This window comes from Mus musculus, chromosome 6, assembly GCF_000001635.26.
Source record: "Mus musculus strain C57BL/6J chromosome 6, GRCm38.p6 C57BL/6J".
NCBI classification, from domain to species: Eukaryota; Metazoa; Chordata; class Mammalia; order Rodentia; family Muridae; genus Mus; species Mus musculus.
Window position 1 is genome coordinate 145,381,182 of NC_000072.6, and position 288,358 is coordinate 145,669,539.

The window sequence follows — 288,358 nt, forward strand, 5'->3', positions numbered from 1 at the left end:
TTTGCAATGCAGGGGATGGGGAGGGGGGACTTTAAAAGCCGCAGCTGTGGCACAACATCTCTCTCTTAACCCCTGCAGATGAGCTAAGCTAATAGATGAGCTCTCAGTGTGATAGCCCATTAGGGTGATGGATAAGCCATTCGCCAGTCACAGTTACAACGTGGACTACTGACGCCAGCCACTGCCACCGCTAAGCTTGAGTAGGACTTGTTCAGGGTGGCTGTTGGTTGGGATCGAAGCGCAGTTAATACTCCAATGTCTGCCCAAAGGAACAGACGAGAAAAGGAGAAGCAGGACAGAGGAGCTCGGGGCTGGATCCCTCCCGTCCCCACAAGGAAAATCTCAATGTGTCGTGGAGACGCTAGAGAGGGCAGGAACTCGTGGTGGCCAGATGGGTTTCACCCAGAACGTGGAACTACTGAGGAAAAACCAAAGATGGGCCAATATCGTTCTGTTAGCAAGACTCCTTGGTCAGGGTCAGGGGCGTCAGCAAGACCTGGGGTTAGGTGAGGGTAGACAGGGGAGGGTTTCCAGAGGCCAGTAAGGCAGACTAGCTGAATTGGTGAGGTCTGGATTTAACTCAAGACCCTGCTTCCAAAGGACAGGGTAGTTATCAAGTGAGGAAGGTCCTCTACCCTGGGGCCTACACACACACAAGGCTCAGTGAAGCAGTAACTGTTTTGAAGTTAAGTTTCACAAGTGTTTTTCCCATGATGATGGCAATGGCTGGCTGTTGATAGTGAGTCTGTTTGGAAGGCAGTGCAGAAGGAAAATGGGAATGAAATAGAGACAACAAAGACCCCTCATCCTCTGCTTTGAGTTTCAGGCTGTTAAGTCGCCATCTTCACCATGTGTGCACTTGGCTGCTGTGAGCCAAAGTGACTAACTGGCAGAGTTCAACTAGAATATACAGAACGGAGCATGCTGGGACGAGAAGGGGGCTGCAGGTTGATCCCCAAGACACTGGCTCCACTGTCTTTTACATTTCCTAGTAATTATATTAGTTGTTGAGAATTATTCTTAAAGTTCTAAGGCTGTCAGCTTAGTCTGATGGGGGAATAAGAATTAATTACAAGAGTTAACACAGTTCTATCCCACCTGAATACTGATGCTTGTGTGGACCCACTATGTATCTAATGATTTGGGCTGCCTCTCTTTCCACTACCACACCAGAACACTGATACTTGTGTGGACCCACTATGTGTCTAATGATTTGGGCTGCCTCTCTTTCCACTACCACACCAGAACATTGATACTTGTGTGGACCCATTGTGTATCTAATGATTTGGGCTGCCTCTCTTTCCTTCGACAGAATGGGTCATATGGCAGATGTTTTGCTGAGGCCACCAAATGATTCTGTAACAAAAGGGTCAGAAACAAGTCTTCCCTCCTACTCTTCCTACGGTGAAGAAACAAGAAATGGTTGTCATCACATTTTCCATGTTCTCAGAACTCCTTATCTCCAGGCCAGAGTGTTCCCAGAGCGTCTCTGCTCCCGGGTGTGGAGCTGGGCGAACATGTTTGCATTGTCCTCATTTAGAGGTACAGATTCAGCAACAGCTGTTGACAATTAATTATCCTTTGTCAACCGCATTCTGAGCTCTGAGTCTGTTCCCAGGTGCTTAGTGATACAGCAGCACACTTGGCCCGTGTTCTCTACGCCTCCCTTGGCATAGTGCCACTACAAGGACAGTGGCATTGTAAGTCACATGACTCCTTCTGATGCCGCCTCCCTCCCTTGGCAAACATAACACTACTACAGCATTCCAAGCAAGGATGGCGTCCTTGTACAATGACCATCACCGGTCTCACTCTGGCCCCTTTCTTCTATGTCTCCCATGTCTGTCTGATTACCATTTCTTTAAGGATTACATACCACACTACAAATGGAAGAAAAGCAACAAAGAAGAAAATGGCCATCAGGAACGTCTGCATGTCGTGAAGGAAGAGTTGATTGGCTGTGACATAGGGTTAGGGGGCAGGAAAACTTATGAGTCAGAGTTTTAGATATTTGAAACCTTGGTTAAAATATATCTTTCCTGACATGCCTGGTCTGAAGGGCTCAGTATGAGTTACAGACCACAGGGACAGCCTGAGTCCCTAATCAACCTTCACGGCACAGTCTGTTTGCAGGAACAATGTTAGGGCATAAAGAGAGTTTACCTCAAACTGGCCAGACAAGTGGGACCAGGGAGAGGGGAAGAAAAAGGGAAGAACTGAGGCAGAGAGGAAGGAATGGAGGGAGGGAGGGAGGAAGGAGAGAAGGAGGGAAGAAGGGAGGAAGATTAAGAGCAACTTTTGGATATTGGATCTGTCTTCTGAAAATTAGAAATTGGGAATTGAAGTTGAAATTGGGAAACGTCAATCTGGAAACTATCTGTACTTTACCGAATGGGAGTTTTCACTTAAAAACCAAACATCTTCTAGGTAGTTTGAAGATTTATTTTCCTGTGTGTGTGTGTAAACGCCTTCATGTGTATATGTGCAGCAAATGCATGCCTGGTGCCTGTAGATGCCAGCAGGGGATGTTGGATCTCCTGGGACTAGAGTCACAGCTGCTTGTGAGCAGCAATGTGGGTGTTGGGAACTGAACCCAGATCTTCTATAAGAGCAAATGCTTGTAACCAGAGACACGTCTCCAGCCCCCTCTTATAAGTACTTTTAAAATGGAAAATTATTAGCATTTTCTGAGTTAGACATTTTTATATTTGGTGATTAGTTTTGTCATTTCGATACACAACCCAAATAACTTGGGCAGTCTCAGTGAGGACCTGTCTACATACGGTTAGCCTGTGGTGTGTGTGTGGGATTAGCTTAACTGATATAGGTAGACCCAGTCCACTGTGGGCAGCAACATTCCCTAGATGAGGGGTCCTGACCTGTGTAAAAGTGGAGAAATCAAGTTGAGTGCAAGGGAGCGAGCAGCATTTGTGAGTTCATTTCTCCCTGCCTAGACTGTGGATATGATGTGACTAATCCCTTTGCTATGGTTTCCTCTCAACAGTGGGCTATAACCTGGAATTAGAAACAAAAGTAAACCCCCTTTTCCCTACCTTGATTTTTCTTTCCCACCAACAGAAATAAAACTAGAACAGGTAAGAGGATCCAACATGAGCAGAGGTTTGTCTCTCTCTCTTTCTTTCTTTCTTTCTTTCTTTCTTTCTTTCTTTCTTTCTTTCTTTCTTTCTTTCTTTCTTTCTTTCTTTCCTTCCTTCCTTCCTTCCTTAGATATTTTCTTTATTTACATTTCAAATGTTATTCCCTTTCCTAGTTTCCCCTCCAAAAAATCTCCTATCCCTTCCCTCCTCCCCCTGCTCCACAACCCACCCACTCCAGCTTCCTGGCTCAGGCATTCCTCTATACTGGGGCATAGAACCTTCACAGGACCATGGGCCTCTTCTCCTCCCCCAACAAGGCCATCCTCTGCTACATATGCAGCTAGAGCCACAAGTCCCTCCGTGTTTTTTCTTTGGTTGGTTTAGTCCTAGGGAGCTCTGGGGGTGCTGGTTAGTTCATATTGTTGTTCCTCCTATGGGGCTGCAAACCCCTTCAGCTCCCTGGATACTTTCTCTAGCTCCGTCATTGGGAAACCTGTGCTCCATCCAATGGATGACTGTGAGCATCCACTTCTGTATTTGCCAGGCACTGGTAGAGCCTCACAGGTGACAGCTATATCAGGTTCCTGTCAGAAGGCTCTTGTTGGCATCTACCTAGTGTCTGGGTTTGGTGGTTGCTTATGGGATTGATCCCCAGGTGGGGCAGTCTCTGGATGGTCATGCCTTCAGTCTCTGCTCCAGACTTTGTCTCTGTAACTCCTTCCATGGGTATTTTGTCCCCCTTCTAAGATGGATCGAAGTATCCACACTTTGGTCTTCCTTCTTCTTGAGTTTCATGTGTTTTGCAAATTGTATCTTGGGTATTCTGAGTTTCTGGGCTAAAATCCACTTATCAGTGAGTGCATATCATGTGTGTCCTTTTGTTACCTCACTCAGGATGGTATCCTCCAGATCCATCCATTTGTCTAAGAATTTCATGAATTCATTGTTTTTAATAGCTGAGTAATACTCCATTGTGTAAATGAACCACATTTTCTGTATCCATTCCTCTGTTGAGGGACATCTGGGTTCTTTCCAGATTCTGGCTACTATAAATAAGGCTGCTATGAACATGGCATAGTGGAGCATGTGTCCTTATTACAAGTTGGAGCATCTTCTGGGTATATGCCCAGGAGTGGTATTGCTGGATCTTCCAATAGTATTATGTCCAATTTTCTGAGGAACCACCAAGCTGATTTCCAAAGGGGTTGTACCAGCTTGCAATCCCACCAGCAACCGAGGAGTGTTCCTCTTTCTCCACATCCTCGCTAGCATCTGCGAGCAGAGGTGTTTCTTAAAGCATCGGTCACAATAAGAGACAACAGGGACCAACTTAGTGATCCCCAAAATGAATGGAAAATAAGAGATGAGCAACTTGACCCAACAGTGTCTGAGCTACTCATGAGGTCCATACAAGCACACAATTGAGATAAAATTACAATGGGAAACAGGTCACTAAAACCAAAAGGATGTGAGGCCAGGATGTGAGAGACAGGTGCAGTGACTTCATGCTCTCCCGAGTCTTTGATATGCTTATAAGTTTATTGCCTGAGATTGAGTTCACAGTTTAGATTCTTTCATGCTCTCTAAGCAAAGACTACCAATAAACCCTCAAAGAATCAAAATTTATTTTTCAAAATCTGTTTCCACTTAAGTAAAAAGCTGGTTCAGAAAATATCCCCTGGGCTCTTTGTCCCTTGTTCCCAATTTCCCCAACATTTGAAAGTTTTAGATATCTGTATAATGTGTAATTTATTCTCTTGCAAGCTGCTGTAGTTTCTCTCTAACTCGTCCTTTTAAAAGGAGGGAAACTCTAGTTTCCAAACAAAGCCCTGGCTACAGGGATTCCCACAAGAGGGTTCCCCTTATGGAAGAAGGCAAGTGATAATGCTTTTAAACCTTTCTTTTAAGCTTATTTATTTATTTTTTATTTATTCATTTACTTACCTACTTTAAGACAGGGGCTCTGGTAACTCAGGCTGGCCTTGATCTGATTGTGTAGCCAAGGATAACCCTGATTTCTCAAGTCTCTCTTTTTTTTTTTTTGTCTTACACGGGCTGAGATTACAGGCATTTGCCACGAGGCTCATTTATGCTGTGCTGGGAGTGAAATTCAGGGCTTTGTATATTCAGGCTAGCTCAACAGATGACCCACACTAAATTGTACTCCATGGGAGGGCATTCAGGGAGTTAGCACTTGATTTATACAAAACTGAGAGACTAATGGAGACTTTGGATGCTCACAGTTGTGATCTCACAGGGCACTGCAGGTGACTCAGCTGGGCTGTGAAGAGGGGGCTGGTTCTGCGGCTCTCCAAGCTGAAACTGAAATCAATCTGATCCTGGAATCTCCTCTCAGAGGGACTTAGTAAAACAGGGTGCTCTAAGGTGTGACCCCCAAATGTTCCTGTGTGTTGTGGGCATGCACTAACTTGTCCCTTGGTCTTAGGGAACACCCCCAGCCCAGGAGGACATTTGGAGGCACTGTCCTGGAAACTCATGCTTAGCACTGTAACTAGAAAGGAATCTACCAAGGGTCCCAGAGCTGAGGCTTGACGAGACTCCTGCCAGGATGAAGGGCTATTCTCCTCAGGACACACTTCACAGAGGAAGCAAGGCACACACAGACCATATATTGACCACCGGCAGGGACGTACTCAGATAAACCTTCTTGGCAAGGCCATGGACTCAGAGACAGGAAAAAACTTCCACACAACACAGTCCTCCAACACAACGGAAACCTGAGGTAGAACCTGTTTTGGATTTAGGACGTGTCTTGTCAAGAGTGAGAAGCTAGACACTCGTAGTTAATATAGCATTGCTCCTGGCCTCTGCTTACATACTGTTTCATGGGTATTGTGGGGTTCCAGGGCTGTGTCTTATCTCGAGTGAGTGATGTTGCTGAGTTTTGGTTATTAGGTGCAGTCTTGGCTGTAGTGGACTATGCTATTTTTAGATGTCAGGAAGCTTTTTTTTTTTTTTTTTTTTTTTTTAACTATGTTCACTATACCTCTGTGGGCCGGAGAGGTAACTGGAGATACCTGAAGCTTATGTAATCCTTGGTTTCTGTGTTTTTACTACTGATCTTTGAGGAAAAGGGTTGGGATGGGGGTAGGAGAAGCTTGTTAGGAGAGTGTTTATTGTCCAAAGTCACAGACCTTTCTGGATGTTTATTCCCACTGTGAATGTGGAGTCATCACAGACGTAGGCTGCTGAAGAGATCAGAAGCCAGGAAAAGCCAACACTATCTGTACATTCTTAGAGTCCCTTCTGTTCTCTCCAAAGCATTGTGGCAACTGTTTCTATGGCAACCATGAAACAGAACAGCCCACACAGTTTAGTCAGCTTGGAACTCAGAGGTGATGCCTAATAGCATAATCTCGGCATAAAGTGGAATGGACCGTTTTCTGAAAATGTACAAGTCTACCTGAGTCTGGAGCCGAATGCAGAGATACCGGGGCCCGTGTTCTCAGCAGCTAGACTGTCTACTCCACCCCAAACACTGGTGGTGCCTATGTGGATCATTAGACCCACCAGGGCACGTGAGAAAGTATCCCGTTGAGTAAGGGGTTCTTCTAGACGCTATAGACTGTGGCTTCTCATCTTGCAGATCCTCGACAGGTACTGCCAGAGGTTGGTGGCAAATGTCCTGACCATCTTTAAGTGGTCAGTACGACAGTCTTAAGTTCATCCACAAGTCTGGACAACTGTCCCCAGAGTCCATTTCTAGAGCCTTTTCAGTGTACCCACACAGTAAACATTTTCCCATCCCCTTTTTCCACTCCAGACCCCAGGAAAGCTGGGCCGTGCTCCTGAGCTCTGTAGATTTCTCTCCTGAGATAAAGTGACCCCCACATTCCATGTTCTTTAGCGCCTGGCTTATGTCAGTTCATTCATGTCAATATGCCTGAATGTCACTTTTTATAGCTCAGTAAGATGAGCCTGTATAGTACCACATATTTTAAAAATTAATTTATCTGCCTGAAGGTTTTGAGAAGCAAAAGTAGATAATACGACCAGACTAGAAATGTGTTCCAGTTGTTACAAAAATACACAGTTGAGCTATTTAGAGAATTTCCTAACATGCTACTCTTAGATTAAGATTGTAATTAGTAGATCTTGGGCATACTCACTATGGTGTGGAGCTGTGATTATCTACTCAGTTGTAACTAACACCCAGTGAAGCACACTGCTCTGCGGATCTGTGTGTTTGTGGTGGAGCTTTATGCGACAGCCAGGACTCAGGCCTAATGGATGAATTGATTTCTTGATGGGTTCATAATCAGCTCACCTTTGGTGAGATGTGGGAGGTGGGTTTTGGGGGTGGTGTCACCCTGGCTGAAGGGCCCTAGTGGGCCTGAGCAGGCATGGTGCTGACAGGTCTTGCCTTTCTCTCTCCTCCTTGCTAAACCACAGATTATATTCCTAAAGCTAGCCACCAAGGTCTAGTCCCTTATTAACCATTTCCTCCTCCTGGGGCTGACCACACAGGTCCAGCTATCTAAGTATTGGAGTCTGGTAGCCAGAAGCCCCCTATTGGCTCACCTAGTTAACATATCCAGTTAAAACAAAGCAACTCACCCTGACACGGGCTTCCCCTTTCTCTTGATAAACCTTTATTTTCCTATGGATCATGTGTGTATCCTCTCTATCCAGAGGCAGTCCATTGTCCCTCTGGGGAAGCTATCCCTTCCCTCCTCCCCATAGTCCCTTCCCCTTCTCCCTAGTCCTCTGTCTCCTGTCTGTCTCTTACTCCCTGCCCTTTGTCCCTCCGCAGCAAAGGAATCTCATTTGTGCTGAGAACTTGGTCTCAGTGTGTTCTGTGCAGACTCTGGTCTTTCGCTGGCCATTTCCTGTATGCTCCTCCTTATTGCCCTGCGTCTTTTAAGAAGTGAAGTGACAACACTGTGACATGCCCGATGCTGTTCAAAGAGCACAGGGACAGCGCCCGAGCCACATTCTTGTCCCTTAAGTTCTATTTGTTAGACAGTTTGGTCAGGGGGACAGAGAAGAGATACACGCACACATGCAGGGTGTGCATGAGGAAGGAATCGTTTTTTGTATAGTTTCTGCTCTCGCCATGCTTTTATCATTCATTTTCTCCCATTAATTCAGCCGTGTAACATGCGCACACTTAGGTTATAGCTTTAATGCAGATATGGTGGTATGCAGAGCTTTTCAACTCATAAGATGGTGGCTATTTTACAAGAACCACTTAGGCTGGGCTTTGGGCATGAACATCAAAGTGCTTCTTGGTAGGTCACCAGACTACTCAATGGTTTCTAAAAAGGTTCTGATCTCTCATTCCCTTTGTGTTGGCTCCAAATTAGCTTTTCCTTAAAATGTCTAAGGTGTATCCCAAAGGCACCCAAGACAAAGGGCAAGGAGTAAGAGACAGAGACAGGAGACAGACCGGGGAGAAGGGGAAAGGGCTATGAGAGGGGGGAAGGGATATCTGCCCCTGAGGGACAACAGACTGCCTCTGGATAGAGAGGAGACTGACATGATCCATAGGAAAATGGCGGATAATCAAGGGAAAGGGGAAATCCATGTCAGGATGACCTATAGGAACAGTTATCTCACTTAAAATGGAACGGACAGGAGAAAGTTTGTTTTCCCTCCTGGGATAGGCTGAGGCCTCTGTAATAGCTAGGCAGGAGAGTGCCTAGGCTCTGGTCTCCTCTGTTGGATGAGAGAGTGCTGATACGCCCTGGTGTTATGCGATCTTAAAACCATGTAATAATGTCTTTCACCAGCATGAGCAGAGCCCAGCATGCTGGCTCCTTCGCTCTTCCCACACAGTGTACCATGATGCAGTAAGGGAGAAGCTGGGCAGACAGGATCAGCAAAGGCAGCTGACAGCAACATTGTAGCGAACAGATGGTGGAGACGTGGCGACTGGAGAACTGTGGAAGCTGATAGTCACTTTGGGGGCTGAAAGAAAACAATACAGTTAGTGCAGAGATGGAAGGGTGTCAGGAGACATCCGGGAAAGGCTAAGGCTGGTAGGAAAGGACTGGAGTAAGCACAGGACACACCAAGACCAAGTTCTCAGCACAAAGGAGACTTATTTGCTCCAGAGGGACGGAGGGCAGAAAGTAAGAGACAGGACTATGGAGAACTAGGGGGAAGGGGCAAGGAATATGGGGAGGGGGGAAGAAACGTTTGCCTCAGATGGACAACGCACTGCCTCTGGATAGAGAGTGTCCAGTGTCTGTCCCAACCTTTTGGGTTTCAGAGCTGAGGTGGATCACAGCATTGGATGAAAGCCACAAGACTGATAATCTCTGGCCTTACAAATGCACTGGAGGCTAGAAGCTGATGGCTTCTGGAAACTTAACACTCTCTTGCTTACTCTGTGGTTGAAGACAGCTGGCTTTTTTCCCCCTCTTTAACTCTCTGTGCTTTATTGAATTTTGGGAACTTAACTCTTTATTGCTATTCTGTGCTTCAAAAAAGCACTGAAAACTTAACTCTTTGTGCTTAAATAAGTGCTGATTTCTAGTGAATTAACATGTGTATAGCAGCTGGAAATTAAGTAAAAGGATTTATTAATAGAGCTTCTTTCTCTGGGGAGTCTGCCGGGAGTCCCTGGAGGGCCAGCTGAGAGGCTCAGAGCTTGCTAATGCTTTCTAAACCAGAGAGAAAAGAAAGGGAAAGAGCTCACACAGACAACTCACACTCAGCAAAGTGGAAAATGGCTGCACCACCTTCCTTTATTGGCTTGTTTTTTTATAGCTTTAAGGCAAAAGTTCTCTATGTAAGAAAGAATTACCTCATAGAGAAGATGTTACAAAAAAGGGGAGTTACAGGAAGGTATCGATAACAAGTTCAAAGCAGTGTTTCACACTGTAAGCTCGTTACAAGTTCAGAGCCACAGTTTTTACATGGCCTTGCCTTAACATAGTGCACACCTGTAGCTTCATCTTTGACCCTGAATATTTTCCCTTGAACGCAGATTTGTCCCAAGCCTATTTATTTATCTTTTTATTATAATTATGAAAGCTCATTGTACTTCCTATTATGAAGCCTTTACTTACCATCATGAGGCGTGGGCACATTCTATTCATGAATATAACTTTTCTAGCAAAACAACTAAAACCACCTCTTAAAACTTTCTTCCTCCTCACTCCTTTTCCGGCTGGAAGCATGGAGGATGTTCCAGAGAAGAAAAAGAAGGTTGCCGCTGTGCCAGAAACCCTTAAGAAAAAGCAAAGGAATTTCGCAGAGTTGGAGGTGAATCACCCGAGGAAGAAGTTTGCCCTGAAGACACTGCGAGAGGGAAGGAGGAAGCTCAGCTGTGAGAAGGCAAGGCACTACCACAAGTATAGGCAGACATACTGGACTGCGATTCGGATGGCCAGGATGGCAAGGAGAGCTGGGAACTTCAATGTGCCCGCAGAACCAAAACTGGCCTTTGTCATCACAATCCGAGGTATCAGAGGAGTAAGCCCAAAAGTCCGCAAGGTAGTGCAGCTTCTTCGTCTTCTACAGATCTTCACTGGCACCTTTGTTAAGCTCAACAAGGCTTCAATTATCATGCTGCGGATTGTGGAACCGTACATTGCACGGGGGTATCCCAACCTGAAGTCAGTAAACAAGCTCATTTACAAGTGAGGCTATGGCAAAATCAACAAGAAGCGGATCGCCTTGACAGATAATTCGTTGATTGCTCGATCTCTTGGTACATTTGGCATCGCCTGCATGGAGGATCTAGGTCATGAGATCTAAACAGCTGGAAAAGGATTCAAGAAAGCAAGTAGCTTCCCGTGGCTTCAAATGACCTTCCCACAAGGTGGAAAGAAGAAAAACAGAACTCACGTTGTAGAAGGTGGAGATGCTGGCAACAGGGACGACCAGATAAACAAGCTTATTAGATGGATGAACTAAGGTGTCACCCATGATATTTTTGTAACCTGGTCAGTTAATAAAGTCACAGCTTGGCAAATTGAAGAAAAAAAAAACCCTTTCTTCTTAAGAGTATTTTAATCAAATCAGGAATTACATTAAATCATTCATTCATCTAAACATAATTAATTCCTGGAAGTTCATCTTCATGTTGCTCTTCAGGAAATGTGACCGGTAGGGTGGGTTGATGCCCAGGAATCCTTAGGGTATGCAGTATTGGTAGGAAAGGCACAACAGCTGCGAGAAGCAATCCTGGATGCTCTCACAGCTCCATGGCCATGTCTCTCAAGAGTGCGCCCATCACAAACCATGCAAAGATGGTGGGTCATCTCCAGGACGGTCACCTGCTAGCCTTAGCCTTTCCTAGATTGCTCCTGACAATAGGGGAGGCAGACATGATCCACAGGTAAACGGCAGTTTATCAAAGGAGAGAGGAAACTCTGTGTTAGGATGAGTTGGTTTGTTTTGAATGGCATACAAATTGTGGCAGCCAAAGGGGGCATTGACTGCTGTACTTGAATACTTTGATAACTGAACATTGGTAGTCAGCCTCAAGAGGAAGTAGTCAAATAAAGGAATAGACCTTGGTGGCTAGCTTTAGAAATATAATCTGTGGTTTAGCAATGGGGAGAGAGAAAGGCAAAACCTGTTGGCTCCATGTCTGCCATGCTTGGGTCTGCTAGAGACCTTTAGCTGTCAAGGAAGGTCTCAAGGCAGGTCCGTAGGGGCTCTAAGACATCCTACATCTAGTGTGGGCCATTAGGAATAAGGATCAATGCCCACAGCTCAGTTCACAGAAAGACTTATCACTAGTACTTCATCAGGAGAACCTAATCCAGTGTACAGGATTACCTGCTGAGAATCTGAGCTGTGACTGGTTATGGGTTAACACCCTGAATTAGTGGCATATTCAGTCTACAGATCTAGAACAGTGGTGATGCCTGAGGCCAGAGCTGGTGATGTTTACCTAGACTCATTTCCACCAAGCTCTGTGTTCTGCTCTGTTCTGTAATCAAGTGTGTAATCAAGTGTGCCTCAGAGGGTCAGCAAGTTCATAACAGGTGGCTAGTCAGACAGGAAAAGCCCCCCAAGCCTTACCAGTGTTCTCTGGCTGGTGAAAAGCCCTGATTCTGCAGCATTCTGTGTCCTGCCTCTCGTCCATATACAGCTCTCAGTCCAGTTATCAACTTAGGGGTCACAACCCCTAAATCAGGTTGACCAACCCATACTCAAGAAGCCAGTAATAAAAAAAAAGAGCGAAGTTAAAGGTGTGAGGCAGAGGAAGGTGGTTTATTCAATGTGGCCACATGGGGAGAGGGACAAAGACATCCAGCAACATTCCCTTAGTTCTTTGGGGTCATGAAGTGAAGTCCCAGTCTAAATAGAGGGCTAGAAATATGTATATCTAACTAGTCCTGGTCAAGATGTGGCCCTGCCCAGTATGGACCCAGCCTTGTCTGGGCTTGAGTCTCATCCTGTACATTGGTCTTATGAGTTGTTAGATCTGTGTGAAATCTTTCTCCAAGAGATAAGTTTCCCCTCTGGCTGGTGCCGGTTCCATTGACTAGCATGAGCTTCCTGGAAAATTCTCATTTATCTGGCTGGGGTCTGTTGTTTCAACACCCTGATAGTCGGACTGAGAGACGTGCGCCTCTGCAAGTCTCTTCAGAGTGCCTGCATCACTGCCAGATTGCTGAAGAACTCCCACATGGACTGCACACACTGTCATGCAGGAATTCCATTAGCCAAGACCCCGGGGCAGAAGTTGGGTTTGCTTGTGTTTGTCTCAATAATTGACAATCTATTGGGCTAGCAACACTGAAAGCAAGACCTGGATTCTTGCAGTATTTTGTGAGACTGACGCCCTCAGAGGAGCTAGTCCTTTGGGATATGAATGCTTCCTGTAGGAGCTGGAGAGTTGGCTCCCTGGGTTAGGTGCATACTGCTCTTGCAGGGGACCGGAGCTCTGCTCCAAGCCCGGTTCCCAGCTCCCAGGTCAGCCTCTCGCGTTTAGATCTTCAGGTGGAGAATCTGGCCTGTCTTCTTCTTGAGGACACGCCGAGAGGTCAGTACATGGGGGACACCAGGCTGTGAGGAACAGGCACTCTGTTAATGTCTCACTGTATGGGCCAGAGCGCTCACACATTAGGGCTGCAGTGCTGTTTCCAACCTTGAACCAAAGGATGATGCTAAGTCAGAGAGGTAAGAGCACAGAAATGTGGGGACAAACGGGAGCTTCAGGAAGACCTGGCTGTGCCTTGTCCTTGTCTTTTAGAGGAAACACTTAAAACACCAGAAAGCTGCCTGGCTCAGCTATGTTTCTATTGCTGTGATTAGAATCCGTGACCAGTCAATTATGAAAGAGGTGTTCATTCAGGCTTACAGTTTCAGAGGGTCAGGGTCAGGATCATCAGTAAGAAGCCAGGCAACAAGCATGTAGGCCTGACATGGGCACCACGGTTGGGAACTACTTGAGACACAACCTTGAGGCCGAAAGAGTTAAACGGGCCTGATGTGGCCTTTTGGAATCTCAAAGCCAGTGACATAAAAACTTCTCCATCAGGGTCTGTCAGAAGCCATCTAGGAAAGGCTAAAGCAAGCAAGTGAGCTTTCAGGAGATGGCCCACCATTTTGTAACACTGTGATGGGTGAGCGCTGAGATACAAGAAGTCTCCTCAGAGACTTCATGGCAGGATTGCTTCTTGCTGCTAATAGACCTTTCCTATCACTATCACATAGCTTAATGATTCCTGGGCATTAGCCCACCCTATTGGACAAATTTCCTACATATCAACATGAAGATGAACTTTCATGAATTAATGCTGCTTAGATAAATTGACGATTTCATAATTCTTGATAATGATTTTCTAAATGTATTCAAGCAATTTCAAGCCCCCTATAAAATAGCTGTAACCAGAGCTCCATGAACCTTTCTGTGTCACGGGCTAAACGCAGTAGGAAAAGAAAGCAGGCTTGGATCAAGGAAGATATTCCTTCTAGGTTAGGTGTGAGACCATTGTCTGGTCACTAAAGGTCACAAAATGGGAATGGACAATTTATTGTAGGTGCCAGGGCAGACATTAAAATCTTGACTAGTTTAAGTGTATAAGACTGCAAAATAATAAAACACAAGAGCCAGGCGTGGTGGTGCACACCTTTAATCCCAGCACTCGGGAGGCAGAGGCAGGCGGATTTCTGAGTTCGAGGCCAGCCTGGTCTACCAAGTAAGTTCCAGGACAGCCAGGGCTACACAGAGAAACCCTGTCTCGGAAAAACAAAACAAAATAAAACAAAACAGCAACAACACAAAAACAAAACAAAACAAAAAAAACCCACAAGGCAGATGATTTGTCTCTTGACAAAACAGTGCTAACTTGTGACATAGAAATTATTGCTTTAAACTATAATGAACGTATGGGGGGGGCTAGTAACAGATAATGAATGCTTAGTGATGTACTAGTCTGAATGGAAAGACGTAAACAATGCTGCCGTTATTCCTTAAGACTTATTGATTCACGACATGAATCATCGCCTTACTGTGAGCTTACTGGAATGTAAAAGTATTTAGAAAACCATGCAATCAATTACCCCGTTTTAACTGTTCTACCTGTTGTACGAGGTAAGTTTTAGAGGAAGTATAAATACTGTCTCTAAAACAGAAATAAAGTTTGTTGGAGCTTTTCTTTCTCTGCTCTGTCCAGAGCAGGCGCTTTCTCTTCATGCACGATCTTCTTTTCCTTTTTCTCTGGCTCACAAAGAGTTAATGAACTCTGACCCTCTCACCCAATCAGTGAGGGGACCTCCAGTCAAAGAAAACATACCCCTAGCCACTAACTTCTTTTTAAATATGTATATATGTTTTATTTTTGATTAAAATAGTTTTTCACTTGTTTACTTTATATCCTGCTCACTTCCCCCTCCTAGACACCCCTCCCATAATCCTTTCCCTATATCCCCCCTTTCTCTTCTAAGTGGGTGGGGGTCCCCTGGGTATTCCCCCCCCCCCACCCTTGGACACTTGGAGCTCACAGAGTCTGAACCACCAACCAAAGAACATACTTGGGCTGGACCTAGGCCTCCCGCTCATATGTAGCAGATGTGCAGCTTGACCTTCATGTAGGTCCTGACCAACTGGAGCGGAGGCTGTCCCCAGAGCTGTTGCCTGTATGTGGGATTCTAGCTGGATTGCCTTGTCTGGACTCAGTGGGAGAGGGAACGCCTAGCCTCCTAGATCCCCTGCTGCTAACAGAAGTTAATGGTCAGAAACCAGTAACAACAGTAAGAGAGTTATAAGGCCAGAGATCATCAGCTTTTGGCCTTCATCCAACGCTGTGTCCCACCTCAGTACCTAAAGGCTGGGGCTAGTCCCTGGCAAGGGACATGGCTCTTAATCTTTCCCAAACAACTCTACTAACTGTAGATCAAGACCTAGACATTGGAGCTTACGGGGTCTATTTTCATCCACACCACCACATGGGCTTTGCCAGACTCTTCCTCATGAATGGTATTGACATCACCAAAAGATGAACTGACTGCTTCAATGATGCTAAGTTGTGAGGCAACTAGATCCCAGAAGATGGCACTCCTGCCCTTCCTTCCAACACCACTGACATGTCCTAGGACAGAGCCCTGCAGTTTCCATAGTGCAATTAGCATGTTGCTCACGTGTCATGAACCATGTTGTTTTACATGCAGAGTTCCAATCCTAGCTTTCAGTGGCCTATTACTTACCTATGAACAAAAATAAAATGAAGGTCGAGGCAACAGAAATGTTTGTCAGAAAATTAGAGAACACAGGCTTCTGGGTGTTGGGGTGCACACCTTCAGTCTCACCCCTCAGGAGGCAGAGGCAGGTGGATCCTTGTGAGTTGGAGACCAGTATATTCTACATAGCAAGTTATAGGTAGCTTTGTCACCAGACCCTGTCTTTTAAAATAATAAAAGAAAGAAGAAAGGGAAAAAAAGAACCACCCATGTCCGGCAGAATTCCAAACATCTTATCATATCTGGAGGCTGAAGCAGGAGGATTAACAAGTTTGAGGACAGCTTCGGTCATAAAGCGAGACCCTCAAAAATTTATTGCAATTATTTGTGGAATATTTTGTTATAAAGCAACTCTACAATAGTTACTCACGTTCACAGATTTCATGGCTTTCCATTTTCTTATGACTTTGCTTTCTTTTTCTTGGTCCCTAAAAGTACAAAGGGCAGGAGTTCAGGTCCATGTTCCAATGTTGACTTTTCACAGGGGAAAGAATTGTCAAATGGGCTCTGAGCACCAGGGTTTTCTTTAACTGGAAGAAATCTGTGGCTTGAAGGCTGTGTTTAATGGAGACTTGAAGCAAGTAGCTTAGCAACCACTTGAGGAAACAGTTTTCAATTATTGTTAAGTCTGTACTTTCAGTGAATAATTTAAAAGGAGGCTTATTCAAAATATAATCAAAACCGAGAAAAGAACATGACCCAGGAAGGTGTGTGTGTGTGTGTGTGTGTGTGTGTGTGTGTGTGTGTGTGTGTGTGTGCGCACATAATCTATTCTGAGCACTGCATGTAGACTGTCAGGCTTGAGTGTCAGCACAGGGCTGGTTCCCCAGTCCTCCTCTTACATTGTAAGAGATTGTACCAAGTTGCTTCTAAATATATGTATAGCCCAGGCTGGCTTTAAACTGCCCACTCTCCTGATCAGCATCTTGAGCGACATTTTAAAGCAGAGAATTGTAGAAAAACCACGATGCTTGTACAGTTTCCCCAGTGATTTCTGCATTCACACCTACCACAGTGAGACAGTGACCAGGGGAGGGGACATGAAGGTTACAGGGAAATGTGCAGGCAGAGGAGGACACTGTCTCCTGCTTGCCACCTTAGTCAAGGCTGAGGTGACATGTGCCCTTCACTCTCAGCAATCTGTGGGGCTCGGTTGCTGATCTTGCAGATGTTCAAGGCTCTTGTATTAGTGGCAGGCTTTGTGTATGCACACACCATTCTCTGGTACATCCACACTGTAAAACATATCTGCAGTACTTGTAAAAACTATATACAGTGTGAACATTCCGCATGGCATTGCGGTGCTGTTTAAGTAATAAGGACAGTCTATGAGGTTGGTATTTTATTTCTGGACATCTTCTTTCTGTGGTTGGTCAAGTCTGGTATTAGTTTCATCTGTGAGTGAACCTTGAAGCTAGGAGAGGTGGTTGTACCTAAGAGGAACTGGAGGGTTAGTGTGTAATCACACTGTTTACATTGGAGCCAATGTATCACACTGAAGAGTGGTGAACACATTGTCAGCAAGGACGGATCACTTCTTTGTGGGAGATGAGGTCACGTATTGTGTCAACAAAGTAAAAAATAAGTATAGGCTGGTCCTGCCTTCAGTCTCAGTATGGAGGCAGAGATGAGATACCAAGAGGCAACAGCTGAAGGATGCCCTGGCTACACAGTAAGTTCCAGGTCTGTTTGAGTCATATAGTAAAAGTCTCAAAAAAGCCAACACCAACCAAGCAAAACAATCTAAGACGATAGTGAGGTACTCTGGAAACAACAGGAAAAGCCCCTCGGCCATGCTGTCAAGTTCAGAATCACCAGGTTTTACCAGCGTCTGCTTACAACAGAGCACCCCGGGCTCTGTCGTGAGGGTGTGATGGACAGGCAGGCCCAAGGTGGGGCAGGGATGCAGTCAGCAGGGACTTTCTCGGCTACCAACAGTTTTCTGAAGCCAGTGAGTCAGGATTCTGTTTAGCACAGCACAATATAAACTTCCTGAGTGTCCATGGAACTGTGTTGCAGCTAGGGTTCCAAGGTATTTGCCACAGGCAGTAGTATAGGCCATAGCTTAGATGTAGAAGAAAGTAGGGCATCACTGACTGTCTTCTAGAACGCTCCGTGGGCATGCAATAGATTCTGTATGTGTTTCATGTATGCCCTTGATTCTGGCTGGTCTGAGCATGAGGGGTTTGAACTCCGAAAGCCTGTACCCCAAGAACAAAGGAAGCAGCTCCTCAGCCATTCTCAGGAACTCCCCCGGGTTGTTCTGTTCTTGAGTCTTGGAGTGAGATGGTAATGTCTTGGGTAATAAAAGCCAAAATGTTTAGCCCCTTATTAACGGGAATGTTTTGAATTCTCAAAATTGTATTTTTAATTGAGTGATGTTAATGGACCATTAATGGCACAATTCTCCACAAATGGGGTTATACTTCTTACTAAAGAGCTGGGGTACACTCCTCACTAAAGAGCTGGGGTACACTCCTCACTAAAGAGCAGGTTATAGTATGTGTGTGATGTTGAACTGTTTGGAGATAAAAGATCCAGTTATGATGTGGCTGGTTATTTTATTAGGATTATTTGGCTGTTAAAGAGACACCTGTAGGGAAGGGCTCACGACGATACTCTCACTCAAATGTTCTTTTATTTTAAAAAAGTTATAAAATCACATTCTGGAAGTCAACAGAGAGGCTACTATCCTCAAACACAGGGGTAACTTCTTTCGCTTAGTATAAGTGTTCTCAGTTTGATAAGGGAACACGGACAACATTTGGGCACTCTGCACACACAGTTGTGTTCATATGTACATGCATGTGTGTGTGCACACAGGCACACACATGACAAATATTCTGCCAGCCTTAGAAATGTGATTGCAGACATTGCAAATTTTTAGTACAATAAATTTAAACCACATAAAACAAGCAAGTAGCAATGAACAGGGCAGGTGCTAGCCTGGACACATGAAGGACATGTACATCAAACCTGCATTGGTGGCAGTTTCTTATGGAAAAATACCTTGAGCCAAAGACAAACTTGCCAGAGCTAATGAACTAATGAGTCATGCCCCACGTTCATCTTAGGTAAAGTCCCTGGTCCTTCTGGTGTGCGCTGGTCTGCTGCCCTGAGCAGACCTTGGGTGCTGGCTCTGCACCTGGTCCAACAACACCTAGAGGAAGCTTAACTCGCAGGTGCTCTAAAAAGCCCAGGATCATGGGTGAGGAGGCTACAACATCTGCCCCAACACAGGGAGTAACTGGGACCAGGGGGATCCAGATTGCAGGAACCCGTCTGCCAAGTGGCACAGCTTCCTTCCAGTCTGAGCCAGTTCCCTGAGCAGACCTTGCGCATTAGCTCTGCACCCAGTCCCACAATACCTAGAGGAAGCTTGACTCTCAGGTGCTCCAGCATGCCCAGGATCATAGGATCACAGGATCGCTGGAGCTTGGTCACACCAGGATCTCAGGATCCCAGAGGCAGCTCGACTTCTAGGAGCTCTGACACACCCAGGATCTCAGGATCACAGGATCCAAGAATCACAGGATCATAGAGACGGCTGGCCTCTGAGGAGTTCTGACACAACCAGGATCACAGGAAGGACAGGCTCCAGTCAGATACATCAAGGGCAGGTAGCACCAGAGATAACAAGATGGTGAGAGGTATATCCATCCACATGTAAAGTTATAGGGGATGAGGAAGTGGGCTTTCTAGAGAAGGCAGGGAAACTCAATCAGATGCTGCACACGCACAGCTGAGCTAGCACACATATGGATAACGGAGGACTAAACATTTGACCAGTCCTCTCGAAGCAGCCATTGTACCTGGTATATACACACAGGCAAGAGGATGGCAGTAGATACAGGATACTTTTATGTGACTGCAGAATGAGGCAATATGGGAATAGAAAAAAAAATGTATCAAAATTGAGTGTTACAGTATCAGGATCAGATCTCCATGTAACATTTAAGTCCTTTATGTTGCATGATTATGTCACAAACAGCAGACACTTAGTGCAGTGTCCTTCTGGAAGTGAAAAGGCAAAGCAGCCACAGAGCTCTGGTCTACAAATCCTCACACGTGCAGTTAGTGTTCAAAAGGACCAGAGTGGTGCACGTTGGCCTTCCTGCTCGGATGGGGAGGTGTCCTGGGACTCAGAAGCCCAGGAACCACACAGTTCTGTGAGGAGAAGGTTTCTCAGTGGAAAGGCATCCTGAGACAAGGGAGCCAAGGAACCACGCAGTGCTGAGGAAGCCTCCTCAGCAGAGGTGTTGCAGCTCCCAGGGGAGGCTACCCCAGCTGAGCTCAGGAGCTCTGGAGCCTCAGCCCCGCCCCTTCTCTTTGCTTCTTTGCTTCTTTCCATTGCTTCTTGTCTTCTTGCTCTCTTCTGACCAGAGAGTTATGCCAGGCAGCAAGTGTCATAAAAGAGATTTATTGGCGGTCCCTGGAGGGAGCAGACAGCAGGGGATGGAGTTTTCTAGGGCAGAGGTTACAGGGTGAGGATTGTGTGGGATTTCAAGTCCCGGGCTTGAGGGAGCTCAGGGATTGGTGGGATTTCCTGCTCAGACTTTTCATCTAAAGTTAGCAGAATCTGGGGAAAGTACTGTTGATGACCTCTGTGACAGTAACAGAGGCTAGAAACACCTTTATGACAGTTAGGGATGTCTGAGGGGAGGGGCCTGGCCACTTTCCTGCCTTGGGAGTTTACAAAGTTTAAAAAAGCATACAAACGCTACAAAGTTTACAAAGGACAGGAAGAGCCCTCTCTTCCCTCTCTTGGTTTGAGTAGTGAGGATAGCCAACATAGTGGTCTATCAGCTCAAAACTAGAAAGCTGGTTAAAGTCTTCCAGATTTGTGGATGTTCTGTAGTAAAGTCATCTTGACAAAATATTAACACCTGTTAACTGGGAGTGGTTAGCATAGAGGTGATTTTTACATTCTTTATTTTTTAAAAAAAAAAGTGGCTGGAATGAATGTCAGGACAGCCTCATCTACACAGAAGAAACCCTGTCTCCAACTGCCCATCCCCTCAGCCCAAATATTAACTAGGTGTAGGGTATGTAGATGTTCCTTTAAATTATCTTACTCTTTAGTCTCTAAGCTGCTGTATTGTATGTATTTAAGATATAACTAAAGGCAAAAATCATTATTCTCTCTTCCAGAGTGTCTTTCTTCTGCAATCCAACAAACGCCTGTCATAGACTCATGGATCTGAGTTGGTGATGAAAAGGAATTTATCTTCCCAGCTGTTTGTCAATCATTTAGAACTTGTCTGTTGGTGATTTTCTTTTGCAACAGGAAACAAAAGGGGGCTCTGGTAATTCTGATGCGTATTTATCTACGCGTATTTACAGTTTCACGTATAGAAATGTAAAACTTGTGTAATACTGAGTTACTTCATAGTTGAGGAAACACAGTCACACATACAAGTAGTATGTGGTTTTATGAAAATGGATTAGCCTTAAAGTCGATTATTTATTGATTATTATTATTAACATATTATTCCATTTCTAAAAGGCGCTATCATGGTGTGCATTATTTCTCAAGGAGGTGCTAGCAACTCTACAAACATGGTGGCTTTTGGTGTTTTATGTGGTTGCATTGAGGGGTCTTAAAGGTCACAGACAAGTGTGGTTGGGGGGGTATCAGGGCTGTGAGTGGGGAGCATGGCTGTTTCTCTCCTCGCCTCAGACAGAGCTGCTGTGTGCTGTACCTTTCGATTCTGCCTAAGATTTATTTTTAAATTCATCCTTCTGCCAAACAGGAGTGTGTGGCCTTTCCCGATAACAGTGCTGTGTGAAACAAACAGTGTGTTTCAATGCTGGGGTCTGGTTCCTTTTCGGTCCAGCCTTCCTCAGATTGTTTTCCTCAAGAACCTGGGACATCTGATGAGCCTCAAGTACTCTTTCTCGGGAGAAGTCACATAGACACAAGATTGCAGCAAATACAGCAGGTTCATTCAGATGTGAAGATGTAACCAGTCTGGGTTAATAATGTCACCTCAGCCAGGCACAGTAGTTCATGCCTATAGTCCCAGCACTCAAGAGGCTGAGGCAGAGGCTCAAGAATTCAAGGCCATCCTGGGACATCCAGGTGGCCCTAACTCAGAAACCAAATTTGTACAGTGTGGTTCTGGTGTTAAGGTCCTGTCCCCCAAATTGGTTCTTGATTAATCAATATAAGATGCCAGGGGTCAATTGCTGGGTGGAAGGAAAGAGGTGGGACTTCTGGGTCCCCACAGGCAAGCGAAGAGATGCAGGGGAGGAAAAGGGTATTTGCCATGCTTCCAGGCGGGGGAGGGGAGGGAGAAGAAGCCATCATCCATATGAGAGCTTGGGTGGAGTGGCTATCAGCCACTTCCCAGACTGGGCCTGGGACAGCAGAGGGGCATATTAGAGACATAACTAAGTTGAGGGCAGATTTAGGGTACTGAGCAGGGAGTGTAAAGAAGTGGGGAGACAGCCGAGGAAGGCTGAGAAGAGCCAATAAGGCAGGTTGGAATTGAGCTAGGTGTGTGTATATTCTCTGGGCAGGGGCTGGAGCTTAAAATGGGGGGGGGAGGGTAGCAAAAACTATATGCAAATCAAATCAAAACAAACCTCTGAACATCTACCTTGAAACTCCTTTTTAGTATAGGATGCCAGGCAGAATGAGAATAGCAACTTGGGGTTACTGTTGGGGTGTGCTGGGGTGTAGTGGGTATTTTTTGCCACCGCATAACATGTAGGACTGTTTTTTAAAAAAATACAAGATTTTTTTTTTTTTTTTTACCAGCCCTCAAGAACTATAACAGGAGGCGGAGGCAGGAGAACTGTCATGAGTTCAGTCTAGAATATACAGTGAATTTCAGGCCACCTTGGGATATAGAGTGAGGTGTTTTTTTTCCAAAAATAAACACCTATTTTCCAAAATTACCTCCCTCCCCAAAATCCCATGCTAGCCACATGGGTCTTTGACTGTCTGGTTCAATAACAGATGTTTATGGAGCTACCATAAATGTTTTGGTTACCTCAAAACAACATGTGCGAGTGGATAGCCTACAATCCTTGTTCTAAGAGCCTTTGTTACAGTTTTGATGAAGGGTCTCACAAGGGTTCATTATTGAAGCTGAGTCCCCACGCAAACAGTGCTTAGAGGTAAGGACTGAGGTGGTAAGCCGATTAGGAGGTGCTCAGACCTGAACAGTCTCAGAGGATGGACCTGGGGAGGGGCTGGACAGAGGATGGAGAGCCTCTGTGGCTGTGTCTTCCCCTGACACTGCTCCATTCTGCTTCCGGGTCACCAGGAGGTGAACAGTTTTTCACCACCATCAGTCTGTCATGGTAAACCACATAGGTCTCCCCAGCCTTCCATGAACCAAAATAAATATATTTCTTTGAACTGTTTCTCTCAGGAATTTGTCACTGAGACAAACACTGACACAGTCTGGCACGTAGGTCTGAATAGTTTTTAACACTCAGCAACCCCCCCCCCCCCCGCCCTGCCTCCCCCGTAATATGTGTGCTTTTGACTTACCTGGGTCTGGTTTGGGCTTGGTTGGCTGAGGCTTGAGCTGTGTATCTAAACTGCTTTCGGAAATGTCCGAGTCATGTGAGTCAATCAGAGAGCTGTACGGATGTGGAGAAGTGTTGGGATTGCGGCACCAGGGGCTCTTATTGGGTAAGACAGTTGGCGGGATTTCCTTTTCTCTGTAACAAGACAAAATCCAATTTGAATTCTAAAGGAAATTTATGCAGTAGCATGGGTATTGGAAGTGCAATTAAAGAGAAAGCCTATTTAAAAAAAAAAAACCAACCAAACAAAAGTTGGCTGTAGAGTTGACTCATCAGTTACCAGTATTGGCTGCTCTTCCAGAAGAGCTTCAGTTTCCAGCACCCACAATGGTGGCCTTTAACCACCTGTAACTCCAGTTCCCAGATGCCCTCTTCGGGAATCTGTGAGTACTGCATGCACATAGTACACAGACATATGTGCAGACAAAATACCCATGCACATAAAAATGAATCATAAAAACATTTAAAAGGTTGTAGGCCTTTTTATTGACAAGTGCTGCTTATAAGAGATTCTCACGACAAGCCACTATTTTCAAAAGCAAAGAGAACATGTTAGAGTGAAGGGACTCACCCAGTTAGAGCTTTTAAGTGTAAAAGAAACAAGAACACCCTTTGAAAGCTATTTTATGAGACCAGGCTTTGGAGTGAGGAGGAAGCTAAAGACACAAATTCTGAAGGTGGCAGGACCAGGTGAGAATGCCATCTTATATCCTGGGTCCCTCAGAGACCTGTCTGTGCAGGAGAGCTCATGGGCTGCAGAAGCAACATAGCTTCTGGGACAGGGTCCCTTTCAGGCCTTAATCTTCAGCCAGGAGGCAGAGTTGAGCTCCAGACCTCTGTGCACATTCCCTGCAAGAGGGGAGCTTGCCTGCAGAGAGTACTCTGACCACTGAGACTCAGGAGAGAGTTGGACTACTCCCAGGAGTGCTGACAGAGGCTAACAGAATCACAGGAGGAACAAGCTCCATCCAGAGACAGCTATAACAACTAACGCCAGAGATTACAAGATGATGAAAGGCAAATGTAAGAATCTTACTAACAGATTTTCCAGGCCTCAGGAATGGCGGGAGCCATCTTGGTTCCGGGACTCCGCCGAAAAGTAGTCTGCACAGGTGAGAGTGTGCACACAGAAGCTAACAGCTTCTGTGACAGGCCAAAGCAACACAGCTTCTGGGAAAGGTCCTGTTTTGGGCCTTCATCTTCGGCCAGAAGGGAGGTCCAAACACCAGATATCTGTGCACCTTCCCTGTAAGAGGAGAGCTTGCCTGCAGAGAGTGCACTGACCACTGAAACTCAGAGGAGAGAGCTAGTCTCCCAGGTCTGCTGATAGAGGGTAACAGAATCACCAGAGGAACAATCTCTAAACAGAGAAAACTATAACAACTAACTCCAGAGATTACCAGATGGTGAAAGGTAAACGTAAGAATCTTACTAACAGAAACCAAGACCACTCACCATCATCACAACCCAGCATTCCCACTTCGCCCAGTCCAGAGCACCCCAACACACCCGAAAAGCTAGACCCGGATTTAAAAGCATATCTCATGATGATGGTAGAGGACATCAAGAAGAACCTTAACAACTCACTTAAAGAAGTACAGGAGAACACTGCTAAACAAGTAGAAGACATTAAAGAGGAAGCACAAAAATCCCTTAAAGAATTGCAGGAAAACACAACCAAACAGGTGATGGAATTGAATAAAACCATCCAAGACCTAAAAAGGGAAGTAGACACAATAAAGAAAACCCAAAGTGAGGCAATGCTGGAGATAGAAACCCTAGGAAAGAAATCTGGAACCATAGATGTGAGCATCAGCAACAGAATACAAGAGATGGAAGAGTGAATCTCAGGTGCAGAAGATTCCATAGAGAACATCGGCACAACAATTAAAGAAAATGGAAAATACAAAAAGATCCTAACTCAAAACATCCAGGAAATCCAGGACACAATGAGAAGACCAAACCTACGGATAATAGGAGTAGATGAGAATGAAGATTTTCAACTCAAAGGACTGGCAAATATCTTCAACAAAATTATAGAAGAAAACTTCCCAAATCTAAAGAAAGAGATGCCCATGAATGTACAAGAAGCATACAGAACTCCAAATAGACTGGACCAGAAAAGAAATTCCTCCTGACACATAATAATCAGAACAACAAATGCACTAAATAAAGATAGAATACTAAAAGCAGTAAGGGAAAAAGGTCAAGTAACATATAAAGGCAGGCCTATTAGAATTACACCAGATTTTTCACCAGAGACTATGAAAGCCAGAAAAGCCTGGACAGATGTTATACAGACACTAAGAGAACACAAATTCCAGCCCAGGCTACTATACCCAGCCAAACTCTCAATTACCATAGATGGAGAAACCAAAGTATTCCAAATTCACACATTATCTTTCCAGGAATCCAGCCCTTTAAAAGATAATAACAGAAAAAAACCAATACAAGGACGGAAATCACACCCTAGACAAAGCAAGAAAGTAATCCCTCAACAAACCTAAAACAAGACAGCCACAAGAACAAAACGCCAACTTTAACAACAAAAATAACAGGAAGCAACAATTACCTTTCCTTAATATCTCTTAATATCAATGGGCTCAACTCCCCAATAAAAAGACATAGACTAACAGACTGGCTACACAAACAGGACCCAACATTTTGCTGCTTACAGGAAACTCATCTCAGAGAAAAAGATAGACATTACCTCAGAATGAAAGGCTGGAAAACAATTTTCCAAGCAAATGGCCTGAAGAAAAAAGCTGGAGTAGCCATTCTAATATCAAATAAAATCGTCTTCCAACACAAAGTTATCAAAAAAGACAAGGAGGGGCACTTTATATTCATCAAAGGTAAAATCTTCCAAGATGAACTCTCAATTCTGAATATCTATGCTCCAAATGCAAGGGCAGCCACATTCATTCAAGAAACTTTAGTAAAGCTCAAAGCACACATTACACCTCATACAATAATACTGGGAGACTTCAACACCTCACTCTCATCAATGGACAGATCCTGGAAACAGAAATTAAACAGAAACACATTGAAACTAACAGAAGTTACGAAACAAATGGATTTAACAGATATCTACAGAACATTTTATCCTAAAACAAAAGGATATACCTTCTTCTCTGCACTTCATGGTACCTTCTCCAAAACTAACCATATAATTGGTCACAAAATAGGCCTCAAAAGTTGCAAAAATATTGAAATTGTCCCATGTATCCTATGAGATCACCATGGACTAAGGCGGATCTTCAATAACAATATAAATAATAGAAAGCCAACATTCATGCGGAAGCGGAACAACACTCTACTCAATAATATCTTGGTCGAGGAAGAAATAAAGAAAGAAATTAAAGACTTTTTAGAGTTTAATGAAAATGAAGCCACAACATACCCAAACTCTTTTTTTTCAAATAAGTAAAATGTTTTTTATTTTTAATTTTTTAAATTGATATCCGCAGGGTTTTTTTTTTATCACCTTGCTCTAATGCTGTAACTCTTTTTTTAAAATTAGGTATTTATTTCATTTATATTTCCAATGCTATACCAAAAGTCCCCCACACGCTCCCCCACCGACTCTCCCACCCACCCACCCACTACCACTTCTTGGCCCTGGCGTTCCCCTGTACTGAGGCATATAAAGTTTGCACGACCAATGGGCCTCCCTTTCCACTGATGGCCGACTAGGCCATCTTCTGATACATATGCAGCTAGAGACACGAGCTCCGGGGGGTACTGGTAAGTTCATATTGTTGTTCCACCTATAGGGTTGCAGTTCCGATTAGCTCCTTGGTTACTTTCTCTAGATCCTCCATTGGGGGCCCTATGATCCATCCAATAGCTGACTGTGAGCATCCACTTCTGTGTTTGCTAGGCCCTGGCATAGTCTCAAAAGAGTCAGCTAGCTATATCTGGGTCCTTTCAGCAAAATCTTGCTAGTGTATGCAATGGTGTCAGCGTTTGGAAGCTGATTATGGGATGGATCCCCGGATATGGCAGTCTCTAGATGGTTCATTCTTTTGTCTCAGCTCCAAACTTTGTCTCTGTAACTCCTTCAATGGGTGTTTTGTTCCCAATTCTAAGAAGGAACTAAGTATCCACTCGATGGTCTTCCTTCTTCAGTTACATGTGTTTTGCAAATTGTATCTTATATCTTGGGTATTCTAAGTTTCTGGGCTAATATCCACTTATCAGTGAGTACATATTGTGTGACTTCTTTTGTGATTGGGTTACCTCACTTAGGATGATGCCCTCCAGGTCCATCCATTTGGCTAGGAATTTCATAAATTCATTCTTTTTAATAGCTGAGTAGTACTCCATTGTGTAAATGTACCACATTTTCTGTATCCATTCCTCTGTTGAGGGACATCTGGGTTCTTCCCAGCTTCTGACTATTATAAATAAGGCTGCTATTAACATTGTGGAGCATGTATGCTTATTACAAGTTGGAACATCTTCTGGATATATGCCAAGGAGTGGTATTACTGGATCTTCTGATAGTACTATGTCCAATTTTCTGAGGAACCGCCAGACTGATTTCCAGAGGGGTTGTACAAGCTTGCAATCCCACCAAAAATGGAGGAGTGTTCCTCTTTCTCCACATCCTCGCCAGCATCTGCTGTCACCTGAATTTTGATCTTAGCCATTCTGACTGGTGTGAGGTGGAATCTCAGGGTTGTTTTGATTTGCATTTCCCTGATGATTAAGGATGTTGAACATGTTTTCAGGTGTTTCTCAGCCATTCGGTATTCCTCAGGTGAGAATTCTTTGTTTAGATCTGTACCCCACTTCTAATAGGGTTATTAGAAGTTTTTCTTGAGTCCATCTTCTTGAGTTCTTTATATATAATTGGATATTAGTCCCCTATCTGATTTAGGATAGGTAAAGATCCTTTCCCAATCTGTTGGTGGCTTTTTTGTCTTATTGACGGTGTCTTTTGCCTTGCAGAAGCTTTGCAATTTTATGAGGCCCCATTTGTCAATTCTCGATCTTACAGCACAAGCCATTGCTGTTCTATTCAGGAATTTTCCCCTTGTACCCATATCTTCGAGGCTTTTCCTTACTTTCTCCTCTATAATTTTCAGTGTCTCTGGTTTTATGTGGAGTTCCTTAACCCACTTAGATTTGACCTTAGTACAAGGAGATAGGAATGGATGAATTCGCATTCTTCTACATGATAACGCCAGTTGTGCCAGCACCATTTGTTGAAAATGCTGTCTTTTTTCCACTGGATGGTTTTTGCTCCCTTGTCAAAGATCAAGTGACCATAGGTGTGTGGCTTCATTTCTGGGTCTTCAATTCTATTCCATTGGTCTACTTGTCTGTCACTATACCAGTACCATGCAGTTTTTAATCACAATTGCTCTGTAGTACAGCTTTAGGTCAGGCATGGTGATTCCACCGGAGGTTTTTTTTTATCCTTGAGCAGAGATTTTGCTATCCTAGGTTTAATTCGTTGAAGAATTGAGTTGGAATTTTGATGGGGATTGCATTGAATCTGTAGATTGCTTTTGGCAAGATAGCCATTTTTACTATATTGATCCTGCCAATCCATGAGCATGGGAGATCTTTCCATCTTCTGAGATCTTCTTTAATTTCTTTCTTCAGAGACTTGAAGTTCTTATCATACAGATCTTTCACTTCCTTAGTTAGAGTCACGCTGGGACACAATGAAGGCAGTACTAAGAGGAAAACTCATAGCCCTGAGTGCCTCCAAAAAGGAAACTAGAGAGAGCACACACTAGCAGCTTGACAACACACCTAAAAGCTCTAGAAAAAAAGGAAGCAAATACAACTAAGAGGAGTAGATGGCAGGAAATAATCAAACTCAGGGCTGAAATCAACCAAGTGGAAACAAAAAAGAACTATTCAAAGAATCAACCGAACCAGGAGCTGGTTCTTTGAGAAAATCAACAAGATAGATAAACCCTTAGCCAGACTCAGTAGAGGGTACGGGGACAGTATCCTAATTAACAAAATCAGAAATGAAAAGGGAGACATAACAACAGAACACCAGAAAATCTAAAACATCATCAGATCTTACTACAAAAGTCTATACTCAACAAAACTGGAAAACCTGGATGAAATGGACAAATTTCTAGACAGATACCAGGTACCAAAGTTAAATGACAATCAGATTAATGATCTAAACAGTCTCACATCCCCTAAAAAAATAGAAGCAGTCATTAATAGTCTCCCAACCCCAAAAAGCCTAGGACCAGATGGGTTTAGTGCAGAGTTCTATCAGACCTTCAAAGAAGACCTAATTCCAATTCTCCTCAAACTATTCCACAAAATAGAAACAGAAGGTACTCTACCCAATTCATTCTATGAAGCCACAATTACTCTGATACCTAAACCACAGAAAGACCCAACAAAGAAAGAGATCTTCAGACCAATTTCCCTTTTGAATATCAATGCAGAAATACTCAATAAAATTCTTGCTAATGGAATCCAAGAACACATCAAAACAATCATTCATCATGATCAAGTAGGCTTCATACCGGGGATGCAGGGATGGTTTAATATATGGAAATCCATCAATGTAATCCACTATATAAACAAACCCAAAGACAAAAACCACATGATCATTGCATTAGATGCTGAGAAAGCATTTGGCAGAATCCAACATCCATTCATGATAAAAGTCTTAGAAATATCAGGAATTCAAGGCCCATACCTAAACATAATAAAAGCAATCTACAGCAAACCACTAGCCAACATCAAACTAAATGGAGTGAAACTTGAAGCAATCCCACTAAAATCAGGGACTAGACAAGGCTGCCCACTCTCTCCCTACTTATTCAACATTGTACTTGAAGTCCTAGCCAGAGCAATTAAACAACAAAAGGAGATCAAGGGGATACAAATTGGAAGGAAGAAGTCAAAATATCACTATTTGCAGATGATATGATAGTATATATAAGTGACCCTAAAAATTCCACCAGGGAACTCCTAAATCTGATAAACAGCTTCAATGAAGTAGCTGGATATAAAATTAACTCAAATCAGTGAGCTTTCTCTACACAAAGGATAAACATCTGAGAAAGAAATTAGGGAAACAACACCCTTCACAATAGTCACAAATAATATAAAATGCCTTGGTGTGACTCTAAGGAAGTGAAAGATCTGTATGATAAGAACTTCAAGTCCCTAAAGAAAAAAAATCGAAGAAGATCTCAGAGGATGGAAAGATCTCCCATGCTCATGGATTGGCAGGATTAATATAGTAAAAATGGCTATCTTGACGAAAGCAATCTACAGATTCAATGCAATCAATTCCCATTAAAATTCCAACTCAATTCTTCACTGAGTTAGAAAGGGAAATTTTCAAATTCATCCAGAATAACAAAAAAACCTAGGATAGCAAAAACTCTTCTCAAGAATAAAAGAACCTCTGGTGGAATCACCATGCCTGACCTCAAGCTATACTACAGAGCAATTGTGATAAAAACTGCATGATACTGGTACAGTGACAGACATGTAGATCGATGGAATAGACTTGAATACCCAGAAATGAAGCCACACACCTATGGTCACTTGATCTTTGACAAGGGAGCAAAAACCATCCAGTGGAAGAAAGACAGCATTTTCAACAAATGATGCTGGCTCAATTGGTGGTTATCATGTAGAAGAATGTGAATTGATCCATTCTTATCTCCTTGTACAAAGCTCAAGTCTAAGTAGATCAAGGAACTCCACATAAAACCAGAGACACTGAAAATTATAGAGGAGAAAGTAAGGAAAAGCCAGTTCTGTGGGAAGCCGTTGAAGAGTGGCATTTACAGAGTGGCAGTTACAGAGTGGCAGTTATAGAGTGGCAGTTGCAGAGTGGCAGTTGGCTACAGCTGGCCACCACACATACATAGCCAGTAAAGGTTCTTTTGCCAAGGTGAGGTTTTGAGAATTGACAAAAGTTAACCAATCAGATGAGAGACAAGTTAACCAATCAGATGAGAGACAAGTTAACCAATCAGATGAGAGACAAGTTAACCAATCAGATGAGAGAGAACGCCTGTCCTAGGCCTATAAAAGCAGCACCAGTTCTGGGCTCGAGGTCTTTTCGCCTCTACAATCAAGCTCTCCCAATAAACGTGTGCAGAAGGATCCTGTTGCAGCGTCGTTCTTCCTGGCCAGTCGAGCGCGCGCAAGAAAGTTCAGAGCTGAGATAGATGAAAGAACCATCCAGAGACTGCCCCACCTGGGGATCCATCCCATAATCAGCCACCAAACACAGACACTACTGCATATGCCAGCAAGATTTTGCTGACAGGACCCTGATATAGTTGTCTCTTGTGAGGCTATGCCAGTGCCTGGCAAATACAGAAGTGGATGCTCACAGTCAGCTATTGGATGGAGCACAGGGCCCCCAATGAAGGAGCTAGAGAAAGTACCCAAGGAGCTGAAGGGGTCTGCAACCCTATAGGAGGATCAACAATATGAACTAACCAGTAACCCTCAGAACTGTGTCTCTGGTTGCATATGTAGTAGAGGATGGAAGGAGAGGCCCTTGGTCTTGCAAAAATCATATGCCCCAGTACAGGGGAGTCCCAGGGCCAGGAAGCAGGAGTGTGTGTGTGGGGGGAGTTGGGGAGCAGGGTGAGGGGAGGGTATAGGGGATTCTTGGCATAGCATTTGAAATGCAAATGAAGAAAATATCTAATAAAAAAGAAAAAAATAACATGTAAATAAACAAATTATTTCTAGACCTTGGAGGCAGAGCATTCATTGCGTCCCAAGCATTTACTTAAAGAGAAATGGCTAATTAGCTGTGGCTAACTGACTGATGGACAGTCCATCTGCCCCTCCCCCCAGTCCTTCTCCCACAGTCAGTTATGGTTGGGAAGAATATTCAGTTCATAAGCAAAGCAAACCATGCTTTACCTGTAGAGGACAGGGTAGACTTGGGAGGGCGTTTTCTGTATTGGTTCTTCTTTCTCCTCGTTTGTGGAAGAGACAGATGCTGTTATCCATCCAAACATGTGGTTTCTCATTGATGGGACCACCACTGAGCATCTTTCGAATTCAATGTCAGTCTCTAACTTCTCCCAGGCTTGCTTCCAGTGGATAGGAGTGTACCAGGCAATGGCCTAATAGGAATGGAGAGAGTTCTCAATTTCAGATACTACGGAGATGTATGTATGTGTGGCTATAGCCTATTGCAATATTATTTGGTTTTGGTCTCATGTGTTTGTTTGAGGTAGGCTCTCACTCTGCAGCCCAGGCTGGTCTGAAACTTGCTATGCTGCCCGGGCTATTTCAACACTAATTACAGAATTAATATATATTTATATATAAAACTATAATATATTATAGTTTTATGTATGTCACATATCTCTGACAAGCACAAGTGAAATTCACTTTTGAAAACCCCAGACGCAATGCCATTTAAGTGATTTTAGTCCATTGTCCATTAGCTCTCTAGACTTAGTTACGTTATAGGTCTTCTTTGGGTATACACCAATGTAGAGAGGGACTCCCTGATCACATGTTAAATCTGTTGTGATTTCTTTAACCAGCCCTTCCATGAGCTACCACTGTGCAGGAGAAATCTGTGCCATATCTGGATCTTAAATGTAAAACAAGGGCCTGACGAAGTCCCAGACACCGAGGGAGGATGAGCAGCGTCCACAAACGCTGTGACTCCAGCGTGACTGACTGACAGCACTGTTTTGAAAACCCAGACTCACAGCGCATTAGTGAGGAGAGTAGAGAGTCAGATTTTCAGGGAGCAGTCAGAATAATGGCTACCTACAAATCTGCAGGCAGAAGAAACTCAAATCCCCCTCGTCACACTCTATGGCTTCTGTGGTTTTAGTGGCCTTTGGCTATAGTCATTTAGGACAAGGTGGTTCCAAGTGTGGCCTAAGTCACACTTTAGTTTGTCTTTGAAGAGAATCCATAATGTCATCTGCCGGTGCTCTATCACAAAGCAAGTGTTACTGAGGACCAGAGAGACACCTTTGTTGGTCTGTGGGGCTGTGCCAGGCAGAGGGGGGAATGGCTGAGACTTCCCCACAAGATGCAGGTTGTCATCGGCTGGTCCGTGGCATAGCTGGAGAGCGGCCCCTGGGTCCTGGCAAAACCTGTCTGCTTTATGCAGCAAACGGGCAGGAATCAGGGTTTCCAGGAAAGCCTTTCTTGCAATTGCAGGTGAGGACTAGCTTCACTGAGGTAAGAATGGAGGTGATCTTGTCTGTAAAGAACTGTGAGTTTTTATTAGGGTCTCAGGTGGACACGGGCTCTCCCTGGCCTTCTTATTAAGGGCGCATTTTCTAGCTGAAGAAGCTTACTGCCTTGTCACAGCTGGGTTTTTCCAATGGGATGAAACCCAAGGGTGTGGCCTGAAGAGGAGGTCATCTACTGTAGTCGGTGTGGCGCTGTTGTCGTCGTCGTCATCGCTGTGTGCATTGAACACTGGTACTCATTTGATGGTGTTATCTGTGAGTTGTTGAGAATACCTAGTGCTTCCTAGCTGTGCTCACCAGTGCCAGCCAGTCTGTGGGCTGCCTTATCTCAAGCCTTTTCCGGAAAGTGCTGCAAGCTTCTGCTACCAATATTTTCCTCCAAGTGTGAGGGGACAAGCAACCTTTGGGTTTGATCCCCTGAAACTGCAGCCTAAGTAAGCCTCTCCTACCTTAGGTTTCCCTGTCCGTGGTTTTGGCCATGGTTGCTGCTGTTTTAGGTCTCTCTGTTGCTGTGATAAACACCGTAACCAAAAACGTCTTGGGGAGGACGGGTTTATTTGCTTACAGGCTCTGATCACAGTCCATCATGGACAGACGGAAGTCAGGACAGGAACCAGCAGCATAAGCTTGGAGGCAGGAACCGAAGTAGAGGCTGAGGGACCCCGCCTACTGACTCGCTCCCTCTGGCTCTTGTCGGCCTGCTCTCTTATTTAACCCAAGCTTACATGACCAGCATCAGCACACCCACAGGGGGCTGGACTCTCCCACACCAATCATTATCAAGGCAGTGACTCCACAGACTTGCCAATCTGATGGCCACATTTTCTCTACTGAAGTCCCCACTTACCAAATGACTCTAGAACCACCCAGGACAAGTGCCAAACAATGCACTGCGTCAAGGGAGGAAGAGAGCCTCTGTGGGACCAAGACTGGCCTGCAGGGTGTGAGGTGTGAAGGGACAGTCAAATGATGGACATGAATACTACTGAGCAGGCATTGATTTTGGTTCATAATTTCATGAGATTTCATGCCATGATGGTGGGCAAACAATGGCAGAGTGGCTCACGGTGACAGGAGATTTGGCCAAGCTCCTCCATAACTGTGATCAGGCCAAGGTGGAGAAGGCACAAAAGGAAGGAACCACCTACAGTTTCCTATCTCCTTCAGAGGTGCCCTCCGCAGGCAGGGAAGGTGGTCTGACATTTCACATTCCAGCCCTCCGTCTTAACCTGGGTTTTGCTGATGGTGTCTCAGGAGACAGGGTAATTCATTTGAATTACATGTCCTTATTTTTCTAGCCAATTTTAAATACAAGTATTATAAAATTCAGTTTAAATCACGAAGACATGGATGGCTGAGTAAAGATGAATCTAGAGAGTTCCCAATCTGAAACCCAGCAAAGGGCAGGAGAGACGATTAAACAGGTAAGGATGCTGTTCTTCCAGACGACTCAGCTTCGGTTCCCAGCACCCACGTGAGTGGCTCACAACAGCCTGCAATTCCAACTCTTGAGATTCTGAACTCCCTTCTTTACTCTGAGGACACACACACACACACACACACACACACACACACACGCTCACACACATGCTATGCTATAAACATTCATACACACACACACTACACTGCATGCATCCTCACACACACATGCTCTCACACATACTACTGCATACATTCACACACATACATACACCCCACACTGCACACACACACTCTCTCATATGCACGCACATATATTCTTTCTCATGCACACACAGGAGGCACACATATGCCCCACACTGCACACATACACACATTCTCTACACACTCAGACACATACACACACACATACACTGCACACACACAACCCCATGCTGTGAACACTCACACACATATGCCACATAATACATACACACACCCTACAACATATACAGAAAATAAAATCTTTTAAAATTTTACTCTAGCCTGTTCAACAGGTAGTTACCGAATATCATTGTATAATGAAGTAAGAAAGAAATTCATACTCTAGTCCACATATTATGGGGGGGGGTGTTAATGGTTTTGTGGCGTAGCAAATTTGTCTAGGGATAAGAATTAAAGAATAAATTATAATTATGCTAGTTTTATACCAACGAAAGCATGAGACTGCCAAGCATGGGGAAAGAATCCCAGAAAATTATTTCTAAAGTATCTCATTTTATTCCGCATAGAAGATAGTTATTTCAAATTAAGAGTATAAGCCCTTCCATTAGCTTGTGCACCCCCCTGGGCGCAGAGATCAAGTCTTTGTGTTGTGTTCCTTGTGCATAGTTCAGCCTAGAGCATAGGCAAAGGCAAGACTCCCAAGAAACATTGTTGGGATGAATAGCTGAGCAGAGAAGGCCATGTGCAGTACCTTCCTTATCTCACACTTCCAGTCAGGATCGCAAATAAAGCCCACCCCTGACTCTGAATCTGCTGCAGCCTTCGGAAGCTCAGGGTGCCATAACTCCAAATGGCCAGAAGGGGGCACACTGGGGAGGGATAGGAGACAGCTGTTGATCAGAAACTCGGGACACCCTGACTGCTGCTGGGCACACACTGGGAGAGAGGGGTGTTGGTCTGCCTGAGGCACTAGCTGGGGGCATTTGGGGGTGACTCTAGATGTGCTGTGCAGAATGTGAGCAGGACCAAGGGCCGAAGGGAACAGTGGCCGGCTACTCCAGCATCGAGTGTTGAAAACTCTGACACTCACCTCACCATTGGGCTTGCACAAGATGGTCGTGCAGTCCGGACTGGATCGGAACTTGCTCTGTTCCTCCCAAACAAAGTCCGTTGGTGGCTGTGGCTTTGCTTCCGAAGCTGCTGCCCACACCTTAGAGAAAGCAGTTTGTTGCTGACAAGTGCTACTGCGGTTCCACCCAGAGCCACATCCGACGGTGCTATTGTTATTAATCTTTCTGAACAGATAGGGTTTTCGTTGTCATTAAAGGTGGGAAGGCTCTCCCTGCATTTGCCTGGTCTTGGCTAGAATTCCTACGTTCACATCATTTCTGTGCCTCAGCTTTAGCCTCCTGAGGACCTGGGACTATATAGGCATCTGAGCTTCTAGGTTGTTTTAAAATATAATGTAATGCTAAACAGTGACCGAACACGGTTTAAACAACCACCCAGCCCTGGCTTGTGGTCCGCAAGCGGATCCAGGATAGATATAAATGCACACTGTAGGCTTATTCAAAACACTAGGTCGTACCTTTGAGGTTTTTTGTTTTGCTTTGCTTGTTTTTGTAGCTTGATTTTGTGGTTTTCTAAAGTAATTTTGTAGAGATCTTATCTCAGTGTCATGTAAAACAAGCACACACATACTCTTGCAGCACATGGCTACAGACCAGACATCAAGGTTCAGAGGGTCACAGATGGGGGGTGTCAGGGAGAACCCCCTTAGTGCCTGCTCTCTGAGATGACCAGCTCTTTACTTCTCTTTTAAGAATCCATTTTCAGACTTAGGATTTTCACTTTGAAGGACAAGCCAGAATATGATTGCTTACTACACGGAAGAAAGCTGTGGAGAGCAAAGTACAGGCATCCATCCACGACACTACAAACCACAAAATCACATTTAGTACAAAGATCAAGTATCCACGAGGCCACTTGTGCCAAGCCACAGGCTGACAGTAGAGGCAGCATTCCCTATAGGAACCCAGCTCTGACATTATTACTGGCTCCCAGTGTTCCCAGCTCCCAGTGTTCCCAGCTCTCAGTGCTCCCAGTTCACAATGCTCTCATCTGTGCTCCCAGCACATAGTGCTCCTCTCTCAGTGTCCCCAGCTCCCAGTGTTCCCAGCTCCCAGTGCTCCCAGCTCCCCGTGATCCCAGCTCTCAGTGCTTCCAGCTCCCAGTGCTCCCAGCTCTTAGTGCTCCCAGCTCTCAGTGTTCCCAGCTCACTGTTCCCAGTTCCCAGCGTTCACGGCTCCCAGTGTTCCCGGCTCCCAGTGTTCCTGGCTCCCAGTGCTCCCAGCTCCCAGTGCTCCCAGCTCCCAGTGCTCCCAGCTCCTGCTACCCCCAGCTCACCATGTTCCCTCACGGTATTCCCTGCTTGTGATGTTTTTCTGTTCAAGGCAGCCCTGTGGTCCTGGCTTAAAGTTTCCCTAGCTCCTGACACTCCTGGCTGATAGTGTTCCCAATGCATTAATAAATTCCAGCTCTCAGTGTTCTCTACTCATGTTGCAGTCACAGATTATTTGTTCCCCAACTCACACCAATCCCAGATCATGGTACTTCCAATCCACCACATTTCCAGCTCCTGGGAGTCCCAGCTCATGATATCTCGAAAGCACAGTATCCCTAACTCACCATACTGTCAGCTCAGGCTATTCCAACCCACCATAGCACTGGCTCCGGCCATTCCCGCTTCACGATGGTCTTAGCTTCTGTTGGTGCCATCTCATGGTATTTGCAGCTTGCTGTATTTGACCAGCTCATAGCACTCTCAGCTCCTGGGGTTCTCAGCTTGCTATATTCTTACCTCATTGTATTTCTAGCCCATGGTATCACTAGCCAACCACATCCGCAGCTCACAGGATTCCCAATTCACCATGTTCTCAAATCATGGTCAAATCTTGGTGTTCCCAGTTCATGTGTACCCAACTTACTGTATTTTTAGCTCACAGTATTCATCACTCAGACCCTGGTATTCCTAGCTCACAGTTTTCCCAGATCATGAGATTCCTGACTCAATTCATTCTCAGCTCCTGGTATTCCTACATCAGGGTATTTCCAATTCAGTGTATCTTCAACACATGGTCAAGATGTTCTCAGCCCCTGGTATTTCCAGCCCCTAGTATTCTAGATCCCTGGTATTCCAGCCCCCCAGTATTCCCAGTCTATATTACTTACAGCTCACAGCATCCCCAGGTCACTGTATGTCATTACGATACCCCTAACTCACACTAGTCACACATCATTGTGTCCTTGCCCACTGTGTTCCCAGCTCGCAGTGTTTCCCGTGCACAGTCCACCCAGCTGGTGGTTTCAGATACTTACTGTCACCGTGGAGTTGGCCTGCAGTGTGATGTTGTCGGGGAACTGGTACAAGGAGACTGCGTGTCCATTCACGTTTTGCTGAAGAATGTGGTTTCCAATCTCTACTTCCTTTTCATTGGAGGAGTTGACAAGCCTCACAAAGAGGCCCTTGATATTTACCTCAGCTATTTTAATTTCTCCGAGAGAACTAGAAAATAAGAAACGAAGACAGGGTGGGTATGAATAGGAATGTCTCTGGCCCACAGTAAGAACCCCATAACGAGGTGCGTGTTTGGAATCTTGGCACTCAGAACAGAGGCAGGAGAGCCACAAACTCAAGGTCAGTTGAGTCTATGCAGCATGTTCCTAGCCAGCTGAGATTTCTTGAGAGACGAACCAACCCACCCACCCACAGAGCCTGAGTAATGAACGGCAGAGCTATGGACTCTCTTAGGCAAGAGTCTATAGAGGCCTTGAGGACGTTTTAATGATTGGGTCCTATTTTATGTGTACAGGTGTCTTGCCTGCATGTCTGTCTGTACACTGTGCATATAGTACTTACAGAGGTCAGAGTGAACACTGGGTAACCAGAAACCAGAATATCAGTCAGGAGTGAGCTGCCATGTAGGTGCGGGGGGCTGAGCCTGCACCTCCAAACGAGCAGCCAGTGCTCTTACCCACCGAGCCTTCTCCACGGCCTCCACAACTTGTGTATTTTGCAACCTGAGAAAAATAGCTTGGCCTATTGGTTCTGATCATGGAAAACGTGGCTATGATTTTTCTCAATTTTCTGCTCTCAACAGAAGACATGACATCAAGCACCCAAAAAGACACCAAAGGGCTGGAGTGATGGCTTGTTGGCTAAGCGCACTTGCTGCTCTTGCAGAGGGGATGGGTTTGCTGTCCAGAACCCACATGATGTGCACAACCTCCAATAACTCAGTTCCAGGTGCTCTGGCGCCCTCTCCTGGCCTCCAGGAGCACCACATGCACACGGGACACAGTCCCATGTGCAGGCACATACCCAGAAACATAACATTTAAGTCTTAAAGTATGGTCATCAAAAGCTAAAGCACATAGTTCTTTTCTGATAAAGTGACCATGAGGATGAAGTCACTGTGAGTTAAAAATAATTCTGAATGTGACATTATTCACACATACTATAGGTCTTTTAAAAATTTTGCCTCTTTTATTGAGAATGTAGTATGTTGCAGGGCCTACGTCAATTTCGAATCTGCAGGTTTCAGTGTCACTGGCAACACAGCTGAAGGTCGTGATATGACTGTGGTGAGCTATGAACAGCATCAATGTTTCTTGGTTGCTCACAATGGTTCACAAGTCTTACACATCACTGTGTCTTGGCTGGTCACAGTAGTTCATAAGTCTTACTTACCAAGCACTTGACAAGAACACGGTTACATTGCTCTGTCATTTCCCCACAATTTCTTATCTATAATGCTAAATTTAAAAATGGTATGGAAAACCAAGATTTCTTTGTATACATATTTGTATATGGTGTGTGTGTGTGAGTTTGCACATCCATTCGTGTGGGAGGCACATGCATTTCCTTGTGCTTGTGAGTGTGCATGAGAGACCTGAGGTTCACGTTGGCAACTTTTTCCTCTTGCCTGAGGTGGTTGCTCCTGCTGAACGCAGAACTTGCTGCTCTAGTCTGGCCAGCCTTGCCCGGGAGGTCTCCAGTCTTCACCTTCTAAGCACTGGGACTGCAGGTGGCCGCAGAGCAACTTTTACATGGCTTCCATCCCTATAGGACCAACTCCTCACAGGTCCTCAGTGGTGCCTCTGAATTCATCTGACCGGTGGGAACTGACTTGTATAGCTGCCTAAAACAGGCAAAGTGCCCTTTCCCTTTCTACCTGGTGACATCCCATGACAACACCTATGTCCTTCTGTCTGTCTGCGTGGCTGCTGTCCTCAGGCTCTCATCTGTGTGACATTGTCACAGCATCATAGCAGTTTCTCCACTGCCTTATATAGTATTTAATTAAAAAAAAAACCTCCCTCATTTTCTTTCTTCAGCGTTGCATTAGCTGTGCTTAGACCACTGTGGGAGCCTAAAGGGACCTACCCTTCATCCCTGGACCTGTGAATATGCTAAGAAAACTAGAAAAGGTCTTGCAGCTTCAATTAAAGCTGCAGGTTTGAAGCAAGAGAGACTGTCCTAGGTTATTCAATAGGCCTCTAATCCAGCGAATCCTTGGAATCCGGGGATTGGCTCCAGTTGAACAGAAGGGATGAGCAAGGCTGCTGGAGGCAGGTACCGGGCGGGGCCCACACACAAACACTGAGGAGGCGATGCCGTGATGGCACTCAGACAGAACATGGACTTCTCCGCCTGGAAGCCAGAGGAGCCGCATTGCCAAAAACCTGGAAGAGCTTGATACCAGGTTCTTGCCCAGAGCCTCAGCGTAGAGCTCAGATGCTTGGAAAACTCAGGCAAACCAACCCTACAGAACTGTGGTAAGGGCTGTCAAGATGGCTCAGCAGGTAAAGGCACTTGCTGCCAAGCCTGATAATCTGGATTTGATCTTTGGAATCCATGTGGTGGTGGTGGTGGTGATGATGGTGGTGGTGATGGTGGTGGGGGGAATGGAATTCCACAGGCTGTTCTTTAGTCATTCCCCCTCCCCCCACCCCTAACACAAAATGTATAGTAAACTGTTTTCAAAAAGTAGGTGCTGTTTTGCTTATTTTAAGCCATGAAGTTGGTGACAGCTGGTTATGCCAGCAAAATAAAACTAATCCACACAAGTTTACGATTGTAAGCCGTAAGACTATAAGTTAGGCAGTGTCAGGACACTGCTTGTTTGGCCTGCAGGATTTTTCCTGCTGTTCTCTTTGGAGACTTACTTCCATGCCTCTGTCTTCTAATTGTGTAAAAGCAAGCTAGCTGCAAGGCAGTGTTTCTGCAGTGTCTTTGGAGATTTCTAAATTTTAAAGCATTCTCTTTTAGAAGTCTTTTCAATATACCTAGGTTGGTTGGTTGGATGGATGGTTTCTTTCGTGCACTGTGAGTTGGTAATATTCATCTGGTCTTCAGCTTGTTATCTTTAGTAGTTTGGGAGAAAATTCTCTGCTTTTGGTGAAACATTCCATCCACACATTTTGCCTTAATCACTCTTATTCCTCAGCAACTATGATACAAGTGGATTTTTAAGTTTTTTAAACTGATATTTGCATTTTTGAGTGTGTGTGTTTGTGTGTGTGTGTGAATGCACACACGTGCATGTATGCAGCAGCAGCTGCTGTGTGTGTGGAAGTCAGAGACTAGGTTACAGGAATTGGTTCCCCTTCCTTCACAGGCAGCCCAGGGATCAAACTCACGGCTTCACCCTTGGTGGAGAGCACCTCTCACTCCTGAGCCATCTTGCCTGGCTTCCATTTCTTCTCAGCCTTGTATGTTCTGTTTTTCTAACCTCCTTACTCTCTAAAATTCAGACTGGATATTTTCATCAACAATCGCCTCTCCTACTGTATCCAATATACTGTGAACCGCATGGCAGTCTCTGGTGTTGGGTATGGTATTGTATAGGTTGGTATGGCATGGTAAGGTATGGTAAGGTATTGTATTGTGTCATATCGTATTGTAGCATTGCTTTTGGTTGCTTTGCCTTCCGTATACAGAACTAGGCTAACATTTTTATCTTGTCCCAATTCTCTGAACAGCTTAGTCGCTGCTTGCTGGAATCCTTAGATACCTCCACCATCCCATCTCCTATGTCTGCTTCTGGAATCCATTCCTGTTTGACCCTTGTTTCCTGCGCATGCTGCTTTGATTTAGTTTCAGGTATCACATATTTAAACTCTGCAGAGAGATCATTTAAGGCTCTGCATAGTGTTTTGTCAAAAGAGAACATATTCTTCGCTTCTGGCAGGCGTCTGAGTTCTAACACATACAAACCCACGTGAGTCTGAATCAGTCTGAAGTAGCTAGACGCTAGGCTGGCTTCACCGTGTTACTACATAACAGGACGCACCCTTTCATCATCTCGCTGGAAACCTGAGGTTGTTTGTCAGTGTCCTCCCTTGGCACCTCCCAAAATCTCTCGCTGCTCAGTGCCTTACCCGCTAATTTCAAACTGGTAAATGCTGAGTGTCCCCAGTCCCAGCTGGTCCCTCTAGTCCCATCTCCCGGAAGAGGCAGCACGGGTACGCAGTTATGTGTCCTCTCTCCTGAGCAGGTGCCTCTCCTTATACCCCCACCGGCCCGTGAGCATCTGTTTCATACAGACTCACTTCTGAGCATACACAGCCCTTTCTTCCTTCTCTCCTGTGTGTTAGTTAGCATATGGCTCTGACTGAATTGGGGATACATCTTTTTTTTTCCAGCTTGAGAACTGTCATGAATACAAATGTTTCTGAAGATATCGGGTCATTGGTCTATGACAAGAGGTGATGCCCAACAGACAGGAAACCAATGCACTGAGCTTGTCAACTTCCCCAGAGAGGGAACCACGCAGAGCCAGTGGGTTCTCTGACAGGGTTAGGATATAAGGAGGCCTAGGAGGCTGGAGGTCACGGGTGGAAAGCAGCAGACAGGAGAGAATTCTCATACAGAGAAGCTCCAGGGGTCTGCAGTCTTCTGTGGACTCAATTTGTTCAGCTCATAGGTGAACAAGATTCCCCAAGGCTAGAGGGAAAGACACTGAAAGCATTGGCAGGGAAGTGTCTGCCAAGGGTCTGTTCTCACCAGTCAGGATGAGACCCTACTAACTTCTGGAACACTGTATGCTAGCCCCTGAAGTACCACATGCATGCTAACTCTTGGAACACTGCATGCTAATTGCTGGAGCACCAGATGCTGCTAACCCTTGGAGCACCACATGCTAACCCTAGGAGCACTGCATGCTAACCCCTGGAACATTGCATGCTAACCCCTGGAACATTGCATGTTAACCCCTGGAGCACCACATGCTTACTCCTAGAGCACTACATTCTAACCCCTGGAGCACTACATGCTAACCCCTGGAGCACCACATGCCTGCTAACCCCTGGAACATTGCATGGTAACCTCTAGAGCACCAGATTCTAACTCCTGGAGCACTGCACTCTAACCCCTGGAGCACTGCACTCTAGCCCCTGGAGCACTGCACTCTAGCCCCTGGAGCACTGCACTCTAGCCCCTGGAGCACTGCACTCTAGCCCCTGGAGCACTGCACTCTAACCCCTGGAGAACTGCCTTCAGTCCTCAGAAAAGTCTTAGGCCAGGAGTGGGAAATATTTGGTTTAAATAAATAAAATAACACATTAGAGAAGAGTGGCACAATTTCAAGCAGCTGAATATATGTGTTGAAAGGGGGACTGGAGACATAATGGTCAATTTTTCATATTTTAAAATACCAAACCAGGCTCAGTGTCAGTAAGTATAAAAAATCTGAAGTTACATCAAGGTACATCCTACCTCACCAAACCTCACCAAGGCAATGCTTAGGCTGGGGAGACAGCCCAGATGGTAAAGGGAGATGCTGCCACACTTAAGGATCTGAGTCCCAACCCCAGAACCTACATAAAAAAGCCAGGCACCAACTCTGGAGGCAAAGACAGATAGACCTCTGGGGCTCACTGGCTAACCAGCCCAGCATTCATAGCTGCAGGACAAAGAGAGACCCTGTCTGCTTTAGAATCACCCTGGGATTAACAATAACAATGGCTGTCCCACTTTCTCCCAGAGACCCTGACATTATCTGAGGTAGTCAGGACACTGAAAGCATGCGGCCCCCTCCCCACCAGGTGATCCCACCTGGACACTGAGAACTGGGGTTCTAAAGTGTTCTCACAGACTCCAAACTTGCACATCTTAAATACATTTATCTTTCGAAGCCTGTCTAAATGGTAGCTCCTTCACGGTGCCTTCCAAGATCATCCAGGCTAGAGGCAAGCTCTGCCTCACTGTCTGGATACTCTGTCTCTAAGACACAGCCCACAGGGCTTCTCTGACCTGGAAGTTCTTAAAGTCATACTCAGAAGTGATACTGGCGATGGTTGTTGGTAAAGTTTACCATGCACGCATGAAGACCCGAGAAGTTCCTGGAACCTATGTAAAAAGGCCTGTTGTGGGGACATGCACTGCTGCGGGGACATGCACTGCTGCGGGGACATGCACTGCTGCGGGGACATGCACTGTTGCAGTGACACGCATTGGTGGGGACATGCACTGTTGCGGGGACATGCACTGTTGAGGGGACATGCACTGCTGTGGGGACATGCACTGCTGCGGGGACATGCACTGCTGCGGGGACACGCACTGCTGCGGGGACACGCACTGCTGTGGGGACACGCACTGCTGCGGGGACACGCACTGGTGGGGAGGTGGAGAGCACGGATCCCTGGGCTTCACCAACTGATCCCCTATCTTACTTGGGAGCTCCAAGCCAATGAGAAACCCTGTCTTAAAAAACAAGGTGGATTGCTGCCAAGGAACACACCCAAACCTCAACATACACAGGTGAGAGTGTACCTAAACACACACACACACACACACACACACACACATGCACACAGACAGATACACAGACATACACAGATACATGGAAACACACACACATTTACAGACACAGAGACACAGAGACACAAATATAAACACATATACACAAAGACACTCATGCACACACACAGACTCACACAGACACAGACACACACACAGAAACATGCACACAGACACAGAGACACACACGCAAACAGACACGCATATACATACATATACACAAAGACAACTCATGCACACACACAGACACACACACAGAGACTCACACAAACAGACACACACACACACAGGTATACACACATAGACACACACACTCAGAGACACATGCAGACACACACAGACATACACGCAGAGGCACACACACAGAGTTGTATTTAGAAGTATTTAAAAGTCTTGTACGCCTTTGCCTTAATCACCACTTTTACGATGGCAGATCCTGAATGACTGTGACAGTGTGTGTCCGGGTGGCAGAACACTTGGATTTTCTCCATTATCAGCTAACTGGCACATCGGGCCTGAGTGACTTGGACGCTGCACTCTCCTTACCTGCCCCCTCAGCCCTCAGACATGCCTGTGTACCCACAGCGCGCTATCAGCTTGTCAGAGCTCAGTCTTCTTCAGAGACTCGGCACTGCAGGGCTAGAAAAACAGCCTGAGCAAGCCTTTAGGCCTAATAACAACGTTTCTTGATCAATCCTTTCCAGAGAAACTGATGGCCATTAAAATAGATCATTGGTGTAAAAATTCATTTTGCTCTTGTCTTTAACTCCACAGGCTAACAGAAGAAAAAGATTAAAGCCGTCTGAATGATTAGCTAGCAGTGAAAGGCCAGCAAGTGAGTGTTTGTGCGGGCAATCTACGTGGACTGTGCTGTGTAGTTTTCTCTGGCATCTTTGAAAAATTCACATCCCATGTTTGCTCCTCTGGAAACTTCTATCAGTTGCCTCTAATTTCTCAGAGCACGGGTAGTTATAGTTCAGGGACTTTTCTGGCGGCGGGGGGGGGGGGGATTGGTGGTAAAATAAATGTATCTGATAACAGTTCAGAGCTCTGCTCTGCACCGACCTACGACCTCAAAGGAAGACTGTAAGTTTCTCAAATGTGTACCTGGATGTAAATTGGCCGACTTCCTCAAGGATCACAGAAAGGTGTTCGCTCACGTTCTCGGCTTGGGGTGTGTGGGCGGTGAGCTTCTTCGATTCTCCAAACAAAGAAAGGAAATAATCCTCACCATTCCCAAAAGTATACGTATCCACGTCAGAGCTCGACTGGGGCTGCCTCCGTGGAACCATGGAGCTGGTGCCTTTTAAAGAAAGCGGACAAGCAAGCAAAGACAGGCGTTTCAGTCGTCGCCAAAGGGAACGGAGAACATTCCTTATTTGCTTTCCATCCTGCCAAACTCAGCGAGAGCGGAGGCGCTGGTGGACATCTGTAAAGCTGCTGTCAGGGAACATTTTCCACCCTGTCCTCACTTTCTACAGACTCTGCTGTCCTGGATGCTCAGGGGTAGCATGGCGTTTGTATGGACTGTGTGGCCATCTTGGCTCAGGCATCCTTGGGGAATTCAGATTCCTTGTTTACTCCCTCTTACGGGCACGCTGGGTGTTTAATTGATTATTTAGAGCTGCACTAGAAGCTATCAGTATTCGTGAGTTAAGCACAGAGCCTGTCAAATTTGAGTGTTACCTGTTACAGATATCCTCTTATTCTACTTAATACTTGCTGCTGTACTGCCCAGATTAAAATCCTACCTTACACAACACCACCTCTGTAAGAGATGATGAGGCCCAGGGGTAAATCAGATGCCTGGTATTTAGCTGGCACCAAGTAAACAATGGTGATCATTATAGGATGAGGATTTTGCATTATGGGACCCTGGGCCAAGAGTCATCCAATCATAAACACAACTCTCGTATCTCTAACAAAAGGAGAAATGTATAAAGGCATAGATGATAGGTGTTTGCTACCATAGGGCTGTGCCTAGGGCCTCGCGCACACTAAGAACATCTGGAATCATCACCAAGCTTTATCAATGGTCCTGATGACTATAGTGGTTGCTCCAAGGATTTTGCTGAGAAGAAACCCTAGAATTAAATTAGTGTCCACAGCCTCTCGGGCAGTTCCTTTGGGAAAAGGCTAGGCACGGCATCTTCCCTCGCAGCCCATCACGAGGAAAGAACGCTTGTGTTCTCAAAGGGAAGGAGGCATTAAATGAGCTCTTAGCTCACCGAGAGCCACAGACGGCATTGAATTGGCACAACATGTACACTGCAGTGTTCACAGGCCTGAGTCTGCAGGAGAATCTGTGGTAACTCAAGGAAATGACCACACCCCAGTCTTCTCTTGCCGTGCAGGACACAGCACTATGCTTAGCTCCCCCCATTATCAGGAGCTTTCAGTTTGACCCAAACACAGAACAAACGCAGGAGTCTACATAGTTCCAGGAGACGGGAAAACATTTCTTCTGAAATCTAAAGTCTGTTATTTGCATATTTAACACTGTTCCCATTGCTCAGTGACAAAGGTCATCAAGGATTTAGCAGGTGTCTTTGGACAAGTCATCTGGATCATACCGACAATGATGCGTACTGTGAACATCATGGGAGCCATACACACTGCACATATACCATGTTGAAGCCTAGGGATGTACCAGAAATAAACAGGGAACAGATGAGAACCAGCCAGACTGCAAATATCCACAGAGTAGAGAGAGTGGGGCATTCGGTACTTGTGGGCACACAATTCAAATGTGGATTATTCTATAAGGAGCTTACAGGTGGGCTAAGGGTTGAAGCTGATTTCTGGTAACTCTAACATGTTGCTATGCGCTGGGTTCCCATACAGGCCCCAAGCCTAGCAGAACCTTGCGAAGCTGGTATCTTAACTTTCACTCTGCAGGGGTGGAACATTAGAACAAGGGCTGCTGAGTTCTATCCCTCGTCACCCTATGAAGGGCAGGGAGGAGCTGGTTCTGTGATGGCTGGGACAGCATCACCTGACCGTGATGACCCTTGTGGCTCTGTGCCCTACTGGCACCGCTGTGCACCACCCAGTTCCTCCTGCTTCATGTTCTCTTGGTTGCTCCCCTTTCTCTATGTTATTCATCTCCAGCACCATCTCCTCTTTCCATATCTGTTCTGCATGGGAGCCTGGAGTCTCCCTAAAGGCACAAGGGAAGATACTGTGTATCCTTTGTGTCAGCGTCCTACAAAGGGCCCTTCCTACTACACACTGGACAGTTTAACTCTCTAGCCATCACTGTAGCTCCAGGTATCTTCTCCACAGAGATGGGGAAGACCCTTGCTTAGTCCTCACAGCAGAATTCAGCAGAGGGATCCTTGGGACTAGACGCTGGCAATTTTAGTTCTTAATCAATTCTAGAATGTGACAACGGATCCATAGACCACCATGCTGGCTCTGGGCACCTTATCCTTTCTAGCAGCATCCTGTGGAGGTTCTTAGGGACTCACGGCAAGTTTCAGTTCTCCAATGATGCTAGAACAAGCTAATGGTGGACCGAGAAGCCATCATGGTAGCTGCAGTCATCTTCCTCATGGAGATGTTGTATTTGCACCTGCGTTTACATGTGTGTACTGGGTTTAAACCCTCAGATCTAGAGCCCCGGCCAACCTACTCTATGTGTGATACTGATACTGAGAAACAAACATCCCTGGGGCCTCGGGATCGTTTCAGACGCTTGGTACGCACTCTGCTTTCCCAGGCTGCTGTCTTTGTGGGAGCAGCTCAGGATGGTGGATTTAGAAGCCAGCTGTCCTCTGGACGATAAGGTGGAGCTGTTCTGGGTGCTGGTGATCTGGTAGAAGCCAATTGGCATTTCTTGGGAAAATGAGCGGGACAACGGGATGAGCGTGGTGGAGTCTGAATCCATTATCTTTGGGAAGAAGTGGACTGAAGAATGCTGTTTCGATGGAGTGATGGTTCCAATTTTTTCTTTTCTTCTGTATGCAAAATGATAATGAACAAAGTAAGAAAAGCAAGGCATCTGAGTGCAGGAGGCACGAGGTGTTACTCAGAATTCTGCTAAATGTACCACACATCTGAAAGGGAACCCAGCGTCTCCAAGCTCTGGTCCCAACTACGGGAGTGGACTTGTACCCTTGTCTTGCTGTATATTTCATTTTTAACTTAAAGATCAACAGATTCTATCAGTGGCTTTGGAAAGCAAAAACCTATAGTATAATGCTTGCAACCAGGATTCCAGCATTTCCTTCTTAGATTTTAAGTTGATTTCTTTTACTCAAATCAAGACATGGGTATTTTCCTAACCGTGAGTGTACAAAAGACTTTAGTGCTTGTTCACTGGTATAACCTTTTCTTTGAATTCCTGAGCTGCTAACTAACCTTCCAATACTGACAGAATTATGTGGATAATAATTGCTTTCCAGTAACAGCCTCCCCTCCCCGTCTCTCATGGAAACCAGAAAAGAAGGAGGAATGGCCATTTTCAAGTACCACAGTAATAAGTGACTTCTATTAGGAACACAGTTTTTCAAAAAAATAAAGAATTTATTAAACCCTACATGTTCATTGGAGCAAAGTCCCCAAACTACAGTATAATTGTTCACAAGCTAAGTAGTGTTATGTTTGATCTCAGGATGAGGTATAATGCCCCAAATTAACCTGTAAGCCCCACCTTCCCAGGAACCAGGTAACTTCCTGGAATGCTGGGAATTGTAGTTCTTGGGAAATAGCAAAGCCTCGTGGGAAAGTACAGTGACCAGGACAACACTGTCTGTGTGACACATGGCTTGAGGCCACTCTCAGGCGATAAATCCCAGGAGATGGTCCTGGCCAAAGTCCATCTTCTGGTCAGCATTTAATCTTTACTAAAGCTTGCTTTAAATGTGGCCCAAAATGGTGGAGTTGGCTTAGGATTAACAATGGATTATGATGGGCTTTACATCAACACTGTTCCTGTAGCCTCAGAGAGACAGGTGCTTGTGTGTGTGTATTCGTGGGCGTATGCACATGCATCTGTGATGATTAAATTGGAATAAAAGCCAAAGGGTCCAAATCCTTTCATTGCTTTATAAAACTGGACATATGGCCTGTCCATCTGTCCCTATGTCAAATCATGTGTCTACAGAATTTACTATAAATCAGGAACCGACTTCATTTCCCACATCACTTCTCTCTCGGTCACTTCTCAGAGCTCTTACTTCATGGCTAATCCTGAGTGTGACTGGATTGTCCTGAGAGTGGCCTAGCAGGCTCAGCGGAAGGCACCTCTGCACGTGTCTACCGGAGAGTTTCCAGAGGTGGCCAGGTAAGAGGGTTCTGTCCTACCGAATGGGGTCATCCACTGATGAATTCACAATCAGTGGTGCGAGCTGGGGACAAGTTGGAGGCAGGGGGTCATCACACAGAGCCCTGGACTTTCTATCTTGTTCTGGCTCTTCCCATCTCTGCCCTGCTTCTGCTCTCCTGGGCCACACCCCTCCTCCATGCTCTTTCAGCCTAAAGGTAATGGAGTCAACCATGGTTGACAACTCTGAAGCCGTGCTCCAAAACGAAGCTTCCTTCCTCTAGGAAGTCTCTGCAGGACCCACCCACGGGAAACGGTTCCGTTCACAAGGTTGTTAAAGACGGTATCTGGCTGGGGTTGTTCGGTGTGGTTTCTATGGGGAACTTCCTCTTCTGCCATCTTCACTAGGTCCTCGCTGGGAATCATCACGCCCATGCCTTCACTCTGCGCATTCCTTCCCCGGGAATGTTTATATCTGGAGCTCTCCTTAATCAACAGCAGATGCCACTAAATGAGCCTCTCAGAAAGCACAACCAGAGTTTTTAAAATGCGAAGAAACGGCACAGGCTTTCAGACTTGCGTTTTCCCCTGCTCGGTGCTCAGTGAGCTCGGTGATGCTCCAAGCACTCTCGTTTGTCTGAGGAGCCCCACACTCTGGAGTATGATCATGACAGAAGTGGGCAGGAGACTACAGGGTCTGACATGTGTCATCTCTGCGGCCGCAGACAGGCTCCCATGGGAGAGCTTCTCCCTGCTGCGGCCTGGACAAAGCCTGGGAGGTGATCGGCATTCCTCATATCTGGTTTCCACTGCACGCTCACTCTGGTCTTCTCCGTATGCTAATGTTGTAAGCACCCCCAAACTTTTCCTTTAGGAAAAAAAAAATCCCTTCCAAATACATGTAAGTCCAGTATAAAAGATTCCCACTAAGCCCTGTGTAGCTGGAACAGAGAAACTTGGCCCAGGGACTCAGGAAGCCTTAGTTCTGTTAAAAATAAATGTCTGAGCTGAGCAGTGGTGGCTTCACGCCTTTAATCCCAGCACTTGGGAGGCAGAGGCAGGTGGATTTCTGAGTTCGAGGCCAGCCTGGTCTACAGAGTGAGTTCCAGGACAGCCAGGACTATACAGAGAAACCCTGTCTCAGAAAAAAAAAAGAAGAGAAAAGAATAAAAATAAGTGTCTGATGGCTGCACACATCCTGGGAAGAGTGAAGGTTCCAGGACTTGGCTCTTAGGCTACAGCTGGGTGTATGGGCCCTGTGCTCACCCATCTGTGGGTGCTTTTAGAAGGGAATCTTCTTACTGCCTTGAGTCCTGGCATTTGCCCAGCTCCTTCTCTGTATTTTCCTTCCTCTATAGATAACAGATGCTAAGCCAGGAGCAATGGCAGGAGCTCAGGCCAGCATTTGAGAGGGCTGGGTCATGCGGCTTTGAAGATACTGACAGTCCCAGCTTCTCATGACAGACAGGTGCCGGGTGCTGAATGGTGAACACAGGGCTAAGTCTGAGGTGATGCACGGCTTCTGGTTACGTGCCCTTGAGAGCTGAATGCTTCTGTTAGCCAACCAAAGAAAGCCCACCCCAGTGCTTCAGCTGACAGATGGTTAACAGCTGTGGTGGAGCAGGGGCTATTATGCATGTTGCCCCCACCAACACTTCCCTGAGCAAATTCTAATGGTCTCGTGTTCACCTCGCAGTTTGCTATTGGTGGTGGTTCTGTGTAGCTTTTGATTTTTGAGATCATCTTGTGGTGCAGCCCAGGCTTCCTTCCTCAGCCTTCAGCGTGCGGGAAACATGGGTGTGAGCTGCCACACCTCCACACCTGCTCTAGACAAGCTCTTAAGCTGATGGCCTTGGTCCATTAAAGGGCAGCTGTGAAATCCCACCCAGGTTTTTATGGAAGAGTTCTGTCTAGGGCAATTCTTTATGTTGCTTAGAGGAGGGGGGGGGTCTTATAAAACAGAGGTTGGGAAAATAGTTGATGCTGTGAGTCATTATATTTGGGAAACCTATGGAATTTGTAGTTCTAATGACTTCCCAGATGGTTTTTATTGTACTTACTATTGGGGAGGGAGCTCCTTCCATGACAGAGGTTTGGGACCACATCCCAGTCACAAGGCTTGCAGGCAAGCACTTTTACTTGCCAAGGCGCGAGACACCCACACCTAAGTCATTTTTAAACACTGAGGTATGTATTCCATCCCAAACTGTAAGCCAGACCCCGCTTGCCCCAGTTGGTGTGTTCTTACATCTCTCCATCCTGTACTTTACTGTCTTGCTTATTGATGCTGGTGACACTGGCTAGAGGCTCCGATGCTTCCTTCATCATGGCTGGCAGAGGAGGTGCCTCTTCTCTTCCCTAGGTAAAGAGATCATGGCCTCAGGCAGTGACCACAGCAGAGGCTCAAGGGGGACTTTCTTTTTAAGATGATCTTACCTGCTAATCCAACTGTCTTCAGTTTATCAAATTTTATGATTCCTTTGCTACACTGGTACTAGAAAGACCATTCTCACGAGAAATGTCAGAGTCGACGTATTCAATGCCTCTCTCTATGGGCGAAGAATCTGAGACAAACCACAGAGAGACCATGGCGAGCAGCTCAGCCTTTATGACAACCAACGACCTCGCATCTGGCCACCACTGCCTCTAGAGAACAGGCTCATGTCACCATGGTTACAGAGCTTCCAGCTCTGAACGCTGACTGCTGTAGTGAAGTCTGTAGACCATCAACACTGAGTGCCATACCTCCCTCAGAGGCTGACATGTTCAGTGGTCCATTGTGGGTTTCTGAGGACCTAGGGCAGTACATAAATGTTGGAACCTATCACAACTCATGTTTTCACAACTCTTCTCTCTTCTTTGCTTTCCCCCTCCCTCTAGCAAAGACTATACAGAAAACAACTGGGGCAGGAATGGAAACCATGTAACTTTAAGGCACAAGGCAGTTTGTTAGTGAGGATAACCAAAGCCAATTAATAACTGGAATCCTTCCAGTTATACCAAGATCACAAGTTAGGAAAACTCTCCCTAACTTCATTTCTTCTCTGTGTAGAAGCCCACACTTAATGTTCTATGATAGAAAATGGTGGTGGGAGAGTACAGTCACCAGATATGAAGTTATAGGCATCTATGCATTTGTTACATACATTATGGATGATGAAAGGAATGAATGAACTCATTTAGAAATTATCAGAGAGCATCTACTATGTAACCAACGGTAGCTAGGTGCTACAAATGAGCAATTCTTCCCATGGAAGACAACACACTTTCCGATTTAAATTATAATTGTTAATAAGTTGAAAAAGGACAAGAAGTTGGAAGGCAGTAAACATTTGGCTACACTTTCTCAACCTTGAAGATGAAGCCTGTGCCCTTTGAACACAATAGGCCTACTGGGTAACAATCTCCTTGGGAGACTTATGGGAAGGGCTGAGAATGGATTGATCATTTCCTGATTTCCCCCTTACCCCACCTCCTCCAGTCTGTGTGGGTTCTCAGCTGTTACATGCTCTCATGAGGTCATTATGACCTCATTTGTCTTATCGGAGATTCTATTCATGGTTTCATAGTTCCGAGGAAACTTTTATCAACTGAGAAAAGCTTCTGAAAGCTTTGAATGTGTGACTGCGCCAGCCTTCCCCCTGCAGCAGACTACGTGTGGATGCTTGAGGGACCATTCCCTGTGCAGTGGACTTTACGTGTGGCCACTTCAGTGACCACTTCCTGGGCAGTGGGCTCTGTGTGACTGCTTCAGCATCCACTCCGTCAGTGGACTTTCCTTGCTCCCTTGCCTAAGCTACTGTACTTTTATAACAAAACCAATTTTCCTTCTTTGCTGCCATGGAGACAATGCCAGTGATTTTGAAGCAAGGACAAAATAGAGCACAAGGAGAATTTTGCATGAGAACACAGGGTCAGGAGCCAAGATTTGGGTGTGTATGGGGAGGAGCCAAGATTTGGGTGTGTGTAGGGCTGGCTTTTACTGGACAGGAACCAGAAGTATTAGACTCACTAGGACCTGACATACTCTTTCTTGGCACAAAGCTTTCCCACACAGCACCTGACATGCCAGATAGTCACAGTTGTGGAAAATAAATGACAACTTGAGTCTGAAATCTAGCTTCACAATACATATGAATTCAAAGCTAGCTTTACATTTGTATAATGCAGACCTAAGCTCCCCAGGAAGTAAGCATTGGTTACTGAGAGGGACCATATATGCCTGCTGGGATCTGTTGCTCACCATTTTGAAAAAGGGGATCCACCAGGCTGTAGACAGTTCTCATCACCATTGTTATTCCCTCTAGCTCAGGAAGGACATGGCCAAACAATAGCTGGGAAAACGACGCCCAGCCACTTCTCCAGGCAAATATCTGAGCCTGGGTCCTGTCACCATAAGTAAGATTTGGGTGTGTACAGGGGAGTAGCTACGGTGGGAGAGAGATGGGAGCATGCCTTCTGATAATGCAGAAGCTAACTGACGTGACCTTTGGCCAAAGGCATTGCACCAGGGCTTGGGGCAGGAGTTACGCCCTTTGCTTTGCTTTGAAGGACTTGTTCCCACGCTCATTCCCCAGTTGACTCCTGCCCAGTGTATTCCTGGATCCGAAAGTCTATCCATTTCTAAACAGGATCAACCCTGCTTTTCTTCACCTCTGCTCTAAGATCACCCGTTCTCCCGCTTCTCGGTTATCTCTGACCTTAGCCCCTATGGGAGAAAAAATTCCAGAAGTTTGTATGGGGAATTAAGCCCTTTTAAGAGTAGATAGGGAATAGAAAACACGGAACTGAGTTTTGCTTGTGATACTAGACTTTGGGAGGTAGAAGCAGGAGGGTCACCATGAGTTCAAGGCCAGTTTGGTTTGTACGGAGGGTACTAGGCCAGGCCTACAAAAGAAGACCCTGACTTAAAAACAAAGAAGATGTTTCATATCTTGTGTTTTTTGTCCTAGTGAAGCAAGAATTAAATGTGGGGAAATTCCACTTCTTCTATTTAAAATATTAGGCAAATACTTACATATGCACAATTTTGAAATCATTGATGAGAACAAAGATCTGGGTTCATGTTAAAGTCTTCAGTTGCCACATGTGGAGAGTGTTTGCTCATCAGGGGGTTCATGAAATCATTGTTTGGTTGTTTTGTTTTGTTTGAGACATGGTTTCTCTGTGTGTCCCTGGCCATCTTGGAATTAGCTCTATAGATCAGGGTAGCCTTGAACTCACAGAGATTCACCTACCTCTGGCTCTGCCTCTCAAGTTCTGGGGTTAAAGGCATGTACCACCACTGCCCAGCTAAACTGGCAATATAGTTAGGATGTCTTGTGTGAAGGAGGGCTGTGTACACTGGCTTTCCTTTCCATCTCCAGCAGTGGGTACACATGTGGGCAACATAAACCTGAGGAGTATGGCAAAAAGTATCCCAACACGCCCCCTCTCCTCAGGCTCAGAGCGCGGCATACAGCTTCATATCTGCACACACAGTATGGACTCCCACTGCATGGCATCTTACCAGTCTAAGAAGGTGTGGGTTCCTCTCACTCCTTCATTGTCTACATGGAAGTAACTCAGCCTCAGATGCAGGCGCTGTTTTACCTCAGGCATCATCAATCATGAGGGGCTGCCTGAGAATGACAAAGGAGGCCAGGAGGCCATTTGTTGGGAGATTAAAATTTCAGGTAATTTGCCCAAACCTTGTTCATAGACCCTGGGTTGAAGGAGTAAAACAGGAGTTATCAGAAGCCTGTACCCATGGAGTCAAGCATAGATACAGGAGCAGACAGATCCAAGTCAGCCCCGAATGGAGACACAGGCAGGCAGTGAAGGGGCCACGACCTAGGCGCCTCTCCCTGTCTGCTTCCTGCATAGCTAACTGGTCAGTGGTTGCTACTGCCAATTATTATTCATTATTGATTACAGATGCAGGTGTCCATGATGGGTACAGTCCCCCAAAGAGACCCCATTGCACTAATAAATGAAGCTGTTTCCAGTATTCAGACAAACTATAAACAGATTTCAGTTGGTAAATAGGAAGCTTTACCCTCATTTAAGATGGAGACTAGAAGAAGTGATGAGGACCTTTCAGACTCTTATGTCCTTCGTGAGGAAAGGGCACCTCCAACCTTCACTGTCACAGCAAAGAGATCAGGGATGGGACGGCCTGCCATGCATACAGGAGGACCTGAGTTTGGGTTCCCTACACCCACAGAGAACCCCAGCTTCTTGTTTGGCTGCAGGGATGAGAAGGACCAGCAGGCCTGTCTTACTGTCTCTTCCTGATGTGCTGCTCCGGCACAGCCTGCACGCGTGGCTCTTTTGTAACTGGCTTTGACCCTTCCAATGCTCCAACCACACTGACCTGCACGGTGCCAGTAGATGCCTCTGGCTTCCCAACACCCACGCCTTGATACTGCCGATTCCCACCAATGAACAGTGCCTTTCTCTACCCTCTCGGTTCTACCTCAAAAACAAACAAACAAACAAAACCAACTCTTCATTAACGTCCAGCCTAGCCTTCACATCACAAAACAGAGCAAATGCCTACCTTATAGAGGACTAAATACAATACCTTTAAATGTAGTTCTTGTTTTATTATAAATACTGACGCTATTACCATGTGTCTTTTTCATACATTATTTCTGATTCTCCTGAAGGTAGAAATGACTCATTCCTCTCCCAGGTGTTAGTGGGACACACTGTCTTTTCCACCCTGGCAACATCAGTTTCTGAGGTCTGTCAAGGCTCACTTTCATGACTTCACCTCATCATGGTAGACGCTAAGCTCCCCAAGTCAGAGAACACCTGGGGACTTGTTCCTTCTCACGCCTCCCCAGGGTAGATTCACTGTGTTTACTGAAGGAAGAGCCCCCGTCTCCACTGTGGGAATTACAGCTTTATCATCCACTCACAAATTGCATCTTGGTAGAATAACAAATTAACAAATACTATTATACCTGAAACAACACACTGGGCCACGGTCTGGAGAATTACTGGCACTTCTCAAGGGGAGTTAGCAGGCTCTGAAGGACGGGCAGAGACAGGAAGGAGGCAACATGGTGGCTTAGAAGTAAGGTAGAAAGCTTCATCTCCAGGGAACTGCTTCAGTTCTAACAGAGTTTGTTGAATTCCATTGGTGATATGCTATGCTATTTGATTGTGCGTGTGTGTGTGTGTGTGTGTGTGTGTGTGTGTGTGTGCGTGTGCGCGTGCGCGTGCACGCGCGCGCTGTATGCCCAGGTATGCTTTCCTACGTGGAGGCCAGTTCTTAACCTCAAGGGTCATTCTCCCACATTTTTGTGAGAACCCAGCGGTCTCAGGGATCAGTGTTCCTACATCTCTGTGCTGGGATTACAAGCGTGTGTCAACACACTCAGCTTTTTTCCTCGTGCCCTGGGGACCATACTTGGTACTCTTGCTTGTTTGGCAAGTACTCTTGTGACTGAGTCACCCCCCACCCCCTCCCCAGCTCTGTTTTATCATCTGCTCAGAAAAAAAGGCCTCAAAGAGGAAGTTAACAGAAGACTTTGATATAAATCCAGGGCCCTCGCCCTTCCTCAAGAGATATTTCCAGATATTCCGAGCCTCAGGCCATTGCTCAGTCATGGAGTCTCACCACAGCCAGCAGTGTGATGAGAGGTAACCAGGAGGAGAATGGACTTTAAAATGGCCTCCCTTTCCTGTCAGTGACCTTAAAGAACAGTTAGGAGAGAACACATTCCTGAGGCATTTGACTCAGGCCAGCAATGATGTCACAAGATGTGCCATCAGGAGAAGCCCAGAACACACAGCGTCATCTCACAGGGAATGTAACACGCCGCTTCCATTAAGCAGACAGGGCTTCAAGCAGTGCAGTGGAGAGGACAGACAGGAGACAAAAACCAGGGTCTCTGTGTTCAGAACAGGCTGGTCTCTGTCATTAAAACATAGCTAGGAAGTAACCAGAGTCTGCTTGGTGCCATTTCCTGTCCCACTTGCTCACGATGGAGTATTTGAGGAGCTAAGATGGGTGTGGTGACTTGAGAAACAACTTCTCTCCAACCCCTGGGACAGAAGGACTCAACCTTCTGTCTGCTGATCCAAGGCTTCCTGTGCTGTCCACATGCTTAGGTGTTCTCCTGTTCCCATTTCACAAAGGAAAGTGGAAAGTGGCTCACGTACACTAGCACATGTTTTACACTAAAGGCACATATGTCCATGCATCCATGTACACACACACACACACACACACACACACACACACACACACACAGAGCCCACATGGGAAGACTGACTAAGTGGCTTGACACGACTGAGACTGTGATATTACCCTAAATGGAAGAATAAGTGACACCAGAGTGGGGGTTGGATGATACAGGTGTGTAGAGGGCAGGTGAGGGGTGTGCAGAGGGCAGGTGTGAAGGCTGTGCAGAGGGCAGGTGTGAGGGGTGTGCAGAGGGCAGGTGTGAGGGCTGTGCAGAGGGCAGGTGTGAGGGCTGTGCAGAGGGCAGGTGTGAGAGGTGTGCAGAGGGCAGGTGTGAGGGTTGTGCAGAGGGCAGGTGTGAGGGGTGTGCAGAGGGCAGGTGTGAGAGGTGTGCAGAGGGCAGGTGTGAGGGCTGTGCAGAGGGCAGGTGTGATAAAGGTGTGCAGAGGGCAGGTGTGAGGGGTGTGCAGAGGGCAGGTGTGAGAGGTGTGCAGAGGGCAGGTGTGAGGGCTGTGCAGAGGGCAGGTGTGGAGGTGTGCAGAGGGCAGGTGTGATAAAGGTGTCAGAGGGCAGGTGTGAGGGGTGTGCAGAGGGCAGGTGTGGAGGTGTGCAGAGGGCAGTGTGAGGGGTGTGCAGAGGGCAGGTGTGAGGGGTGTGCAGAGGGCAGGTGTGAGGGGTGTGCAGAGGGCAGGTGTGAGGGGTGTGCAGAGGGCAGGTGTGAGGGGTGTGCAGAGGGCAGGTGTGAGGGCTGTGCAGAGGGCAGGTGTGAGGGGTGTGCAGAGGGCAGGTGTGAGGGCTGTGCAGAGGGCAGGTGTGAGGGGTGTGCAGAGGGCAGGTGTGAGGGCTGTGCAGAGGGCAGGTGTGAGGGCTGTGCAGAGGGCAGGTATGGAGATGTGCAGAGGGCAGGTGTCAGGTGTGCAGAGGACAGTGGTGACCATCGGGCAGAGATAGCAGCAGCTCCACATTCCTAAAGGAAGGGACACCGGGAGGTACGAGTGTGGCCAAGTGAGCTGATGGATGACGTGCTCATCCTCTCCAGTCTCCAGGAATCCTGGTCAGGACCAGGCCACCAAGTGAAAATAGAAGTCATGTTGAGTGTGACTTTAGACCCTGATCTTAAGGTACCAAAGGTACCAAATATGCATGTTAGTGCAGAGCTGTGCTAATAAGGGGGCTGTGTAATACTTAACTGCTGCTGCTACAATCTATTTCACTTGCATGTGACTCGGTTTAATGCAGACCCATGTAAGTTTGGGGTTGTATGTCACAGGGTCACAGGGCCTCTCACTGTGTGAAGATCCAATGCCACAGGTTGAGACTAACACTGATTCAGACTCTGACGGCCTGTTTCTTTTTGACAATTGTCCCTCGTTGCCAGTATCCAAGTCTGTGCTGGAGTTAGGTAACTATATGTGCTTCCTGCTATGCAACTACCACATGACCACGGGCTTCATAACTGCAAACTACGTCTCCAGAGAAATGTCAGACGTGCTTTCCTCTTGCTGGTACATAGTCCAGTACATCTAAGTCCATATAAGACAGCCTCAGTCTTTGAACACATCTCGTCACTTATAAAATGTGTGGTCTATAGATTCAGTTGGACAGTAACACTTTAATTCCATTGCTGTAATGTGGGAAGACCTGCTTGGCCTCCTCGTTTTGTTCTTTGAGCAAACATGAAGCTGATGAGGAGGAGCCCTAAGTCCAGACCAGCACTCACACAGGCCTGGTTTTCATTGCAGAACATTTCTCCCTGGGCTGTGGCTTTTCTGTCAAGTGCACAGATTGCATGCAGACACACACAAACTATCAAGTGTGCACACACATGAGTTCGCACGCGCACGCGCGCGCGCACACACACACACACACACACACACACACACACACACACACACACGATATCCAGTGATCTAACTACACAGGCTATGTTCTCTTAGTCATCTTAAGTATTTCCACGTGTCCATTTGACTTCTCCATCTGGGTGTTCTGCATGATGGGCTGTGCCTCAAACCAATTTCATTACCTCACTTTCCAAACATCCCGAGGACGCTGTCTCTGTCTGCTCACTCAGTAGGAACCAACCAGACTTCTCAAGCCAAGAGCTTTGCACTCTGCTTTGAGTCTTTCTTCTCCTCCTTCATGATTTCAACCAGCTATGTGTGTACTCCGAACAGTGCTTTGATTTTTCTCTTTGTGACACTGCCCTTGCAGGCACTTAGTTCTTTCCTCCTGACCCCATAAGCAGCCTCAGAGTCTTTCCCACCCCAGGGCATGTGCCACAATGCAGCCAGCAGAGGGATCCAAAGCGACGGAATCGTTCAAGGACTTCTCTGATGCCCAGAGACTAAAGGAAAACTGCCAGTGTGTCTTCCGTGCTTTCTGACCTGGCTGGAGGGCTTCATCATGACAAGCTGTTACTCTTCAGAGCCCTGTTGTCTAGCCACAGCAGGTTTGCAGGACAGTTCTTTGTCACGTTGACACAAGCTACTGTCAGATTCCTGGATACATTAAGCAACCCTAAAGTGTAAAGATTTCTCAGTCAGAAAAAAATGTTCCAAGTTTGAAATATATCATTCTGGTGCATAAAAATGTAGCAACAAGTTCAAATTTGAAGGCTTGTTCAGAGAGCAGTAAAAATGAATAGAATTATAAAGGGCTAACTGTAGGTTAGGAAAATACTTTTTTTTAAACTTTAAATTCTCTCTCTCTCTCTCTCTCTCTGTGTGTGTGTGTGTGTGTGTGTGTGTGTGTGTGTATGTGTGTGTGTGTGTGTATGTGTGTGTGTGTGTATGTGTGTGTATGTGTGTGTGTGTGTGTGTGTGTGTATGTGTGTGTGTGTGTGTGTGCACACACTCGCCCGCGACTGGGCATGCTTACCCATAAGGGCACCGTGGAAGCCAAATGTCAACACTAGATATCTTCCTCTATCCCTTTCTGCCTTGGATGAGGTCTCTCACTTAGCCTAAACCTTGCCATTTTGGCAAGACAGGTTGGCCAGTGAGCTTCCCTGATCTACCTGTTGCTTGCCTCTAAATTCTGTTGCCCACAGGAGGGAGCTACGGCACCCGGCTTTTATGTTTTCTGTGAATGCTGAAGACCTGGGATGCTTCCATGACTTGTACCTTATCCACTGATTTATTTTATCCCCACACGACATCTTCTGTTGTCTCTGTCTTATCTGTTGCCCTGTAAAATGACAGATGTCAGACAGCAAGGATGAAGTGCTCCCTTATGAAGGAACAGGGAGGCTCTATGGTAACTAGGATGCCTGTGGTCTGAAGATTCCAGGTGAGACCTTGTGTTTCTTCCCCTCTTCCTCCAAGTCAGTGGTGTCTGCTTCGTGTTCCCTGCAGCTCCGTGTTCCCCCTGCTGGCGAGAGTCAACAGGCCGGGTCAACACTACGTGCACGGCTGGCTTCAGAGTCTATTTTATAGTTCGTCGATTCGCTCAGCTGTCGTTTTCACACTTGATCATGAACAGACTCCATGCAAGGGAAATCAACTGAAGATGACTGTCTTTCACAGAACTCAATAAAGAAGCTAGGAGACACGTGGGCTCCGTAACGGTGAGTATTCTTACTGACTACTAGGAAATAGGTGTGAACCAGAGCGAAGCACCTGAACTCAGCTCACTGAGGCGGGTCCTCACTCTGCCTCAGCGCTTTCTCCCCAATACGCCTCAGGGATGGATCTTTCTGACATCAAAAACACAGCAACCCAAATGTGATATTGAAATAATCCCCCATGTCTGTATGCTGCAAGTACATTTGTATGGACAACAACTGTATTTAATGTACTTAATCACATTCAGAGGACCTGTAACCATAGAATTTTAAAGTGAGACTCGGTTTGAAATGCTGACTTTAAAAAGATCCATTTTATTAAGTGTGTGTTCTTGTGTGTGTGTTGTATGTGTGTACATGTGTGTGTCTCCATGTGTGGTATACATGGATATGTGCACACTGAGTGTATGTGCCTGGGGAGTCCAGAGGCAACAAGTGCCACAGACCCCTTAAGCTGGAGTTACTGGCAGTTGTGAGCCACCTGCGGTATATCCTGGGACTCAAACTTAGGACTTCTGTAAGACCAGTGATCACTCTTAACAGCTAAGCAATCTCTCCAGCCTCAAAATGCTAAGTGTACAGTGATATAAAGTAATTCTGCTATATAATTATTAAATGGTATAAGGAAATAATGCCCCCCCCCTTTTTTTTGATACAGGGTTTCTCTGTGCAGCCCTGGCTGTCCTGGAACTTGCACTGTAGACCAGGTTAGCCTCGAACTCACAGAGATCCACTTGCCTCTGCCTCCCAAGTGCTGGGATCAAAGGTATGCACCACCACTGCCCAGCTCAAATAGTTCCTTTTAAAATCTTTAGTTCTTATAAGGACACAGATTTTTATCTTTTTCTTAATTTTCTAGCTTCAGCATTGTTGAGTCCTGTCTCATGTTGACCATACAATGAGCTCAGCATCTTTCTCATTCCTATTGATTCAGTGGCAGTGTTGGGTTCTTACTAACTTGTACCTGGGCTGGCACTCTGACATGTGCTGGAAGATAGAACAGTCCATGGAGGTCCAAGGTGGGTGTGGTGACCCGTGGTGGGTCATGGGGCCACCATGCTGGGCCGTGGGGGTGGGGAGAGTGCACTGACTGCTGACAGGAGACGAGGAGGGGAGCATTCCAGGCCGTATCTGTCCAGGAGGAATCAACCTCCTCTCGGAACGAGGACAAGATTATCGGGGTGTGTCTGAGGAGTGGCAGGCTCTGTCTTCTGTTTAAAGAGGACTCTCTGTCTTTGTACTGAAAATAATCTCAAAGAGCAAGAATCAGGGAGACATTTGCCATTGTACAGGAAGAGATGCTGGCACCACAGGCTGGCAGCCAAGGAGGTGACCAGATGTGGCTGGGCTCTGGCTAGAGTCGGAAAGGAGGCCTGCAGAATGTTGGTAGACTTAAGTGAAGTGGGAGAGAAAGAGACAAGACAAAATGATCCTAGGGATTGACTTCTGAGCAACTGAGGGAAAAGAACTTCAATTACATGCACACATATGGGAGTGCACGCACACATACACATGTACACACATGCATGCACATACTCACACATGCACACACATGCATGCATACACACATGCACACAAACACATACACACACTATATGCATGCACATATACATGCATGCACACATACATGCACACACTTGCACATACATACTCATATGCAAACACATGCACACACATGCACACAATGTATACAATGCATACACACATGCACATGCATACTCACACATACACACAAGCACACATACACACATTCAGACACATATACATGCATGCACATACACACATGCACAGTCACACACACAAGCACACATACATACACATGCATGCACACATGGGCACACACATGCATGCACACACACAAGCACATATGCTCACATATATGCAGAGGCATGCACACGGGCACACATGTGTACAAACAGAGACAGCACCCAACATGTTCATGATTTTCCTCAATCCATAAATAAAGCAATCACCAATCAATTGTGTGAAAAGTTGCCTGTCTACTCAACACCTTGCCTCAACGTCATGTTTAGCTCTGTGCAAACTCAAACTGTTCTCTGAACAATAGCGTGCTCGTCCACACACCAACCTTGGATTGTTCATGAGCAAGGCTGTGGCATTTTGACTTTTGAGAAGTGACTTCTATTTTATAGATGTCATGTACTTGGGAGTATTCTGTAAACCTAATCTGGTATTCCATATTTGATAGCAGCTACAATTGCAAACTCCAGGTCCCACACCCTGCAAATGGGCCTAAATGTAATGCTTTGGCAAAGAGCACAGACATTTGTACTTTGAAATGTGGTGTATCCTCTGCCAAGACTGTGGCGTGTGAAAACACCCAGCAGGGCTGGCAATCTCTGAGGGGTTTGAGGAGCATAACTACGGCTTCAAAGTTAGCCTGACCCTCCTTATTTATGTTCTCTGTGGACACCTGGGAAATGTGTGTTTCTACCATAGCCTGAGATCTAATACTTACTCAACAAGGAGTATTTTCTTTGGCTGATAAATGAACATTTTGTGCTAGCTATCAACTCTAAAATAATACGCCCGTATCAGATTCCCACTTTTATTTTTTATTTAAACCAAAAGAAATCCTGGCCAGCATACTTTCCAAGGGAAATGGATAGTGTCTGCCAAAGGCACTGCTGGCTCTCCATCATGCTGCCTAGTTTTAAAGACTCTAACCTTGATGACCACTGCTATTGGCAGAGACCACAGGAGATGAGGACAGCTTGGCTCAAATCACACACTGGCCCTGACCAGTCCTGCCCCTGGGCCCACTGTTGTGTCTGTGCAAGGCATTCCAGATCTTGGAATCAGTCTTCCCAAAGACTAACCCTCAGCAGACTGTCTGCGATTCTAGACTCCTTGGAAGTTTCTACAGCCTGGCAGCACCCATGGGTCCTGCCTGCTCTGACTTGCAAAGCTCTCCAGCCTTAGCCTGAGACCTCCAGCTGCATTTTGATGCAGGAAATGAGCCATTCCTTCCTCCCACCAAATTAAACCTTTTAACATAATTTTGAAATGTAATTGGCAAAGCTCACTCTACTGTAATAAAGCACTCTGTAAATTCGCCAGAGTTTAATACCACCAGACCACACTGACCGAGGTTCCAGCAGACAAGGGAAGGACTTGGGAAGCTATTAGACCAACTGTGTTTACTTAAACTTGAAGATCTTGCCTCAATTATCTTTTTTTTTTCCATTGGCAAGGCGTACCAGCCTGGGAGCGACTGCTTCTGTGCTGATGACTGGTGCGAGCCAGGGACCTGCTGACTGAGCTCAGCACTCTGGGTTTGCACACGGAGAGACCGGATCCCAGAGGAGCTTAGCTATGGCCACCTGGGTATTAGAATCACACTTTCTGTTGTCCCTAAAATCTAAGTATTTGTTTGGAGGAAACTCCAGAGAATTAATGGTTTCAGAGTAGAGGTTTTAAAGTTTTTGGTTCATTTGCTTACTTATTTATTTGATCTGTGGTGGACATGCACAGGGGTTCATGCGCACCTACAGAGCGGCACCACGGGGTCACGTGACCATTTCTGGAGATCTTTTAAAAAAAAGACACTCAGTGAGTGCACCTCACCTCCCTTGACTTCTCTCTCCTTAGTCTGGATGCCCAGTGTGGATTTGCCACCCTAGACATTGATTTGGGACAACACATGAGAGGTGACCTAGGAAGAGGCTGAGCTAATGACATCGCGGAGTCGCAGGGACTCTGATGAACTGAGAGGATTCACATTAAAGCACTGTTATTCTGGATTACTGTTCTTCAAGTAGATTCTAATACATAAAATCCACCTTGGGGCTGGAGAGCTGGCTCAGAGGTTAAGAACCCTCACTGCTCTGGAGAGAGGACCTGGGTTCGGTTCCCAGAGCCCTCCTACAGCCTTCTCAGCACGTGTCACTGGCACACACAGACCATCTTCTCAAACTCGTAAGTAAAGAATGGAACCTTAAAAACATACATCTGACAACATAAACGCCACACCGTCTTGAAGGCTATATTTCTAAAACCCAGACTAGGTGATGTTCCCATTGAGAAACAGCTCCACACTGCTCACAGAAAACAGTGCAAGGCCCTTGTCAAGCAATAAGCATCATGCCGCAGCCTGACTTCCAACGGTCACAACAGCTTCACTCTTCTTGCTTAGCTCTGGTATCACTGAATCTCGAGAACCACACGGAGTTCGTGGAACTGTACTTTCTCCCACTCTGCGTCTCTTGGCAGCAACTTTTCTCTTTGTCCCTTAAAAGCACGCACCCTCTCCTTGGATACCTCCCCATATCCCCACCCCTGACCTCTAACCTCTCTGTGTGACCCTGTTCTTGCTTTAACAACTGCCCCTGTACTCTATGTCCACATCTGGGAGGCTTTCAGGAGCTGGTGAGTTCAGCTAATTTAAACAGAACGTGGACTGTTTTCAGGGAAAGAACCAGAGAACAAGAAGACAAGGTAGATATCAGTAAAGAGTTTACTCAGTAAAATTAATTTGCCACGGGGTTGGAGAGATGACTCAGTGGGTTAAAATGCTCGCTGCTTTTTGAGGACCTGGTTTCAGTTCCTGGGGACCCAACTCCCCTCGTGAGCTTTTGGATACACACGGTGTACACTGTAACTCTCAAGACACTTACAGTACACATAGAATAAATGAATAGATAAATATTTTCTAAAAATCAGCTTACATCTAGAGACTTGGCAACACCCCTGGGATCTAATTACTTGTTTTTAACAAGCACTGTGGTCCTGCGAAGTATGCTGGTGGTTTTTAACTTAATTATTCCCTATTAGGTTTTCCTTAGCCTGGAAGACCAACAGTTCTTCTAAGGTCCAAATACTCAGTATTTGGACATATTTGGGTCCAAATACTGAGGAGAAAACTCATATAAAAGAGTTGGCCACCATTAGATATATTAGATGGGAAGTGTGGGCGTATTAAATCTAATTACTGATTAAATCAAACATAAAATGTTCAGAAACAAAGCTCAGGCTGTTGCAAGATCAGCAGCTGGCAATGTACTCAGACTCCCTCCCCCATCTAGGATTAATATAGAGGTTTGTAAATTGGGTAAAATGGGAGATACAAGTGAATTAAGATGACTATTTTTGCTGTAGGTTTATTTACACCTTAACTAAGATAATCCAGTGTTAATTTTGGGTATACACGAAGTTGTAGGAACATAGTAAGACAGACCCTCCCAAGTCCTGGACCCTTTGGACAGTTAGAGATCATGCTATGTCTCACAAATATAATCCTAGCCAAAAGCATGTTTGCAGTCTACACTCATCTCTCTCTGCGGGTTAAAGCATTTGCACAGGCAGTAAGTTACCATGGAAAACAAGGAAATAGCTTTCAACATAGTCAGGGCTCTCCCTGGAGCAAAGGAGGGGTGAGCTAGAGATGGGCTTTGAGGGCCTTAAGCACGTGTGCTCCTTGACTTATGGTACACTTAGCCTGCTCTGTCCTTTGCTCAGCTAACAATACATGTGTGACCTACATATTCCTGTGCATATACTGTCTATGTTTGCCTTGCTGTTTCCTTCACTTGGACATGTAATTATACATGTATGTTGTACATGTAATTCTATGTGCATGTTATACATGTAATTATACATCTGTTCTACATGTAATACTATACATGTATAGTGCACACTCCTGTTTACACAGTTACTTCCCAGTTTAAAAACGATGAACATGAATATTAGTAGGCAAATGTCAAGTGTTCTAATAAATGGACAAAAAAAATCAGAAGTAAATGATCATTAGATGTTTAAAAATAGATTCAATATCACTATTAAAATGCAAGTTAAAAGCACAGTGATTTGCTATTTAAAGCCCAGCTCATGTGCTCAAAGAGTTTGTCAGTATTCAGCTGTGCAGGGGCAGGAGTGTGCATCTGGGCATCGAGTTAGATAAAGAAGCTGAGCTACAAACATGGATGGACGATCTACAACCTAGACACAAGTCCAGGGTTCACACACAGTGAAGTTTACGGTAACATCGTTATCCTTGTGCTCTGGACATGACCTAAGAGCTGATCACAGACTAAAGGATAAAGCCTCCAGTGTGTACTCTAGTCAGAAATCAGCCAACTGCGGTTGCAGACTCCTGGATGGACGAATGTTACCTACAAGCCAAGGAAAATAACCCAGGGATACCAAGAAGGAGGATGCCTCACGGAGAGTTAAAAGTGAAACGTGTACATCAGCGCACGCACACACACACACACACACACACACACACACACCAAGGTTCGTCTACAGTGGGAAAGTGCAAAGAATCCAGGGATCTGATGGCTACAAAGTCCCAGAGGATGGTTGCAGCTGCTGCTCTGCGGGCAACAGGACTGACACATGGAGACATCAATACATTGCTAATGTTTGGTTGTATCTCCTGGGCCGAACAGTAGCTATAATAAAAATTATTCATTCTATTTTAAGGCCACAGATACATCTTCAATTATTTATATATTTCATTTTGCATTTATAAAAAATGTAAATGTAATTTGATGGCTAAGAAGATATGCTAGTAACATATCCTGTCTCAAAAGATAAAACAAAAACTCGGCATGCACGAGGTGGATGGTGACTGAGGAATGACAGCTGAGGTTGTACAGTTGTCCTCTTGCCTCCACCCACATACACCTGCACACACCTGCACACACACCTACACACACACACACACACACACACACACACACACACACCACACAGAACTTCCCAGGAAGAACTGAAGAGACTTTACATCCTTATGATAGGAATAATTCACACACAGTTCCGAGTTTACAGACCAGATTTGAGAGTATGTATATGCAACAGTTGCTTATCCGTTTGCAAACATTCCATAACCTCTTACTCTGGGGTCTCCTGACTGGAAAGTGTCACATACAAGGCTGAGCCTGCAGTAACCACCTCCTGCATGCCAGGGCAAATGGACTTGAAATTAAACCCAAGAGAGCCTCCAAGTCTTCCCATAAAACAAAACTAATGCCTTTGATACAAAGACACCAGTTTATGAGAAGAAAATCAATACTTAATTTTCAGTTTTCTTGTTTCGCTTTTGCTGGAAACCAGTTAACTCTTTTCTTAATGCTCCGTCAGATCTTAACACCTCACTTTATCTGCGTTAGATAAGAAAATGCCAGAAGATTTGATTCTGTCTGCCCACCTCTCTCTGTAGGCAGAAATTTACCTTGTTTAATAAGTTAAGAAAATCAGTATGGTTCCAGAACATGCAAGCTTACTATTGGGAGACTGGGAAGTCTGAGGCGTACAGTCACCCGATTCATCAACTGAGCAGTGCGCAGTGGCTCCTCGGTGGCATCTTTGCCTCTCAGGGTTTCTTTGTCTGCAGAGTAAGGAGCCCTCCTTCTTGCACTGTTCGGTCCAGACCATAACAACCTCCCCTTCTCTGAGGATGACACTGGACACTGATGATCTTGCTAATTCCTCAGGTGCTGAGGAACTCAGGACCTGCCTCTGCCTGCCAACTGCACGTCCTCCGTCCTCCCCTTCCCACCCTCCTACTCTCCCGCTCTCAACCTCAGCCCTTCTGTCCTCCCCGTCCTCACATTCTTGTATGGATGTGTGCTCTTGCTTTCGCTACTCCTTAAGATTTATTTATTTATTTTTATATTTTTAGCTTTCTCCCTCCCCCCTCAGTGTGTGTGCGTGGGTGTGCATGGAGGCCAGGCAAGGGTGTTGGGCCCCTTCAAGCTGAAGTTTGAGGCAGCTTTTAACTGTCAATGGTTAAAGGTCCATTCCTTAAGGCTGGGTCTACTGCCTGGTAGACCCCTGGACTTTTCCAGGGGTCACAGTCACGTGTTTCGGCTCTATGCCTACTGGCTTCACTGAGTGAGATGAGAAGAGGAAAGGGGAGTCAGATGAGAAACCCGAAGGCACAGTTTATTCTTTGGTGCGAGGTGCTCTGTTTGTCCTTTTCAGTATGCAGATATTGAATGACCCTTTAATGAATTTCAGCAGAACACACGCCCATCTTCTCATGCTGAGAAACATCTGGGCTCTTGGCAGAGTTTGCCTGACAGGACTCCGCACCCAGGGAGAGCTCTGTTTTCTGATGAAGAGCAGGAAGAAGGGAGTGGGGGCGGATGCTGGTGCTCTGACTCACCACAGTGAGATGGTTCCCTCGCACATCTTGCCAGAGCTCGGTGATTGCCTTAATATTCTCAATTAGACAACCTTTAATTTTTATGAAGAACTGACTTAATGCCATTTAACTTCACAAAACCAAAACATGTGTCGTTCTTTTAATGTTTAAAATTCTATAAGGAACACCTGTTGGATCTCTCACAAAGAAATATCACAAGCATGCTTGAAAAATGAAGTCTTCCTTTCAGGATCAGGTATTAAAACTTCTTTATGGAACTATTCAGACATTGATGTGCCTAATTCCCTGAACTCATGGTCAATATGGAGGCAAACACACCATTTGTACACTAATAATAACTAACTTTTAAAACCAGGTTAGTAAACGTCTTCTGTTTGTTTGTTATTCGCATGTGTTCTCCGTGTCTGTGCAGGCCAGCAGACAGCCACAGGTGCTTTTCTTCAGCATAGCCTACTGCTTTGTTGAGCCAGGAACACCTGGCTGGGAGCACGCTAAGTTGGCTGGCTTGCTGGTGAGCCTTTCCTCCTTGCTAGGATTGTAAGAGCACTGTGGTGGTTTGAAAATGCTTGGCCCAGGGAGTGGCACTATTAGGAGTTGTGGCCTTGCTGGAGTAGGTATGGGCTTGAAGTATGTCACTGTTTGAGAACCTCCTCCTAGCAACTCACAAGACAGGTCTCCTGGCTGCCTTCTGATCAAGATGCTGAACTTTCAGCTTCTTCTCCAGTGCCATGTCTGTCTGGACACTGCCACACTCCTGCCTTGATGGTAATAGACTGAATCTCCGAATCTGTAAGCCAGCCCCAATTAAATGTTGTCCTTTTAAAGAGTTGCCTTGGTCACACAGTACCCAGCTCTCTGTGTAGGCTCTAGGGAACCTAATTCAGAGCCTCGATCTTGCAAGGCTATACTTTAGCACACAAGCCTTTCCCTGGCTCAGCACATATATTCTGTTCTTTACAGTAGGGAGGTTGTCCTGGGTTATTTTATGTGTCAACCTGACAGAAGCCAATGTCATCTGAGAGGAAGGAACCTCAATTTAGAAAATGCCTCCATAAGTTGGACTCTAGGCAAGCCTGTAGGGCATTCTCTTAATTACTGATTTTGAGGGAGGGCTCAGCCCATTGTGGGTGGGGCCATCCCTGGGCTGGCAGTCCTGAGTTCTATAAAAAAACCGGCTGAGCAAGCCATGGAAAGCAAGCCAGTAAGCAGCACCCCTCCATGGCCTCTGCATCATCTCCTGCTTCCAGGTTCGAGTTCCTTTCCTGACTTCCTTTGATGGTGGACTATGGTATGAAATCATAAGTGGAATAAATTAAACCCTTTCCTCCCCAAGCCGCTTTGGTCATGGTGCTTCCTCACGGCAATGGTGACCCTGACTAGGACAGAGGCTCAGCCACCGTGTTGTGGTGTCAGAGATGAAGAGGGAAAAATGTTCCTCAAAGTTGATGTACAAGGAGGCTGGGGAGGTTGCTCAGTGGGTGAAAAGTGCTCGCTGTGTAAGCATGAAGGCCTGGATTTGGGTCTCCAAGATGACTGGCAGCATTTGCCTGTAACTGCAGTTTGGAGAGGGGCAGGTGGGAAATGTGTGTATGTGTGTGTGTGTGTGTGTGTGTGTGTATGTGTGTGTGTATATATATATATATATATATACATGTATATATAAATCGCAAGTCTAGGAAAGCACAGACAGCTCTAGGAGCTGTGCTGAAGAGCAGAGGTTGAGTCTGCCGCCTCACTACTGGGAAGAGCTACACAGGGAAGCACAAAGAACTGTGTGGTGGAAGACAGCACAGGGGAGTCAGCCTGAGAATGGTCCTGTGAAGCTGTCCCGTGTCACCGGTCCCCTCTGGTAAGAGACCTGCCATAGGAGAGTGCTTGTGCCAACTTTGTGTGGTCATTTTTTCCCCTTAAGTTTGTCCAAATAATGATTCTTGTAGCTTCTACTTTTTTTGTTCAAATTCTGTCTCTCTTGGCCACATGGAATGGAACAAAAGCAGCCATCTTCCTCAGACAGCTACTCAAGCATTGATGTCGTCAGTCCCTTTTCTGTTCTTGGCATGGCTTAAATATCTCTTTCTTTAAGCAATCATTCGCCACATGAGACGGTGATCAGGGTTCCTTCCCTCCATGGAGTCACCAGCTTCTTAACTCTGTATGTCTTCATTCTCACACAGTGACACTCTCTATTTGCCACAGCTTTGAGATGACCTCAGTGTGCCATGGAACAGCCAGTCACCACTGACTCTGGACACGGAAGGACAAGAAGGGTGAGGCCACCTTCATTTGTACTTAGCTTAGTGGGCAACACAGAACCACTAATGGAAGACATCCTTCCAGATGGGGGCAGGTCACGGGCTGAGGGGAGAAACATCCATGAAGGGCAGGGGGTCACACAAAGTGGTCCAGGAAAAAGGGACATGCACAGTGGGTTAACATGCTGGGAGATGAACAAGGGCTCAGAGGGCGCAGAGGCCGACACCACGGCCTTGGCCGCTCATTAGCTGGAGCAGAGGAGGAAGCTTCAGATGTATAAAGTCTACACAGCTCAGTTCCAGGAAGGGGCTGAGTTGGGTTTGGCCATAAGAGGTTTGATGCGACAGCTGGGACTCACACTGAAAGAAAATCGGAAAATCATTCATTCTAACTGGCACAGTTTAGGGGTAGAGGGTCTCAAAGTGATATCTTTATGGGAAGGGGGGACCTCTAGGAAAGCCCTGTATGCAGAACCATCAAGAGCTGGAACAGTGGAGGAGAGTGTCATGTGAGCTGGGGGAATGGGGGGGGGGGAAACGGGAGCCTCCTGTTTATCCTCAGGTGCTGAGATGTGACACACAACGCACAGCCAAGGGTGGCTTTAGGAGACAGAAATCATGTTTGGGTGTTCAAATACTACTAGGTTATGAAGAAAGAGAAAACACAAAAGTAGATTTTCCAATTAAGATAAGACTCACATGATAAAGGAAGGTATTTGATGCTCTGATGGTTGTTGGAGGCCTTTTACTTCATTTTGATTTTTACACTGGAATGATGTGAACAATGTCTGTGAGGGAACAGTGGAGGAGGAGGGGAAGGGATCAGGATGAGGGAGAAGAGGGATCAGGATGAGGGAGAGGAGGGATCAGGATGAGGGAGAGGGGGATCAGGATGAGGGAGAGGGGGGATCAGGATGAGGGAGAGGAGGGATCAGGATGAGGGAGAGGAGGGATCAGGATGAGGGAGAGGGGCGATCAGAATGTGGGAGGGGGGATCAGGATGAGGGAGAAGAGGGATCAAGATGAGGGAGAGGGGGATCAGGATAAGGGAGAGGAGGGATCAGGATGAGGGAGAGGAGGGATAAGGATGAAGGAGAGGAGGGATCAGGATGAGGGAAAGGGGGAATCAGGGTGAGGGAGAGGGGGATCAGGATGAGGGAGAGGAGGGATCAGGATGAGGGAGAGGGGGGATCAGGATGAGGGAGAGGGGGGATCAGAATGAGGGAGGGGGATCAGGATGAGGGAGAGGGGGGATCAGGATAAGGGAGAGGAGGGATCAGGATGAGGGAGAGGAGGGATCAGGTGGGAATATGTCTACATGCAATGTTTGACTAGGCAGGTGAGTCCACATAGCCTATAGTCTTACTTTACATTTTAAAAACTGGTTACTTGTGTGTGTGTGTGTGTGTGTGTGTGTGTGTGTGTGTGTGTGCGTGTATTGTGTGTGTGTGTGTGTGTGTGTGTGTGTGTGTGTGCGTGTACTGTGTGTGTGTGTGTGTGTATTGTGTGTGTTGTAAGAGTATTGTGGAACTTAAGAGGTAAACATGTTTTCTCCATTAAGCAGCAAACTCAGTGAGGGGAGAGACTGCAGGTTAAGCATATATGCCACTGGGACCCTGACACAATTGTGTCTACTCAGGCTTTCTGTGTGTTCACTGATGCAGATCTTCTCTCCTTGTTCCTCACTACAGAGTTAAGAACACCACTGAAGCTTCTGACTCGGAGATAACAAATTAGAAGTTTTTGGAGTGACTGAAAAGCTTTTTGTTAAAACATGAATAAGGAGCTTGAATCTAATTTTATCCTTTTCTTAAATTAACCAGGTTTGAGGATTCTGATAAGAACTCTGAGGTCCCTAACACACACACACACACACACACACACACACACACACACACACACACACACACACACAGACACACACACACACACACAACCCAGACATATGCAGATGCATACACACAGACACAGATGCAGACACACAGACAGACACAGACACACACAAACATATATGGACACAGATGCACACATACACACTGATACAGACACATACACACAGAGATGCAGAGGCACAGAGACAAAGACACACAGACACAGAGACAGACATACTTTCTCCCTCCCTCCTCCCTTTCCTCCCTCCCTCCTCCCCACTCCCTCTTTTGTTAGAGGTGCTGAGTAATCTCCCATAATTGTTGGTCTGTATTATGAATTTCATTCTGTGGGATTTGGAAAACCTTTGCTCCCTTCTTCCAGAATCCTTTCAATGTGATACCTGCCTAGCAAACTATTTATAACCTATCTCAAGCAAGTCCATGTCTGGGAAGTCTTTGAAGAACCAGTCAGGCTATAGGAACTCTCCTGTCTTCTATGTTACTTCAGTCCAATGTGTTTGCTGCACACCTGTCTGTGGCAGTGTCTGACATACACAGGAACTCTGAAATGGTTCTTCTTAGCTAATGAATTAGACATTAAAGGACCTATCTACACACAGGAAACAGAAAAGGGAGACAAGAGCTATAATAACTTCTATTTTCTAATGTACCATACATCATATAGTATATAGAGAATATCATATCTATATATCTCTCTCTATATATATATGGCCTAATCCACAGATTCTGTTAATACTGACTTATCTGTCAAAGAGGATTTGAATAGGGATTAAAGATCTTGAAATGGGGTGATTTTGGATCCTCTGGGTCAGCGATGTGATCACATGTTCACATAGGAGGTAGAGGGAGGACAGCAGAAGATGGAGGGACATCCATAAAAGCCATGTTTCTCCAGACACCCGAGGAGTGAACAGTTGAGAGGGAAGACGAAGCTAGAGAAATTCCTGCATGGGTGACATGCATGTGTCCTGGGAACTTACAGCCCCAGCAGACTGCAGTGCCCAGGGAGCACACTGGGAAAGGAGCCTGTAGATATGAAAAGCAGTTTTAGATTTGAAAAGGCTTCCCTACTGCAGCACCACAGGCCAGGAGGCGAAACAACAGTTAATTCCCTGGAGGCTTCAAGACCAAGACATGGGCAGGGGTAGTTTCTCCCAGGCTCATGTCCTTGACAGGAATACCTGGTCCTTCCTAGTGTCTGCCTGTGCCCTCCTCTCCTCTTCCACAAGGACATCAGTCATACGGTGTTAAGGTCCACACCGACGACTTCATCTTAGAGTTGATCACCGCTGTGAAGACCCCACGTCTGTTGTCATGTTCTGAGGAACTGAGGATTTGTAATTCAACGTGAGGATTAGGAGGCGAGACTCAAGCAGAGTCCACTGTCTTATGCAGAGTTCTCCAGAGGAAGAGAGCCAATTACAGGAGAGAATTTACTGGACTGGCTTGCACAATGGGGGCTTGATAACCCAGCAATGGCTATCTGCAAGCTGGAAAGGCAGATAGCAGGTGCCCAGCCGAGAGCAGAACACCTCGCAGTCTCCAGCTGCGTTCCTCAGGCCAGATCTTATGGGGTGCTCAAGTTGACAACGGCAGAGGGAGGGGGTGCAACTGAAAACGAGTGACTTAGGTCTCAGAATAAGCCTCGCTCACCAGATATGGGTATGTGCCATCAGGGCAGACAGGGTGCCCAAGGTCACTGGGGACAGTGTGCTGACCACGGTCGGTGGTGTGATTCTGTCAAACCCGTGAGCGCAACACCTGGGTGTATAAATAGGACAGAGCGGAGCTTGTGAGTTCCGTCAGCTGTTACTTTCGGGAGTCACTGAAAGCGCCCTTCAGTTCCAGACTCTAAGCCAACAATGGCTGAGAAGATCCTGGACAAGGTCAGAGGAGAACGTCACGTGCTTTTCTGCTGTTAGAAAACGAGGATTCTGTGCTCCCTCAGCCCAGCTGGGAGGCCAAGAGTCTTGCTCAAAGCATGCACTTGAACGAGAGTGCCCAGAGATTCCGCTGTCTGTAAGTTAGAGATAGAAAAGAAGCTATTTCTTAATGCTAGTGACATGGTTAGGAAAATATTTTACAACAATAGGAGTTTTTAAAAACTGAAGTTACTAGGGTGGACTTTAAACATAAGGTAAATTTTATTTCAAATGATTTTTAACACGAAGCACCTCAAGTTAACAACATATGGAATGTAATCAATTATTTGTTGATTCAACAAATCAGAAACTTGAAAACATTTATTTATTCTCTCTCTCTCTCTCTCTCTCTCTCTCTCTCTGTATGTGTACGTTCGCATGCGTGCCTGTGCTCACTTGTATCTCAGAGAACACGGGGAGGTCAGAAAACAACTTTCAGGACTACACCCTCTTCTTCTACTCTGTGGGCTCTAAGGACTGAATTCAGGCTTTGTGGCAAACGCCTTTACCCACTGAGCCACCTGACAGTTCCCTCAGCAAATATTATTTCTTAAGTGCTGTGAACCATACATTAGGTACCTCTAGCCTATGCCTAGCACAGTCCCTCTCCTCACAAAGTTTACCTTAGTAGGGGAGAGAGACCACAGGCACACACACACACACACACACACACACACACACACGCAATGTGAAATGGCAACAACTTGTATGCAGTAAATCCATGAATCAGGAATGGGAAAAAATGGAACTGATGCCACATCAAGTCAGAGCTCTCAGCAGAGGGCCCCCAGGACACACCTAAGCAGTGACCCGGTAGACGGATACTAACAGGTAATTTTCCAGTACTTATCTAAGCAGTGACCTGGAAGACGAATACTAACATGTAATCCTCCAGGACATACCTAAGCAATGACCTGGAAGATGAATTCTAATAGATAATTCTCCAGGACATACCGAAACAGTGATCGGGATGAACACTAACAGATAAGCCCCCAGGACATACCTAAGCAGTGACCCGGAAGATGAATTCTAACAGATATTTCTCCAGGACAAACCCAAGCAGTGACCCAGAAGATGAATTCTAACAGGTAACCTTCATTTGGCCAGACTTGAACTCAGCTCTGCTTTACTCCATGCCCATAACCTACACCAGGGGGAAACTGAGGCCCAAAGAGGTTAAGCCACTTACACAGGAGCTGGCTGGCTGAGCATTGCTTCTTCCCATTGCTATTAATATTCACTTCAATAATTCAAGTGGAGGCTCTGTTGGGCACAGATATACTGCTCATTCATTTTTCATGAGCCATGCAGGGAAATGGGCACATTTAGCAGAACTCTGAGCTCCTCTGCCTTCAATGACATCTGTCCCTTGGTTCTAAAGTGCTTGCTACACAAACCGAGCATTTAGCTGACATGAGCCGACCTCAGAAGGCAGGTATCCGCAGAGCAGACTGGAAGCATGTGAGATCTCATGGAAAGTAGACAGTTTGGCTGTTACTAGAAGGAACAGCATCCGGCCCACAGGTTAACATGCACGATGTCCCCCAGCCACCGGTGTGACCACTGCCCCTGGGTGACAGCTTCCTACAGCAAGTGTGCACATACTTAACTCCTGTCACTCAGAGTCAGCTCTTTCAGGTTCTGTCTTAGGTTTACCTCTTCAGACTATTGTTACCACACTTTACAAGCTGTCTGCAACACTTTCTGCTTGGCCCTCTGGGACTGTATATGTGACAATGACTGTAGGAATTTGCCCAAGAAGGACATTTTGATTGATTTCAACCAAGCCTGCCTATTAGAGGCACTAGGAGAGCAGTTAACAGCTCCAAAACCCAGGCTGAACCCTTGGAGATCTTGACCAAATGGCTCTTGATTGAGTGCAGGCACCAGCGTTCACAGGATTGCTAGCTCCCCGAGGGGCAAGGGGGACCTGCTGCATGGCTGTGGAGGAGCCTCTGGCGCAAGTGAAGAGAAACCAAACAGGCAGATGAGGGAGTTCTGCACTCTCAACACCACCGATGACGCCTGCAATATCTTGGCTTCAAGACTCCTTAAAATACACATTACTCTTTGTGTGGGCACAGCTTCAAGTCTCCTTGTACCACTGCTAAGACCTTAGGGAGGGTCAACACCAGAGCATCCAGGCTTGGATGGAAATGCAATTCAGGAATCCAGGAGGCTGGGCTTGAAGGCAAAGCCAAGGATCTGCTCTGTAATGGGTAAAGTCATTTGATCTTTAAGACCACGCCAACTACCTCAGTGGTGCACGGGTGGTCTACATAAATGTCAAGACCTGACTTTGTGTGGTGTTGTGGAACACCATCTTCCTGGTGGGACGTGGCTGTCACCTCCTTGAATTCTCATCAGCCGTGATTTCCCACTCGAGAACTACACAAGATGTGGCTGATTTATCTCTCCCCACATGGGTGGGAGCAGGGCTTCCCAGGTTCTGTCCCTCTCTGAGGATATGGAAGTGGTTTACAGCGGCTTGGGGAGAGCGAGCCTTTCCAGTGACACAAAGGCTCATGAGCTCCCACGCACCTGTAAGTAACAAAGTGAGCTCACTGCTTCCCCGGGGCAGCTCTGAGTGGAATCACTTCTTTAGTTTGGTGGTGGTGCCCCACCTGGGGTGGAGCAGATGTCTGTTCACACACTGCAACCCAGGGGAAGTTCATGAAGCCCCCAGAAAGCACAAGGGCAACCACAAACCTGGAGAAGGCAATCATTGTTGTGTCCTGCTGCAGTCACAGAGACCAAGTACAATTCTTAAAAACCCAGAGATCGCTCAGCAAAGGAGAGAATTCACCAACCAACTTCAGCATCATGGAGTGATTTGCCCCAAAATAGAAAACAGGTTTCTGATTGGCCAACAGTCTGTTCTACCACCAGTGAGCCTTAGACCTGCACCTCCGCCACCCCCATCATGCTTGCTTATCCAGTAACACGATGCAATTCAACACAACACAGCAGGTCTGAGGATGTCGTGGGGCCTGAGTTCAGATCCCCAACACCCATGTAAAGCATAGCAGAGCACACCTGCAACCCCATCACCAGGGTGGCTGTGGGGGGAGGGGACGGGGGTAGAGGGTGGGCAGGTGGAACTGGGGTTTGCTGGTCAGGACAGACAAACAGGTTAGCTTTAGGTTTAGTGAGAGATCCTGTCTCAAAACATAAACTGCAGAGTGTTAGAGAAAAACACTGACATTGGCTTATAGCCGCCAGACATGTACACCCCCCGCCCCCGCATTTGTGTGCCGCTAAGAATACATTTGTTTATATCTCTCTGTCTCTGCACTTTTACAAGCAGTTCTAAGAAAAGATCAAGAGGAAGAGTTGTTGGGTCGAGAACAGTGAAACAGCACACATGCACACGCTTGTGTAAGCCTACATGCCACGGGCCATTTGCTAGACATGGCCTCTTGGTGTAACCAGGAACTGCACACTCATAAGACCAACAGGCTGCTGGTGTACCATGGCAGTCTGGCTCACCATAGAAGCCTTAATACGCAGGAATGAGATAAGGTGCATCCCAGGGGAAAGGGGACACTGACGCCACTGTTGGTGTCATAGGTATCACATGCTGTACACGGTGCTGTGCACGGTGCTGCTTACAACTGGCGGCTCAATCCGTTAGCTACCTGTGCAACAACACAGACACGTGGCCATGTCTCCTGATAGGATGTGATGCTGGCTATATCTAAATGCTAATGGCTAATCTACATCTCTACTCTAACACAGCCCCGTGGCACCACCTCTGTGCACATAGCTGCCTATAATCAAAGAGTCATTTGTGACCCTTGACCATAAAACACAAGGGCAGACCTGAAGGAGCAGGTGACCAGTTGGACTTAACGTATGGAAGAGCCAAATTAAAAAAAGGGGGGGGCACAAATGAATATGGAACACAGCATAAAGTAGGAGTGTGAAGCCCTGAGGCTGCCTTCTGTGACAGGCTTCAGATTGGCCAGGGACACTGGAGGCCCCATTCCACCCCAACATCTGCACCTAGGGCTTTGTACAGTATATTCACAGCTGCAGACACGTGCTCGGGGCAGCCTGGTTAGGGGACACACTGAGGTCCCAGAAGCCTATGACACTGATTCTGCTACTTTCTCAAAGCCGACACTCAGCTTACCCTATGGAGCCTCCCGGGCACTTCTGCCTTTCCTTTCCCGTGGGCCGCTTTTGCCAAAATGGACACCAAGGCTGGCTGTTGTGTTCACAGTTAATGCAAAATAAATATAAAAAAGCTCTGTCACCACAGGTCACAGAAGTGTGGGTTCTTTCCTTTTTTTGAAACGCCGGGTCATACGATATTTGTCTCTGCAAACTTTTGGCTTTAATAAAAGCCCCAGCAGAGAAAGTTTCGAGCCCTTCTCAGGGAACTCTTGCACCTCTGGGTCTCAGAAGTCCTAGCTTTACAAATATCCAGGGGATTTACAGGAGATGCTGCATACAGCCTGTAAGCTTATGGTCTCAAGTTCACTTTAATTATAAATACACTACAGAGGGAGGGAGATGGGAGAAGAGGGGAAGAGGGAGAAAGGGAGGGAGGGGGAGGGAGGGGAGAGGGAAGGAGAAGGGGTAGAGAGAGAGAGAGAGAGAGAGAGATTTGGCGCACAGCTTCTGAGTGGCAGTCAGAGGCTCTCACAGAGGTGGCCATGTGGCCTGTGTGTGCTCACTCTCTGGAGAATGCCCGTGGCATGCGCAGCCTTCTCCACACAGTGTTTTGAAACCACCCTTTCCCTGGGCAGTGAGGAACGCCAGTGTCCTTCCTCTCAGTCTGATTCCATTCCTGTCTACGTTCTCCATCCCAGTTTTCACACTTAGCAAGGTAGAGAACACTCTGGCCATTTCCCCTTTGCTGTGGCTCTGCTGGAAGGAGGTGGGATGCCCGTTTTCAATGTAAGAGCTTAGTGTTTAACAGTGTGGAGAAACCCTGCTTCCATCCATCCCCGAGCAAGCCCTGTGTGAGTCTTGCCCTCTGCTAGGGCTCCGGGGACACCGTGCTTGTCCCCTGCAGACTTTCCATTTCATCTTCCTCTGGTCCTGTCTTCTCCTCCTGTTGAAGCCTGGCACTGCAGCCTCAGGGTCCTTGGATTGAAGTGAATGCATTGAGGACACACACCAGTGTGTCCAGTGAAGCCAAACAGTAAAAGTCTTGTACTCCCGCCCCCCCCCCCCATCTGCCGCTCTCTCTGTGTATGTTCTTTCTCTATGCTTTACTGTATATGTACTACATATACACAAGTGTATATGACTGTATACACGAACTCTCACCATAAGTTCATTGAGTCATCACTATATACACGGTAAGTTTTGCTAGCACCACACAACCCCAGCTTTACAGATGGAGAGATGCTGAAGCTTCAAGGGCCTGGGTAACTAATTTTAGCCAGTTGGGAGGTCCAAGTTCAGGAGAACTGATGTCAGAGGCCAGTTTCTGAGGTGCCTCCCTCGTCTGCTCTCCGTCAGCCACAGCTCTATAAGGCATGACAGCTAATGCAGAGTGTCTGATGACACCTAAGACCCCTCCGCACCCACAGGCTAGGAGAGAGCACTTGTGAATCTCTGCTGTGAAGGCACAAGTAGCAACACACAGACCCACGGCCAGCTTCTGAGTGGTTCAGGCGGGGGCGGCAAGGTAGGCTGCAGCGGCAGGGGCAGCAGGGACGGCAAGGGAGGTGGGGGGCCAGCGGGGAGGCAGGAGCCAAAGGGGCCAGGTCACACTCCTGTGCCTGACAGTGCCAGCCCCTCAGAACTCCTTTTTCTCACAGTGCCTGTGAGGTTAGCAACCCTGATGTCTGGTCGGAACAGACCAGTCAGAAGGATGGTGGCAGCAGAGTAACACTGAAAGATGGCGTGTTGAGAGAGCAAAACCGGCAGGTTACCACTTTTTGCTTGTGTGTTTGTTTAGTATCACTGTCTGAGGAAACGTTTCTGTTTCCTGTATGGACCGGAAACTGATTGGAACCTGGTAAGGCCGGAGGTGTCACTACTGTGAAGCGCAGCTCTGTGATCAAATGGTGGAAACCTTCAGACCCTCTAATGAAATTACCACACAGCTGCAGCACAGACATGGTTTGGACTGGAGTCCATTCGAGGATGCTCGTCTTTGTTCTTACTTATCTGTAGTTGTGGTAAAAATAATCTGAGAAAAGCGACTTAAGGAAGGGTTTCCTGTGGCTCTGTCCAATGCATTGGCACTGTCCAACGCAGCAAGGAGACCCGGCAGCAGAAGCCTGAGGTGACCTATGACACTGCAGCCACAGTCAGGAAGAAGAGAGCCATGAATGCCTGAGCTCCCTGCCTGCCTCTTTGCATACAGTCCAGAATCCAGCCCGGGAAAGAGGGCGGGCCTTCCCAGTCAACTAAACCTACCCAGTGGGCATGACCGGAGGCCAGTCCAACCAAGAGAGCCCCTAGCTGTGTCCAGAAGCATATCTTCTAGGGGATTTTACATTCTGTCAAGTGGACAACCCTAACCATCACACGTACCCCCAACTGTCTCTATGGCTCTTTGTGAACTGCAAGGACAGAACATCACATCACCAATGAATGGAGTTTGTCCTAGTAAGAGTTACAGTTGCTGTCGTGAGCAAAGAAACTTGGGAGGAAAGGGTTTGTTTCAGCATGCACTCCCAGGTAACTGGGAAGTCAGGGCAGGAACTCAAGCAGGGCAGGAGCTGATGCAAGACCGTGGAGGGGTGCTGCTTACTGGCTTGCTTTCCATGGCTTGTTCAGCCTGCTTTCTTACAGAAGCCAGGACCACCTGACCAGGGGTGAGCCCTTCCATATCAGTCACTAGTTAAGAAAATCCTAGAACCATAGCGAGTGTGACTGTTGTGTCACATGTGCGTCAGTAGGTGGCAGAGAGAAGAGAGACCATGTCTACATTCTGCTATGTCTGAATGATTAGCAGCCTAACACTCCTTAGAAAAAAAAAAACAAACCTGCAATGACCACCAGTCTGGTGTGAGGACAGGGAGCAAGCCAGAGTCTAGGAGAACCCCTCCTGGGACCATGGGCCTCGGGGCAAGAATGAGCCCAAGCCAGATGACTCTCGCATGGGGCCACCTGGGCAGGCCTGGATGAGGAGCTAGCCTGAGATGACCACCAGTGTGGTCCACTCAGGCATGGGGGGAGCAGGTGTATCATGACAGAGATGACCCCAGACACTCGGAGACCCTGGGCACCACTAAGAGGAGCAAGCAAGTGGTAAAGAAATGGAAGAGAAAGAAACAGAAGGATGCGGGCACAATGAAGAGAGGCAGAACTGGAGACTCCAGGGTAGCGAGGAACAGCCGGACGTGAGTAGCTGGTGATGTCACCTGGGACCATGGCGGGGTCCTGGCCTGTGCTATCATTGGAGAACATTTCTGGGTCTGTGGCCCTGCAGCATCAAGGATCTGTTACCACCAAAGGCCAGCAAGACATCTCAGGGTATCTGAGAGGAGTCCCAGTGGGGTTCCAGTATTGATGGAGTAGCAGAAGCCAGAGGCCTAGTATCAGACCAAAGAGTCACTGTGACAAACATTTGCAAGCAAAGAAGCGTGGATGTACTGTGGGACACACTGTGACACACTACAACTTCCATAATGAAGATGGTTTTTCTCTTTTTGTGGGAGATTCAAGAGTGGAGGGTGGGTATTAGGGGAGAGGAAGATGAGCGGGATTCGGCTACATGATGTGAAAGTCACAAGAACCAATTAAAGGTTGAATACAAAAGAAAAAGAAAAATATTGTCCAACAGTCTTTGCTATGGGTCCTTCTCAGATGATTCAAGCCTGTGTCAGACTGACATAAAGTTAGCCACCACAGGGCCCCTGGTTCTCGTCTCAGACCCGACCAACTCGTCACATCATTAATTTCAGAGCTAACAGTATCCTTAGAGTCTGCCATCAGTCTGACTACGAAGACATCCAAGAGCTCCTTGGTTGCCTTTATTTTCAGGATTCATTTATAAAACCATGAATGACTGAGCCCTCAGCTGGTATACACACTGTCCTAAAAGGGCCGATTTGAGGATTTAAGCCAATGGCTTTTACTCCATACCATGGACAGGCAGTTAGCCAGCCCAGCCGGACAGCAGAAAGTTAAATGATCAAGATCAACCACAAACCTTTCTAAGGAAATGAGGCCTCCATACAAAGTTCAGAGATCATTTCTTATTATCCTGTCAGTGAGAGTCACTACTAAACCACAGTTTTCACTGACTTTAGAGATGTGTTTTATGATTGTTGGGGGTGGGGTGGGGGGAGCAGTCTTTAAACCCTGCCGGGTGAGCAGTATATGATGTCTTCTGTGCTTTTTAGAGAGGACCAGTCCTTATATAAGGTGAATTCTGCAGTAACAAAGATCTGTACCACGGAACCACATTTCGGGGTCTGCAAATACCCCTCACTAACTCCTCTCTTTCTGAGCTGACACAAGGAAAATCTTACATACTGACAAGGTCTTCAGAGCTTGTTTCTTGCCACTGTCATATGATGTTCATGGGCCAGGCTCAAGCAGCATACTGCTCAACTTCTTTTTCATGTGCTGGGGAGAGGCAAGTATAGGGGAAGTTCTCCTGCCCTACCTCTCTCCCTCCCTCCCTTTCTCTTTGCCTCTCTCCCTCCCTCCTTCCCTCATATCCTCTCCCTCCTTCCCTCCGTCCCTCCCTCCCTCTCTTCTTCTTTCTCCCTCCCTCCATCCTTCCCTCCTTCCCTCTCCTTCTCTCCCTCCCTCCCTCTCTGCTTTCCTCTTTCCCTCCCTCTCTGAAGAACTTGAAATTAAATGGAACAGTTCCTACTCTCATGGCAACTTTCCCCGAAGCGCTGTGTACAAATTCAATGTGTTCTTTTCCTAGGTCATTTTATGTCTAAAGATAAATGTCGCCATGCCCAGACTGTCCTTCCTGAGTTGGAAGCAGAACAAGCATAAGGCAAGGCTCTGGGGAGGGGTGTTCTGTATGAATGAGTGACAATACTGCTTGGAAAGGCATCCTCCTGCATCACACAGCTCCTTCAACGAGCTTCTCTGCATTTCTCTGAAATCTGGGATGACTTTTCTCATTGTAAGGGAACATTATTCATGACTTTTCCAAGTGTGCCTTACTGCATATACTCATGACCATGAATTAAATGAGCTTAGGGGAAGCATCTTGCTTGTAAACAATCCTTTCCTTTTTAAAGACAAGGGTATTAAAGTTAAAATTTTAATGCAATGACAAAATTGCATATTATAACTTTAAGTTGACCAGATATTCTTGATAAAGATACTGTGTTTTTATAGCTACCATTTTAAAGATACATTTATAGCTTAAGAACCACAAATAGCATGAATGTCAGGCTACATTTAATCATTTACACTATAAATTGCAAAACAGGGCTTGAAAGACCTCAGTATGCCAGTCGGTCACCAAGCGCGGCTACATTCCCATACTGGAGGACCAGTTCCTCTCATACACGAGAATCACTCCACTCTAGTTCCCACCCCTTTATTTACTCACTAGACCTTGGATCTGGAAAGACTTAGTCTTCATCTGATGTAGGGGGACATTACAGATGGGGTCAAGTTAAGCAGTCTGATGTGGGAGATTGCCCTAGGTGGCACAGGTGTGGAGTGTATGACGTCAAAAGCCATGCAGGCATGTCAGAGAAAGAAAGGTAATCAACAAGACACAGGCCTGATCTGTGGAGCCTGCCGTTAGGAGGAGTAATGGCCTCCAGCGCAGGTCAGGGCAAGCACAGGCTGTCTCTGTATCTGGAAGGAGCCTTCCTGCTGACTTTACTCTGGTGTCTTAGTTACTTTTCCGTTACTGTGCTAAACACCCGGATCAAGGTAGCTTATAAATGACCATGTTTAATCTGGCTTATGTTTTCAAAGGGCAGTAGTCCATGATGGCAGCGTAAGCTGCTGAGAGCTCACATCTTGATCTGCCAAGTAGGATGCAGAGAGAACTCACTGGGAATGGTGCTGCCTTTTTAAATCTCGAAGCCCACCCCAAGTGACACACCTCCTCCAACAAGGCCACACCCCCTAATCCTTCCCAAATAGTTCTACTACCTTGTGACCAAGTACTCAGTCAATACATGAGCCTCTGGGGTCCATTCTCAGTCAAACCCCCAGACATGGTTAGATTGAATAGGATATTGTCTCAAAAAAAAAGCAAAATAAATTTGCATTATTTTAAGCTACTTTTATGGCACCGAGTCTGTAGGAGTTTGCAATAAATTTACCACTAGGGGAGCTAGGCATGGTGGCACCCGCTTGTGTTCTCAATACTTGGTAGCTAGCGGCAGAGGGCTCAGAGTTAAAGGACAGCTTCAGCTACAGAGCAAGTCTGAGACCAGCTTGAACTGCGAAAATTTACATCTTAAAAAAATCCATATGCATACACATTTACATTCATGTACATGAACATAACATATGCTGAAGCCTGTCTCAGTGGATGAGGAATTGAGGAAGGATGACCTCGGGACACACAAAGGGACACGTCAGTTAGAAAACCCACTCTAGGCGCACCAGCGCTCTGACTTCTGAATCACTTCTTGCTCCCAGCATCTTTCAGCACGATAGAGCTCGCCTCTAAGTGGATGTGGCCAAGTTCTTCCATTTTCCACCCCGCCCCCTTGGAGCAGGGTGGGGTTGGGTGGGATGGGATGGGACAGGGCACCAATGTTTTCTTATTTCCTCCCAGATCCTGGTAGAAACTCCAGGCAAGTGTTATTGAGATGTCAGCGGCTCCTCCCTTCAACTAGCTCCATACCTGTAGGCTGTCACTAAAGTGACTGTGTCTTCATCAGCTTCTTTCCAAATTGTTCTTAGGATTGAGGCCTCATGACAAGAAAGGCAAGCCAAAGAGACCCAGCCCCCAGCCCCAGCTCCTCACTGAGTGTCCTGTGCTTAGAGGACGCTACTTCAGATCCTCAGTGGCATTGGTTGTCAATCATTTTCTTGGTGGCAGTTGTTCTACCTGGGGTGGATTCTCAAAGCCAGTTTTAATTTTTAATTTCTCTGATGGCTAAGGGTGCTGAGCACTTAGTCCAAGCATCTACTGCCTGTCTGCTTTTCCTCTGAGAACTATCCATTCAGCTTATTAGCACATCTGTTCCCTGGATGATTTATTTTCTTCATGTTTACAGATCCAGGAGAGAAAGGAGAGAGAGAAAAGGGAAACTGGCGAGGGGATGGATAGGAACAAAACAGAATGGTGCGTGTGTCTGATGATGTAACGATGAAGCCTGCAGCACTGTATGCTGTCTTAAAAAAACTTATGAGCCTGGTGTCAGTCTAAGAGAGATGTGATGCTGTCCTACCTCAGTTATAGTTCAGCAGCAACACCAGGTCCTGCCTCTGAGTAGAGGTAAATAAGAACAAAGAGCCTGGTGTGTGCGTGTGTGTGTGTGTGTGTGTGTGTGTGTGTGTGTGCGTGTGTTATGTGTGTGTTTGTGTGTGTCATGTGTGCATGTGTATGTGCTTGTGTGTGTGTGTTTGCGTGTGTCATGTGTGTATGTTTGTGTGTGTTGTATGTGGATATGTATAGGCGTGAGTGCTTGTGTATGTCATGTGTGCATGTCTGTGCACGTGGGTGCATGTGTATGCATTTGTGTGCATGTGTCCATGTCTGTGTGTTTGTGCATGTCTGTGTATGTCTGTGTTTGTGCACATGTGTGGTGTGTGCATGTGTATCTGTGCATGCATATGTGTGTGGTGTGCATGTGTGTGTGTGTCTGTGCATATGTGTGTGAGTACAGGTTGGCACACAATGATTCAGCAACTGCCATGTGCCCATCTCTGATCTAAGCACTGGCGTACACTCATCCTCAGTGTTGTGGTGTCTTTAGTGACACTGAGTACAGGCATAGAGGTGCTTGTGGCTCAAATGGTTGGGAACTAGCTGGGTAAGGACAAAGAACTCAATGTGTTTTCAAGTGCATGGTTTCAGTAATCAGTCCTGTATTTAGGTCAGGTGAATACAGAAGCAAGGTCAGAGATGCTGAGGACATGCACGTGTGACAACATCATGCACAGGCAATTTCAGTAAAATACAGTCATCACTGAAGGGGAGGGGCCAGACGGAGAGTTGGTGGCAGCCCCCATTATGACACCTTCCATTCTGAATGTGGGCATGCTTTTACCACACTGCTTTCCGTGAACTTCAAACAGATCAAAGTGCTTGCTAACAGAGTACAATCATGTGCCCTAAAACGAAGCCACAGGCTTAGGAAATTATTGATGTGCTAATTGAACAGTGACATGAGACAAAGGACACAAAGTGTCTGAAAAACAGGGCAGCATCAGAAGCCATGGAAAAGAGGCTGGGTTTGAAAGTAGAGCAGCCTGCTTCTCACACGGAGCGTCTTCCAGATTGCCTCTTCATTACTGTGCATCCTGGACCCTCTGTTCCAACTGGATACAGCTCCCTGCTCCCTGGTGTTGTTATGCACATTATAATGTATGTAAATTGCCTGTAAATAATAGATCATCAGTAAATATTAATCACTGCTAATTAAGGAGCCGGTGCTGCAGGGAGTTCTATATCCACCGTGGGAAGTTTTAATGAAGATGTTGAAGGACAAAGAATTTTCTCAATCAGGCCTTCCTGACTGAGGGCCAGCAATGGGTTTCTTCCTGCCATACGTTTATGAATTTGATGACAGAATCAGAGACCTGATGGTTGGCTTTAGTGACATGTTCCCAGTAACTAGACAAAACTGTGATTCCAAAAGGAGAGATGGCAAGGGACAGTGTGATGTCTGGTGGACAGCATGTACCTGCCCCGCCCAGCAAGAACACTTGCTCACACACTACATGGTGCTTGTAAATGGGTCCTGAGACCATCTACTCTCTACCCCAATCTCGTTGGACCCTCTTAGGTTGCTCTAACCTCCTTCCCTCCTGAGTTGTCATTTGATTATTCATCTTTGTTTACAGAGTTATCTTTCCTTCCAAGATCTGCTTCTCTCTTGATGGACAGCTAATATCTAAACTAGTCTCAAGAACTCACTTCTTGTGTGTGTGTGTTTAAAGCTATCAAAGATGAAAAAATCAGAGGCTGGAGAGACGGCTCAGTGGTTAAGAGTACTGACTGCTCTTCCAGAGGTCCTGAGTTCAATTCCACTAACCATATGGTGGCTCACAACCATCTGTCTGATGCCTCCTCTGGTATGTCTGAAGACAGCCAATCTTTATGTTTTGCTATAAGTAATCATTGAGCATCGAAAGTGAGTGAGGGATATGTCTCAGATGATCTGTTATGATGCATCTGTGCACTTTGTAACCAGCAGACCTAAGTCCATCTTAGCACGGTCAGGTTTCAGCATTTGGGTATGACTCCATTTATACACATAAAATAAATAAATAAGTCCTGTTTTTTTAAAAAGGAGAAAAAGCAGACTGGGAATATGCGAAGCAAAGAACTAAGCGCATTTCAGAGAGGTCTTAACTGCACAGGAGGCAAGTGTCTCCAAGCCGAGTTCCTCAGTGCCCTGCAAGACTATGCAGTAGGAAGCAGGTTTCTACTGCAGCTCAGCAAGGTCAACAGCAGATGTATTGTACCCAAACCTTTCTTTCCAGTGTTGCATTGCAATCTTATTTTTTCTTAATGAGTTAGTTCCTTTTATTGCACGTTAGTTTTTAAATGTTCTAATTCAAATATCCCGGAAGCCTCTCTCTGACCCCCTCTTCCACAGTGGGTTGTGACCTCATACGAAGTTGTATGACTGATTGTGGGGTTGTGGGAAAAGCTTGGCATCAGGAAGAGCTTGAGAACACACAGTGACCAACAATTAACTCAGAATCGACCATGTAGCAAGCCTGAAGTATTTCTGATGGTGCTCGCCTGTGCTGGGCACACCCCTGCACTGTGGCTGCAGTTCTGAGCACCTGTGCACATCTTATATGGCAAAGCTGTCATGCCATGCAGTGCAGTGAACACTGGGCTCAGATTGCAACTGTTGTCTGCTATGAACACTGGTGTTTTTACTGCATGCAAACAGTCTTCTGCTCTTGCAACAACATAACGGTTTGATCTTCAAAAAGGCTTTTGGTATCTTCCTACCATTGTTATTAGCATGTTAACTCCCGAATGAATATACCTCTTACAATGTAAAAAAATTGCTTGAGTTGTTGATCTGAGGTTTATTTAAACAACCATTAAATGAATTTGGGTTTGGAATTAGGGAAGAATTTCCAAGAATTTCAGAGGTGACCCTAACATACTTCTGTCATTTTGCACTGTTTATTTCTCTGAAGAGGCATTCTTAATATTTTAATAATTACGTATCACTATCATAAAAGCTTTAACCAGTGGCCCCCTGATGGAGGCATCTGCATTCTAAAACAATGTGTATTACTGTTGGCTAACATGTCAACGTCTGGTGACACGTATGGCCCGTCAGTGGCAGCTGATCAAAGTCCACATCTGAACCGATCCTTTGATAATTTGAATCTCGACGGCTTGTCATACCTAATTAGATCATCATTGTCTTAATTTCACAAATGCAGCAGAGAGGGAGCTCTTCTTCAGGAGAAGTGCTCACTGCGCAATTATCTTGTTCCTCTCCCCACTGTGGACAGTGGTCCACCCTGTTCCTTTGTTAGCCTCCTTTTTAGCCGTGTGTCTGCTTTGAGAGGATAAGGACAGTTAATGACAAATAACATCATTTGGAAATCTAATTACACAGACACAGATCCCAATGTTTAAATAATGGCTTGCAGCCAAGAGCCAGTGTATGGCGATATCAAGCACAAACACCCAACCCTCACAGTGGCTGCCTTGCTCCTTTATGTCCTAATATGGGCCGCATAAAGGTTTGGTAGTCAGCATGCATTCTGAGTGTGAGGAAGTCTGGTTTTGTGTCATTTGGTAAACAAGATGTGAAGATTAGTCCATGGTCTATTTATACATGGCAGTATATTACACGAGGATAACTTTATGTGGGATGTATATGTCCCACCTCCCTGACCCTTTCTCAAACCCTGATAGAATAATCTATAAAAGATTTAAATTTTCAAATCTTTCCAGCTAAGTTCATGGCGCACCAGACTGTGAATTCAGTTCCAACAAAACTCAAGGGCATTTCCTTTAGGACAAGGTAAGGGATAAACAAAAGTAGTTTTCCAATGGAGGCCCACACTGCTTGCCATGTGGTCTTTCAATGACTAAATTCAATGGAGTGTTTGTTTCCTGGGTCTGATGTACGGAAGCAGTCTAAACTAGAGCCAGAGGTGGCTTGCTGGTTAACAACACTACCTGCTCTTCCAGAGGATCTGAGTTCAGTTCTCCACCCACCCACATCGGGCAGCTCACATCAGTCTCTAACTCCAGCTCCAGAGCAATTGGACACCTCTGGCCCCTGAGGGCACCTGTGCTCATATCTGAATGCAGCAGATAACAGAGGCCCTATATGGAGTATCCTCCCTTGTGTCTGATACATGGCTTTTCCATATATGGAGCCTTTCTGGTCCCCCACTAGGCTGTACTTCTATAGTAACTGCTTTCTGTGATCTTTACGGTCCCAACATCCTGAACACCCACACTTCTTATTCACTGATATTTCTAATAGATGCTGACAGTCACAGTTGTTTAAGTGGACAGGCCTCCCCTACGCAGAAGCACAAGGCTGCTGTGCAGAGATCATGTGTGGCAAAGCCAGTGGCTCTCCCTCCCCACAGCCTCTCATCGATCAGGACCCTCTCTGACTGCTTGTGATTTGTCCTTCGATTGTCCCGTCTCCCTAGGCTCATCTGGGCTCAAGCATCCATTTCCCCTTTCAAAGGCCTCCTGCTTTTCTCTTCATGAGCTGCTGCTAACCAACCCAGACCAGAGACCTCTTTTCAGAGTCCCCTGGGGTGCTGCTGGGTCTGGAGATGTCTGCAGAGCATGAATCTGGTGTGGGCAAGTCTGTTTTTCAGTATTCCCTGGCATTCATTATTACAAGAGAGAAAAAAAAAGAAAAGAAAGAAAGAAAAAACAGACTAAAGATAGGCAAACAGAGAACATTGTATTTCAAAGACAGAAACTATCATAGTGTGGTCCTCTGGGCTCTATTGTATCAACAGCTGTATGCCATGATTCATATTAATATAAGTGAAAAGAGTCTTTATGTTTTGCTATAAGTAATCATTGATCATCGAAAGTGAGTGAGGGATATGTCTCAGACTATCTGTTATGAGGAGTCTATGCAGTTTGTAACCAGCAGACCTAAGTCCACCTTAGCATGGTCAGGTTTCAGTTTTTGGGTATGACTCCATTTATTAATAAAAGACCAACACTTGTTAAACGTTTTAATCTATCAAACTTGGGTCACAAATTTCTTTTCTGTCATTGTAACTAATTAAGTCCTTGATTGGTAAAACCCCAGATGAAAAGGATACTCGACCAACCCATTCATGAACAGAAAACATGACAAGGATAAAATGTACTCAGGAAAGTAAGCTATGAGGTTGCTATGTGAGGTTGCTATGTGTAGAGCGGCTAACGATGGTGGCTAATAGTGGAGCTGTGGGGTGGGGGAGTTGGCTCAGCTGTTTGGAGAACTGGCTGTCCTTCTAGAGGACCAGGGTTCAGTTCCTAGAAAACATGTTAGGCAGCTCACAACTGCCTGGAATTCCAGCTCCCAGGGATCTGATACACTCTTCTGGGCACCCATATACAATGTATATACATTGTATACACACAGGTACATACACATGAACAAATTAATTAAACAAAAAAATTAAAGAAAAATCAACTTAGTGAGTTTAAAGTTTTCCAGATCCTTTGTCTCCTTCTGTGCTGTTGTGTCCTAGGGAAGGTAACCCTTTAACTCCCCATGGATCTTGTCACAAGACGTGTCTCTGCCCCCCTTCCCAGGTCTCTCAGAGGCTGCTTTTCCTTGGTTGGCCACTCACTGGCAGTAGGAAATCGCTTCTTCTGTCTTGGGCTTTCCTTTGCTTGTCGGACTTACAAGGGCAGTGATAAATTTCCTTCTTAGGTCCCTTGCTTCTCTTCGTGTTCAGATTCTGTGACTGGAGAAGCGGTTTTACCCGCATCAGGTATCTTTTTATGGATGGTTATTCTTAAGCCAGAAGATGCTTACACATTTTTAATTGGCCAAGAAATCAACTATGTCTTTGGAGGTAAAAGGAAATACAATCCACAAGTAATGATAATGGAAAAAGATGTCAGGCATAGGCCCCCTGATATGGTTTTTGTGTGGTCCCTTTGTATTAAATCTCACACTGAATTCTTAATTAAATAAAGTCCTATAACTTACACCAGGATGTTCAGTATGAGAGCAAAGGGCATATTCAGAGGATGTCCACTGCGGTCCTACATAAGTTTTTCCGTGCAGACTGCAAGCCCAATCTCTTTAAGCCAACAGCCCACCTGCTGGTCACCACCACAGACTTTAGCAAATGTGTACGTGTGAGAAATGCTGCGAGCGTACTCAATTGCTTTGACTTTAAAGCACACAACTTGGAATTGGGAACTGAGCTCCATTCTGAACTACGAATGTATGGCAATGCGCAGGAGTAAGCGTGCACCCCCTCCCCCACCCTGTGCTGACCTGGTCGGGTGTCTTGGACAGAGCAACCAAGGGGGTCAGTTAGCTCCCTGGAGAGAGACTGGGTAAAAGTACCATAATTATCTAACTTGAAATTCAGTGACGCTTTTAGGAGGGATTAGTCAGAGTGACAGACGCTTCTCAGAGGACTACAAAATGCTGTAATCCTTGTGGGATTGATTATTCATGGTATTATTTCAAGATAGGATATTGATAGGTAACCTGGGATGATGACCTGGGACTCACAGTGTAATTTAGGCAGTCCTCAAACTTGTGTGGCTGCCCCCCACACCCCGGGTTCAGCTTCCTAAGTGCTAGACAACAGGCACTGTGGGATGCCTTATTGAGTAATTTATTTTTACTTTTACTCACACGCGCATATGTATATGTGTGTCTGTGTGTGTATCTGTGTGTGTTCGTGTGTGTGCGTGTGTGTGCATGTGTGTGCCACATGTCTGGTACCCTGAAGCTGAAGCTACAGGTGACTGTAAGCCATCAGATATGAGTGAGCACTCAGAACTGAACTTTGGTTCTCTGCAAGAGCATGAAGTGGTCCTCACCGCATAGCCATCCTCTAGACCCAGAAATACAATTTTACTGATGATGAAAATGTTGATGGTGATGATGTACACTCAAATCCTATGGCCTGAGTTGCTTCTGCCTCCCTGCTCTAAATGCCTCAGCTCTGACCTGCTGGACTCTCAGCCACAGAAGGCCCTCCTGTCACCTGCTGGGGATGAGGCCACCTCATTTGCCAGCAATTTATCCTGCAGGAAAGACAGCATTCTAGACTCTGGGAACTGTTCTCTGGAAGGACCTAAAGTCTGCCTGGGCTGCCATGGTTTAAGGGGATGAGATGCGGTAAAGAGATTGGTGGTAAAGCCTCACCGCTGGCTGGATTTCTTGTTGCACTGACTAAACCTTCAGAGCTCGTCTAACAGGCGCATGTTTTCCTCTGGAATTGGGCAGTGGGGCTCATCCAGGGTAGAAGGTGAAGTGCCTGGAGAAGCCCCAGGGCCCTGCTGAGAGGGCAGACATGCCAGGGTACAGGAGATCTTGGGCCTTTGAGAAGTAAACCTTCCCTTTGGGAGAGAATACGAGAAGGTGAAGAAGATGGAGGAGAAGTTGGGATTGGTTATGCTGGGCAATTTAGAAGGTACTTTTCGTAAATGTTACTGTTTGGTGTCTGTGGGCAGTCAGAGACTGCAGTGTCCACTTAAGAGATGCCTGTAAACCATTTATTTTGTGATGTCTATGAGTATGTCACTGTGCTAAACTGTGACAGGCTCCCAGCCCGTGTCATATTCCCATTTCTCCACTGAGGGATCGGTGCACAGGCACTGGGGACGAGGGGGATACAGGCGGCTAAGCTACAGAGGCTGAGTTCCTTCGAGCACCGTAAGGCAGGAGGTGAAGGCAGAGATGGTCATCTGCGTTAAGAGCCTTGCTCTCCTGTTCCACCTTTCTCCCACTTACTGAACGACACTTGGAGACCGTGGATGAGTTCTGTCTAGTTCTGCCTAGGCCTGGAGGTACAGACTTAGAATCCTGGCTACTTCTGGGACTGACTCGGGAGAATCGAGAGCTCAAGGCCTTGGTCCGTGGAGGTGAGTTTAAAGCCAGTGTAGGCAGCTTTGTGAGATCCCGTGTCAAAAACCAAATGTGAGCAGGGGGCTGGGGATAGAGCTCAGAGGGAGAGGGCCTGCCTTGTGTATGAGAGGCCCTGGGGCCAGCACTACCAAACCAACAGAGAAACAGAAAGGTTTCTCTTTACATATTTAAATATATTGACCTTCATCTTCTCCCCTAACTCTTCCTACTCAATCAAAAAAAAAAAAAAAATCAATCTAGACTAATGTGTGCTGCTGAGCTATGGCTCTGGCCTCCTAGCCTCCCATAGCGTTTGACAGCCCACGTGAAGGAGAGTTCCCAGAGGAAAGCTGTTCCACAAAGACCAACTGACTGATTAGAACTGCAGCAGTGGGCAGAGGTTGGCAGGGGTTGGCAGGCCGCAGGTCCAGAGCTCAGGACCTCACCTCCAGCTCCACCTAACCGCATGTCTAGCTGCAGCACCCTTGATGGCCATGCTCTGCTCACCTCTGTGTCAGAACTGACATCCTGGAGTGACAGATAAAAGCCTTGGGTGTCTATTAACCTAGCAGACTACTGGCTTTAACCAGCCTAAAGCTAAGAACGTCTCCGGACAGCCCGAGGCTCTCAGAAAAGCTTCCTCCATGGTGCTCTAGCCACCTCTCTGCCCTTACCCACCCAGGTATTTTACATTTTCTCCTAATTTATTACATTCTTTGTTTTGCAAAACTATAAAACTTCATGTAACTGCTTCTGTGTTGGAACACAGAATTCAGAGTGACCTAAACTTGTGTTCTCAGGCCACGGTCACTTAAGATGGTTCCAGAACAAACTGTTGTTTATTCCCTTTAACACAAGAGCTGTGCTTTTTTTTTGTTTGTTTTTGTTTTTTTTCAAGTTGACACCCATAAACACAGTTCAAAATGGTGTGTGCAAATCAAGGTTGAGCCAATCCTAGACACGAGGAGACCCAGAGCTCCAGGAGGCAACATTCCAGGCAGTGAGGTGCCTGACCTCTGAGGGGGGCAGGCTTGTGGGCCACATGATCTGCACGCTTAACGACTCCAGGCGAAGGGCCAGGCTGAGCAAGCCCACGAGCTGGGTGCAGACCCACCAAGTCCACCAAACTGACAGCTGAGGTGAGAGTTCACGTGAGCTACCGTAGCCGAGTGCAATGCTCTGGCGGCTTAAACAGCAGAGAATCATTTCCTCATAGTTTCAGGCTAGGAGTCCAAGGTCAAGGTGGCAGGAGGTGGTTTCGGGAAAGGCATCTCTCCCTGGCCTGCAAGCAGCCACCTTTGTTGTTTCTCATATGATCCCTCTACTCAAAGGCTCATCTCTGAAGTGTCTTCCATGCCTTGTAAGGTGTGCTAGTCAGGGTTCTCTAGGGTAACAGAACATACAAATCTCTCTCTCTCTCTCTCTCTCTCTCTCTCTCTCTCTCTCTCTCTCTCTGTGTGTGTGTGTGTGTGTGTGTGTGTGTGTGTGTACAAACAGGCTGTAGTTCAGCTAATCCAACAATGGCTGGATATGAATGCAAGGTCCAAGAATCCAGTAGTCGCTCAGTCCAGGAGGCTGGATTTCTCAGCTGGTCTCCAGTTTACACTGGAATCCCGGAGAAGTTGGCTCTAAGGCCAGTGAAGAAATGGCTTCACAAGGCTAGCAAGGCCAGAGCAGGCAGGCAGAGAGCGGAAGCTTCTTTTTTCCATGTCCTTACACGTGCTCCCAGCAGAAGGTACGGCTAGGATTAAAGGTGTGCCTTCCTGCCTCAATGATCCCTATCGGAAAAAGTGGATCTTCCTACTTCAAATTAAGCAGGCATGCCCTCCATTTCTGAATTACAGTGGCCTCATTTATCTTTAAAACCTTTGTTTAAGGTCCTAGCTTCACATACAGCCCTAGGGGTTAAGGGCTCAACATGTGAGTCATTGGTGGGGACTTCAGAGAAGTGATTTCTTCAGCAGACCCTTGAGGCATAAGCACCATCACACAGAAGGGGCCCGGACAACACAAGACTGCACTGAGATTAGTCCCAGGCCTCAGCATCGCCCTTTGCTGTCTGCGAGAGTAATTCCAAACGTCTGCAGAGGCTAGCAGGACGAGAAGGAGAAAAATCAACCCCATAGCTCCTCTCTGCTCTGAGGGGCATAGAGAGGCAGCGAGTGGGCCAACCAGATCGTCCTGTATGCCCCCACTCCAGCTCTCCCACGGGGCCTGCTGCCATCTCTGGGCAAACCTTAAGGGGAAACACATCTGTGACTGCAGAAGGTGCCAGGTGAGGAATGCAGGGCCGGATGAAAGCAAAGAGCCTCTGCCTGACTTCATGTTCCCAGGCTGGTGTGGGTCGGGCAGGACAACAGCCCACAGGCAAACACCGGCCAGGCCTGTGTACCCAGAGCACAGCTGGGCCCTGGCTATGGGAAACTTCCTCAGCTCAGGGCCAAGCAGGTATGTGAGAGGTCAGACTAGTTGAGTGGCTATGGCACCTGAGACTGAGGTCACCTTTCATGGTGACTCTCTGAGAGCCTGAGGGCATGGAACCAAAGCAGAGAGGACAACAGTGGGGCCCCAGTTCAATTGGTTGGGCAGTGGTCCCTGCAGAGCAAGCTGAGCAGGTCCAGCCTGTGTTCCCATTGTAGCCCACACTGGGACTGGCTAAGAGCTGGCTAGCAAGCCTCCCGACTGATAACCTGCTCAGGAAGTGCCTCGGGGAGCTAACTGAAACATTGTACTTCATGTTCCTTTTCTTCAGAACCCACCCAGAGCTTTCTGGTGCGGAAGGAACCGGTTTTTCTTAACTAACCATTTGCTGGATGCTACTGCGGAAACCTCATGCTTTCCCCATCCCGGTCCCTGTCCCAGTCCTACTCATTGCAGTTTAAACAGATCCCAACCCCTGCCTGCCAGGAGCAGGAGGGCGAAGTTGGCCGTGGCAGTACCCATACCTTACACACAGAGCTTCCAGGGAAGTCACCCCTTAAGGCTTCCGTGTGCCTAGGGCATCCAAAACAGACCTCCCCTGCTCGTTCTTTCCAGCAACTCCGTCTCGTTACCTTCAGACACACTAAGAGATGCCCAGTGTCTGGCAACCATGCAGGCCAAGACAGGGCATGTTTCAAAATGGCCTGGTAGAGCCCTGGAAGTCTAGGCACCCCATGGGAGGCAGCTCTTGATGCCCAGGAAGCTCATCCTGACCGCCTGGCACATAGGTTCAGTGAGTAGCCCTTGATCTCCAGGCCCTTTCTCTGCCCATTATAGCCGTCCTCCCCCAAATGCAAGAAGATCCCGGGGAACACCGTTGTGTTTTGTTTTGCTTTGTTTTGTTGTTGTTGTTGTTTTTGTTTTAATTAACCACTTTTGAAATCCTAAAACTGAGAGAGAGGAGGCTAGACATGATTAGGGCTTTACCAAATCGAATGCATGCTCCCCAAACTCTAACCTCTTTCCTGCGTCATGCCTAGACTCTGCTGCCTCTGGGTTTGACATTAAAGCCAGGCTGGCCTGTGTGGCAGCCTCTCTGGGTCCTTCCCACTTCTGCTGGAATCCTCATGAGAAAGTGTCCCTTCCTATCACCAGAGAGCTCCTGGGGGAGGTGGCATTTCAGTCCTTCTTTGGATGGGGAGAAGTTGTTGGTATTATAGCATAGGAAGGTTTATAGTCCAGTAGCCGACCTTTTCCCCTTCAGCATCCTGCTGTAAGTGCAGGTTTTCTCACGCGAGGCCAACACTTTATCGCTGACATCTAACCAAATAGAACCACAGGTAAGAACAGAAGGAAACAATCAAGACAGGAGGCATCGTGTCACGAAGACCTGAACAAAATCACATCCAGAGTAAAGTGCTGGAGACAGACAATGCTTCAGGACAGGAACTCAGGGCCATACTTATCTGCAGAATAAACAGCATCTCAGAGAAATAACCTAGCCCTGGCCTGAGCTGGGGAATCCAAGTAAACTAAACATAGGACACAAAGAGCCTTCTTCTATGCTGGGCTGGAAATTTAAAAAAAAAAGAAACAAAAGAAGCCAAAAGAAGGAGGCAGGACAGTGTTAGACCAGGGTAACCATGAAAGGTGTGGGTACACTTCCCTGCACTGCAGTGAGAACCCCAGGACCCTTTCTGTTCTTCAAAGGACTTAGTGCATCCATATGCTAAGGGAGAGAAGTTTCTAAGCAGGTGATTCAGACCTGCAGTCCCAGCTCCTGGATGGTAGAGGCGAGAAGATCAGGACATCAAAGTGTCTGGTAAATGCTGTGTTGTCTGGAGAAACAGGCTAACCAGGTGTGCCTTCCTCCATGACTCTGGCTAGACAATGGCAGGCTGATGGCCAGGACACTGAACTGGAAGAGGCCAAATACTTGGGTGCAAAGAGAAGAATGAAGGGCATGAAGGACCTGAGCAGAGAGCAATCTGGTCAGGGCGGAGGTCAGCACGATCGAGGGGAGGAGGAGTCAGCAGGTCAAGGGGAGGGGTCAGTACAGTCAAAGGGAGGGGTCAGTACAGTCAAAGGGAGGGGCCATGGGGTCAAGGGGAAGAGTGAACAGGTCAAGGGGAAGGACCAGTAGGTCAAGGGGAGGGGTCATTGGGTCAAGGGGAGGAATGAACAGGTCAAGGGGAGGGATCAGCACAGTCGAGGGGAGGGGTCTGAACTGATTTGTCCAGTGTATTTTGTTTTACTGCTGTTTTCCGTCACACCAGAACAGGTAGCAGCCTCATTTTTGTCATCTGTTCATACTGATGAGGTCTTGGGGTCCTTAAGACAACAAATTTCCAGCTAGGAAAACAATAAGGATTAAACATAGTAGCTTAAGACCAACAAATAAAAACAAAACAAAACAAAACAAAATAAATAAACAAAAAACCCTAAAAGCTGGGCAATGATGGCACATGCCTTTAATCCCAGCACTTGGGAGCCAGAAGCAGGTGGATTTCTGAGTTTGAGGCCAGCCTGGTCTACAGAGTGAGTTCCAGGACAGCCATGGTTATACAGAGAAACCCTGTCTCAAAATAAATAAATAAATAAGACCAACAAATATTTAAAAGTAAATGAAACAAACAACAACCAAAAAAAAAACCTAGTAAAATTCACAACTTTACAGGAGAGCTAAGGAACTTGTAGCCCTTAGAAATTAAAACTATGAATCTGTACTTCTCTGCATTTGAATGTTCTGTGCTTTATTTAACTGAAGCAATTTTTAAAACCGGCATCTTACAGCATTATAAAGCACCTTAGAATCATATGCGAAATAAAAACTTCAAATAAAGCAAGTTGTTGAATTACAATCACAATTGCAACGCGCGTGCACGCGCGCATACACACACACACACACACACACACACACACAGAGGCAACAGCAGCAGAAGAGGAGGAGGCAGAGGAGACGGCAGCAGCGGTGGCAGAGGCAGCAGCAGCACACATGCTCCACTGTAGCCTTTGCAGCCGCTTCAGGCTATACAAAAACACAATATCAACAGCAACTTTCCGTCCAGTGAAATGGACACGGCGTGCCAAGCTCTTTACAAGTCCATAACGAGTGAGCACAGTCTGGACGGAGCAGAACTGCCACGGTGGGTGGTCCCGAGCGAGCGTGTGCAGCTCAGTCATCCATGGCCAGGATTGTCTTGGCAGGGAAGGGCAGGCCCGTGAGGCCCTTGCCCGGTTTCCCCAATCCGGTAGCAGGGCCTCTCTTCCCTACATTCCTTTGCTGCAGACAAATCGCAGCCCTCCAGCCTTCTCTCAGCTGTTGGAAGGCTCTGCCATCTGACATGCCTAAGTGGATTCGTACCAGGTCCATCTGTATGTCCTTCCAGCATTACACTGAGGTCAGAGCTTCACAAAGGAACTTGGTCTGGGAGACTAAGCCAGAGAGGAAAACTTCTCCTCTTAGTCAACATGCTATTGCTGTTTTAAACACGAGGCAATGAGAATATAAAGAGGAAACACTTATTTCACCCCAAGTTTTGAGGGTTTGGTCCACGGTCTGGTGGGGACCCATAGCTTTGGGCTCATGACTACAACAGTGTAGCTGGGGTGAGGGACACACGTTAGAGTTGGTGTAAAAAGAAGAGGGACCTGGATCCTATGATCCCTTCAGGAGCAAGCTGTGGTGCTCAGGAGTCTTCTCTCCAGGCCTTAGCAGTAAGGCCTCCATGCAGAGGACTGAGCCTGACCCATGAGCACCCCGAGTCATGCAGATCCCATCACAGCGCCATCTTATCCGCGAGGAAACGACACTCTGCTGGGGACTGGTTCTAATGCTCTGATTTAATAGGGAATCTGTGTATCCAAAGCTCAAGGTCCTTGTCCCCAATTGGTTTTTGATTGATCAATAAAGAGGCCAGCGGCCAATGGTTGGACAACAGGAGATGGGGTGGGAGCCTTAGGTTTGCGTGGGCTGGGACAGGGAGGAGAGGAGGATGACCATGATTCGGAGGGAGGCGGGTCAGACTGAGGGAGGCGGGTCAGATTTAGAGCTGCAGAAGGAAAATCATTTGAGATGTGGGTGAGAAGGAATGCGGCCCCCGAAAGGGTTGCCCAGAAGGAACAGGGCAGCAAGGGCAGATCATGGGGCTAGAGAGTGTTGTGTCAGGCGTACCGGAGGGAAATCTATGATAGTCGGGCAGCTAGCCAGGGCATTTCAAAAATAAGCTAATGTGTGTGTCTTTCACTCGTAGATCCAAAGACTTCCTGGGCGGGTGGGTGGAAGCACACAACCCTGCTGGGAGCCAAAGCTGTTGTAAGCTAAAAACTCTCTGCTACAACACTCAAAGTATGTTTTCCTGTCTATCATTTTTAGAGCAGTAAGTGTTCCTGAGAAATTTCAGAGAATGTAAGAGAGGTATAAAATCCACTCAAGATCTGATTGGCATCATTGCAGGTCTGCAGTACGTCCAGCTCTGGGCCACGTCTGTCACTTGGTAACGAGCCATCTGGAAGCCCCCCCTCCCCCCCATTTTTTTAAATGACTGAGCTCTGGAGATTTAGCTTGGTTGGTGAAGTGCTTGTCTAGCAAGACATAGCCCTGGTTCAGTGCCCAGCACCAAATAAACCGGGGCTAATGGCACAAATCTGTAATCCCAGAATTCAGGAGACGAAGGCAAAGGGCTCAGGAATCAAGTCATTCTATAGTAATATAGTAAGTTTTCTGGCCAGCCTGGGTTAAACAGACCCTTACTGAAAAAGAGGAGAGGAGGGGATAGAGTAGGAGAGGAGGGGAGGAAAGCAGAGGGGAGGGGGGAGGGATGGGAAGGGGAGGGCACAGGAGGAGTGGAGCAGAGCTGAGCTGAGCCTGTTATAAGTTGAACACTTAGGATTTTCTTGAAGTTTTTTTTTTTTTAATAGCTGGATATTTTTATACCTGTATATAATTGTTTTGATCGAATCCCCCTCCCATGCCCTCCCAACTTTTCTCTTCCAGCTTCAGGGGCTCTGTTTTAAAACTCACCAACTATACTAGCGCCCCTGTACACGCACAGCCATATGGGACCATGTGCTGGATGGTGCTCCAGGGACCACTTCCCTGAAGGAAGCCTATTCTCTCTCTTCTAGCAGGCTTCAATTGCCAATAGCTCCCTGGCTGAAAGTGGAACTTCCCCATCCATGCTGGTGTTTTGGCTGCTGTGTTCTTATGTAGGGCTTATGCATGCAATCTATTAGCTCATGTGTCAAAAAGCCCTGTGGTGTTCAGCAAATGAGGTTTCACTGTGGCTCTCCACTACTCCTGATAGAATTCTTTTGGCCCCTCTGGTGCCATGAGCCCTGAGCCCTGGGAGGTGGGGGGAGTGCGAGGGTGGTGGTGGAGGAGGGTGATAGAGATGTCTCATTTTGAGATTAGTACTCCACAGCCTATTAATTAATCTCTGTACACTGACCAGATGTGACTCTCTGGATTGATTCACATCTAACTGTAGAGGAAGGTTCTTTGATAAGGTTGAACAGAACACTAATCTACTGATATAAACATGAGGACTAGGAGGTCAGTTTAATGCTTTGTTCGTTTAGCAGAATGAGAGCATAAAGTTCTCCCCTTGGGCTTATGATCCATTTAACCAATAGGAAAGTAGCTGGTTACCCCCATAATATTTACATCACTACTCCACCAAATGGGTGTATCTTACCAGGGCAGTCATTATTGTAGCATGTAGGATTCACAGATGGTTAACTTTTTATAAAGCCATCATTACCCTGACACCAAAACCAGGTAAAGGCCCAACCAAAATAGAAGACTATAGACTGATCTTCCTGGTGGAGACAGATGCAAAATTTCTCAATGTATTTGCAAACGAAATTCAAGAATATATCCAAAATGTCACCCACCCAACACAATCAAGTTGGCTTTTCCCAGAGATACAGGGATGGTTCAATGTATGTAAATTGGTAAATGCAGTCTACCATAAAAATAGACTCAAGGACAGAAATCATTTGATCATCTGATTAGATGTTAAAAACAAAACAAAAACAAAAACAAAACCCTTTGGTGAAATACAACATCTCTTAGTTACAAGTCCTGAGGAACGTGGTGACATGGGGAACATTATTTCGACATAGTTAAGGCAATACAACAAACCCATGGTCAACATCATGTAAAGTGTGACCAGGTGCCGAGCATTTTCCACTAATGTCACCAAGCATTTCCCACTAATGTCAAGGACAAAAGCAATGTCCACTCTTTGCTCTCCTGTTCAATATTGTGCTTCCAGTCTTGGCTTGAACAAAAAGGTGGGAGGAGAGAGAGGATGAACGTAGACAGGAAGAAGTAACCGCATCCATGTCTGCAGATGATACGATTCCATCTCTTAAAAACCTGCAAGACTCCAGACAACCCCCACGGCTGACAGACAGAGCAGCGGGAGACAAAACTCACACATAAGTCAGCAGCCTCCCTACATTCCAATGACAAACCGACACAGAAATAAATCTTGGAATCAACCTGAACGGCGAAGCAAAGGGCACGTACAATGAAACCTTTAGGACCCGGAGACAGAAGTTAGAGACCTACCATGCTCATGGATTGGCAAGATGAACACCAAAAGCAATCTACAGAGTCGATGCAGTCCCTATCAAAACTCAGATGTGTTCTTCATAGAGATCGAAAAACTAATCTCCAAATCCAATATGGAAACACAAAAGACTTAGGATATCCAAAATAATCCTGAAGACTAGGAGCCTTGCTGAATGCATCACCATCCCAGATTTCAAGTTAAACAACAGAAACATCGGCATAAAAGAACAGAGGATCGATATCAAAATAGGTACACTGATCAGTGGAGTAAAACTGAGAGCCAGATATACGTCCCTGAGTTTTGACAAAGAAGCCAAAAATTCACATGAATGAAAAGACAGCATCTTCAATGCTTTAAATTTTAAATATTTTTCATTTTTCCACAGAATTCTCTGTAACTATCTCACCCTGCTTCCCTTTGCATAGCACCTATCACCACCAGTACCACATGTTAGTTTGGCTTTTGTTTGTTTGGGGGTTTTTTGTTTGTTTGTGTTTTGTTTTTGTTTTAGCTTACCATCCGTAGGAACGCAGTCCACAACGGGCCTGAGAGAGTATATGTCGGATGCTCAGTGTCCAACAAGCACATGGTAAACATTTGTTGACGGCTGAATGCGTATCACCCACGTGTTATCAACAGCCCAGTGTTTTCCACTTCAGGAAACAGATGGAAGATAGAGGGCAAGGAGCCAAGGGAAGAGATACAGGTCCAGCGTATGCTCTGAGGTCAGCGGGTCACAGGTTGCACACTTAGTCCCTTTCATAGATTCCCTAACTAGATGTGCATCTACCCAAGAGCTTAAAATTATAAACTGAAAAAAAAATAATTAAACCCAGGCAGCAACAGCACATCCTGTTTCCTTGCATTCGGTGATCAGCCAGGACAGAGAAACCCCAGCGTTGGGGCCCAGGAGCTGTTGCCATAGTAACAGAAACAAGCCTGACTTCTTAGGTGAAGAGCCAGTGCTTTTATTAATCTACAGGGAGAATGGCTTCTTTATCTTTTTAAATCTGTACTTTCTGTATGAAAGAAAAGGCTGCATCACTCTTTCAAATACCTAGTTGGTTGTGCCAGCTGTGCGCTGCTGTGGCAAACACTAGAAAGAAGCGTTTGGAGGATCTACCCTGGCTGCACTGTCAGGGCTTCTGGTCCATGGTTGCTTTGCTCCATGTTTCTGGGCCAGCAGTGAGACCACAAACCATTGTGGAAGTACTTGGCAGGGGAAATGTCACAGCTTGCAGGAAATGAGAGGGAAAACAGGAAGGGCCAGGGCAACACACGCCCCCCCCAAGGTGCTTCCAAGGAGCTACCGCCTCCATTCAGGCCACATGTTCAGAAGGGTCCGAGAAACCACCTAGCACCCATGATCACTAAGCAGCATGAGAACCAGTGGGCGAGATCCCCGACCCAGACCGTGGGTGTTGTCCACCATTATCTGCCTGGATGCTTGGTTTCTCACAGAACCTGGCTTTTGAGGGGGTGCATTTTCTCAGTGAGGCACAGACAGAAGCTTGTCCAGGCTACATGCCCTTAAGAAAAGATGAAATCAGCCTTGAGGCCGGTTTACAGCTGGGCAAAGGGAACATCAGATTAAGGGTGATCAGGTTCTGCCCGGATGGAGATGGGTGACTCAGATGATCAGAACTGTGGTCAGAGTGCATTCATTAGAACCCCAAAATATCCCAAAGCAGTGTATGTGCGATCTCTTCCTTCACAAATGTTTGGGTGTGGGGTACAAACTGGATGCTTTAAACTACGTGCTGTTTAAGAAAACTGTTTATGGGGCTGGAGAGGTGGCTCAGTGGCTAAGAACATTGGCTACTCTTGCAGAGGACCAGGGTTCAGTTCCTAGAACCCACAGGGCAGGTCATAGCCATCAGTAGCTCTAGCTCCAGGGAATCTGATGCCCCTTCTGGCCTCTGTGGGCATCAGGCATGTGCATGGTGTAGAGACATACAGGCAGGTAAAACACCTATACACATAAAATTTTAAAAAAAAACTTAATTTTTTTTAAACTTTAAACTCAGAAGCATGAGTGGGTCAGACACAGACTCAGGTGACATCTGTTCTGTACATGTGCACGTGTGCAAGCATGAATGCATGTACACGACCCTGTATGGCACAAAGGAAACCAAAATAGATTCATAGGTAATTAGCATAGCAATAACTTTTACAATTGCAAGATGAGTGACACCGGGCTCTTGTCATTTCCAGACATCCCCCTCCTATCCTGCTCTCTCTACTTCTGCTCGCTAGCCAACTAGTCCTTTCCTACTGGGGACTGGAGCTGTATCGTGGTGGGCAAGTACTTGCATAGGCTACACAGCCCCAGCTCTGCAGGCAAAACTTCCTGTGGAGCGGTTACTTTCTCTAAGAGATGCCAAAACTAATCAGTGTTTTACTTCCCTGGAAAAGGAAATGTCTGGTGAGTTATTATGCTAATAATCTATTAAGTCAAATTGAAACATTGTTATTTCTCCTTTAGAAATAATGCGTATTTGTTTTAGAGATATGGGACATATGCAAAAATCGAATTACCAATAGAGAATGACTCACACCAATTACATTTGGTAGCTCTGTTTGCTCGGTGGCTAAGAGTTTTTAAAACATAAATGTAAATGCCACATTGCTTTTTATCCGGCATCTCTAGGTTGTCAACATCTACAGTTTCTATTCCCATATTCCAGTGCAATAGAACAGCAAGAGATGAAAACAGAACACTTTATATTTAATTTAGAATTAATCAGGAACATGTGGAATGCATTCTAAAAACCACTCAACCATCAGCCTGAAGCCCTGCTTCTCCATATAAAATGGGGTGAGCATCAGTCCTTTTGCCTTTTTAGGGTTCTGCTTCCCTCGTCTCTCCACTTTAACTGGGTCTGATCCTTCATCAAGAAAGCCTGGCACAGCAAACGGGTACAGATGGCTCCCTCCTCACCTCTTTCCTCTACAGGCATTGCAACCTTCCTTGAGAGCTTTCTGTCACAGAGCAGATGTCCAGTGTGTACATGTGACACACAGGAGAAAGGAAACATGTGGAGGGAAGGAGACAGAAAGATTGTGAGTCTGAGGCCAGCCTGGGCTACACAGTGAATTTCAGGACAGCCTGAATTCTGACATTAAGACTTTTGATCCATTCTGAGTCATTTAAAATATTTCTCTCTCTCTCTTTCTCTCTCTGCATGTGTGTATGTGCGTGTAAGTATGTGTGTGTGTTAGCATAGATGCCTGTTGGAGACTAAAAAGGTGCATTAGATTCCCCGAACTGGAGTTACAGGTGGTTGTGAGACACCCAATGTGGGTTCTGGGAACAGAACTAGGGTCCTCTGTAAAAGTAGCAAGTACTCTGTGCCACCAAGTCACTCCCCAGCCCTTGGGTTGAGTATTGTACTGTGTGATGGGTTGGGTTGATTACTGTACTGTGTGATAGGCTGGGTTGATTACTGTACTGTGTGATAGGTTGGTTGAGTATTGTACTGTGTGATAGGCTGGTTGAGTATTGTACTGCATGATAGGTTGGGTTGAGTATTGTACTGTGTGATGGGTTGTTATTAGACGCGTTCTCACGACCGGCCAGGAAGAACACCACAGACCAGAATCTTCTGCGGCAAAACTTTATTGCTTACATCTTCAGGAGCCAGAGTGCAAGAAGCAAGAGCGCAAGAAGCAAGAGAGAGAGAAAACGAAACCCCGTCCCTCTTAAGGAGCATTCTCCTTCGCCTCGGACGTGTCACTCCCTGATTGGCTGCAGCCCATCGGCCGAGTTGACGTCACGGGGAAGGCAGAGCACAAGTAGTCATAAGATACCCTTGGCACATGCGCAGATTATTTGTTTACCACTTAGAACACAGCTGTCAGCGCCATCTTGTAACGGCGAATGTGGGCGCGGCTCCCAACATCTCCCCCTATCCTTTTAATAAGAGCAAATAGGCCACCCATATTAATGAGAGTGGAGATAGAGGTCAAATCCCCAGTGTGTAGGTAAAGGAGCCATGTACAGGATTAGCTCTTAGGCTTACAGGCTTTTACCCAGAGCAACCCTGACCTGCTCCCGTGTCGTTTTGCCTGGGGGAAGGGAACTAGGACACTGAACCTTCATGAAAGATGACATGTCTCCCTAGAATAGGCTCATATATGCCGCAGAGCCTTTCCATTGCAGTGCTTAGCCTTGCAACTCTCTCGGGCTGCTGAAGCACACTCACTCCATCCCGTGCAATGAGACTAGCCTCATGGGATATAAGAGCTGAGTGGCCAGCGACCTATTGCCTAAGCATAGATATATCAGGGGAAGCTCCATGTTCTAGTCCTGCAAGCGCCTGGGCAATAACCACCTTGTCTCTCCTAGTTTGGGCCTTAAGCTTACAGACCAATCAAAGAAGCAACACTAATCCACAGCAAAGTGTATCTCCAAATAATATTAATCCCACCCATTTTTTTAAAGAAAGAAAATGCTGAGGAGATCCAATTGGGTAATCCTTTGGTCAGGGACAGGTCCAAGCGCGTGGAGTTGACCTGAAGTCTCAATTCCCGAAGGATCTGTTCAAATTCAGCCATCCAATTCTGTAACATATACTGAAAAAGACTTTTTGACAAATTAGCTGCCCTAGTAAATTTAACATACTGAATGGAAATAACACACAATCCCGGAAACTTTTGTTCACATCCCTGCTGAGTTATTTGTCATAATACATCTAGTTGTATCTGGACAAGATCTATGCGTTGATTAACCAGCATGAGACCTCCCTGTATCTTGACATTAGCTGAGGCCTGTTTATCTATGACTGTAGTCACCGAGGCTGACAAAGTGTTAATGGTGTCAGTCGTCTGGACCTGTCCAGACAGAGCCAAGGCTGTCTGAATTAAGGCCAAACCCAGTTCCTAGTTAGTGGTAAAAAAGCAGGAGAATACTTGAGCATTATACATCACCGTCATTGGGAGTGGAAATGTCGACATTATCCCCCAACGCTGCTCTCTCATTGGACAAAATAAGGCCCAAATGCTGCATAATATCCCTTCCCCAGAGGTTAACCGGGAGTGGGAGCACATAAGGTATGAATTTCCCTTGCTGTCCTTCAGAGGATTCCCACGTCAAGGCAACGGAGCTTATAGTGGGACATGATTGATATCCTAGGCCCTGTAATGAATGAGATGACTCTGTGGTGGGCCATGCTTTGGGCCACCAATGTGTAGAAATTATACTTTTATCTGCTCCGGTATCAAGGATGCCTTCAAACTCTTTTCCGTTGATCTTAAGGCGGAGCTTAGGTCTATCATTTAAAGATACAACCAAATAGGCAGAATCATTTCCTGAGGAGCCCATTTTCTTTATCTCAGGTCCTGCAGATTTCTCCCTGGTATTATCAGGGAGGAGCAGCAGCTGAGCTATCCTATCTCCTTTACTAATAGAAAAAACGCCCTTAGGGCTTGAGCACAGGACCTGTATTTCAGGGGAATGTTGACAATCCATAACTCCAGGGTGGACTACTAAGCCCTGCAAGGTGAGTGAACCCCGGCCGAGAATAAGGCCCATGGTTCCCAGGGGCAAGGATGGTATAGGCTCCACTGGCACCGGCTGAATACTCATTTGAGGCATTAATAGGAAGTCGGAGGCGGCACGCAGGTCCACCCTTGTGGGTCTTCCTGGGTCGCCTCTCTGACTGCTTCCTGGGTCCTGACAAACCGGTTCCCATATCTTTGAGGGCCCTGGGACCGAGGGCCCGATGACCCGTTTTTTGGCACATCAGTTGATTGACTATCAGGTGGGGGAAGGACTCTGCCCTTTATATCCCTCACAGAGCGACACTGGTCAGCTCTATGATAACCCTTGCCACACTTAGAGCAAAGAGTGAGAGTCCCTCCCTGTTTATCTGGAGCTCTGCAATCTTTCTTAAAATGCCCAGGCTTTCCGCAATTAAAACATGTCCTCTGATCATTTCTGCTCATGGAGCGGTTCTGAGATTGGAGGATGGCGGCCGCTAAGCCTGCATTGGTGAGAGGTCCCCCAAGCTCTCGACAGACCCTGAGCCAGTCTTGTAAGCCTTTGTTCTTTCTTGGGGCTATGGCCGCTCGGCACTCCTTTGTGGCTTGCTCATAGATTAGCTGTTCTATCAGAGGCGCAGCTTGCTCTGACTCTCCAAAAATACGCTCTGCTGCCTCTGTCATTCTGGCCACAAAATCTGAGAAGGATTCCTGAGGTCCCTGGACAACTTTTGTTAATTGACCAGTGGTTTCACCTGCTCGGGAGAGCGCCTTCCAGGCCCTAATAGCCGTGGAAGAAACTTGGGCATAAGCTCCCCAATGGTAGTTTGTCTGATCAGCAGAATAAGCTCCCTGACCCGTTAACAAGTCAAAAGTCCAATCTCTCTGCTCTGGAGTCAAAGCAGCTGCGTTTGCTCGGGCCTGCGCTTGTGCAGCTTCATGCCAAAGAGCTCTCCATTCCATATATTTGCCCATACTAGGGAGAGCGGCTTTTACAACCGTTTGCCAGTCAGCAGGAGTTAGTGCCATGCCGGCGAGCCTGTCTAACTGCACCAAGGTAAAATTAGCATTGGTTCCGTATTTACGGACCGACTCGGCAATTTCTTTAATTTGTAAGTATTCTACCGGAGCGTGGACACGCCCACCCTCGGCTCCTTCAAAGACCGGAAATGCCTGTTGTATTTTCCTTTGTTCCTCTCTGGGAATGAATGAGTCTGCGCACTGCCTCTCTGCGCACTGCCTCTCTGCGCATTGCTGACGCACTACGCAGGGCGGGGACTCCGCATAGGGCGGACCTTGAAGCCGACTGCCCTGAGGCCAATCAGCAAACTGGCCTTCGCCAGCCGCTTTTGGCTTTTTTCTTGACCAATTAGCTGGCTGGTAATGGGCTGCTTCTTCCTCCCAGTCTGTTTCCTCAGAGGAGAATTCTTCACCTGCTTCAGAACTACTAAGAGCTGGCTCCCTGAGCTCATCTAGTGACGAGTATCTCCTAGAGACCTCCGCTAATTGATCTTTCTTCTTTTCCCTTTTTCCTCTTTTTCTTCTAATCTCTCTCCAGGTATTCCTACCTAACCTTAACTTTTCCTCGGGTTCAAGACCCTTGGAAAGGCCTGTATACTTATTTTGTGTACCATATTTTCTCTTTGTTCCTACTCTCTCTCCCCACTTTACTTCTGATAGCTTGTCCTGAATTTCATCTAGAATCCGCCCTGCCTTAACCACTTGATAACATGTGAAAAGGAACAAAAGGGCTTCTAACACCAGAAAAAATTCAAGGCCAAACATATTCCACTTTACTTCTGATAGACTGTCTTGAATTTCCTTAGAAAGTTCAAGATCAGACTTACCTCGTAAAGCTGTACTCACTGGTACTCTCGTTCCCCAGCTGAAAAGTTCTGAATTCATACAGTTGAATCCTTCTTAACAGTCTGCTTTACGGGAACCTTTATTACCGCGACCCGCAGTTCTGGTTCTGGAATGAGGGATCTTCCTTGCGCCAGTCCCGAGTTTTTTCTCGTCCCGGAATTCGGCACCAATTGTTATTAGACGCGTTCTCACGACCGGCCAGGAAGAACACCACAGACCAGAATCTTCTGCGGCAAAACTTTATTGCTTACATCTTCAGGAGCCAGAGTGCAAGAAGCAAGAGCGCAAGAAGCAAGAGAGAGAGAAAACGAAACCCCGTCCCTCTTAAGGAGCATTCTCCTTCGCCTCGGACGTGTCACTCCCTGATTGGCTGCAGCCCATCGGCCGAGTTGACGTCACGGGGAAGGCAGAGCACAAGTAGTCATAAGATACCCTTGGCACATGCGCAGATTATTTGTTTACCACTTAGAACACAGCTGTCAGCGCCATCTTGTAACGGCGAATGTGGGCGCGGCTCCCAACAATGGGTTGGGTTGAGTACTGTACTGTGTGATGGGTTGGGTTGAGTATTGTACTGTGTGATAGGTTGGGTTGATTACTGTATTGTGTGATGGGTTGGGTTGAGTATTGTACTGTGATAGGTTGGGTTGATTACTGTACTGTGTGATAGATTGGGTTGATTACTGTATTGTGTGATGGGTTGGGTTGAGTATTGTACTGTGATAGGTTGGGTTGATTACTGTACTGTGTGATAGGTTGGGTTGAGTATTGTACTGTGTGATAGGTTGGTTGATTACTGTATTGTGTGATGGGTTGGGTTGAGTATTGTACTGTGATAGGTTGGGTTGATTACTGTACTGTGTGATAGGTTGGGTTGAGTATTGTACTGTGTGATAGGTTGGTTGATTACTGTATTGTGTGATAGGTTGGTTGATTACTGTATTGTGTGATAGGTTGGGTTGATTACTGTATTGTGTGATAGGTTGGGTTGAGTATTGTACTGTGATAGGTTGGGTTGATTACTGTACTGTGTGATGGGTTGGGTTGAGTATTGTACTGTGTGATAGGTTGGGTTGATTACTGTACTGTGTGATAGGTTGGGTTGAGTATTGTACTGTGTGATAGGTTGGGTTGATTACTGTATTGTGTGATGGGTTGGGTTGAGTATTGTACTGTGTGATAGGTTGGGTTGATTACTGTACTGTGTGATGGGTTGGGTTGAGTATTGTACTGTGATAGGTTGGGTCTGGTTTCATTCTCCTACAGTTTCTCAAGCACTGCCTATTAAAGTGGCTGTATTTCTCTTATTTGAATTTTAGTGTTGTTTTAAAGTTTCTGTGAAGAATATCACTGGTGTTTTCAGGAGCTCTGAACTATGCACCACTTTCAACAACAGGGTTGGTCTGCTGATCCATGACAGGAGATCCACCATCTTCCAATGTCTCCAATTCCACCAGTGCTTTATACTTTTGACTGTAGAGGTTGTTGATTTCCTTTGTTGGACTTAACTCCTGCTTGATGTAGTCTGTTGTTGAGGCTCCGAGTTCTGTAACTATTTCTATTTCATTTGTTGAGATCCTCTGCTCCAAGATTTCTAACTGGTCCTTTCTTAGTGCTGGATCTCTTGTTTGGGTTACAGATTTATCTTTTTTATTTCATCAACTTGCTTGTTTATAATATGTTGCATTTCTTGAGTTTCATTAAAACATCTGGAGCCCTGGGTAGATGGCTGAGACCATGAGGTGCCTGCTGAGTAAGTATGAGACTTGAGTTTGTATCCTAGTGCCCAGGAAAAGCTGGGTGCAGCAGCGTACACATATCACCCTGAACTGTGGGGGCAGTGGGCAAAGATAGATCCTTGGAGCTCACTGGCCAACCAGCCAAATAGTCAGCCTAGCCAAACTGATAAGCTTCAAGTTCATTGAGAGACCCTGACTCAACAAACAAGGTGGTATGTGATCAAGAAAGACACCCAACATTGAGCTCTAGTTTCATTTTAGAGCTGAGGCTAACCTGGAACTCAGCATTGATTACTGAAATTGTGGCATTATTTTTGCCCTCGGGTCTCCAAGTGCTGTGATTAAAGCGGTGAGAGACCACACTGGGCTTCAACCTCCTGTTCAGTACACAGAGGAGATCCACTGTGTTGCTGGAGATTTGTTCTCTTCTGGAGGTGGCATGGTATCTGACTTTTTATCTTTTGCACTCCTGATGGTGACATCTGAGCAGCTGGCCAGGAAGTTCCCTCTATTGTTTCTCTTTTCGGTGATGGTGGGATTGTTCAAATCTTTGTGAACTTTGGACTTGTTCACACCTCTGTGAGCTTTTGCTCTTTTAAGAACAAAACTTATTCATTGTGGACGGTGTCCACACAGGCACCTACGTTTTTTGAGTTTCTTCTGGCTTCACTTCCTTGATGGCCCCTATCATCTAACTTCTGAATATCTAGCAAGAGAGATCAGAAGACGAACAGAAACAACTAACACCCTGAACTGTGCTGTAAACAGCAAAGTGGGGCAGGGGAAGGAAAGCGGCTGCTGCTCAGAGAAGGGCGGGACGGTGAGAAACAGCAAGATGAGGGAAGACATTCAAGCAGGCAGAAGTGCACAAAGGAACTTCTAGAGAACTTGGAGAGCCATTTCAGGAAGGGATAAGGGGGTCATTAGAGAAGGTCGGTTCATGGGGACACTGCACCACCAGAAGGAAATAACCTTGGAAAGGCTCATGTGGTGGGTTGACGGGATCCTGATGAACAGGTAAAGAAGGCATCATGCTCCGTGGGGTCAGTGAGGAGAAACTGAAGCTCCGAGAGAAGGAGGGGACGCAGAAGGGCTCCAGCTGTCCTCATTAAAGTCTTCCAACTTTGGACACCAACACTCAGAGAAATTTGTTTCGTGTCTCCAAAATAGTTGTCCCACAGCCTTCCCCTTAAATAGTTCACCATGTGACACGATGAAGCCTGAAAACGCACAGGACGAGCTCTCATTTCTGCAATGCAAAGTCTGATAACAAACATCGCTCATGTGGGGGTTGGCCCAGGAGCACTACGGATGACTAAGGAGTGACTGGGAAAAAAATTACTTCATCACTGTGACTCGTCATTCCTTCATCCCTACAACTGGGTACTTACCACACTAACTCACTGGGTACTGTGAGGTTCACATGTGATTCATGCAAATCACCTAACAATGTACCTGATAGATGTGACCATAGCATCCTTCATCTTCCAGAGTGCTCTGAATGGCTGACTCCACTGACCTCTGCCTTTAAACACTGTTTCCTATCCTCCGTCATGTCTGATGGACTTGCCAAGCTCCCTCAGGAAGTGGTGTGTGCAAAGGGCTTCCAGGTGAGGATGGCGTGACACAGACTATCTCACACACGCCAGACTGGGTTGAGAAGTCAGGAGACGGCTGAGCAGTGAAGGAGAACTCGTGCTCACCTTTGGGCTAAGGCATAAGAAGGGTCTCAGTGACACATGACAGATGATCAAGTTGTAGAGTCATAGACTTAGAAGAATCCAGCCTTCCCAGATCGTGAGAAGTCAGAAAGGAGGAGAGCGTGTGCAGAAGAGTAACCCCACCTCCTTTGACCTCTGGCCTTCTGTGGGCACCTCTCATTGGCTGACACTAAGTGGAAGCTAACTAACAAACAAGTTGGATAGAACCTATAAGCTTCACCTAAGCTGAGTGTCTGCACTGAGAGAAACCAAGATACAAAGGCTCCTCTGGGTTTTGTCCCTCGCTCTGACTCCTAGCGTCAGTTTGTACTCATGTCACATCATACATCTTGTAGGGGTAAGAGGGTGGTATTACTAATGATTGGCAGGTGACCCTGCTTCCTGTGGGGAACCTTGCTGATGTTAGTCACCACAGGGTGAGCTAAGGCAGCAGTGCCGGGGCCGAGCTCCTCCAGTGCAGGTAACTCGCTTCTGTTTGCACATCAGAATCCTTCCTGCCATGCTCTTCTCCTGACCCCAGTGCCAGACAGGGGCCTCAAGCCAACAGAAAGCTTCTGAGCCCTGGTCTATGCTATACATTTCACACAGAGAGGACACCATGCACTGTCCACTCTTTAGGCTTAGATATGAGAGGCTATTGAGATGGTTCAGGGAGCAGAGGCACCTGCTGCCAAGGCTGAGAATGAGTTTAATTCCAAGATCCTTATTGGTGGAAGGAGAGAACAACTCCTTCAAGCTGTCCCCTCGCCTGCACACACACACACACACACACACACACACACACCCCTACATACACACCTAGACACACCTACACACAGACACACACATACCCCTACACACACACACACACCTACACACACAGACACATAGACACACACACACCTACACACAGACATACACCTACACACACAGACACATAGACACACGCACACTGACACACACACACACCTACACACACCACTAACAGCAAGAGAGAATGTTAGGAAACGTGCACAGCAGGAGGTTATATACGATCACATCCAGTTACACAGCAGCATCCGAGCTTCATGAGTTCACTGACGAGGCTGCCTTTCTCCCTCCTGTGGGCTGAGATACTGGAAAAACATGTGGAGCAGAATACACAGTATGTTGAGTGAATAAGTTGCAGGGGAAGCTATACCGCTCATCAGCAAAGAGGGGGCTCACCTGTGCAGGAGCAGACTCGCTGAGATGATCAACCCTGGAGCAGCCTGGGAACAGTGTGGAAACTTAAGTGTCACCAAATGTCATCAATGGCAAAGCTGGGGCGGGGACGATCCATGTGAAAGGCATCGGAATGTTTGTTGAGTGAAGACGTGAACAGAAGAGATTGTGTACTTACAAAGGTGTTCTTGTGGCAGCCTGGGAAACAAATTGCAGCAGAGCCGGCCACACTGCACACTGCTTCAGGAACCTATGGCCGACTGTGTCAGGGACTGACCTGTAGTAGCTATAGTAACTCAAACGAGACAGAGGGAGGGGGTGGATTAGGAATATTTCAAAAGTAGAGTTGGTGGAGCTTTGAAAACAATCAGCAGATAGGCAAGAAGGGAGACTGGAAGCTGGCACCCATGCTTTGGGCTTGAACAAAGGGCACCTGATGCACCACTCACCAAGACAGAGAAAGCAGCAGAGGGGCATGGATGGTACAGCCTGGGTTCTGGAGACTGAAGTCCTTGTATCTGTTGATGGCTGAGAAAAGAGGCTCCAGAGATACTTAGGTGCATCTTGAAAGCTAAAGTGGTTGATAGGGCTGGCAGCATTGTGATGGAAGCCAGGGATGCCATTGATATTGCTCTATGTGGGTGTGTAGAGAAACAGACAAAAACTGTATGTAGGACATACAGTCTAGAAGGTTGGGAAAGAGGGCCTGCAGATCAGCGTGTGAAGCAGCCTGAGGGATGAAGAGCAGTCATAGAAACAAGGGGAGAATTATTAAAGATGAGTCTCTAGAGTTAACAACTGCGCTGTGCAATGCTGTTCTCCCATGGCATAGCTGTTGCTGTCATGCCCTCTCAGTGGCTGTGATAACCCGAGTTTAACACCTACGGAGATGGGCCCGCTGGTGCTCCATCACTGTGGGAACAGGGCCTGGGAGGACGTAGCAGTCACTGAGGATCTGAAGGCAGTTCACGGTTGACAGAAACTCAGTCGTGGGACAGAGCTGCTTTTTTCTGTGGTGCGGTTGTTTGTAAGTTACCCACATTCCTGACCAGTCCTAATTAAACTAAAAGCTCACCAGCTCACCAAACCATACTTGGTCTGTTCTTGGTGCCGTATCTAGGGTGAGCAGGTGTTTGCTCGTTGCCCTGGAGAAGCTCACGCAGCAAACAGAGACAAGGATATTAAATGTAGCTGGAGGAATGAGTGGGAAATGACTACAAAGTCAAGTCAACACAAGGGTTTCAAAGAGTTTGCTTCGGAAGGAGCACGTGCCTTGACATGTTCCAAATCCATTGAATATTCAATATTTATCAAAAGAGATATTGGCAATATTGCAGCGGGCTAAGGAAGCGCAACGCTGGCCCCAGAACTGTGGATAATCCCCATTCCTTGGACATGGCACACCCACAGACAGAAAGTAGGCAGAGGTGAGGTTCCGGGGAAGTTGCTTTAAACATGTGTCAGATTGTATTTTCCTCAAGGAAAGTACACGATAGCAGCTATTGTGGAAAGAATGGAGCCAACAGATGCACTCTGACGGAAATGGACCTTTGTAGACGATGCAGTATGGGTCAGCAGGCCTGAGACTTCTCAGGAAAGAATATGGAACATAAGTTGGCTTAAGAATGTGATAGAAAATGCTACCCCAGACCCGTGTTCTAGGACACCAGATCCGCTGCAAGGAACTGCTTAAGAAGGCCCAGAAACCCATAGAAAGTGGTCATGGGGTGGGGGTGGGGGGTCATGGCTTAGAAAGTGGGTCATGGGGGTGGGCCTTAGGATGTAGTCATGGGGGAGCGGTGGGCCTTAGGAAGTGAGTCACAGGGGGTGGGCCTTAGAAAATGGTCAGGTAGGGGCTGGGTCTTAGGAAGTGGTAGTGGGTGGTGAGCCTTAGGAAGAGGTCACAGGGTGACGGGAAGACTGGGAAGGTGGTGGGAGGTGCGGGAAGGGTTGGGGAGGAGTGGACCTTAGGAAGTGGGTCACTGGGGTGGGCCTCAGGAATTGGTCACAGGGTGGTGGGAAGGTTGGGGGTGGGGGATGGGTGGGGTGGGGTGGGCCTTAGGAAGTGGGTTACAGAGGGTGGGTCTTGAGTGAACAAGTGGCTGAAGCCACGTTTCCATGCCAACATTTGAACCTTTACTAAATTATCTTGAGCACTGAGAAAATTCTGGATTTCTGATTACTAAAGACAAACATCCTGTCCCCCACCACCCCAGAGGGTAGTTTGCGCAATGCTCCTGACATTATTTACTGCTTGGAATTTATCCAGGAAAATTTACTTCGGAGCTCTGAGCATTTTCTGTAGGGTTTAATCTCTATGAGCAGTGAGCTTTTCACATGTGCAAGAATGAGAGGGACACGTGAGGTGCAAGCAGAATGCTCGCTGGGTGTTCTCTGACAGAATCCTAGACGGCAAGGCTCTGGGACAACAGGAGCACGGGCAACAGAAACTTAGAGAGCAAAGCGTGCATGCCTGCCTGCCATGTGAAGAGCTGGAGGAGTGGGCCTGCGTACAGGTGGTGTGGGACCTTTGTGCTCCGTGTTATGTACCGCACTAGGTACATTCTAGAGGTCATGACCAGGGGAGGGACTGGTGGAGACCGAGCCCCGGAGAGTAATGTAAGTCATGACACCTAGACAGGGAGCTAGCAAAAGTTAGTTCACTGAGTGGGGAAACGAGGGGGAGTCTGAGGGGGCACATCAAAACACTGCTACTCCCTGGATAAGAAAGAGCTAAAGCCAATGTTCTCTCCGAGAATCAGAAACTGAATCCGCCAGTCAAGTCACTTGTGAGTTTCACAGTGGAGACTGAAAGCATGGACACCTCTTTTACTTGTTACATTTTAACTTGAGGAACACATAGTGTTCTAGTTTGGATAGTTCACCAAACTAGATGTGTGTGACTGATAAAGAACAGATTAAAATCAACATGGGAGGAAAGGATTTATACACCTTACAGGTTATGGGCAGGAACCTGGAGGTGGGGATTGAGGCCGAGGCCATGGAGGAAGGCTGCGTACTGGCTGCCCCCTCTGGCTTACGCAGCCTGCTTTCTTGTACACCCAGTATCATCTGCCCCAGGTGATGTTGCCCCACTTGGCTGGGCCTTCCCACATCTATCATTATTAGTTAAGAAAATGACTCAGGCTTGCCTTCAGGCAAATCTGATGAAGACAATCCATCAGGTGAGGTTCCCTCCTCCTAGGTGACTCTAGTTTGTATCAAGTTGAAGAAGGCAGGCACATGTCTAGTCACACACACACACACACACACACACAAACACACAGACACATATACAGACACATTCACACAAACAGACACACAGACACACACATACACACAGGTATATACAGAGACCCACACGCAGACACACACACACACAAACACATACACAGACACACACAGACACACGCCCACACACGCCCACACACAGACACATACAGACACGCACACGCATATACACACACATACACATACACATGTCCTATGAGACTGACAAGGGCTCTTTTGATCAGTGCCATTCTAATCACAGCTTTACGGTGTTTCTCTTGCATAGGCTCCAACTGTGCTTCTGTTTCTACATTTTAAAAATAAAAACAAAACCATCAGTGCAAATCTTCAAACCACTCATACCCCTTTTCCAGTTCCTGCCTTGGTTCGTTTCTCCCATTACCTATCCGGATTACAGTGGTTTGTAAGCGATTTACTCACAAATTTCCCAAATGTTTAACTGCACTTTCACAGGTCTGAGCCTCCTCCATGCTCACACTCATTGGGTGACAGAATACTTAATTATTTGTAGAAAAAGCAGGCTCACAAAGTCCCGTTCATGTCTAGATTACAGGGTACTATTGTGGATATCCAGTGTGGGTCAAGATGATTAACCCTCACCATCCACAGGGCTACACAGTGGCTGACACTGGCTGTCAGGGAATCCAAAAGTAACCTGGGATGTAATCTGCCGTTTCTGGCAGAATGCCACTTTTGTGGGTCTGTAAAAGTATGGCCTTGGGGTCAGAGCCACGTGGGCTAGCGAGTATCCATTCTTTAGGCCTGTGTTTCCCTCCATGTATGTGTGCCTGTCTGTGCCTGCCTGTGTGTAGCTCCTGTGTGCTGGTGTTTGCCTGAGCACCTGCTGGCAGTTGTCTGCTTGGTGGTTTTTGCCTAGAGTGAATGAAGAATGTCTTATCTGTCCTCAGCTCTCTAAATCTCTGATCTCCTGTCCTGTGTGACCCTCTTTCTTTCTTGGAATCAAAACTCAGGTGTCACAGTATTGAAACAACAACAGAAACAGCGAGAAGCCAAAGCGTAGAACTACACTCTGGACCACGGACAAGTCTTTGTGGGTGAACACACAATCGCACTGGGAAAGCCTGTCCATGTTTGTTGTTTTGTCAACTTGACACAAGCTGAGGTCACCAGGGAAGAGGAAACCTCAGCTGGGAAAATGCCTCTATTAGACTGTAGGTAAGCCAGCCTGTGGGCCATTTGCTTGACTGACGATCGACTGCAAGGCCCAGACCACTGTGGGTGGCACCACCCCAGGCAAACCTAAGTAGCATACTGGCCAACTGGGCAGTCTAGCACCTTCAGTGAGGAGCATGGAAGATGACCGGAGAGTGCAGCTGACATGACAATCTGGCTGATAGACCACAGTGGTAGAAAAAAAAAAAAACAAAAAACAGAAAAGAGACAGGAAAACTGCTCAAGCTCTAGCTTTGGAAATAACAATTCAAAGGCTGGGTCCAAAGGAAGGCTTCCAGGATGTAGCCGTAGAATCCCATCACACAGCATGTGCTTCAGAGACTCACTGGGAACTCGGCCTCTCACCCGTGTTTCCGACACACATATGACCTGATAGTCACTAAGCAGCACTGGCTCGCTCTTTTACGGAAGGAAATGTGAAGAACTGAAATGACTTTTTGCCTTCCACTTTGGCTGAGCCACGAACAAATAAGACACGGAGAGAGAAAAAAACAGGCTTGAGAGAAAATATAATAAATCTAGTTTGGGATGTGCTAAGATTCCTGGTGTGATATCCATGTTGAGACTTCCAGAAACAGCTGGAGGAGGGGAGGGAAGAGGAGGGCAGAACAGGGGAGAGCTGTTCTGGCTTCTGTGAGAAGTCTTGATTAGATGAACTGACTGGAGGCCACACGTAGAGTAGGCTAAGCGACAAGAAAGGACAGAAGGATGCCACAAAATGGAGAGGAGCTAGCAGAACAGAGGAAAGCGGAATGGAGCAGGGGAGAGGAGAGGAGGGCAGAACAGAGGAAAGCGGAATGGAGCAGGGGAGAGGAGAGGAGGGCAGAACAGAGGAAAGTGGAATGGAGCAGGGGAGAGGAGAGGAGGGCAGAACAGAGGAGAGGAGCTGAGGGGAGGGGAGAGGAGGGAAGGGGGAGGAGAGCAGGGCAGAGCAGGGGAGAGGAGGGGAGGGGAGAGGAGGGAAGGGGGAGGAGAGCAGGGCAGAGCAGAGGAGAGGAGGGGAGGGGAGAGGAGGACAGAACAGAGGAGAAGAGCTGAGGGGAGGGGAGAGGACAAAAGAGGAGGGGAGAGGAGGGGAAAGGAGAGACATCCATGTATGCACACAGAAGAGGAGGCTGGGAAGTGTAGCACACTGTTGTATGTGGGAAAACCGGAGATCTAAAGGAACCCGCACGGTAAGGGATGGCTAAGAACACACCCAGCATGTGCTGGCAAGGGTGGAGGTGAGGAGATAGGCTCACTAGTTTGTCTCAGCCTCCTGAGCTGTGGGCAGCTGCTGTCACTCCAGAAGCATCTGAAACTCCCCAGGTAGTGCCCAGACAAGGAAGTGCCTTAAAAGGGGCTCTTGTTGCCTAAAAGAGAAGCAGAACTGGGGAGCCCCTGTCACGGAGGGAGGCTCTATAGAAGGTCTGCTACCCAGTGCCTCATTACCCAAGTCATCCCATTAACCACACTCACGGTCATCTGTGTGATCTTTACTGAAGCTGTGACACTGCCTGGTGGGACAGTGCTGAGTCCGGAATGGCCATGCAAGGGTCAGCGTGACATGGCTCCTGCCCCTGGAGCAGAGCAAGCAGGGCGTGGGCCTCCACAAGTCCTGATGGTTTCTGTGGGTGTAAGGCTTGTTTGTATAATAATGTACATATTTCCATGTTCCTCCTTTGGGAAATATTCTCCCTGGCAAGGCTAATGACTCTGAGACAATTAGAAGCAGCATGAGTTCAAGAGGCGAGGGAGTCCCTATGTCTCAGCAAAATGGTAAACACCGAAACTTCAGGACAGCCCTTAAGTCTGTGGGAAAGAACTCTGAAAACATGAGTTCAAGAATATATAATTTCTCAACTATGCAAAAACCATAAGGATGCAATATGACTTGTATGAAGGGCTTCATGGATCTAAAAGAACAGAGGCAGCTGTACCATGAGCCAGCTTGTCAGAAAGACATTAAGGAAGGAGATAAAGAGATTTTTGGAGTGGTGATCATAGGGCAAGATCCCACCAGCTGAGTTTATTGTTTGTGCTTATAAAGGCAGGCAGATCCCTGGGTTCCAGGTCAGCCTTGGACAGAAGGAGTTTATGCCCAAGTATGGTAAGAATGGTAATCTCAGAATGGGATCCCACCCAGCTAAACTTACTGTCTGTGCTTAGAAAAGCAGGCAGATCTCTGAATTCATTTGCAATGTTAAAAAGGAAAGAAGGTAAAAAGAATGTACTTGCTGTCTTTTTCTAAGAATCAAGGAGTTGTGGTCGGGGATGCTGATTCATGGGATAATCAAACGGGAACCTGGAGTAAGTGACTGAGCTGATACATAAATAAAGACTGGGCTTTGGCCTGCAAGGGATGAGCTATCCAGAGAGGTTTTAGAATTTTTTCTAGTGAGAAAAAGCAGGACACAGGCCATCAGCATGGACCATGATTGACTCTGAGTTGTTTTTTCTACAATCTCAAACCCCCTTCTCTCAGGAACCCCTCTCCAAGCTGAGGCTGGCCCTTAGTAGGACAGTGTCCTACTTAGGTTTGCATGACCTTGAAAAAGACCACAAACATAAACAAATGCATTAGGCTAAGGAAAGTGCATCCAAGACCTGGCTTTAATATATTCACCGTGACTATCTTTTTTGTTTTATTAATTTTTATTAACAAATAAATTTTCACAAAGATCTTCTCTGTAAAGTATATATCAGCATTGACCATTTCACCCCCAGCCTCCTTTCTCCCTCCCTGTAACAGATAACCCTGTCCCCACTTGCTTTCCTTCATAAGCTTATTCTAGGATATATTGTATAATCGACAATCCACATATAAATGATAACTTGGAGGTATTCACTTGAGTGAGTCTGGCTTATTTAATTTAACACAGTTATGTTTAGTTACACTCAGTGTCATTTTCAAATCCAACATCATCTTTTTGCCCAGATACTTTCTCCTCAAATTCTTCCCCCACATCTGTTCCTGCTGGTTTGGTGCCATTCACTGCAGTGTAGTCAGAGTGAATTAAAAAGAAAAAAAAAAAAGAAAAAAAAAAGAGTTCACCTTTTGAAGGGCCTTAAAAAGTTTCTTATTGCTTCTTGGATAAAGACTACCATACAGGCCAGGTGGTGGTGGCGCACACCTTTAATCCCAGCACTTGGGAGGCAGAGGCAGGCGGATTTCTGAGTTCGAGGCCAGCCTGGTCTACAGAGTGAGTTCCAGGACAGCCAGGGCTACACAGAGAAGCCCTGTCACGAAACCCCCCCCCCCCCACACACACACACAAAGACTACCATACAGTCTTCCAGATGATCATGTGACCCCTTGAGTGTGTGTACGCTTATGTGAAATCAACTGTGTCCTGAATTCTATTCTTTGGTCATGGAGACCTTCTCCTTCTTCCTCTAAACCAACGTCGAGGAGCACAGTGCGGGGAGCACCTTACCATATGATCAGCTGTTTGGACATCTAAAAGAGGGAAGAGTATGGAGATAAGGAAGAAGCAAAGGACACAAGAATAAACTCTGACGGAGCTTCCTGAACAAACACAAGCAAAGTAAGAGTGGTGACTCAATACAGACTCACAGAAAGCCAGACCTACTGAGTGGCGACCTCCATTTCTCTGTGAGAAAGCATGGTAAGTCAATCTACCTGCGCAGCTGTGGGCATTGTGTCTTCCATGATAACACATGCTAGGCGGTACAGATGGGTGGACTCTGTCTCTAAAATGAGTTGGAATGTCCACAAGGTTTAACCGCCACAGTCAAATGCCATCAGAGATTCTCTGAGCCTCTGGTTAATGAGAGCTATAAAGCAGGATGGTCACCAAGAAAACAAACAGAGACTGAAATGCAGCAAAGGCTCCAGGTGAGACCATAGGATGACACACAGAGTACATGTTTGCATCTCCCCATTCCGTGGCTGACTCGGAGGCTTATTCAACAGCCTCAGAGCTTACTGCTTCTACCCAGCCTCAAGACATACAACCTCAAGATATACAACCCCAAGGTCCTTGATCTCTTTTCAAGTGGGCAGAGGTCCCTGAGTCACATCTCAGAGGCATGCCACACAGCAGAATCTTACTTTCTAGCATCATAGACAGGAGTCTGCCTCTGCCTCCTCTATGCAAACTCCAAATCCCTCCTCAGGGAGTTCTAAGGGCATCCATCTGCTGCCCTGTCATTACACAGCCCTGACGCCACAGCTTCAGTCTGGAAAGCAATGATACCCAGAAACTGTGTAGGGGCTCAGGACATAAGAGCCACTTGTCTACCTACATACATGACTGACATTCCAGTCTGAGCCTAGTCCAAAGGAGTGAAGAATCAATGGCCTTAAAACCTCTCAGAGAACTCAGAATGGTCAGTGTGACCAAGAAACACATTTGAACTCAAGCATAAGAATGTTCTGTGTGCGCCATGGTGGCTGCTTTCGGAATCATCTCTGCTAGCGTGTGTGAACTCACAACTGGCTAAGAACGAGAATGGAAGGCTCACTCTAGTCCTTTTCCAAAGACCAGGATTCCACAGAGCTTTAGCACTGCAAGGGCATCAGTGCATTACATGGCATTGTCCTCTGTGAGGAGGTCAGAGTGGGTAAGGAGGTCAGAGGTGCCACACATGGCAGGGAGCTTTGTGATAGACTTTCTTCTGACACGTGCACCACAGACCTTAAGGAACACTTTTTGGGGAGGCTACTTCACAGGAAGAATAAAGTGTGAGAATGTTCATATATTTCCAGGCAGTCCAGCTACTAGGTGGTAGTGTCAGCTGACAAAGGGGCACAGGTGAGAACCGGCTTACCACAAAGCATTTCATGGCAATTAACAATGGTAGCCAAGAGCTCCAGAGAACCGGGTGTCTTACTGTATTTTCTATTGCTACAGAAAACATAGTACTCTGTGTACAGTGGAGGTTAAAATTTCTCACAGATAAAGAGTCTAGGAAGGACAAGAGCTTGGTTCCAACATTCTCCTGATCTCTGGTGAGAGCCTTCTTGCTGCATCATGACAAAGTGGGGGGCATCACACAGCAAGACAGGGCAGCCATACCAGTTCAAGTCTCTCTTCTTATCATTACAACACTGCCGATGCCACAGGATCCCATCCAATCTTAATTACTCTTTCCCTACATCCAAATCTATTAGCATAATAACCCAGTTAGCTTTAATTATCAACCTGACACAGCCTAGAATCATCTGAAAGGAACGTCTCCATTGAAAAATGCCCTAGACCAGACTGGTCTGTGGAATGCCTCTGCAATATTGTCTTGCCTGTTAGTTCGTAAAGGTGGGCTCAGCCAACCGCGGGTAGCGCTATTCCCTAGGCAGGTGCTCTTGGGCTGTAAAAGAAGCTCACTAAGCTCGAGCCTGAATGAGGTAATAAGAAGTGTTCCCAAAGCTTCAGGTCCCTGCTTGAGCTCTGCCCCTAGCTTTTCTCAGTGGCAGACTGTAAAGTGGAATAAAACTCTTCCTCTATTAAGTGTTTTCCCCCATATAAACCAGAGTATTGAGGTAGAACTATGTGTTCAGTGTTAGAGATGGTAGTTGAGGATATGGTCCAGAGATAGTATCTGGACAGACCTAAAGAGACAGCAAAACCGTGAAACTTTCTACACTGAGAGAAGCAAGAAGTATCCCCAGGTTCTTCCTGAATCAAAGTGGGGCAAGCCTGGGGGTAGAACAGCTGTAGGAAATTGATGCCCCCAAAACTTATTTCAGAGTCCTTCCTGGAAAAAAAAATCTATCATCTTTTTATTTATAGATCTTCCCTTTGAAAGAACTCCCTGAAAAGAATCACATCTGAGAAGTGAGTCTCAAATAAGAGAAACACACATGAGCACTTTGTGTTCAGGATATAAATCAGTGAGAAGTGAGACTGGGAGCAATGGTCTGCAGCTGAAGGATAGCCCTGTGAGTCTCAGGGTTTGTCACCAGCCAGAGAACAGCCCTGTGAGTCTCAGGGTTTGTCACCAGCCAGAGAACAGCCCTGTGAGTCCCAGGGTTTGTCACCAGCCAGAGAACAGCCCTGTGAGTCCCAGAGTCTGTCACCAGCCAGAGAACAGCCCTGTGAGTCCCAGAGTCTGTCACCAGCCAGAGAACAGCCCTGTGAGTCCCAGAGTCTGTCACCAGCCAGAGAACAGCCCTGTGAGTCTCAGGGTTTGTCACCAGCCAGAGAACAGCCCTGTGAGTCCCAGAGTCTGTCACCAGCCAGAGAACAGCCCTGTGAGTCCCAGAGTCTGTCACCAGCCAGAGAACAGCCCTGTGAGTCCCAGGGTTTGTCACCAGCCAGAGAACAGCCCTGTGAGTCCCAGGGTTTGTCACCAGCCAGAGAACAGCCCTGTGAGTCTCAGGGTTTGTCACCAGCCAGAGAACAGCCCTGTGAGTCCCAGAGTCTGTCACCAGCCAGAGAACAGCCCTGTGAGTCCCAGAGTCTGTCACCAGCCAGAGAACAGCCCTGTGAGTCCCAGAGTCTGTCACCAGCCAGAGAACAGCCCTGTGAGTCCCAGGGTTTGTCACCAGCCAGAGAACAGCCCTGTGAGTCTCAGGGTTTGTCACCAGCCAGAGAACAGCCCTGTGAGTCCCAGGGTTTGTCACCAGCCAGAGAACAGCCCTGTGAGTCCCAGAGTCTGTCACCAGCCAGAGAACAGCCCTGTGGGTCCCAGGGTTTGTCACCAGCCAGAGAACAGCCCTGTGAGTCCCAGGGTTCTTTTTATTACTTTTTAAAAATTGATAGTCCAGAAAGACACCAATAACATAAAGAATCATGTTAATTGGCCTTTTTCTGAGTGATTAATTCCTCCATTTCCTCTCCAGCCATTTGAAACACTCTGTAAGATACCCTTATTAAAACACACACACACACACACACACACACACACACACAGTATTTTAACAGAGACTTTACAGGGCACGGTCTCCGTCTCATAACTCAACCCCAGACTAGATCTACGACCCAGGCGCTTTCCTGTCCGTTCAGAATGCGCAGAGCCGTAAGTAACCCTTAGCCCTGGATCTCCAGAGCAGGTCTTGCTAACCTGTTTCACCAAGACTTTCCATTTCCTCTTTCTTCCATCTGTGAACATTAAGTCAAGCCACACGAAACTCATTGTGCAACCTCCACGGCCAGCAGGTCCTGTCGTGTGAGGAGCGCCCCCTATACTTAGCTTCTGCTCTCCTTAGACATAAAGTACGAAACTGAGAAGGTAGAAGGCCTTTTGACCTCAGAGCTCCTGTCTCTGCTTTTCCATTCTGAGAGACCTCTGGCCTGAAGCTAGACAAGTCCTGGATAAACGTGGACAGTTGCTGACCCTCCATTTACCCACAACTCGGTATTTGCAGACCCTGAGTTACTAGCAGGTCACTACCACGTCCGTGTGACCGTACCTCGGTTTGAGTTCATTTGCTACTTCAAGGGTGGCTTCATCATGGGGAGCTCACATGGCTAGTTCTAGCAGGAGTGCTGTGAGGACTTAAAAGCCGAGGGATAAGACGCACCTAGCGGCAGTGACTGGTTATTTCCTTCCTCTTCATCCCCCCTTGGCTGCTTCCCCAGGTGGGAAGTGTTTAAAGAACCCTGGGTTAACCGATTTCTTTGCTGCCACAATACTGAAATTAGTCCAGGGGGGAAGCAAGCCACTGAGCCACTCACATGAGGTTAGTGAACACCCTTCTCTTCGCGTTGCCATCAAGAGTCTGGGCCCTGGGGCTGGTGAGATGGCTCAGTGGGTAAGAGCACCCGACTGCTCTTCCGAAGGTCCAGAGTTCAAATCCCAGCAACCACATGGTGGCTCACAACCATCCGTAACAAGATCTGACTCCCTCTTCTGGTGTGTCTGAAGACAGCTACAGTGTACTTACATATAATAATAAAATAAATCTTTAAAAAAAAAAAAAAAAGAAAGCTGTTTAAAAAAAAAAAAAAAGTCTGGGCCCTGTGTGCTGGTCCACACACCACCTTTCCCAGCTCCATCCCTACCCACTCCTACAGTGGGCCTCTGTGGCTTGCCTGCCTTTGAGACTTGACTTTCTTAAACTCTTACTAGCTCCAAGAACAAAAGCTTTGCCTTGTATCCAGCTTTGAGGCCAAGTTCTCTTCCCTACTGTCATTAAGCTACCACATGTGAACGGTCAGTGTCTCTGAATTTGCACTGTGGGCTTCTCTGGCTAATCACCTGCTGGAGCAAGCTACAACTTTCAGTCTTTGTGCTTTCTCCCTCCAGGGTGACTGTCTGTACCTGGTTACTGGCACAGGTCTCCATGGGCCAGACCTATATTATTAAGGGGAAACACTAGATTAATTATACTTCTCTCTCTACCGATAGAGGGCTTTTGGAGGGTCTTTTCTAGTCTCCATGCGGCAGGGGCTCTTCCCAGGACTGTCTGAAACATTGCCTTTGTTTTAAATAGCTCATTCCACCCTGTGGGCATGGTTCTGCCCAACAGCTATCTCCAGGTTGATCATGCCCCCTCCCTAGGGACAGGGACTGTGCCTGTCTTACTCATTCGAGTGTCTGTAGCATCCTCTCTGGATCACAGATTTGGTGGGCACCCAAAATATATTAGTGGAATTAACAAACTAGTATTTTATATGTCCAGAAGTCATCGGTACATCCTCACCAGTCTTGCAGTGCCTGAGGAGATCAGGGGAGGACTGCCTGGAACTGGAGTTATGTGTGGACCGACATGTGGGTGTTCCCGTCCTCTTCGAGCACAAGCGTTTTAATTCCTCAGCCATTTCTCCAGCCAGCTCGCTCGTTTCTTTACACGGTTTAGACGTGTCGATGGCAATGTTTTCAAACAGCTTGCTGCCAGTGCCGTCCTACCCAGGAAATAGTTTTTAAATTTGAACAAGTGGGAATATTGCCTCTGAATATTATTCAAACCACCAGCAGATGGGATATTACTTAATATTTCATATTGCTTCATGACTACTAACATCTACATGACCCCCACAGTTCCCCTGGAATATCAACTACTAAATCTATTTTGAAGATGGGAAATGAGGTTGAGTAGAGGTTACCCTCATCAAGCTAAGATGTTCTTATATCAAGGTAAGAACCTCGATGGATTCAGAGTACACAATTGCAGCACCTGCTCCTCATAAAGCTTGCTTTTATCTGCCTGTCATCTATCTATCGATCTACCTACCTACCTACCTACCTACCTATCAACTATCTATTTACCTACCTACCTACCTACCTACCTACCTACCTACCTACCTACCTACCAGAGAACACTTCATTTCTGACCAACACTGGCCTAAGATCTGGTAAACCACTAATGTATTTTATTTGAGGATCTTCTCTGCCTTTAACTATCTCCTAGGAGACATCTCCACTCCTAGGATCTACACGTGGGAGAGAAGCGAGGCTGACACCGTAGGGGAGGGACAGCTTCTGCTTCTTAGCTGCTTCCCGGCTGCTTCCCAGTCCTGAGGGAGTCACCGGTATCAGTTTTTTTTCACCCACAGTCTAGGAGTAGCCAGCCTTGCTGCGGTGACCTCTGACCCTTCCATGTTTTCAGTCAACCACATCACCTTCTGACCCTTCCCTTTGTGGCAGCACTCAGTGTGGATTCTGTTTCTCCCAGGGCAGGGGTGAGGGTGGGCGGAGAGTCAGAGGAAACCTGCAGAGCCTGGACCTATCCCCAAGCCTTTACCTTCTGTTGATCCCATTCTCCCTCACTGCGTACTACCAGATATGTCAGGTTTTTATTTGCATGGGTTCTGACTTCCCATTTAGGGAAACTGGAAGCACAGAGAGAAGCCCACGGTGCCCTTTAGAAGGAAGCTGGCTTAGGATGCAGGTCTCCCATTTTGCAAAAGCAAATAACTTCACGTCCTTGCCAATGTCCCCTCATCGTGATTTTGAAAAGATGTAATGAATAATGTACATGAAGGCATTCCACATGTGATGGTGTGTGTGTGTGTGTGTGTGTGTGTGTGTGTGTACATGCCATCAGATACTGCCTTTTACACAGCAGCTCTCATAGGATATTTTGGGGTGTTTGTAGATGTTCTTTTGGGTGACTTGATTAATATTCCATAGTGTGCTCTGGTCCATTTGCTATATTTACTAACAGAGCAGACTGAGGTTCTGCTGTGAATAGCTGAAAGGGCCTGTCTCTGCTCCTTGGGCACCCTACACGTGGGACAAGTTCTGGTACTCTGTTTGAAATAGAAGCCTGTTATCTATTCAAGTGCACCCACTGACAGGAAAGCGATGACACTCTTTAAGGGTGATTTTCTTTTGAGGTCAAGAAGGGTAAAAAAAAAATAGTTATGGTTTTCATGACTGATCTGACTTCAGTGAAAATGGCTGGCACACACCTGTCACTCAGACATCATGAAAAAGCCAGACGATGGATGCTTCCACTGGCAAAGCAGACTATGGATTCCACAGCCCGTCTGTGTGTCCTTGAAGTTTCCTGAAGGTCTGGGAACACAGATGTGTGTGCTTCACTGGGGCTGGAAGAAGCAGACTGGGGGCCCGAGGACACAGCGACTCTGCTCAGGGCAGCCTAGTGTAAATGCCTGTCCTCCAAGGTTGCTTTCCCAAGGCCCGCCACACACTAAAATAATGGGAGCTGGGTTTGAGAGGCCCCCCTGAACTGTTCAGGCACCCCTTATAGTACTTCACAGAGCAACCCCAACAAATACCCGGCCACTTACATTCATAGGTATGTCTTCTGTGACAGTCATGAAGAGCTCAGACAGCCAGAGCCTCAGCTTGTGACCACCAGGAAGGTGCACTGTCTCAAACAGTCATGACTTAGGAGTGTAACCCTGTTCACGTTCAAGTGACACCATCCTCTCTGGCAAGGCCCACAGAGGGCTTTTTTTTTTCCAGCTCAGTTGCTCTCAGCTTAGAGAGCCTCCATTACCTGGAGAGCTCCTCACTCCCAGACTGCCTGGCAGGATCTCCGTGTGAGGGAGGGGAGGGAGGGTCCATGCTGAATTTGAAGTGTGATTATAGACAAGAGTAGCCAAACCAACAGAAACACAAAGATCTACACATCCATATATGCCTGCAATCTCAGCACCCAGAAGCTTAAGGCAGATTGCTGGTTCAAGGTCAGCCAGGGCTGCATAGCCAGACCCTGCTCTGATGAACTGAAATCAATGAATTCATTTGTTAGAAGGAATTGCCTTGTGTGGTAATGGAGTCTGAGAAGATCCAAGTTCCACAGACGCAGGAAAGCTGAAGAATCGATCCAGTTCAGTCAGCCCCCTCATGCTGAGAACTAAGACAGCTAATGGTATAAGTCCTGGGCTGCAGGCTGGAGGACCAGACCCAGGAAGAGCTCTTTGTCCCTAACTGAGCCTCAAAGCAGCACAGGAATGATGCCCCAACTCTGAGTTGACTGAGGCTTGTTGTCCCTGTCAATTCTTCATCTGACTGAAGGAACCCCACTGTAGGGAGGGGAGAACTCAATTAGTCTGTGGGTTCAAATGTTAGCCTGATACTGAGATACCCACAGAGTATACACTGAATAGCATGTCTGGGAACCCCAAGGTTTAGCCAAGTGCATCATGGACCAGGCCATCATTGAAGGACACTGCTGGGGATGTGCAGAGTCTGAGCTCTAAGAACATGTGCTATACACACCCTGGAGCCAAAGGGAAAGATGCCACTTACTTTATCTCTGTCACAGAACCTGTGGGTTAGCACATAGGAAGTAGCAAGGGCATTGGATGGGTGAGTGAAGCCGCTGACGGTGGCACAGCAGAGGGAGGCAGGAAGGGACGGTGGGTCTCTTGTATAGAGACCCGAGGATATAGCAGGTGGCTCTTATGCCACTGGACCTCACCATACCATGCTTGAGGGGTTAGCCTAGACTAACAGCCACTGAACCCCACTGTCCTCAGCGTGAGGGGCTACTTAGACTAATGGCTCCAGATTTCTGAAACCACTTGTACTTTCAAGAGAAAGTCCTGTAAGAGGGCTTCAAACAATACAGACAAGAACTGATAACTTGCTGAAGCCTATCATTTGCCAAATGCTGGGCTATTGGACAGTAAAGTATCCTGCCCCTGGGAACAGCTCTGTTAGTCCCAGCTTGCAAAGGGAGAAGCTAAGGTCACTATGCCTGAGACGTAGTTGAGTGGATTTCCAATCACTCCCTGGCACCCTGAACTTTTGTTCTTATAGCATGTGACAAGCATGTGAGCTTTCAGGTTAAGTCACATTATCACAGACAGCTCCAAAGTGCTCATAGTGGAGTGAGGCCAGGTAAGAACAAGTTACCACCGACAACCCCAAGGTGCTCATAGTGGAGTGAGGTCTGCCCTTTAAAAAAAAAATACACAGAGCAAACTGAACAAAGAGTATTGTTCCAAGTGTCACTGGAGCGTGGAGCTGTGGTCCTCCCTATAGTGACTTTAACAAGGACTTCTTTTGGTATCAGACTCTTGAGGGTCCAAATCCCACTGTCACATTTAAGAGCTGTGATAATGTGCCAAGTTAAGTAATCTCTGTGCCTCAGTTTCTCCATTCATAATACTTACCCTGTAAGAGTGTTTAGAACCAGCTGGCATGGTGGCGCACGCCTTTAGTCCCAGCACTCAAGAGGCAGAGGCAGGCGGATTTCTGAGTTTGAGGCCAGCCTGGTCTACAAAGTGAGTTCCAGGACAGCCAGGGCTACACAGAGAAACCCTGTCTCGAAAAACCAAAAAAAAAAAAAAAAAAGAAGAAGAAGAGTGTTTAGAACCTTACAGGCCTACATTTTTATAGGATTAAATGATCCACTTGTGTGAAGTATTAACATACAAAGCTCTCCTCAGAAAGCCATTCATTCCTGGGTGTCCTACCTTATCCCCACCCCCCTTACTACTCTTGAGCAGAGAAAGGGGTGGCATTGGTGGGTTAGTTCTGGAAGGAGCCAATACAAAGTTACCCTTGAGGAATTACCTTCATTAGGAGAAAGGACATCAATGCCACGACATTGATATGGGCAGGATGTATCTGAGACAAGACAGATGGGACTTTACATGGAAAGAAAGGCCTCCCCTTAAAGGCTGAGGAGGAACATGTATGCCACACCCCGCTCCTCAAGGCTCGGGGATCACTGAGGGATGGAGGGTAGAAAGGTGTAAGAGCCAGAGATGGTATGTGGGGACAGGGGAACATTATCTTCTGGACACAGCAAAACAGCTACCCTTAATCAACTCACAGTGGAACAAAGCCTGCGCAAGCAAGCCAGAGCAAAGGCCGGGCGTGGAGAGGGGGGGCTGGGCCAGAATGAAGAGGCAGAGCTGGGTGCACAACCCTACCTCTAGATGTGAAGCTACCTGCAGTTGTTAGCTGCTCAGAGAGGGCGAGGCAGGTTGCTCAGTGGAAGACCACACACCCAAGAATATCTCTGGAGCAAAAAATTGATCTTGATGCTTTTAAAAAACAAAACAGGCCAGGCGTGGTGGCACATGCCTTTAATCCCAGCACTCAGGAGGAGGAGGCGGGCAGATTTCTGAGTTCGAGGACAGCCTGGTCTACAACGCGAGTTCCAGGACAGCCAGGGCTATACAGAGAAACCCTGTCTTGCAAAACCAAAAAGAAAAACCAAAAAAACAAAACAAAACAAAAAAGCAAAAGGGACAGAGTCAGGTGTGAAGGGGTGGGGGATGGGAGGCTCTGGGGGAGGGAAGGGTGCATCTTATGAAATGTTTAATAAAGCAAAGGCAGGAGGCCTGAGGAGCACCTCCCCATGGCAAACGCCTTTGATTCAGCACTGGGAAAGCAAAAACCTGTGAGTTTAAGGCCAGCCTGTCTATACAGTAAGTTCTAGTTCGGTCAGAGCCATACAGTGAGGCATGGTCAAAAAGTAAAAAATAAAAATAAAAGGTAATAGCTTGAAGTAATAGAGGGAAGAGCGTGCTAACGCAGACAGGATGGTGGGGGAAATCTGGGGAACTTCCAGAGAAATCCCCGAAGGAAAATACCTGACTTTTACACCCTCCTGCGTGCTTCAGTCTGGGACAGCCCACATGACAGGGAATAAGGAGGAGTCAGGCACTGAGTAGCATCATAAATCAGGAACTGTAAGACCACAGCATCAACAGCTGGCTCACAGCTGTTCCAGAAGACGGGAGGAAGGGTGCTCCAGCATCTTAAAGGGCCCCGACCTAGCAACCATCATAATTATACCCCTGGCACCAAGCTTAATGCCTGACACGTGCAAGGTAATCTTCATACATGTGTTAGATGGATCATTACAGGGACCCTCTTTCTGGAGACGGCAGTAATTATCCACGTGGCAGCTAAAGTTTCCCACAAAGAGGCCTCCTGTAACTTACACTCATCCTTCTGGAAGCTTCTGCTGTTACTCAAGGCAGCTTCAGAAACTGATTTCTACCTGGTGTATGGCAATGTTTTCCTCACTAATGGTGCTATTTTAGACTCTGCTCCCGTAGCCATGGCAACCAGAGCAAAACACCCAGTGGTACCAGGTCTGTAGCAATGACAACAGAGCCACTCATATCCCCAGTGATGGGAGAAAGCAGGTCAGGAGGTCAGGAGGTCAGGAGACCCTCAGCTAAAGTTCCAGGTGTTGCCTCCACCAACAGCAAGGGATCATGGCAAATGCTACACACACACAGGAAGTGGGAGGTTAATGGAAAGCGGGCTCCGTGATGCAGCATTCAGGAGGTCTGTCTCCATGTCAGTGGGATTGTGCAGTGGGGCAGCTATGTGGGGGTCACTCACACCTCAACCGTGGTTTGTAACAGCAAGCCTGGTCACCAAACTAGGCTCTGGTGGAACTGAAGTTTAACTCTGCCATTATTCGATCTTCCCAGCTACCCATAATGTATGCTTGCTGCTGGTCCAATGCAGTAACGGCCTGGACGTGCTACAGAAGCACACAGCAAGAATGTGCAGCAAAATTTTGATATTCTTTAATGCCTGGGAGGGTTCAGATATCTTGCAACTGAAGATGATTAACATCCAAAAGAAAATGACCACACAGGACTTTGCAAATGGCCACTAAGTAGACGCCCTCTGTGAGCACTGTGCAAGAAGACCTCTTGTTTTTATCATCAGGCCGACTTAGTAAAAAGTCACTTGGAAATTTAAAACTTCATCTTTTCTTTAAAAAGTGGGACAACGCCAAAGAATCCATAAGTGGGCATACACAAGTGAGAGTTGTGTTTGGTTCTGACGTTTAAAACTCTAGCTGAGCTCTTTAGCGGAACTACTGCATATGCAACAATGTTGCAATGTCCTGAGCTGCTGCAGCCTCAGCCCATCAGTGCCTGCGCTGGGCCTGCTCATTACTATTCATGAGGACAGCAAGTCTCCGGACCCTCAGGCTGGATGGTGCTCTGCTCGGCTCCAGCTCCTTCCGGGCTGCGGGTTCCTTTGCCATTTCTGATGTTCTAATGCCTCTCAGCTCCCGCCTTTGTGGATTTGGGATGATTGGTTATCTATAACATTTATAACCCACGGCTTTGATGTTGGACAGATGCTTCATGTCAACAGTCTTCGATTCTAGAAAATTCTCTTTCTCCCTTAGGATGTAAGACCATTTTTTTTCTCTCTGCTGACTGCTTGCTTTGATATAATAAAGCAGTTTCAGTTCCTTGAGTTTTCCTTGAGGGTGAATAAAGCTTTGTAAAGAATTCTCATTGTAGGTTGAGCCTCAGTAGAACACCTTCATTTACTGAATCAACATGCGGTGGTCTAAAAATTCACATCTGAAAACTCACAGTTGTTTATGCCACATGGCAAGACCAGAACACACTCGTTACTGCAGCGACTTCAGTATGATGTGTTCAAGGCTGAAACTCTGCCAAGTCATCACAGCTTCTGCCCTCTCACCTGAACGAGGTGAGATGGGTCTCACTGATCTTCCTTGACGATTTCATTATATTATCTTGTCAGTATGACAATGGCAAACACGAAGCTCCAGGCTGCTGCACAAAGCTCTGTGACATTGCCTAGAGTCATGCTGTCCCATGAAAGCCGCCGGAGGTATGTGCTACTTAAATTCCAGTTCATTACACTGAAAATGCAGGTCCTCGATTACACTGCCCACGTTCCGAGTGTCGGCAGCTATGAAGCACAGAATCCCTTTATATGACATGTGTGCCCGACACTGCAGCTCTACAGTCTAAGAGTTCGGAGGTATTGTTCAAGAAAGCTGCTCTGATGCCCCAGAACAGCGAGGTGCCTGGGTATTAAGACATTAGAAAATTCCTGGTGCTAAAATTAGGAAAACTGGGAACAAGGCTGGGGCACACTCTTACAGATAAAATATTGATTATGTCAACACTTGCTGTCCCATCATACAATGCACAGTATAGGCACAAATCATTATTAATATCAGTATGCCTGTGACTATGCTGTTATTTCTTGGCAACAATATCTAGATCAACTAAAACCCAGTCTATGAGGGATTTTCCTTAATTAAATCACTCGAAGCAGGAAGACCCACCTTTAATCTGGATCTTTTGAGGTGGGGAGACCCACTTATAATCTGGGCCATGTTTCTGCTGGCAGCCTATCTAAGGACATGGCAGAAGGAAGCTTGCTCTCTGCCTGCCTGCCAGTCCACTTCCTTCACTGGTATGATAGTCGACTTCTTTAGGATTCCAGCATCTTCTGAAGACCAGCCGAGCCACCCAGACTCATGGACTAACATCTAGTGCATTCCTGGACCTTCTGTTGGTGGACAGCCGTTGCTGGAGGAGCTGGACCACAGCCTGTGAACAAACCATCCTAACAAATACCCAAATATCCACCACACACACACACACACACACACACACACACACACTTTCCTCCCATTATGCTCTCCTAGAGAATCCTGACTAACATAGTGCCCAGTGGCCAGTCAAGTGACTTTCATGCAAGATAATCTGTATCTTTATGTACGTGTGGAATGGCTTGAGGCAGGTCACAGGTTATTCTGCCAGGGAAGAAGTCTATAATGAAGACAATTCCTCTATGTCAGTTTTTTTGGATATTGTTGAGTCTGCTAGCTAGGGGATGTTGTATATTAATTGGTGTGGCTGAAGCAGGAAGAGTTTGAGAAGCAATAGTGGGTGTAGTTTCTAATTTTTTTCCCCAAAGGGAAGTTTGTGGGGTCCAGGCATTCCTCGAGCAACCACAGCAAAGTGGTGCTGTTCACCGAGGAAAGTACATTTCTGGAGCTGCCTGCAAGTTCAGTGCCGAGACAGAGGACGTGTGTTACGATCTACATCGAGTTCTGCATTACATTGAGGTCACAGGTGGCAAACTTCTGTGGAAAGCAAAGTCTGTGCACTAGGAGGCAGACTTCAGGTGAATTATTTATACACAATTAACTGAGTATATATTCTGGTGTCAGGCGCTAAGAGCTGAAACATCAGGGTTCTTCTAATCCAAACGAGGCTACAGAGGGCATAGAGATCCAAATTACGGAGTGTCTCTGGCCAGCACTCTACAGTGAGGGAGAGAGCCTGAGTCACTTTTCCAAACAATAAGGGCAAACAAACAAAAGCAGAGGCTAATTCCTTTAAAGAATTAGCATCATTGAAGAGCTGCATTTTTATGGCTTCTCTGGGGTTATTATTTAGTCGTTTAAAACTGATTTTTACTTGATGTTATCTCATTTTTTAAGTAGTTTCCCACTGACATAATTGTTAGCAGTTATATTATTACATACTGCCTGTAGTGTAGTCAGAATTAGCAGCACTTTAATTAGAGGCATGGGTTAATGTTATCAGCTGTTGAGGGGTCACTTAATGGAAGGCTGAAGCCCAAACTGCCAGGACATAGGAGAAGAACATCTAGGGCTTCTTCAGAGACATCAGAATGTGGACACTGTGATAGTATTAACAGTTGCCTTGACAAAACCTAGCATCACCTGGGAGATGGGCTCTGAGCGTGCAGGGGTAGGAGAGCATCTTGTCTGTTAACGGAGGTGGGAAGACCTGCCCACTGTGGGTGGCACCATTCCCTGGCTGGAAACCTAGGCTGCATAAATGGAGAAAGGAAGTGAACAGCAGCATGTGCTAGCGTCTCTGTTCATAACTATGATGGTTGTAGTCGGTGTTTAATTACTGTGAAGGGACACCATGACCATAACGACTCTTATAAAAGATAGCACTTAATGGGGGCTGCCTTAAAGGTTCAGAGGTTCAGTCCATTATCGTCATGGCAGGAAGCATGGCAGCATGCAGGAGGACATGATGCTGGAGAAGTAGCTGAGAGTTCTACATCTGGATCCATAAGCAGCAGGAAGAGAGAGATACTGGGCCTGCTTGGGCTTTGGAAACCTCAAAACCCACCCACAGTGGCACACTTCCTCCAACAAGGCCACACCCCTGATCCTTCTCAAGCAATGCCACTCTCTGAAAACTAAGCATTCGACTCTATGAGCCTATGAGGACCATTCTTCTTCACCCCACCACAGATGGGATGCTTCAAGATCCTGCTGATTTAATTCTCAACGCTGAGCTGTGACCAAAATGAAACCTTCGGGATTGCTTTTCGTGGGGTGTTTTATCCCAGCGACAAGAAAGGCAGCTAAGGCAGAAACACCCTAGGTTCAGCGCCAGCTCCACCATGGGGGATCTTGATGAATCTATTTACTTCTCCATTGGGCACAGCAGATCTTTTTTTTTTAATTAGATATTTTCTTTATTTACATTTCAAACGCTATCCTGAAAGTTTCCTATACCCTCCCCCCGCCCAGCTCCCCTACCCACCCACTCCCACTTCTTGGCCCTGGCGTTCCACTCTTCTGAGGCATATAAAGTTTGCAACACCAAGGGGCCTCTCTTCCCAATGATGGCCGAATAGGCCATCTTCTGCTACATATGCAGCTAGAGACACAAGCTCCGGGGATACTGGTTAGTTCATATTGTTGTTCCACCTATAGGGTTGCAGATCCCTTTAGCTCCTTGAGTACTTTCTCTAGCTCCTCCATTAGGGGCCCTGTGATCTGTCCAATAGATGATTGTGAGCATCCACTTCTGTATTTGCCAGGCACTGGCATAGCCTCACATGAGACAGCTATATCAGGGACCTTTCAGCAAAATCTTGCTGGCATATGCAATAGTGTCTGGGTTTGGTGGCTGATTATGGGATGGATCCCCAGGTGGGGCAGTCTCTGGATGATCCATCCTTTCAATTTGAGCTCCAAACTTTGTCTCTGTAACTCCTTCCATGGGTATTTTGTTCCCTATTCTAAGGAGGAATTTAGTATCCACAAGTTGGTCTTCCTTCTTCTTGATTTTCTTGTGTTTTGCAAATTGTATCTTGGGTATTTTATGTTTCTGGGCTAATATCCACTTATCAGTGAGTGCATATCAAGTGACTTCTTTTGTGATTGGGTTGCCTCACTAAGGATGATATATCCTCCAGATACATCCATTGGGCACATCAGATCTCAAAGCAGAATCTATCCCATAAGATTGCATAGTGTGTGCAATGTTCTTTGAACACTGCTTGACTTGTTTAAATAATTTCAAGTCTCCAGATCCAGATGGAATAATATTTATGGGACATGAGCAATTTACAAAAAATTTTGTCAAATAAAGATTGATTTATTTTAATTTTATGTGTATAAGCACTTACTTGTGTGCATGTGCACGTGTGTGCACGCGCGCGCACACACACACACACACACACACACACACACACACACACACACAGTGTGCCTAGTGTTCATGGAGGCCAGAAAGGCATCTGCTGCAGGATTTTCTCTGTCCAATCACATTAGGGCACTGGGAGGCTTGTTTTTGGCCAATAGAAGGGAGGCAGAGCAAGGAGTTGGCAGAGAGAGAGGTCTCAGGAGGTGAGAGAGAACAAGAATGGAAGCCAATGTGATGTTATCAAAAGGTTAGAATAATTGGGTTAAAGCTTTATCATTATTATCATTTGGCTCTGAAATTATTGTATTGGCATCTTATAAATTGGGTTATTATTGATACATTAATCTGATTGGCTAATTAAGCATTAAGAGTCTTGATTCTACCGAGTAATTAGGTGTTGTGATGGCTAACCAGGGGTCTGTGGGGTGTTGTGTGAAAGTGAGAGGAACTCGGAGAATAGGGGGCATCCAAGAGATGGCCCGGTGGGAGCCAGGTGGCCTCACAGAGTCAGCGAGTTGGTGGGCTGAGAGACTGAGCAAGTGAGATAACCTGGTGCAGGGGCTAGCTCTAGAGAGTTGTTGGCAGTGGCAGGATTGAGTGTGTGGCCTGGCCCTGATGAGAGTTGGCAGGTTCATATTTTTTAATATTTCCTGCAACAGGCATCAGACTTGCAGAAGGGCTCTGGACTTACACACTACTGTGAACCAGCATGCAGGTGCTGGGAATCAAACTCATGCCCTCCGTGGAGCACCGGGTGTGCTTAACTGCCAAGCCATCTCTCCTAGAGGAATGGGTTTTAGGTTTAGATGCTTTTAAGAAGAAAGCCATTGGCACTGAATAGAAGACATGAGTGGAGATCAGCAGAGCTCTGAGAAGGGAGCAGAGGAGCAAGAGATCTCTGTGAGGGAAGGGGTCCTGAGGAATGGACACTCATGGCCACCAGGACAAAACTGCTTTTAGATACCTTAGAAAATGCATTTTGTTACACAGGCAATTGCCTGGCCCACCTAAGTAAGTGCAGTTTCGCTGGTGACCATGCCTCATAAATTGCTACCATCCCATCATCTGCCACTGCTGAGCAATTCTGTCTGAATAACCGAGGAATGTCCCGTCAACATGGCTGCAGGATGACATCTTCCTGACTGGGAAAGTTTTTATTGTTCGCCTCCCCTTGACGATCAGCTGCCAGATTCCTAGACCGACTTCCCACAGATGAGTTCTAGAAGCGAGTGCGAGAGGCACGGTGCCTTTTCATGGAAATCAATGGGGCCTTGACTTTAGGCCAAAATGGACTGGCAGGAGACTAACCACCTTTACTCCCTACAGGACAAAGGTCAAACGCTGTGTGACAAACAGCAAAAGGCTGTGGTCCCCAAGAGAAAGGAGGGACACAAATGAAGAGCCCAGAGAAATGTGCCGTGAAGGTTCCCCAGGTCCTGAGGAGCGGAGCGTGATGGGGCAGCACAGCCTGGGATCTTCACCATGGGGAGTCTGGCAGGGCCAGAGCTCAAGGTGATGAAGGCTTCTGGAGCAGAACTGAGAGGGTGGAGACAGCAGACGGGGAGACAGAAAGAGATCTGCACTTGGCTTTGTCTTTCTATTCTGTTAGTCACGCATCTGAAGAAACTAGCTATAGAGAACAAAGAGGCTCCAGAAATAAACTCCAGACTTATCCCCAAGGACCTGAGCACATTGTCTTTCCCTGGCGCCAATTCATTCTTGGGCTGCAGCACACTCTTGCTCGGAGCTGGAATCCCAGTTCACTTGTGGCCTCCCCAGGCCTAATGCTTTGACTGGACTCTGAATACCACTGCGATGTGCAGTTGCAGTGTATTAAAGTTTTTGTGCATGTGTGTCCCACCTCAGTAAGCGCGCTTCTCCTGAAGGCAGAGGCCATGCTGACTCTTTCCCAAGTGCGGCTATATAGCTCAGAACAAAAACAGTCCTTACTCGGGACTCTGCTTCTGCAACTTTGCCAACACCTCAAGTTATCATATTTAACTCTTCTCACAACACTTGAAAGAGGAACTGTAACGAGCCACTTATCGGTGAGGAAATATAAACAACAGAAGTTGCTGTTACTTAAAAGTTGCTGTTATGTGGCTTAGCTAAGTTATTTTGAGCTCAGGTATATCTACTCATGCAGTTTATGCTATTGGTTAGCATTTGTGAACTGGTTAAACATGCAGCGTTACGGTGTACGCAAACATACAAGTCTTCCTTATTGCCGGTGGCTCCTAGGATCTAGGATTCATTTTGGAAATCACGTACATTTACAACAGAAGCATTTGCCTAGACATTTCCCTCTAATTTGTGAAAGAAATCTTGAAATAGTCAGGTGAACATCCAAAGGCACCTGTACTTTGCCACGTGGCCCATTCAGAACCGAGGCGGGAGAAGTCACGCGGGGCCACGTGGCATCTTGACATTCCCACCCGTCCTGTTTGAGGTGCCATTGAAGTATCTCCTCCTCGGCTTACTTCACTTGCCTCACTCGAGACCCGCCTGACAGAGGAACGGCTTGCTTCACTCCAATAGCATCCGAGGGTCGAAATGAATGTAAAAACATCAGATTTCCCATGAGGCACTAGGTCTCGGTGTACAAGCAGGGGCCCCGGGCAAGCACTTAGGTAAGTGGTCTCAGTGGTCTGGCTTGTCCCTTGTGTGAGAGCTCTCAGGGTAGCAGGAGTGTGCGGGGTTAGAACGGATTTGTCTCAGTCTTAAATTCCTTAGCCAGAGAAGCACACCAGCATCCTTGGGCCTTACAAAATAAAATATAATACCAAACAAACAGAAAACCAAAATTCAAACACTCGAGGACATTCATCTGACCTTGCTCTTTCTGCAAACCACAGTGAGAAAAAGCAGGAAAATCACTTCCAAAATCTCTAGCTGTCCCCTCCTCCCCCAATCTCCAGGAGGTGGCAGTGAGCAGAATGTTCAGTGAATAAGGAAAATAAATAAATAAATAAATAAATAAACATTATTTTTCAAAATATATTTTTATAACACTAAGAGGCCATATTTTTAATTTCATGGGTTTTTTTTTTTTTTTTTTTGCTACAAAACATTGAGATATTCAGCAAATGATCATTGTAATCAACATTCAGGAATAATTAAGGCAACTGTGGTACTCTAGCTGTTTCTTTTAAATCCAATCCTGTGATCAGAAGGTACTGGCAGTGATTAGGTCTTAACCAGGACAGTATGTCTGTCCAGGGCTGAGCTATGAAGTGTGAGAGGCTCAGCGGTGCTCTGTCTGTCTGTGTTTCCATCTGAGGCTTCACCTTGGGCTTTAGTGATTACTCTGCCAGACTTCTGGCTGTGCTGAGATTAAAAAGAAAAAGGAAAGAAAACCAACATATTCTTCTAGGCTGTGTGTCACACACACACACAAAAATTGCACCAATTATCATGTTTGTGTTTTGTTGAATGGTTCTATTTAAATAGATTATATGCTAAGCAAGAGTATTTGTGAAATTCACAGCTCGGCGTTAACCTGGCTGTTCCCCAGAGCGCCCATCTGAGAAATAAGTAATTTCAACAGCATTCGCTCCCCAGAAAGGAGCCAGGGACTTGTATAAGGGAAACACTGAACAGTCTCACTCAGCCATTTTGAAGTGAGGAGGCATCTCCTTCCAGGCTCTTCCATCTGTCATGTTCCTCTCGCCCCAACATTTAGTTAGCACTTCCCGAACGCCATCTTCCCAGTGGTGAGGATACACAGGGAAGACGCTGGCTCCCTGTCAGTGATTACCTAGCTGTGGAAAGCCCCGAGAGACTACCCAGCTCCCCTGACCCCTCAGCTCCTGGCACTGTCCAGGAGCCACTAACACTCTCTTCTGTCGCTGCAGGTTTGTTTTGTTTTGTGAGTCAGGGTCTCATGTGGCCTGGGTGATTTCACATGTACTACAGAGCTGAGGCTGGCCTTGAGTCCTGACCTCCAGCCCTTGTGGGAAGCCACATGTGCCGTTGCAGAGTGACACTGACTACTGCTGGCCACCATGCATAAGTTTGGACAAACAACCAATGTGTACATATACAGTAAAGACTTTTGCAAAGACACTGCCTGGCCCGGGCATGATAATGAGGCTTTGAGAGTATAACCAATCAGATGTGAGACATGCAAATGAGGTATGATAATGAGGCTCTGTGAGGTACAGAGAGAGAGAGTAGCCAATCAGATGAGGAACATGCAAATGAGGTGTAGTGCATAACCAATCCGGGTGTGAGACACGCCTCTCCTAGGCCTATATAAGCAGCACCAGTTCTGGGCTGGGGTCTTTTCACCTCTGCAATCAAGCTCTCCCAATAAACGTGTGCAGAAGGATCCTATTGCAGCGTTGTTATTGCTGGTCGAGTCCGGCGTGCGCAAGAAGCCCTCACTGCCTGAGTTTTGGGATTACAGGCATGTACCAGCATGCCCGGGTATAAATAGCCCTTTCCCCTGTGCATGCATGTGTATCTGAGGGGCACCTGTGTACACCCATGTACGTGTGTTTTGGAGACAAGAAGTCTACATCAGTGTCTTCCCCAATCACTCTCCCTCATCTTTTTTAGACAGGGCTTCACACTGTGACTAGAGCTCACTAAATCTGGCTATCCTCGCTGGCTAGCAGTCTTCAGTGATCTGTCCATCTCTGCCTCCCCAGTTCTGAGGTTAAAAGCATGTGGAGCCACTGTGCTCGCTAAGGCACTGCAGATGAAAACCAGCACCTTGTGTGCACTCCAAACACTAGACTGGAGTGTGCACTACACTATACTGAACTGCTCTGTGCCTACAGAAAACATCTTCAGTGGAAATGAGGATGGCTTTGGAGCCCCAACAGGCGAGGCAGCTTACTACATTTAATATGGAAGGGATTACCACTTTATTGTCTTTGTCTATATAGCTCCTGATTCTTTGGGACCTATGAATCTCTGCTCTTGACAGGGTCTCACTTCACAGCTTAGTTTGGCCTCAGCTCTCTATCTTCCTCCCCCAGCCTCCTCAGTGGCAGGATGACAGGTGTGTAACACCACCTCTGGCTTCTCACACTGACAGAATTCCAGCAGCTACCTAAAATATTTAATATAATATTCTTTTCTTTTGAGGTAAGGTTTCATGTTGGCCTCAAATCTACCATGCATCTGACCTTGGGTTTCTGATCTTCCTGCCTCTGTCTCCCAAGTACTAGAAAACAGGGATTTGCCTTCATGCCCGTTTAAGTGATGCTGGGGATTGAATCCTGGGGACTGACTGTGCTAGGCAAGCACTCTTCCAGCTAAGCCACATCCCGATGCACAATCCTTCAGCATTCTGTGTGGCTATTGAGATCATAACATGACACACCGCGGTGCCACTGCATCTCGCCAGTCACTAGATGATGCAGCTTCTCCTGCAGATAATGGGGAGAGGTGCTCTGCAGAAAAGGGTGGCTATGTGCCACAGGAACAGGCAGGATTCTCAGTGGCTCTCCTCTGTCTGCATCTAATTCAACAAAAACACAAGTAATGTTTCCACGGTGTCCAGCACTTGACAGAAAATCACTTAAATCCTCCTGTCAGTGCGGAGAAATAGACACTGTTTTCAACTCCTACAGCAGTGAAGTCAAGATTCAGAATCCACGGAGCCTGGCTCACATTTCTAGAAGACTCTCCTAACTTAAAGTGTCACAGGGAGACTATAGACAATACTGTTGGATGGCATAAGCTTTGAGACAAAGGGGCAAAATAGTCTTGGAGTAAGCTGGATAGATCTTATAGCTTTAAGATGTCCTTTCATGCATCTTATATGAAAATGCCTGTGTGTGGCGAAAGAACGAAGTGTCTGTCTGTCTGTCTGTCTGTCTGTCAAATGGTCTGTCTTGCCTTTCTCACTGGCATGTGGTAACGTGGCTGGAGAATGGTGAATGGTGTTAAGATAAAAAAAAACAGGAAAACATCTAAACACCCCACTACTGTGTGTGGAGATGATACAGATACTGCAGAGAGCAAAGCTCATGTCTCGTAAGGACACATCTGAGAGGAGAAAATACAGACACAGAAAACACAAGATGGGAGTTGCTACAGGGAGAGCGAGAAAGAACAGGCCACAGGGAAGAAATACAACAGAAACAGACTTCACAGCATTCTTTGATCACGGAATGGGGCTTGTGGCTCACTTATGCTCTGACTTTTACATTGGAAAAGCATCTGTCTATGGGTGTACATAGATTCCTATTGTCTAGGATTGTACATAGATTCCTATTGTCTATTGTCAATCACATGACCAGGTAAAGCAAAAGTTTTTTTGTTTTTTTTTTCTGATTCCTGTATTTATTCCTGTGATTAATTTATCTGTTAACATGAGTGGGCTCTGGGGAACCAGAAACGTAACCATTCTGTGTTCCTCTAGGTCTGTCTTAGCGGCATTCGTGAAAGGGATCAACAGCGGAATCAGGAGACTGTGGGAAGCCCATTGCTCCCTGCATTGCCCACAGCTTCACACAGTCTGCTGAAGGCCTGAAGAGCACCAGGGACTAAGAAAGGGGGGCCCCTCTCTGACTGTGTCCTTGCTGGAGCATCCCTCTCCCATCTTCAGCCTTGGATTGAAACTGAAATTTGCTCTCATGGTTCCTGGGTCTCTGAGACTCACACTAGAGCTATCCTGGTAACCCGCTGTCCTGGACTGCCATCATGCTGACTGCAAACTGTGGGACTTTCAGACTCCGTGTCACCCGTGTCACCCTGAGGATCTCAGAGTCTACTTTATACTCTAAGTAGATAATTTATGTCACCTTATCTCTTCTGATGTTGACCAAATTAAAAAAATGGGAATCAGAGTATGTCTTAGTTAGGGTTTTACTGATATGAACAGACACCATGACTAAGGCAACTCTTATAAGGACAACATGTAACTGGGACTGGGTTATAGGTTCAGAGGTTCAGTCCATTATCATCAGGGCAGGAACATGGCAGCATCCAGGCAGGCATGGTGCAGGAGGAGCTGAGAGTTCTACATCTTCATCTGAAGGCTACTACTGGAAGATTGACTTCCAGGCAGCTAGGATGAGGGTCTTAAAGCCATAGTCACACACCTACTCCAACAAGGCCACACCTACTCCAACAAGGCCACACCTACTCCAACAAGGCCACACCTCCAAATAGTGCTACTCCCTGAGCTGAGCATATACAAACTATCATATTGTATTCAAATATTTATTTAAAATTAATAGTGAGAAATTAATTGCATATTGATACAAACAACTTGCTTTTAGACTTATTTACTTATGTGTGTGAATCTTTTGTCTGCATGCACATAAATGCTCCACATACGTACACGGTGGATCCCCTGCAACTAGACTTGTACCACGGGAGTCCTGAGAACTGAACTCAGGTCCTCTGAGATGTGACCAGCCCCTAAGCCATTTATTCTTCATGGGATAGATACTCGTACTTTATAAAACAACTACAATCTTTGTGATGCAGATTCCTTATGTTTGGGTTAAAACAGTGAGGTTTCACCTTCTCTGTCCAAGTTAGGGCAGGCTGCTTTTTCTCCCTCACTGACAGTCTGGCCTCGTGAACACACAATCAGAAAATGAAAGAGAGTTATTTCCCGGCCTTTTAGATGGCTGTGTAGGTATTCTCCTCTGAGACTACGTCAGAACGTGGCAAGTGACAAGTGAAAGCATGCCACCAAGCTCTTCGTACTGCGTGACGTGAAGCCTGCCGGCCTGCACTAGACCTTCAGGTACACTTGTATCCACTCATGGTTGGCCACTTGATGTGCTGCTCATCGACTTAGTGGCTCTTCCCAGGACGGACGCACCTCATTACGTCAGTATCACGTTTGTGAACGTCCATCTAACGAGCAGAGCTCTCATAAAGAACGTCCTCCAGAGTTTCAGGAAGTCTTTGGTTCACAATTAAGACGCAGATTTTCCAAAGTTCAGTGTCATTTGAAAGCTTAAGTTTATTGCTGGCTAGAAGTGAACTCCTTTCCTGCCTGTAACAGGCTTACCTAATTTGTTTCCTAATAGAAGGATAATTTGTAGCTGTTTCTTTTAGATAAAATGTTTGTATTTCAATTCCATGACTTTTTCTACAGAAAACTATTATACTTTAGTATGTGGAAGTGTTTAGTGCATAAGATACTTATATATATATATATATATATATATATACATATATATATACACACACGCGCTTATATATACACACATATATACATACACACACACATATATATGTGTGTGTGTATATATATATATATATATATATATATATATATATATATATATACACATATATGCTCAGGGTTGAGTGTCAATGAATTCTCACTGTTTCATCGACAGTATTACTACTTAGACCACTGTTAACAGGAAGTCCACACCAGCGAGCCATACCCCCAGCATGCTTACTCACCATGCTTTGCACCATCAGTAGAGGTCAATGGAACAAGCAGAATAACATGGTAGCATTGTCTGAGGGCTCAGGATGCCCAGTGACCCCAGATGCTGCCTCTTTCTATACAGGATCTAACAGGATACTAACTTGTTATCTGGAACCTTTAAATACTAAACTCATCCTTAAAAAGTGCAAAGCCACATGGAAATCTACTATAGAAGTTTCCTAAAATATATACTACATAAAATGAATTTAAATGGAGTTACCATATAATGGGGAGACGATACCCCAATTAGACATCATATGCAAATGAGTAAAACCATTAACACCAGGAATGAGTTAGCATCATTTTTGATTAACTGGTCAAAGGGGTCCCATGGACTCCTTAAACATTTCAGATTGGGTCATAGGCCCAGGAGAAAGCCTGCTACTTGACACGCGGCTCTGCCATTGGTGAGCACACAGCTCAGCCCTCACCCAACAAGCTTCTTGCAATAGAGCATAATCAATACAGAGATTCCCCACTGACAACAAGCAGACAGTGAGAGACCCTGGCCATAAATGAGATGCCTTTATCACATGCCTCCCCTCCAGCCTGGGGATCTGTATGAGGGAGGAGGAGGAAAGCCCGTAAGAGTCAGATGTGGTGAGGGACCCAGAACACAGGATTTTCCAGACAGGACAGGGCTGAGGCACATTTGAACTCACAGAGACTGCCAACAAGCACAGTAAGACCTGAATGGGTTCAAACCAGGCAAGATCCGAGCACTGAGAAGGGGAAGTGAGAATAAACCCCACCCCCCAAGTACAAGGCCATGAGCAACTGATACGTGCTGAAGATGTAAAAATCCATTTTCTCCAATGGAGTAACCCTGGGTATAGCTACCAGAACCCAGGGCAAGCCTGACACAAAACCACATAGCAGACTCCATGGTTTTTGTATGCTTTTTGTTGTTTAAGTTTGGTGGAGAGAAAGGGAGGGGAGGAGGGAGTGAGGGAGAGAGGGGGAGAGGGGGAGGGGAAGGGGGAGAAGGAGGGGAGTAGGGGAGGGGGGAGGGAGAACGGGGAGGAGGAGGGAGAAGGGGAGGGGGAAGAGGGAGGGGGAGGGAGAGAGACAGATAGACAGACAAGACAGACAGACAGAAAGAATGAAGTTGGGCAGGTGGAACAATAGGGGAGAAACTGAGGGAAGGTTAAGAATATGATGAAAATACATTGTATAGAAAACTTAAGTTCTAGTGATACCTGATTTGGGCACTTTCTTTCTTTTTTTTTTTTTAAATTGAATGTTTTCTTTATTTACATTTCAAATGTTATCTCTTTTTCCATTTTCCCCTCCGCAAACCCTCATCCCTTCCCCCTCCCCCTGCATCTATGAGGATGTCCCCCAACTCACTCCCACCTCACAACCCTGACATCCCCCTACACTGGGGCATCAAGCTTACACAGGACCAAGGGGCTTCCCTCCCATCGATGCTAGACAAGGCATCCTCTGCTACATATGCGGCTGGAGTCCCCACAGTCCCCTCTATGTACTCTTTGGTTGGTGGTTTAGTCCCTGGGAGTTCTGGTTGGTTGATATCGTTCTTCTTCCTATGGGGTTGCAAACCCCTTCAGCTCCTTCAGACCTTGCCCTAACTCCTCCTTTGGGGTCCCCGTGCTCAGTCCAGTGGTTGGCTGTGTGCATCCACATCTGTATTGGTCAGGCTCTGGCAGAGCCTTGGGCACTTTCTTGAGTCTCAAATAAAAGTGACACTTGCCCGTCAGGTGTGGTGGCATACACCTGTGATCTCAGCAGTATCCTTCCCCTGAAATTACCCTTTCATATTCAGCAAAGTGTCTAAGCGCTCGAGTGTGCCCTTCCGCACAGACAATCAAGGGGTGCCACTTCTTAAATAGGTAATAATTCTGGTACTTGAAAACTTACTTTTTTTTTTTTTTTCGAGACAGGGTTTCTCCATGTAGCCCTGGCTGTCCTGGAACTCACTCTGTAGACCAGACTGGCCTCGAACTCAGAAATCCACCTGCCTCTGCCTCCCAAGTGCTGGGATTAAAGGCGTGTGCCACCACCACCTGGCGAAAACTTACTTTTATTTATTTATTATTACTACTTATTTTTATTTTCTGGGTATGAGGGTTTTGCCTGTATGTATATATATATGCTTGTTCAAACGTCTCTTTGTGAGACTTAACCAGAGAACAAAGTCTCTGCTGGGCTTTTTTGAAACTTCCTTTGTCAATGCAATAAATGCAATTAATCCAAGTCTCTTCACCTTAGCCTCAGGCAGACTTTTCAGACAAGGGTAAAAAGTAGCCACATTCTTCACCAAAATACCACAAAAACAGTCTTTATGCCACATTCTGAAGTTCTTCTCCTTTGAAATCTCTTGGGCCAGGTCAACACAGTTCAAATCACTCCCAGCAACAAAGTCTTCCATATTCCTACTAGGATGACCCATTAAGCTCCATTTAAAGCATTCCACTGCTGTCCAAATCCAATGGGTGCTCTAGAAGGCCAGAAGAGTGTTGTGTCCCATGGAACTGGAGTTATATATGGAAATAAGCCACCATGTGGTACTGGGAATTAAACGCAGGTCCAGTGCAAGAGCAATTCGTGCTGTTGATTTCTGAGCTGTCTCTCCAGCCTCAGGAGTGAAAGCAGGAGTCTCGAGAGTTTTGGGCCAGCCTTGGCTACATACTGAGTTCAAGACCAGCTCGGAAGACTGGAAACTCTGTCTAAAAGTAAATGAGCCAACAAAAACAAGGCAGGATACCTTCAAAGTACCTGTTCATTGATTAATACTGAACTTGTCTTAAAGCTATTTGGAGTGATGATCTTTCAAAAGCTGAACATCTAAGTGTACACTCATACTTTCTCAACTTGCTGTTTCCCAGAGTCTCAGCTTCCCCTGTGAGACTGCCAGCTGAATCTACGAGCGGCTCTTCTGCTAGATGACGTGCTTGCCAGCAGCTATGAGAGGGCTTCGGACGCAGATTAGACCACTGATCAACTCACAGATGGCAACTCCCTAAAACACTTTTTCAGGGAGTCATGCACCCAATCTTATCCAGGGCACCCTTACAGCACGACAAACTGCAGAAACAGACAGCCACACTCCTGTTGTTACCATGGAGACACGCTCCTCTGGATCTCCTGAATCCACACTCTAAGGTGGCTGTCGGTTATGGCAATGTCCCTCGCAGTCACGCACCCTTTGATATTGGTGGCTATGGAGAATTCTCTTTTCATATTAGATGGGGAAAGGTGTACACGTGTCTTACAGCACCTGCAGTCCACCCTGAGCTTGCACACACCCTCTTCACAGTCAGTCAAGGGGTGCCACGTGGTAATCTCGTAAACAAACTGGGCCCCACTCCAGGGAACTCGGGAGCAAGGCTCCCAGCAAGTGATATCCCAGAGAGCACAGGCAGAGTTCTTTGCCTTCCCCAAACGATGGGGAGAACATGGCCTTTCGGACCACGTGAAAGGTGAATGAAGGAGACACTCTGTAAGACATCTTAGTCGCTGTAACAAACACCTGACAAGGAACACACTAACAGATGAAGGACTGGTTTTGGCTCACAGTTTGAGGGTGAAGTCAGTCACAGTGGGGAAGCTATGGCAGCAGAACTTGAAGTGGTCTGTCATAGCATTCACAGACAGCAAGCAGTAAGATAAATGTTGAGGCTGAGCCAGCTCTTTCTCCTTTTGATTCAGCCCAGGACCCAGCCCATAGGATGATTCCATCTTCATGTGGGTCTTCTGTCCTCAATGAAACCTCTCTGGAAGCTCCCTCACAGACCAGTGTGAGGTTCGCATCCTAGGAGTGGCTAAGCTCTGACAGGATGAAATGAAGTTCCAACTTCACAAGGACCCGGCACTAAAGCTAACTGCAAACAGACTCCTGCTTCTGTGACCTTTACAGTCCAAGCCTTGGCCTTCTGTATTGCAAGTGCCCACATATATGTTGTTACCTTACCACAGGAGCCTTCTCTCTACCCAGAATCACACCTACTCTCTGTTGTGCATGACGCCGTGGTTTCTATGCCACATCAGGCTCGCCACCTTCTAGCATGTCATATGCACGTTCTTGCTTGCTTTATATTGTCCGCCTCTTTCCATTTGAACATAGACTCTGGACAGCAAGGAACTGGCTATTCCCTGCTGTGCCTCAGAGCCTGGAAAGTTCCTGGTTCATATGATGGGGAAGCCAAATTTGTTAAATGAATTTTCAATGGATGGCAGAGCAGCTCAGAAGCTGAAAGGGATGGACGGAGAGGAAGCGTTCCATCTAGATGTGGGAGCCCTTCTACACACCAGCCAATAACCCCAATTATGGTCTACTTGCTTTCTAGGGCTCAAGTAAGATGCCATCTCTCAAGGAAGCCTTGTGAAGAGCTCCAGGATTAGGTGAGTTGCCGCTTCTTTGGGTCCCTGTGGCCATGCTCACCACTAAGGTGTGCTCTCCACACTGTGCCTTCTGTTAAAGCCTGGCCATCACAGCTGAGTGTCAGCTCTGGTGCACACCAGTGCCAACACCTGAGCTATATAATGCATCGTACTTCAGGTAACACCACAAGCTCTTGCCAAAGCGTGACTGAATAAATGAAGCTCTCATACAGGGGTGGAGACTGGGGACTGAGACTTGGGGGGTAGGAGCGTGTGTTTTGACCAGGGCGGTGCTGCAGCAGCCCGTGGTCCTTACAAAGCCAGGACGAGTGTGGGAACATGATGAAGCAAGTGATACAAATTAGTCAGAGATAATCTAGGCAAAATGGTAAGGGCCTAGACCAGCCTGTGGTAGTGGGATAGTGAGGAGGGGGCAGATGCGGCTGAAGGCCTGAGTGGCTGACTGACATTAGAAACGGTCATGAGTGTTGCATGACGCAAGCCTGAGAAAATAGAGGAGAGTGGGCTTCTCTCTCTGGTCCTCAACTGAGATCTGAAACTCTCAAGAAAATAACATCTGGCAAATGATCCTAACCAATGAGAGCAGAAGGAATTATAGAAACAGAAGTATCTCCGTTTTGCAAAACTGAAGGAGCTCCATGTGTTGCTTCATTTGTGGCTCAAACAGGTGACTTAGGTGATGATTATAAGCGGCTGAGTGTGTTAGTGACAGGCTGATAAGGAAATGTTTAAGGGAGGGATGTGGGTGACATTAACAGACAACATCAACTTCACGGAAAGAGTCAGCTTAGCATCTCTTCCTCTTGATGTGACACAGCAGGATGCACATAGCATTATGTGTTCTCTTGTAAAACAAACAAACAAACAAACAAACACCCTCAGGGCCAGAGAGGCACACAGTAGGTAAAAGTGATTTCAGTACATCCCCAAGGACGGAGGATGGGAGTTTGATCTCTGGATCCCATGGTGGAAAGAGAACTGAGTCCCAAAAGTTCCCTCCATAAGCCATGTGTCAAGTGCTAGCCTGCATGCAAAGGTGCACACGCAGGTGCAGGTGCAGGCGTGGGTGCAGGCCCACACCACACCTTACATAGACACAAACTTGCCCTCTAGTTATGAATAAGATCAAATAAAGCACAGGGGAAAGTTCAGACCTGAATCTGTCTGATTCCAACAGAGACCAGGGGGCTGAGAAGCGTAATAAACGCTCTCTCAGAAATGGGAGGCATGTAGGCTCATGATGTGAACCCCGCATGAGTATTTCATTCAAGTTTCAAAACAAACCACAGAGACGAACCTGTGTATTTAGACAGACACTGGAGCACTACAAGAGGGAGCGGGCCAAGCCTGCTGGGATCCCGACTGAAGAAAAGGATCGCGGTGGCCGCATCACGTGACACTGCTCTTCCTGGCTCTGTACTCACTATATTCTTGGGAATACAACCTCTAAAACAAGAAACACATCTGTGGCTTGTGAGTCGCATGGCTTACATATCTGTGGACTGAGCAACTACAGAGTGGAAGCATTCGTGAAAGAGAGTGGAAGCATTCGTGAAAGCGCCCACGCTGGCCCTGCACTGATGCGTCTCTGGCCCCTCCCCGCAGACGGCACAATGCACCAAGCATGGTGGTTACATTGGTTTAGGATTATCAGAAAGAGGAATGAGAGGAGGCTTCGCAGGTCTTCTTTTCATTTAGTATAAATGACTTGAGCATCTTTGGAATATGGTGGCTGCAGAGGCCCAGGGCCTATTCTCATGGTTATTGTAGACCGCTGCCTGGACAGGTAAGTGAGATGGTTATAAGGAATCTTTCAAACAGTCCAGAGAAAAGAGGGAAGCTGCAGATGGAGCTGGAGATGAATCAAGATTGCCTATGTTGGGTACTGGCGAGGTGGGCTGTTGTTACCGTGAAGGTCATAATAGCTTTATGCCCACTGCTGAGCTGTACTTGGAAATTCCAACACTAAACCTTTTGAGGAAGCTATCGCTGTCTCGTTTATTTCATTTTCCTTGAGCTTTTTCCTGGAAAACTATAGCATGATTTATGTGGACAAAGAGCCATTAAAATCCCTCTTCGGAACAGGCCGAAATAATAATGAGATCCACAAACATTAAATCTTCTCTACCCTCATCAGTTATTTTAAAAGCAGACCATTTCTCACACCGGCTGATGTGGAATATTTATATGGCATACCCTTGGTTAGAAAGCTAGGTCTATGTCAAGAAGTATAACACTCACCTTCGAAGACAAAGCACAGATGGTTTTGAAATCAAGGAAACGTTCCAGTAATTTGACATTTAGTAGGACTGAAATATATATTCCAATCTGCTAAACATTTGTCACTATATAAGCAACAATAACAGCAACAACAAAAAACCCTGATTTTTTTTTTCCCTTGTGCAATTAGACAAGACTGGACCTTTCTGTAGACTGGGATTAATACCTCTCTCCCTATAACCTTACCTGGTGAGGCTTCTCCATGGCACAGCCTCTCTCCTGACAAACACACTGACAGCATCATCCTGAGGTGGGAAATAAGTGATCATCTGCCTTGCCTCAGGGGCTGAGAGGTGGCTCAGAAGTTAAGAGCACTGACTGCTCTTGCAGAGAACCCATGTTTGCTTCTCAGCACCCATATGTCAGCTCATAACACTCTGTAATTCCAGTTCCAAGGGGGATCTTGTGCCCCTTTCTAGCCTCTGCAGACACCAGACATGCATGTGATACACATATATATATACAGAAAAAACACTCAAACACATAAAATGTACACTTGGAGGAGGAGAAAGAGGAGGAGGAGGAGGAGGAAGAGGAGGAGGAGAAGAAGAAGGAAAAGGAGGAGGAGGAGGAAGAGGAGAACAACAACAACAACTTCAATTGGGCATGATGATGTAAGCCTGGAGCCCCAGTTCTGTGGAAGCTGAAATAGGATACCTGGAGCTTGCTGGCCAGACAGTCTAGTCCCAACAGCAACTCTAGGTTCACTGAAAGACCCTATCTCAACAAAATAGGGTATAAGGGGTCAACGAGAGCACAGTTTTTAAAAGCACTGGCTGTACCACAGAGGACCCCCAGTTCAGTTCTCAGGACCCACACAGTGGCTCAAAACCATCTCTAACCCCAGATTTCAGGGATCTGATGTCCTCTTCTGACCTCAAAAAAAATCAAGTACCTATGTGGTACACACACACACACGCACACACACATACAAACACACGCACACAGACACACACACACAGACACACACACCCCAGAGGCAAAACAGTTAAACAAATAAAGTAAAAATAATTCTTTAAAAAAGTAAAACAATTTAAAAAGCCAAAGTAGTAAGTGAGTGAAGAAGCCTTGAGACATCAACCACTGTATGTTTCCACATGCACACACACACTCTCACATACAGGCACTCACATGCACACACTTAGACATTCACATACACTCACATATACACACTCACAGACACATATACATATACATTTACACACACACTCACATTCACATATACATACTCACAAACACACATTTAAACACATACTCACATGCACTCATACACACATCCTCACACACAAAGACACATTAGCACACACAGAAACACATCCTCCCCATGCACATAAAAGAATAAAATGCTGCAAAAGAATGAACACATCGCAACCACTGAACTTAAACTTCACACGATTTCTTATTTCTAGAGTCAGAAAAAGAGAGTCGGTATTTAAGGACGGATGCCGTAGCAGAGGTGGGATGCCACTGCCAGCTGATTCCTTTGAGAATGCTGACAAAACTGGCTACCATGTCAAAACGAAGAGAGAAACTCACTTGGTTTTCTTCACACCTAGGACCGTCATTGTCACAGAGCCCAAACTAGATTGCATTAAGAACTCTACTATGCTTTATGCTGAACAAGGCAGGGTCCGTAGCTACTCTGCACTGATACAGACGGGCACATCTTAGGGATCTGGCCCAGGGAGCAACGGCTTAGCTGTGGCAGACTAACTGAGTGGCTGGGGTGCACCACTTATCCTCTGTGTGTTTTAGGAACTATTTAGCCTTGAGAAAATGGGGCATCTTCTCCCCAATTCACAAGACAATATGATGGAGCACTCAGGAATGGCATCCGTACCATGCTGACAGCTCCTGCCTGTGGGTTAAAACTACTCGCCATAGAAGCTTGGGCTCTGTGAGACAGGCTGCTCACTGTTCAGGTCTCCACCTAGTGATCTTTTCCTCCAAGATCATGCAATTCTCACCGGGAAGAAGTACATTTCCCAGCATCCCTTGCTGCTGGGAATAGCCACTGACTGACATTCTAGCCAATGAGAATCAGCTAGAAATTGTGTGTGTGTGTGTGTGTGTGTGTGCGTCTGTAGAGGTTCTGGGACTTCCTCCATCTCCATCTCCACCTTGCTTTCTGGAATGTGGACAGATGGAACGTGTAAACTATAACACCCCACCAGCTCACAAGGCCCTGTGTGAAGCAGGACAGAAGGCAGAGTGAGTGTCCAACTCTGGAGATCGCTTCACACCCCAGAAATGTAAACTTTAAGTCCTTTTTCATTTTTTTGTTTGTATTTTGAGACTGTGTCTATCACTGGTCCAGGCCTTCCCAATTAGACTGGACTGCCTGGCCAGTGAGCCCCCCGGGGGTCCACCTGTTTCTGTTTCCAGCAGTGCTGGGTGGTGAAGTGCACCCTCTCACACACTGATTTCTCGTTCTGGGGACTGAGGTCTTTGTGCATGAAGGATCTTTACTGGATGAGCCATCTCTGCAGCCCAAGCCTTGATTTATTTAATCGCCTGGCTTTTGCTTTGCTTTGTCTCACTGTTATGGTTATTAAGGCTTTTAAGCCCTTCACAGATCCCACAGAGACAAATACAGATGGGAAATAAATACTCAATTTACAAATATCTGTGTGTACAAGCTAAAAAATTACCGACACTAAACAAAGGACTGGTGGCTCACACTCCCAGAAGGGTCATAAGAACCAGGACGAGGCTGTGACCTTCACTAGTGACACTCGAGGACAAAGGTCACCGAGCAAGCGAGAAGAGAAGCCTGGCGCTCTGGCTCATGGCTTTGCAACAAGAAGAGACAAAAGTGTGCACGTGTGCTGAGCCTTGAGAAAGAGCCAATGAATCCTGCAGCCAACCCATAACAGGTCAGAGCCAGGACACCAACAGACCCACCCTGAATCAATCAGGGAAACATCCCTTCTACACTGAGAATTGTTAATTTAATGTCAACTGGTTTGGGATATATGTGTTTAGTTGTCACGAGTCAAGGTGGTCACGGTGATTTATGCTGGAAGAAGTCATTAGCTGCCTTCTTTCACGTCAGCCGTGCAGATCCAGTGTAATTGCTGCTAGAATCCCTTCAGTCAGGCTGGCCTGGGGCTGTGGGCTGGAAGCTGACTGACAAGCTTCCTGCTGCTCTCTGTATCAGCCAGGACACCTCAAGATTCTCATCTCTGCATTGTGACCGGCCCAGCTCGCTCAGTGACTTTTAAGCCCAGCTTGCTCCTCAGTGACTTTTAAGCAGCTCTCAGACCATGCAACACTTTTTCCATACATAGTTGCTTTCTAGCTATATTTTGAAGCTAAAAGGAACTGTTGACATTCTTTCAACATTCCCTGGGTCAGGAAGATGCCAAGTTGAAAGTGGCCAAGACTGATTGTTACTTACAAAATTTTAAAGCAAGAGTCTTTGATTGCAGAAATATAACTTAATGGCACCAAGTTGCCAGAAGTTCTTCATGAAAAATAAAATCTCTTACTTTTAATGTATTTGTTTCTTATTCTGTTTTTCTCCTGCAAAGCCCAGGCTGGCCTTGAAGTGCTTGCTCTGCTTGCTTGAGTGCTGGAGCTATGTGTATGTGCTGCCCTTTAAGGCCCCGCTTCTTCTTCCTGTCTCCTCTGTTTCTCCCTCCCTTTCTTCCCACCAATCCCTCTTCTCCTCCTCCCCTTCTCTTCCTTACTTCCCTTTTCATCTTTCTCTTCTTTCCCCTCCCTCTTCTGATTCTTTCTTCACTTTTGTAGTGAGAAGGGTTATCTCATGCTAGGCAAGAACTCTACTGCCCACGGACTCATCATAGTCCCAGCCATCCCAAGCCTTTCAAACGTTAAACAATTTCAGTTCTTTCAACTTTTGAAGACAATGTTTGCATATTTAACTCTTTTAAATAAAATTTTCATATGGGTGATTCAGGTTTCTGAATCTTTTCCAGTTTCTTAAGACTTCTCTGAAACCATGATGATCCAAATTGAATTAATGGGTCTGAAAGGAACCTAACTAATACCAATTATGAAGGAAAGGCCATTTCCACATCTGGCTACTTTTATAGAGGTGGTATCTTTCTCACCTCTAGTGCATGTCTACACACTGATGCACAACCACCACATCGTTGTTGATGGAAGGAACTTTCTCCTATTACACTTGACTGCACTAGCTGGTGACCTCTGACCTGTGCTCACAGTCTGGCTGCACTGAGGACTGTGGGTATGTTGCAACAAGATGGTTGTTAGCTGCAGCTATGCTTTAGTGTGGAGGTTATGCCTAGGGAAAGACAGTGCATAAAATGGGCTTCTGTTAGTCTGACAAGCACAGTGAAAGCAAGGTAATGACTGCTAGTTTACCATGCCACACAGCATGCCACACATGTCACACAGCATGCCACACATCACACAGCATGCCACACAACATGCCACACGTGTCACACAGCATGCCACACAACATGCCACACATGCCATACAGCATGTCACACAACATGCCAAACAACATGCCACACATGCCACACAGGATGCCACATGGCATGCCACATAGCATGCTACACAGCATGCCATACAACATGCCACACAGAATGTCACACATCATGTCACATAGCATGCCACACAGCATGCCATACATGTCACACAGCATGCCACACCGCATAATACACAGCATACCACATGTGCCACACAGCACTTTCCTACACCTGGTAACACACACATGACTGATATATAAATCTACTTTACAAATGATAAATAACATGAACAACATGGAGGTTATTGTAAGTCATTTTCTAGAAATGGCCATGACCATGGGATGCCTGTCCATCTCCTGGACTTGTGCTCATTGGCTGTCTATATGGTTATGTTAATCAAAGGAGAATTAAGGTAAAATCTCTTAACTAAGAAAATGGGCAGAAGTCACAGTAGCTGCGAACGTCTAAGCAGCGTTCTATGAGGCTAGCGTTCGGAGGCTGTATTAGTCAGGGTTCTCTAGAGTCACAGAACTTATGGATAGTCTCTAGATAGTAAAGGAATTTATTGATGACTTACAGTCGGCAGGGCAGCCCAATTCCCAACAATGGTTCAGTCGCAGCTGTGAATGGAAGTCCAAGGATCTAGCAGTTACTCAGTCTCACGCAGCAAGCAGGCGAAGGATCAAGAGCAAGAGCTAGACTCCCTTCTTCCAATGTCCTTATATTGTCTCCAGCAGAAGGTGGAGCCCAGATTAAAGGTATGTTCCTTAAACTCGGAGATTCAATCTTCTGGAATCCATAGCCACTATGGCTCAAGATCTTCAAACCCAGATCCAGATAAGGATCTCCAAGCCTCCAGATAAGGGTCACTGGTGAGCCTTCCAATTCCGGATTGTAGTTCATTCCAAATATTGTCAAGTTGACAACCAGGAATAGCCACTACAGAGGCCTTATAGTGTTGCTGCACGGATGATAGCATCTTGTCATGTTGACATGAGACTAGAGGTGCCTTATGGTAGTGTGCTTTGAGATAGCCTAGGGTCCAGGCAAGAGTGAGGAATGCATGCCATATTAAAGGAAACAGAGAATAGAATTTGGAATGCTAATGTTTAAAAAGTCATGGCTGAGTGTGGTGGTTTGAATATGCTTAGCCCATGAGACGTGGCACTGTGAAGAGGTGTGGCCTTGTTGGAGGAAGTGTGACATTGTGGGGGTGGGCCTTGAGGTTCTGTGCTCAGGTTCTACCCAGGGCAGAAGAGGCTTCCCTTGGCTGCCTGCAGACGCCAGTCTCCTTCTGGATGCCTTTGGATCAAGATGCAGAAGTCTTGCTTCCTCTAGCATCAGGTCTGCCTGGATGTCACCATAATGACAATGGACTGGACCTCTGACACTGTAAACCAGCTCCAGCTAAATGTCTGCCTTTACAAGAGTTGCTTTGGTCACGGTGTCTGTTCACAGCAGTGAAGCCCAAACTAAGACATAAGAGTTGCTTAGGTCACGGTGTCTGTTCACAGCAATGAAGCCCAAACTAAGACACTAACCATCTTTGCTTCACACATACACCTGGGGGCTTACTATGTAAATGTTCCTCAGATGGTCTGGCATAGGAACACCACTAGTAGGGAGAATGACCCCGTGGGGAAGGATGTTAACGGCTCCCTTCCCCAAAGCACACAAGCTCAGCTAAATGTGAATGTCAGGTAGACCACACGTAATTTTTCAATATCAGTGTGCAAAAGATGTTGTCCACATTCTCATATTCAAACATAGTTAAGGCTGGAAAAGATGTTCGCAAACCCGATGACTCAAGTTCAACTCCTTTGACCCACATGATAGGAGAGAACTTTTTTTTCTTTTTCTTTTTTTGTATGTGCACGCATGCACGTGCGTGCATGTGTGTGTATGTGGGTGTGTGAGAATTGACTTCTTTAAGGTATCCTCTGACCTGATCTGCTCATGCACGTGTGCGCACACACACACACACACACACACACACACACACACACACAGAGAGACAGAGAGACAGAAACAGACAGAAACAGAGACAGACAGACAGACAGACAGACAGACATAAGTAAATGTAAAAAAAAATCAATGAAACACTAACAACTATTTGTTTTAGCTGGGATTCCTGTAGAGGAATGCAGGCTGAACCCAGATGAGTGGCTGCTGTTGTTCCTTTGATTGTTCTTAGTCTGAAACAATTTTAAACACAGCTGATTTCTTCTAATACATTTTTTTTTTTTTTTTGTTGAGCTGTTCTACTAAGTTTCTTCGTTATAAATTTTAAAGGAAAGAGCAGGGAGAACAATTTCTATTTTATAACTGTGTTTGTAATTTGGAGATATTAGGGTGGAGGTGATGCCAGAAACTGGCCAGAGGGATCAACTGAAAAGAAAGACCTTACCTGAGAATTCCTCCTTTTGGGCTTGACACTGCTGCTTGCTGTGCAGGGGTCCTGGGATACCTGGAGTACCAACAAGAGAAACCTCACTGAGGGGCTCCTAGACTGAAATGCCCTGCAGCCTGCTGGGGGAAGCCCCTATACCCAGGGGAAGCCTGAGCTGAGAACACAGAGCCTCTACAGAACAGGATGGACCAAGAAGGGCCACATGTCTGTGCATCCAGTCATCACCGGAAGTGCAGCACTGGAGAACAAACCAGGATGCAGGAATCCCACCTGAACAGGTGACATGGGGCTGAGGACACAGCTCAGTCAGCAGTGTTTGCCTAGCGTTATAAAGACACCGATTTGAACCTCCAAACTACAATCCATGTGTGGTGCCACTCACCGTGATCCCAGAATTCAACAGGGAGATTAGGCGTTCAAGGTCACCCTCGACTATGTAAGAGGTGTAGCCTGGGATGCATAAAATCCTGCCCAGAAGTGAGGGGGGTAAGTAAGCTGGACTCTGTCTCTTAGTGTTAGAGACAAGTCATCCAGGGTTCAGTAACATAAATCCCTGACAAACCACAAGCATCTTAATTGAATAAAAGTGACAATCAACTAACTCCAAGCGCACATACACTGGTACCGAAATTCTGTGCGGGTTTAAATAGACTTAGTCGGCATGCCTCAACAACTGAACACAGGTTTTCTTGACACAGATAACAAGGGATCTCTGCAAAGACAGACAGCTCTCTTCAAGAAGGGACTGGAGGGTGGCTGAGATGTCCGCAGTCTCTGGAGTAAACATAGTTATCAGTAAAGGGCCACAGCGAGGTGATTCAGATCACCCCATCAGGGATAAACCATGGGACAGAAGGGGTCACGCCTGAGCAGACATCCAAGCTCTGGGCTGGCCTGCCAGTTTTATTTTTAGAGGTCCTGGTGGGAAGAATGGAGGATGACTTCAAAGCTATGATAATCTCAGTCATTGGATTCTTAGTAGCCTTAAGGCTCTGTCAAGAATCAGCAAGGAGATCAATGGCAACAGTCTCTGGAGCTAACAGCGCTGGGCCTCCCACACGTCCCGCAGCACATCTGAAGCGTCAGACACAGGAGTGACTCCATAAACAGTACGCAGAGACCATCTGATGTAAGGGGAATGCGGGAGTGAACGGCAACCTGGATATCGTCTAAGACAACGCGGGCTAAGCTGAGTAGAACAGCAGTCTGTGGTGGAGACGGGTCTCTCAGTGGCACATGGTACTTACACAGCCACAAAGAAGTCGATGCTTCTAGCAGGCATTACACATTCGCTACATTTCACATTCGCTACACATGACAATGAGAAACATGCATTTGCTTGCGTGCTTATAGCTGTCCTCAGGGTAGCACTACCATGGTGTTACTTACAAAGAAGTGGATGTTTGGAGAGGTTAAGTATCTTGTGCAAGCTCACACAGCTATGCCATCCTCAGTGTTTGAACATGACTGCCCAACTGTGCTGCTTTAGAAAGTTGTTTGGAGGTGAAGTCTGGCAGAAGGAAGTGAGTCACTATTGGAGGTGAGGGGCGGGTCATGAGGGTTGTAACTCAGCCTTGCTTCCTGTTCACCCTCTCTGCTCCCTGCTCTGGTAAGATGTGACCTCACAGCCTATGTCCCCATTGCTACAGTGGAGAACAATCCACCACCACACCTTTACCACTGGGGCAGGCTACACCCCTCAAACTGAGAACCTGAGTAAACCACGCCCCCTTCCACAGCTCCTTGGTGGGTATTAACCACCTGCTCAGGACACTTCAAGTCAGTCACTTGCTCATTCCATGTCTGCCTCATCTCAGACCTATAGGCGACTTCAGCTTCTTGTCCTCGTGACAACCAGCATTTAGGTGTCACTGACCCAGGCCACTCACGCTTTCCTCCATGAAATGTCTCTGTTGGAGTTGGTTTGATGCTGCCATGTACACAAATGCTAAATACTGGCTCTCAAGATTAGGCTGCCTGCAATTAGGAGATCCCCAACGACACTAAATGATACTCTGTAAGCCTTGCTCCCCAACTTAATTGGTCAATAAAAACCTTTGCTCCCCAAGTTAATCAGTCAATAACTGCCTGTGGTTGGGCAGTAGAGAGAGAAAGGCAGGACTTGAAGACTGCGTGAGGGGTCTCAGGAAAGAGAGCAGAGAAGAGAAGAAAGGACACAGAGGGAGGAGGAGGCCTCCATGAAAGGAGATGGACCATGAGCACGTGGCCAGGAGGATCAGCAAGTGACAAGGGACATATGGCTGGGATGTAAGTTAGAATAGCTCAATTTTAACTAAGCCTGCCCAATCTAGGCTTACAGCTTGTAAATAAATACCAGTATTGTAAGGTTTTTATACAAGCTAGATAGAATATATTAATTCTACTATAAATTGGCCCACAACTTAACAGCAGTTAGAATCCAAGCTTACAGCTTGACAAGGCCTGGGTAAAAGGGTGGGGGTGGGGGAGTCAGCACAGCTGGACAAGAGGCCTGGTCTTTTTAAAAAAAAAAAAAAAGAGAGAGAGAGAGAGAACAAAAGCAGACAGAAGCCCTAGAGAGAGCTAGGCCTGAGGCTGTGGGTGAAGGCCTGAAGCAGTGCAGAAGCCCAGTGGGTTGGAGAGGCCTGGCCAGGAAGGCAGGAGGCTGAACCAGTGGGGCAACCTTCTGGACTGAGCTGAGGGGGAGGAGCTGCGCTGAGGGGGCGGAGCTGCACTGAGGGGCGGGGCGGAGCTGAGGAGGCGGAGCTGGCTGCCTTAGACACCTGCTGACCCCAGGAGCCTGCAGAGACCCAGAAGTTCAAAGGGAACATTGCTTCTGAGCTGCAATAAAACTAACAGCCCCAAGCGTCCTAACTGCGGAGGCACTAAGTTTAAAATTGGTAAATCGACATCCCTAAAGCGAGTCAGAGATTAAAGGGAAAAATACTTTCCATGTTAAAAAATGGAAAACACTCCAGCAGAAGGCGCTTGGATCTTGTACGGTTTTGTTTTTCCTTGTTGCCATGGAGCTAGCGACAGCACATTCAGTAGCACCATGGTTTCTGTGCCCTCTCTGAGGAAGATCAAATGAAACAGACTTGGGTAAAGAGAGATCTGAAAGATGGAACGCTAAATTAGTCAGGAAAAATAGAGGAAGAAAAAAGGAAACTGGTGGCAGCTGGAACTCAGAGCTCTCTGGCTGTGAGATGTTTGTTAGCGCTTGCTGCTACACGGGCTCAGGTACAGTGTGGCAACGCCTGACTTCCAAGGCCTGTGAGATAACCTAACACAGCTGGCCCCCAACTTAGAATTCTCTTGTTTCCTTGCTTGGATTTTGTTTGAATGTTTTTGTTTTTCCCTAATAGCAGGGAAACAGGAAGGATATTTTTATTGGTTGACTTTACTAACACATAGAAGAATTTTAAAGATTTTAAGTAAATTCAGAATGTCACTACAATTTATAAGATATAGCAATTTGCAAACATCCAAAATGACACATTTTTTCCATAAAAGTACTATCTAGGTTTTTGCTTAATAATAAATAATATATCCTTAATGATCTAAAAGGTAAATACATATTGATCTCAAATTTATATAAAGAAAAAGGGGAATATAGACATATTTATCTACATAAGGTATATTTATAATTTCACTTTGAAAGATAATGCTTTTTCTGTTGGCAAAAATAATTTTGCCCTAGGAAAGATATTTTCTAGTAGTCAATATAAGGACCCAGAGTTAGGGTTGGGGCAGGGTTATCTTCCATCTAAATTATTAGAAATAAGATTTGACCGGGGAAGACACCCTGAATATCTTGGCTACAGACAGACAGAGAGAGATTGGCAATATCAACAAGATAGGTTAATATATATCTGTTCTGTCTACATGAGAAAAGCTCTGAGACCAACTGAGACATGAATATGAATGTATGTGTGTGTGTGTGTGTGTGTAGTCAATAAATCTTGTTGGCAACCAAGTCTTCAGGACTTACCATGCCATTGTTTTAAGTGGCATATATATTAGTCTATGTTACAGTTTTGTTACACGATCCAAACTAACTTATAAAGACAGACAGATAATTTTCAGCTGCTCAAACAAGAACAAAGAATCATCTTTAACTGATCTATGCACCTTGCACATTATATACACTATTGGTACAGAACTGTCTATTACTTGTGAGAGCTTACATGTTAACAGAAAATGACAACCGAGGAAGTGGCCCTAACCGGATCCACCCTTGTGGGTGCTGGGATGCCTGATCTGGCCTCAGACTGCCTCAAAGCTGTTTCCTTGGGAGACTTGCTTCCAGAATGGCTTCAGGGAAGGCTGTTGGCCCCAGATGACCACAGTTCATCCAGCCTTGCACACTGATCCAGCCAGGACTTCAATTAGGCCTTGAACTTTCCCACCCCACAGAGACTGGACAACAAACGGTGCAGCCAGTTCTCCCAGGACTTGGCCAATATCCCACTTTTCACAGAGTCCCAAATCTCTTAGGATTCCCAAAAGATGCTGTTGCCCCTAAATAGCAGGAAGTGATCTTAAGTAGACATGTTCCCCCATTGCCAAGACATGGGATGGATGATTTTGGTCATTTTACTGGATAAAGGATGCTTGTTGTTATAAAGAGGTTGGTTACAAGTTATTAATGGTCTTGATCGGGGAAAAACAAGGTTAGGAGGTTAGACTCGGGGATTTCTTTCTTTCCCTTTCTTTTCTCTATCCTTCTTTCTTTCTTGTGTGAGGGGAAAGGGTTAAAAGAAAAAGGGTAAAAATAAAAATATTATAGGGAAAAGGTGGGACATAGGAATAATGGGTAGATTATTGAGTCTACTCTTCAACTATTAGAGCTACTAGCCAAAAACTTACATTAGTATAGATCTTTGAATATTAATACATATTGAGGTTATAATTTGTTACATTGGGTATATAACTATTGTATACTGATACAAATTTAAGGTTATTCTTGATATACATAATGTATATATGTCTTCAACTTTTATTTGAGGTATTGATAATTCTTAAAGATGTAATGTAAATTTCTACTCCTTTTGAGCTGCTATAATGGATGGTTAGGGATAAATAAGAAATGCTAGTTAAATGCCAGGCATGGTGGCACATGCCTTTAGTCCCAGCACTTGGGAGGCAGAGGCAGGTGGATTTCTGAGTTCGAGGCCAGCCTGGTCTACAAAGTAAGTTCCAGGACAGCCAGGGCTATACAGAGAAACCCTGTCTCAAAAAACCAACCAACCAACCAAACAACCAAAAAAACAACCCCCCCAAAACAAAACAAAACAAAGAAATGCCAGCTAATACTTAGGCAATTAAGTTCATGATTGTGTTAATACTAATTAATTAATTATAATAAGATATTTTCAGGTTATTCAGATGGCAAATAACTAAAAGTAAATAACATTTGACAATTCAGATATACTACAGCTAGATAGTTGGTCTACAAAAACCACAGAGATCCACATAATGTGGCATTTCAAGTTTTGCTATTAAAAAAATCTTTTTGACATTGAGCCAAGCCTGCTCCTAATAGTAACCCCAATTCACTTCAAAGAAAATGATGAGCATTGAAGCACCTCCATTTGGAGAAGACTTCAGTTATGGCAAGCTAGCCATTGGGCAAAGAAAATGCCCTAACTTCATCTACAGACAAAATATTGTCCAACATGGACAAAATTCAGACGTGGGCAAAGTCAACTGCCAAGCTCGGTCAAGACAGGGTAAGCAAGTCCTTCATAAACCCTGCTTCACAAGTACATCAGATATACTGGGCAAGAAGGCTGAAGAAAGAGGCTCCAATGTAATTTTGAGACTGTCCAGTCAGCCAGTAAATTCTAGAGTTTGGGAAGCTGCTTGCCCGCACTTTTGGCATACTTGGGTAACATTTATTCCTTTTCAAGTCCCTGATAGAGTTCAAAGCTAGATAATCATAGTCTCACAATTAAATTTAAGTTAAAAGGAACTTTAAAAAAGCATTTTAGGATCTAAGGAGATGTTTTATGGTTGGTAATTACAAGTTATGAAAATTAGAGGATTTAAATGCTTAAGATAGTAATAAGGAAATGATTTAATCACAGAACTCTAAACTTACCAAGACAGGATGGATAATAGAACACTTTATCCAAAGTTGCCAATACAGACAGACTGGACTTTATATATGTAACTCTTACCTAATAATTTTCATAATTGTTTCATATATGTCCCTACTATATGTTTTTTATTAGATGAGAAAAAGGGAGAAATGTTGGAGTTGGTCTGATGCCATAGGTATGAAAATGCTAAATAATGGCCCCCAAGATCTGGTTGCTTCCTTGACGAGGACTCACGTACACCAAGTCATGCTATGTAAACCTTGATCCTCAAGTTAAATGGTTAATAAAAGGCTAGAGCCTAAGATTGGGCAGTAGAGAGAAAAGGGGGGAACTTGAGGATCAAGTGTGGGGTCTTGGGAGAGAGAGCAGAGAAGAGAAGAAAGGAGGTGAACGGAGAAGGTGGCAGCCATGAGGACATGGACCATGAGCATGTGACCAGGGGGAACAGCAAGTAGCAAGGGCATGGTTGGGGCATAAGTTAGAATAGTTCAAAACTTGTCCAACCTAGGCTTACAACTTGTAAATAAATACCTGGCTTGTCTTTTATACAGGCTAGAGAGAATATATGGTTCCTACTACACTTGTCTTTTAATCTCCCAGTGTCTCCCTCCCACCCTCAGCAGACTCCCTTTGCCTGCTGCTTTCTTAGGAGATCAGTCTGAAGAGAAATGTACAAGCAAGCTAACAGTTTTTGAGTCCCAAAGAGCCATGGTCTTTAGTATAAGCAGAAACTACCTCCGGGCAGTGGTGGCACACGCCTTTAATCCCAGAATTTGGGAGGCAGAGGCAGGCGGTTTCTGAGTTCGAGGCCAGCCTGGTCTACAAAGTGAGTTCCAGGACAGCCAGAGCTACACAGAGAAACCCTGTCTCAAAAAATGCAAAAAAAAAAAAAAAAAAAAAAAAGAAAAAGAAAAGAAAAGTTGGTAAATATATCACATTACTGTTATCTAGGCTACAAAACATAGTGTTTTGTACAATTATGTATTAAACCAGTTATGAAAGAAGAAATCTGTCTTTTTAAATAGCGTATTTTTAATGGGTGTGTGTGTGCGTGTGTGTGCGTGTGTGTGCACGTGTGTGAGTGCGTGTGTGTGTGTGTGTGTGTGTGACATAAGTGCACACAGTGCACATGCAGGCCCTTACAGGTACATGCAGAGGGCCAGGGGGCTGATATTGAATGTCATCATCAGTTGCCCTCCAGTTCACTTTTTGAGACAGGGTCTCTCAGTGAACCCAGACTTTATTCTTTGGCTAGTCTTGTTGCGCAGCAAGCTCTTGGGATATTTGTCTCTGCCCTGGGCACTGTGGGTTTAGGTGTGTGCCGCTAAGCCGTTATGCCATTATGCCTGGCTTCTGGCTTGTTTGCTGGGAATTCAAACTCTGGTCCTCACAACTGCATAGCAAGCATTCCCTCAGGGATTAATCTGCTCAGGATCTTTGATTTTTCATGTGGCTTCTATTCGAATCTGACTTGACTTGCTCTTGGACTGCGCTGTGCACCGTAGAGTTTCTCGTAGGGAGCTCTCCTGGCAAACCCCACAGCTCCTATTGTTAGCTTGTTTGACTTTTTGTTTTCCTTATGCATCTGGGCAGACAGTTTGGTTTCTCTGCCCACCTCAGACATGACAGTCTGTGCCTTCAAGCCTCAATGTCAGCAGGTCAATCATTAACCATAGGACACAAGTCTCCTGTGAAGGGCACGCCACTCTGCTCTTGTTCCTTCCAAGAGTCTCTCTCCAGACCTTTGGTTTTTAGAATTTCTGCTGTGATGTCCCTAGTTGTACATCTGTTTGTATTTATTTGACTTGTATGTCGTTAAATCTGGATTCATACATTAATCTTTTAAATTCATTGCCATTTCAGTCAGAATTTCTTTATGAATCTTTTCTCTCTCTTCTCCTTCAGGGCCCAGATCAAGATGCTGGTGCATGTGATGGCGGTCCACAGTTCTCTGGGTGACACTATTTTAGGCTGGGTATTTTTTTCATGGCCTCTTTTCATATAACATCCAGTTACTGATCTCCGCCAACTCAGGACCAATTGCTCAGTGGTTTTCAGTAGTTTTCAGCAGCATAAATTGTTTTATGGCCAAATCCCATCAACATTTGTTTTGCCGAAGCTAATTTTCAAGGCAGTTCTACCCAGAGGTCTGTTTCATGTTTTCTCATTAAGGGTGACTAGCGTGTAGTTGTTCCCGTATTCCCAAAGTCCCTCAATATCCACTCAACGACTTTTCAGTGCAAATGTGTTTGAGAGTAGCCCTAAAAATGGCGTTCTCTATATGGCTGCAAATCGGCCAGTTCCTTTGGGAAGGGACTTGGTGGCTCTTGTGGATTGCTTGTCCCTCTGAAACAGCTTCACTGGGAGCTGACTCAGTCCCCTCCTTCCTTTAGCTTCCTGTCTCCCACTAACACATGCTGCTGAAGAGAAGCCTTCTTTGGGTCTCTGTTAAGAAACCACAGGGGGCCGTGGCCCACTGTGACTTTTCCCTGAAGATCCATGTCTCATCCTGTCAGACATTCCATTCCAATGTTTCCATCTCCATCTCCATATCCTATGGAAATGAAATGAAGGACTGACATGCAGAGACGATTATGTCACAGAAACCATATTTATTCTGTAAGTACAAAGGCAGAAACATGTCCAGAGCCTCAAAGTTATACTTTTATTCTTTCGGGGGGGATAATTTACATATGAAGGATGAATTCAAAGCTTTGGTTTTTATCGCCTCTCCCAGTCTTTTCCCTCATCTTTTATTGTTGCCTCCCCCACCCCCGTTCTTTCCTTAGAGATCCATCCTTCCCACCTCTCTTTGTCTAGAATTCACAGGAGTTGGCTTATCTTCACAGAACATATAGATGCTGCCCCAGAAGGCTGAGATCCTGATGACTTCACGGAGAGGAGGGGCTCTGAAGACAGTCCTTGCCCATTCCCAACCCTCACATCACTGCATACCTTTCTGGTCCCCTCAAGGGGACCTTTGCAACCTTGAGCCCTTGTAGATGACAGTTTAAATCTCCATTTAAAAAAAAAGCCATTCTTGAACAAACCCCTTTCCTTCCATGAATCCCCTGTAACTAACATTCCAGACGCCTTCTGGCTTTTGGTAAAGCAGGGAAGGGTACAAGCCTCAGATTCTGCCACCATCCCTGGGTGCATCTTCTATCCAGAGCACTAGTGCATGGATGATGTCACTGCTAAGTGACAGCCCCACTCCAGGAGCATGGGAGTCAGTGAGTGGGTACACAGATGGCCTGAGTCTTCTCAGCATGTCACCCAACCCCATGAACCAAAGAGTGACCCCATATGACTCTCATCCCTTGGTGGGAGGCAAAGAAATCCTCTCTTCAGGCCCACTTCTCTGAAACAGTGTTACCTGTGGGTAGTTGCGGGACAGGCTTACGTCTGCCTCTACTGAGACGACAGTTCTCTAACTAAGCATGGGGCAGCATGGGGCTCTTCTGTCCTTGACTAATCCTTTCTGCTGTGTCATTTCCACCTCATGAGCTGAAGAACTCAGGAAGCCATGTCTTGACTCAGCATCACAGTCTCTTGCAGCTTTTATCAAGTTTTAATGGGGTTTTCTTGAAGAATCTCTCTTTATTTGTGCTATTCATCTTGAGACATTTCCAAAGGATTTAATTGGTGGAATTTCAGACATAACTTTTAACAGATTCCCTGGAGAGTGAATGTGCTACCAAATTTGGACGTGGGCTGGGTCCCTTTTCTTTGTGGATCATGTGAACAATACACCAGCCTTAACGCCACTTGAGAAGGGAGGGACGGTTTGTATTTGGCCAAAAATAGGAGCAGCAGGGAGAACTTCACAGCTTGCTTCCTGCTCCTTCAGCATGAAGTAGTCATAGATAGGAAATCATGCAAATGTGGGGGATGGGGTGGGGGCAGGTGAATAAAAAGGAGAAATGTTTGTAATGTTTGCCCCATGGGTCAAGCCTTTGAGGAAGTCGGTTACCACACCATTGCTCCTTTTGTGGTCCTTTCTATTCGCTGTCTCAGCAACTATCAACTACTACGGCTCTGAATAGGTGTCAATAGCACGTGGATTTTTTTTTTCAATTTTTTTTTGGGGGGGGGGGCTTTGAGACAGGGTTTCTCTGTGTAGCCCTGGCTGTCCTAGAACTCACTCTGTAGACCAGGCTGGCCTCGAACTCAGAAATCTGCCTGCCTCTGCCTCCCTAGTGCTGGGATTAAAGGCGTGCACCACCACTGCCCGGCTTCTTCTTCTTTTTTTTTTTTTTAGCATGTGGATTTTGGGTGGTTGTTATAAGTTGGGTGACTTAGCACTCACATGAATTCTAATGGCTAAAGGTTGTGTGGCATCACAGAGTTACCACTCTCAGATCCCATTAGCATTGGCTAGCTCAGCTGAGAGGACCTCCTGGCTGGTCCTAAGAAGAATCTTCCCAAAGGCCCCAAAGACCATGTCCTGCTTTCTCCTCCCAACCATTGCGAACTCATTCCACGTCTTTCATTTTCTCAATTGCCTTTATGTCTCCAAACATTACCATCAAGTTCCTACTTCCATTCCCTCTGCCCAGAGCACTCTTCCTTTATGTATCTCCAAGGCTAACTTTGTAGCTTCGCTCAACTAGTTACTCAAATACCACCATAGAGAACCTAGTAATCACAGTACTTGGAAGAAAGAGGCAGGAAACTAAGGAGTTCAAGGTTAGTGTCAGTTATACAGTGAGCTCACTGCCAAGCCTGGGTAAGAGGAGAGACCCTGCCTCAAAACAAAACCCAACAAAAATCACATACTACCTTCTTTAAAATTCCACCCTAAGTACCATAGTTAACATTACAACTCACCCCGACCTGTGCAGTATCCCTGAGAGAACTTTTAACAATAAATAGCATGTATTACCTTTTAATGTTAAGATTTTAATACATTAAGTCTAGTGTGATTTTATAATCGTCTATGTCCTTCAGAAGCCAAGGATTTCACCCCAATCGCTCCAAACACCGCCCATTTTAGGAAGAGCCAAGTAAACATGTATTGATTGAATGCTAATTGGATACAATTGTGGAGGCAGAAATTGACCTGGAAACTATGCTTTGAACCAAAACCCTATGTTGCTATTCGTTAAGATATCACATTCTGTTTATATAAGAGTCACGGACTGAAGCAAGTTTTGTACAAATAGGTGTCACATCTACTAAGGGCTTCGTGTCATTTTAAAAGTGTAAAGAAAGCTTCCGGGGTCTAGATTCATTGGCTGACATTATCTGAGAATGCATTGTTGTATTTAAGAACAAAAGGAGAAGCTCTGGGAGCATACATTTGTCCATCTAACAGAATGGCAGTGTGTGAGTTACCTCTCATAGCTGGGAACCAACACCTGACAAGAAGCAACTTCACTTGAGGGAAGGGGTTTATCTTGGCTCGGGGTTTAGGGAGACACAGTCCACCATGGCAGGGGGAAGAAGCAGCAGACTGTGCAGGGGCAGCGGGAGCTGACAATGAGGCTTCCTCATGCGTCCACAGAGCAGGTAAAGGTGGGGGAGACAGAGCCAGGTTCGGTAGGTGGGGCTGAGCTTATATATGACTCACAAGCCTTCCCCACAAGTGGCCCACATTTTATGTAGGCCACACCTTCTAAGGGTTCTACAAACTTCCAAAACAGGCCACTATCTGGAGACCAAGTGTTTAAATACCCGGGGACACTTTACATTCAAGCCACAGCAGGAAACTATAAAGTAATTGATCAGACCATATGCTGTCTGACCTGGTGGTGTTGGAATTTGTTCCACGGAGTTTCTGCTATAAGTGTGGGTGTCACGTCATCAGTGGGGCTCTGAGCTTGTGGGGAGCACATCTGGACAGTGGGTACGAAGGACAGCCATCTGCTAGCTTCAAATCTCATGACAACCAGCACGAGAAAGTCCCTGCAGGACCTGGGAATGGAAAGGGGATTGCCTCTTACTGTATTCGGCTTGTACTCACACGTATGTTTGTTAAAACAAAACTGGTGAACTGAAACAGTATTGTACAATTTTTTTCTTTGTTGTTGTTCTTGGGGCAAAATGTAATATTTCCAGGTTAAGCTTCTTTTACAAGATGAATATGACAATCTGCCTTCCAGCTCAGTTCTCGCTTATTGCTTCCCAGATACTATAGTTTATATCTCTGCAAAGATGCCAGGCAGTGGCTGCTGCCACACAACAACCTCTGGCTACTTTAAAAAAGAGTGCCAAGGACCTCGTTGTGGTTTGTATATGCTCTGCCCAGGGAGTGACACTATTAGAGGGTGCAGCCCTGTTGGGAGTAGGTGTGTGCCTGTGGCTTTAAGACCCTCATCCTGGCTGTCTGGAAGTTAGTATTCTGCTAGCAGCCTTCAGATAAAGATGTAGAACTCTCAGCTCCTCCTGTGCCATGCCTGCCTGTATGTTGCCATGTTCCCACCTTGATGACAATGGATTGAATCTCTGAACCTGTAAGCCAGTCCCAATTAAATGTTGTCCTTATAAGAGTTGCCTTGGTCACGGTGTCTGTTCATAGCAGTAAATTCCTAACTAAGACAGAGCTCATATTAACAAAAGCTGCCCATCACTTTCTTCCCTTTCAGCCACACACATTGTGAGCCTCTGCTTAAAGCCTCTGGACCCAGATTTCTCCAGGGGATAATTTAACCCTGGGCCATCATTAACTCTTCTGTCCTGGAGAATTCTGCCTTGTAGTCACAGTGTAGTCAAGAGCCATTGGACTCTTCCAATGGCTGCTCTTCATATTCCCCAAGCAGACACTCTGAGCTCTGCCACTCTCCCATTTTAGGACCAGAACTATATCTTCTCTGTGTGTGACTTTGATGGGTATCTTAGATTCTACTCAACTGATCCAGAATGTAGATCTGGATTGATATGTTTTATAATTTCCTTTCTTGATTTTAATGTGCTCAGAAACAAGAGACTTTTCTCTGAAAAGGAAAGAAAAGGAAAGAAAAGGAAAGGAAAGAACAGAACACGAAGCCTTGCTGTGTCCTGGGGAAATGCCATGGTGGAGGTTACTTACATGTGCCACAATTATGGTTTAGTCTGACTTGACTCAGCAAGTTTCATCCTGTGGCTATTCACAAGTATCTGCAGCCTGGCAGCCACTGTGCAATGCTAATAATGTGCTGGACAAATCTGCCCTCATGTAGCTCTGGTCAAACTTCAAAAAATTGGGAAGATAATTGTATAAAAAGAAAATCATACATTTGAGGAGTGACCACCACACCCGTTGGGTTGGCACCTACAGAAAGAGTCACTTCTTAACAGTCTACTTCCTAGATACAGCGTGCAATGAGGAAGATATATTTGATGCATGTAAGTTGGGTCTTTGAGCAGTATCAAGCTAAAATCCTATTGAGGGTGACTGGCTAGGAAATTGGTTTAGCTAATAATTTTCTGTAATAATGAATACACATGAAGCAGTGAATCATTTGTACCTAGGTATGGACCACATCAATAAGATGATTATTTCTTCTGGCCACTTGGATCAGTGTTGCCTTTACAAAGGGATGGGGGAGCATCCCACTTCTGAAAAAGGGTCTCTTCTGTGGGTTGTGCAGTACCCGAGATGACTGGTCCTCTAGGAAGAGGAGGGCAGGAAGCGGGAGCCTCGAAGAGTCTACTCCAAGTACACACACCTCCTCCCCGGTCCCCACAGCTTAGGATCTGTGTTGTTGCTCCACTGGGCCTCACTTCAGCACCCATCACTCATATCTCCACTTATGCATCTCCTCAGCAAGGGGCGGCTTTCTCTGATCGTTCACACTGAAGTCACTAGCCAGTTACTTTGCCTAGCCTTATCTTGATTACCCCGCCCGTGCACATGTGCTTCCTCTCTTGCATTTCTCTACGTATAGCACCGACAATCTCTAAACTCTGATGACTTAATATCACTTTTCAACATTATGATGGTAAGGAAGTGATCCAAGTATCCCTACATATGTTCTGAGTTTTTGCAGGCTAGTAATACTCGGAACAATTCTCCCTTACGTTCCTGGACAATGCTGGCAAGTCACATCTCCTTATCAGCCAAACTGATTCTCTCTAGAGTGCACGCTGCTAGACTGGCCTGCTCTTTGGCCCAGAAAATAAATATCCCCCAGTTACAGCACACAAAGCCAGGCCGTATGAACATCATCTCAAGAAAGGAAAAGCAATGGGGACTGAAAGCAGCTGTTGGTCACCACATAATGGTCAAGTGCAGAGAGAAGTGAGTACAAGCTTGCTTACTGCTCAGCCTCCTCTCTCCACACCCAAAACAGCCCCCAGTGGGCTGGGTCTTCTCACAGCAATTAAGGCAGAGAATGGAGACAATACCCCACAGACACGCCCACAGGCCAAGCTGGCCTAAACAACCCCTCACTGAGACTTTCTTCCTAGCAGATTCTGAGTCACCTCAGCTGGCTCAACAGGAACTAAGGTTCAGAAGCCCTTTGCATCTTTCAAGGCTCCTCAACATTTCACCCTCCTATGCAATTCATCTCCCAACTCTGTCATCCCCCCCCGCCCCCCGCCCAACAATAGCCCGTTTATCTTTCCAATAACAACTCTCAAAATGAGATTTTCCCCCTTTTACCGAAAAAACAAAAAACCACCCTTTTCCCTCACATAATATATCCTGATAACAGTTTTCCCTCCCTCTCCTCCTCCCATTTCCTCCTCACCCCACTTCCTAACCAGACCCACTCCCTCTCTGTCTTTCAGTAGGAAACAAACAGGCTTCTATGGGATAATGATAAAATAAAACAAAAATTATCACATGAGAATTGGACAAAATAAACCAACAGGAGGAAAAGAGCCCAAGAAAAGGCACAAGAATCAGACCCCCTCATTCGAATACTCAGGAGTCCCACAAAGACACTAAACTGGAAGCCATAGCGTACTGGAAGCCATAGTGCATAGGCGGAGGACCTGGTGTAGGCTCTGGGATTGCTGCTTCAGTCTCTGTGAGCTCCTATGAGCTTTGGTTACATTGATTTAGAGACCTTGTTTTCTTGATGTCCTCCATCCCTAAGGCTCTTACACTCTTACTGCCCTGAGGGCAGGACTTTGATGGAGACTCCCTGCTTAGGGCTGAGTGTTCCAGTATCACTAGGTCCTTGAGCAATGTTTAGCTGTGGGTCTCTGCCTCTGTTCTGGACAGCTTCAGGAAGCTTCTCTGAGGATGCCTGAGCAAGGCACTGCTGTGTGAGTAGAGCAGGTGAATCACTGTGTTGCTATTTAAAAAAAAAAACAGCAGTATTTGGTTTTACCCAAGGCTGTCTGGTCTCAGGTTCATAGTCAGCCAATGAGTATCAGGTAAGGGAGTGGGCTCCACCTCGTGGAGTGGGCCTTCGGTTAACTCAGACATTGGTTAGCTATAGCTAGTCTCATAAGCTTTACACAGGCACTGTTCTAGCATCAGCTCGCAGGCAGGACACTACTGAAGGTCAAAGGGCTTGTGGATGTTGGGGGATTTACGTTTTTCCTTTCGGGCAGCGTGCAGAGCACATTCCTGTACCTATGATGTTGGGATGCAGGGGTGGAGGGTCTGTGTAGACAGCAGCTCTGCCTCTTCATGCTCACTGAGCTGTGTGGGTGCTGTCTTCAGTCATGAGGCCTTCCCATCAGTCTGTGGAGGACAACCCACAGTCTACGCAATAGCCGGAGTTGTTTGGAGATCTCCATAGTACTCTTGGCCAACAGCTCTATTAGATGCAACCCAACCCCACACTGGACGCTTCTTTTGTGATAAGGGATGTCTCACTGTTATTGGTGATTTCATTTGTATTGACTTCAGTGTGTCTATATTTTAGGAAGCTTCCAGTGAATTAGGTTTCTTCAGTACCCCTCAAATGGCCCTTAATGTTAGCGGTCTCTCCCCATATGCCCTCTCTCATCTCCCTGTTCTCTCTCCTTTCCACTTGACCCTCCCATTCCACCTCCCCCACTCACCCATAACTATCCTATTTCCCTTCCCTAATGAGATCTACCTGACCTTCCTAGACCCTCAATTTATGCCTAATCTCTGTGGTTCTGTGGACCATAGTTTGATTATCATTGACTTAACAGCAAATATCCACATATAAGCAAATAATACTAAATATTTATGTTCCTGGGACTGGGATACCTCAGGATAATTTTTTCTAGTTCTATCTGTTTACCTGCAAATTTCATAATTTAATTTTTAACCCCTAATAATATTCCATTATATAAATGTAACACATTTTCTTTAGTTATGTTGAGAAACAAAGGTAGCTAACGAAGAAACTGGCAGTTTCTTAGCCAATTTCTGGATATGGTAAATAAAGGAGTAGTGAACATAGTTAAGCAAGTATCTTTGTGGTAGGACGAGGTGTCCTTTGGGTAGATGCTCAAGAGTGGTACAGCTGTATGTTGGGGTAAATTGATTCCTATCTTCCTTCAGAATCACCACACTGATTTCCGTAGTGTCTGTACAAGTTTGCGCTCCCACCAGCAATGGATGCGTGGTCCCCTTACTCCACATCCTCACCAGCACCAGCTGTCCTTTGTGTTACTGATCTTAGCATTCTGACAGAGTAAAAGATAAAATCTCAAAGTAGATTTGATTTTCATTTCCCTGATGGCTAAGGATGGTGAACATTTCTTTCTTTCTCAAGCCATTTAAGTTTTCTCTTGAAAATCCTGTGTTTAGACCTGTACCCCAATGTTAAAAACTGGGTTATTTGCTTTCTTGATGTTCAGGGTTGAGTGTGTGTGTGTGTGTGTGTGTGTATGTGTGTATGTATAGAGGTCTCTGATCCACTTGTGGTTGAGTTTTACGCAGGGTGATAAATAGGGAACTTTTTGTATTATTCGACATCCAGTTAATCACGTTTGAGCAGCAACTCTTTGTTAAAGATGTTTTCTTTTCCCCAGTGTGTGTCTCTCCAGAGCTTCTTTGTCAAAACTGAGGCATCAATAGGTGTGTGAATTTTTGTCTGGGTCTTCAATCTGATTCCATTGATCAACCCATCTGTTTTGTGATAACATCATCCTGTTTTTATTACTATAACTCTGTAATACAACTTGAAATCCAAGATAGTGATATATCCTACAGTTATGTTATTATTCAAAATTGTTTTGGGTGGGGTGGTGTGTGTATGTGTGTGTATGTGTGTTTCCATATGAAGCTGAAAATTGTCCTTTCAGAATCTGTGGAGAATTGTGTTGGAATTTTGATGAGGATTGTACTATATCTCTAGATTACTTCAAACTGATAGTTATGTTCACCATGTAAATTCCACCAATCCACAAGCATCGAAGATCTTTCTGTCTTCTTCAATTTTTTTTCTTCAACTACTTGATGTTTTTATCTTTCAAATGTTTCACTTGCTTGGTTAGATCTATCCTCAAAATATTGGAAGCTATCGTGAAAAGTGCTATTTTCCTGATTTCTTTCTCAATCCATTTGTCATTTATATATAAGAGGACTACTGATTTTTGTGAATTAATTTTGTACCTAGCTACTTCCCTGAAAGTTTATCAGCTATAAATGTTCCCCAATGGAATGCTTAGGGTTGCTTATGCATACTATCATATCATTGCAAGTAAAGATGCTTTGACTTCTTCCTTTGTACCCCTTGATATCATTCAATTGTCTTATTGATCTAGCTAAGACTCCAAGTATTATACTGAGTAGGGATGGAGAGAATGGACAACCTGTCTTGTTCCTGATTTTAGTAGAACTGCTTTGAGGTTTTTTCCCATTTAAGTTGCTGTTGGCTGTAAGCTTGCTGTAACTGCCTTTATTACATTGAGGTCCTTTTATCCCTGACCTCTTCAGGGCATTTATTATAAAGATGTAATGAATTTTGGCAAAGGCCTTTCCTGCAGCTGCTGATGAAGTGATCATGTGGCTTTTGACTTCACCCCAGTTTCTTAAAGAAACACCAGTGGGTATCTTTTGTATACTTTGTTCTTTGAGAAGGGGTCTCTTGTAACCTAAACTGGCTTAAAACTCTCCAAGTAGATGAAGCTGCCCTTAAAGTCCTGATCTTTCTGCCTTCCACTTCCAAAGTGCTGGAATTAGAGGCATGCATACACACCAGACCTAGCAATCCTTTCTATGTTCTTCTCCCAGGACACAGAAGGATGCAGTTCTGGGTATTGTACTTGAAGGAGCTGATGGGTGGTCACATGACTTGAGAGATGAAGCAGGGAGATCAGAAATTCAGTCATCCTCACCTACACAGCCAGCCAGGGATGGCCGGAGCTGCAGGAGACCCTAGGTCAAGGCAAACAAACAAACAAACAGGAAAGGAGGAACTAAAGTTTCCCCTCACAACATAGAAAGTACTCAAAACATTTAGATAGCTGCGTATGAGCTGAAGGAAGGTGAACAAATGGAACTAACATTAAAAAACAAAGACAAGCCTTTTGTGTTCTGCCGACAGATCTCGCTCCTCTACTTCTCTCTCATGTCTCCCTGCCTCTCCTCTTCCCTCTCCTTCTGTCTCTCCTTCTCTCCCTCAGCATGTATATGTACTGAATAAATTTCTCAAGAAGACAGGAAGACTGAACAGATTACTGCTGTGAAGGCCACCGTGGCTCAGTCTCTGCTGCTTACTTCTAATGTTCTTTTGGTTGCTGACTGTGGATGATTAAGGAGTGCTAACTTACCTCTGGCTCCCAACACGTCAGCAGCTGACTGTACAGTGATGTTTCTAACCCTGACCCTGTCTTCTGTATACACAGTTCTGAAATTCAGGGCAGAGGGTCTATCAACGACAGAGGGTCTGTCATTCGGTTTGACAGGGCAGAGGGTCTATCAATGTCTGTCATTTGGTTTGATTTTTCTTTAAGGACTGGCTTCACCACGGATGTCTGGAGAGCTAAAAGTGGCGACCTGGACATCAGTGACACAGAGTGAAAATGGTAAAGCAGTCGTTGAGCACTCTGGGCACATGAATGATGGCTGCGTAGAGACTTCTACAAATCAAGACCCACAGATTTGCTTCCAGTAGGCTGTGAGGATGCCAGAGTAGCTGAGATACAGGAGCTGAACATCTATATTGCATGTAACTAAACTGCATAGTTAATATATAAATAGCAAGCAGTGCAGGATAAGATGGTGCGAATGAAAACACTCACCCAGTTAAAACTAGCTGCAACAGGCCCACCTCTCATATGTTCAGACAAGGAACATGTATCAGAGCCCAATTCCAAAACAAGTTCAATGCCCAGCCCAGAACAATTATCTGAAGTGGAAACTTAGGGTTCTTGGAAAGTCAGTTGTGTTGGATGGTGTTTTCCTGGGGCAAACACGTGAAGGAGTGTTTTCCTGAAGGAGACACAGGTGAAAGACTAAGACAGACTCCTGAAAGTAAGTTTCACTGAAGCAGACACAGGTGAAAGGATGCTCTGCTGAAGCAAGCACGTGCAAGGACACGTGAAGAATTCTTCGCTAACACCACCCGTGCATTGGTCCACCTTACACTGTGTGATTGGGCTCCATATGTTGGACTCTATAGAATAGAGAATTGCACCAAGAAACTTCTGGTGGTGTGCCTAGGCTTCTTGCTGCTTCTGCCGACTTGGGCTGATTGGCAGAGTGGTATCAGCTGAAGCAGACACACGTGCCAAGGCAAGAAAGACACAGTGAGACAAGACCCATGGAGGACATGTGATGTTTGGAGGGGGTATAAATAGAACTCTATGGACAGTGACAGAGGCTGAGCTTGGCTTGCTTGTATAGCTGACCGCTTCTTGGTCTTGAGTCTTTGCTGATCCTTACTTTGCTGGGAGAGGCACAGCCGAGAACTTTCCCTGGCATTCCTGTTGGCCTGGTCCCTCCTACTGACTGGTGCTGAGGCTGAGGCCCGGCTGTTTCTGCTAGGTAGTGCCATAGCTGCTGATCATGTTTGCTATCCCAGCTCTATTGAACTGGACTACTGGTGCGTCTGTGAAGTGCTTACAAGAGGGTTGAGCTGCCCAGACAACACAGAAGGGAGTTGCTCTAAAGAACCATTTCTAAACAGGTCCACTTCCCTCCATATCCTTTCTTTTCCATTACCTCTGGTGGGTGGTGGGCTAGAAGGGAGGTTAAAGCATTTAAGAACCATCATTAAAAATAGGCTTTGAAAAATTTAAAGTTACAACTGTCCTCCTTTGTACTTCTCTCCCTCATTTTATCACAACCAAGACAAGTGCTGTGTGACCTGCCCTGGGGTCAGATAGTGAGGGCAATGATGAACCAAAGGAACAATCACACCCAGGTCTGCCCTGGTGAAGCAGTCAACTTCTCTGGATTACTTACAAGAGCATGAGTCACTCAATGGCAGCTGTGGCACTGGAGAGCCCCACAGATCAGAATACGTGACAACTCATAGAAAGTGTATCTCTGGAGCTCCCTGCCCAGCCTGCAGGCAGCTCCGCCGAAGAGTCTCCTCAGCGGGGCTGGTGAGGCTTCTGAGTTTCTTGTTGCTTTTATGAGCCTAGTATGTTGTATCCCTTCCCTTCAGGATGGCATGTTTCAATGGGGGAGGAAACAGCAACAATGCAACAAGTCAGACTGGCTCAGCTGACACCTGTACGCCAGTGTGCCATTGACAAAGGCATGGTATTGCTAAAGGACTTTACCACTGACAGATGAGATGAGTAGCTAGGCAGGTGTTCTATAACATGAGAGAAATGTTTGTACTGAAGGCTGTGGGATCCCACAGAAGATGAGTTACGGGAGTAAGAGGATACTTTCTTAGCTCAAGTAATATAATTGAAGGCAGCCATATTATCTATGCCCATCACTGATAGTGGGCAACCTGGGGGGGGGGAGCTGTTAGCTCAGGCTTTGCTTTTATCTACAACCACCCTCCCGCCAACCCTTACTTCCCATGATATAGAACTGCCTATATTCTGACTGACCTGTAGAAAGACACTCCAAGAACTAGCCAAGAATCTTACGTAGGATCTACCGTCGGCTACAGGAATACTTCCCGTCCAGACTGGGGCAGCCCCAGCTGGGACTCAACCCTCCCGAAACTCTGGAAACAAGGTGCTAGGTTTGGTCATTTCACTCTTTTTGTTTTGCTCATTTCTTTATATCTCTCTCTCTCTCTCTCCTCTTCCTCCTCCTCCTCTTCCTCCTCTTCTCCTTCCTCCTCCTCCTCCTCCTTCCTTCCATCCTTTCTTTGTATTTTTGGTTTTTGCTTTATTTTGCTTTGTCTGGCTATGAAACAAGGTCATATTATTATACAGCCCAGGCTGGCTTCAAACTCAAAGTGATCCTTCTGTGTCCAGAGGGCTGGCATTATAGTTAGGTACCACAATGAGAGCTCTGCCTGACAAGTAAGTGGGTACACATGCGTGGAGTTGTCTGGTTACAGAAACAAAACGTGGTTGTGATTAACATTACTGGGCCGCTTACTCACAAGGCTATCACGTTACAAGTCTTACTCATGAGGCTCAGCAATATTCCCTGAGCCATCCTGTGTAAGGCACTGGAGGCAGGCATGGTGGCACTAAGGCATGATCCCTCTTGGAGGGGAAGGTGGCTGTGTACAAGTCAGAGACAGACACTGAGCTGCAGCCCCTGGGCTTTGGCTCATCTCTGGCAGGTACCACACTTGGAAGAGTGCTGGGCTCTAGGAAGCCCAGCAAAGGTCATTACTATGGAGTTTGAAAGGCTTCCAATACACAAGGAACTTGGACTATTTTTAAATGCAGCTCAAAGCTAAGCTAAATCAGAATCAAGTTATAACCACATTGATTCAAACTTCATGGTTAAGGTTCTGGATTGTAATTAAATTAGGATCCAACCACTCTAGGATGATTACAAAACTTGTCAGCTCTTAGATCCTTTGAAAGTGAAATATGGGCTGTTTATAATAAGAGCAAAATAATGGTGTAAGTGAGGACTGTCCTGGACACACAGGATTCCTACTGAGGGAAGGGCTTGAGAGATAGTTAAATAAGGCTTAAAGATGTTACTATGTTTAATCAAGACAATTCATGATCTGATCTATATTTAAATTATATATAAATATATATTAATATATATATTATATATATTATATTATACATGTACATATAATATATAATTGGTACATTCATCATGAAAAGTAGTACAGATTATCTTTTTAAAATTGGACTATAATTTCCAGTAAAGGAAATGAAGTCAGGCTAGCAAGGAGGTGCCTGTAGCTCACATGAATTGCAGTGCAATTCACAAGTGAGCGCATATAAAAAGAACAATGTATTCTGTGATGGCTGGATGAATAAAGCCAATGAGATATGATTCAGCCATGGGGAATATGGGAATGTGCCATTTATGACCAGATGGGTAAACCAGGAGGACATTGTGCTAAGTGAAATAAGGCAGATGACAGACAACATGGGAGCCTAGCCAAACGGGGCATCTTTAAGGAATTACTCACAAGCAGATGGGGTGAGCGCTAGCAAGTCTTCTGAGGTGTAACTCTGGGGTCAGATATGAACATGGTCAACAGAGTCGAAGATATTAGATTGATAACTTGAAATTTGCTATGAGGTCACATCCAATGTCTTTACCACAAAACGCACATACCTTGTCAGGTAAGGATGGAGATCAATAATGAGTGTGCTTGACACCTCAGCTTGATGTACACCCACTCAATCATGAGACCAATCACTCTGGCCTCTGTGTACAGACAGGATTGTATGGGCCACAGGAAAAGGCAGGAGACGTTTAGAAAACATTGCAAGGACTGAAGTGACGTGTAATACCCGTTCACACTCAAGAGGAGAAAGGGAAATAGAGAAGGATCCAGTCCATAGACAAGGGGGCGGGGCCTCTAGACAAGGGGGCGGGGCCGCAGGACTAACCAACCTCTGAGAGTGCAGGAAGAGCTGCTATGCACAAGAAGTTGCTGTTCACTGATAGAACAATAAGAACCAGTGTCTTTGGATTTCGTAAAGGTGTGCGCCACCACTGCCCGGCTACTCTTAAGACCCGGTAAGGGTCAATCGTATGCTCCGAACAGCCCTATGCAGAAGGCATTGCTATCTCAAATATAAGCAAGCAGGCTACAGGCCAGGGAGTGAAGTCGCCAGGGTTCAACCAGGGAGCTGCAGAACAAGGCTTTTATTACTTCAATTGTGGTAACTCCAGAGTCCACCTCTTCATGCTGAGCCATGCTGTTTTGAATCTGTTTGACTTTGACTCTAACTCAGGGCCCCAGTTCCACATCTGTCCACCATCAGTGAATGATGTTGGAAACAGGACATGAATAGGCTGAACCAGCACTCCCACGGTTGGAACACATGCTGTGATGCTGAGGAAGAATCACTGGTGTCGAGGGTCACACATGCATCCTAAATGAGCACTAGCTTCTGTATGCTGCATTCTGCACTTTGTGAAAGAACAGGAGCCTGCCTCTGTTTGGCATCATGGCCACTCCTGGAAGCTGTGTAACTGGGAGGAGTCTGGTGTAAGCTCCTGGCTTCAAGTTCTTTCTTACCTCCTGTTGCCAGGGTGACTTCTCTGAGTTATTTAACCTCTTTGTCTGTCTCACCCTCAGAGAAGGGGATACGGTGACACTGCTCTGAAGGCTGGCAAGCAGCTCTCTAAACTCAAATCACTTTCCTTCTAGCCACAAAGTTCAACGGTACCCTCCAGCCCCGCCCCCAACCTGGGATAAGAGCACCTGGCCCACATGCACCTCTCAGACAGCACTACACCTTCTTCTTCCCCTTCTGAGAATCAGTACAGAGGATCCAGTGAGGACTCAAAGGCCCTGGGGTCAGCAGAGCCACAGATGTCAGCAGTCTGGAGGCGGAAGGCCTCCTTCTGAGTAAGGTGGTCCACTCATATCTGCCTGAGCCACTGGCGAACGTCCTCAGTGATGTGAATCTCTGCCTTCAGTGCTTATCTTCACTGTCCCCTTGACTGGGCGTGGACTTCCCGTGGGCTGGCTGTGTCCATGCCAGTGTTTCACAGAGAAGATAAACTGGAGAAGGCAAAATCTACCCTGAATGTGGGTGATGACGGGACTGGGATCCCAAATCAAGCGAGAACAGAGCCCTCCTCCCCTGGGTTTTCTGCTGTGCTGTGATGTCAGGGGACCCAGCCAATGTTCCCACTGCTGTGAGCTCTGTCAAATCTTCCCCACCGTGACGAACTGCACCCCTGGGAACTGGGCCAGATTAGATTCTGTCTCCTACAAGTTGTTTCTGTCAGGCATACGGTCACAGCAACAGAAAAAATAACCATCACTTTATTGGTATAAATAGAGGGTTATTACACAACCTATCAAAGACTATCCTGATAAATATGCTTTAAGAACATGGAGGCAAAACTATCTCCACACTTCTCTTTGCTACAACTAGAGAATAATATGAACTCATCTTAAAGTACCACTTTCCAGGTAAGGTATCTTATTGTGATTAACAGCATCATCTATTCAAATACAATAACCCAGCTTCCAACAGGTTGTGTAACAGGAGCACTATCCAACAGAGCACAGTGCCAGGGCCCACAGGAGCACAAGAGGCTGTTGCTGTCATCTTGGGCTACCTCTGCCTGGAACCGTCTGTCCATCTAGAAACAGAAGGCTTGCTCAGCCATCCTGAATGCTGGAGGCTCCGGTCAAGGCCCTCTGCTCATGAGATGGTGTCCTGCTCCCTCCTCTTCAGGGACAAGACACTGGGTACTGGCTTAAAAGAACGAAAAGTTTTGATTTGCATTTCCCTGATGATTAAGGATGCTGAACATTTTTTCAGGTGCTTCTCAGCCATTCAGTATTCCTCAGATGAGAATTCTTTGTTTAGCTCTGAGCCCCGTTTTTAATGGGGATATTTGATTTTCTGGAGTCAACCTTCTTGAGTTCTTTATAGGTAAAGATCCTTTCTTAATCTGTTGGTGGCCTTTTTGTCTTCTTGACGGTGTCTTTTGCCTTACAGAAGCTTTGCAATTTTATGAGGTCCACAGCACAAGCCATTGCTGTTCTATTCAGGAGCCTCCAAACGCTGACACCATTGCATACACTAGCAACATTTTGCTGAAAGGACCCAGATATAGCTGTCTCTTGCGGGGCTATGCTGGGGCCTAGCAAACACAGAAGTGGATGCTCATATATTTTTGGTTCACCTTCAGGCTTTTAAGACATGGCTTCCCATCAGCCATCACCATCCTGTTTGTCTTCGCAGCATCACAAATCTTACTTTAAGATACAGTGTGACACAGATCTACTGTGCGGTTGGACAAGGAATGCCACACAAGCATCAGTCATGGCGTTGCAGAAAAGCCAGTCTACAGCTTCCAAGACATTAGTGTGCTCACAGAGACTTCTCAGTGATATTCTTCAATATGCAGGCAGGAAGCCACACCCATGGTAACAGACATAGCTACTGTGCAGATATAAAGCCAAGGAAATGCCCATCCCATGGCCACCCAGACAGGACATCCAGTATTTACAATCACATCACAACATCCTTGAAGAGGATGCAAGGATGTAACTAACAAAAGGCTGGGAGCTGCTTCCTCCTGCAGCCCACCTATAGCCCTGTGCACACAGGGCTTCTTCGGGGCTCTGTTGTTCTGTCAAAAGCCCATCTCCTTGCCCTAAGTCTGTTCAATCTGCTTTCTAATTTTGAGTCACAAACTTGCCTTTCTTCTGTGTGTAGGAATGGGGCACTGAGCTGACAAGCCCGACCTTCCTCGTTTGCCTTACTGTTCTTGCCCCACCCACCTGTGAAGTGTAATAGCAGTAACTGTAATCCTAAACTGTACACATGGCCCCACGGCCTCATTTCCAGAGTGTTCAAACATAAAAGCAGTGCTTTGTGGGAAATGGAGACAACCCTTTGCTTCTGGCAAGTTATCTCTCCAGGGCTGCACACAGTCAAGGCTACAACAGAAATTCTCCTGTGTCACCTAATGAGAGAAACTTGACCTGTTCTTCTGCTGCCACTAACAGACATGATTGCTCTGCCACATTCAGCTACACTTCCACCATGTGTGAAGACTTCTGTGGACTAATTCTGAGGAGGGAGAGTCAACTTGCCTAGAAAAAAGATCTGTAACTAAAAGTATTCCCACCCTCAACTAAGCACTTACTATCAATAATCTGCCTTCTGTATTGTCCAGAAAAACAGCATTCCCAAATGCATGCAACACACACACACACTTATACACATGTATGCATATATACACTTATACACACATGTACATTTACACACATGAGTGCACACACATTTACAAACACACATATACACATGCACACATACACAATGCATATATACACATACAGCACACATACACACATGCATACATACACACTTACATGCACACATACACACATGAATATATACACACTTACACACATGCCACACATACACAATGCATATATACACATACAGCATACATACACACATGCATACATACACACTTACATGCACACATACACACATGCATACATACACACTTACATGCACACATACACACATGAATATATACACACTTACACACATGCCACACATACACAATGCATATATACACATACAGCATACATACACACATGCATACATACACACTTACATGCACACATACACACATGCATACATACACACACATGCCACACATACGCACATGCATACATACACCCTTAAATACATGCACACATACACACACACACAGACACACTTTCCACAATAAAGTCTGCTCTCATGAACAATTACCAAAAGTAATTTTGCTTTTGCCCTTATGTTAAGTGTTTCACAGATGAACATCTGGATTACATATGTCTCCCCATGTTGAGGGGGGCACAGGCCACTTGTGTCGGTTTTGACAAAAGAGAGAGAGATAAAGAAAAAGGGTTATTTTCTCATCTCTCCACCAATTATTGGTGGCCTTCCTTGCATATTCCATAGCCCGACTGTGGACAAGCTCTTGCTCTCAACTCAAGCTTCAGGAACTAGAACGGCCCACCTCCATAGTGCCATCAGCTTAGATAGACAGCCATGCTCTCTTGATGCTAATTCCCACTTAAGTGGGACCCAAATATTGGGTGACTTGGGGTTAAATGATTTCTCCTCCTCCCCCTCCTCCTCCTCCCCCTCCTCCCCCTCGTCTTTGTGGATACCACTATAATGACAAAGACCAAACAGCTCCTTGAACAGTAGCTGAAACAGGTTTCTACCCACCAGGTGTCATCAGCTCCAAAGAAGGAGAATCTGACCCACAAAACATTAGCCTTTTGCCTGTTTAGGAAGCTGTCACTGTAATTGATAATTACAGTGATTTCAGCTTAAACTTCCCATCTACATTGATGACATGTTTTCATTGTGAATTGAATCAGGGAACAGAAAAGACTAGTCAATCGACTTCAGAAGTATTGCTTTAATCTTCCTGTTTTCCAACAACTTAACACAATACTCTTAAATCTCATCAATCCCTATTAATATACCATGTAAAAAGAGAGGTCTAGTTATTAAATAAGCCATCCTCGCATCACGCATAAAAGGAACATCTGATTACTTATTATACTTAATATCAACAGTCAGTTCTCTTGATTTTTATGGGTCTTAAAGCATACCATGTGATTTACTTTTGTCCAAGGCCAGAAGAAGGCGTCAGGTCCCCTGGGCCTGGAGTTATGGAACATTCCAAGCCACCATGTGAGGGCTGGAAGCCGAACCCTGGTCCTCTGCGAGGGCAGCAAGTGCTCTTGGCAGCTGACCTCTCTCCAGTGGCAGCTAACCCTACGCATGCCAGCTCCGCGGCTCTTGTCTGCGTTTTCTACCTCACACAACAGAGAGAAACTGAGGCTCTTCCTTTCAACAGTCCTAGCTAACACTATAAATAAATAAATCCATCCCCTCTGACCAATTCCTGATGCCTGTCTTTTTGGTCAAGTAGTGAGCTAAGAACATGAAAGTACAATTTTACCAACTGAACAGAACGCGACTCATGCATATACAGGTAGATATAGGTACAGAAAAATTACTGAATACCACTTGTTTCCTTATTTATACAAGTGTTACTTTTTTCTGCACATGTTCTTAACCCCATTGATGGCGTGCTTAAATGAAAGGTGTTCTCGTCACAGTGCATCCTCTGCACGCTGAAACACATGCAAACAACTTCAAGTTTCTGTGTCCAAGACGGCAAAGCTGGGAGAGAGAAAAGCAACGGCAGATGAAGGGTTATGTAACAGTGGACGGATCAGGCCAGATCAGGCACTGTAGGCCAAATGGATCTATTTGTAAGGGCGTGAACATCTGACACTAGGCATGTTGCTCAACACCATCATCTTTAGTATCCACAAAACTTTGACATCATGGTGGCACGAATGTGGACAGTCCCCACAGGCTCGTGTGTGAACGCTTGGTCACCAGCTGGTGCTGCTGTCTCAGGAGGCCATAGGGTCTTTAGGCGGTGAAGCCCTGCTGGAGGAAGTAGGTCCCATCAGGGAGACCTTGTGGTTATAGATCCTGGCTCAGTGCTTACTCTCTTCTTCCTGGCTGCATACTCAGGTGCTGGTCAACATCGCTCTAGCCGATGCCCTCTCAGCCAAGATAGGTGGCATCCTTCTGGAGCCAGGAGGCAAGCCACTTCTCCTTTTACATGACTCTTGCAGGTGTCTTGCAGGACTCATTGCAGGTCACAGCAATGAGAGAAGTGACACACCCCCAATGACATGCTCCTCCAAAGAAGTGGCTGCACGGACTTTTACAGTTACAGATGAAAGCATTTATCAGATCGTCGCACCAATGAGAACATGAGTGGGAAAAGCTGTGCATTCTGGGTGCTGCTCACATGCTTAGCTGTCGGACTGGGTCGGACTGGCAGAAGCTAGCGGTCCCTAGGTTAGTGCACACCGGCATGCGTGCAACGGCCACATTGGTGCTGGTTCAGATACACAGACCGATAGTCAGTAGCTGCTAAAGGAGAGGACAAACAGTCTGCAATAATTGTGGCTCATAATTTGCAAGGTTTCCAGTCTCCACAGTCATGAGCTCCATCAGCTGATCTGTAGAATGTACAGATGCGTTTTTTTTTTTCAAGGAACCTCACTTACACCTCTTTATATATATATATATAGCTTCATTGGCTATTTTTTAGCTATACCAAACTCAGAGGAAAAAATTTAAATTTCTAAAATTGGTAAATTTCCTCTTCTAATTTGACAGTTTGTTATTGACATGAGATCTGCTTACACACATACACACATACAAATATTTTCTTGGCTTTTTCCAAAGGATGAGTTTCTCTATAAAAAAAAAAAACACCCCAGCCAGGAAATTCATATTGCACATTCCTGAATAACTCATCCTGAGACATGATTGGGGTTCCTCACATTGTCCTGATTGTGATTTTCATGCAAGGACCTGGTGACAGCCAATACTGGATGTCACCTTGCCTATGCTGGAGTCATCTAAAACCCAAGCATCTGGCACACCTGGGAGGAGCCTTCTTCAGTGGATGGCTGGAGGTAGGAAGATGCACCCTAAATGCAGAGCACACTTCTGGCATGGGGACCACAGAAAACGACATGGAAGACGGAAGTCTTTGCTTTATGCCAGCTTGTCCTCTTTCTTCCGGGCAAGGTCATCCAACAGCCTGAGGCCGAGACAGTCCTTTAACATGATGGTGTTAAGAACTACTTCTTTGGTATTCCAAAATTTACTGAAGACTAGCAAATCTTCAGGAATCCTCTGGGACTCAGCATCAGATTGGGATTGCTAAAACAGGCTTATAGACTGAACAGCTACTGGCTCATTGGTCTTCCCACTGAAAGAAGGAAGTTGCATGACTTGGACCACCACCTGGAAGCCACTCAAGTGAATTTCCTCTGTGTGTGTGTGTGTGGGGGGGGTGTCTGTGTATGGTATATGTATGCATGTATGCATGTGTGTTCAAGAGAGAGTGTGTGAGTGTACGGGAGGTAGTAAGTTGTGCTGAAGACTGTGCCTCACCTGGGATTTTCCAGTGTGTCCTTGTGACTGTCACAGATCCTCAGCAGGAGTATTACTGGAGCCAATGCTCTTCAGCTGCCCTGTCTCTGCTGCCATTGTCACTTGACTGAGGTATTATCCAGGCCACTCCCCTTCCAATATGTATTTGAGAAATTATTTTGGAACTGTGTAAAGATCCTCATTAAAAGATCATGTATTTATACACTATGGGCTTACAGATTTGTTTAATCCATGTCTGAAATTACTTATCTAGATGTTCAAATTGTCCCAGATTTGGGCCCTGGGAGCATCTCCAATGTGGCCCTTCTGTCCTCTTGGCACATAGCCATCAGGCCTCAGAAATACTTCCTCCTTCCTGGCACAAAGCCACACCCCACAGTCTCTGCGACCTCTTCCTGCCTTAAACCTGGGATCACACATGTTCCCAAGATGCTCTGCTCCCTTCCGGAGGGAAGCTGTTTTCCAAATTAGAGCCCTTTGTGCAAGGTGAGTCTGTGAATACAGATACACATTTGTTTCTGTATCTTCGTAAACTGAAAGCCTTCGAGTTCAAACAGGTGATCCCTGGCATATTCCGCAGCATAGATCCCTCGTGGCAATGCCCTTCACTCTGGGGTCCTCTGCCTTGACAGAAAGGACAGTGCCTCCCTTACCTTCACTGTGAGTACCTCCTCAGACAATGCTCCACAAGCGCGACAGCAGCCTTTGCTGTCATGGCCCCTCTTGTATAGACAGAGACCTTCCCCTCAATCCAGAACCCACGCCAGGCAGATTCCCACCACATCTCTGCTAAGGGGTAATGTCACGCTGACATCATTTCCCTAATTCTTGGTCCCCCATTCTTGCTCAGCCCAATTTAATGAAATTCAGAGCAGATTGTTCAAAGACAAAGAAGCAATCCTTATACAGAGTTGTGTAATTCTTTTTTCTTTGTGGGCTTGATGAAGAATCATCTGTAGTAATAAGTCATTTCATTCTGAACTAGAATAATTTGGGTTGGCTCTGGAGTAGGAGAAATTGATCTCATTCCCTCCCTGAGTTCAGCAGGTAAAATGTTCAGTGGCATTTTTAAACTTTACATATGAAGAGCACCCACTAGACTAGTCAGGGCGCAGCTGCTCTTCACATCAGTGATTATTAGGTAATTTTGAAATTGTGATTCCAACTTTTTCCTTTGGAATTTTGAAAATAAATGTAAACTCTGGGGCTAATGAGATGTCTCAATAGGTAAAAGTTTAGCTTGCAAGTACAAGGATGAGAATTCAGATCTCCAGAACCTGTGTAAAGACTGGGCAGGTGGTCCCGGGCACCGCCCTGGTCAGCACATGGGACGCAGAAACAGTTGATCCACAGGGTGAGCTGGTTGGCTGCATTAGCCAAATAGGTCCGCTCTGGACTCAAGTGAGGCATGTTCTGCCTCAATATAGATGGTAAAGAGAAATGGAGGAAGATAAACAGCACCTGACCTCTCTGAGCATGCACACACATGAAATACACACACATGCACACACACACACACACACACACACACACACGAGAAATACACACACACATGAAATACACACACATGTACACACACACACACAAGAAATACACACACACACACACGAAATACATATACACATGAAACACACACACAAAATACACACATGAAATACACACACACACACACATCCTTTTCCCTGAAATAGTCATAGACCTCTTTGTGCCAGACCTTGACCTATAAGTTTATTATTGGGCAGATGGTGATTGCTCTGACTCTGTAAATAACTGAATGCAGTATTTTTAAATTAATGTCAGGAGGGAGACTAGCAAAATGTTATTAACTCTTTTATAAACACTGCTGGGTCACTCCAGGACAACCCCATCTTATAAGGGTTTCTACCTGACTCAGTGAGAATCACTTGCATATTGAGGCAGTCACACTAAGTACAAAGGCAAGTTTTTTTTAAAACATTGAAAGATAAATCAGTGTTAGGCAATATAAAAATATGCTTGGCATCACGAGTCAACAGAGTGATGTACCTTAAAACCAAAACAAGATACCACCACCCTCCTAATGGTGCAGAAAAACATAGCATGGAGCATAGCCCATTTTAGCAAGAGTTTACACCAGAGGACACTAGGGAAAGCAGCCCTGCCTGGGAATACATAAGCTGGTGCCAGTTTCAAAAACAATTTACTTTGTTTAGTAGTGGTAAAACTAATCCTCCCCCCACCCCCCCCCTCTCTCTCTCTCTCTGTGTGTGTGTGTGTGTGTGTGTGTGTGTGTGTGTGTGTGTGTGTGTGTGTGTATGTGACACGAGTCAGACTTTTATTCCTGGGGATAGAAAACCAAGAATACAAGTACACATAGGAAGGGGTTTGCATGTTGAGAACAATAGGAACCAGCCAGGAGCAGACAACGGCGGAGGGCACAGAACCAGGCACAGACATGTGCTGAGATAACCTACATACAGAAGAATGGCTGACTGATAGCTAAATAATAATGTGGCACTGGCTAAAACATCAAATATTCAAACAGTTAAAAATCCATTAACAGAAATGTCCTTTAAAAACTAAAACATATCAGACAACATTTGCATACATAGTAAAAAGAAGAAACCCCAGGTCCAGGATTATAGCTACCTTTAGGGGACGACAGTAAAGATGGAACCAGACAGACATCTCTAGGAGATCGCAAAGAAATCTGGGGTGCAGTTTATATCTTAAACTCCTGGCAAATGTACAGATGCCAATTCTTATTGCTACTCTTTTAAAAATATTTTCTTATTAATTGAGAATTTTAGACCATGTATTTTGAACACATTTGCTCTCTTTGACCCTTAATACTTAAAAATATGTAAGATGTTCTTGGTTGTTGAGTATTTAATTTTTAATGGTTTATTTGTGTGTATGTGTGTGTGCGTGTGCATGTGCATGTGTGTGTGTATGTGTGTTGGTCTGTGTGCCTCCAGGACACTGGTGCTTGCAAAGCCAGAGGAAGGCATTAGATGCCCTAGAGCTGGAGTTACAGATGGTGTGAGCCGCACGTTCTGTGTTTGGGGAACCAAGTTCGGGTCCTGTGGAGCAGCAGCGAGAGTTCCTGACTCTGAACCACTGGCCCAGCCCCAAGTACTTCATTTTAAAGAACATAGAGAGTTGGCTGTCTTCTTGAGGCTGCCTGGACCATGAGAACTCTAATGGTGATTAATTTGCTGGAGAGATGGGGTTTCTGAGGATTCTGAAGAGAATATTCTTGTCTCGATTCTAAGGTGAGTCCTTTGCTCCCAAATAAGGAGTTGAATAAGTTCACACTGTGTACACTGGACCTATCTTGGCATTCTCCGCCTGAGTAAAAATGGGGTGAGAACTCAGAACTATTTGGTCCTGAGAGGGACAGTCAATGTTGTTTCACAAGTGCCTTCACTCAAGCTCAGAGCCTCAGAGTGGGCACAGCGTTGGGTTCTCATTCATTGTGTGTTTGGGTTGGGTGAGGAATGGGGGTCAGGTCTCAACTGTAGTCCAGACTAGCCTAAAATTTGCTGTGGAGCCCAGGCTAACCTCTAAGATGGCAGAGTCTCTCTGCCTCCGTCTTCTGGGTGCTGAGGTTACAGGATGGATCATGGTTCGAAGCTTCCTGAGATGAGGGCACCCTGCAGGAGCCAATGTTTTTCCAAGGTCATAGCACACAAGCACTTACATCTAAATCTAAGTCCTAACTTCACTGACTCAATAACCACTGTGTCATCTCTGTCCCCGAGAAACAGCACAGAACTACGAGCTGACGTGGGTGACAGAACCATGGAGCTGACGTGGGTGTCAGAACCGTGGGGTATGAAAATCCCAGTCACCATTTCTGGACTCCTCCAATATAATAAATAATCAAAATGGCCATACAAACAATGCTTTCTCCATTCTGGTAGCTCCAAATGAGCCAAGCAGTTTCCCTATTTCCCAGATTGCTGCTCAGAATCTGGGACACCTTGTGACAGGTTCATGCCTTCAGCACCCAGGTCACCCTTTATCATCAGGACCAACCTAGCTCAGGGCAGGCAGATTCCCGCTTGCCTCTTCATGTCCATCCTAACCTTTCCCTTGCTTCCTCTCTCCTACGTGGCTCCTGGGTACTTTCTTGTGCCGGTCTTAACCTGCTGCTGCTTAAGGCCCAAGTAGGGGACACACGATGTCCTCTTTCGGGCTCTACCCTGGACTGCTATTTTAGCTCCACTTAAACAGCGAGGTGCTGCAAAGGCTGTGCCTGCTGAGACATTTATTTGTTGATGATTTATTTTTAACACACACACAAATCATGTTAAAAAATGGGGTGGTTGTGGAAATGGTTATGCTCTGCTCTCTGGCCACTTCAAATCAGCAAATCGAGTAGCAGCTTGGCCTTCTCAAGCCGGCAAATGGCAAAACCTCAGAGCAGATCTAGATCTCAGGATCCTTTTTAATAAGTTATGCTTGAAATTATATCACTTCTCCCCTCCCTGTCCTCCTTCCAAGACTTCCCCTCTCACAGACTCTCTCCCTTGCTCTCTCTCAAATGTATGACCTCGTTTCTTTAATTGTTGTTTTATGAATGCACACACACACACCAACATACATGGAGACAGACGTGTCAGGTTCTCTTTTGCCTCTTACTGTGTGAGCATGTGTGTAAGTGTACATAGGCGAGACTGCATGTGAGTGTGTCGGTACTTCACAGTTCCTGTCATTGTAGGTTTGGGAGCCAAGAAGGGCATCTTGTGGAGTCTAAGATACAGACATGTGAGACAGAAGCAGCAAGGTACTTGTAGGAAATTACGAAGTGTGCTTGAGGATGCCACAGCACACGAAGCCCTGCATGCTAGCTGATTGGCTAACTGACATGAGTTCTGTTACACATACATGCAAATACCTCTGTGAGAGAGTGGCTACAGATGAACTGACAAAGCGCCGTGTTAATTTGACCCAGAGCTTTTACTATCAACCCTGCAAGCAGAGTGAAGATGCCTACGAGGAAGCCGGGGATCCACTGAGCACACTGGCTGGGATCCTACACTAAGGTTGAATAGCACATATTGGGAGGAGTCTGTGCATGCAGTTCCCTTGCCAGGGTTACAGCCTTCCCAGGAAACCGAGCACTGCTTTGTCATGGGCTGGTGAGGCTTTCCTTGAAGCTCTTTCCCAGAGTGCAATGCTCTGCACCACACAGCACCCAGGTTCCACATCAGCAGCCAAGATTCTGCTTCTGTTTTTAGTGGTCTAAGGGTTCTCTTGTGTTCAAAACGAAGTAACTTGTACTCCGTGCTTGCTGGGGAAAGAGCAGCTGGGTTGGAGAAACAACAAATCTCTAGGGGAGTGCTCAAGAGCTGTCATACTGAAACTGAGAGATCATTCAAAGCCAGACCCCAGTCATTCAGTGAGGCGGGATAGATGGACTGCTGTGGAGGAGAGCCGACTTCGGTCCCACATACTGCTGTAACCCGCAACCCGAGAGGACACAGAACAGCATGACTGGCCAGTATACTCAGAGTTCCCTGTATGCTAGCTCTCTTCACACACTCCAAAGAACATCAAAGGCACCTTTCAAGTTCAAAAGAATTAATCAAAACAGCCTCAAGGTTCTTGACCCCATGAAAGGCGCTGCTTTCTTGGCAGCAGCCCAGAGGCCCAAAAGGCAGAGGGCTGTTGAGAATATGCGACCTCCTTAGTCTTGCCCTGATGCTCACAGAGTTTTCTGCACAATGCCACCTCCAGGTAAGGCACCAGCATTGGGAACTGCTTTGCAGTCTATTATCTACCCAGTGCTTACTTCACAACAGGTGCCGTGCAAATGACAATTCACTCAGATTTTCAATTAGTAGTAGTGGTTGGTGGATCATCCACACTACGTGCTTTTATTCTACGTTCTGAAGTTAAAGTCTCACACAAATGAGATAGCAGGGGTCGTGACTATACCCCAAAGAGTTGTGTATAAGGATTGGTACCCAGCCTCTGGAGCTACAGGAGGTCATGGTTTGCTAGGAGAATCGGATCCTGCCCTCTCCCTTTCTCTCTTTACTCCCGGACTACCACAAGGTGAACAAGATTTCTCCTTCCACAATGCATTGCTACCACAAGCTGGATGCCATGGAACAGGCAACCAGAAACTGAGTCAAAACATACCTTTCCTATTTCTAAGTTGATTTATCCCAGATATTTGTTACAGTGTGTAGCACATGAAAAAAAATAAATCAATGTAAATTTTTTATTAAGTAGTATTAGTGTTCATAGGAAAACAAAGTAGTGTAAAGGGAAAAGGGAGAGAGAGGAAGGGAGAGACAGACAGACAGAAAGGCACACAGAGAGAGAGAGGGGGAGGGAGAGGGAGAGGGAGAGGGAGAGGGAGAGGGAGAGGGAGAGGGAGAGGGAGAGAGAGAGAGAGAGAGAGAGAGAGAGAGAAGCGAGTCCCCTCTAAGGCTCTACTGAAGTCTCACCTAAGCCTAGAGGTCTGGAAAGATTTAGAAGTAACAGTGCTGTGTGACGTTACCATTTAACATGGTCAATGAATAACTCTGATTTTCTTAACCCAGTGTCTTTGACCCCACTTGTTGGAATAGAGAAAGCCTAAAGCCTCCCTCTGAAAAATAGCCAGAGATTGCCCAGGATATTGTTGGCTGCTGATAACTTAGGTATAGCCATTGCAAATACGTAAATATCACCAGAATGGATCATTTTGAAATTTTTACTCCTGTCATTTTAAATTAATTACTCTGTCATTTTACCAAAAGGTCAATGAGCAGAGATTTATCACTTTTTTTTTTACATTTGTACTTATTTTTAATTATGTACATGCGTATGTATCTATGAGTGCAGGTACCCTTGGAGGCCAGAAAGGGCATTAGATGTGCTGGAGTTGATGTAATAGGTATTGTGTGTTGCCCAGTGTGGGTGCTGGGAAGTGACCGTGGGTGTTTTGTGAGTATCCTTAACTTCCAAGCCCTCTTCAGCCCTAGCTTCCATTTTCTCACATCTAAGGAGGCTCATTATTCTATACAACTCTTATATACAAGCTTCCACCAGAACTTGGTTTGTTCCAAGTTCCCTGATGGGACACCTACACAATTCGAAACTATTTTAAGAGAATAATTTTATTTTTGAGGTTGTCCCACCATTCTTGATTTTACTTCACACCTTTCTTTATAGCAATCGTGTTTAATGATTCCAGTTTGTTTCTCCACCAACGAGTCATATAGTATATCTACATAGTGCTAGTATCCGAGGCTGATTTTACAAAGCCACTTTTATGACGATAAAGCAACTTCATTCACCTTCTCTCTTTCTTCCTCCACTCTCATTGGCTCCACTACACTACCTGTGTGTGCGCTGTTTGCCCTTGGCCTGGATGAACACTAAAGAGGCTCCATTCCTTTGTGGTCACTTCTTAATCATTGAAAAATCTTGGTTGTTTCAAGTTCAGAAACAAAACAAACAGCGCTCACTTCTGTAGCCCAAAGTGTTCAATTTCATATTGTGAAAACATTAATCTTGCTTAAAATGGCATTTAATAACTTATTTACTTAAAAACAGCTGGACTGTATTTTGAGATTATTTTGAGAGCCATCTTCAGATAATTCTGATTACTGTTAATTACTATCTTGATAGCAGCTTCAGATGCCTGTCTTTTAAGATAAGATGAGACTGCTCTATACCTAACCTTGGAGACAGATCCGATTAGAGCTCTCTGGTCAGAATGAGAGGAAAGTGGTCCATCAGCAACCACTCATCTGGATAGGCAGGAGCATCCCTGGGAACCCACACACAGCTCCCTGGAGGGCTTGTGATATGAAAAGATGAAACATTTAAGTCTCATGCTCTCTGGATGTTACTTCTTCCTTCCACAGAGTTCATCCACACCTCAGACTCTATGATAGACATGCAGAACACATGTACGTGAGTAGTAGCACTTATAAATCTCGGCTGTGCATGACTTAACCCTCAACCTTACCCGTGAAGTAGGAAGACCTCCCTGGGCACCTGACCCAGATTCTGTATCCAACAGCTTTCTTCCCTAGGGTCACCCTTTTAATTGCCAGATGTAGATGCATTCAGGTCTGACAGTCACTGTGAGCATTGGTGCATAAGGGAAACATCAGAAGATGCTTTGTCCTTTATTCAAATATTCCAGACAGACCTTGCTCACACAGGAAGAACAGCCAGGCTTGTGTTTCTCACCATAGGATAGCCACAGTGTTTGCAGCCAACTTTCTTATTCCAGTGAAGAGCAAGAGGAAGTGATTTCCAGGGTTTGCCTCATGTGTGGGAAGCCGCACCGGCCGAGAAGTTGCAGGCAGTGACTCGCAGCGTGAGAGCAGGGGACAATCCATTTCTGGGGAGGAAAGGGTGCTGCCGAGAGACTGAGATGAAGCAGAAAGACCTCTGATGGTGACGGCCACCTAGTCCAGCCCTGTGTTGTCCTGCAGAAGGATAGGAGTTATTCTGGCTCCTGGTGACACAGATCTCAGCCCACCGTGGCAGGGAACACATGGTGGCTGCTCCTTCAGTGGGGAGAGTGTGAGCATGGCACGTCACAGAGCAGTGGACCAGAAGGCACAGAGCTAGGACAGGGACAAAGGTCTGTTGTCCTTGTGGTCTACCTCCCCTAGCAGATGCACCTCTTAAAATAGCACCAGAAGCTGGCAGTGGGGGTGGGGGAAGAGTCAGCCTTTAAAGTATGAACTCACAAGACCTTTCAGACTCACACCCTAACACTTCCTTGTGTCCAGCATGGCAATCAGCTTCAGAGAGAGACAGACCTGGGGCACTGGGAGAGTCAAGGTAGCCGGGGCTTTAAGAGCACAGGAAAGAAGGGTACGGCGTGGAGATGAACTCTGGAAAATGGCACAACTCCCTTTGAGTCTTCACTTGACTGATTTGGGGAAACCTTCTAAGCCACGTAAGAGCCATGTAGAAAGCACAAGAACGGTGTCCATAGCTCACAAAGGGCAAGCATGGTTCTCAGCTGTGAGGCCCCAAAGGACGCTTCACTGTCCTACAACGGCGGTCAGAACACTGAGGAGCGCTTTACCTCAGCCACCTGCAAGGCCATTAGCCACAGATTAAACGTTGCTCTAGTGTGTGGTTAAGATCCAAGAGTTAACAAGTCCCAGAATATTCCTCAGGAATCGTCACGGAAACACTGAAGCAGCGGGCATCTGAGGAGGCAACTGCAGAAGGTCTAGGATGGAGAGGAACAGCAGAAGGTGTGCCCTGGAAGAGGTGGATCAAATGTACAGAGAGAAGAAAAACAGTCAAACTAATCCAGGAAGTAGAGGTGTTAGAGACCGTAGATAGCAGGAGTAAGTCAGCTATTATAATTACTATAACATCATTATATCATACATTCATAAAGCCGATCAACTGTCAGAACCCATCACAGAGAGATGCCAATGCTAAAAGGCAGGCAATAATTGCTTATTTAGAGACAGGAGATATAATACTGACATACAATACTGGAGGAAATTAAGAATGCCTTACATGTTTCATTAGAAAAGATCTTTGAAGCTCAAGATAAAACTATAGAAACCATCAAAATTAAACACTAGGAATAAAAGAAAACATTACCACATATGTGATAGTTTCAAGTTGTCGAGTCTCAGTGGGATTGGGGAAAACTAAGGTGTGGAGGGAACCACATCCGAAGTCTTCCCAATCATAATACGAGACAAAGATGGAGAGACGAAGGGACTCCAGCACTGAGGGGAGATTCCTACTGGGATGACTCAAGCTAAAGCTGGTGGAAGGGCGCCTTTAAACACTGAAGCAAACCCAGCCTGAAAGCTGTCACTTGGTGAGCATCTCTTAATAACAGTGATGAGCACTTTCCCAGACATATCACAAGGGACGGAATTAACCAGATAAAGTAAGTTAACAGGAAAAGAAGGAAGGGAGGGAAGGCGGGAGGGCAGGAGGGAGGGAGGGACGGAGGAAGGGAGAGAGGGAAAGAGAAGAGAAGAAGAGAAGGAGAGAAAGAGAGAAAGAGAAAAGAGAGAGGGAGAGAAAGACTGACCAACTGCTAGAAATAGTGCCCATCAGGGGGCGGGGCAGTGGATGGCCCAGTGAGTTAACCGCTGGCTGGGGGAGCATGAAGATCTGAGTTTGACCCCATGTCCCTTGGAATTAACCGTCCTATAAGTTCAAAAAAATTGTTCTCACAAAGAGGGTTCCATAGTTTAAAAACCGAAATACTAATTATTAATATATCTGATCAATCTCTTTATAAGAATTTCTGATAAATTTTAGTAAATTAATTTCCAGTCAGGGAATATTATTCACCATTCTTTAACTTGATAATAACTTTCCTCTAAGACAATTCTGTAAAAAAAAAAAAAATTCAATTTGTAGCAAGTTATCACAAGAAATTGTACTGATTTAATAGTGACTACTACCATGGTAAGAACCTTTGGAAATGACGCTTGTATTTACATACTGCGTGGAGGGTGTTGCCTCAGTGCACATGAGGAGATCAGAGGACAGTTTGTGAGCATTCATTCTTTTCCCTGCACCATGTGGTCTGGCAGCCGAGCTCAAGGCATTAGGCCTGGTCCTAACCACCTTTCTGGCTGAGCCATGTCACCAGCCCTCATTTTGTACTCTCTTCTCATGAACCATTAAAATGTGCAATTGATTGGGGCCGGAACCATGCAGCAGGGTGCTGGCCAGGAATCCAAGAGACCCTAGGATTCAACAATCACAGCACTACAGAAAACAAGTTATAGGTAGATAATATGACCACCATATAAATGTGCGCATCTAAACCCCTCCCTCCCCCGCACCCCTGCCAATGCTTCTTGGCCCTTTCTCGATAACTTCTGTAGCTCTGCCTCTTAACACTGGAGAGAGTTGGAATCAGACCTTGTGCTTCTTTCATTTAGCAATGTGTCCTCAGTCTTCCTCCATGTGTGCTCATGCCTTGCTTGTTTTGTTCCTTTGTGGTTTGTTTGTTTTATGTTTTTTAAGATTCCACGGTGCTGTGTGTCAACCCCATCCACTCATCTATTGAGGAGCAGGTCAATGCCCACTGAGTGTAGGCATTAGCGATGAGGTTTTTATAAATGTTTATATGCAGAGTTTTTCGGTCAATTGAGTAGATGTTGAGGAGCTAAGTCATACAGCGTATCTTTAGCTCTGTTAAGGAGCTGTGGGCCACCTTAGAAAGGGCAAGAATTCCCCTTCCTCTTCCTATCCCATAGCTGTGCATGGTGCTATCTTAAGTGATAGCTGTGCACTGTTACTCCTTAATGTTTCCATTTGCCGTTCCCTAATGACATGGGATGGTCAGCATCACTTCATTCGGTAGGATATGAACAAGTACTAGGGAACGAATAGCACGTGCGTCATCATCTGCGCCGAGTGGCAGCACCTTGTCAGGGCTCTTGGTCAACACTCTTCCAACAGCAAAGTGAGAGTCTTCCAAGCACAGCGTGTGTCTGAGGCATCTCAGTTCAAGGACCCATTGTAACATCAGCAGGTCTCTGGTGTCGTCTCTAGAATGATGTGAGTAGATTGATGTTTTGCTAAGTACCATGTGTAGCATTGTATTTCATGGAACAACACAAATATTCCTTCTAGACCAGTATATATAAACTTTTCCCTAAGCATAGCCATCCACAACAAAAAATGCATTTCTCCATGATCTTCAGCTCATAAAACCATCAGTGACAGGGAGATGACACGGTCATGATGGCCTGTGTTGCATTTGTGTGTGTCCTGTGAATCACATCCTCTTATCTGAGATGTGAAAGGCTCCGTAGAACTGTGCACTCTCTTCTCCAGTCAAGGTGGCCCAATGTTGTTGAAAAAGCAAAATGTTACCGTAAGGGATGCAGGCACACAGCTGCAAAAGGCATGCCAGTGTCATAGAGAGGAGTCAGACTTTCCGCAGACTTTGGTTGGAGCTAACAGTAATAGCAACCATTTTTAAAACATGCAGCACTCATTTCCAAGGCATCTCCGCAGATTCAACGGCACTTAACAGTCCTGACAAGCCCGTGGAGGAGAGTGAGCAGAGCTGGCAGCCCTATGGCGCTGAGAAGTGGCTGCCACTCTCCAGCAGGCTGCCATTGTTCTCTTCCCCGTCTCTGAGCTCTTCAGTCTCTTAGTTACCACAAAACACGCATCTCATAAATGAGAGCTATGTATCAAGGACCTGGAGGAAAATGCTAATTTTGGACGTTTTTCCTGGCATCTCATCTCTTCTGACAGAAAGAAAAGCTACTCTCAGCAGAGTTTGATTGGTAATCAAGCACCTCACAGCTTCAAAGCGGTGAAAGAAGCGGCCATCTCTGGAGATGAAACAGACCGGGATTGCTTTTCCATCTCTCAGAATGAGGCTTATGTAAGGAAGAATTCTGAGATCTGTACAAGACTGCGTTTTCCCCATTTGTTCTCCCATGATCCTCAGCTCCATCCTGCTCTGCAGTCCAGGAAGATTACAGGAAAGCCAGCTACGCAGAGAGAAATGTGCTGCTTCCCGCGCACATAAGATACATGTGCGTGCTTGTCAGTGTGCGTGTGACTGCACCGTTCACACTCAACTACAGAGACAGAGAGTATGTGTTTAAGGCCAGTTGAAAATGATCTAGAAATACAAAGTATTTTCATACCCGTTGAAATGTAGCTTAGCGTCAGTTTTTGTGCTTCAGAACTGCCTTGATGTCTACATTTTTCTACTTAGAATATTCTTCAAAATTTGGTCTTTGGATTTTCAGAAAAGTGGGTTCTAGTCTGAGATGCACTTTATGTGCGAGCACCACACAGGTGTTTCTAAGGGTTGGGGCCTCACAATTGGTAGGCTGTAGCTAAGGTTCCTCTCTTGTCTGCCACGGTATCTTCCTAAGTTCCTCTGAAAGGTTGCCACTCATTTCCACTCATACTGTCTGCTTGTGGAACTTGCTCACTGGAATGTGATGGTCACTTTCTCCTATCACGCTGAACTGTGAACCATACAGACAATAATACTGTGAGCACGTGTGTACTGGTCAGAAGGCCACACGTCAGAGCATCTTCATACAAGAAACTTGGACCTCAAAAAGAGTAGGCAATTTGTTCTCAGTGAGAACCTGCATTTTCTACTTATTTAAATATCTGAACAGATTTGCCGCATGTATACAATTCAAAACATTTTTAGCCAACCCTTATGTTGTGAGAAAATTCTGGTTCTTATTGCATTTGTTTTTTTATTGAAGGACATGTTATATATCCAACTGAGAAACATTTTTAAGTAATGAAACATACTGCCTGTGGTTCACTGAGTTTACAATATGCTCTTTCTAAGACTTAGCTACTTTTATTTTATTTGTATAAGTCTTTCTGCCTGCATGTGAGTGTAGGCATCATGTACATTGTGTGAGTCTTTTTGCCTGCATGTATGTACACACCATGTGCACGTGTGTATGTGCACATGTGCACGTTTGTGGAAAGAAGAGGGTGTCAAGAGTCCCTGGCACTAGAGCTACAAGTGGTTGTGAGTCACCATGTAGGCACTGGGAACTAAACCTGGATCCTTTGTGAAAGCAGTAAGTGCTCTTAACCAGTAGGCCATTTCTCCGCCCCCTCTAGACTCCCTATATACCGTAATATACTCTCTCTATACAGCAGCTCATTTAATCTAACTACAGCAAGCTGCTAGGAGATGCATATACACCATCATCCTGGGCTGACACTGAGCACAGCATTCTAGCCTTCTAGTAGGGATGGCAAGCAAACCTCTGGGATCTATGTCTCAGGTGCTTGGAGAGAAGAGAGTGACTTGTGGCACATCAGAGGGCATTGGCCTCAGATCGTCCAGGGTCATTGTAGTGGAAGCTGCAAAGCTCATGAAAATGCAGCCAGAGATTGGGAATGTCATTAGCTGGTGGAGTGCTGGCTGCGCACGCATGAAACCCTGGACTAGGCTCCTAGCACCACATAAAACCATTTGTGGAAGGGCATGCCTACAACCTCATGACTCAGAAGCTAAAGGCTGGAGAATCCAAAGTCCTGCTCATCCTCAGCTACAGAGTGAGTTGGAGGACAGCATAAACTATATAGAGACTCTGTCTCCTAAATCCAAAGTGCAAACTCAATGAATTTCTGAAAAACATTATGACAAATTTGCTTTCAGTTTAGGGAGCACCACCTATATTCCACCTGTTTAGCATCTTACCTCTGACCTCTGACCATGGAGCATGTCAGCAACTGTTTATTGTCATGTAATACACTTCACAAGCCTGCAGCAGCAGCAGGTGCATCCTCACAGGTGCAGCAGCAGGTGCATCCTCACAGGTGCAGCAGCAGGTGTGTCCTCACAGGTGCAGCAGCAAGTATATCATTACAGGTGCAGCAGCAGGTGTGTCCTCACAGGTGCATGGCTTCTGTATCCAGCATCCAGATCAAGTAGCAGGCCAAGAGTGTGTCTAGCACCCAGAAAGGCCCGTTTGTGCCCCACACTAGTCATTACCACCCCAGACACAATCACTCTCCTGCCTTCAGGTCTGGATTGGAATTGTGTAACAGAATCATGCAGGAGTCCTTGCTTGGCTGGTACCATGCTTCCAAGCTTCACTACACTGTTGTGTGCTGTGGGAGTCCATGTGGTCTCACTGTCACGCAGGACTCAATAAGACTGGGATAGGACCTACTCAACCCTTCTAATGTGGACAGGCACATGGGTGGTTTCTTGTTTCTGACTCTTATGAACAGTCCAATACACCTTAATGAAAGTGTGTGTGTGTGTGTGTGTGTGTGTGTGTGTGCGCGCGCACGTGCATGTACACACGTGCACACACATGTTCCTTTGCTATGTCACTGATAGATAATGAAAACTGTTTTTCTGAAACAGATGTTCTTGTGTCCATGTCCACCTGCAGTGCACAGGCGTTTCTGGCTGCTGCGTGTTCTCCATGGTGCCTGCTACTGGTAGTAAACGCTGAAAGTTTAATTTTTATTGTCTATCTCTAGTCCAAACTCAAGTGATATTTTAAAACAATGAGCCTTTATACAACAAGTAATGAAATAATTAATCTTTCTGAAAAAGCTAGATATGCCAAACATGTCCTGACCAAGGGTATTGTTCAAAAGCTGCTAAGCATCTTGGGTTCCCCGTATGGGTGCTGTTGGATGAGCAAGCACTGGGTCATGTGGCAGTCTTCACATGTGAGTCAGAATTAATCTGTGGATTTTAGCTGAAACATCTGATATTGATTTGAAAGATACGAATGTACTCACATCTGGGAAAAGAAGGGCATTTTAAAGGAGAGAGAGTTCAAATAACTTCCCCAGCTATAAGAAACTCAGGTAAAATTTACAGTTATAGTATTTCAAGTTAGGAAGTCTGGATGATGCCCACATGAAAACAGGAGGGCAGAGTTCCTGAACCAAGATACAAATTTGTTGTAACTTATTCCAGAAAGTTCTCAATTGGTTTTGCACTTTGGTTCTGAAAGACTGGGTCTCCATGTAGTTCAGACTGTGCTCAAACTCACTATGTAACGAAGGATGGCCTCAATGGTCCCTAAGACACTCACTGTCTCTATCTTCAATGTCATGAACTCTCCACAACTCCTTAATGGAGGTCCAATGTCATCTATGAATGAAATTCATTTACTCAAAGGTTGTATTTTAGTTACAGAAAATGGCAGTATTTATGACCAATTTATTTTCCTTTTTAAATTTATAAACATCAAGGAATTCCAGTTAGTGTAGAAAGTATTCCTTCCTCAGAGTAGTAGGATCAGAGCTGTGACGTCCCCAAGGTGGTGGGAGCCATCTCTGTTGACACTCAGACAAGCCGGCACCTCTATTCTCTGTTCCACAAGCTTATATCCCTCACTAAATATCTAGACTCGCCCCAAACTTTCCCTTTTCCTGGATATTACTATAAAGATCTTCCTCAAAAAATATTTTTTCTATATTTTTCCATCTATAAATCACCAAACTTCATTTAGTTATGAATTCTTTCATCCAAAAACTACTTGTTGGCACCTGTACAGAAGATTAAAGCTCATGGCAGGAGTTCTAAATGTTATACACATATAGAGTCATGAGCGTATAGACAGGGCCCGCAAGGTGGCTCAGCGGGTACAGGCCACCAAGCTTGATGTGTTGTCATCCCCAGAACCCACTGGCAGGAGAGAGCTGACTCCAATACTTGATTTTCTGACCTCCATACATGCGCCATGGGCATGTGCACAAATAAATAGGGGTAATTGAACAATTAAAATCATCCCTTTAATGTAAAGGGATAAAAAATATTTAAAGTGCTTCACAAAATTTACAAGATAGCCTTTCTTCTACATTTCTGGTCATAACTGCTTTTCTATTAGATGGAATGCACATGGCAGCCCTGACCTCTGAACTCTGAGGGAGTGTGACGATCCAGCCTGTCACTCGAGAAAGCTCCTCTCCTCCCTGTGTTCATATGAAAGGCATGGCATTCAGAGCAAGCCATGAGTTCTTAGTGAAAATGAAATCTGCTTTGCATTAATTGTTTCACAATGTCCAGTAAAATGGTATGCATGGAGTTATATAATTATAACCATGTGATTATTTGTATTTAAACCCTAAAATTAACTCCATTACAATCTTTTCAATTTTATTTCCTCACAAAGTACAGATGACTATCATTAAATAACTTCATTCATGGCATGATTTCTTAGCTCTGAGGATAAATAAGGCTATGTGGCCAAGGCCACAAGAACTCAAGTTTGTCTGGGACCTTAATCACCATGCTTTCCCAAAGAAGAGGGCCTGGGAAGGGAGAGGGGCCATGCTGTCCATGAGAGTGATCCACCACCAACAGAATGCAGTTCTCCATCTCTGCTTCAATCACTGACCACAGGAAGCTCCTCAGTAAATTACAGCCATTTGGAGTCATTTTTCTGATCACATTACCACAAGAGGATTTTTTTTTCTTTTAGCTCATCATTTCAGAAACACTCCTTAGAAATGGCAGCACTGATAAAAGCATGGTGCTAGGTCTTAGCAGTGAGGATTTCGCTCTGTAAGTGCAAAGTCAAAACTGTGGACAGAGTCAGGCGTTGCCGTCCACATACATACATTCTGCACCAGTTAGTTGTTGTCAACTTGACACAAACCTAAATATATCTAGGAAGAAGGAATCTCAACTGAGGAACTGTCTCCATCAGACTGTCCTGTGAGCATGTCTATGGGACATTTTCTTGATTAATGGTTGATGTGGGTGGTCCCATCCCATGGCAAATGGTCCTGGGTTGTATAAGGAAGGAGGTTGAGCAAGCCACCGGGAACGAACCAGTAGGCAGCACTGTCCCGTGACGGTTCCTGAGTCTGCTCCTGCTTGCGCTCCTGCCTGACCTCCCTCAGTGATAGACTGTGGTCAGGACCTGGAAGTCAAGTAAACCCTTTCCTCCCCCAGGCTGCTTTGGCTGCGGTGTTTATCCCAGCAACAGAAGCAAACGAAGGCACCTGCAATCCCAGTGCTTGGAAGGTAGAAGCAGGACGGTCAGGAGTTCAAAGCCAGCCTCAGCTACGTAGCAAATTGGAGGCCTACCTGGGCAGAAAGAGACTCTGTCTCAAACAAACAAACCAATGAAGAGGAAGGTGGCAGCCTAAATTGTGAGGCTGAGCTGGGAACCAGCTCCTTGGCAGGCAGGCAGGAAGACCCATCTGTGTTTCAGAAAAACAAGCATTTTATATGCAAAATGCAAGCAATAAATCACATAGACTGAGGGAAGGACACCATTTGGCACACACTCCATCCCAGACCTAACACGGAGTCTCCATAACTCAGTTCTAATACAACACCCTGCGAGGACCCCTGTAAGAGCCACCTCTGAGATAGGCACAGCAAGGAGGAGGAAGAGCCCTGGAGACCTTCCATCCTGAGAGAAAACCAGACTGACAGGAGGAAGGAGAGAGCTACCTTTTGTTGTTTAAGGTTCCAGGGAAATGACTGATTACAAGACATCTCAGTCTGTTGGACTAGGGTGGACACTGGGTCCGCTTTGAAGCACAACTGGCCCCATCCTGAGAGCTCTTTCACCTCTGCAGGCTGTTGGTCAGGGTCACGGTGTAGGTTAGGGGATGTTTTGTTTTTCTAGATGAGGAATGAAGCTGTAGTGCCCACCTCCCCAGAAAATTAGGAAAAACATAAATGAAAAAGCCAACGGAATATGGAAACGTCCCAGCATGCCTTTCTCTGAAGTTAATCTTCTAGCTTTACAGACCAAATCAATTCTACCCCTGTTGATCTGGGAGACTGCTCCAGTAGATCAAAGGACCTAATCCCCTTTTTTCCCTAGGAAAACACATTGTTTCAATCTGTTCTTCTCTCTGGCTTTGGTTGTAAGACTTCCCCTAACTGGCAACAGTAGTTGTATTTGTGTGAGTGACCCAACCAGATTACATGTTTGCTTTGTGGGTTTCAACATGATATGCAGATAATGACTGCTGTGCACTAACCCTTAAAATGGTCTATTTCTTAGAAGAGGTTGGCTAAAATTCATAAAACATATACCTAACATCATGTAATTTCTCAGGCATTTAACCCTACAGTTATGTATGAAGAATTGTTTTGCCAGGAAAAAGTTAGCCTTACATTCTCTAAATGACCCTCATGCCTTTGCGGTAGTGTCCCCTAGATTAGTGTTTCCTGGAAAGAAAAGAGATGGGTCGATCTCTTCAGGAATGCTTTCCTCCCAGTCATTAGGATTGATAGAATTGAAAGATGGAATTCGGTAGGGAACTGTGTGGCAGAGTTCCCTATCTCTGGGAGAGGCTCACTAAGCCCAAACTGTGGGCGCGGTCTGCCCTCTGTCCCTCATGCACTGCCAGCCAGCTGGGGCCACTCCAGGAGTGAGTGGTCTGTCAGCCCCAGGTTTGCTGAGAAAGCTCAGGACTGAGGTATGGGCCCCCAGGGAGGAGCATCACTGGACTCTACAAGGCGTAACTTCTTACTTCCCATTTTACGGCTGTATTTGCTGCTGGCAAGCTGATTAGAAAACCCTCCTCCACAAGCAGTCCTTACCAACACTGCAGGCCACTGGTCTCCTGGAATTGTCCTAGCTAGACTCTCTCTAGACAGACACTCTATCTAGAATCTCTCTAATGGCTTCTTAACAATTCTAGGACCTGGTCTTAGCAGTCCTCGCTGTAACACACACTGCTCTGCAAGTGCCAAAGGCCTGTGCGCTCCCTAAGGAGACTACGTCTGCCGGTGTCTGTGATCCCAGGTTTTATTTCCACTGTCAGTCAGCCCACATTTACTGAACTGTAGGCTCCCGCCTGCTGAGGGCCAGCCCCTTCCCCTCCCGTACGCTTTTCAAAAATGACTCCGCAGATCTGTTTGTAAAAGAGTTTCTAAACTAGCAGACACATGATGCTCCTCACAGCAAGACCTGCATTAAAGGCAGTGGGCTGAGTCTTTCCCTAGATGCTTTCTGTTGCAGTGACAAACACCATATCCAAAAGCAAGATGGGGAAGAAATTTCAGCTCACAAATTACAGCCCATTATGGAGGGAAGCCAAGGCAGGAGCTTGGAGCAGAAGCCATGGATAAACACTTCTTATTGACTTGCTCCATCTGGCTCCTGCTCAGCCTACTTTCTTTTTTTTTTTTTTTTTTTTTTTTTTTTTTTTTTTTTTTTTTTTACAGAAAATCATTATTTAATGATAGGATAGCTGTGGTTGCACAAATGTATAATCTCAGAGTTTAAATAAAAATAAAGCAGGAAAACCAGGAATTCATGGTTAACCTTGGCTAGAGGAAAGGAGAAACTGTCTCAAAACATAACAAGAATAGCAACAAACAAAAACAATAGCAAACAAAACACACTTCACATAAAATAGATCATTGAACTTTTAGAGTTGGTCATTTAGTAGCAGTGGACCTATTTTTTTTCCAAAGAAGACATTCTTGCCCACTTGTCAATGAGACCTTTTGAATATATTCTTTCTTTATGTTTCCTTATCAGTTCCTTATTTTTAACGTTTTATTTGCTCACATGCTGCATATCTGTTGGTTTATATATGCTGGAGCCTATTCAGAATGAGGGATTCCAAACCTGACAAGAGAAATATTAGCAGCACAAGGGCCACACAGCTGTGATTCTCACCCATTCAGCCTACTTTCTTATACAACCCAGGACCATCTACTTGGGGAAGACACTGCCCACAGTGGTCTGGGCCTTCCCATATCCATCAACAACCAGGACCATCCCCACAGGCCAGCCTGATCTGGAAAAATCATTGCGTTGTTGGAACAAGCCTTTTTTAGGTGGCTCTAGGTTGTGTCGAGTCAACAAAACGGACTAGGATACTTCTTGCCATATCATTCCTTCAGTTATAATGACCCGGTGGGCAAAGGACTTGAGGGCCTGAGTTCAAATCTCTAGCACTCACCCATGTAACAAGTTAGGCATAATAGCATGAACCTATAATTCCAGCACTAAAGAGACAGAAATAAGAGGATTCCTGGAGCTTTCCCACAAGCCAGTTGGGCTGATCAATAAGTTCTAGGGTGGTGAGAAACCCTGTTTCAAAGAATAGGGTGGGGAGCTATAGAGGAAGTGACCTAACAATGACCATACACACACACATACACACACACACACACACACACACAGAGGCATCTGTGGTTTGTAAGATGCAGGACCCAGGGAGGGTAATGGCACAGAGTGAAGTGGCTCTGACCTGCAGGCTGGTATGGAGGCACAGGTTCAGGCCTCCCAGGGCAGCCACGAGCCCAGTGGACTTGCAAGGTCCAGTATGTAGTAGAATACTCTGACACACCTCACATGGAGAGCAGCCAACCATGGACGCAGACAGACTCCGATTTAAATCCTGCCCTAACACTTAATCTTCAGAACAACCTTGGGCAGGCTATTTTGCAGGCCCCTGACTTCCTGAGATAAAATTAATCACCTAGAGTGAAGCTTTGGTTTAGACGGGCTGTCTGTGTGGAGTCGTAAAAGCGGAAGCTTCGTAAATCCCAGTCCTTCATTAACTCCTCCACCAGGACCACCATGACAGGAGTCGCTCTGAATCCTGTCTTCTTGGTGTGCAAATGAGGATAACAATTGCACCATGTTTAAAATGCATGACAGTCATGTTGACTTTCATCTTAAATTCCCAGCCTGGGTAGGTAGACCCTAGAACCACTGCCCTTCCTGTAGTCAGACCCCACAAGGCCACATTCACCATAGGTCAAACCAGAGAAATGATTATATGAAAAATGTACTTTCCTATCAGCTTTATAAGCAGTGGTGTGCACGTGTTCATGCATATGCACATGTGTGGGGGCCATAGGTCACCATGTATTTATTTTCCGAGACAGTTTCTCTGACTGAGCCTAGCATTCACGGATAACGCTAGGCTGGATGGTCAGTAAGGTCTGGAAAGAGCTGTCTGTCTCTACCCCTCCTGAGGGCCGGCCACAGGCGCATACCACTGCCCCTGCCTTTCCTGTGGTGATGGGGAGATCTGAACTCACGACCTCCTGCACACCCTTCACAGGCCTCTTAAGAACCATTTATAATGGAAATTTCTGATCCTGAAGGAATGTATTCAAGAAAAAGAAAGAGAAAGTGCGCTTCATTTACCTTTCTACCTACATATCTGTGTTTATTTTAGACTGATAAGCTGTGGCTGATGTAAACACTTGGCAATCAGGGTACTTTGAAAATGTTTTCTATTTTCATTGAATGTTTATCCTGAGGAGAAATGTGTAATGTCTTCAGTATTGCCTCGCGGTGATGCATATTTATGATTTAATAGTCTACCACTTTTGGAAATTTTTTACCTTTAAATTTTTGAAAAATGATATTTACATAATTTTCCCTCAAGCACTTGAATAATTCTCTAGCGTACTCTTTCATGATTTTACATACAGACGTCCCTTTCATCTTCTAACGGCGGATTTGTTTATCTTCTCACTTAATCAGGATATTTTAGATGAATATTGAAATAATTGTTGCCTTTTAAAAAATCATGTAATCAACAGCTGGGTATGGCTGCAAACGATATGCATATTTCATCAGTTTAAAAACGTACTTGTTTTTTTATAGTAAATTCCATATAGGTGTCTTTTAAAATTATTTGACACATAGCTTATAAATAAAAGTGGCTTAATTCTGCTAGTAAAGAAAGGTTCATGTCATGTTCCCAACTTTGGAATGTGAAGGACATTTCTACTCACTATTGGCACATAATCTCTGTGTGTGTGTCTCAGTATATTATACAAGAATACATAGTTTTATATATTAAATTATCAGCAGTGCCTACTATTAACATATTCAAGGCCAGTTTCCTTTATCTGCCTTCAAGTCATCTGGCTCCAAATTCTCCCCTTGGCTGTTGCACAGAGTTCTGTCTTCACTTCTTTCTCAAAGTCCTTCCACCCTCCCTGGTCTCCACACATGCACACATGCACACACTCATGCGTGCACACACACATTCACACAAGCATGCACACACTCCCACACAAGATTTCCTCTAAGCACGGGTCCGCATGCTAGAGGCTTGGTCTCCACTGTGACTACTGGGGGCTGTGGAACCTCAGAGGACAGAGCTTCCTAAAGGGACACTGAGTCACTGAGAACAGTCCCTGGGAGGGAATACTGAAGAGCCAGCCTTATCAGTTTCCATGGGGTGGGAAGCTTTGCTCCACAAGGCACACCCCTCCGTGACGCTCTGTTTCATAGCAGGCTCGGAGTCAAAAGGCCAACTAACCACAGAAGCTCCAAAACTGGGAGTAATCTCCTATGCAGGTTACTGCCTGCGTTCTGTTTGCACAGTGGAACATTATGACTACAACAGAAAGCACACAGACACACAGGGGTTGCTGGGACCATATTTCTGCAGATTGCTACTGTTTGTACATAGGTATGTACATAACAAAACATAATTTTTTACATACCTATATATTTAGTTGCCCATTTGTTTCTCCTCTTTGTCAGAGACGTTAATGCTCTTCTCTAAGGACTCCACAGCTTCAGAACAGAAAGATACTGTTCTCAGCCCCTCCTTTGTTCCAAGATTTTTTTCCAAAACATACCATGGAGCAGGGTAGCAATCAGTATGCACTTTTCTTAGCTACTTCTTCACACACTCAGCCAAGACCCCCACAGATACGAGAATGGGAGTTCTTGCCACCACATTTTAAATCAGGTTTACGAGAGTCAGGGCTAACATGCCAGGTTGTGTTCTTTACATACTCAAATTGACGGTCCCTTTATCCCTGCTTCCTCAGTCAGTGCCTCGCATACGGAATAGACAGTCAAGGTAGAGAATGACAGAATGAGTTTCTCTGGCACATAGATCTACACAAGATCGGCACATGATCTACACGGGATGGGCACGTGTTACACAGATGCCACACGGGATAGGTGCCCGATCTACCACTGAACTGCACCTAGCCCTTTCTTTTTATTCTTTTTGAGAAAGCATCTCAAGAAGTTGCCCAAACTGGCCTGGAACTTGCAGTGATCCTCCTGCCTCAGCCTCCTCAGTAGCGAGGACCACCAGCCTGCACCAGCAGGAACAGCTATGGCTTGGACTCAGGTAAAAGTGAAAAGTAGAGATGAAGAAATGTCCGTCCATTTTCTGGGCAGGGATGCTATGTACTCAGAACACCATGATGGTACTGGCAAGCCAGAGCTTGGTGATTGCGAGCAAAGGAGTTTGACCAGTGCTCCATTAGGGGATAGCAGTCACAACATGGCCACACAGCCCTACTGTGGCTGAGATCAACCGGGAGTTTGGGGAGGTCAACAACTCTGTCCTCAAGTTAGTCTTCGGGTGATTTGTGAACCAATGAAAACCTCGAGCTCATGGGAGGAGATGGGGGAGATGCACTGAAGGTCAGGAATTTGAACAGAGGTGTATAGCAATGGGGGATGGGGAACTGGAGTTAGCCAACAGAAAGTCTTAGATGCTAGGAAAGCAAGAGGCTCCCAGGACCCAACAGGGATTACATTAGCTGAAACGCCCAATACGGGGGAGAGAGAACCTGTAGAGCCCATATACAGAAGTTAGGCAAGACCCCCAGCTGAGGGATGGGGCCACACAGCCTTCTCAAAATTTTAACCCAGAATTGCTCCTGTCTAAAGGAAATATGAGCACAAAGAGTGGAGCAGAGACTGAAGGAAAGGCCATCCAGAGACTGCCCCACCTGGGGATCCATCCCATCTGCAGCCACCAAACCCAGTCACTATTGCTGATGCCAAGACGTGCTTGCTGACAGGAGCCTGATATAGATGACTCCTAAGAGACTCAGCCATAGCCTTACTGATACAGATGCGGATGCTTGTAGCCAACCATCGGATGGAGCAGGGGGACCCCAATGGAGGAGTTAGGGGAAGGACTGAAGGAGCTGAAGGGGTTTGCAACCCCATAGGAAGAACAACAATATCAAACAACCAGATGCCTTCCCCCGAGAACTCTCAGGGACTAAACCACCAACCAAAGAGTATACATGGGTGGGTACATGGCTCCAGCTGCATATGCAGCAGAGAATGGCCCTGTCTGGCATCAAAGGGAGGGGAGGCCCTTGGTCCTGTGAGGGCTCAATGCCCCAGCATAGAGGACTCCTAGGGCGGTGTGGCAGGAGTGGGAGTGTGGGTGGGGGAGCACCCTCGTGGAGGCGGGGGTGGGGGGGGGTATGGGAGATTCTTAGAGAGGAAACCAGGAAGGGTGATAACATTTGAAATGTAAATAAACAAAATAACCAATAAAAAATTTTAAAAAGGAAAAAGAAAAATTCCATGTAACACTAAGACACTATAATATATATTTTATTACTTACAATTTTTATTGCACTTTCACTCAGATAGTTAACAATATATCCCTTCTGACTATGTCAAAAAAAAAAAAAAAGGAAAAAAAAGAAAGAAAACCTTGAGCTCGCCAAGCAAATGTGCACAGAAAAGGCAGCTCAATAGCGTCTGGCACAATCGATGGCCTGCTGATCATAGCGAGCCCACTGAATTGATAGGGGCATAGGGTAAGTGACAGGCCCAAGTCCAATAGGACACCTTTCACATACAAACCCTACTTGAAGACACTGTCACCTTTAATCAAAGTGTTTCTAAAATACAATTTTCTTTGTTGCCTTTTTGGAAGTAGGTAGCCATTTTAAGCTGGTCAGAGGGTTAAATGGGTTGTGACCACTTTGGGGGTTGAACAGCCCTTTCATGGGGGTCACCTAAGACCATCAGAGAACACAGAGATTTGCATTATGATTGATAACAGTAACAAATCACAGGTATAAAGCAGCAAAGAAAAAAAGTTTATGGTTGGGGTCACCACAACACGAGGGGCTGCATTAACGGTCACAGCGTTAGGAAGGCTGAGAAGCACCGGTCTAGATGAAGAGTGTGCGGGGTATCGCTGGTAAGGAAGATCCAGAGAGCCAGCTGACCTTACTCTCTCCATTCAACACTGCTGACACATTTGCATACACCCCGCCCAGTCTAATTCCCTCCAACTTGATGATTATGAAGTGGTGAGTTGGGCTACGCAGCCTGTTTAATGCATTGAGATGTCTTAATATCTGCTGACTTGGAATGAAGCATAAGGCGTACCCAGAACTGGCACCCAGGCAGGCTAAATGCTTTGGCCATCTGCTCCCCTGCAGCATTTATATCTCAGGTCCCGTTTGCTTTACTGTAGCTGCTACTTGCACACTGGGGTGCAGATCCGAGCCCCTTCTTAAAACCATCTCCATCCCGCTCCTGATCTCTGCCCATCTGAAATGATGGCTTGGAGCTCTGCTTTTAAATTTATGCTTGAGCTCAGAGGTCCGTTCAAATGTATACTTCCTTGAGTAGCACGGGTCTGTTTTGCTAACCTCACTTCTGGTTTCTGGTTTCACAGCACCCCCACCCTGAGTCTGTGCTCTAGTCCCCAGTATTTGCAAGGCCTCACTCTCCCTCGAACCACAGCTGAGCTGTCAGTCATGTTATCTCAGCAAGGCCACTGCTCTGCCTTCAAGCCCGCCCACTCTGATTAATTAAATGATTTGTTGACACACTCAGATTTCTGTTTACTCTAGCACGGAAGTTCTAGCCAAGATAATTCCATCCAGGGCTTCAGGACTTGCCTGTGACAAAATGCTGAGGCAGGAAAATGTTTCTGAGCAAGCTCTTGCTCAGATCTACCAACCTGACTTCCTCGTTTCTCTTTCCTTCTTATCACAACCTGTGAAGTCATTATTCATTTTTGGCTATTCCCATCTATTATCTATTTTAAATCCTTTGCCTGATGGTCCTTAGACCAAATTATAAGTCTCTATAGATGTTAGCAAATCCCAAATCTACTACTATTCCTACTAAAACATCAACGAATGTGAGTTCTTAAGTACTTGTGTGAGTTCAACTTTGTTGAAAAATAAGGCACTTACTAAGAGTTAGCTGAGCTTACAGCACACAGTAGGTGGTGTGGACAAAGGGCAAAATAAGGCACCAAAAGCCAGAGCCTCATCTTCCAGATGAGAAAAGCAAGAGACAGAAGTTAAACCATTGTCCCTCAGCAGGTAGGCAGGGTTGGAATTACTAAGGAAACCTACATAGTATGACGTCGCAACAGAACTGTCCAGAGAACTTTCAATGAAAACCAAATAATCCACATCTCTGCTGCTCACGACAAGAGCCACTCATCACTCAGGGTTACTGACATTTGAAAATTGGCTATGTACAAGCACGAAACAGAATTTTCAATTTCATTTAATGTGTGTGTGTTAGTGTGTGTTCATGTGTGTGTTCATGAGTGTGGTATATATGCGTATGTGTGGTGCATGTATGTATATGGTGCATATGTATGGTGCATGTATGTATGTTTTCCTGTGTGTGTGGTATATATGTGTATGTATGATACATGTGTGTATGCGTGTTCCTGTGTGTGGTACATTTGTTTCTCTCTCTGTGTGTGTAGTGCATGTGTGTGCATATGTGTGTGGTGCATGTGTTCATGTGTTTGTGTGTATGTGTGGTGAGTGTGTGTGTGTTCCTGTGTATGGTATTTGTGTGTGTGTACAGATCAAAGGACAACCTGTGGTGCCATCCTCAGGTGCTGCCACACACATGCACCATACTGACACACGTGTACCACACTCGTGAACACACACACCATCTTCTCACTGGAGTAGAGCTCACAAGTAAGCAAGTAGGGTCGGAGGCTCCTCATGATTGCAAGGCACACTCCAGCTGAGCTAGCTCCCCAGCCCATGAAGAAGATGTTTATACAACTGTGATGCTTGCCATGGATCCTGGCCTGCAGGCCCTGGGGAACAGCTTCAGGAGGGCGGCCCTGAAGACCGAGCGTCTTAGGTGTGGTTACTATTACTCTGATGAAACATCTTGACCAAAGCAACTTAAGAGTTCCACACCATTTGTTCATTGTCAAAGGAAGTCAGGGCAGGACCTCATGCAGGGCAGGAACCTGGAGGCAGGAGCTGATGCAGAGGCCATGGAGAGGTGCTGCTTTCTGGCTTGCTTCCCATGGCTTACTCAACTTGCTTTCTTATAGAACCCAGGACCCCCAGCACAGGGGTGGCACCACCCACAGTGGGCTGGGCCCTCCCACATTAATCACTAAGAAAATGCTCTACATTGCCTATGGCCTGATGTTGTGGAGGCATTTTCTCAGTTGAGGTTCCCTCCTCTCAGATAATTCTAGCTTGTGTCAAGTTGACATAAAACTAGCCAGCACACCTAGTATTAGCTTTCAAGCTCTCTGTGGGATCAGCCATGGCACTTGGGGAACCTGTATGAGTTCAACTCCTCTGATTTACCCCTGCTTCTTTCAGGATGTCCACAATAACCCCCTACATGCAAATCTGCTAGGCATGGTTTAATGTGCAATGTTCCCACAGGCTTATGTGTTTGAACATCTGGTAGTGGTGTTTGGGAAAGCTGTGAAAACATCAGGGGAGGTAAACCCTGGCTATATAAGGGCAGGCTGTAAGATCTTACAGCTGAGCCCACTTCCTGTCTGCTCTCTGCTTCCACTTCTTTAGAGATGCAGCAGGGAGGCTCTCCTTATTGATGTGAATGAAATCTACATCACATCTAAATCTGCTCTCCTCAGCTTCCCATCCTTGAGGTCTCCATCAAATGAATTAGAAAGAGACGCTCGGCACAGTGTGCAAGCCAGTCAGGGTTCATTACAGAGTAGGGTGGGACACCTCCTAAGGAGGAGAGGGGACGGACAATGGTCACAGGGATCCCGCAGAGGAAAACACTCCAATAGGGTAAGAAAGGACAAAGGCAGAGGGACCCTGCAGAGCAGCACACCCTGGGGGTGGGGTACCAGGGGGAGCCAGGGGGAAGACAGTAGAAGGAGACACAGTTGTGCCCAGCAGGCTTACCACTAGTTCTCTAGAACACAGCTTTCCTGAAGGACCAGGCGATTGACAGGCCCATTTGGATGGAATCTTAAAGGAAGAAGCAGTCTTCAGCAGAACACTTCTGCTAGTCAGTACCATACAGTTTTTCAGCAGCTCAGAACACCATGTCCCCACCCTGGCCCAGAGCTAGGACTCAGATCCCATTCCTGTAACCTGTAATCACACAAACATGCAGATGACCAAGATTTAGAGAGGGTCTCTCATTTGGGATTGTAAGGGTCTTGGGCTCTGTCTGTGCTAGGCAAGAGGTTGGAGAACCCTGCTATTATGGCTGCAGTCCCTCATGTCTGGATGGCTTAGTGAGCTCCACACCAATGGAGGACTCCCTTTCTCGGCAGGGCTTCTCTTTCTCTGCCTGACTTTGTCTGCAGAGTGTCTCTGAGCACAGGTACCTGGCCTTGTGCAGGGCTCTCTGCAAATGCGGCATAACTCAGCACGCATGTCCTGCTTTGGCTTCCCGACTGCATAATAATTAGGTACTGTAATGTTATGACCAGCCGGTCCCTTCCACTTGCATCACAGCAGCCCTTGCATACCCCGCCCCTGGGACAACAAGTAGAGCTGTCTCACCGCAGTGGAAGTCCTTCCACCATACTCACAGTACTCACAGCCTCTGAACCCTGCCTGCTTTGGCTCCCTTTGTCCTCGCTGCCTGGAGGGAGAACCCAGGGCAAGCAGGAGTGGCCCTCAGGACAACAGCAGACTTCTAGAACACCAGCTGAGATGGCTGCTGAGAGCCATCACTCCCCCCCCCCACCTCCTTTGGGATCACCGTGACTTTGTACAGCCTCACATTTGTTAAAATGTGAACCTAGTAAACTTCAGAAAGGAGGGTCAGGGTGAGATTCATTTCTCTGTTTTGAGATAGGGATGTATAGCCCAGGCTGGCCTCTAATTCACAGAAATCCTCCTCCTTCATCTCCTGAGTGCTGGGCTTTGCATTGTGCACCATATGGCCTGGTGTTGTAAGGTTCTTTAAAGGAAAATGTCATTATTAAAGAAAGGGGTCAACTGCTTTCATGATAACCTGACGGGACAGAGGAAACAGTTGTGTGTGTCCACACACGGTCTAGGACAACACAAAAAACAACATCCTAGCTGTGGGGAAAAGTTGTGGGTGAGCATGGTGGTCACTTTAGAATATTTTCCTCTAGGGAAAAATGACAACCACAATACCCAATGAAGCATTTATGGAATTCCATAAAAATCCCCAATATACACTAAGTCAGACTCTGTATGTCCTGCAGAACAACCCTGGTCAGAACTTGGAAACATCTAGAATGACACTGTGGGTGGTTGCCACGGCTCAGGATCCCAGTCCTGGGGAGACAGGCACAGGCGGGTCCCTCAGCTGTCCAGTTAGCTAACTAATCATCAAGTCTTGGGTCCCAGGGTAAGAAGTGGAGGATGCCTGAGAACTGACACATAAAACTGTCTTCTGGACTGCATATTCATATACATGCATGTGCAGGTGTAACCCTGTCACATATGCAAGCATAGTCACACAGGTGCAAGTACAGGTGTGTGTGCCCCAATACATATACATGCATACTCATACACATGTATGTGCAGGTAGGTGTGCCCGGCCACATATACATGCACACTCATACAGATGCCAGTATAGGTATGCATGTCCCTGATACATATACATGCATATTCATATACATGCGTATGCAGGTGTGCCCCTGACAAATATACACGTGCACTCAAATACATGCATGTACACGTGTACCCTTGCCACATAGATTTAAATTCTAATACATGAGCAGGAATGTCCCCACCACAACTACATGTATACTCATAAACACGCATGCTCAGGTGTGACATATACACATGCATAAAAGAACAGGGTGGGGAAGCAGACTACTCTTTTCTGTCTCTTATATATTATTGATTTGCAGTACTGTGGGTTAAACCCAGGACCTTGGACATTCTGGGTAAACATTGCACCAGGAAAATACATATCCTTCCTTAAGTTTAAAAAATGTGTCCTTTGTTAGTGTTTGAATATGGTTGAACATTTCATTTAAGCTACGAGATAGCTATCTGTTATAAAAATAGTGAAAGAAAAAGGGAATAACTTGTAAAACCTCACTAATTAAAGGTAAATATTGTTGTCTACTATTTTTCTTGTGTGTGTGTGTGTGTGAGAGAGAGAGAGAGAGAGAGAGAGAGAGAGACAGACAGACAGACAGAGAAAGAGAGAGGGACAGAGACAAACAGAAATAGAAACAGAGAGACAGAGATAGAGAGAGAGCCCTAATAACTTTACTTAACATTTTTTTTCTAGTTGAACACATTGAGAGCCACAATTCAGCAGACGTTTGAACATAGAACAAAGGAGGGTTAAGAAGGAGAGGCAAGGAAGGAGGCAGAGGCTGACGAGAACCTCTGAAAGGGCTGGGGGACAACTCAGTGGGTGAAGAGCTTACCACACGCCTGTGAGAACTGGAGTCTGAATCCCCAGGACTTATGTAAAGCCAGGCAGAGATGGCAGATGTCCCCACAATGGGGTGCACAGACAAAATATCCCTAGGGCAAACTGGCTAGATAGACCAGCTGAGATTGGTGAGCTCCCAGAGAGGAAACTCTCTCTCAATAAATACAGTGGGGAGCAGTCAAGGAAGACATGCACATGTTTAAGGATGCATACACATGATTACACATATGATGTACACACACACATACAAACCAGTAAGGAGCCTAAGAGAAAACATGTGTGGGACTCTATAAAGATGCTGAAACTCTTGGTGTTTGTGGCTGTTTTGCCCTTCTATGTTTTGTTAATACCACACACTAATTCATCTTCTTTCCTTAAGCCACTTCACAACAGTAAGATACTGTTTACCTGTAGAGAGTGCAAAGCCCTCTATGATTATGATCTGCTTTTCCATTTCTGACATCAGAAATATTGTCTGCAACTCACCAACCTGCTATAAGAAATAGCAACACAGCCACAAAGACCGGTGCTAGCAGATCACTGGTCACATCATTGCCAACGAAGGAGCCAGGGTCAATACACCCCGAAGAGCTCAGCCAATCTCCAGGAAGCACCTGCACTCCACAGGGTTGGTGACCATACTGAGTGCAGGAAGTAGGAGATCAAAGGCAGGAAAACCAGCCCACTGCTGCCCAGTGTTCCAAAGTTTGTAATCTTCATCAAACGTTGAATTTCATTATTATTACTTATTTATTTATTATAATTTTTTTGAGAAAGTCTAATGTAGTCTGGCTGTCTTCCAACTTGCTTTGAAGCCAAAGGTGACTTGAACGTCTGATCCTGCTGCACCCCTTTCCCCGGTGCTTGGATTATAGGCAAGGACCACTATGCCCAGTTTAATGTGGTGGGGGGGGAGAGGGGGACCTAGACAAGCATCCTACCAACTGACTGCATCTCCATTTTTAAGAGAAGTCCAACATACCAATCTTTTATTGAAAATGCATATAATAAATGACAACCAATTCAAAAACTTGTTAAGAGCCCGACATGGGTCTTTCCTGTGGAGAACAATACCCTTGGGACCAGTTTCAGCTTGGGAACTGTTTTGTGTGAGACTCGGGGACAAGCTGGTCTCTAAGGTCTCTTTTTACTTAAACAGTTTTATGGTTTTCATTAAGCTATGCTGGGGTTTAAATCACAGTGGCACAAATCCAATTAAAATTGCAGCTGCAAATGCCAGAACAAGGACTCAAAGTCACAGGCACCTAGACAGAAACGGGTCCTGAGAGGAGCCATTCATTACTTTCAGTAAAGTAGCTGGTAGCAACAAGCCAGGAGGAAGATCATTAAATCTAATTCAGGAAATGGATATGTTTAGGTCCTGGCTATAGCTTTCTTGAAACTAGGGAATAAAAGATTTTTGATAGTGGTTGCCATTATAGCCTGGAAGCTGCTTTCATTTTCTGAAATGGAAACATCACCTGGGTGCTGATGGTGTCTAACCTTCCATCCAAGAGAGAGAGAAGCCCGTAAGGGGATTCACTGAGTCCTGTCCAGTCGCTGGTCCCATTGGTTCAGAGGCACATGCGTCGTGGTATGATCCACAACTATAACTCTGCTATCTCAAAGCAAAGCATCCCCTGTGGCCTGGCAAGAAGGTTCCAGAAAACATGAAGGCACATCTACACTTGCCATTTACTCACTGTGAGACCTTATACATTCTGAACTTATTATTCATGTAAAAAACAGAAATTGTTGAGGGGATTTATCAAAACATCATATGCAAAAGGCTGAGATAAAAAAAAGATACAGTAAAAGCTGATTGAGAGTGTGAACAACAGATTTGTTGGGTTTGTGTGTGTGTGTGTGTGTGTGTGTGTGTGTGTGTGTGTGTTTTCCTAAGAATACCTCACAGGCTAGGGAGATAGCCCAGTTAGTAAAATTCTCACAGCCCACAGGTGAGGGCCTGAGATACATTTCCATATAACACCAGAGCATGGTGATGTGTGCTTGTTAGACAGCTCTAGAGACAAAGGGGCAGGAAGATCTCTGTGATTCACTGGCCAGCTGCCCAAGCCAACTTAGTAAATTCCAGACCAGTGAGAGACATTGATAAAAGAAGTGAGAACTGGCGTGAACACACATACATAGGTGTGCTCACACACATGCAAATATTCTGAACAATCCAAGACAGGGGTTGTCAGAACACATGAGATACAAGAAGTCTGTTCCAGTCATTGGCTGGAGTTAGACTCTGGGAGTAGGAAATTACAAATAGCCCAGAGCTTCTCTTAGCTCTACTGCAGCCAGCTCCACAAATTGTGACCTACGCCATGATGGTGTCAGATGTGTGAACACATTAGTCAGTCATTCGAAACGGTGAGAAAACCCAACGATACTCTTCATATGCACAGAAATATGGTACCTTAATATTTATGCAGCTTGATGTATCTCAGATCATCACAAATGCCCCATTAAAACATAAGCCACTTCACTGTACCACCTTGTCAGGTTAAAAATTAAAGCTAATCGATACAGCTAAGCAACATAGAGGCCAACACATGCTGTCCAAACTCAGGCTGTGCCAAGAATTTAGTTTATAGAAATAGTACACTGTGTTTGTCACAGCTGCTGAACTGTGAGACCTTCCTCACTGATGCCTCCACGAGACTGACAACCAGACACCAGACTTTCAAATAATAACCAAAACAAGATGCAAGAATGTTCTTCTAGCCAGGCATGGTAGCGCATGCCTTTAATCCCAGTACTCGGGAGGCAGAGGCAGGCAGATTTCTGAGTTCGAGGCCAGCCTGGTCTACACAGTGAGTTCCAGGACAGCCAGGGGTATACAGTGAAACCCTGTCTCAAAAAAGCAAAAAAAAAAAAAAGAATGTTGTTCTAGAAGACACTTAAGGTTCTAGAAGACACTTAAGGTCAGGAAAAAAGCTCCAGCTGGTGTGTCCTGTCACTTTGTTTTGGTGGAGGGAGAATCCTTTCAAAATCATTTAAAAGTTCTGACATCATGAATTGATGTTTCTGTTTAGGAATTGTTTTTGTTTTTGCTTGCTTTTTAATTTGGGATGCAACCCTTCTGGCTCGGAACTTGGCTCTTTAAGGCGCAGATCTGGCTGGGAAGATTGTCGAGCAAGTAAAGGCCTAGCCTTGCAAGCATGAGGCATGAGGGTGTAAATTCGATACAAAGCCTACATAAAAAGCCAAGCATGGTGGTACATCTTGGAACCCAGCACTGAGAGGCATAGACTATTGGGTCCCGGGAGTGCACAGCCAGCTGAACAAGACTGCCTGGTGATTTCCAGGATGTTAAGACCCTGTCCCCAAAATAAGGTGAATAATGAATGGCTTCCAAGGTTGTCTTCTGGACTCAAATAACAGGCACACATGTGTGCTCGCTCTCCCTCTATCTCTGATGCTGTCTCTCTCTCTCTCTCTCTCTCTCTCTCCCTTTCCCTCCCTCAAGTAAATAAAACACATGAATCTAACCTTCACCCCATTTTTGTTATCTCCCAAGCCTAGAAGATGGGGTACAGATTGCTCGAAATACGGGCTAACAGCTGTGTTTTTTCTGGCATTCCAATGCTCTGAACATAGGTCTTGGCAATTGAAATCCTAGCTTGCAAACTGCCATGAAGTTCTTTGGGAGTTTATCAATTTGTGTTTAGGGACTTTTCAAATAGAAAAGTAAATAAATTATTAGTGTTTTCATAGGCAGTTCCAAACTGCAAACTGTGTCAAGGGCAACATGTTTGAAAGGCCAAGGCAGAATGATGTAACCACAGGAGAATGCCATAACTCTACCCTAGGACCAAATCATGATTTTAAAATGTTGCTAAAATTCTCTAAGTTTATGCCGCAGGATACGGAACTTGTTGTACTTAAAAGTACTGAATGTAGTTTTCAAAATAAACATGTACGGCCTAGAGAGCTAGAAATCCAAATGGTTGCCATAAAAATATCCCATGTTCCCTTGTTTGTGAAGCCACCTCTCGGATGAGTTCAGTCCATGGCACACTCAATATGTCTATCCATATTGCCACAGGTAGGGGCGCACATAATGGGCGCACTTCCTTTTCATTGTTTAAACAACTGGGGCATGAAGGCTATAAGACCAAAGGCCACATGGGAATTCATCACGCACACATACAGTTTTCCAAGCCCACAACCACTAATCATTCATTCATTTGCACCTGGAGTGTAGGCTGCATACTACTTAAACTCAGGCGAGTATAGGCACATTGTAACTGCTGAAACATTTGGAAGTGAGTGAGAAGAACACGGTATATCCACGGGCTGCAGGCGTGGTGCAGAGGTAGCACACCTTCTGCCACTTCAGGTCTACCCTCAACACTGCAGAAGAGATTATTGAGCTTGTGCGTGGAGTGAACTTCCATGCAACAGTGAGTGGTTACACCATCAACAGGAGAGCGGCGGCACCACAGCAAACTGGTTTGCTAGAGAAACCGGTGGTCACAAGTCCTAAAGGGACTGCAGAGACAGGAGCTGTGGGTGAGCAGGAAGAGCGTCCACTCTCAATATCCGGGGCAGAGCTTGTTAACTCCGCAGCTCAAGGTTTTCTCCCACATGCTTTGAGAGTCAAACAACAGATGGATGGATGGACAGACAGACAGACAATAGAGAGATTGATGGTAACTAGTTGTGCTTGGAGGCTGTGTATGCATGCTAAGACTGTTTTGGAAGTTAACCTTTTTCACAGACATGCTGGGTCACACCCCAAGGCCACCACAAAGGCATGGAGCATTGTGAGTATTTAAGAAGAGTTAGGTAACCGAGTACTTGGAGCTCAGTGTCTCCCCAGTGAGGTAAGTGAGTACTTAGAGCTCAGTGTCTCCCCAGTGAGGTAAGTGAGTACTTGGAGCTCAGTGTCTCCCCAGTGAGGTAAGTGAGTACTTGGAGCTCAGTGTCTCCCCAGTGAGGTAAGTGAGTACTTGGAGCTCAGTGTCTCCCCAGTGAGGTAAGTGAGTACTTGGAGCTCAGTGTCTCCCCAGAAGCTGCTCTCATCCCAGACAGAACAAGACGCACAAAGCGCATAACCAGAAACCTCAGAGTGCAACAAACTGCTTAATCAAAAAGCATTTAAAGCAGTTGAGATCTGTGAAATTGTATTATTTGCTGGGATTTACTTGGCTTTATGGTAAGGTGGTAAAAAATCTTCTTTTCCACTGGAAGACATGGTGACTGTTCCATTTCCAAATGTTAGAAGGGCCTAATGTTTGCACGGATATTTTACTTGATTCAATAGTAATTCAAGAGTAATTCATTCAAGAGTAATAAACATTGCAAAAGTAGGTGCATTAAACAAGAAAACACTGTACCACTAACAGTGTTCTTATAGACAATTTCCAATGTAAATTTGACTGAATGGTAGGAAACTCACCATCGGGCATGTCAGTGAAGACACCTTAGAGATGTTTAGCTGAAGACCGAAGACACACCCAGAATATGGGCAACCCCATCCCAAAGGCTGACAGAGAGAGTGAAGCCAGCAGGAAGGCATAGCAGGAAAAAGCACCTGCCACAAAAGCCTAGTGGCCTGAGTTTGTCCTGGAGCTTAAGAAAATGTGAAATGCGAGACCCAATTCCACAGGTCTGTCCTCTGACCTATACCCTACCCCATGCACATACACTGAAACCATGGCATGCCTACCCACCCATATGCATTACACACACACACACACACACACACACACACACACACACACACACATACACTATGGCATGCCCACCCACCCACATGCATTACATAATACATACACACCCAAAACCAGCCCCAAACAGGCACACACACACTAGTATTTTTAAAAGGAGAAGAAATGAGCTAAGCACTAGAATTCATCTCTCTGCTCCCTGACTGCACACTCAAGGTAAGCAGCTGACTCACACAGTGCCTCACACTCTGCCTCACACTTACACTTCGACCCACAAGCTGCTTCACACTCTGCCTCACACTCCAACTCACACTCCGATCACACTTTGACTGACAGGACAACTCACACTCCAAATCGCACTCTGCCTCACACTCACACTCCACCTCACACTCTGCCTCACACTCAGAATCACACTCTGATTCACACTCCACCTCACACTGACTCATACTCTCTCTGCCTTACACACTGCCTCACATTCCACCTCACACTCTGCCTCATAATCTGCCTCACCCACATACTCCACCTCACACTCCGACCCACACTCTGACTCACACTCAAAATCAAACTCTGATTCACACTCTGACGCATACACTGCCTCACACACTGCCATGACTTCCTTGACATGAATGGCTGTATCCTCAAACTGTGAGGCGGAAATAACGCTTCCTCCCCTATGTTGCTTCCCTGAGATGTCTTCCCAAGGCAAAGCCAGGCTACTAGTACAGTTGTGCACCATTCCTGCGCCTACTCCACATACACTTTTTGTTTCTTCAGATAAAAATAACACAAAGGCCATGCGCACTTTTCTTCTTGAAGGGCTTTAACTTCACAGCATGTTCTTAATCTCACCATTTTCCAAGCAAAATCATTTCTCGGTTTATTTTTCTTAGCAGATGAGAAGAAAAACTAATAAATTAGCAATGCATTGAACATATTCTCTGTAAGAATCTGGTAATTTGCAGTGAATAAGCTGACTGAATGAAGTGCCTAGAGGTCAGAACAGTGCACACCAGCCCACAAGTGTCGGAACAGCTGGGAGCGTCACCAGTCTCTAGTCCTACTCTCTCCAGTTTCATTTCTCTGTGTATCCCTGTGTGCATATCTTACCATATTAGTAAAAGCCCATCAATTCAATTATAATCAGGAAGGAACAATCATCTAATTAGCAAAGACTCACCAAGCATCTGACATGTGCCAGGCAACCAAGTAGCAAGGAACAAAAGTGTTCCTGACAAAGGCCTTCCAGGGCTGTACTGCCTGCGCTTGTCTGTATGGGAGGCCATTGTATATCTTCCCCTCATGAGTGGGGCACCACCTGGAATTATGTCTTTGTTTGTCTCCATGTGATGCGTGCAAGTGTGCGCAGGATGGGGACTGTCTTGCCACTACTGGATCTCCAGGGCCTGGAGCAGAGTAGGCCCTCAGCAAACACTTTCTGATGTTAATGGTTAACTGATAATAATAATAATAATAATAATAATAATAATAATAATAATAATAATAATAATAAATACTGCCAAGAAGGGAGATAACAGCTCTGTAAGCCACGTCAGGAATCCAGACTTCATCCCATAGCCAGAGGGAAGACTAGGATGGTTTCCCACAGGAGAACGGCAGGATCTGGTGTCACGCATAGCATGCAAGTTTCCCAGAGAAAATTGGTTGGGGTGTACAAGGACGAGGCTGATAAGTCCCAGGCAGGGCGCTATGCACACGCAAGACTACTCCAAACCAATGGTACTCTGTGAGAGGTTTCGAAGGTAGAATCAAAGGTCTCAGGGGCAATGTAACAGGAAGAGAAGACTCAACACTGCTGTGGGAGATGTGGAGCCAGCTCAGTGGGTAAAATGCTTGCCCTGAAGCACAAGGACAGAAGTTAGAATACCAGAACCACCTTAAAGGGGCGGGGGGAATCCAGCCTGGTGGCATGTACTTATACTCCTAGTGCCACAGAGGCAGGGACAGGTAGATCCCGGGTTCTGTGGTCAGCTGCCCTAGCCTACGTGGTTCGGTAAGCCAATCCAAGATTTTTATCTCAAAAATAAATAGGTAAAGTAAGGGGTGGGGGTGGGGATGTGGCTGGCTCCCGAGGAAGATATATGTGATTGACCGCTGAGTACCTCACACACGTGTGGGTCTGAATCCCTGGCTGGCTGGGTGATGTTAATATGCATTATGCATCAAAACAGTAAGTAGCAGAGTATGTGGACATTCTGGTGAAAGACCAAGAATTCCAAACTAAGCTGTTTATGGCAGGGGACACCTTTGATCCCAGGATTCTGGAGGTAGAGGCAGGCACATCTCTGTGATTTCAAGGCCAGCCTGGTCTATACAGTGTCAGGCTACTCGGGGCTGCATAGTAAGAGCCTGTACAACACTTAGGAATCAGGGCAGGAGGGACAGGCATTTGAGGCCAGCATGTGGTACATAGTGAGACTTTGCATCCAACCAGAAAACATACACATCAAAGACTTCCAAGGTGAGTGGGTGTTCCTCACGTGCCTGCTCCAAGGTGGGCACATACACCTCAGGGTCCTGCATGGTATCCAAATAAGAATGCCACCAGATGATCTGAAAAATGAGTCTGACTGAAACTGTGAGTTAACCCTGAACTCTTCAGCAAGTTGCCATCAGAACACCCTTCTCCTCCGCAGTCTCAGAATGCTTGCTTAGCCACTGATGGCTGTACCTTCCTGGTGTCAGACTAGTCTTCAAGTTGACTTGCTGAACTATACTGACAGGGGCCAGGCCTAATACAATCTTCAGCCGAAGGGGGAGAAAAACTCATTATGAAGCCATCTGCCCTGAGATCCTGTCCTGGTTTCTAAGCCAAAGAAATCAGAATAACTCTGAGGATTTAAATAGCACACCCAGTGTGGGCAAACTCTGTGGATACCTGGCTGACACGCTGGTGTGCTGTGCAGCAGCCAAGCCCTCAGATAGCTGCATCAGGTGTATTACCAAGTGGGTCCCTAGGCTGCTGCCTTCATCTCCACAGGTAGTAACCAAGCAGAAGGCTACCACTCAGGGCAATAGGAGTCTGCTGTTTTCGCTAATATCATCCCTTCTGTATACTTTGTTTTCAGCCTTACAGGAAGATATTTATGTAAAACAAAATTAAAAGATATCAGCAATGATGAAATTAATTGTATGGCCAATTTGAATCTCAATTGTGGTAGGGAGACTTTCCTGGGGGTAAAGCCTTTCTCTCCTAATTTCATCTAATCTTGTATTTCTGGTCCCTGTCCTTTCTCTCTGTGTTCTGTAGGACAGGCTCTCCTGTAGCCCAGACAAGTGTCAAGCTGTTAGGGAAGACCTCTGACTCCTGATCGGGTCCTGGGAATACAGGCATGGCCTCTTACACGGTGCTGCAGATGGAACCCAGGATCTTACGCAGGCTAGGCAAGCACTCTGTCAACTGAAACAGTTTAATCAGAATTTTATAAGCAAACAGTCCAAGGAGAGACCGGTTGGAGTAGGCTGTCCCAGGAGAGGGAGCAGGTCAATGCACTGTGTTGTGAATTTTAAAGAAAATTGTATGAATATGGATGAGGTGGGTGGCATTCTTATGGAGTAAGGTGACCTTATTTCCCTCTGAAATCACAGCGAACTTGATCTGCATTTTACAGAATTCCTTTACATGAGCCTCTAGGAAAGCCCACAGAGGGGGCATCAGATCCACAATGACACCAGGTCTTTTGGGGACACAGACCATCCAATATTACACAGGTATGGGAGAACACCTGGACACTATAGTTTCTGATATAGTGGGAACGGTTTGGCTTAACTAATATTCCATCAGGGAACATATCTACCACAGCAGTTTTTCTATTTATCAACTGTTCACTCATCCAGTATCAATCAGACCCAGATTTTATTCTTCATTCATATTTATAGGGTTATCGTTCAATCAAACTCTTTCCCAGGGCTCAGTGTGTCATTATAAGAAGTTGAACAAACACTCACCTCCCACTACTGTGAACCTGGATTGACATCCACAGGAGAGAAGCTGCCCAAAGGGGCTTTTCTGAGACCTGGGTGTGTAAATGAGATCACGGTCTGTGGAGGTGATGGGTTTCTCCTCCGTAGGAGGTCCAGGTGAACAGAGTTGAACACCACCACCAGCTCCATGAGGGGGGCTCATTCCGGGCTTCACACACAGCTGCGTGCTGCTTTCAGAGCAGGGTAGGAAAAGCACAGCCGCTGGCCTTCACACAACCCCCAACACCTGCATTTGCTCCCGATTCTCAAAGCTAGCGTTCCACCTCAGCTTCCCCGTCGAGGACCTTCCTCCTTGCTCTGCAGCCATTCATCTCCCTTTACTCATTTGTCCACCAAACACCGCTGTCAGCTTATGCTGACCTGAGCCGTGGTATCATGGCCAAGAGCAACTAACCAGAGGAAACGATTTGTTTGGTTTATATTTCCGGGTCAGTCAATTCCTGGGGGATGTCAGGGAGGAACCCAAGCAAGAACTTGAAGAAGCAGAGATCATAAAAGGAATGTTCCTCATTGGGCTTGCTCACGCTCTGCACAGCTAAATTTCCATAGACAGCCCAGCACCACCTGTCCAGAGATCAGTGCCACCCACAGCGGGTGCGGCCTTCTACATCAGTCACTAACCAAGACAATCCCCCACATGCTTGCTCACAGGCCTATCTGATTGATCTGGGACAAACTGACAGTTAACAGATAACCAAGACATGTGGGAACAGGGGTGCCTATGACCAGGAACATGGTTAAGATGGTAAAGTACTCACCTGCCATCCAAGATACATGGGGTTTGATTCCCAATACCGTATATACAGAGCTTAGTTACATAGGTTCATATCACCCGCACTTTGGAGGTAGAGGCTAGAGAATCAAAGTCTTAGGCTGTTCTGGACGGCACAAGTTCAAGGCAGGTTGGGATAGATCTGACTCAAGAAATAAATAATTTCTTTTTAATCTGAAGCTATGGCTTCTCCATCAGGCCAGACTGTACCCCCCAAGCTGTGCGCTAAAACAAACACTCTCTTCCATAAAAAAGAAAAAAATCAACAAGGTATGGTGGTACATCTCTGCAGTCCCAGCTACTCAGGAGGCCAGAGGAGTGACCACAATTTGAGCCTAGAAGTTCCCAACTTAATGGAATCACACACACTAAAAGAATAATTGTATTACCAGTAAGAAAACTAAATCTCAGCAAGGTGGTTTTAAAAATCTTGTTTGATCCTAGTTACATAAAAAAATCATAAATGTATACACACAGGGATGAAGGACAGCCAGTATTTCTCTCTAGCTTGTAAAATTTCCATTTTACTATTTGAAAGTTCAAATCCATTCTTGGTTACAGGGAGAGTCAAGTCCAGGGTGGGATACAGAAGTTTATGCCAATAAAATAAAATAAAATAAAATAAAATAAAATAAAATAAAATGGCACAACATGCTATATAGCCTTCAATTCAATTATGTGCATTTGGATATCCTGAGGAAGGAAGGTATGTCCACTGATCCCCACCAGGCACAGTGCATACCTATAGTCCCAGCACTGATGCAAGCTAAGACAAGAGTTCACCTTACATCATCCCGAGCCAGCCAGAGCTACATACCCCAACCCAGATGACTGTTCAGGAAGACTCTCAAACGGATGCTGGCTTCCCAGGATGTACATAACTGGTGCCCAGAAACTCGTGTCTTTGGAAGAAGGGCCATCTGCCTTTCTCTTAGGTCTGGCCAGAGATCTTCTCTGCACCAGGTAATACGAGGCGAGGTGAGACATGGCAGGATGGTGGGGGGAGTGCACAGCCGCAAAGCCCTCCCCAGGTCACGCATGCGCAGACCAGGGAAGCTTGAGCACCCCACTTGTCCTGCGCAAAGCCGGATGTCAGGGATGCGCAGACCTCCAGTCTCCCGATCCTAAGTTCTCTCCCCTCCAGCCACTCCAGAGCCTTCCCGCCAAATTTACATCCAATCAGAAAGTACCACCGCTTCAAATTGAGCCACATCCAATCGCAAAAAGGACGTGGCGCCTAAGCCTGCCCCCGAGACGCTCTGGACTAATGAGCATCCAGGGAGAAAGCGTTAAGTACCCGGAGCATCCAGCCTGGACCGTTGGGCGCACGAGCGGCGGTTGAGGAGCAGCTCTGAGGATCGGCTGAGGTGCTCTGCTAGGAGTTCAGCATGGTGAGAACAGCCCGAACCGGGGTGGGACCCACGGGAGGGAGAACGCCATCTCCTCAGAGTCTGGGGTCCTGTGAGGGTGAGCAAGCGAAGCGGCTGGGAGCCCGCTTCTCCTCTCCCAGGTCCCCGGCAGGGGGTGGGGTGGGATGGGGGTGTTAGGTCTCAGAGCCTGGCATCTCCTCATGGCCCAAACTCTCTCAAGAGGGAGATGCACCTTGGGGTGCAGAACCTGCCTGGAGTCCCAGCCCAACAGCACCTGACAAAAGAGGCACAAGAGTTCCAGCCTTAGCCTCGTCCGATTCCAGTCTCGAGAGTGCCGAGATGGGTTTTTGGAAAGGGAACTTTTGTGTTTTCTGATGCCAGTGCCCTTGACTGAGAAAACAATCAATCGCCTGGGTTCCAGAAGATTCTAGAAGCTACCAAGCTTTCTGGCCTAATGCTCACCATAGGAAAGTGAAAGTGAAAGTGACCGAGCCCAGACAGCTTCAGTTTGGAAATTTAAGAGTCTCTCACGGCCTTTGCTGGTCCCTAGCTTACTGTGCAGGGGGAAATCCTCCAGACTCTGATAGTCCTGCCCTCTGCCTTCTCTGTCAGAATCACAGATGTTGGCCACCAAACTTCCCAAAGAAGTTTTTGTATTTTGTGCCTGCAGCTCCTTGTCATGTTAGGTGGTTTATAAGTGGAATCATTTGTGCCCTTTAGAAGGTATATGAGCTATGGTGTGGCATGCCACAGTCCCAAACACTATGCAGGCAGAGGTAGGGAACTTGGATGCCCAAGACTAATCTGAGGTAGTGAATTTGAGACCAGCACAGGCTACAAGACCTTAAGGGGGAAAACATAAAACTGAGAACCTTTCTTAAGTTTTTGGTTTGTTTTAAAATGTGTAGGTGTGTCTTTGGGAAGTGTGTGTTCATGACTGCCATTTCCCAGAGAAGCCAGAGAGGGCAGTGACTATCCAGAGGCTGCAGTCATGGGCAGTCCCTGAAAGAGGAGAACTTAACAAACAAACCATCTCTCCTGCCCTAGGCAGGGAACTTTTTAAAATATCTATATTCACTCAAAAGGAACACATGCTAACAAATACCAAATGAGATCTAGGTCTAAACAGCCGGAATGTGTTTGTTTTTTTTGACAGGGTCTCATGGTAAACTCAAACTTGTCTCCCTGCCTTAGCCTCATAATTGAGCTAGTTCCTGTCTTGTATCACCACACCTGGCTTGATCATTATTTTTTCATTAAGAAATGTATTGAGAAGGCACTTCAGCCCCCATCCTTTTGTTCTTATGGTGAAATCCTTGCCGTGCATGGAATTTGGCAACATATTCTAACTTGATTTCTGTTGCTGGGATAAAAACACCAGAGCGACTTTTAGGAGGAAGGGGTTTATTTGACTTCCAGGCTATGTAGTCTGCCAGTGGAAACCCATGCAGGAATGAAGGCAAATTATCTCTGTGAGTTCAAGTCAGCCAGGGAAACATAGTGAGACCTTATCTTAAAACAAAAAAGAGAAAGAAAAGTGGCAGGAAACTAGAACGCAAGATTTTCTAGATGGGCAGATAAAAAACACAGTGACTACCCAGGCTAGGGCTGGGTACCCTGGGACCTATTCTGTCTTTTTTATTAGAGTATATCTTATCCTTTAGACAGGCCACTATTAAAACCACATAGATTATTTTCCAGAGAATTACTGTGACTGTCCATGATGAGCTAATTGTCGACATTGTATGGTGTGCAAGTCTTAAACTTTAATATTTTGAAAAGTGGCAAACATTTATACTCTGGGGTGAACTCCTACTGAAGAGTATGGTTAGCCTCATGTGATGGCTTACATTTCTAATTCTAGAACTTGAGAGGCTGGGGCAAGAGGATTATCACTAGAGAGTTCAGAGCGGAACAAGCTGCTCTCTCTCTCGTGTGTGTGTATGTGTTGAGATATGGTTGGACTTGAATGTACTTACTCTTTCCTTCTGAGAACTGGAATTCCATAATCCTGCACAACCATACCTAGTGGAAGTCAGTTTTAACAGAGATAAAAGGAGTGCCTGAGCATTCTTGGAAATAAAGTTTGAAAATAGACACCAAGGTACTACTCAAAATTGTATAGGTGTGTCATGCAGTTTCATGTTTCTGTTCTGGTTTCCAGCGTGAGTGTATCTCTATCCACGTGGGGCAGGCAGGTGTCCAGATTGGCAATGCCTGCTGGGAGCTGTACTGCCTTGAACATGGTATTCAGCCTGACGGTCAGATGCCAAGCGACAAAACCATTGGCGGCGGGGACGACTCATTCAACACATTCTTCAGTGAGACTGGAGCCGGCAAGCACGTGCCCAGGGCAGTGTTTGTGGACCTGGAGCCCACTGTGGTCGGTAGGTGCTTGGGGCCTGAGTGGAGGCTTTCCTGGGAAACTGGGGTGTCTCGGAAAAGCCCACCGAGACCTGTGCAGAGTAGACAGGATGTACATATACATAGTATGTAGAATTGTGACTTTGTTGGGTGAGAAAATTAAAGTTGTATGAGCTGTATGATATGTGTACTCTTAGTGATATATATTTCCTAGGAGAAACTGTTGACATTTGTGCTTAATGGAATTGAACAGTCCTTGCCTGAAATACTCACACTACGTATGGTCTTTCTCTCTCTAGATGAAGTACGCACCGGAACCTACCGGCAGCTTTTCCACCCAGAGCAGCTCATCACTGGGAAGGAAGATGCAGCCAACAATTATGCCAGAGGTCATTATACCATTGGCAAGGAGATTGTTGACCTGGTCCTGGACCGGATCCGAAAACTGGTAAGAGGGTTGTAGAAGAGGCTTCATATGATGGTTGTCCCGGTCAAGGGGGTCACAGGTAGTGGGGGAGTTATTTTGGCAAAAAGGTTAGAATCAAGAATCTATCATGAGTACCAAAATATTTTACTAGTCTCCACTGAGATGCATCTACAGGTCTTCATTGTATTCAAACCCAGTGCGGCGTCTGTATGGTAGACGATCTGAATTTGCATCAGTTTGTAGAAGTGGAAGTCCTGCATGTGGGGTGGAAGTCGGGATGTGGCTTTGTAGGCACTAGCTTATGTACTCTGGTTTTACCACAGGCCGATCTGTGCACGGGACTGCAGGGCTTCCTCATCTTCCACAGCTTTGGAGGTGGCACAGGGTCTGGGTTTGCATCGCTGCTGATGGAGCGGCTTTCAGTGGACTATGGCAAGAAGTCCAAGCTGGAGTTTGCCATCTACCCAGCCCCCCAGGTTTCTACAGCGGTCGTGGAGCCTTACAACTCCATCCTGACCACGCACACCACCCTGGAGCATTCCGACTGTGCTTTCATGGTGGATAACGAAGCCATCTACGACATCTGCCGGCGCAACCTGGATATTGAACGTCCCACATACACCAACCTCAACCGTCTGATTGGGCAGATTGTGTCATCCATCACAGCCTCCCTAAGGTTCGATGGCGCCCTGAATGTGGACTTAACAGAATTCCAGACCAACCTGGTGCCATACCCTCGCATCCACTTCCCACTGGCGACCTATGCCCCAGTCATCTCTGCTGAGAAGGCATACCATGAGCAGCTGTCAGTAGCAGAGATCACCAATGCTTGCTTCGAGCCAGCCAATCAGATGGTCAAGTGTGACCCTCGCCATGGCAAATACATGGCCTGCTGCATGTTGTACCGGGGGGATGTGGTTCCCAAAGATGTCAATGCGGCTATTGCCACCATCAAGACCAAGCGCACCATCCAGTTTGTAGATTGGTGCCCGACTGGATTTAAGGTAGGACTGGGTGCTATGACAGTTATGTCTGCCAGTAACCATAGGTTCTGCCTCAGGGTCATAGCTTTGGGCAAGCTCATGGCCCTTGCCATGTCAGGCTCCAAAGAAGGCATGAATAGTAATTAGGTTGCTAAGTGACTTTATGCTTCTCCAAATAATTCTGGGTACCCTTTCTTAAAACCATCAATTACCAAACCTTAAGTGGACAGATGAGTTTTCTCAGTCAGTGAGACGTTGAGAAGGGAGGGAGTGTCTTTTACTAGCTTCTACCTATGCCTTACTCAGGTTTCCTCCCGGAGGAACCTCTAGTTCAACAGTAAAGAGCTGGCCTATGGGTTGTACAAGTTAGGGGCTGTCTGCCCCTAAGAGTAGAGTCGACCAACACCAAGTGGACATTATTAATCTCTTAGTTGTGAGGAGTTGAGTTTTGGTTTGTTTATATTTTTATTACTATTTTGGACAATATCACTGTGGTTTACCACACATTCTTTTACAACCATTTACTTGTGCTACTACTGGTAGTAGCTACTGCTAGTTTCCATGTTTAAAAGTGAAGTTTTGGTCTGGCATTCACGGTGGCACATGCATATGATACCAGCACTAGAGAAAGTTCAAGGTCATTCTTTGTCACATAGTGAGGATCAAAACTATGGAAGGCTGAAAAGCTGAACTGTCCCCGAAGCTTAGAAAGCTTTTGAGGTTTGTATTATAAGACAAGAGTTGAGATAGACTATGCCTCCTATAGGTGATCTTTGTCCCACTGCTCCCAGCTCAGGTCTGCCTATGAGCCTGGCTGCAGCTAACAGCCATGTGTTCATGAGGGTGTAAAAGGGTCACCACCTTGGCACATTCCTGGGTGTTTATCATCCTTTACCTCCACCATGTTCTCCTTGGAGTTGACTACTTCATGGGTGTTTTCTACACTGTAAGGCTTTCGTAGGTTTCCTTTTAACTACATATACAACACACTTTGGATAGATTTACATACCAGGATTATAGGATTCTCATTCTTTGTTGTACTGTGTGGGTATATGATGATTCACTATGTTCTGTTTTCAATTTGGCCATTAGTGGGTCAAGTAAGCACTTTACAATCTTTGTAGATGCTGCTTTGTGAAGGTGATTATTCATTCCACAAAGTATTTACGGTTAAGCAGGGTCCACAGTTCCCAGTTTACATTTCTGAGGTCAATATAAACTTCACGATGTTTTCTCCTTCTCTGGCAGGTGGGTATTAACTACCAGCCTCCTACTGTGGTCCCTGGGGGAGACCTGGCCAAGGTGCAGCGGGCTGTGTGCATGCTGAGCAATACCACGGCCATCGCAGAGGCCTGGGCCCGCCTGGACCACAAATTTGACCTCATGTACGCCAAGCGGGCCTTTGTGCATTGGTACGTGGGAGAAGGCATGGAGGAAGGGGAGTTCTCCGAGGCCCGGGAGGACCTGGCAGCGCTGGAGAAGGACTATGAAGAGGTGGGCGTGGATTCCGTGGAAGCAGAGGCAGAAGAAGGGGAGGAGTACTGAGCGCATGGGTCTGGCTGGCGGCCGTCCATTTACACCTTCCCCACCATTGGAAATAAAGGATATGTTTACTTATTAAAGTTTCTAAATGGAGACATTTGCTTCCCTGTGTGCTGTACTGTCTAACAAAATTCCTTTCAAGATACCTGCATTTTCCAAGTAAATTTCTCTGAGGAAAACACCATTTTTCCTAAGAAATGATAAACATGGCTGCAGGTTCGGTTTTAAGTTCTAAGGATGTGAGGCTAAGGAGCTTTAGTTGTAAAGTACTGCTTGATTGGCACAGAGGTGGCCTTCTCCCCTGTCTTGGGCTGCTAGGGAGGGGTCCCTCTGGGTCTATGGTGTGTGTCCTGGGACCGTTGCAGTGCAGTGCCTGACACTTCATTCCCACTGACACCATTAGCTTTCTTCCTCTGCTTGTTGCACTGCTGTTGAGGTATTCCAGAGCCACCTCCCATCGCATGGCTCCAGGTTGTACCGAGGTCATCTTCTAGCTAGCCCCAATTCCTAGTATGGAACTAAGTGGTGAGAACTAGTATTGGTAGGTTCTTCTAGGCTGCCCAGGACCATATCTCAGCACAAACCACAAAAGAAAGCCTTTGAATGAGGGGGAGACTGTATTCAGCACCCAGTTCTACAAATCAGAACTGTGTAAGACTGGCTTCAGGCACAGAGTGGCCCAGATCTGAGGGAGTTTGGGGCCCAGTAAGAGGGAGAGGAGAAAGGGTGATCTGCCCATGCTCATGGTGATAGGCTGCCAGCTGAGACCGAACATGAGAACATCGAAACTCAAAGGAAGAGGAGAGAGCCCTGGTCTCTACCTGGCAGAGGTATACTTGCCACCCATGATGCAGTAAGTATCATGGCTGTTGTACATTGATTGGCCAGAAATGGGTGTGAATGTGGCCTGGATATGAATACTAACGTGCTGGGAGCAGCAACAGCTCCAGAGAATATGGGGCTCTAGGGCCAGAAAACAGGAGTAGGCAGAATTGGGGCTCAGAGTCCCCAGTGTTTCCTTTTCTGTTGGCTTCTATAGGGAGCTCCTACTGATTTCCTGGGTTTGTTAACCTAGTTTCTCAGACCTCTACCTTCCCACCAGCTACCTAATATTCCTAGGCCAGAAATGTGCCCTGCCAGTCAGTCTAAATCTGAGGTTTTGTGTCTTTTAAAATAATTCTTGAATTCCACTTTTTAAAAAACATTATATATATATATGAGTACACTGTTGCTGTCTTCAGACACACCAGAAGAGGGCATCAGATTCCATTACAGATGGTTGTGGGCCACCATGTGGTTGCTGGGAATTGAACTCAGGACCTCTGGAAGAGCAGTCAATGCTCTTAACCACTGAGCCATCTCTCCAGCCATTGAATTCCATTCTTATTTAGCTAGGGCCATGTTCATAGAATAGCACCTGTGTGGAGGTCATAGGTCAACTTGCAGGAATTGGTTCCCTCCTTCCTTCTGCCATGTGGGTCCTAGTGGTCAAACTGAGATCGTGAGAATTGTCAATAAGTGTCTTTAGCCAAAGAGCCATCTGAGCTTTTGTTTTTGTTTTGTTTCATAGCCCAGGCTGACCTTAAACTTAAGATCCCTGCTACTTCCAAGTGCTGGATTACTGAACTGCCCTTCCCATGTAAACCTGACACTTGTAATAAACCCCAGCTTTGTGGCTTCCCTTTCCTCAGGTCATGGATAATCGAGGCTCTCCCACCTCCTTCCAAGTCCTCAGCCCTCACTCCCTCCCTCTCTCTGTCCCTCCCTCCTGCCTGCTCAGAATTGCACATGTGCATGTGGACACACACACACACACACACACACAGAGAATGCTGTTTTCCACTTCCGACTTCGCTGCTCTCAGCGAAGGCCCAGCTGTGCCCACCTCTGCTCACACTCAGGTGTACTGTGGTAAGCAGAAGCACTTAGAATGTATTACCCAGAATGAATGGACACTTCCTGTTTGCACTCAGCAGGGAGCTCTTTAAGGGCCACACATACTAAGTGGATACCCAGTCAGCGCCCACTCCATTTATTCTAGCCCACAGCACCCTTACCCAGGGCCTTCACCCCATGGAGTCAGGCCTGCTGAGTTGAGACCACAGGACTGCCCTAGCTATGTCATCCAAAAAAAGATTAGTCCCCTGCCCCCAGGTGTACTTCTCTCTAGTTTCATGGGGCTTGACTCCACCTTTCCCCCACTTAGGTATCTATTTCAGCTGGCTATTCTCACACAATTTCCTGAGTTTTAAATAACTGATAATTTTGATGACTAAAAATCTCACAGGGTTAATGAGATTTAGGTAAGAAAATAATAGGGATGGGTGTGGTACAGGCTATGTCCTGTTTCCTTCATAAATAAATAAATGTTATTACAGTCTGCATCATGAAATTCTTGAAAATAGTCAGTTGTGGGGAAAAAAATCATATGACAATGGAGTTCAAAAACAAATGAGAAATAATGATTTATAACAGAGGCAGCCTCTGTCTTAGGAAGTCTAAGAAACTACCAGAACAGAAATGGGCCCATCATGAGAGCCGAACTGAGAGAGTTAATGGCCGACTTACTCTTCTAGAATGTGGTAAATTGAGTATTCCCATGTCCATGCATGGAGGAGAGGATGGATGGAGGGAACAAACAGAAAACCAAACTGACCAATGCAGAGAGACCAGTCCTGAAGGAAGTCTCAGGTAAAAGCATCACAGATGCCCACACCCATGGAACCACGTGGACAGGAACAGCTCCTGGCCTGCAGTAACTAAGGGCTCAGGGCTGAGTCCCCTTGGGACCCCAATAGCAGCTCCTTTTCCCTGTTAATACCCCAAATAGCAATCTCTTCTCACAGGAAGGTGTTGAGATCCATGTAGCTAAGGAGCCACACTTGAAAATGAATCCCAGTAGGTATTCATGATGTAGGAAAACATTACTTTCCAGGAGCCTGACTTTCTTAGCAAGGATGATGCATCTACACAGTAGAAGAGAGATAATTAGCAGGGGTAATTAGTGGTGCGAATGTGCAGGAGCCTCTTTATATGGGGGCATTAGGATAATGTAATTTGCCTGTTTGCTAATGAGTGATTGGTTTCTGTTTTGTTTGAATAAAACTAGAAACTGAGGGCACATTTAATAACTTGCAGAAATTCAAACTATTGCGACTCTCAGTGCTGAAGAAGAGGCTCCCATCCTCTGAACATGGCTTGAGCTAGCAGAACTGTCATTCCACAAAACAGCTTACCAGCCAGCCACCTAAGGCTCCTTGGGCACCCACCTCACACAGACACACATACCTACCTATGATTAAAAATAAATCTTTAAACGTTTTTTAAAAGAAAAGGAGGCCTCTGTTCCACAGACAGGAAAACTTAAACTTTCCTGATGCTGCTACAAGAGGTTGTTTTATTGAGGTTCCCTTTGCTGGGGGGGGGGGGCATCCTTCAGAGGTCTTTACCTTTGCTGAGGGGGTCCTTCAGAAGTCTTTACCTTTGCTGAGGGGGTCCTTCAGAAGTCTTTACCTTTGCTGAGGGGGTTCCTTCAGAAGTCTTTACCTTTGCTGAGGGGGTCCTTCAGAGGTCTTTACCTTTGCTGAGGGGGTCCTTCAGAAGTCTTTACCTTTGCTGAGGGGGGTTCCTTCAGAAGTCTTTACCTTTGCTGAGGGGGTTTCTTCAGAAGTCTTTACCTTTGCTGAGGGGGTCCTTCAGAAGTCTTTACCTTTGCTGAGGGGGTTCCTTCAGAGGTCTTTACCTTTGCTCAGGGGGGTCCTTCAGAAGTCTTTACCTTTGCTGAGGGGGGTTCCTTCAGAAGTCTTTACCTTTGCTGAGGGGGTCCTTCAGAGGTCTTTCCCTTTGCTGAGGGGGGGTTCCTTCAGAAGTCTTTACCTTTGCTGAGGGGGCTTCCTTCAGAGGTCTTTACCTTTTCTGAGGGGGTTTCTTCAGAAGTCTTTACCTTTGCTGAGGGGGGGGTCCTTCAGAAGTCTTTACCTTTGCTGAGGGGGTTTCTTCAGAAGTCTTTACCTTTGCTGAGGGGGGGGGTCCTTCAGAAGTCTTTACCTTTTCTGAGGGGATTTCTTCAGAAGTCTTTCCTCTGTTGCCTTTTTTCATCAGGTTTTAAATCAATATTTGTTCTTATTCCTCCCCACATGACAGTGATTTTAGCATCAACAAAAGCACAAATCCAGAAATTCAGAGGCATACCAAATGTCACTTCAGAATGTAATTATTGTTGTAATCATCCTTAATTTAGATAACAATCTTAATTAGGCCAATCTCCATTACAAGTACATTTTAGGGAGCTAGAGAGTTTCCCCAGCAGTTAAGAGTACTTGCTCTTGTAGAGGGCCAGGGTTCAATTCTCTGCACCCACACGGCAGCTCATGACCTTCTGTTACTCCAATCCCAGGGGATCCAGCACATGTTGCACAGACATACACAGACAAAACATTTATGCACATAAAATAATCTTTTTCAAAGGAGATCTTAGGGGAAGAGGCAACTCAGCAGCTAAGAGAACTTGCTGCTCTTGCAGAGGACCCAGATTCTATTCCCAGTATACACATGGTGGCTCAGTCACCCAGAGCCCCAGTTTCACAAGGGTTTCATGCCTTCTTCGGACCTCCTCAGATACCGGGCATGCACATGGTATATATCTGTATATGTAGGTAAAATCATATATGTACAAAAACATTAAGTCTTAAAAATGATTTTAATATAATGAAAACTCAGGATGTCTTTTATTCATGAATATTTGTGTTTTGTACTACTTTAAGACTTTATGTTTCACTAAAAGAGGGTAAATTTAGCATATTTGTCCATCCTACCTATTCTGTAACAACAGACTAGCAAAGAATGTTTGGAAGAGGTGAGATATAACTTGGTTGGTAGAGTGCTTCTCTTGCACACATGAGGCCCTGGATATGGTCCCCACCACCACATAAACCAAATGTGGTAGTGCAAACCTACGATCCCAGAACTCAGGAGGCAGAGATGGGAAGATCCAGTCCAAGCCATCGTCAGATTCATAGGAAGCTTGAGGCCACCCTGGGCTTAGAGACTCTATCCAAAACATTCAATATATTGGACTCTACCCAATATATTGAATGCTTAAAAGAATAAGACCAAAATAAGAATGAAAAAGTTGACCATTAAGGTCCCATGGGCCCTAAATGTGACTAATTACACTATTGCTTACCCACCAGAATTTGACGGTGAAGCTTTGTCGATAGAGATACTACATATTTGGGTAGCAGAACACAAAAGTTATTAAGCTGTTACTGACATGGAAGTTTCATCCCTACTGGTGGTTTTCATAGTGTTGGAAGGATCTATGCATGCTTCCAGAGGAAAATAGTAATTTCACTAATCGGTGAACCCTGCACGCTACAATAATGACTGGCCTGGTAAGATATTCCCTTTAGTGTAATAGTGGCATGAACATGGAAGTAACCAAACCACTTTCTGATTGGATTTAAGTCTTGCTGCATACTATGAAACCCATAGCTGGCACCATTTTTGTGCTAGACAGGTCATAGGCCATAGGAAAGAACCTACCACTGTTATTCTGGGAAATGGACATAGTATTTTAAACTGACTCCTAATGACTTACCATATACCCATAGATTAATGTGTCCCTCAACCCTTTGCTGTAGATGGTGATTAACAGACCCATCATAACTGGCCGAGGTGCGAAGATTAAAAGACTGGAATGCTTAGCCTGGAATGAAATATCTACACTGTGCCGCTTCTCCAAAGGCTCAGGGATGATTGTAGAAAGGGGGTGGAGAGATTATGAGAGCCAGGGGCACTGAATAACTATCCATGATACAATGTCATCTGGATGTAACAGGACAGCTGCACGTGTGAAGCAGTTATGACAGCATGTATAAGTCCTCTGTATGCTCAAGTCAAACTAGATCCCTTCATGGAGAGAGACAAGAAGTCCCAGCCCTATGGAGCTATCAACAACCAATAGTGAGAGGGGAAGCCAGTTTCCTTTAAGGATATTACCACTTGTAAGCTGACCATCCTACAGTGGAAGGTCACACATCCATGAATACAGCACAAGTTGGATTTGAGAAAGGCAGAACATAAGGGGTGAAAGCAGACATGAATTGGGAAGAGTTGGGGAGGGGTGAGTATGGTCAAAGTTCAGCTCATTGTAGGAAATTCTTGAATAAAAGTATGTGATTTAAGAACTAAAGAAAGAAAACGTATATGGACATTTTCTTTGATATAGTAGAAGACCAGTTGCCAGACTGCAATGTTCCTGTTACCCTCAAACGGTCCTGTGAGTAACCCTCTCCCACGCTCCTGTAAATAACCCAAAACGACTCACTCACCAAGCAAGACAGACAGAGTGTTCCTCTGGTATGCCATTGCCTGAGGTGGGATGGAAGGGAACAGAAACAGGTTTCCTAGGAAAAGCCATTCAACAGTCAAGATGGCCCTTTGGGAAATCATAACATCTTTCTAGTGATGTGTCCTGGGGGCGGTGACCAGCACAGGACAGTGCATTTCCACTTTCTCCCATATTTAGATTCCCACATAGAAACTAAACAGTTGCTTAGGAAACAAGAACAGCATATGTATGGAACCATCAGAGGTTTGCATTTAAACCTGTTTTAGAATTATTTACTTCAAGTTATGGGAGACTTATATTGGAAACCAATACCCTGGTTTAACTTTGTAAGGGCATCTATTTTCATGAGAGGTCTTCTGTCTCTTAAAGCAGTGACCCTTCTTAGCCAGGGCAACAGGCCATCTAACCCCAATTTCTTTTAGTTGTGGTCAGGGGCAGGATACATCCTACAAAGACCTTAGGAGTGACTGTGGAGGGTTCGCTGGGCATGCTGACACTTGCTCAGCAGTGAGCTGCTTCACAGATTCCAGACCTCTGAAGCCTCATTTCCTGGCTAGTTGGTGAGCACCCTGCCCTAAGCACGGATGACCACTCCACACATCTTCCCATTACTGTGTGAGTGATGGTGGTAACCATGACTACTGACAGCTTTGCTCAGATGTTATCCTTGGAAACAGGTAATCTATAAACCCAGGAGGATTTTGCTGGCTGGATATTTCTAAATATATTTGCCACCTGGGGAGAGTAACAGCTTTGTTTCAGGAGAAATCCTGTAAGCAGAGATACGCAGGCTTTGTTTTTCCCAACTGAATAGCAACCGACTTTCCCCAGGTAGTTGAGTCTCAACTGCTGCCTTTTAAAAACTTACTCCTGAAAGCATCGTGCTGTCTTCCTAAACTCCACTCCTCTGGACCACAGCTGTTTCTTCATGAATGGAAACACAGTGTGTATTTCATAGGCATTTTTGAAGGTGGCACAGCACAGTAGACTAAAATCCACTCATGTTCAGCTGTTGACAGGTAGGAAAGTACACTGTGGGAGAGGCAGGCACAGGCTGTCCCCACCCCCACTGCCCACACGAGCCATTCATCCTGACTAAATTCTCTAGAGCCATGGTTCTCAACCTTCCTAATGCTGTGACCCTTTAATACAGTTCCTCGTGTGGTGGTGACCCCCAACCATATAATTATTTTCATTGCTACTTCATAACTTTAGTTTTGCTTCCGTCATGATTTGTAATGGAAAGATCTAACATGCAGGATATCTGGTGTGCGACCCCTCTGAAAGGGTCATGAGTCATGACTACAGGCTGAGAGCCACTGCCCTGAACAATTCACTTCTCTCCTGTTCATCTACAAGCAACTCCTATCAGCAGGGAACCTTGGGTGAGTCCTTTAATGTTGTGAAGAGCAGAGCTGCCTTTTCTGCCAGCCATATGAACACCATTTCTGTAAACTACAATGCACAGAGAAAAGTCTACAAGCATCTAACCTGACGCTTATCAGATGCCGGATTGAACCATCACCACAGCAGGTGGAGAAGGAGGGAAATGCCAAGTGGCAAATTGAAGGAGGTTTTGGTTAGTAATAATTTCACTATACCAGTTAACTATTATAGGAATCAGTTATTGAGAGGCCCAGAAGGATGCTGGCAGTTTCTACGCTTCTTACCATATAGCACTGGTCCTCCACCTCTGGGTAGCCCCCCCCCCCCCCTTGGGGTTGAATGCCCTTTTCACAGGAGTCACCTAAGACTATCAGAAAACACAGATATCTAATACATTACAATTCACAAAATAGCAAATTACAGCTATGAAGTAGCAATGAAAATAATTTTATGGTTTTGGGGGTCCCCACAACACGAGGAACTGTATTAAAGGGCCTCTGTACTAGGAAGGTTGAGAACTGCTGTAGAGGGATTGCTCTCTTCCCAACTTCATGGGCAACAATGTCTTGTTCACTCACAGAACCAGGCTAAATTGTGCAATCTCTGTTCTTCCCATGAGCCCTCATTGGGCTTTGTGTGCGTGTGCGTGTGTGTGTTCACATCATGCATGTGTCCACAGAGGCCAGAAGAGTTCATCAGGTCCCCTGCACCTGGAGTTACAGGGGTTGTGAGCACCCAGTGTGGGTGCTGGGAGCTGAGTTCTGCTAGGACAGCAAGAGCTCTGAGCTGTTGAAGTTGAAGTCTCTCCACACGCACAACTGCAACTTCTATTCCTTTGTTTGATAAAATAGAAGTGGCCATGCTCTGACACAACATACCCAGTTAGTCAAGAGTCACTGTATCCCTGTGTTGGGTTAGCTGCCTGGTGATCCTGAGTCTCCAACATTGGTGAGTGTGATAAGGAGAGGCTTGCTGAGTGGTTTGAGGGTGGAGAAAGGTTGCTGGACCCCCTGACGTAATAAGAAACAGCAGCATGCTCTGAGTACCACCTGAGGCCCCCATGATAAGGTAAGGAATTCAATCTACAAACCTTCAGGTCAATCATGACACCCACTTCAAGTCAGATGGGTGCTTTATGATATTAATTTGATCTTATCTCTCTAATTGTTTATAGCTCAGTAGTTAAAAAAACATATGCGGGGTTTGCATCTGGACACTTTCCAGGCACCACATTGATAGAATGCCAGTGATTGTTGTGTGTTTCCATAATGCCAAAGACTGACGTGTTCTGAGGGCAAGGGTCGAGTTGGGGCACAGAGACAGCTTCAGTCTCACTGCTGACCTGAGCTTAGCCACGTCTGGCACCCTGCCCCTTTGCAGCATGCCCTGCCCAAAGTGACTTACATGTGCCGCTGAAGAAGAGGGCAGGAACAAAGTAGGGAGCCTGTGTTAGGCATGAGCTCAGACGTCTTATAAAAAAAAGACACTGGGTGCCAGAGCTGAAGGTGTCACAAATTCCATCCCAGCCTGCTTGTGACACCAAAGAGTGAAGCACGCTGGGAGCGGTCAAGTCATTTCACATTTCTTTCCTGCTTTCGGGAGTTATTAAAAAATAATTTATCATTAACTTTAAAAAATGATTTGCTTTTTTTTATGAATGAGGCAATTTATTAACTGAGCATCCTTTGTTCTAATGCTTCTTGTTCGCAGCTGCCATTCTTCCTTAGAATAGGGAACAAAATACCCATGAAAGGAGTTACAGAGACAAAGTTTGGAGCTAAGACGAAAGGATGGACTATCCAGAGACTATCCCACCCAGGGATTCATCCCATAATCAGCCACCAAACCCAGACACTATTGCATATGCCACAAAGATTTTGCTGAAGGGACCCTGATATAGCTGTCTCATATGAGGTTATGCCAGTGCCTGGCAAATACAGAAGTGGATGCTCACAGTCATCTATAAGATGGAACACAGGGCCTCCAATGGAGGAGCTAGAGAAAGCACCCAAGGAGCTGAAGGGGTCTGCAACCCTATGGGTGGAACAACAATATGAACTAACCAGTACCCCCAGAGCTCGTATCTCTAGCTGCATATGTAGCAGAAGATGGCCTAGTCGACCATCACTAGGAAGCGAGGCCCCTTGATATTGCAAACTTTATATGCCCCCGTACAGGGGATTGCCAGGGCCAAGAAGTGGAAGTTGGTGGGTAGGGGAGCAGGGCGGGGGAGGGTATAGGGAACTTTCGGGATAGCATTTGAAATGTATAGAAAGAAAATATCTAATAAAAAGAAAGAAAGAGCCGGGCATGGTGGCGCACGCCTTTAATCCCAGCACTTGGGAGGCAGAGGCAGGCAGATTTCTGAGTTCGAGGCCAGCCTGGTCTACAAAGTGAGTTCCAGGACAGCCAGGGCTACACAGAGAAACCCTGTCTCAGAAAAAGAAAAAAAAAAAAAAAGAAAGAAGAAGGAAGGAAGGAAGGAAGGAAGGAAGGAAGGAAGGAAGGAAGGAAGGAAGGAAGGAAGAAAAGATTTGGCCAGACTTCAAAACTGTGATTAAATATACTATCTTTTATGGTGCTCATGTGTGTGTGTGTGTGTGTGTGTGTGTGTGTGTGTGTGTGTGTGTCTGTCTGTCTGTCTGTGTGTGTGTCTGTCTGTATGTGTGTCTGTCTGTGTGTGTGTCTGTGTGTAGGTTAGAGGGCAACTTGAAGGAATTCAGTTCTCTTACCTCATGGGTCCTAGGGATGAAACTCGGAGCATTAGACTTGGCAGCAAGTACCTTTACCTAATGAGCCATCTTGCTGGCCCCTTCTTTTACAACATTTTATAGCCAATCCATTTGTTAACAAGTTCATTCTTTTAGTAATTAGACTGTCTGATACAATTCTACCTCAGAAATTGGATTTTCCTCACAAAGTATCGTCTATGTTTTTCATTATTTAGTTCATTTTTGTAATGCTAAGGGTCTAACTTGAACCTTCTCACATGCTAGCCAAGTACTTTCCTGCTAGATTATACCTCGGCTCTGTGTAGTTTTGGTTTCTAGTTTGTGTGTTTTGTTTTGTTTTGTTTTGTTTTGTTTTGTTTTGTTTTGTTTTTGAAACAGTCTCACTATGTAGACCTAACTGGCCTCAAACTTACAGAGCTCCTCCTGCCTCTGCTTCCAAGTGCACCACCATGCCTGGCCTGTTAAGATTTTTTAAACCTCCATTTCCTTACCTGATACCCCACAAACATCTGTAACATACAGCTGTGTCTTGTGAGGCTGAGCTGGCAATGCACTGTGACTAACAACAGCAGTACACGCTTGTTACTTCCGCTTCCCGGGCTGTAATTGAAAGTAAACTTGTGTCCCCAAGACAGCTTCATGGAGAGGACAAGTGACTAAAATCACCGCAAAGAAAATTAAAGCTGTAAATAATTGCTCCATCATCCAAACGGCTGAGTATTCCCTGGGAACTGAAAGGCAGCAGGCTCCAGTAGGGGCCCATGGGAAAGAGTCCAGATTTCCACTCTCTGTTATAGTCAAAAAAATATCAACACCATCAGCTAGCCTCATTTTAGTCAGGACAGAACCCTAAGCGGGCCATGGGACCCTCATTATAGCTGTTGGGGGTGTTCCCTGGAGTCTTTGCTATAGAGTCACACCTAGGGTGCCTGATAGTATTACAAAAAATGAGGGTCTGATAGTATGAAATGTTTTCATTAATCTTTGTGTATATATGTGTTTGTATGTATCTATATGATATTTATACACTGTGTGTGTGTGTGTGTGTGTGTGTGTGTGTGTACATGTATGAGCAGTACCCACAGATTCCAGAAGAGGGCATCAGATCCCCTGGAACTGCTGTTACAGGTGAACATGAGTTGTTGGAAACCAAACTTAAGTTCTCTGGAAGGGAGTGAGTGCTCTCACGCAGTGAGTGGCTCTCCTGTGAGTGACGGTCATCTGTCCCACACACGGGGTCTGCCACAGTCACACACTGAGTGGCTGGAGATGTCATCTGCACACAGATCATGCCACTCCACTTCTCCAGAAAGTGAAGGCAAACCTGGTTTTCCAGATGGTAGTAAGTGCCACAAAGATCACACCAGGGCTGGCAAGATGGCAATTGCCACAAAGCCTTAAGGCCCAAGTCTGATTCCTAGACCCTACATGATGGAAGTAGGTGACTTACTCCCGGAAGTTGCCCTCTGAGTGCCACAGCTGAGCCACAGCACATTCTGGCCTTCCCTCCAACACTCACAAAATTAACGAGAAAAGCTTTTTTTTAAAAATATTCCACATCAAGTATCCATCTTGATACAAAATATAAATATAATCTTGAATTTTCAAGGTTGAGATGCATGGTTAATTAGTCAGGGGTTTCTCGTAGTTCCTGAGACCCATAGAGCATCTTCTGTCTCTCTGTTTCCAAACCCTTCATAGTGATGAGTGGCCAGTAGGGCGTGGCAGCGGGAACATGGGTGCTGTGGGGGAGGCAGTGCCAGAGAGCCAGCTGCTTACCTCACGGAGGCTGCCAGGAAGCAGAGGGCTTTAGCTGGAATGGCGATGGGCTGTGACTGCCCCTTGGCTCTAGCCAGGCAGGCCCCACATCCACAGCATCAGCCGAGGACCAACACCTGATCCTGTGGGGACCTTCTACACTCAAGCCCCAAGGGACATTATACACACTAACCCCGAGTCACTAAGTGAATTGAGGAATGGGCTTAGAGTAGCGTTTGGCACAAATGTTAACTGTATTCCCAAGGAGGGAAAATTAAAATCTATGTGGTATTTCCTCAACGTCTTTTCTACAAAAGTTGTTGAAGGAAGCTCTGGCTGCTGCAGTAGTCTGTGTGCTTAGCGCAGGAAGCTACTTTACCCGGAAGTGAAAGGTCACAGCCCTACGGGGTTCACTGATTTGTATTTCTCACATAAACTATTGGTTTTCATTCTGATGTACTGTGACAAGGCCTGAGAATCACAGCCCCTCACAGTCCCCCGTCCCCACCTGACTTCCATGGTCCTGACTACAAGATTAGCACTCGCCTGTGTCCAGCTCCCAGGGAGCAGATGTTAGAGTGAAGCAAACAAACAATTTACCCTAATTAGCACCTGATGAGCACCGGAGGGTGAGGGGTAGCTGGCCTCCTACCTGGTGACCTTCTCAGCAGGTGCCGAGTCACCAGCATTGCGCATGTGCAAAGATGCGCGCGCGCACACACACACACACACATACACATGCACCCACACATGCATGTGTGCAGGCACAGACATACGCATGCATGCACACATGCATAAACATGCATGTGCGCGCACATACAAGCACACACATACTTGCAGACATGCACATATGTATATATATATATATACACACACACACATACACACACACCACTCTCCTATGAGGAAAGGCTGTAAATCCCACCATTTCTGTCAGCACATTCAGCATTCCATGTTTTGAGGAAACTGCTGCTCTGAATGCCGGCCATCTTTGTTTCTCCTCTCCCTCCTTTCTGAACACAAACTGAGGTGCCTACATTTTGCTGGCTCAGCAATTCTGCTTGGTTTAAGTTGTGACCACCTATCAGAGAATAGAAAATGTTACCAAGTGAAGAGCTAAAAGGGTTTCTCTAGGGGACAAAGAGGGAAAGAGGAAGAGAAAACCTCGCTTTATCACAAAACCTCCCAGCTGAGACCCTGAGCTACACTGTGCTTCCTGTTACTCCAGGAGGAGACCAGGGTGGCTTTGGAAGACTTCTCAGGAGCAGACCTTCTTTCTGGCAAGCTTAGCTGTAAGGCGTAAGGTGACAAGAACCTGGTGAGCACAACTCTTGGATCTGTAACCACAGTTTCTAGAAAATTTAGTTCCGTGTCAGACCGAAACCCAGGAGCCCACAGGTCATATCATCTGTGTCATATCACAGAAAGGCAGCATTTTGCTGTCTGTCGGAGAGATGAATCTATATCTTATTCTGATCCAATTTGAAATGAACAGCCATAGTTTGGATCCATAGGAGGAAAAACCCCAAGAGCATCCAGTCTAAGACAGGTCAGTCTTGGATGCAGAGGGCTTCACAATCCTAGGGTCCCCCAGGAGGGGAGCTTTGCCACATCTCCAGTAACCTCCCTCACAGTTCTGACCCAAACCACTCTGAAAGCTCCTTATAAAACAGAGAGCATCTCTCACCCTGTAACCATGCCTGGCCTGGAACTCTCTGCAGACTAGACCTCAGACTCACAAGAGACTCACTCACCTGCCTCTGCCTCCCTACTGCTAGGATTAAGACATGGGCCTTCACACCTGGCCTGGAAACTCATTTTATACAGAAGTCTCAGAGAATTTCTCAGGCTACCTAAATTATACCCCCCCCCCCTTTTTTATAAAGTACATTTTACAAATGATGTATTTATCCAGAAATATTCTTTTCTTTGCATGGTGGTTTGAATAAGAATGGCCCCATAGAGCCGGGCAGTGGTGGTGCACGCCTTTAATCCTAGTGAAAGACTCCGAAAGGAGCCCCTCGCTCAGGCCTCAGGACAATAGCGGACACCCAAGAACTCACGACAGACCGAGCTTGTTGTAAACCACATGAGGCTTTATTCGGGGAAAGCCAGAGCTCTGGGGACGATATCCCACGCAGGGGTAGAGGAGTCGACCTTGAGGAGAAAGAGGTCCCAGTTTTTATAAGCCCTCAGGGGGGAAAGGAGAAGGGAGAGAGTAGGGGATTTCCAGATCTAAACAATATCTATTCTAAAATGATAGATTCCTCAAGAAATAGGTATGGGAGGGAAACAAGAAAAGAATCTAATGAAGGTGCAGCAATGGGCACACACCTGGTCACAATATTGCACACACATAGGTTCGAGGAGTGGCCAAAGCATTGTGCACCTTTATTTTTCTAAATCAGAGAAGCTAGTTCTGCTAACAATAAAATCTATTTTGCCAATTTCAGGGCTTCTATGACCTTTTACATTCTGCCAGGATCTTTCACTAGCACTTGGGAGGCAGAGGCAGGTGGATATCTGAGTTTAAGGCCAGCCTGGTCTACAGAGTGAGTTCCAGGACAGTCAGGACTACACAGAGAAACCCTGTCTCAAAAAGAAAAAAAAAAAAAAAAAAGAATGGGCCCATAGGCTCACACGTTTGAATGCTTAGGGAGTGGTGCTATTTGAAAGGATCGGTAGGTGTGGTCTTGTTGGAGGGTGTATGTCACTGGGGTGGGCTTGGAGGCTTCAAAAGCCCAAGCCAGGTTCAGCTTTCTCCCTTCCTCTCAGTCACTGTCTCTGTCTCTCCCTCTCTCCCGCTCTGTCTCTGTCTCGTCCCCGACCCTGTCCCTCCCTGCTGCTTGTAGACCCAGACTGTAGAACTCTCATCTGTTTCTCCAGCACAATGTCTGCCTTCCATGACGATGATGGACTGAATCTCTGAAGCTGCAAGCCAGCACCAATGAAATGCTTTCCTCCATCAGAGCTGCCACAGTCATCGTGTCTCTTCACAGCAATAGGACCGACTCTGACATTCTGAGTTAAGTGTGTTATTGTGAGTCTACCTCTGCTAAGCCTGGGTCAACACTGAGACTCCTGTCTGTGCTGTCCCATGAAGGGTCAGACACCTTCCCTGAAGGAGTAGGGTGGTGGCACAAAAACACAGGTTTATATACAATGCCTGCTCTGATAAGTAGTGAAACCTTCTGTCTCAGGGACATGAACTGATCGCCTATGGAGTTCATGTGTGTGGAAGTTCATGTGGAGTTCATGTGAGTGGAAGGCTGACAGCTGTGTTTAGTCAGCGGAACATTCCCTTTCCAAAGGACTCCATTCTAGTTTGATCTCTTGCTGTGATAAAACCCTGACCTAAAGCAACTTGGGGAGGACAGGATCTGTTTCAGCTCACCCATCATAGCCCACCGTCCAACATCAAGGAAAGCCAAGAGGAGAGTGTGAACAAGGCAGGAGTATGAGCAAGGCGGGAGTGTGAGCAAGATGGGAGTGTGAGCAAGGTGGGAGTGTGAGCAAGGTGGGAGTATGAGCAAGGTGGGAGTGTGAGCAGGATGGGAGTGTGAGCAAGACAGAAGTGTGAGCAAGGTGGAAGTGTGAACAAGGTGGGAGTGTGAGCAAGATGGGAATTCGAGCAAGGTGAGTGCAAGCAGACGGGAGCCTGATGAAGAGGCCACAGCAGCGCTGGCCCTGCTGGCTTTGCTTCCAGGCTCACATTCAGCTGCCTTCCTTTTACTTTTTTAAACAAATGTAATTTATTTGTATTACTATGATTTATCATATGTATGTATGCATGTATGCATGTATGTATGTATGTATCAGAGCTCATGAGCACAGGTACCTCAGGTGTTGAATCTCCTGGAGCTGGACTTGCAAGCAGCTGTGAGCCTCCTAATGTGGGTGCTCAGAACCCAGCCCAGGTCCTCAGGAAGAGCAGTAAACACTTGTCACCACAAGTATCTCTCCAGCCCACACCTGCCTATTGTGTACAGCCCAGTTTCACCTGCCTAGGGCTGGCACTTCTCACAGACGTCTCAGAGGCCACTCCTATCAAGGCAACTTTTCAGTTGGAGTCCCCTGGTCCAAGTGTGCCAGGTTGACAGTGAAGCCTGAGCTGTCTCACAAAGGCTTCTGTCTCACAAACAATGCTTTTCTTCCTGGATGAATAATGTTTGCATGGGCCTAAAAAGCGACGGGGTTTTGTTTTGAGGGGATCTGTTCGTACCCATTATCTACTTTATGTAGACACCTCTATCAGACTTAGACCAACGAGTGATGAGTCAATGGTGAATAAACCCAGGTCATGGCAGGCAAGTTGGCCTTCTTTCAGGAACCACATACACAGGGCAGTGTTAATTTTGGATAAGTGGCGAGTCCCCTGAGCAAAGTCTCTGTAGAAGGATGGGGGAGTGGAAGTCAGGAAGACTTCCTGGAAGTTGCTATAAAAACCAATATTCAGCCTCTACCTCCCAAATGCTGGGATTGAAGGTGTGCGGCCCCTGCCGCTGCCTCCAGCAGCTGCCACCTCTGCCGCACCACAGTGCTAGGGAAAAGTCTTAACTAGTGATGGAATCACAGACTCTAGGCAGGCTTGCTGGAGAATGAGGAGGGGAAGAGGCAATGCAGTCAGTGGTGTTGCTGTAAGGCACCACAAAGTACGTCTTAAACATTTGTTATCCATGTCTGTATGTACAATGTGGGATACTCGCATGCCACAGTGGAGGTCAGAGGAGAAGTTTGTGGAGCTCAGCCCAGGTCACCAGGCTTGTACAGCAAGGAAGTGGTCCACCCACCAAGCCACCTCTCCAGCCCTCATCTGTCAGTACGCTGTTCTTCACTCCTTGGCGTTTTCATGTTCTTGGGCCTCTGCCAGCTCCCAGTCACTGCATCTTTGACCCGGAGGCTTTTCCCAGAACTGAAGGACAATCTGGCCACAGACATCACAAACTGGAAGCGACAAAATGGAGCAGCCATCAGAAGCAACCCTGAGCCAGTGATCCTGAGAGGTGCCCTAGCCTGCCTTGCAGGGCAGTTCTGAGGCCAGTGTTTGCATGGATTCCTGGCGTTTCCCCTAAGAGTAGGCTCTAGTCAGTCCTTGCGTGCCAGCTTAATAATGCACTTTTTACAGGCGGGCCGCCTCCCCAGTCTTTTCCATGCTCTAGCGTTACCCGCGGTTTTGTTTTGTCTTGTTTTGTTTTGTTTGTTTTTTGTTTTTTTGAGACAGGGTTTCTCTGTATAGCCCCGGCTGTGCTGGAACTCACTTTGTAGACCAGGCTGGCCTCGAACTCAGAAATCTGCATGCCTCTGCCTCTCGAGTGCTGGGATTAAAGTCGAGCACCGTGACTGCATGTTTTAAATAGCCTCCTTGTGCTCCAATCACATCGCAGCCTGCTGGGGTGGGGGCGGGGCTCAGATCAAAAGAATGAAACCAGGTCTGTAAGAAAGCACCTTTAACTTCAAGTACCACTTTTAAAAAAGAAACTTGTGTATATGTGTCTCTGCGAATGTGTGTACATGGCTTGGGGGTGTGCTTCCGGGCTCACATTTTCTCAGCCAGGATAGAGACCCACAGAAGCTATGCCTTGTCAATAGCTCCCCAGATACTGAGGTGGTCTGAATGAAAATGGCCACCATAGACTCAGAGGCATTATTGGAGGCATGGCCTTCTTGGAGTTGGTGTGGCCATGTTAGAACAGGTGTGTCACAGCGTAAGCTTTGGGTTTTCAGATGTTCAAGGCTGGACAAGTGCCACTTTCTCTTCCTACTGCCTGACAATCAAGATGTAGAAGTCTCAGCTACCTCTCCAGCACCGTGTCTGCCTGCATGCCACCATGCCTCTCACTGTGACAATAAGGAACTAAACCTCTGAACCTATTAAGCCAGCCCCAAGTAAATGTTCTCTCTTAGGGAGTTGTTGTGGTCATGGTGTCTCTTCACAAAAACAGAAACCCTAACTAAGGCAGGTCGGGCGAGCTCATGCGTGCTTACCCCGGTGCTGGAAGGCTGACTGGTTTCATCTTCTATATGGGTCTTGTTCAGGCGGCCACTGCTGCTGTGAGTTCATGAGGGCAGCCGTCCTGTCAAGATCAGAAGACATTGTCCTCACCCCCCCCCAAGGGAACCTGCTCTCCCCAACCTCTGACCTTTACAATATTTCTGCCACCTCCTCTGTGATGGTCCCTGGGCCTAGGGGAAGGATGCAATGTACACGTTCCATTTAGCGTGGAACACTCCAGTGTCTTATTCTCTGCACTTCAGCTGGTGCTGGGTTTCCACTTTAATTGCTGCCCACTACACAAAGGAACCTTGATGAGATCTGAGAGCTCACATTTAATCTACGAATAAAGGGCCACAGACTCAGAGGTCACTTTAATACTTTGTCCACTTAGCAGAATAATAGTAGTGGCCTCGTCCCTGGGCCCATGAGCTGCCCAGCCATGGGCTCTTGAGTGAACTGATAGTAACAGGCCTGCACTTATCCCTGTGGAGCAGGGCTTAAATCCACCCAGAAAGTATTTGGTTACTCTCATAACGTCTGTGCCACTTGTGCACCAGTGGGCATAACTTGTCACACCGGTGAACTGTACAGCTCACAGGGTTCTCATCTGGTAAAGCTGTTGGTCCTCAACATCCTTAACCAAGTCTTCCTAGTAATACAGGGCTCCCCATCTTCCATGAAGGCCGTATTGCGTGCTGTCTTTTGGATCACAAAGGCTTCTGCTGGTCCATGTACAAACTTAGACCCTTACCTGGCACTGTTGAAGACAGTGAAGGGTTTAAAAAGGTAGATGTCCTCCAGTCATAAAGGCATGCCCTCCAAGGAATGTGTCCTGCCTGTTTCCTTCTCTCCTTTTCGTGTCTGGGCCACAAAGAGACTGCCTTTTGTTCCAACACAACTGCCAGCCATGCCGAGTTGCCTCCCCACAGGCTCCAAAGGAATGGAGTCAGCCAACATGGATTGCTATCTCCAAACTGTGAGCTAAAATAAGTTTTTTCTCTTGATGAATGGATTGTCTTAGATACTTTATGATAATCATGGATCATTAGTCTATTTTTTAACTTTTCTGAACTTGGGACAAGGGAGGAAATTCAGCTCTGTGACACCTGTCTGCTGCTTGTGACAGACTTCAGCCTCGTGGAACCCTGAGGTGACTGTTCTAACTTCACCTCCAGCTGTGCATCGAGCCTTGTGCAGGGTTTCAGGCACTCTTCCAGAATACCCAGAAGAAGAGAAGAAACAATCTGTTTGAAGTCTTGATCCCATGACAATGACCTGTTATTGTCCTTGTTTGTTAAAAACAGTGTCCTCTGGTGTATAAGGAAAGACATTTTTTGGAAAACGATCTAGAAGACAACCATTTATAAACAACCAAATGCCCAGAAACAAACATCTGAACACCGGCCTCTGTTACTTCATTTGTGAAGACTTTTGGCCAGCAAAAAAAAAAAAAAGCAGATTGTTTCTATAAATAGTTACAGAACCACTGCCAAGATTCTGCTCTTCCAACTGTAACCCCAGAGTTAGCTTCTCTTAGATCCGAGGTCACACCAGATAGTAAACATCTGTGTTAATGGGCAGAGCAGTAAGTCCGCAGGCTAACTGAGGGGCTCACAGGCACCTATGCAGTTTTTTAAGATTGCCTATTGGCAGAAGACAGGATTGTTTTTTCTAGAAGCATCTATGAAAACCAGCCCTCTTCTTTAATAGGAATTCCAAAAGTTATTGTCTACTATAAAATCAAAATCATGTGGGAGTGAAAATCTGTTTTCTTCCAGAAAATTCCTTCCAACTTTAACAATGTACTTGTGCAACCTCAGACTGTAACGGCAGTGTCCTGTGCTGATGTGCCAATAAAATAAATACTCCAGCTAAAGGTCTGTTCTGGAGGCTTGGTAACTGCTGTGACCCAAGTAGGAGTACATAGAAGTAGATACAACTTTTCCCATCAAGAAGAAAACCAATCAATCAATCAATCTCTCTCTCTCTCTCTTCCTCTCTCTCTCTTTCTCTCATACTCTGTCTCTCTCTGTCTGTGTGTGTGTGTGTTTTATACAACCAGGCAACTATAATGATGTCCCTTTATACAGGCATTACCTTGAGGAGGGCATCAACTATAAAGAATGGAAATAAACAAACCCTTTCAGTTGTGGAAGAGAGGATCTATTTTTATCTTGTTTTTTAGGAACAAGGGGTGGGGATGGGGGAGGGATATATGTTACTCCACCTCATTTGTGAGTCTAGGGAAAGTTATTTCCCAAAACTTCCTTTTTTTATTCCCTCACAAATGTGCTAGGTGAAATCAAATCAGCTCTGCTTCTGTCAGTCCGGGCATATAACCAAATGGCAAAGAGAAAAAAAGACTTAGGAAAAGATTCCTGTTAAAATACTGAAGAAGAGGCACAAGTCCCTTCCGCTCGACTCGAGCCCCGGGCTACCTTGCCAGCAGAGTCTTGCCCAACACCCGCAAGGGCCCACACGGGACTCCCCACGGGATCATAAGACCTCTGATGAGTGGAACACAGCACCTGCCCCAATCCAATCGCGCGGAACCTGAGACTGAGGTACATAGGGAAGCAGGCTACCCGGGCCTGATCTGGGGCACAAGTCCCTTCCGCTTGACTTGAGCCCCGGGCTACCTTGCCAGCAGAGTCTTGCCCAACACCCGCAAGGGCGCACACAGGACTCCCCACGGGTTCCTAAGACCTCTGGTGAGTGGAACACAGCGCCTGCCCCAATCCAATCGCTCGGAACCTGAGGCTGTGGTACATAGGGAAGCAGGCTACCTGGGCTTGATCTGGGGCACAAACCCCTTCCACTCGACTCGAGCCCCGGGCTACCTTGCCAGCGGAGTCGCCTGACACCCGCAAGGGCCCACACAGGATTCCACACGAGATCCTAAGACCTCTAGTGAGTGGAACACAACTTCTGCCAGGAGTCTGGTTCGAACACCAGATATCTGGGTACCTGCCCTGCAAGAAGAGAGCTTGCCTGCAGAGAATACTCTGCCCACTGAAACTAAGGAGAGTGCTACCCTCCAGGTCTGCTTATAGAGGCTAACAGAGTCACCTGAAGAACAAGCTCTTAACAATGACAACTAAAACAGCTAGCTTCAGAGATTACCAGATGGCGAAAGGCAAACGTAAGAATCCTACTAACAGAAATCAAGACCACTCACCATCATCAGAATGCAGCACTCCCACCCCACCTAGTCCTGGGCACCCCAACACAACCGAAAATCTAGACCCAGATTTAAAAACATTTCTCATGATGATGATAGAGGACATCAAGAAGGACTTTCATAAGTCACTTAAAGAATTACAGGAGAGCGCTGCTAAAGAGTTACAGGCCCTTAAAGAAAAGCAGGAAAACACAGCCAAACAGGTAGAAATCATTAAAGAAAAACAGGAAAACACATCCAAACAGGTGATGGAAATGAACAAAACCATACTAGAACTAAAAGGGGAAGTAGACACAATAAAGAAAACCCAAAGCGAGGCAACGCTGGAGATAGAAACCCTAGGAAAGAGATCTGGAACCATAGATGCGAGCATCAGCAACAGAATACAAGAAATGGAAGAGAGAATCTCAGGTGCAGAAGATTCCATAGAGAACATTGACACAACAGTCAAAGAAAATACAAAATGCAAAAGGATCCTAACTCAAAACATCCAGGTAATCCAGGACACAATGAGAAGACCAAACCTACGGATAATAGGAATTGATGAGAATGAAGATTTTCAACTTAAAGGGCCAGCTAATATCTTCAACAAAATAATAGAAGAAAACTTCCCAAACATAAAAAAAGAGATGCCCATGATCATACAAGAAGCCTACAGAACTCCAAATAGACTGGACCAGAAAAGAAATTCCTCCCGACACATAATAATCAGAACAACAAATGCACTAAATAAAGATAGAATATTAAAAGCAGTAAGGGAGAAAGGTCAAGTAACATATAAAGGAAGGCCTATCAGAATTACACCAGACTTTTCACCAGAGACTATGAAAGCCAGAAGAGCCTGGACAGATGTTATACAGACACTAAGAGAACACAAATGCCAGCCCAGGCTACTATACCCGGCCAAACTCTCAATTACCATAGATGGAGAAACCAAAGTATTCCACGACAAAAACAAATTCACACAATATCTTTCCACAAATCCAGCCCTTCAAAGGATAATAACAGAAAAGAAGCAATACAAGGACGGAAATCACGCCCTAGAACAACCAAGAAAGTAATCATTCAACAAACCAAAAAGAAGACAGCCACAAGAACAGAATGCCAACTCTAACAACAAAAATAAAAGGAAGCAACAATTACTTTTCCTTAATATCTCTTAATATCAATGGACTCAATTCCCCAATAAAAAGACATAGACTAACAGACTGGCTACACAAACAGGACCCAACATTCTGCTGCTTACAGGAAACCCATCTCAGGGAAAAAGACAGACACTACCTCAGAGTGAAAGGCTGGAAAACAATTTTCCAAGCAAATGGACTGAAGAAACAAGCTGGAGTAGCCATTTTAATATCGGATAAAATCGAATTCCAACCCAAAGTTATCAAAAAAGACAAGGAGGGACACTTCATACTCATCAAAGGTAAAATCCTCCAAGAGGAACTCTCAATTCTGAATATCTACGCACCAAATGCAAGGGCAGCCACATTCATTAGAGACACTTTAGTAAAGCTCAAAGCATACATTGCACCTCACACAATAATAGTGGGAGACTTCAATACACCACTTTCTTCAAAGGACATATCGTGGAAACAGAAACTAAACAGGGACACAGTGAAACTAACAGAAGTTATGAAACAAATGGACCTGACAGATATCTACAGAACATTTTATCCTAAAACAAAAGGATATACCTTCTTCTCAGCACCTCATGGGACCTTCTCCAAAATTGACCATATAATTGGTCACAAAACAGGCCTCAATAGATACAAAAATATTGAAATTGTCCCATGTATCCTATCAGACCACCATGGCCTAAGACTGATCTTCAATAACAACATAAATAATGGAAAGCCAACATTCACGTGGAAACTGAATAACACTCTTCTCAATGATACCTTGGTCAAGGAAGGAATAAAGAAAGAAATTAAAGACTTTTTAGAGTTTAATGAAAATGAAGCCACAACGTACCCAAACCTATGGGACACAATGAAAGCATTTCTAAGAGGGAAACTCATAGCTCTGAGTGCCTCCAAGAAGAAACGGGAGACAGCACATACTAGCAGCTTGACAACACATCTAAAAGCCCTAGAAAAAAAGGAAGCAAATTCACCCAAGAGGAGTAGACGGCAGGAAATAATCAAACTCAGGGGTGAAATCAACCAAGTGGAAACAAGAAGAACTATTCAAAGAATTAACCAAACGAGGAGTTGGTTCTTTGAGAAAATCAACAAGATAGATAAACCCTTAGCTAGACTCACTAAAGGGCACAGGGACAAAATCCTAATTAACAAAATCAGAAATGAAAAGGGAGACATAACAACAGATCCTGAAGAAATCCAAAACACCATCAGATCCTTCTACAAAAGGCTATACTCAACAAAACTGGAAAACCTGGACGAAATGGACAAATTTCTGGACAGATACCAGGTACCAAAGTTGAATCAGGATCAAGTTGATCATCTAAACAGTCCCATATCACCTAAAGAAATAGAAGCAGTTATTAATAGTCTCCCAACCAAAAAAAAGCCCAGGACCAGATGGGTTTAGTGCAGAGTTCTATCAGACCTTCAAAGAAGATCTAATTCCAGTTCTGCACAAACTATTTCACAAAATAGAAGTAGAAGGTCCTCTACCCAACTCATTTTCTGAAGCCACTATTACTCTGATACCTAAACCACAGAAACACCCAACAAAGATAGAGAACTTCAGACCAATTTCTCTTATGAATATCGATGCAAAAATCCTCAATAAAATTCTCGCTAACCGAATCCAAGAACACATTAAAGCAATCATCCATCCTGACCAAGTAGGTTTTATTCCAGGGATGCAGGGATGGTTTAATATACGAAAATCCATCAATGTAATCCATTATATAAACAAACTCAAAGACAAAAACCACATGATCATCTCGTTAGATGCAGAAAAAGCATTTGACAAGATCCAACACCCATTCATGATAAAAGTTTTGGAAAGATCAGGAATTCAAGGCCCATACCTAAACATGATAAAAGCAATCTACAGCAAACCAGTAGCCAACATCAAAGTAAATGGTGAGAAGCTGGAAGCAATCCCACTAAAATCAGGGACTAGACAGGGCTGCCCACTTTCTCCCTACCTTTTCAACATAGTACTTGAAGTATTAGCCAGAGCAATTCGACAACAAAAGGAGATCAAGGGGATACAAATTGGAAAAGAGGAAGTCAAAATATCACTTTTTGCAGATGATATGATAGTATATATAAGTGACCCTAAAAATTCTACCAGAGAACTCCTAAACCTGATAAACAGCTTCGGTGAAGTAGCTGGATATAAAATAAACTCAAACAAGTCAATGGCCTTTCTCTATACAAAGAATAAACAGGCTGAGAAAGAAATTAGGGAAACAACACCCTTCTCAATAGTCACAAATAATATAAAATATCTTGGCGTGACTCTAACTAAGGAAGTGAAAGATCTGTATGATAAAAACTTCAAATCTCTGAAGAAAGAAATTAAGGAAGATCTCAGAAGATGGAAAGATCTCCCATGCTCATGGATTGGCAGGATCAACATTGTAAAAATGGCTATCTTGCCAAAAGCAATCTACAGATTCAATGCAATCCCCATCAAAATTCCAACTCAATTCTTCAACGAATTGGAAGGAGCAATTTGCAAATTTGTCTGGAATAACAAAAAACCTAGGTTAGCAAAAAGTCTTCTCAAGGATAAAAGAACTTCTGGCGGAATCACCATGCCAGACCTAAAGCTTTACTACAGAGCAATTGTGATAAAAACTGCATGGTACTGGTATAGAGACAGACAAGTAGACCAATGGAATAGAATTGAAGACCCAGGAATGAACCCACACACCTATGGCCACTTGATCTTTGACAAGGGAGCTAAAACCATCCAGTGGAAGAAAGACAGCATTTTCAACAATTGGTGCTGGCACAACTGGTTGTTATCGTGTAGAAGAATGCGAATCGATCCATACTTATCTCCTTGTACTAAGGTCAAATCTAAGTGGATCAAGGAACTTCACATAAAACCAGAGACACTGAAACTTATAGAGGAGAAAGTGGGGAAAAGCCTTGAAGATATGGGCACAGGGGAAAAATTCCTGAACAGAACAGCAATGGCTTGTGCTGTAAGATTGAGGATTGACAAATGGGACCTAATGAAACTCCAAAGTTTCTGCAAGGCAAAAGACACCGTCAATAAGACAAAAAGACCACCAACAGATTGGGAAAGGATCTTTACCTATCCTAAATCAGATAGGGGACTAATATCCAACATATATAAAGAACTCAAGAAGGTGGACTTCAGAAAATCAAATAACCCCATTAAAAAATGGGGCTCAGAACTGAACAAAGAATTCTCACCTGAGGAATACCGAATGGCAGAGAAGCACCTGAAAAAATGCTCAACATCCTTAATCATCAGGGAAATGCAAATCAAAACAACCCTGAGATTCCACCTCACACCAGTCAGAATGGCTAAGATCAAAAATTCAGGTGACAGCAGATGCTGGCGTGGATGTGGAGAAAGAGGAACACTCCTCCATTGTTGGTGGGATTGCAGGCTTGTACAACCACTATGGAAATCAGTCTGGCGGTTCCTCAGAAAACTGGATATAGTACTACCGGAGGATCCAGCAATACCTCTCCTGGGCATATATCCAGAAGATGCCCCAACTGGTAAGAAGGACACATGCTCCACTATGTTCATAGCAGCCTTATTTATAATAGCCAGAAGCTGGAAGGAACCCAGATGCCCCTCAACAGAGGAATGGATACAGAAAATGTGGTACATCTACACAATGGAGTACTACTCAGCTATTAAAAAGAATGAATTTATGAAATTCCTAGCCAAATGGATGGACCTGGAGGGCATCATCCTGAGTGAGGTAACACATTCACAAAGGAACTCACACAATATGTACTCACTGATAAGTGGATATTAGCCCAAAACCTAAGATACCCAAGATATAAGATACAATTTCCTAAACACATGAAACTCAAGAAAAATGAAGACTGAAGTGTGAACACTATGCCCCTCCTTAGAAGTGGGAACAAAACACCCTTGGAAGGAGTTACAGAGACAAAGTTTGGAGCTGAGATAAAAGGATGGACCATGTAGACACTAGCATATCCGGGGATCCATCCCATAATCAGCTTCCAAATGCTGACACCATTGCATACACTAGCAAGATTATGCTGAAAGGACCCTGATATAGCTGTCTCTTGTCAGAGTATGCCTGGGCCTAGCAAACATAGAAGTGGATGCTCACAGTCGGCTATTGGATGGATCACATGGCCCCCAATGAAGGAGCTAGAGAAAGTACCAAAGAAGCTAAAGGGATCTGCAACCCTATAGGTGGAACAACATTATGAACTAACCAGTATCCCGGAGCTCTTGACTCTAGCTGCATATGCATCAAAAGATGGCCTAGTCGGCCATCACTCGAAAGAGAGGCCCATTGGACACGCAAACTTTATATGCCCCAGTACAGGGGAACGCCAGGGCCATAAAAGGGGAGTGGGTGGGTAGGGGAGAGGGGGTAGGTGGCTATGGGGGACTTTTGGTATAGCATTGCAAATGTAAATGAGCGAAATACCTAATAAAAAATGGAAAAAAAAAAAAGAAAAAAAGAAAATTGGACATAGTACTACCGGAGGATCCAGCAATACCTCTCCTGGGCATATATCCAGAAGATGCCCCAACTGGTAAGAAGGACACATGCTCCACTATGTTCATAGCAGCCTTATTTATAATAGCCAGAAGCTGGAAAGAACCTAGATGCCCCTCAACAGAGGAATGGATACAGAAAATGTGGTACATCTACACAATGGAGTACTACTCAGCTATTAAAAAGAATGAATTTATGAAATTCCTAGCCAAATGTATGGACCTGGAGGGCATCATCCTGAGTGAGGTAATACATTCACAAAGAAACTCACACAATATGTACTCACTGATAAGTGGATATTAGCCCCAAACCTAGGATACCCAAGATATAAGATATAATTTGCTAAACACATGAAACTCAAGAAGAATGAAGACTGAAGTGTGGACACTATGCCCCTCCTTAGATTTGGGAACAAAACACCCATGGAAGGAGTTACAGAGACAAAGTTTGGAGCTGAGATGAAAGGATGGACCATGTAGGGACTGCCATATCCAGGGATCCACCCCATAATCAGCATCCAAACGCTGACACCATTGCATACACTAGCAAGATTTTATTGAAAGGACCCAGATGTAGCTGTCTCTTGTGAGACTATGCCGGGGCCTAGCAAACACAGAAGTGGATGCTCACAGTCAGCTAATGGATGGATCATAGGGCTCCCAATGGAGGAGCTAGAGAAAGTAGCCAAGGAGCTAAAGGGATCTGCAACCCTATAGATGGAACAACATTATGAACTAACCAGTACCCCGGAGCTCTTGACTCTAGCTGCATATATATCAAAAGATGGCCTAGTCGGCCATCACTGGAAAGAGAGGCCCATTGGACTTGCAAACTTTATATGCCCCAGTACAGGGGAACACCAGGGCCAAAAAGGGGGAGTGGGTGGGCAGGGGAGTGGGGGTGGGTGGATATGGGGGACTTTTGGTATAGCATTGGAAATGTAAATGAGCTAAATACCTAATAAAAAAAGAAAAAAAATACTGAAGAAGAAAAAAACAGACAAAGGCCCATCTCATTGTGGAGAAGAGGAAGGGACTAATAAAAGTGAGGCAGCGAAAGGAGTGGTCCACGCTATATCTGGAGGAAGACCCTTGAGTGACAGTGATGCAGAGGGGTGGGCTTCAGACACTTGATTGACAGTTACTCAGTGGGTGGACCTCAGAAGCTTGAGTGACAGTGATGCAGAGGGATGGGCTTCAGATGCTTGAGTGACAGTTGCTCAGTGGGTGGACCTCAAACGCTTGAGTGACAGTTGCTCAGTGGGTGGACTCAGACGCTTGAGTGACAGTTATGCAGTAGGTGGACCTCAGACCCTTAAGTGACAACAGTTAAGCAGGGGTGGACCTCAGCTTGGTTTGCTGCCCAATGACCCTGGGTAGCACAGCAGACACAGGGTGTCCCCTGACAGGGCAGTGTGGGGATCACGTCCATTCCCTCACTTCAACAGCCACCTCCTGGAAAGAAGTAGATAAAAGAAATCTATGTCTTTCTGCCATCCCTTCCTTCCTTCCTTCCTTCCTTCCTTCCTTCCTTCCTTCCTTTCCTTCCTTCCTTCCTTCCTTCCTTCCTTCCTTCCTTCTTTCTTTCTTTCTTTCTTTCTTTCTTTTTTTCTTTCTTTCTTCTTTGTTTTTCGAATCAGGGTTTCTTTGTGTAACCCTGGCAGTCCTGGAACTCACTCTGTAGACCAGGCTGGCCTCAAACTCAGAAATTCACCTGCCTCTGCCTCCCAAGTGCTGGGATTAAAGCCACCACACCCGACTTTCTGCCATCCATCCCTTTCTTAATTACCCCCTTCCCTCTATCTCCTTCCTCCTCCTCCTCCTCTTTCTCCTCCTCCTCCTCCTCGTCCTCCTTCTCCTCCTTCTTCTTCTTCTCTCTCTCTCCCTCCCTCCCTCCCTCCCCTTCCTCTCCCCCCTCCCTTCCTCCATCTCCCCTCCCCTCCCTCTGTTTTTACTCTTTCTCTTCTTCCTCCTTCCCTTCCATTATTCTTGTGACATTGGACAAAGCATAACTGAGTAGGCTCAGAGAAATCCTGTTTCCCTATACTGTTGTATATAGGTCCATGTCCCCAGAAAGGATTGACTGAGGTAGAGAAGGACTGACCCCTCACAGGGGGTGGGGGGTGAGACAACCTCATAGACTGGGGTTCCGGGTGAATTTGAAAAGAGATAAAGTCTGGAAAGTTAGCTGAGTGGGTTGATAGGTAGATCCCAGTCTAGCCGATTGTCAAGTTGACAAAGACAGGGAAGACACCAGATGTCAATCTCTGTCCCTCGGGTGCACCCATGTGAGCAAGCACATCTGCTCACACATGCACTCAGCACTCACAAGTGAAGGGGGTGGGGAGAGCCGGCTGAGCAGCACCAGCATTCACCGACAATCTCATCCTCACGCCCCCACCATGACATGGCATCCGTGATGGACTGTAACCCCTCAAACTGCAAGCCAGGCTCAACCCTTCCCCCTTAAGTCTCCTCTTGATATGAGTTTGGCCACAACAGTGAGAAGAGTAACTGATATGCTCAATACAAATTCTATTTGCTGAGTATAAACTGAAAACTTTTTTTTTTTTTTTGCTCCCAGTAAGTAACTATCTTTAAGTATTTCTGTGGCTTTCCCCTTCTTTCCCCAGTAAATAAATGCTTTTAAATTTTTAGCCTATTTTTAACTATTAAACAAGTGTCAGTCTTTAGGACACAGATTCACTTGTTCTTTAAATGTCTATGCCTATGACTCCAGTGTTTTTCCTTGTCTCTCCTTAGTTTGGTCTACTTCATTGTCTATGAGCAGGGACAGGGTTAAGCTTAGAAACACCGGCTCCTCCCATGCTCTAGCAGTTTGAAGAAGCTGGGTAGAAGCCTCTTTCCTTGAGGGACAACACTGTGGTTCTCTGTGTTTGCTGTCTCTCTGACCTACCACTGTCTTCTTTGTGAATCACAGTGGCCCACATTGTCTCCTGAGGAAGACGAGGTTCTTTGCAGGACCAGACCATGCAAACTTTCAGATCTGGACCACGGAATCTAGCCAAATCACTCACTCACTCAGCTCCTACCACCAGAAAATTAGATACTGCAAGGAAAACTTCTACAGGAAGACAGCCTGGGTTATCCCAGGGAGACCATTTTTGCTGCTCCATGGTGGGTGTCCACACCAGGCTGGAACTGCCCTCTCACCACACCTAGCTGTCTTTGTTGACTTCATAGTACGTCACTGTGAAGTGTTTCTCAAAAGTCATTGCACTTTGCAGTACCAATGGACTCCGACTGGGCCTACGAGCTCTGAGTCTGTACTGTTAGCAGAAGAGTTCTGGGACACCGTCCCCTACCCAGCTCCCCGAAGATGCTCTTGGCTATGACCCTGCCGTCACCCTTCCTTGCCTTGGGAGGTGCGGGCTGTGGGTGCAGAAGGAACAAGCTGCTCTCACAAGGATGACAGTTCCTTGTGGCAGCTTTAAATTTCTCAGATCTTCCATTTCACTCAGGGGCATGGCCTCAGAGGGTGTGGGGAAAAAGTGTCTGGTTATAGGGAAATTCTTAATACTGCCTCTTGTTACAACACCCTGGAGGGAGGTAGCTGGCCCACCCTCTTCTGTCATTTAGTACCTGGGACTCCACATTTGACATACTGTTAGCATGGCCAGATCTGAGTGAGTCCTAAGCATCAGCCTGGCTTCCTTCTGACCCTGCCCCACTGGAATCTTATCATGGGCATGGGTGTTTCCAGAGAGATGTCACTGAGGGGGCGGGGCTCACACCACTCCCTGGCTGAGGTCTCAGAGTGAACTGAGGAGGGGAGCTGCCTGGTCTTTGCTTCCCGTTCTGCTAAGACATGGGTTGGGTTTACCAACATGGAGTCTATGTTTTAACCTAGAAGTAGGTTAAAGAATGGATGAAAATATCCTGGGAGTTGTTCAGCAGCCTGGTCATCCTCTCGGGTCTCTATCAGAGCCGGATACATTTTCCTCATATTCATAATGTGAGAACTTAAACCCCTCCTAACTCAGCTGTTCTCACACAGAACATATACCAAAGCACACTGAACAGTGTGTCCTGAGAGTCAGGGTCCACCTCCGTGAGATCGTGGGGCTGGTACCCCAGTGCCTCTCAGCGTGGCTGCCCCCTTGTTCACTGATGTGTTTGCTATTCCAGCAGAATGTTCTGGAAGCATTCCTCCCTCTTATAACCCTGGTGGAAGACTACCGAGTTCTCTCCATTCTTAACTAAAAGATGGCTGCTTCCCACAGGCCACAGATTCTTTTCAGTCTCCTCAACTGTGCTAAATAACTAAGGTTTCCATGTCGTTTGACAACACCTACCCCCAAGATCCCCAATGCTGTCACCCCACATTGCTTCTGAAGTAAATACACAGGATTGTCCTTGCTGAAGAAATCAAAATGACCTCGTCGATACAGGAAGGGTCTAATGCATCAGCAGGCAACTGCAGATCTGCTGGGAACCAGAGGGCACAGTGAGGCCTGGAGGAGATGCCCACGGGTGGAGAACGAGCCCGGTAGTGATGGGGGTGGGGGTGGGGGTTTGGGGAGGCGTGGAGATCTTGAACACTCGGCCAAGCTGCACTTCCTAACAGAATCACCTGGAAAGCCTGGGAAAGATGCACCCTCCTGGGGGTCACCAGGGATCACTGGGGTCACCGGGGGTCACCGGGGGCCTTCCAGCCCTCCTCCAGCCTCCACTAACTTGTAACTCTGTTCAACTAGAGTAGTTTTAGTGCCAACATTCAGTGTTCCGTCTGCTTACATGAAAACAGGAAACAATGGATAAACATTTGTTTGGCAATAGCTTCAAATCTCTACAATCATGGAGGCCTATAAGCAGACTTCTCAGGAAATATAACTCCAATTTTTAGTGTGTGTGTGTGTGTGAGAGAGAGAGAGAGAGAGAGAGAGAGAGACAGAGACAGAAACAGACAGACAGACAGAGAGACAAAAAGACAGACAGATATTTGATCCATATTTGGTTGTAAGTGTGTGTGCTTGTAGATCTATAAGCATTGTAAGTGTGTGTGCTTGTAGATCTATAAGCATTGTAAGTGTGTGTGCTTGTAGATCTATAAGCATTGTAAGTGTGTGTGCTTGTAGATCTATAAGCATTGTAAGTGTGTGTGCTTGTAGATCTATAAGCATTGTAAGTGTGTGTGCTTGTAGATCTATAAGCAGCTGTGTGTGCAGGCCACAGGTTCAGATCAGGTGTCTTTCATCGTCCTCTTATTTCTGAGTCAGGATCCTTCACTAAATCTAGAGCTCACAACTGTCTAGACTGGCTGATCTGCAACCTCCAAGGATCCTCCGGTCTCCACTCTACCCTGCCCCTGCCCCCACCCTCTGTTGGCATTGGGGTCACAGCAAGCACACTTGGCTTATGTGTGGGTTCAGGAGATCCGATCTCGGGCGCCCATGCTGAGTGACAGGCTCAGACTGAGCCCTCTCCCCACCTGTTTTCCAAACACATTTAAGGGAACAGTAACTAGTTTATCAGGCTAAAGACAGTGATTTTTCTTGGGCTTTTGCCTCTTTTTTATCCACACAACCAGGAGATGAAGAAATAAAGTATAAAGCAGGTAATTTTTTTTTCTGTCTGGCCAAGTGATTCAAACTTTGGTTGGTTTGTTCATGAGAACAACCCTAGGCACAGAAGGAGGGAGGAAAGCCTTCCAGACTTGTCTCCTCCTCCAGTCTTCAACACTGAGATGTATCCATGTCCTTTATGAATATACAAGAAGCACATAATCCCTCATGAATATGCAAGCAACACGGCTCACAATGTTTGCCTAAGTGGGTCGGTAGTAAGGCTGCATTTCCCAGTAACCTTTGAACAGGATTCTTCCCCATCTGCAACAGGAAGTCTCAACTCCCCCGGGGGGAGGGTGGATTTTTGTTTATACATTTTATCCTACTAAATGAAAAGAATCCATACAGTAGCAGTTGATGGAAATCTCTCTTGTGGGAGTGATGTCACTGCACAGGGCAGAGGGGCTTGGCCTTAGCATCATTGGAGCAAAATCCTGCTACAGCAAATGTAAGGTCAAGGCTGTAGGCAATGACCACATGACCACACGACCACATGACCACACCACCACACAACCACACAATCATGTGACCACATACCACATGACCACACAACCATATGACCACACTACCACACAACCACATGACCACATGATCCCACGATCACATGACCACACGATCCCATGATCACATGAGATCACATGATCACATGACCACACCACCACACCACCACACCACCACACAAGGCTGCCTCATATTCCCGGGCCACCAAATTAGCATGTTTGCTGATGAATAGCATTATAAAATGAAGCCACCAGAATATAGTTTCAGGGTGAGAGTTAGACGAGGTTTGCCTAACCCACGGCTTAGCCAACAATCCAATTTTCACAGACTTAAGAGATGATGTATTTATTATTGTGTGACAAATCACCATAGTTGAGCAGCTTACACCAACACCCATTTATTATCTCAAAGTTCATTCAACAGAAGGTGGGGTTCTCCATGTACAGTTATACAAAGTTGAAGTCAGAACATTGGCTGAGCTGGGGGTAGGAGGAGGGGGCAGGAAGAATCTGTTTTTCACTACAGTGTTGTCAGAACCCAGCTTCTTTTCCTGAAGGACTGAAACACCCATCTCCTCGGTGGCTGTCAGTCAAAAGTCACTGTCTGTCCCCAGACACTACCTCAGTCCTCATCAAAAATATCACCTCCTTCTTCAAATCAAAGATATCATAAAAGGGGTGTGTGTGTTTGTGTATGTGTGCCCTACTGTGTGAGTGTCACATGTGATGTGTGTGCATACTATCTTATGTATGTAACATGTGGTGGTGGTGTGTGTGTGTTCTACTGTGTGGGTGTGTGGGTGTCCTACTGTATGAGTGTAACATGTGATGTGTACGCATACTATTGTATGTGTGTAACATGGTAGTGTGTGTGTGTGTGTGTGTGTGTGTAAGTGTGTGTGTATACCCTACTGTATAGGAATAACATGTGGTATATGTGTGTGTGTATGTATATATGTATTATCCTATGGTATAGATGTAACATATGATGTGTGTGTGCATATTATTGTATGTGTGTAGCATGTGGTGTGTGTATGCATATGTGTATGTGTGTGTATTCTACTGTATATGTGTCACAAGTGATGTGTGGTGTGTGTGTGTGTGTGTGTGTGTGTGTATACACACACTATGAACCAAATCAAAACCTTGCACATACTAGACCAGAGCTTTATCTTTGAGCTTCACCCCCAGACCTTGCTGGAAAGACACCCAGTAGATAAGATTGCTTCCTGCTTTCCCAGGTTGCCTGAGATCAGTTCCCCAGTACTCACATTACAGCTCTCACAAATATCTCTAACTCCAGCTCCACAAGGCCTGATGACCTCTTGTGGCCGTTAAGGGCACTGCATGTACACACACACACACACACACACACACACACACATCTTAAAATGAAATCTCTATCCTTCTACTCCATTGCTTCACATATTCTGAGTTTTAAATACCCCACTCATGTTTCTGCATTGCCTACTGATTAATATGTTACTATAGCAGTTACTTCACTTGCTTGCTTTCTGTCTTCATGCTGGAGACAGGGCTGACTGGGGCCTCCTTCTCATAGTATTAAGAGCATTTCTAATTTATATAATTGTCCTTTAAACTTTCTTTTATATTCATTTATTTTATGTGCATGAGTGTTTTGCCTGCCTGTATGTATGTTTGTTTACCACATGCATGCCTGGTTCCCATGAATTCCAGACAGATCCCATGGAATTGGATTATAGATCGTTGTGAGCCACCATGTGGGTGCTCAGAATTGAACCCTGGTCCTCTGGAAGAGCAGTCACTGTTCCTAACCACTGAGCCACCACCTCTCCAGCCCCCACACGATCATTCTGAATTGTATTGCCCTCGTCTCTCCTTACTCACGAACATCTCTCCTTCAGGTTGAAGAACTTGCGTCAGTTCTGGTAAGCATAGTTTTTCTGGTTCCTTAGACTGTCAGTTTCATAAACCAATTTCAGGAAAAGATTGTGCTATATACTGAATATATCGTTTTACTTTGAATTAATAATTGATGCACTTAAGCAAGCAGTAAAGTAAATTCCCCTTACTCGTTACACTTAGCTGAAAAGAAGCACTGACCTGTCCTGGCATGCTAAGCAGGAATGCAAACCTCCTGGACCCCCATAATTTCTTTGAAATGGGGAAAGTTTTATCAAAGCAGAGAACTATTTAAAAAGAAAACTTTAGAAATATAAACCTCAGCATAATTCTATGCGTGTTTTGGGGTGATGTATAAATTTTTTTTGCCAAAGACTAAAATTGTTATATGTATTTTTTCCATTCCCTTTCCTTTTAATTGTGTATAACTTCGTGTGTCTTGAGTGTAGGTTTGTGCGTGAGTGCAGTACCTTGCAGAGACCAGAAGAGGGTGCTGAATCCTCTGGAGCAGAGTTAGACGCAGCAGTGAGCCTCCCAGTATGGTGCTGGTCCCTGCTGGCAGAGCAGGAATTGCTCTTAAGCACTAAGGATCTCTGTATCTCTTAAATATAATTTAAATGTTCCGTTCCCTCTTCAGGGTTAGCTGCAATCCCAGATAGCAGGTATAAGCAGCATGACAGTGAGGAGATCATTACTGCGAGCGTTTCCAGCCTTACCACAATCAGCTTGCAAAGTTCCCCAGAGGTTGTGTTCACCAACCGCGTCAGACCTTCGCCCTGGACTTCACCCTGTGAATCACTGTCAAGTCTTTCCCCTCTATCTGGATTCAAAATAAACCACTGTCGCCAGAAATTCTCAGGGACAGATGGCTTGCTTCAGCTTCTGGGTCTCGGGAGAGAGGGGCGTGGGGGGGGGGGGGGGATGTTGCCGGCAGGAGCATTGCATAAGGCAACATCACCCAAGCAGCAGTTGCAGCAACAATGGATAAGGAGCCTGCCTCTAAGTTCGGCCAACAACAATGTGGTCTATCCCCAGACCTGAGGTATGGGTTGGGCATGCCTCTCACCATGATCAGCTTGGGAAAAAATGCTTTTCAACTTTCTTATCAAACAAACTGATCACTATAATTGAATACACCTTTTATGTGTTTTGTGAATTCTAGATCACAGTTCCGTAAACTGTGGATCATGATGGGGTCATGCAACTGAGTTTAGGGCATTATGAAAAAAAAATCTGACATGAAAAATAAAGGGTTTGAACACCCCGGGGACCCAAAATTCAAAATCAAAGGTGGCTGCTTTCTCTGAGGTGGTTCTGGCTGCTCACCGTACTGCAGCCTTGGCTTGCTCTGCACTGAGCACACTTCGTAGCTCACAGATCCTGATCCCTGTCCCAGCTTATGAGGGGAGACAATTTGGGACTTCCTCCCAGGAGGCTGTGCGTCTTCACAGAGCAGTCCAACCACGGATCCTCCATGATGCTCAGACAGAGAAGAAAATGTGGGTGCAGGCAATTCATCCATGGGGTAAACAAGTCCGGGAGTGGTACTGTTTGAGGAATCATGACTATAGCATGATAGTTACCCTAAAGCCTGCACTGGAGAGCTGGCCTTTTCATGGCTATGTCTCCCAGATGTACTCCCATAAACACAATGTTGAAAGAGAAGACTCCCTACAGTTTCAGACACACCCGCTCTGCTCCCAAATAAAAGGTTCTGCAAACTCCTCCAAGGTCTCCTTTCCCAACCAGGAGGAAGGGAGGGAGGGAGGGAGGGAGGGAGGGAGGGAGGGAGGGAGGGAGGGAGGGAGGGAGGGAGGGAGCAACACACTGCATACATGGGTTCAGGGGACAACTTGTGGGAGCTCTCTCCTTCCACCAGCCTGCTTTCAGGGATTAAATCAGGTCAGGGCTGGCTTTACCTGCTGAGCTATGTGCTCAGCCAAATGAGGTTTTACTCCATGCCTTCCTGCTCTGCTCTTCCCATGTGTGTGGCTTTTCCACGCCGCTTTCTTCTATTGCAGTAACTATTACCAACACCCTAGCTCTGTCCCATGACTTCTACCCACGTCGGCTTTAATTTTCTGCCCCTTTGTCTGGCATAGCTGATAAATTCCAGACTCGTGTGGTCAATAACATTCAGACAACATCTTTCAGATACCCGTGCTAAAGATATGCAAACGGTATTTGTTAATTCATGAATTCATTGATTGAGATGGTGTTTATTGTACCATTTTATCTGCTGATATTTATTAATTAAACATCAATGATTTTTTAAAAAAAATGAATTACTAGGAATGAATTACAGCGAACAGCAAATACAAAAGAATCTCCCATAACGATAATTGGGGTTAGAATAGTCTTTATCAAGACAATATCAAACACAATGATTATGGTTATGGAAAACGTGAACATTACATGTCACTGAACATGGCTATGGACCTCTGTCTTCCTGGGGGTGGACGAAGAAGCTACAGTCTACGGTGGTGGCTAGGCACAGCCCACAGAGGGTTAGGTACAGCCATGCACCAGTGTCTTTTGTTCAAAATCCTCAGCATTTTAAACTGTGTTTTATTCCTAAAGCCCTTTCCAGACATCAAGCAATACAAAAAGAACACGAATGAAAAGAAAAAAAATCAAGAGTTACCAGGTAGCAATACACTTTCCCAACTTCTGGGTTACTGGGAAGTTACCTCCAGTTTATCCGAGCTTCAGATAGTCTGACTCACTCGGATCTGTCAGTGTGGCTGGGCTGAGAGATGCTTAGACTAGCCAGGCTTCTCTCCGGGGTGTCTGTGAAGCAGACACCAGAACTGAGCAGGCTGTGGAAGGAAGCAGGTTATGGCAGCATGCTGCTGGAGGGTGTATCTTGGTCCTGGTCCATCCTGTTAGTCCTTTCTGCTTCTTGCTAATGGGAGGTGAGCAGCTGTCCTCGGCTTCAGCTGGGATGTTCCTGTCTCACCATGGCCCTAAAGCTCTGGAGCCCAGCGAACATGGACAGAAGCCATGAGTCAGGATGAGTTTGTACGATGTACAAATGGCTTCCTTCTTGTTCTAGTCACAGTAACAAAAACTCTAATGCAGTTGTGACGGGGCTTTCCTCCAAATCCTGTTACTGCCACTATTATGGAGTCACCAAGATGATAAGAGGCATCACTATATGCTGAGGCCTGTAGTGTCTACACAGGATGGACTAGACAAGACAACCCCAGGTGTACATGGGTGTCTCGAGAGCTAACTCCCCCCTCTCTGTCTCTCTCTCTGTCTCTGTCTCTCTCTCCTCCTCCTCCTCTCCTTCCTCCTCTTCCCCCTTCTCTTCCTCTTCTTCCTCCTGCTCTTCCTCCTGCTCTTCCTCCTCCCCCTCCTTCTTCTCCTTTTTTTTGTCTGACTGGTTTTTCACGATGCTTCATTGGACAACAGAGAACAATATCCTCACTGTCCTTGATCACAGAAGACAGAGGAAGGGAAATGAGAAACACAGCTACAGGCAGGACTTGTCAAAGAAATGGGGGAAGCTGCCCATATCCGTCACTACAATCCTAGCTTTAATAAGAATAAAAAGGACGCATTGTTCTTTTGAGTCCCAGGAAAAAAGGGGGGAAAAGTTTGAAAAAAAAATGAGTTTTGTGAAGTCAAATTTGATTTAAGGAAATGCATTGGAAAATGGCTAAGATTCTCCATGGTGTTCTTTCTCTGTTCTTGTGGAAAAAAATATTTTTATCCTTTGCCCTTAATTTGGTTAAATAACACTGTCCTGTTGGGAAAAAATGATGATAAACTTGCACAGAACTGAAATATGTGTAGCATTTTCAATACTAAAGGAGACACTAGACAGAGCAAAAGACCCATGACTGGACTGTGTGAGTTCAAGACCCAACCCCGTCACTTGCCAGCTGTGTGGCTTTAAACAAGTTACCTGGCCTCTCTGTTTCAGTTTCCTGGCTTCAGTTTCCACAACTAAAAAATAAAGGGAATATCATCCAATTGAAATTATGTTAAAGGTTACCTGAGTCCATAAACTTAAAACATTGGGTGAGTACCTGCCACACACTAACCATTATTTAAGCTGTTTGCTGCCCCCTTGAACCTCATTTCAAAATAATATTCTATTTGATACAACACTTATTTCTTATTTAAAATTTAACTGTGGGGCTGGAGAGATATCTCAGTGGCTAAAAGCATTTGTTGTCCTGGCCAAGGACCTGGGTTCAATTCCAAGCACCCACATGGTAGCTCACAGTGCCCTTTCTGGTCTGCATGGGCACACATGTGTGGGCACTCGGACATACACGTAAGCAAAACACTCACATGCACACATATAAAGTAAAATTAGTAAATCTAAAATAATTTTAAAATTAATTGGAAGCTCAGCAGTTAGTGGAGAGTGACAGAAAACTTTATGAATGGAACATTAAACCACACACAAAAAGTTGTGTACACATGAATGTCAGGTGTCATCTCGAGCTTGTATGAGTAAAAACACAACCTGGAACTTGGATTGTTTAGCTGGGCTCTGCAGTTGGTGTCTTATTCTCGGGTTCCTTGTAAAGACAAGAAGGGCTGCTCAGCTCTGGGCATGGAGCCTGGGTAGGGAAGGAGAGTGGGAAGAGGCCTCCCCTGACATGCTTACCAAGTTCTTAACAGGGTACAACGCGTCCCTCTCTTTACCCGTGCAGCCCGCTGTGGGCATTGGTGTCGGTGTGCTTATGTGCACAGTGCACTTACAAAGGCCAGCGAGCAGCCTTGGGGAGTCGGCTCTCCTTCCCCTTTCCGCGGCCCAGGCCAGGCTGTCAGTTTTGATTAATTTGAAAATGTGAGGATGTATTGACTATAAAATGATCAGCTTTACTGAGATAAACAAGCCTACAAGATCCCCGAAGCTGGCAGTCAGCTTAGCTATCATCTATGTTACAGTCCCTAAAAGAGGTGTGCACAGTAGGCACTGAAGAGAAAACTGCCCCGTGGTTTGTACTGATGACTTAACGCAGTCCTCTGCCATGCCTGGGTCATCTCTGCAGAAAACAGTTCCACTGTGCTTTGTTGTTCTTGATAGACATGACTGATAACTTCCTTTTCTGTTTTCAAAGCTGCCCATGAAAACTCCAACCCACAGTTCCAACCTCCAGACCCATGATTATAAATTAGTATAATCATAAATAGAAAGGTGTCTCAAGTGGAGGTTGTTAAGTTTTGGTTCACCCAAAGCATAATTTTAGAAGTCATTTTTACCACTCTCAGTTTCCAAAATTGGTGCTATGACTTATTCCAGATAGCTGCTTTGGTTTCGTGATGCAAACAGTAGATTTCCTTTCTTCTAAGTTTTAAAATATTTATTATTTATAATAAATTAAAATATTTATACATTTATTATTTTCACCTTATGTAAAAGTGTTTTGTCTGCGTGTGTGTGTGTGTGTGTGTGTGTGTGTGTGTGTGTGTGTGTGTGTATTATTTGCACGCCTAGGGCTCACACAGGTCAGAAGAGGCCATCAGATCCCCTGGAACTGGAGTAACAGGCAGTCATGAGCTGCCACATGGGTTCAGAGAACCAAACTTTGGACCTCTGAAAGAGCAGTATGTGCTCTTAGCTGTTGAGCCGTCTCTCCAGCCCTGATTTCCTGGTAATATAATTTACTCTGCTAATGCAAAATGACCACAGTTGCTTAGCCATGGAGGCAAAGGTGATTAATATCCATCCGAAGCTCAAGGTTCTACTTCAACTACGTGGTTATTATTTCTTTGTGGAGTGACTAAAATAATATTTAAATATTAAATAAACCCTGTTACTAAATGCCTAATCAGGATAGAAAACTACAGTAGAACATGGACCCTGAGTGGTGTGCCCCAGCTTCTACAGGCCCTTCACTAAGGCCCCTGCAGCACCTGGGTATTCAAACTAAAACCTTAGAGTAGAGCAGAGCCCAGGAGAAGACAGGATGGCGTGAGCATCTAGGTCCCGTGATGCTGACCACTCCCCAAAACTGATTGGGAGCAACTGCACGTTTTAAGAGGTTTCTTTAAACAGTATCTGAAATCCATTAATAAACTCGTCGTCACATTCAGAGTCTGAGTGTGCTTTCCCTCAGCATTTCAGCCCCACATAATAGATCGTCTTCAGTATTTACCCAGAATATAATAAGATAGGAAATTCTTACAGGGAACACGTCACCTGTGTGTGTCTCTTCAGGTAAGAGCTGCTGAGTCTTCGTCAGGAGCACTAACTCAGATGTGAAGGAGAACCAGTTCTGATCTAGAGCCGAATGAGACTCTTGAGCACTGTGTCTCCCTTCCCCTCTCTCCTTCTGAACCCTCCTATATACCCCTCCTTGCTCCTCTTCACCTCTCTTTTCACCAATTGTTATTGCATGGGTATATGCACATATGTCTATACTCCTGCTCAGTTTAACCAATTGTTATTGCCTGGGTATATGCACATATGTCTACATTCCTGCTCAGTTTAACCAATTGTTATTGCATGGGTATATGCACATATGTCTATACTCCTGCTCAGTTTAGCCAAACTTGTTCAGTCTGTATAATGTCACTTGTATGTATGTGTCAGGGCTGACCACTTGGCACTGGATAACCAGTCGGTGTGCTCTTGCCTGGAGAAGACTATTTCTCCTGCTCGCAGCATGCTTTGGTCCCTGTGGCTCTTTGTGTAGGCTGGAGGTCTTCCTTTTACACAGTACTTATCTCTCCTGGTAGTCACACATACTCTGAGTGGGTGAAATTCACTCCTTAAGGTAATGTATGTAAATGTGCGTGATGAATTGATGGCTCTAATTTAAGGTATGGCTGGGGCTGGGTGAAAGCGGTTTCATTGTCATGGTGTTGTGGTGCTTTTAAGGAGCCAACAGTGAAAGCCATTACTTGTCTTTAGTATTTGTGTACCAACATATTTAATATTTGATTATAAAGACGTTAGGTGATTGGCTCAGCGGTTAAGACTGTGTCATGTTCTTCCAGAGGACCCAGGTTCTACCCCCAGTACCCAGGTCAGGTAGCCTCTAACTCCCAATCCAGGAGATCCAAGACCTCTGGTCTCTAAGGGCAGCTGCACTCAGGTGAGTGAGCACACAGAGAGAGAGAGAGAGAGAGAGAGACAGACAGACAGACAGACAGACAGACAGACAGACAGACAGACAGGCAGACAGAGAGACTTTTTAAATGAGGCAAATCTTGAGCTGGGCCTGTGGCTCATGCCTTTACTCAACACTCAGGAAGCAGAGGCAAGAGGATCTCTGCAAGTTCCAGGCCAGCCATGACTACATAGTGAGGCCTTTGTCTCAAAAAACAAAAATGGGGTAACATGATCTACCAAATACAGAAAAGGTTTAACTTCTCATAGGAGAAAAAAACTTAGCAGAACTCTTTGTATGTGAAATTTAACAGGAGTGACCAGAAGGCCACCCCAGCTTTAATCTCGTCCACAGTTCAATGGGGACTAAGGATGGATTGCTGCTGAGAGCAACCGTGTTCTCTTGGAATATCTCTGTGAACAAACAGCCACAGGGTAATGGGGGGGGCAGGCTTTGATTTTCCAGCCATGCTTGGATCTGAGCTTTAGAAGGATCCCCCACATGTCGCAAACTGTGAGTGTGATATCAGGGGAACTGACCCATATAGTATGGCATAAAAATTACACCCCATGTTACAAACTAGACAGACTCTGGGGCTGGTGAGCAGCAGCCAGTGTGTCCTGGGATCCCATGTGTAGTGTGGGGGCGGGGAGAGGAGGAAGAAGGAGAGGAAGAAGAGGAAGAAGAGAAAGAACAGGCAACACTGTGGGCAGAGCCTGAACTCCGTGTGGCCAACTTCAGACTTTATAAGACGAGCAGTGAATGCAGCCTGCATGTCTGCATCTGCTTCCCTTGCCTGGAGCCTGGAGTTAATCAGATGGACTGCATTTATCTTGCAGGGTTATTGAGTTCCAGACACATAATTAACAGATTGGTGCTGAGTAAGGAGAAGAGGAGACCCCAGAGGACAGAGCTGGGAAAGCCAGTGCAGGGGGCAGGGCAGGCAAAGAAACAAATTGCCCCTGGAGCACCTTGAAGTCACCCATGCTGCCACAGCAGTCGGCTGGCACATGCTCACAACCACACGGATGGGCCACATGTCAGCTGACTTTCAAGATCTGGCCATGTGGCAATGGACAAGACGCCACTGAACTGATATCAAGACACGTCAGCAAGTTTTAATCATAAAGAAAAAGCAAAATAAAATGACCATGATTTGAAGATGTTTTCCCTAAATTGCCTGGTCTGGCTCTCTTTCACTCGGAAGAATTCTGTTTAAATATCTCAATCTGCAACGGGCCCTTAACTTCAAGAATCTGGAAAGTGGGCTGGAGAGATGGCTCAGTGGTTAAGAGCACTGACTGTTCTTCTAGAGGTCCTGAGTTCAATTCCCAGCAACCACGTGGTGACTTGCAACCATCTGTCATGGGATCAGATGCTTTCTTCTGGTGTGTCTGAAGAGAGCAACAGTGTACTCACATAAAATAAATAAGTAAGCCTTTTTTAAAAAAATAATCTGGAAAGAAGTAAGGTCATTTTCACAATTTGTTTGATGAAACTGTAGCATCTCCCGGTCTTTACCTCAAAATATTAGACACCATTGGGCCGAGGAGATGATGGAGAGAGTGCTTCACAGTCAGTGTGGGGGCCTGAGTTTGGATACCCAGAATCCTAAAAGCTTGGCAAACAGAGCAGCCTGTGGTCCCAGCAGCCAGGAGGCAAAGACAGAGAACCTTGGGGAAGCTGCCTACCTAGACGAGCCGAAACAGAAACAGTAAGCTACGGGGTCAGCAAGAGCCACTGAGAAAAGAAAAGTGCACCATGCATACACACACGTGCACACACCAGATGCATGAGCACACAAAAAGATAAAACACCAGCCTGTGCAGTGCCTGGTCCTAACGCCTGCTGGGGTCCTGCTTTCCAGCCAGTTATCTCCCTGAAGGAGTTATTTCTGGGAAGAAGAAAAAAAAAAAATCCCAGATCAGCAAATTAAATTCTTGATGTGAAAAATATCCACTATCATGAGAAGTTAGAGTTCTTCATAAGACATCACATCTACAGTGTTCAGATTGGAGACAAGAGAATCAAATCTGACTTCCCACCTTCCCACTCCAGTGGCAAAGGCGGCTTCCTGTCACCTCTTCCCTCAGAGTCGACGGGTTTTCTTGTACTCAGCCGACTGCCCACTATGGTCACCCTGGAAGCAAGTAAAACATTCTGGCATCTGACTCTCATGAAAAGATAATAAGTCAACTGAGGCCATGTGCTGCCCCACCTGCCAGACAAGGTTCTTCCGCTGACCCAGCCTCAAAGCACTTTGGTTAGAAAGTACTTGGGTACATTTTACAAAAATAGAAACATTCCCTCTTGATTTTCAGCAGTTTAAAAACAATCAAGTATAGAAGTGGAGAGACCACTCTGAGGTTACACTGACTTGAACCCTGGCTCAGGTCCCTGCGACTGTGTGGCTGCTCATGATCATGGTAACTCCAGCCTCAGGGGATTCAGCGCCCTCTACTGGCCTCCTCAGCTACCTGCCATTCATGCCGCACATACACACAGGAAGACATACATACTCTCATGCATGTAAATAAGAATATTTTTAATCTGCATGACTAAATTAAAATTTCAGCCACAACTGACAACCATGTTGTCTCTTGTTGAAAACATTGTAGAGCATGGGGAGGTGAGAGGACAGGGGAGGGAAGCTGTCCCAGCGGGATTGTTCAGTAAGCCTTAGGTATCTATCCATCAGTATGATATAGATAATGCTAGATGTTCTGCCTACACTGGTGGGTGACAGGAGATGTCAGTGTAAGTGGTTTAATCAAGACTTGTGCTCGGTGTCATAATATGGCTGGAGGGGCCCCTTCCCTGTTACCCTTCCTGAAGGTTTTCTAGAAGTTTTTACTTTCCCGTTTGCCTTTGGTTGTTTATTTTAGTCAATATCATTGCATAGTGCAGTTTCTTTTTGTTTGTCTTCTTCAAAGTTTTGCATTTATCATGTCCTTAGCTCCGGGAGGAGGGCATGCGTGCCACGGCATGTAAGTGGAGATCATGGGATTAGAACGGAGCGTCAAGCTTTGAGAGCAAGAACCTTCACCCACAAAGCCACCTCACCAGCCTTGTCTTGTTTTTGTTTTACTTTGCTTGTTTCTGAGATAAGGCTCTTACCATGTAACTCTGGCTGACCTTGAACTTGTCATGGCCTCAGACTCACAGCAATCCACCTGCCTCAGCCTCCCAAGCTCAGCTCATAGGCACATGCCACAACCCTGGCTCAATATTTCTAAATTAAAGCAGTGAGCACTCCCTGTTACACTGGGTCCCTGTCATCATGCCTTTTCTCAGAGGTGATGGCTGTCATGGGTTCTTGCAGGCATTCCTGGTTCTCATACAGACATTTTAGTGACTATGAAAACAGACAACCACACACTTTCTTGTTTCAGTTTTACCAAGGTGCACCCTGCTGGGTATCCAGTTTTTCAATCCGTTTTCATCCAGCGAGTAGGTCACACCCGTTCAGCTGGCAGGCTCCAGCAGATGCCCAGCTGAGAACCCGTTGCTGCAGACGCTTGAGCCGAGGGCTCTTTGGGCACATAGCGGAAGAGCCACTAATTTTGCTCCGTGGCAAGTTCAACACCAAACATGTCTGTTGTCTCCATCCTGTTGTAGGCTGGCTGGTGTATGCCTGTGGCTTTCTTTCGAGGTATATCTTCCCGCTGGGTAGAATGTTACACCCTCCCTCCTGTTGAGATTCAATTATTAATTATTGATTTGGTGCACATACAGGATAAGCTGTCTTATAGTGATGTACCCACCGAGGCTTGCCACATTACCTCAGATTGTGTGTATGCAAGTGCAGGGGAATTCATTTGTATTTACTTCCAGTGTGGTTTTGCAGGTATTGGTGTTTGTCTTAGTTAGGGTTTTCATTGCTCTGAAGAGACACCATGATAAGCTAACTCTTATAAAGGAAACGATTCAATTGGGGCTAGCTTACAGTTTTAGAGGTTCACTCCATTATCATCATGGCAGGAAGCTTGGCAGTGTACAGGCAGACACGGTGCAGGAATAGGAGCTGAGAGTTCTACATCTTGAGCAGCAGGCAGCCAGAAGGAGACTGTCTTCTGCACTGGATGGGGTCTGAGCATAGGAGATTTCAACGTGTGTCACCTACACAGTGACATACTTCTTCCATCAAGGCCACACCTCCTGAGTGCCACTCCCTATGGGCTTTCAATCACGTGAGTCAGTCAGTGGGGGCCAAACCTGTTCTAACCACCACTGTTCACGAGAGTCACTGAGAACCACTTTCAGAGTTCTTCTCCACTGTGCCTTGGAAGCATCAACATCATGACCTCATCTGGAATTCCTGCTGCTTCCTCCACAGTCTTATTTGAGTGGTCAGCTGACCTCGGGGGGAAATCACATTTTCTCCTCCCAGATCCATGGAGCCTAGCCAGGCTCCAAACCTTCCAGAAGCTGCTCTGTCAATCAAACATCCCATGAACCCCCAATAACAAAGAAACAATGAAAACATGATTAACACCCTACCACATGCCTGTCTAAGAACCCACAGCCTCTGGAGATGTTCCCCTAACATTTTGTATCTTTCTGTTGTTCACAAACAATTTGCCAGTTTCCCAGCTTTATTAACCAATTAATCCAACAAGTATTTCTTTGGTACCCAGAATCCAGGTTGCAAGAAATCAATCCGTTTGTTTATAAACTGTATTGTCTTTGTTACTATGTGGCTTACTGTTTCTTCTGTTTACTTTAGGTTGATATCTTTACCATTAAAGTATGTTGTGAAGCAACATGATCTCACAGGAAGAGTCTGGGGATCAGCAAGTAACAGTCTCTGACTGGACTTCTCCCTCAGCCCAGGTCTCTGACTGGACTTCTCCCTCAGGAGGTCTCTGACTGGACTTCTCCCTCAGCCCAGGTCTCTGACTGGACTTCTCCCTCAGGAGGTCTCTGACTGGACTTCTCCCTCAGCCCAGGTCTCTGACTGGACTTCTCCCTCAGCAGGTCTCTGACTGGACTTCTCCCTCAGCCCAGGTCTCTGACTGGACTTCTCCCTCAGGAGGTCTCTGGCTGGACTTCTCCCTCAGCCTAGGTCCCTGGCTGGACTTCTCCCTCAGCCCAGGTCTCTGGCTGGACTTAGCCCTCAGCCTCTGTCTCTGACAAGACTTTTCCCTCAGCCCTTCCTTCCAGTTAAAGCTCCCATTGTCCCATTCACTGCAACCTCCACACTTGCCCAGTCCATAGCCAGAAACTGACATGTCTGTCTCTCACACCTTAACACTCTAAGGGAAAAGTCAAAGCGATAAGCTGTACAGAAACAATTGGGGGGGGGATGAACCCATCATGCCCTCCTCCACCCCAACTCCCAAGCTCTGGATTTGGGACAGCATCACTCTCGCCTGGAGGGTTGTGGTAATCTCCTGCCTAGTTAGGAAAGTTTCAGCTAGGGTAGCCCAGGCAACCTTTCCTTTCTGAAGTTCTACTGCCCCAATCCCCCCTCCCCCACATGCTTTCTTGTGAGGCCTTTGCTCTGTCTTCAACTGTGTTATAAGAGGGTCTTTCTATCATGGAAATGCCATTTTCAACAAAATTTGTTTTAATTTATATTTATTTGTTTGTTTGTTTGTTTAGTGAGAGAGAGAGAGGTTGTCTCTGTATGTATCTGTGTGTGTGAGTGTGAACTGAGTATTTGCACATGTGTATGTGTATATGAATGTGTGTATGGGTGTGCAAATTCATGTAAGTGTGTGCGTTTGTGTGTGTGTGAATGTGGGTGTATGTGTAGCAATGTATGAGTGTTCTGTGTGTGGAGGGATGTATGTGTAGAAATGCATCTGTGTGTGTGTGTGTGTCTGTGTGTGTGCACATGCGTGCACGTGTGTGCATACACAATCTGTTCCCAGGCTTCCTCCTGGCTTGTTCCCTGGCCTCTTGCAGTCCTCCCCTTTATTTTAAAATTAAAATAATCTGTTCCTGCAGCTCACACCTCCTGCTTTGTGCGTTTCCACAGCAGTCACCAAACCTTGTCCCTTGCCCATCCTCTACTATTGGGAA

General features: G+C 45.9%; 2 protein-coding genes, 2 long non-coding RNA genes and 2 pseudogenes across 19 annotated transcripts; 4 read left to right on the forward strand and 2 right to left on the reverse strand.

Moving 5' to 3' along the window:
• Positions 1 to 6,443: 6,443 nt before the first annotated feature.
• 1700073E17Rik (RIKEN cDNA 1700073E17 gene) lies at positions 6,444 to 11,043 on the forward strand (annotated as a pseudogene). The gene has a single exon (NR_003625.1). The product of NR_003625.1 is annotated as an RIKEN cDNA 1700073E17 gene (transcript).
• Lmntd1 (lamin tail domain containing 1) lies at positions 8,133 to 69,586 on the reverse strand. Of its 15 annotated transcripts, none has more exons than XM_017321786.1 (12): positions 69,242 to 69,319; positions 55,766 to 55,877; positions 52,693 to 52,820; positions 52,505 to 52,614; positions 48,699 to 48,949; positions 46,098 to 46,293; positions 38,507 to 38,693; positions 36,219 to 36,338; positions 32,202 to 32,407; positions 23,272 to 23,444; positions 16,138 to 16,195; positions 12,273 to 13,173 (listed from the first exon to the last, which is right to left on the reverse strand). In XM_017321786.1, exons 4-11 carry the CDS (start codon positions 52,582 to 52,584, stop codon positions 16,167 to 16,169), a joined length of 1,242 nt encoding a protein of 413 aa, XP_017177275.1. In that variant the 5' UTR covers positions 52,585 to 52,614; positions 52,693 to 52,820; positions 55,766 to 55,877; positions 69,242 to 69,319; the 3' UTR covers positions 12,273 to 13,173; positions 16,138 to 16,166. The 15 variants fall into 15 exon arrangements, with proteins under 15 accessions (XP_006507050.1, XP_017177275.1, XP_017177273.1 ...); XM_017321784.1 differs by having other exon boundaries at positions 52,693 to 53,051; XM_017321788.2 differs by lacking the exon at positions 52,693 to 52,820 and having other exon boundaries at positions 69,242 to 69,584.
• Gm15499 lies at positions 61,689 to 74,124 on the forward strand. The gene is made up of 3 exons (XR_378154.3): positions 61,689 to 61,997; positions 72,322 to 72,392; positions 74,069 to 74,124. It is a non-coding gene; the product is annotated as a predicted gene 15499 (long non-coding RNA).
• On the reverse strand, positions 72,164 to 233,138 carry Gm38475. The gene is made up of 3 exons (XR_378153.2): positions 232,710 to 233,138; positions 162,264 to 162,323; positions 72,164 to 72,737 (listed from the first exon to the last, which is right to left on the reverse strand). It is a non-coding gene; the product is annotated as a predicted gene, 38475 (long non-coding RNA).
• Positions 83,008 to 83,122, forward strand: Gm25373 (annotated as a pseudogene).
• A 1,643-nt stretch (positions 233,139 to 234,781) lies between the features above and the next one.
• On the forward strand, positions 234,782 to 240,296 carry Tuba3b (tubulin, alpha 3B). Its single transcript, NM_009449.3, has 5 exons — positions 234,782 to 234,908; positions 237,052 to 237,274; positions 237,551 to 237,699; positions 238,002 to 238,682; positions 239,910 to 240,296. The coding sequence occupies exons 1-5, from the start codon at positions 234,906 to 234,908 to the stop codon at positions 240,204 to 240,206; spliced, it is 1,353 nt and encodes a 450-aa protein (NP_033475.1). The 5' UTR covers positions 234,782 to 234,905; the 3' UTR covers positions 240,207 to 240,296.
• The last annotated feature ends 48,062 nt before the right edge of the window (positions 240,297 to 288,358 follow it).

What these genes read in the sequence shown, in the direction of transcription:
- Lmntd1 (XM_006506987.4), bottom strand. Translation starts at nt 69,286, where the DNA reads ATGAATCGGGTGACTGTACGCCTCAGACTTCCCAGTCTCCCAATA. An exon ending in GACTTCCCAGTCTCCCAATA is followed by an intron (nt 52,615 to 69,241) that starts GTAAGCTTGCAT and finishes CTCTTTACCTAG; the next exon opens with GGAAGAGAAGAGGCACCTCC. An exon ending in AGGCCAACTCCACGGTGACA is followed by an intron (nt 36,339 to 38,506) that starts GTAAGTATCTGA and finishes GCTTTCTCTAAG; the next exon opens with GTGTGGGCAGCAGCTTCGGA.
- Tuba3b (NM_009449.3), top strand. An exon ending in CCTGGAGCCCACTGTGGTCG is followed by an intron (nt 237,275 to 237,550) that starts GTAGGTGCTTGG and finishes TTCTCTCTCTAG; the next exon opens with ATGAAGTACGCACCGGAACC. An exon ending in GGTGCCCGACTGGATTTAAG is followed by an intron (nt 238,683 to 239,909) that starts GTAGGACTGGGT and finishes CTTCTCTGGCAG; the next exon opens with GTGGGTATTAACTACCAGCC.